Source organism: Vipera berus (assembly GCF_964194415.1).
Source record: "Vipera berus genome assembly, chromosome: Z".
Classification (NCBI taxonomy): Eukaryota; Metazoa; Chordata; class Lepidosauria; order Squamata; family Viperidae; genus Vipera; species Vipera berus.
In genome coordinates, this window is record NC_138205.1 from 120,179,962 (window position 1) to 120,383,783 (window position 203,822).

The 203,822-nt window shown below is 39.4% G+C and overlaps 1 protein-coding gene across 2 annotated transcripts; it reads left to right on the top strand.

The window, feature by feature from the left end:
- Window positions 1-82,412: 82,412 nt before the first annotated feature.
- LOC308677055 (disco-interacting protein 2 homolog C) lies at window positions 82,413-202,705 on the top strand. 2 transcript variants are annotated; one of them, XM_081343215.1, is made up of 37 exons: window positions 82,413-82,483; window positions 87,274-87,447; window positions 93,846-93,956; window positions 111,636-111,761; window positions 113,206-113,415; window positions 126,993-127,124; window positions 127,733-127,852; window positions 128,807-129,004; window positions 132,750-132,841; window positions 137,273-137,383; window positions 145,477-145,600; window positions 146,503-146,612; window positions 148,677-148,779; window positions 149,798-149,862; window positions 154,952-155,045; window positions 155,367-155,486; window positions 157,114-157,228; window positions 160,903-161,042; window positions 163,682-163,818; window positions 165,953-166,161; window positions 168,490-168,604; window positions 171,479-171,680; window positions 172,803-172,912; window positions 173,936-174,016; window positions 175,149-175,272; window positions 176,407-176,528; window positions 177,129-177,240; window positions 177,328-177,437; window positions 178,164-178,294; window positions 182,354-182,522; window positions 183,316-183,486; window positions 191,351-191,412; window positions 193,345-193,402; window positions 194,579-194,653; window positions 195,287-195,461; window positions 197,378-197,501; window positions 199,542-202,705. In XM_081343215.1, exons 2-37 carry the CDS (start codon window positions 87,336-87,338, stop codon window positions 199,792-199,794), a joined length of 4,623 nt encoding a protein of 1,540 aa, XP_081199341.1. In that variant the 5' UTR covers window positions 82,413-82,483; window positions 87,274-87,335; the 3' UTR covers window positions 199,795-202,705. The 2 variants fall into 2 exon arrangements, with proteins under 2 accessions (XP_081199341.1, XP_081199342.1); XM_081343216.1 differs by having other exon boundaries at window positions 82,417-82,483; window positions 87,277-87,447.
- Window positions 202,706-203,822: the final 1,117 nt, after the last annotated feature.

The window sequence follows — 203,822 nt, forward strand, 5'->3', positions numbered from 1 at the left end:
GCAGCTCTTGTTGTCTTGCAAAAGCAGATAAGAATTCTGCCTGTGAAATTGCTTCTCCATTGACGCATCAGTCAGTATAAATGTTAGCAAACCGGGGCAATTTTAAATGGTTGTTTGAGAGATCTGAATATCCATTTGCTTAAAAATAATGCTTTAATTTTTTAAAAACTGAAGCTATCATAGAGATCTTATTGTGGTGGTTGATCATAATTGTCTATGCATACATAGTTTTTATAGCTATTAGGATCTACAAAAGGAGAAAATAGTTTTGCCTGGCAAATACTGTGACTGAGCATAAGAGCTGGGAATATATTAATTAATTTACTATCCTTCAAATCTTGGTAATGTTTCTATCCCTCTAGCTCTACAGTAGTCCTCCACTTACCACCACAGCTGAGACCAGAACCTCTTTCAGTAAGTGATGCAATCATTAAGTGAGTTGACTGAATTTTACAAGCTTTTTTGCCATGATGGTGTAGCGAAATACATGATCATTAAGCAAATCAGGCTTCCCCATTGACTTTGCCTGTTGAAGTCTCAGTGAGAATGTTTTAAATGGCAATCATGTGATCCCACAGCACTGCAGTCACCATAAATACATTCCAATTGCCAAGTGCCTGAACTTTGATCATGTCACTATGTAGATGCTGTGCCAGTTGTAAGTCCACGGACTTACATCATCAAAACTTTATTTGGTCATAAGCGGTTTCATTTTTCTTACCTATAGACACAGCTTTTGCTAAACAAAAGCAGCAACTTGCATCATTAAATATATGTTCTGAGAATTGCAAGGGAGGAGCTGTCTTAAATCTCTTTCTCTCAACCAAACTATCTAAACTTCACTGCCTCTTGCCCTCTCAAATGCAGCCCTTCCCTCCTGGGAATCCAGACTACATTCCACCACGCTAGGCAAGGTGAGGGATGAGTGTTCCCAGTTTCTACATTACTACAGATGTGCCTCTTGAACATTCTTGGAACACTCAGCTTCACTCCTCACTTTATAATTTTTGTTTTTGTTTTTAAAGACGGGGGATGGATGTGACACAAAACAAAATACCAGCTTCAAACAATCATTTCTAAGAATATTTCTGAATCCCACATACTCTGGAGGCATCCCTAAAGTATAAAAATGGGTGATGATAACAACCTATAGGTTTGTCTCCACCTGCTCAGAAACAAGAAAAAGGAAGTCAGGAACTACTTTCCTAGTCTTCTGGTAATTTTTTTTTTATTTTAATTCCATTTATATCCCGCCCTTCTCCGAAGACTCAGGGCGGCTTACAAGCTTAGCAGTAGCCTTCATTCTATGTATATGCCTGCTTATTAGGGCTTTCACACACACCCCAAGCGGCATTATTACAAAGTCAGCTTAATTGCCCCCAACAATCTGGGTCCTCATTTTACCTACCTTGGAAGGATGGAAGGCTGAGTCAACCTTGAGCCTGGTGGGATGCGAACCTGCACTAATTGCAGGCAGCTGGTGTTACTTAAGGAGGCATTAGCCCACTGCTCCACCAAGGTGTTGGGCCCAAGCCATCTCTTTGCATGTCTGCAAGGCTGAGTGCTTTTGCCTTGTTCAATATACCAAAGTTCAAATAGATTAGTGCACAATATAATGTGGGCTATTAAAGCAGAATCTCCAATTCTTTCAGATTGATATTACCTTCACTCACCTTTAATTGCTGATAAGAGATTGAGTATATATGCTCCCCTGTAAATTTTCTGTTTGATTGTCTGGCTCTGCTTTCAGGCAGCTATTTACTCATTTACAATCATTCATTTGATTTATGTAGCTTCCCATCTCACATATGTGATTCTGGGCAGCTTAAAATAAAAATAAATAAAATATATACTATATAATACAAAAAATAAGTCTTTAATACTTACACACCTTAAAAATCATTGTCTAGGATTTAGAAGGCTTGATATCAATAAATACATACATGGATCTTTTTTTTACAAATGCCAATTAATACAGTCATACCTCAGTACACGACTGCTTTAAAAATTTTCGAATTCATATTTGACACATTTTGAAGCGAAAATCTTGTCCCGGTACTCATCTTTCTCCCGATACTCGACATGCAAGGTAGAGTTTACTGGTGTCGGGTGCATCATGACTCACTACTCCTTCTGGACAAAATAAATGGTCACATGGTAAGTCATGTGATTTGTTCAGTACTCATCGTTTTTAGTACTCATTGCTTCTCCAGGAACGAATTACTGACTAATACCAAAGTACAACTGTATTTTTCCTTGGAAGAATGTTTACATTTGGGATGTGATTATTATTCTGTTGTTACTAATTGGTTGGTTTTACTATTAAAAATGTTTAAAAATAACCAAAGCAAAGATTATTTTATAAAAAGCACAATAATATAAGATAAATAAAATGAACTTGGACAATTTTCCAACTTAAAATACAGTTTTTGCCTATTACATGTGCATAATTCTTGTGGCTTAACTGTTCCAAAGCTCAACATGCTTTGTTGTTGTTTTTTTTACAAAGATTTAAAGATCAAGTTTATGAAGGTAATTTTATATACATGTGGTTTTGGCTCAGATTCAGTTACTGTTGCATCGGAATTTAGATTAAATATTCTTTGAAGTTCAGAGTGTGACTGATGCCGCTTTTATCTGTGGTATCATCACAAAGGAATACAAATAAATCTTGCTCACCTGGTCTTGTTGATTGCCAACTTTCTTCCATGTTAAAGTTGCTTGGAATTTGAACCTCTTCTCCTTTGAACCAGTGCCAAGAAGCAGGGCTATTGTTCAGTAGGAAATAGCAAAGCATTTGCCAAAAGGTCAGCTTGCAGATTTCAGCACCATTTGTATTCCATTCTTTAATTTCCTAAAGGAAGACACTCTTCGTAAAGATGACCCAGCACCGTATGACATTCCAATAACACCAACAATATCAAGACAAATAATTATGTTGCCTCTGATATAATAACAATGCAAGAAATTATGACTGGAATTTAAATAAGAATATTTGGGATTAGCTAAAGGTAGAATTGTTGTGTTGTAACAAGCCAGGAGACAAAATCCTTCTAAATAGCAGAGTGCAGCCTTTAATGTGCAAAATTTATTTGTTGTACAGAATGTGTCTAAATGGCTTTCTCACTCTGTACCATGTAGAACAAAGCAGTCTTTAGAATGTGTTGTGCTATAAAATAAAATTCCCATTCAGTGTTCCCAAGACTTTCATCACACTTAGACAAGGAAAAGAAAAGTATTTTCTATTTTCTTACCTCTTGATCTAGAAGGGAGGACTTACTGTAGTTATATTGACCACCCAGAGGCACCAGATTCATCAGATATGAGTAGCCAAATGATATTATATTGCACTTATAGGCTTTCACAATTCAGGTGACTATCTGCAATGCATAGAAACTTAGGTGATCTTACAACAAAAGTTGCTCAGACCCGGTACCTACTCTGAAGCTCATGGGTGAAGTCTTAATATCTCAAGTATTTGAATAGGATTATTTAAATTGATCACGCTAACCATATGTGCCTGAAAAATATACATCTGCCTTTCAGTCACTATTGACAACACAAGATACTCATCTTGCACATTTAAATTCTCTAATTTAGAGTCACATTCATTGTTTGTGCTGGAGATATTAAAAACCTCTCCCAGTCATCAACTGCTTCTCTTGAACTACATGATTTTGATGTTTTCATCCAGGGAATTCCCTCACACTCCAGGAATAAATGTTAATTTTTTTAACCCAACCCAGTATAATTAATTGCTTCTCTAATGTAGAGACGAAAGTTGCATCGTCTTCTGCCTTAATTATCCAGAAGAAAAAGAAGTAAGCAAACTGTAGCAACCCAAGTATTAGACATTCTGGTTGAAATTATTGCTGAGAGGAATTATATTGTTCCTAATATTTGGAGTTAACACTCATTCTTTAATTTCCTAAAGGAAGACACTCTTTGTAAAGATGACCCAGCACCGTATGACATTCCAATAACACCAACAATATCAAGACAAATAATTATGTTGCCTCTAGCAGCCTTGAACCATCTAGGATACCTATTATACCACATGTTCAGAAAAGCCCATGCCTTTCAGTTATAGTATAAATAAATCCATGTTAGAAGCTGACTTTGTTCCTCTCATTTCATGAAAACAGGGAGCCTATTTAATTCTGGCACAGAATCAAACATTCCCATGATTTTCAGATATTTCTCTGGGAGTTCATAGATCTTTTCTCTTTGAATAGTGCCCCACCATATGAAAGCAATAGACCACATAAAGGAAGTCAACCTGTAATTTACTAACTAGCCTATATGAGCTCAGTCCAGCAATGCATCATTTCTGTTTATTAATTGATACAAGACTCTTTAATAGACCTGTTTGCTGTGCAAAAGAAATCTGTTCTTTTTGGAAGCAGCCTAAATAACCCTAACTCATAACCTAACAATGGCTTTGGAGTTGTTCTAATGGAAATTCCCTTTGTAATATTTTTCAAGCAATTTCAGGTAACCTCTATGACTGTTCACATCCTTGTGGTTTTATTGACAATACCAGAGTGGCTTCATGTTGCTTTCTTCTTTCTTCTCTCCCCCCACCCCCCCAGCCTTTGGGTTTCCTGTGGTCTCTTGTGAGGAATGAAACTGGTGGGATTGGAACAAATTGTTCCCAGGCTCAAGAGAACCATTATGAAAATACCACCCACCTTGTTGGAAAATGGCAAAATGTCCATTCTTTCAAAAAGAAGGGAGGAAGAAGGTTAGGATTCAAACATGGGTGTAGGGGAGCTATACTTGTTGTGAACTGCAGTGAACATTTTTTTTTGGTATGGTTATTCTGATTAGCAACTAAGGATTTAATCAACTTGAGTTTTTCTCAGCCCTTCAGTCATGAAAGCCAGGTGCTGGAGAAAGGACCAAATCTGAAATGGTGAAATGTTGTATTGTACTGGGCATGGCAGATTGATTAATTGAGAGGAAACTTTAAGCTGGCTAAACACCTGGGTGGGCTTAGATAACTTCCAATTTTATAGTCTGCCTTTTCAAAATTTCCCCCAATTTCCTTTTCATATATTTTCAAATAATCCAATCGAAAATATTTTTATACCTAGTGTTTGCCTAAAGTAGCATAGAGAGCAACTGCATTAAAAGAAACATGCTTGCCGTATGTGTAATGCTTAACACATATTATATATGAATACATCTGAGATGCTTGTCCAATTTGTTAAATCATTCATGTACTTTGGCATTTTTGAGGTAATTCATTTTACCAATAAAGGAGAATATTTGTAGGTCAGAGTTGAAAGGAGGGGTCCTTGGTGCTCTCTGAGCTGGGTTGTTTTCTTGCAGACATTACCCAAATGAGGTAACTCATTTTAAAATACCACTCTAAAAATAGCCAGGCTAGCAGCAGAAATGTAAAATTAACTGAGTCCTTCTGTATGGTTATATGTCTTTGATCATTGGCGATGCATTCATGGATTTTAAATTTTTCTGAGTCATATCTCTAAGGCTGCAGAACATACCCCCACACAGCCACTTCTGTCTAGCTTCTACAATAAGGCTGAATGCCACATACGCTATAGAACACCAGATGAGCTTGTGGTGAACGCCTTGACAGTATTTCTTATTTTTACCACTTTTTTTTAAAGGATCTATAAACAGGGTTTTCAATTAAAGGGCTTCTTTAAATCATTCATATGATGCACTTGAGAAAAAAATAGAGATAACTATAAATAATTGCACACAATGTGCTATAGAAAGCAGTTGAGAGTCAAATAAAAATGCTACCAAGCAAATTGTTCAGAATGCAGTGTAAACGTACGTGTGTCACCTCAGAACAAAAGCTGAATAAACAGTAAAACATAGCCCCCAAAATTCAAAAGAAAATATTTGGTAGCAGGAAACCTTTAAAAAGTAGAACAGGTAGTCCTCGACTTAAAACCATTCATTTAGTGAACGTTCAAAGTTATAACAGCACTAAAATGACTTATGACCAGTTTTTACACTTACAGCCGTTGCAGCATCCTCATGGTTACGTGATCAAAATGTGGACACTTGGCAACTGGCAGGATCATATTATCATCTTTTGTGACCTTGTGACAAGCAAGGTCACAAGCAATGGGGAAGCCAGATTTAGTTAACAACCATGTTGCTAACTTAACATCTATAGTGATATACTTAACAACTGTTGCAAGAAAATTTGTAAAATGGGGCAAAACTCACTTTTGCTTAGCATTGAAATTTTGGGACTCAGTTGTGGTCCTAAGCTGAGGACTACCTGTACAAGGCAAAAGCTAATATGGTAACTTGCAAAGCTTGTTTAAAAGCTGTCAATCAAGTATCTGATTAGATTGAGCCTATGTGCAATTAATTATAAATAGCTAATACAATAATTAATAATAATTAATTATACACAGCTAATTATTTAATAATTTCATAATTAAGTAAACATAGATAAATAGGATTGGAGGGAGCTATTTAATCACTTGAGCCCAGTCACCTGCTCCGTGCAAGAACTTTAACTTGGATACATACCTTAAGTCAAGATCTACATGTATGGATACATCCATGAAGTCATCGAGAATCAAGCTCTACTGGAACAATAATTAATCTATACCTTTTCAGGTAAAAAAGTCAAATTCAAAAGTTATTAGAGTCAGGAAGATCTAGTATTTCTTTTTAAAAGAAGCTATTGCTGAAGAGTTTTTTTAAAAAATCAGGATTTTAAAAGCCTATAGATTTTTCAGCTGATTTACTGTCAATTCTTTCCAAAGGAATGGTGGAGCCATTTTTGATAAAGGAAGTCTTGCGCAAAAATACAAATTAGTCTTGCATTTTCCTCTTGCCCTTCATCAGCTGTATGGCATTGAGAGGAACACATTTGTATGTAGCTCCTAATCAGAACTTGAAACTCCAAAAAAGTCAACTAATACCATGAAATTTAATTTATGGATAATTTTCCACACTTCTATTTGTGTGCAATTTATCCATTGCTCTGACCCTTATATCCTAGCTTCTGAAGGCTTAGTTGTCATCATCATCGTCATCAAAGCACATTGGACAGCAAGTGATTTCCAGGCATTTTGATCATTCATAGCATCTTCAATTTTACCCCAAGACACATTCATAAGCTTAACATCTTCCTTATGTGTTTGGCGCCATGTTAGTAAGCTTAGTATTAATAGTATTTAGCACGATATTTAGTTTTCAGGTGGGCATTTTCTCTTTCTTTCTTTCTTTCTTTCTTTCTTTCTTTCTTTCTTTCTTTCTTTCTTTCTTTCTTTCTTTCTTTCTTTCTTTCTTTCTTTCTTCCTTCCTTCCTTCCTTCCTTCCTTCCTTCCTTCCTTCCTTCCTTCCTTCCTTCCTTCTTTCTTTCTTTCTTTCTTTCTTTCTTTCTTTCTTTCTTTCTTTCTTTCTTTCTTTCTCTTTCTTTCTAAATCTTCCTTTCTGACAGCAATTTTTTACCTCTGCATTATGCTAACAGTATCCACGAGAGTTTGCCAAGTGTCATTATTTATAATGGTGCAGGGGAAAATGCAATAAAAGCAAACATGTCAATAAATGCATAAATGTGTCCTCAACCCTAGAGAGCAAAGATGCTGCATATAGAAAGTGATAACGGGAAAGCTCTTTGTTCAGTGAAGAAAATTGATATACATGCGGCTCTTTCAGCCTTCTCTTGCGGCTCCCAGTCATCCTCTGCCATTTGCAGAGACAGAGACAGAGAGAGGCACTTGCGCTTCCCTTCTCTCTCTCTCTCTCTCTCTCTCTCTCTCTCTCTCTCTCTCTCTCTCTCTCTCTCTCTCTCTCTCTGTGTGTGTGTGTGTGTGTGTGTGTATGTGTGTATGTGTGTATGTGTGTGAGTGAGAAAAAGAGGGTGTCCTCACGCTGTTCTCCGAGAAGCTGACAAGCTTATTGGGCGGGGCTCCTGCCTTTGTGGTGTCTCCACAGGAAGCAGCAGAAAGCAGGGCAGAAGAGCCAGCCCAATAAGAATGTGTGTCAGCTTGTCTGAGAACAGCGCGGAAGCCAGCTTGCCAGGTGAGCAGAAGTTCGGAGAGAGGGGAAGGGGGAGAGAGAGAGAGGGAGGGGGAGAGAAAACGCATGCACAGCAAGTTCTATTTCTTTTTAATTAAACTCTTCAATCAAGCTCCCCCCTTGCATGCGCACACAAGTTTTTTTCCTTTGGGAAATAGGTCCAAGTGGCTCTTTGAGTGTTTAAGGTTGCCGACCCCTGGTATAGGGTTTCCTGCCTGAGTAGGGGGTTGGACTAGATGACCTCAAATGTCCCTTCCAACATTATTATTATTGTTATTTATGTTCCTATATTTCAAGTTCATTTTAGGAAAATTTTTAAAACCTACATTGATACTCTAGAATAAATCTTAAAATACTTAGAAAGTATTCAAAGATTCATATTTATTTTTCAGTATTTGTTTATTATAATCTGCAGATATTGCTTTTTGCAATATCCAAAGGTGGCAAAGTAGAAGGTGGAAAATATGCCAGGCTTACAAATATGACCTATAACTCCATCCTAATTCATAGCCAGTAATTTACTTTTTAATCTAAAGCTACTAAATCTGAGATGCACAAATCTATATGACCAATGGATAGTAGCAAATGAATAATTTGCTATAGCATGTGAAAGAAAAAAGAGAGGGAGAGAAATGCTTCTGTCTTTTTTTTCCATTTCTAAAACTTCTCTGAGTAAATGAATTGTTATATATGTTTGTGACTTCCAGGGATATTTTAATTTATATGTCTTCATGCTAGTTTTGTCTAATACATTTTAAATTAATTAGGAAAATGTAACATGAGATGGAATACTGAAAATGACCATTGGACATTAGAACCATTTTGTTTTATAGATATGGACCTCCCTGCAGTGATCTGCCTGTGTAAGCCATTAGTAAATATAGTTCACTGGAATGCATGCAATGCGTTAATCTGCCTCTCTTTGGGATACAAGAACTTATCCCAGAGATGGCTCTTTTGTTAACTAATTCCTTCTGTCTAGGGCAGAGATGAGAAGGTTGCATTGGTCAACCCACCTGTGATTGTAAAGGGAATCTACCACCAATGTGGGATCTTCTAGTGACTAAGATCATTGAGCAATTTTATAGGACTGAAGCTAGGTGTAGTAGATTTGGGCTGCAATTTATGGATGGCTGCTAGATTGGTTCATTCATTATGGTATGCTATGATATATTAAATAAATGATAAAAGCTATAAATCATAGTTTACAAATTACGATGCCTGGGATCACACAACATGCTAAGCCAAACCACCTTGGATGTGGTCTTTTAGGTATAAAGGGCCACTCGAGGACAGTTTCTGCTTTCGCCTGTTCCACATTTTTAAGGCTCAGACTCGCATTGTTGTAACCTACCAGTTAGAAGAGTTCAGACAACATGTGTACTGAATGCAGATAAATGAGTTATATAACTGGGAATATGAATATAGGAATCTGTCTTCTGTTGAGTCACACAAGTGATGCATCCAGTCCAGGACCTACCAGGTTGACTGGCATTACTTGTCTGTAGAGATGTTGAGCAAAAAAGTTGATTTGTTCTTTCAACACTGTGTGGAGCAATCCTAAGCACGTTCTTCAGAAATAAGAAATAAGTGAGCTTACCAATTGAAGACAGACAGGTTTGAGTATCTATATTTTATTGGTTAAATAAATTATCCAAAGGGTAAAAAATTCCAGGGAGTCAGTAATGCAATTTTTCTTTGGATGACTAAAATTACAGTAGGACAGTTTCTCAATTAAGGAATTCTGGAAGTTGAAATCCATACATCATAAAGTTGCTGAGGATGAAAAACACTGCACTGGAGGACAAAACTTTGTAATACTTTCCTCAGTTACAAACACAAGCAAAACTCAAATGAAGCAAACAGGTATTCTTAGAGGGTCTCTTAGGGCTGAGGTCCCCAACCTTTTGGGCACCAGGGACCGGTTCCGGGGAGAGAGGTGTTTCCGCAGACCGGAGGGGGTGTGGTTTTGTGTGCTGCCTGCAGATGGGGCTTTGCTTGTTTGTGTGGACCGGTTACTGGCATGCCGCAGCCTGGTACTGGTCCACAGACTGGGGGTTGGGACCCCTGTCTTAGGGAGAAAAAGATTCAGAATAATCTTCAGAATTGTCAAAATTTATTATTATGACTCAGAATAAGAGAAAATCTATACATTCCAACAAGAATCTCTTGATGGTGTCTCTTTTCTCATTTCTTTTCTCAAATTACTATCTATAAGCACACATACTAACTGCATTTGCAGTGAACTAGAAACTAGCTAAGTTTATGTTAGAATAATGTGTCATGCAAATCCCCTTTTTGTTAGTTTATGGTTTAGTGGATTGTGCAGATCCTAAGAACAGGACTGAGTAAACTCTGGTTGTTAAGAACACCAGCTGCCTGCAATTAGTGCAGGTTCGCGTCCCACCAGGCTCAAGGTTGACTCAGCCTTCCATCCTTCCGAGGTAGGTAAAATGAGGACCCAGATTGTTGGGGGCAATTAAGCTGACTTTGTAATAATGCCACTTGGGGGTGGTGGTGAAAGCCCTAATAAGCAGGCATATACATAGAATGAAGGCTACTGCTAAGCTTGTAAGCCGCCCTGAGTCTTTGGAGAAGGGCGGGATATAAATGGAAATAAAATAAATAAATAAAATAAAATAAAAAATAAGAAGACGAAGTGTTTGTTGTAAGCACCACCACCACATTACTCATTGATCATGATTGTATTATTTATTTTATTTATTTATTTTAATTCCATTTATATCCCGCCCTTCTCCGAAGACTCAGGGTGGCTTACAATTTAAGCACAAACCAATGTGCTTAATGGGTAACTTGACTTATTTTGTGTGTGAGAGAAAGATTGTGATCTCACAATGTCTCATTGTTCCCAAGAGAGTTTTTTCTTTTTTTTTACTGTAATCCTTTTCTTATGATCCGCAATATGGCGGACGTGCGGGCGGCCGTGTGAGGTTGAGCTCTGCAGGTCCGAGAAGATAGGCGTCTTAGGAGCCCCTCAGGGCTTTTTCCTTTATGCCCTGGGTTGGGGGAAGGGTGGCAGCGATAAATTCTGCAATTGGTTAGGTTTTTACCAGCTTGACCGGCGTTTCGCTGGGCTGTCGGGTTGCTATCTGCTCAGCTGGTTGTCGGGAGTTTCCGGCTATGTCGGGCGGTCTTGGCTTCTTCGGCGGCTTCTTCGGCGGTGTTTGGAGTTCCCGGCGGCTGGCGGCGGCGGTGTTGCGGCGGCGGCGACGGAGCTGTTTGCGAGCTGCTTTGACCCGCCTTTTCTATCGCTTTCTTGCCTGCCTCTGCTTCTTGCCTGCTTTTTGCCTGCATCGATGATGCTTTTGGTTATTCTAATGGCGACGACGGCGGCGGCGTTGTTCCCGGGCCGTTTTCGGGCCACTTTACCATTGATTGTTGTGGTCTGGCCTGCTTCTACCGGACTGTTTGTCCCGCTGCCGCCTGGGCCTTTTTGGCCCGTTTTTCATCGGCGGTGGCGGTGGCTCTTCCCGGATTGTGTGCAGCTTTGGCGGCGTTCCGGCGGCTACGGTGATGGCGGCGGCGGTGTCCATAGCGGCCCAGCGGCAGCGGCTTCGATGACTCAGCGATGGCGTTATGGCCGGTTTGCCGGCCCCCCGGTTGGTTCTGCATATCCCAGATGGGTTGGCACCCCCATTGTTTTTGATGGCCCTGAAGGTTCCTGGGCTAGCCGGTGGATCCCGGTGGAGCCCAGTGGAGCCTTGTGGACTTGGGTCATTTCAAAGGACTCTGGAAGACCGGCGCCCCCCAATACACTTGCTGTGATCTGGCTGGTGTCTCGGGACTTTGAAGGGGCTCCGGGGAATTTAATGGATCTGGGGGAGCCAATCTTTGTTGACCACAGTCTGGAAGGCCCTAATAATTATGGAACTGAGGGCCTATGGACTGGTGGCCAGTTACAACCTCTGGGAATGACGGGACAACGGGGGACTTGGCCGTTATCAGAATTGACTATGATTGCTTGTTATTTCTGCTTTTACAATCGATTGCGTATTGCCCCTTATACCCCAAAGGATAGAGAACTCTGGGTATTAGCCATTGTGAGAGGATGGCCGAATCTACATCTGCTGCCCCTAGAGGTGAGAGCTCTATGGGGCATGCCATACCCAGTGCGGTTGCTCCAGACTTCCATCCCCCCCGAGAATTGGCTCTGTGGCCGTCGTGAGAGGACGGTGGTAGGCCTGCCCGGGGGGTTTATCCAGCTGAGTGGCAGCGGTTGGACGGAGGCCTGGGACTCCTTCTCTGAATAGATCCTCCTCATGGACTATTATCTATGGACTGCCTGCGATCCGGACTGCTATTTATTTATGCCTTCCTTTAAATATTCTTCCACGGACTTGTGCGCCCTCAGGGGTGCTCCCCCCTCCTGGGTGCGACCCGCCTTGCCAGCCGATTATAACCTCGAGGAAGGGCCCATTTATTGGGACCCTGAGAGTTGGCTGGGCACGGGTAGGGGCCTTCGACGTAGACCTAATAAGAGGCCCCTGATTATTTTTCTGTCTAAATTTTTTAGGGGGTTAGGGAGGCGGGAGGGTTCTTTTGGTTGTTTGGATAAGGGGGGCTATCCAACTACCGCTGTTCTGGCTAGGGCCGATGTAGATCGCAGAGGGGAGGAGCGGGGGTCGGTCACCTCCGGGGCTCCAGGGCTGGTCGTGGGGCTACCTATTCCCACGACATCAGGGAATGGCAGCAGATGTAGGAGCAGAGGGCCGTATCAATCTCAGGGAAGGCCTCTCCGCTGCTTACAAGCGGTGAGGCACTCCGACCCTCTGCCTCTACCCCAAGGTCCCGGGAGTGAGGGTGTGCAGCCCCCTGAGCTCCGGCTGGTGTACTTGAATGCCAGGTCTGTCTCTAATAAGGCTCCTCTCGTTCGTGACCTGGTCGAGGGTGAGCAGGCGGACCTGGCTTGCATCACGGAGACTTGGTTGGGCCCAGAGGGCGGGATTCCTCTGGTCGACCTTTGCCCACCAGGTTTCCGGGGGCTGCACCGGCCTCGGGCTCAGGGTAGGGGTGGGGGTGTGGCTGTTGTTATGAGGGAGACCTTGTGTCCGCGGGAGGCCACCGTTCCTCAGATAGTCGGGTGTGAGTCTCTCTTTTTGAGATGCGGCCCTGGTGCGCAGTTGGGCTTGCTGCTGGTGTACCTTTCGCCTAGTCACGCAGCAGCAGCCCTGCCTGAGCTGCTCGATGTCCTCTCTGGGCTGGTGGTTGAGTTCCCCAAACTTATAGTTTTGGGGGACTTCAATCTACCATCGCTGGGAGGATCATCTGAGTTGGCTCGGGAGTTCATGGCTTCCATGACGGCCATGGACCTGACGCAAGTAATTTCGGGACCGACTCATGAGGGAGGCCACACCCTTGACCTAGTTTTCTTATCTGGACGGTGGTTAGATGATCTTGGTGGGGGCTCTCCAATTATTATGCCCCTGTCATGGACCGATCATCATCTCCTGCGGCTGGTCTTCCGTTTTGCCACCCCCCGCCGTGGGTGTGTGGAACCAATTAAATGGTACCGCCCCAGACGCTTAATGGATCCCCAGAGGTTCCAGGCAGCGCTGGGGTCCCCACCTGCCTCCCTTGCTCACAGCTCGGCAGACGCCTTAGTGGAAGCCTGGGAAAGGACGGCCACTGAGGCTCTTGACCGAGTTGTACCCCTGCGGCCCCTGACCCGGTGCAGATCTCGTCGAGCTCCATGGTTCTCTGCGGAGCTCCGGGAGATGAAGCGTCGGAGACGGGGCCTAGAGAGCGGTTGGAGGTCCAGCCGATCCGAATCCGACCGATTGCGACTAAGAGCCCACATTAGGTCTTATCTCGCTGCGATAAGGGAGGCGAGGTCTAACCACTTCGCCACCCTTATCGCGTCCGCAGATAATCGCCCGGCCGCCCTGTTTAGGGTGACTCGCTCCCTCCTAAATCAGGAGGTGAGGGAGGATCCCTTGCAGGGTCGTGCCGAGGAGTTTAACCAACATCTGTCGGACAAAATCGCTCGGATTCGGACCGGTCTGGACTCTGACTGGGCAGAGTCTGACGATCAGGACACGGGCGGTCTTGTCGATATCACCTGGGAGGAGTTTGATTCTGTGACTCCGGAGGAAGTGGACAGGATCATGGGGAGGCTGAGCACCACCACATGTTTATTGGACCCGTGCCCTTCCTGGCTGGTCTATGCAGCCCGGGAGAGGACACGCAGCTGGTTCCAGGCAGTTATATCGGCTTCTCTGAGTGAGGGTAGCTTCCCCGCCGTCTTGAAAGAGGCGGTGGTGAGGCCTCTCCTCAAGAAGCCTGCCTTGGACCCAGCTGTATTAAACAACTTTCGTCCTGTCTCCAACCTTCGCTTTCTTGCGAAGGTTGTTGAGAGTGTGGTGGCGCATCAGCTCCCTCTGGTCCTGGATGAAGCGGATTATCTAGACCCATACCAATCGGGTTTCAGGCCCGGGCACAGCACGGAGACGGCATTGGTCGCGCTGGTGAATGATCTCTGGAGGGCTCGGGACAGGGGATATTCCTCTGTTCTAGTCCTATTAGACCTCTCGGCGGCTTTCGATACCATCGACCATGGTATCTTGCTGCGGCGTCTCAGGGGACTGGGAGTGGGAGGCACAGTTTTACAGTGGTTCTCCTCCTATCTCCAGGGACGTTCGCAGTCGGTGTTGGCAGGAGGGCAGAGGTCGACCGCGAGGTCTCTCATTTGTGGAGTTCCTCAGGGGTCGGTCCTCTCGCCTCTCCTGTTCAACATCTACATGAAGCCGCTGGGTGAGATCATTCGTGGCTTTGGAGTTGGGTATCATCAGTACGCTGATGATACCCAACTTTTCCTTTCGACCCCAAACCACCCCAGTGATGCCCTCAACGTGATGTCCCGGTGCCTGGAGGCGGTTCGGGTCTGGATGGGGAGGAACAGACTTCAACTCAACCCCGACAAGACTGAGTGGCTTTGCATACCTTCATCCCGGGTTTATTCGGATATTCCACCTCTGGCTATGGGGGGTGAACTATTACCCCCCGTAGATAGGGCTCGCAACTTGGGAGTCCTCCTAGATTCACGGCTCACCTTGGAAGACCATGTAGGAGCTGTGACTAGGGGGGCCTTCGCCCAGGTTCGCCTGGTGCGCCAGTTGCGGCCCTATCTTAGCCGGGATGATTTGTGCACGGTCACTCATGCGCTCGTGTCCTCTCGTCTGGACTACTGCAACGCTCTCTACATGGGGCTGCCCTTGAGGACCACCCGGAAGCTCCAACTGGTACAGAATGCAGCCGCGAGAGTTGTGTTGGGAGTCTCCCGATACTCCCACGTTACACCGCTGCTCCGTGAGCTGCATTGGTTGCCAGTTGTCTTCCGGGTGAGATTCAAGGTACTGGTAACGGTGTTCAAAGCACTCCATGGCATGGGACCGGAGTACCTTAGGGAACATCTGCTGCCGGCATCAAGCTCCCTGCGCCCTGTGCGTTCCCACAGAGAGGGCCTCCTCAGGGTGCCACCGATCAGAGAATGTCGATTGGTGGCCCCCAGGGGGAGATCCTTCTCTGTGGGCGCTCCGGAGCTGTGGAACCAGCTACCGGTAGAGCTCCGGATGGCGCCCGATCTTCGCTCCTTTCGTCGCGATCTCAAGACCTTTCTGTTTGTACAAGCCGGCCTAGCCTGATGGGGATTGGTGGGGTTTTTTATTTTGGTGGTTTAGTTTTTAACTTGGTGTTTTAGAATTCTATTTTAACTGTTTTAATATGGGCAACTATTTAATCTCTTTTTAACGTTTGTATTTAGTATTTTATTCTGCCCTGTGAACCGCCCTGAGTCCTCAGGGAGAAGGGCGGTATACAAATATTATTAAATTAAATTAAATTAAATTTTCGATTTTTCATTCTTTCTCTTTTTCTGCACTTTTATTTTTTAATTCTTTTTAGTTTGCGTTAGTTTGTATGTTTTTAAAGTAATGTTTAATTACATTATTATTATAAATTAAAGAATTATTGTAAAAAGCAACAACAATGTGATGTAGATTGGGCTGAAAGAGAGTAATTGGCCGAAAATCACCCAGCTGCTTTCATGATTTGGAGAGACCTAGAACTCACAGTCTCTTGGTTTCCATGCTGATGCTTGATTACTAAACTAGAGTGGCTATTTTACTGTGAAAGAATGGGTAGATGGCTAATTTTTTCTACCTCGCATATTCATGTGAAACTCAGAAACATTAAGCTCTGTTGGAGCTTAAATTTAGACATCACACTTAGCTGATATTTCATAGTTCATTTTACCTGCTTGCCTGAAGTAAGATAGAATTAGAGCAGAGTACTTGATGGGAATCTGTCTCTCAATCAAAAATACTGGCAGGCTGTCATATGTCAGTGATCTATTAGCAACCAGCAATGAAACATCTGGTGTCTGTCTTGATCTGTGATCCACTTAAAAAAAAAGAATGGATGCTATTCTTAAATGCAAAAAGGGCTGAAATTTCAATGAATCATGTACTCCCAAATATCTGTTTGTCCATCCCCTTCTCCAAATTGTTAAAAATTTGAGTTATTCACATATTCTTGGATATTTGGATATTCTTGATGCTATTCAGTGTACTTTGATGCAGAATGTAATTGAGTTTTAGCACCCAGCATACAAGCCTTGCAACAATATGATCCAAGGAACTTTTAAAATGGGTACCGTAATGCTATATTTTAAAATGCTTTGGTGCCTTAATGTGCTTACTGTTTGCTGTTAAAGAAAGCCCTACAGTATTATGAGGCTTTTGAAGTGTGCTGGTATCCATTAACAAGTCAGCATTTGCCAATCTAGGCTTCTAACGTATTATCAACCACAGTTATTTGATTTTGTTTTTTTCAGTCTGGAGTGAAGAAATGAGTTTAGTTTAGCATTTAGAACAGCTTGTTGCCAAGTGGAGGTTTCTAATTGTATATTTGAAGGAGAGATACTATCCATTTGGAGCAATTAAAGTGGCTTAGTGTTTATTTAGTTATTTCTGTAATTTGATATAACACCTAATGGAATCAAAATGTCTCAATTTTGATTATTAAAAATTGCTATAAAAAGGTAACCTGGCTATATTGAATAAAACATGTATTGTGTCTTCTTTTCATTTGAATATGAAACTTCTGTAACATACCATGCTGTTTGTAGGATTTAGAGGCATCTGTCAAAATTTAATGTAGAAATACCACCTCCCCCAATACCCTAATACTTAAATTAAAATACAGTAAATGCTAAAGTCTTCCTATATATAACTTAAAAGGCAAATAATCATATCTGAAATGGAACTTTGAAAGCTGTCAGCTTCAGGTCAAATTAGTTTTCTTTAAAACTAATAAAGTACAAATAAAGGAAAGAAGTAAAGGTGCAATATGTCATTTTAGCAGTCAACAGTTAAAATCTATATATAGTTATCTAATGCAATTTTAGGTACAAATATGTTTTTGGAGTCCTTGGTGCTCTTTGAGTTTGGTTATTTTCTTATAGACATTTCATTACCCAGCTAGGCAACATCATGATAATGTTACTTAGCTGCGTAATGAAATGTCTGCAAGAAAACAATCAGGGTCAAAGACGACTCCACAGTTCAATACTCAACTACAAATATGTTCTTTTGTTGGTCAGATAGGAGTCCCATATTTCATTTTATTTGTTCATACAAAGTCTATGTCTGTAGGCAATGTGCTCATAGGTGCCAAGTTCAACACTGCAAACATGCAACATTTTGTCAAATTATTGTGGGATATTTTTCCTGTGCAAATAAATGTCACAGTATTTATTTATTCTATCATTACCTGTGTTTTGCATAAACAAATGGAACAATGGGAATTCATCCTGCAAAGGTATTAGTGCCAGAACCCAGAATAGCATTTAAAAGCATTCACTTTTTCCAGTGTGTAGGTTAAAAGAGGCCACCACCACAACTGCTGAATCAATTTCCAGTAGAAAAATATAGCTGTTGCCAAGTGATAGCAAATGAATGTTCAGTGATTTAAAATATTTGAACTTTGTACGGTAGTTTTTCTGTGTGCTGTTTGCATTTTCTAATTTTTATGTGTGCTTCTTTTTCCTTTCCTTTCTTTTCTTCATCTATTTTAAATGGTTTCAAAAATTATTAACAAATATTCCCATGAAAATTATACAGAAGGATATTTGATTAATTGGGGGACCCCAGCATTTTTTGAATCCATGATGGCAGATAGTTTGAGAAACACTAGCTTGTTTTTATAACCATGATTAAAACATGACTTATCAAAAAGTTGGATTTGATTAATAGGTATGCTTAGCCAACAGGGTAATGAGTGTGTTTATCTATTCAGTCCTTACCAACTGGCTGGAATGGGTAGAGATGGGCAGTGGTAAACTAGAAGCCATTGTTGGTAAGAGTGGGTATTACAGGTCTGTTTCCTCATTTCCATAGTGTACAGAAGACCTGCAAGTAAAACTTCGTTTAGAGTGGCAATATGCTAAGATGAACAAATGTTCAGTGTCCTTGCAACTACTAAAAGCCATAGGAATCCTGTTAGAAGCAAAATCTGATAGCTTCAGAACAAATGCAAATCAATATTTCAACCAAATGCACTGTAAATTTCCTTCCATTGACCAAAGTGGTAAACCATTAATCTATACACTACTAAAACTCTTGTGTCTGTAATCTTTACCTGGATTAAACAGTGCATCATAGGACAAAGCTTTTTGGACCAAGGATGCCTCAAATAGGCTAATTTACAGAATGCACCCAAAATTTGGCATCCATGATTCCCATGGAACTGATATTTGGCAAATTTTATGATATAAAAATGATAGCATTTTATGGCATAGTACAAAGTATCATGAAACATTTCCTATGTCAACTGCTGAGGTTTGGCTGTGGTATACAATTCAACAAGATACATCTCTTGAATTTTTAATAATTTTCCCAATATGTTAGAAACTCTGTCATTATTGAAGGCATTGAGGAATCTGATAAAAAAAATTTCACCAAAACAACAATTCAGTGGGTCACAAGTTGTCTTGTACAGGATTTTTTTAAATTCCATTTATATCCCACCCTTCTCCGAAGACTCAGGACGGCTTACAAGCTTAGCAGTAGCCTTCATTCTATGTATATGCCTGCTTATTAGGGCTTTCGCACACACCCCAAGCGGCATTATTACAAAGTCAGCTTAATTGCCCCCAACAATCTGGGTCCTCATTTTACCTACCTCGGAAGGATGGAAGGCTGAGTCAACCTTGAGCCTGGTGGGACTCGAACCTGCACTAATTGCAGGCAGCTGGTGTTACTTAAGGAGGCATTAGCCCACTGCTCCACCAAGGCAGGTGGAATATAAATCTAGCTGGGTCAAATAACGATTTTCCTTTTCCCAGAGTGGAAAAGCAGTAGAAAGCCCACATGCGAAGTAACATAGTGTTAGGGAAAATCTATGCATCAACTTACAACCACAACTGAGCCAAAATTTTTGTTGCTAAATGAGACATTTGTTAAGTGAGTTTTGCTCCATTTTATAATCTTTCTTGCCAGTTGTTAAGTTAGTAACACAAGTGAATTTGGCTTCACCATTGACATTGCTTGTCAGAAGATTACAAAAGGTGATCACCTAACCGTCATAAATATGAGTCAGTTGCCAAGCATCTGAATTTTGATCACATGACCAAAGGGATGCTGTAATGGTCGTAAGTGTGAAAAATAGTTGTAAGTCATTCTTTTCAGTTCCTTTATAAATTTGAACAGTCACTAAATGAACTGCTGTAAGTTGAGGGCTACCTGCAGTTTATTATATTATAGTATAAGCAAGTTAGAGCAGAGGTTGACTTGCTCATATAAATTCAACTAAGTGTGGTTATACTTCAGAGTTTTTAATAATTTGATTTATATATAATATCACTCACTCTTCTCGTGAACTCAAAAATAATTCAGAGGAGGAGAAAAACTGAGTGCATGAAAAACAATGAGTAAGTTTAAAACATGCATTATTATAGTTTTTATATACAAGAAAGGCTGACACGACTGTTCCCTTGCCATGAGGATATGATAAGATGTAATGAGTTAAATTTGTAGTTGTGTATATTTCAGCTGGTGGTTAAGAGTAACTTCCCAACTGGAGATAAAAAGATGGGACAAAGTGTATACCACCAATCACAAAAAGCTATTTTTCCAAAAATGCTACTAAAGAATCTATACCTTTTATCTCCTCCATCCCAAAGACAGTGCTTAAATTAGTTATCCAAATTGGATTATTGTGATATACAATAATCTTTCTTAGTTCAAAAATTAGGTCTTCAGATAATTAGGCTCGCCATTAACTATGGCATAGCTAATGTATTTCTTATCTTCCAATGACTTAGGAGGATTATGGGTTTCTTGTGAAGCAAGCATATTGAATATCTAGGGCAGGGGTGTCAAACTGCCGGCCCGTGGGCCAGATGCGTCATCCAGAACCTGCAGCCACCCCACTGCCAGCAGTGGCAAAACTGTCCCGATACGTTGCACATCACGTGACGTTGCGAGTTTGACATGTTTGATTTAGGGCAAGCATTCTGCAAATGAAAAAAAAATAGTTTTTATTTTTATTTAATCATATTTACAGAACATCTTTGACTTACAGTATGACTATTTGTTTAATGACCATTCAGAATTACAGTAGTTCTGAAAAAAGTGACTTATGACCATCACAGTGTCCCTGTTGTTATGTGATCAGAATTCAAATGCTTGGCATTATGATTTTGTAAGTTATGATTCCAGTTATGTTAAGGACTGTCCATTTCACCGTCAAGTGACTCTAGCCACCATACAACTGGTTCATGCAATTTGTGGCTTAATTTTGCTTCCCAACCAGTGTCCTTCAAGATGGTTTGAATTACCATTCTCAGGAATATCCACTAGCATAGTACACAAATGTAATGGATGTTATAATCTGAAATTTTTGAATGGATGTTATAATCTGAAATTTTTGAAAAGAATCTAAGTTGGGGTAAATTTATACAGTGGCTTTCTTTCAATATGCTTCACAAATGCACACCTCTTTGTAGAAAGGAGACAGAATTTATGGAAGAAGCAAACAAATACCAGAATTTCTAACAAATATGGATAATGCAAGGTTGGTAAAGGTTGCTTGCAGGCATCATCAAGCAATAGCTTCACATTTTCAACTCGCTTTCTTTTTTTAATATTAGGAAACAAGGTTACTAAAACAAGGTTGATGCAGTCGTATTGATTTTCTGGCCTGGCTGTATTTCATGGATGCTTATTTGCAAGCTGGGGGTGCTTCTTAAGCCACAGTCGTCTTACCCAATCTAAAATTACTATCTCTGCTTCTATCCAACTATTGCCACATTGCTGCCTAAGGAGTTCACAAGACCTTTGAATAACTAAATTGAAAATTTTTCATTCTAAGTATTTTTAGAGCTGAATATAACAAATGCTGAGAAAAAGAACCATAATCTGTAAAACACAGAGATGTTGTATTAAAATGAATAATCAAATCATCTCTGTTGAAAGAATATGCCATACATTGACTGCTATCTTTTTGGGTGGGAATGGCTGTATTAAACTTATTGGTTGGTTTTTAGTGCCTCCCTCCTCCCAATTTAGCAGAGGCTCGTTATTGCAAATTGTGAGCAGTTGCTAATTATACCATTTATATTGTTTCATTGAGAGCATGTTTGGTGTAGTGTTGAAAGGTGCTGAGGAATTTATCAATTTTAATTCTGCCTTAGGCACAGAAGCCAGCCGGGGAATCTCTCAGCCCTAGGAAGAAAAACATTGCCAAGAAAACTGGGTGGTCTTACCCAGTTTTTGCCAGGAGTCAAAACTGTCTCAAAGATGCAGGAACTGAAGAATAATGAGGAGTATTTCAATAATTATTGCATTTAATTTCACTGTTAATGAATAGTATTTCCTAGCATGGAAATTCTGTCCAAATGTACTGGAATTACAACCCATAGAATTCTGTAATTTTATTTCCAGCATGTCTTGCCTCTTGAGATTATCAAATTGAGGCAGTGTTTCTCAACCTTAGAAGATGGGTGAATCCCCAGAATTCCCCAGCCAAATGTGTCCACGCATCTTAAAGTTACTGAGGCTGGGTTGAGGGAAAGTTTGCTCATGGTATTCATTTCTCCAATTTTACTCTAGGTCTTTATGATTGCAAACCTCCATGCAAAGAATGTACTTTTTTTTTTACTGCTGATCTTATCCAATCTTTTTGAAATGAATAGTTAGGTAAACACATATAATAAATACATATAATAAACACACATCCTCTTCACAACCTGTTTTCTTCGTTACTTTTGGGAGGAGGCTTCATGGTATTTATTTATTTATTTATTTATTTATTTGTTTGTTTGTTTGTTTGTTTGTTTGTTTGTTTGTTTGTTCTTATATACCGCCCTTCTCCCGAGGGACTCGGGGCGGTGTACAGAGTAAGGTAGGTATACAGATTGAACAATAGTGAAAAGCAATAGTAAAAACAACTGAGACCCCAAGAGCTATCAGGCCAGGCCGGACTGCTGGAACAGGTAAGTTTTTAAATTGCGCCGGAAGGTGCGGAGGTCGGGGGCCATCCGGATTTCGGTAGGCAAGCAGTTCCAGAGGGCTGGCGCACCCACTGAGAATGCCCTCCCCCTGGGGGCCACCAGCCGACATTCCTTGAGCGGTGGCACCCTGAGGAGGCCCTCTCTGTGGGAGCGCACAGGACGGAAGGGTGTTGACGTTGGCAGAAGGTGCTCCCGTAGGTAGTCCGGACCCATGCCATGTAGGGCTTTGTATGTCATTGTTAGCACCTTGAATTTCACTCGGAAGGCAACCGGAAGCCAGTGCAGCTCACGGAGGAGAGGTGTGATATGGGAGTATCGGGAGGCCCCCAAAAGTGTCCGTGCCGCTGCACTTTGCACCAGTTGAAGCTTCCGAGTGGCTCTCAAGGGCAGCCCCATGTAGAGAGCGTTACAGTAGTCTAGGCGAGAGGTCACAAGTGCATGGGTGACTGTACGTAAGGCATCCAGGTCCAGATAAGGTCGTAGTTGGCGCACTAGTCGAACCCGGGAGAAGGCCCCCTTGGTCACAGCTCCTATGTAATCTTCCAGGGATAGCTGCGAGTCTAGGAGGACACCCAGGTTGCGGGCCCTATCAACAGGGGGTAATAACTCATCCCCGATGTTAAGGGATGGAATGATCTGAGTATCCTGGCTTGCCGGTACGTACAGCCATTCAGTCTTGTCCGGGTTGAGTTGAAGCCTGTTCCTCCCCATCCATTCCCGGACCGCTTTCAGGCAGCGGGACATCACGTCGAGGGCATCACTGATGCTGTTTGGAGTTGAGAAGAAAAGCTGGGTGTCATCAGCATACTGATGGTACCCTACTCCAAAACCACGAATGATCTCACCCAGCGGTTTCATGTAGATGTTGAACAGGAGAGGCGAGAGGACCGACCCCTGAGGGACTCCGCAAACGAGAGGCCTCGGGGTCGACCTCTGTCCCCCTGCCAGCACCGACTGCGAGCGACCCTGGAGAAAGGAGGAGAACCACCGCAGAACCGTGCCTCCCACTCCCAGTCCCCTGAGGCGCCGCAGCAAGATACCATGGTCGATGGTATCGAAAGCCGCCGAAAGGTCTAATAAGACTAGGACAGAGGAATGGCCCCTGTCCCGGGCTCTCCAGAGATCATTCATCAGAGCGACTAATGCCGTCTCTGTGCTGTAGCCCGGCCTGAAGCCCGATTGGCACGGGTCTAGATAAACCGCTTCATCCAGGACCTCAGGAAGTTGATGCGCCACCACGCTCTCAACAACCTTCGCAAGGAAGCGAAGGTTGGAGACTGGACGAAAGTTATTCAATGAGGTTGGGTCCAAGGTGGGCTTCTTGAGGAGAGGTCTCACCACCGCCTCCTTCAAGACGGTGGGGAAGTGACCCTCACTCAGAGAAGCAGAGATGACCGCCAGAAACCAGCCTCGTGTCCCCTCTCGAGCTGCATAAGCCAGCCAGGAAGGGCACGGGTCCAGTAAGCATGTGGAGGAGCTCAACCTCCTCATAATCCTGTCCACTTCCTTCGGAGTCACAGGATCAAATTCCTCCCAGATGACGTCGACAAGACTGTCCATGTCCTGTTCCTCCAACTCTGCCCAGTTGGAGTCCAGGCCGGTTCGAATCCGAGCGATTTTATCCAACAGATATTGACCGAATTCCTCGGCTCGACCCTGTAAGGGTTCCTCCCTCACCTCTTGGTTCAGTAGGGAGCGAGTCACTCTGAACAAGGCAGCCGGGCGATTATCTGCGGACGCGATGAGGGTGGAAAAGTAGTTGGATTTCGCCACCCTTATCGCTGCGAGATAAGACCTGGTGAGGATTCTTAGTCGCAATCGGTCGGATTCGGATCGACTGGACCTCCAACGGCTCTCTAGGCCCCGTCTCCGACGCTTCATCTCCCGGAGCTCCGCGGTGAACCATGGGGCTCGCTGGGATCTGCGCCGGGTCAGGGGCCGCAGGGGTACAACTTGGTCCAGAGCCTCCGTGGCTGCCCTTTCCCAGGCTTCCACTAAGGCGTCCGCCGAGCTGTGAGCAGGGAGTGCATGTGGGTTCCCAAGCGCTGCCTGGAACCTATCAGGGTCCATTAGGCGCCTAGGGCGGTACCATCTGGTTGGCACCGTGCACCCACGGCGGGGGGTGGCAAAGGGGAAGTCTAGCCGTAGGAGGTGATGATCGGTCCATGACAGGGGCGTAACGGTCGTGGCGCCCCCACTGATATCATCACGCCACCATCCAGACAAGAACACCAAGTCGGGGGTGTGGCCTCCCTCATGAGTCGGTCCAGAAATTATTTGCGACAGGTCCATGGCCGCCATGGAAGCCATGAACTCCCGAGCTAGTTCGGACGATCCTCCCAGGGACGGTAGGTTAAAGTCGCCCAAGACCATGAGTTTTGGGAATTCAACCACCAACCCTGAGAGGACATCGAGTAGCTTGGGCAGGGCTGCCACTGCACGATTAGGTGGTAGGTACGCCAGCAGCAGGCCCAACTGTGCCCCTGGGCCGTATCTCAGAAGGAGAAACTCACACCCGGCTATCTGAGGGACGGTGGTCTCTCGCGGGCTAAGGGTCTCCCTGATGATTACTGCCACTCCTCCGCCCCTCCCATGGGCCCGAGGCTGGTGCAGCACCTGGAAACCTGGCGGGCAGAGGTCAACCAGAGGGACACCACCCTCTGGGCCCAGCCAGGTTTCCGTGATGCAAGCCAGGTCCGCGTGCTCACTCTCCACTAGGTCACGAACAAGGTGAGCCTTGTTAGCTATGGACCTGGCATTTAGGTAGACCAGCCTGAGCATAGGAGGCTGCACACCTTCGCTCCCGGGTCCTCGGGGGAAGTACAGAGGGTCGGAGCGTCTCACCGCTTGTACAGAGCGGAGATGACTCTCCCGGTGATGATACGGCCCTCTGCTTGTGCACCTTCTGCCGTTCCCCACCATCCTGGGAATTGGCTGTTCGTCAGCTCGCCACTGGGCTTTGTCGGCAACTGGTCCTCGTTCTTCACCTTCATGAACGGTTGTACGCCTGGCCTGCGCTATGGTAGTTGGAAGGCCCCCCTTCGCCGAACAACCATAGTCTTTTCCCGCCCCCCTCCCTAACCCGACAAAGAACTTAGCTAGGAACTTAACCAGGGGCCTCTTGTTGGACTTGTGCTGGAGGCCCCTGACCCTGCCTGGCCATCTCTCAGAGGCCCAATGGTTGGGCCCGTCATCGAGATTCGATGTATTGTAGGCGGGACGCACCCAGGAGAGGGGGGAACTCCTGAGGGCATGTAGGTCTGTGCTCGAATATTGGAGAAGCATAGAGTCACAGGTTTTTTTTGGGAAGGCGGTCCCCTGGGTGGAGAATTGGAAGGAGGGTCGAGTTGGGTAGGTGGGTATCTGGACCGTCACCCAGCCACTGCCACTTGGCTGGGTGAACCCCAGAAGCAGGCCACTCCCCATCCTCTCACGATGGGTTGTGACTCTGTTTCCGGGGGTGGTCCAGGACCCACTCTGGGTGAAGCATACCCCATAGAGCTCTCACCTCTATGGGGCTGCAGGTGTAAGGTCAAGCCACTCTGCCACCGTGGCTTGCACCCAGGCCCATCATGTCCTGTGGGGCGAGGGTGGGCAGGGGGGTTGAGAGTTGGTAGAGGCAAGATGATGATGGCCTCGGTGGTCCAGTCGCCGCTGTCTCCACTGATCAGCTGCATCGTGGCGTCTTTTGGTTGAAGATCGGCACGGAGACATCGTCGGCACCCAGGGTGCGGGCCGGAGACGCCACGCCGCGTCTAGTAGTGCTGCCGTCGAGGGTTCTTGGCAAAGGTGGTCGACCAGGGTCTGGAGAAGCTTTCGCTGATGACGCTTTCGCTGCTGCTCCGTTGCATAGCTGCTCCCCTGATCCGCTGGTCCGCGGCGTCTCCTTGGTGTAGATTGGAAGTGCCGCCGCCTAGGGCTAGGTCAAGGTGGTCGAGGAAGGACGAGGCGCTGGCCCTCACTCAAGACAGCTGCAGCGGTTCAGGGGGTGGGCCGGAGACGCCAGGCCGTTGCTGCTAGCGCCGCTGTCAAAGGCCCCTCGGAGGTGGTCGATCGGGCCCGCATAGCCAGTCTGCGGCGTCTCCTTGATCCCATGGAGACGCCGCCGCTATTTAGGAGCAGGCCAGGAGGCCGAGGCAGAGCAGCGACTCCGGTCCTGCTCAGGGTAGCTGCAACGGCTGCCACTTCCGCCGCCCAGCTGATCCAGCTGATCCGTGACGCCTTCGGTATCCGAAGCAGAACATCCAGATTCATCCATACAGTATGAACTTTAAAGCTTCCTCCCCCCGTTATGTATTCAAGATGGACAGTGATTAATATTTATATGTTACTTATATGTAAGAGTGTAGGTCTATACATATGTTGTATATAGTATGTTTAAATGTGTGTTATGCATGTGTACACTTGGAGAATAAGCAATTTAATGTGTGCCATTGTGCCCACAGTAAAAAATGACGATAAAGGCTATCTATCTATCTATCTATCTATCTATCTATCTATCTATCTATCTATCTATCTATCTATCTATCTATCTTATCTATCGTGACAGATTTTATTTTCCTGGGCTCCAAGATCACTGCAGACGGGGACTGTAGCCAAGAAATTAAAAGACGCTTGCTCCTGGGGAAGAAAGCAATGGCAAATCTAGACAGCACACTAAAAAGCAGAGACATCATCCTGCCAACAAAAGTGTGTATTGTCAAGGCTATGGTCTTCCCAGTTGCAATGTATGGCTGTGAAAGTTGGACCATAAGAAAGGCTGAGCGCCAAAGAATTGAGGCCTTTGAACTATGGTGCTGGAGAAGACTCCTGCAAGTCCCTTGGACTGCGAGGCGATCAAACCGGTCAGTCCTAGAGGAGATCAACCCTGACTGCTCTTTAGAAGGCCAGATCCTGAAGTTGAAACTCAAATACTTTGGCCACCTAATGAGAAGGAAGGACTCACTGGCCTAATGCTGGGAAAGGTTGAGGGCAAGAGAAGAAGGGGACGACAAAGAATAAGGTGCCTGGATGGAGTCACTGAAGCAGTAAGTGTGAGCTTAAATGGACTCCAGAAGATGGTAGAGGACAGGAAGGCCTGGAGGAACGTTGTCCATGGGGTCGTGATGGGTCAGATATGATTTTGCAGCTAACAACAACAATAATCTATCTATCTATCTATTGAACTATCTAGCATGAATATTATGTTTACTAAATATTGCTGCTGCATCTATTGTCTGATGTTACACCTATTATGTGTCATATCATCTTTATTAAAATTGCAATGCTTGTGAATTAAACAGCAATGTTTACCTTTGTGTTGGAGATAGCCTTTCAGATGTGAAATGTCACTAGGGGTCAAAAGCATGCTGGGACCCCTCATTGACCTGGCCCCCCACATATAATAATTTCAGTGGATTTTATAAAGATTTTCCTTCTCCTTCTGTTGAGATGAGCAAAATGCAGAAAGAATAGGAAAAAAAAATATTGTGCTTGAGGAAACATTTTTCTAAAATTTACAGCATGGAGACATTATCTATTAACAGTATGCTTCTTTTGTTTTTAAAATTTGAATCGTTGCCTCTTGAAATCTTTACACTGGATATAACATTTTATATAGTAGGCAACTGTTTTAACTGGAATAATGTTTCATTTGAATTGTAGGCCCCAGTTCTTTTTGTTTGATAATTCCTCTTTGTACACACAACTGTTAATGCATTTGCTGTGTTTAGAATGTGTTTTTCTGTAGGTTTATGTGTTTTGCTATTAATTTTTAATTTGTAGACTTGCCAGTGAAGCAATGATAAGTATTTAAGGAGCTATAAAAAGGGACAGATCCCTCTCTGGAAAATTCACAATTGAAAACAGATGCTCAAGTCCCCAAAGACCATTCAGTATGGTCATGGAAGGGTTAGAGGATACACCAGTGAGGAAGTGCTGCAAGAATGTAATTGTTTTTCCTAAAATAGAGCACATCAGCAGCAGAAAACCTGACCTCACCCAAATGTCACAAAGTTTAGGATTAGGTAGTGATGAAACTTTATAATCGTGTTCTCCACCCAAGCAGATGGCACAGTAAACACACATGGTTAACAATGTGGCCTCTACAATGATTAAGAAATGCATGTTAAAGAGTAAAAACTGATGGAGTTTGAGATTTTATATCTGGTTGATACTTGTGGTTCTCTGAATATTCTTATTTTCCTTTACTAATGATGGGGAAGAAGAATGGATGTTTGCATGAACCTTGCACTGTGGCTCAAAAATTTCATATTCCTGCATAAATGGGGGAGTTAATTGAATTATTGTCCATCATGAGAAGTATGTACAATAGGTAGCCATCAGAACAGATGGGTTCAGCAATCGGCAGAACATTAAGTGTCTTTTGGAAGGCAAGATGTGATTGCTGGTGCTGCCAGCGAGCTTGATCAGCCATCACCAAGGAATCACATTGAAAGCTGCCAACAAACCCAACAGGAAATGCTGAAGATTTAGATTCAAGCCCATTCGCAAAGCTAGAGAGAGGCAGTCATGATGAAGATGCCAGAAAAAGAATTATACTGCAATATCATCTTTTCCTTTTACAGCAGGTACAAGAAATATCAAATTTTATTTGAGGCTAGGCAAAGATTGAACTAAAAACAGAGATACTGCTTTATTGTATGGCCAAATCCAATAGTCTGGCTTCTTTGATTGAGCAAAACATAGGTGGAATGTCAGCTAGATGAAAACTATCCTGAATCTGAAGTTTAGGGCAGGTGTCACTTTTTAAAAAATGTTTGTTTTGAATGGGGTTTGTGTTTTTATTCTAGTCCAAGAGTAGTAGTGAGGGCACGTCTGTGATATCTGAGATATTCCCGTTTCATTCCAAAGCAATGTTTCCCAATCTGGGCAAGCTCCAATTTTGTTGGAGTCCAGCTCATAGAATTCTCATTAATGAATCCATGCCAGTTGGGGAATTCTTGGATTTGAAGTCCGCACACATCCCAAAATTGCTAAAGCTGGAGAGGAGTGGCTTTGAATAATAAAGAAGTTCTTAAAATGGCCTCTAACTACATTTTCCAATTTTTGTTGCATTGTTGCTGAATTTTGATAAGTTGAAGTACTCCTGGACAACTTTAAAGGACTTTGGGCCTGTAATCAAGTTTTGGGCCTTGAGTTTCTCACCTGTATGGCTGGACACAATGAGAATATGTGAGCATAAAAAGTACTTTCTGAAAGATGCTGTGTCTCCTTGTTTTTCAATCTTCCCCTTTTCTTGTCTCCTTGTAATTTACCAAAATTGATGGTCTTTGGCCTTTGATGCTGAGACCTGGAGGTGTGCTTTGGTGTTCAGTAGGGGTAAAAGCACTAGAGCAGAAATCAGGAGATCATGAGTGCTCCTCCTGCTTAAGGAACAAAGCTAGCTGGGTAACTTTTGGTCAGTTGTTCCTCTCAGCCTAGAAGACATGACAAATCACTTCTGAAAATATTGTTCCCTCCCTCAAAAATCATCAACCCTCTATGCCAGGGGTCTTCAAACTTGGCCCTTTTATGACTTGTGGACTTCAACTCCCAGAATTCCTCATCCAGGTACGTTGGCTGAGGAATTCTGGGAGTTGAAGTCCACAAGTCATAAAAGGGCCAAGTTTGAAGACCCCTGCTCTATGCACTTGGTTCTTCCGGTTGCCAGGAATCAAGAAAGACTTGAAAGCACACTCACAAAATACTCTAAAAGGCTTTCCCCTTAATTAGTATTTTAAGACACTCAAATTAAAAGTATAAAAGTCTGCTCCTAAATCATAAAACAAACCTTTTCAACAGTTTCTTTTTTAATCAACTCATGTAATTTAAAAAAAATTCCCATTTGTATATTTTACTATATTTCTATCTTGCCTTTCTCTCACCATGCAACGCAACAGCTTTTTCATTAATGTACTCCACAGAACTGTTTAGTTTCAGAGAGGTCATAGGCCTTCAAATTACATTCTGGGACCTAGATATGACCAGGAATATATGAATCTTTGAAATTCAAAGTTCATGGGTGTTTCCTTTGTTTTGAGTCCACTGTTGTGCTACGATGGAAGGCAATCTGGTTAGTAAAAATTCTCATGGGGACTCTTGTGTATTAATATAGATTTTTATTCTGGATAAAATGTTAGTGGTAATGTCTGACCAAGTGTCCCAATTGTAATTAAACAAACAAATTTGAAGGGTTTTCTAGTGTTTTTAAGGTATGTAATCTCTAGCCATTTGAAAGAAGCAAGCTATGAGTTTTTAGACAGAATTTTAAAATTAATTTGCTGGAAGCTAATAATGGGTTGTTAGTCTCTTTGGGACATTGAAGTAATGTAAAATTTCATCATTCATTATATCTGCTGAGAGAATCTTCACTTTTTACCCATGAAGGAGTTTCTTTTAAAAATATATGAGAAATGCTATGATTTTTTTTATAACTCTGATGTATCCCACAGAAAAGCTATAATAACTGCATAAGAGAGACAGTTTAATATATTCACCAGAGAGCCACCAGACTGAATAGTCCAATGATATATTTTTAAATATGTGGTAAAGGTAAAGGTTCCCCCGCACATGTGTGCTACTCAATTCCGACTCTAGGGGCTGGTGCTCATCTCCCTTTCAAAGCCGAACAGCCAGCGTTTGTCCGAGGACACCTCCGTGGTCATGTGGCCGGCATGACTAGACGCCAAAGGTGCACGGAACGCTGTTACCTTCCCACCGTAGTGGTCCTTATTTTTCTACTTGCATTTTTTACATGCTTTCAAACTGCTAGGTTGGCAGAAGCTGGGACAAGTAACAGGCACTCACTCTGTCACGCGGCACTCGGGATTCGACCCGCCAAACTGCCGACCATTTGATCGACAAGCTCAGCGTCCTAACCCACTGAGCCACCACGTCCCTATAAATATGTGTTAAAACCTCTTAAAAATAAAAATAAATATTGTTCTGCTTTAAAGTGGTTCCTTATTGGCAACTTATACAATTGCAAATGTACAGCATGGAATAATTAGCTCTGGGCGCATCTGATAATTTTTTCCCTGCACAATACACAGTATTACACAATATTATTCCAATTATCAGTAGTCTCACCACTGTGTGTTAGGTGAACTTTTCAGAAGAACAAAACTATGCAAAAGCTTAGTTTTTAAACCCGTTAATCTGTTGGACTCTGTTCTGTAAACAGTTTTCTTACACAGGCAGTTCCGGCAAACCATATTGTGTGTTAAATATACCTTGATAATGTTGTGGACCATAAGAAAGGCTGAGCGCCAAAGAATTGAAGCCTTTGAACTATGGTGCTGGAGAAGACTCCTGCGAGTCCCTTGGACTGCAAGGCGATCAAACCGGTCAGTCCTAGAGGAGATCAACCCTGACTGCTCTTTAGAAGGCCAGATCCTGAAGCTAAAACTCAAATACTTTGGCCACCTAATGAGAAGGAAGGACTCACTGGAGAAGAGCCTAATGCTGGGAAAGATTGAGGGCAATAGAAGAAGGGGACGACAGAGAATGAGGTGGCTGGATGGAGTCACTGAAGCAGTAGGCGTGAGCTTAAATGGACTCCAGAAGATGGTAGAGGACAGGAAGGGCTGGAGGAATGTTGTCCATGGGGTCGCGATGGGTCGGACATGACTTCACAACTAACAACAACAATGTTGTGGAATATGGTTGCATAAGGGAGAACCATCTGAAGGCTTTTATAAAATTGATAATTGTAATTTGCATTTATTCAGAATGGAGTGAAGCAAATGGGAGATTTAGATATAGTCCATGGAATTCTTGAACTTTTGCAACTGTCTAGTAAGTCTGGAGCATCAAACACATGTTGCTTCCTTTCGGGGGGGGGGAAGAGTGAATCATCCTCACTTTGATATTTTTAAATAAACAGCTGTTTACATTCTTGTTTCCTCTATCTACTAAAAATGATTTTCTAAGGACCCCCTAAGACCTCAATAGGAGAATAAATCCTTTCAGTTTTTCCTTTTCTTTTTTTAAGAATAGTGAAGCATCACAAGGCTAGATATAAACCTGTGAGACTCTGGAACTGTTGCCAGGGAGATTAGGCAAAGTGAAGGAGTTCACACATCACACAAAGCCATAATGTGGCTGGTTTGGTTTTGGTTAGAATTAGAATGTAGGAAGTCATGATCACACTACCCTTGACCAAAGGCCATTAAGCCTCTGTTTAACAACACCAAGCAAAGAAGAATCTATCATTGGCTGGAGAAACTTGATGCTTTTTTGAACAACTGTTATTGTTCTCTTGTACAAACAAAGCACTGAACATGTTCCAGTGCTTTATATCATTTCTCCTAAGTTTTTCCTTCCAGGTGCTTTATTAGCTGTTGTCCTCTGGACATCCTCCACCTTTTCAACATCTTATTTAAAATGTTGCAGAATGAGTATTTCAGGCTTATTTTGACCAATCCAAATTCAAGATCTTCATTTGATCTTAATAGAGTTGAAAGGGGTCTTGGAGGTCTTCTGGTCCAATCCCGTACACAACCAGGAGACTATACCATTTCAGACAAATGACTTTCCAGTCTCTTCTTAAAAAACTGCATCCTCTATGATCACCATTTATGACTTTGCAGGGGGCTTCCCTACAAAAGAGTCAATGAGGGAAGCCAGATTCACTTAATGACTGGAGCAAAAGGTCATAACAGTGGCTGTGACTCATTTAACTTCAGTTGTGGTCATATGTCAAGATTTCTCATACCTTAAGGTGCTTAGTTTTATTTTTTCCCCACAACAACAATCTCATGTGGTACGTTGGGCTAAGAGTGAGAGAGTTTGGCTATCAAACTCATTCACTGGGTCTCTGCAACGTGCTTTGCATAAGACCCAGATCTTTCTGTTTGTGTTCCAACGTCTTTACTATTCCCATCACTCATTCTGTTCTTCTATCCTTGTGCTTCCTACACATTTGATTATCTTGTTTTCTAACCCTTCATCCAAATCACTCATCATTCTGTTAAATGATCTGGGACCTAGTCTTTGATTTATGGCCACAATGAGCCCAAAATTTCCATCGTTCAAGATTGCAGTTGTTAAATGAGTTTGGCCCCATTTTATGACCTTTTTTTGCCATAGTTGTTAAATAAATCACTACAGTTGTTAAGCTAATCATGTGGTTCTTAAACAAATCTGGCTTCCTCCATTGACTTTGCTTGTCAGAAGCTCCCTAGGAGAATGGAGGCTGCAGCCATTGTAAATACGTGCCTGTGTTGCCAAGCACCGGAAGTGTGATAATGTGGCAATGCAGATGTTGCAATGGTCAAAAGTATGAAAAATGATCATGTCATTTAACTTTGAATGGTCACTAAATGAATGTTTGCAAGACTACAGATATGCACAGACTATGAAAACTATATGGATTTGTTATTATGTTTTCTATTTTTCTTTTATATCTTTAGGGATAATTCAGAATTTTAGGTACAATTGCTTTGGGCATAGAACTTTTTTAACTTCTAAACCTTTCTTTATTTCATCAAATAAAGCTTCCAGCATTCCTAACCAGAGACATATGATGCTTGTTTGTGGCAAAAAGCTAAAGCAGAAAATAAACTAACTGATTTAATCATAGTGTTATAGACATGCCAGAAACTTCTAGTGCTCCCTAAAATTACACCCATACTCTTGAAGTACATATAACAATATAAAACAATATTCAAATCACATTCATCTCATGCCAGTGCCTCTTTGTGTGTATCCAGTTTCCATTAACCTTGCCCACTTAGTATTTCTGATTTGGCCATCAATACTGAATTATTGTGTTCTGTGCTTGTTTAACCTATGAATGTTAGCTCTCCCTTTGGAATCATTCCTTGATATAAAAAGGGGAGTGTTAGCCATTCTCCCACACAACAAGGATGCTGTGAGGAAGATTGTTATTTTCAGTAGCTGGAAGGAACTGTATGTGTTTCTGGCAGCCCTTTAAGAATAGAAAAAAACTCAGGTGAAAGCAAAAAAAAGTGAAATGGATAGAAATAAGCAATTTATCCAAGAAGCAGTTATTGCCTGCCGGCAGCGGGGGTAGGTAGAGGGGGGGGGGCTTCCTATTCTTCCACAGATGGCAAACTTCCCCAGGCATGTATCAAAGTGATAATTGAAGCATAACAAAACAAACTTCTGAAAAAGAATCTCTGCATGAAAGAACTTGGGGGGGGGAAGATTCTAGAATGTCGGGGAGCGGATCCCACATCAAACATAATGTCTTTGCATTTTGTGGATGGAACAGCTATGGATATAATTCTCTCAAACCTTTTCTGCCCAAGGGTTAAAGCTGCAAAATCTGGGTACTGGGGTTGTTTTCCATGAAAAAAAAATCCCATATACCAGTCAGCTTGAGTTTGCAGACTGGAGAACTTAATTTTCTCATTGCTTCATATTTCATTTTAAAACATGATTTATTATTTGGTTTTTTTCCTTCCAGTAATTGTTTTATTTCCTTATAAACATCCAAACACTCCATTACAGATAGTTCTCAGTATCAATTTCTGTTTATAAGCAAGCAATTGTGAAGTGAGTTTTGCCCCATTTTACAGCCGTTCTTGCCACAGCTGCTAAGTGAATCATTACAGTAGTTAACTTAGTAACACAGTTGTAAAGTGAATCTGGATTTCCCATTGACTGTCTGTCAGAAGGGGATCACATGACCCCAGGAAACTCCAATTGTCATAAATATGAGCCAGTTACCTCAGCTGCCAATTTTGATCATGTGACCATGGGGGATGCTGAAATGGTTCTACATGTGAAAAATGATCGTAAGTCACTTCTCAAAGTGCCATTATAACTTTGAACTGTCACTGAATGATTGTAGGTTGAGAACTACCTATACAAAATAAAAATATTAGCTGGCTATTGTAATATAATCTAAACTAGAAATTGTTAACACTAAGGTAGGTTGAATCTTTAAAGATTAGAATATCAGTGTTGAATATAAATTCTATGCTGTTAATAAGGTTGCTTGAATTGTACAATTAAAGCTGAGTGTAGCATACGTAGATAATTGTCAAATGCACTGAATTATTTTGTAATATAAAAGAGGTTTCTATCTTGAGCTTAATAGTTAATATCTACACTGTATTATTGTTTGCAGATTGGAATAATTTCTTTAGTCTGCAAAAAATGCAGATTCAAATATAGCTCCACCAAACAAATTCACCAGGAATTTTGTCTGGAATGATTAGTTTGTTTGTCCCTCCAAATGAGGAACAATCACTGGTATATAAATTAACTCCTGCCCATATAAATTAAGGTTTTTTTTTAAGGGAAATACTCAGATTATTTGATATTATAATAAACTCAGTGTCTTATATTTATACAGGTAATCCTCTACTTAACAATAGTTCATTTAGTGAGTGTTGGAAGTAGCAATGGCAATTGGAAAAAGTGACTTGTGGCTATTTTTCACACTTATGACCTTTGGAGCATCCCCCAAGGTTACGTGATCAAAATTCTGGCACATGGCAACTGACTCATATTTATGACGGTTGCAGTGTCCCGGGGTCACATGATTACCTTTTGTGAACTTCTGATAAGCAAAGTCAATGGGGAGCCCCGTTCAATTTAACAACCATACTCACTGGTTTTAACAACTATAGTGATTCACATAACAACTATGGCAAGAAAGGTTGTAAAATGAGGCAAAATTCACTTAACAGCTGTCTCACCTAGCAACAGAAATTTTGGGCTCAATTGTGGTTGTAAGTTGAGGATTACCTGTACTTACTACTTTTAAACTGACATATTTATAGTCACTTGTTTTTTAGGATTCATATCACCATTTTCTGGCATTATGGTTGCAATATAGTTTCTCATGACTGGTTTTTCCTCTCTGAGCCCAAAGCATTATTTATTTATTCAATGTGTGTGCCACCCATCTAAGCCACTGTGTATTGAAATACAACCATTTAAAATACCATCATTATAATTATTTTTGCAGCCCATTGCCTAAGGTCATACATCCTAAAACCCAACACAGAGGTAAATGTAAGTGAAAGAATAAGCAACAGTTAGTAAAATCACCTCTACGTAACTTGTGATGGCTTACATAAACATATCTATGCAGTTTTCTTCTCATGATATGGAAGTTATTTATTCTGATATTCCACAAAACATCTGATTAACCTATTCTATAGACAGATCCACAAATGAACTGGAGTGATGATGTGACCTCTGAAAAATGAGAAATACTGTTATTTTATTTGAACTCATGCTGGGATCAGTGTAGAGTTGGCCTGTATTTTTGCCTTGTGTACAAGCCAGTGGAAGATGGACACTCTAAAATCTTTTCTGTTTCAATGGGACTTTTGACTATTTACATATCAAAAGTTATCAGGGAACTAACCAACATGTAAATACCAGACAATGTTGGCTGATATTTATGTGGCTAAGTAATCCTCCATACAAACATTTGCTTCCTAAGTCTATGGGTGCCATTCTCATATTCCATAGCCAAGGCAATCAGGATGCTGGAGGAAGAGGCCATTTGAGGGTTAGGTATTAATTTATAATGATAAAGAACAGATTTTGAGTGATGACATTTCATTATTGAGTAGCAATTAATTACTGTTTTTCACTTCTGGCACATAAAAAAAAAAAAACAACAGGATGAGCCAAAGTGTAATTTTTTTTGCAAAGTATAATTTTTGCCCAGTGCCATTTTCCAATATAGTTGGATGGACCTTCCCTTTTATGTTTGTAGCAATCTTTAGGATTGATCAAAAGAATAATATATAATTATTTTGTTCATTTTTAAAGAAATGGCTTACTTTCTAGTGACCATTTGTTTTATTATGTCATTAATATTTCTTAATTTAATGTTTTATATAAATAATAATAATAATAATAATAATAATAATAATAATGATAATAATAATAATAATAATAATAATAATAATAATAATAATAATAATAATAATAATTTAATTTTTATACCGCCCTTCTCCCAAAGGACTCAGGGCGGTGTACAGGGCAGTACAATAAAATACAATATATAAAAATTAAAAGAAATATTAAATACAGTAGCCCAATTAAATAGATTAATACAAAATGTTAAAATACCCCTAAACCCATCAGACCAGGCCGGCTTGTTCAAATAAATATGTTTTTAGGTCACGTCGGAAGGAGCGAAGGTCGGGAGCCGTCCGGAGCTCCACCGGTAAACGGTTCCAAAGGTCTGGCGCGTCCACAGAGAACACCCTCCCCCTGGGGGCCGCCAGTTGACACTCTTTGACCGACGGCACCCTAAGGAGGCCCTCTCTGTGGGAGCACACTGGACGAAGGGAAGTTGATGCCGGCAGCAGATGCTCCCGTAAGTAACCCGGACCCATGCCATTTAGGGCTTTATAGGTCGTAACCAGCACCTTGAATCTTACCTGACTGAAGTAACACACTTTCACAGTGCTCAACCTTTGTTGGACTAGATGTGAGCTCAGATTTTACAGAGGGATCAAAAACTTCCAATTTTATACATAGAATTGAGAACCCACCAGCCAAATACTGGGTCCTAAGGTTGTGTGGATCCTAAGCTTGTGTTGATATTCTATTTCACTTCCTCCACTGAAAATTATCTAATTGCATTTGGCCAAGCAGCAATGTAGAAAAAATAATACCAACTAAAATGTCACAGGATTGCTGTAAACATAAGTAAGATAATCCTCCTAAGAGTGGGGAAGTAGTAGCATTTGGCAAGTTGCTGAGTTAGCAAAGCCAGCTAGCATGGCCAGTAGTGAAAAAAACTGGTTGGGTGAAATGCATCAACATCACGAGGGTTTTCAGTGTTCCTAAAGTGCTTTGAATGCCCTCAAAGCATTCCCACAATAGTTACAATCATTTCTAGTGCAAAGACAGCAACGAACACATCAGAACCAAGTCTCTAATTAAAATTATGAAGATCAGTTGTCCTTTTGGATTGGTTTTGTAAATTATGGACCAAAAGTTTAAGTTTAGTCATTGCAGGAGCTAATGATTGGTAGAATATTTTAATAAGTACTGAAATGTAATACTGCACCTTTTTAATATGTAGTATGTAGTATAGCTTGTCGATCAGAAGGTCGGCAGTTTGGCGGGTCAAAACCCGAGTGCCGTGTAACATTAGTGAGCGCCTGTTACTCGTCCCAGCTTCTGCCAACCTAGCAGTTCGAAAGCACGTAAAAATGCAAGTAGAAAAATAGGGACCACTATGGTGGGAAGGTAACAGCATTCTGTGCGCCTTTGGCGACTAGTCATGCTGGCCACATGACCATGGAGACGTCCTCGGACAAATGCTGGCTCTTTGGCTTTGAAACGGAGATGAGCACCGGCCCCTAGAGTTGGAAACGACTAGCACGCATGTGCGGGGGAACCTTTACCTTTACTTTTTATGTCTCATAGAGTGCAGAGTGATACTAATTTTAAAGTGAGTTAATTTGGCATCATTAACATTTTTAAAATAGTAATATATGCTTAGAAATTTAAATGCCCAATTCAAGAGATTGTAGGCAGCCCGTGGTGATACTGCTTTTCAGTCATTGAATTCAGAGAATGTATTTCTGATAAATCCAGGTAAAGTTTCCTTAAAGTAGAGTAAATTTTGGCACCAATATGGATGTGTTTGCTTCTGTACAGCAGCAAGATAGAAGTTAATTTTTATGGATTCCCAGTTTTATTTGTTGAAGATGTGCATCCAAATACTAATTAGTAGACTCCCATCAAGTATTACCAGGTTGTTTAACTTCCCAAAGCATGTGGTAGGAAAGGAACTTAAATCTTTGGTTCTGCTTTCTTCAGAAGAGCAGTGATACCACTTTGATGCCTGCGGCCAGAACAGATATGAAAACAAAACAAGATAAGCAGAAAGTAAACTAAGAGAGTTTTAGACATAGAAAAGCAGCTAACTGGAGAATAATGGACAAGAATACCCATGAACAAAGAAGCGGTTCCTCTCTCTCTGACCTCATGGATGGCCACCAAGCATTTGGGAACAATCTCTGAAGGAAGAGTATTTGAGAGGCTGCCACAAAGAAGAGGGCATCAAACTATTCTCCAAAGCACCAGAGGCAGGACTAGAAACAATGGTTGGAAACTGACCAAAGAGAGAAGCAACCTGGAATTAAGGAGAAATTTTCTAACAGTGAGGTCAATTAACCAGTGGAACAACTTACCCTCAGAAATCGTGGGCGCTCCATCACTGGAGGTTTTAAGAAGAGAATAGACAGCCATTCATCTGAAATGATACAGGGTCCCCTGCTTGAACATGGTGTTGGACTAGATTCTAGAACAGGGGTGTCAAACTGCTGGCCCGCCCACCCCATTGCCGGCAATGGCAAAACTGTCCCGATACGTTGCACAATGTCACGTGACGTTGCGAGTTTGACATTTCTGTTCTAGAAGATCACCAAGGCCCATTCCAACTCTGTTATTCTGATCCCACCCCAATATTCTTTCTTTCCTTGGGGAAGAGACATAGGACTCTGGAAGGTTTCAACTGATTATTTGCAAAGAGTGTTTGACATTAGGCCTTACTTATGTTATGTTAATTAAAATTAGGTAAAGTGATTTTTTTCCTCCAATAATATTACAAACTTGCATTTTGTCTTCACCTTCAAGATTCTAAGCATCTCTTGTTAATTTGGTGGTGGAGGAGAATACCTGAATGTGCATAATCTTCAGTTAAGTAATTTGCTGCTACTGATTTAGGATGATTTTATTGTGTACATGAGTTACACAAATTTTATTGTGCATTATCTTAGGCAGTGTAATAGTTTTTCTTGTCTTCCAATTTATTTCATCTTCACACAGGAACATTTATCAACGAATGTCCATTCATTTTTGCTCTAAAATATATCATTTGGCTCTCGGGAAGAATCCTGGGGGGGAAATCTAACAAGACTATTACATTTTTCTGTCATGTCTTCGAATGAAAAGTGTACTGGAGTGTTACGACTGAAAACACAAGGAAGTAATAAACCTTCCAAAACCTCTCTGGCTTTGGCTATCTGGAGGACCTGAAAAATTACCTGGGAGATGCTTTCTGCGTCTTCTGCAATCAAGAGAGTGGGGCTAAAATGAAAGAGTGCTACTTATTCAGATGGTCTTAATTCCTGGTGGGAGGATAAATAGTGTAAAGTGCTTTTTGGCTGGCAGGGAAGCTCAGGCAAATAAAATACGTTCCATCTAATGCCCAATTTAAAAAATGACTGGAGACAGAGAAGCCATTTAGCTCTGATCTGTCACTTGAGTTCAGTTTGTGATAGGTTTGTGATAGGTTATACCTCTCCACAGAGGTATAAGGACTTTGCTGCAAAGGGGCAGGGATCTGTCTTGACCATTTGCTCGTTGATCTCTTCTGTATTAAGATTATTTTAGATCTAAAAAAAGATTGTACATAACCCAGTTGTTTTGAGCAAGTTGATTAACTGATTATATTTCTAGCGTAACTTTTCTCTCATTAACTCAAGAACATATATATGGGTTTCTCCATGATTTCCATCTAATAATATTGTGGGTTTGTCTGTGGAATATCCATTAACTGCTTCCTGAGGGTTTATGTTGCAACCTGTGGCTTTGCCATGCTTTTCCTATTATCCCACAGCCAGGAGGCAACTATGTCAATGTAACTCATATTATTCCCATAGCTTACTCTAGTCACTCATCCAGTACAGGCCATGTTATGTTATTGTGTATAGCAGAGGTCCCCAACCTTTTGGGCACCAGGGACCGGTTCTGTGGAGAGAGGTTGGAGGGTGCATGGTTTTGTGTGCTACTTCCATCTCTCAGATAGGGCTTTGCTTATTTGTGCGGACCGGTTACTGCCATGCCACGGCCCAGTACTAGTCCATGGACTGGGGGTTGGGGACCCCTGGTGTATAGCTCTTCCATGTGATGTGTAAGAATAGTGATTGATGGTTTTCTCTGGCACAGATTTATACATCAGCAACCATAGGAAAAGCCATCAGTAATCTCCACACAGATTGTATGATGGGATGTCTCTTACAAGATCTTTTTCTCTTTTTAGATATTTTTTATTCCTTTTATTATTTTTATAGAAATAACTCAAGATTTGAACATATCTAATACACATTGGAGTCTTGGAGTCCTAATGGGCAATCACTTAAACATGAGCCAGCAGTGTGCTGCAGCTGCCAAAAAGCCAACACAGTGCTGGGCTACATTAACAGAGGGATGGAATCAAGATCACGTGAAGCATTAATACCACTTAACAATGCCTTGGTAAGGCCGTACTTGGAAAACTGCATCCAGGTTTGGTCACCACGATGTAAAAAAACATGTTGAGACTAGAAAGACCAGAGAAGAGCAACAAAGATGATTGGGGGACTGGAGGCTAAAACATACAAGGTTGCTGGAATTGGGTATGTCTAGTTTAATGAAGAAAAGGATGAGGGGGAACATGATAGCAGTCTTCCAATATCTCAGGGGCTTCCACAAAGAAGAGGGAGTCAAGCTATTCTCCAAAGTGTCCAAAGGCAGGACAAGAAGCAACAGATGGAAACTAATCGAGGAGAGAAGCAACCTAGAACTAAGGAGAAACTTCCTGACAGTTAGAACAATTAACCAGTGGAACAACCTGCTTCAAGAAGCAGAGAATGCTCCAAAACTGGGAGTTTTTAAGAAGAGACTGGACAGCCATTTGTCTGAAATGGTATAGGGTTTCCTGCCTGAGCAGGGGGTTGGACTTACCACTACTACTACTACTATTATAAAACATCATCATCATCATCATCATCATCATCATCATCATCATCATCATCATCATTATTATTATTATTATTATTATTATTATTATTATTATTATTATTATTATTATTATTATTATCTATAACAGCAAACCTATGTAGTGAATTGGGCTGAGAGAAAGTGATTGGCCCAAAGTCTCCTAGCCAACTTTCATGTCCAAGGTGGAACTAGAATTCATAGTTGCCTAGTTTTTAGTCTGGTGCCTTAACCACTAGACCCAACTGGTTCCCAAAGATTTCTTGACTAATGATCTAACAAGCATTAGATGGGAGGAAAAAGTTGATCTTTCTTGACTGCAAAATAGAAGTCATCTTAATTTGTGCCAGCTTAATTACAGTGGCTGCATAAGCTTTCTTGAAGCAAACAAATCAAGAAAGTTATTTTGATATGTGTGAGAGATTTAGGATTTAGTGGGGTGATTGGGGTTGCATGCACATAATTTCTGAAAAATAATGGACCTACCAGTTTATTTATCTATCTATCTCTAGATGGCAGCAAAGGATTAGAATTTTTTGAATCTCTTGTCTGCCCTCTGGTGGTCATACAAATATGTGCAGCTGAGATGCAGCTGCTGAATAAATTTTGCTGCGACTTGTGTCAAGTAATAGCATATATACAGCTCTCATAATCCCATACCTATAGAGGTAGTCCTAGAGTTACAAATGTAATGTAGCCTGCCCATTCCACTCGTAAGTCGAAAACTTGTAGAATGAATCTCGTACTTCAAACAAGATCACTCCCTTGCTTGTTAAGACACACGTAGCTCGTTAAGCATTCATGAGGTATCTCAGGGTAGGGAAGGCCATGGGAGGGGGCCTAGTGATGGTATAGGCCCCCAAGGCCTCCCGGATCCACTAAGATACCTCATGTTTCTCCCTCCTTCCTCCTGCACCGGACTCACTTACCTTGAAATGATCTGCCTCCTTTCTGCCATGGTTTCTGCCTTTGAGGGAGAGGAGAGTCAATGGAAGCTCCTGGATGCCCGTAATATCTTGCGAGTTCAGGCACAGATCCTCTTTTGCAGAGAATGGGAACCTGAACTCTCACAGTGTTTGCTCCCGCCCCCAACTCCTTTCCACCACTGCTGGAACAGTTTGCACCAGGATGGAGACCTTGGGGAAAATGGAAGCTCCGTCTGCATGCAAATGCATGCTTAGAAACGGCGTGCCTCGCTTTGTGGCTCCATTTCGCCAGAAAAAGTCATTTCTCAAGCCACTTCCTGGTGAAAACTAGCCTCCGGAGGAATCACACTTGCTCTGGAGGCTTGTTTTTGCAGGATTGCTGTCAATAAGCTGCATTGGCTTCCAGTTGTCTTCTGGGTGAGATTCAAGGTGCTGGTGATGACCTATAAAGCCCTAAATGGCATGGGTCCGGGTTATTTACGGGAGCACCTTTTGCCGGCGTCAACTTCCCATCGCCCTGTGCGCTCCCACAGAGAGGGCCTCCTCAGGGTGCCGTCAGTCAGGAAATGTCGACTGGCGGTCCCCTGGGGGAGAGCATTCTCTGTGGGCGCGTCTGCCCTCTGGAATCAGCTTCCGGTTGAGCTCCGGATGGCTCCTGACCTTCGCTCGTTTCGCCGCAACCTGAAGACTTGGCTATTTGAACTTGCCGGCCTGGACTGAGGGACTGGGATTTTAGATTTTTAAATTTAAAAAAAAAATTAAATTTTAGAATGTGTTTATTGTTTAGGGCTATTTAATTTAATTCTATTTTAATTTTTGTATATTATGTGTTATTTATAGTGTTTTAATTGCCCTGTACACCGCCCCGAGTCCCTTCGGAGAGGGGCGGTATATAAATCCAAACAAACAAACAAACAAACAAACAAACAAACAAACAAACAAATGATAGATAGATAGATAGATAGATAGATAGATAGATAGATAGATAGATAGATAGATAGATAGATAGAGCGAGGCACATTCTGGCTCCAGAGGCTTGTTTTTGCAGGATTGCTCTCAATAAGGCCGGCTCACTCTGGAGGCTTGTTTTTGCAGGATTGCTCTCAATAAGAGCGAGTTGCGCTTTGGCTCTATTTTCAACAGAAAGGGGCTTGACAAATTGCTTTTTCCTGGTGAAAACAAGCCTCCAGAGCAAGTGTGCCTCACTCTGTGGCTCCGTTTTTGCTGGAAAAAGCCCCTTCCTAGCGAAAACAGAGCCAAAGAGCAAAGCGCTCCAGAGGCTTCAGGAAGGGGCTTGAGAAATGGCTTTTTCGGCTTCTGGTTTGCGATTGCAGCGCTGGTGGATGTGTAGGGCAATCGCTCTCTCCACTATCCGGTTTTCTCCCACCAGGGGACCCTGAAGAACTGAGAAACTCAAAGCTCTCTTGAAAGACAAAGGTGCCAGCCTAGAGCCACAAAACAAAACCCTGATTGCAGCTAAAGAACTATTAATTCAAAAAACAACAGGAGTGGAAAAAGTGAATACCAAGACAGAGGACTTTACAGATCAACAAGTACAGTTTACTGAAAATCCAGACAATGAAACAATTGGAAATGACTTTTCATACAAACCAGAAGAAATATGAGAAATCTGAGAAAGAAGAAGACCAAATCAAACTGAAGACAACTATACCAGAACAAATACAAGGATCTGGGTTACCAGGATGAAAACCTAATGATTATAAATGGGCCAGATCTTTCAGAAAATTAGATGGTCTCCGTCAATCCAAGTAACATATACAAGAATGAAGGGAGATCTATTTGATGAGTTAAAAGCATTGGTAGGGAAGCCTGGTTGACAAAAGAAGAAAGCTAGAATTAGGTTGAAAAACTAGGGCTTTTTGGTTTACTGTCAACTAGTGGGCTAAAGGGAGATTTTGAGACAAAGGGAAATTTGATTACTAGATTTAAAATAGTTGGAAAATAGTAAAAAATAAGGGATTAATCTGTCTAATACTGAGGATTTAGATTTACAAGGGAAATATAAACTAACTATTGGGAAATAGGTTTGAATTATTGACTAGCCCAGATAATATAGATGATGGATTTGAACTAATAAAGGATGCTCTATTAATTAAGGTGATGATGTATTAGGATGAGAAATAAAAAATATTTACGAAATAGGATAAGAATATATTTAAGTAACTAATATGTGTATTTTAGACATTATAATTTTTATGAAGTGAGATAAAGGAAATTTGGGTTACCTGAAAGTTAAATACTATGGATATCAAAGGTCAAATTAGAATACTGTAATTAAAAATTAGGTAAAACGTAATAACAGGATATGGATTGTTTATCAAGATTTATTAAGATATGTATAAGCAAAAAATAAATGTGATAATAAAGTTTTTACTGAGTTTGTTACAATTAGAAATTTATTACCTTAAATATGAAATATCAAATGTTGAGGGAAACAGAGAAATATTTGATGATGTAACCTGAGTTACCTACTAAAGCTTTTGTTATTGAACTATTGTTTAACCCAATCACCACATTGCTTTCCAAATACTCAAATGTAAAACTGGAAAACTAATAAAATATTTTTTTAAAAAAAGGAGAGAAATGCCTTTTTCCAGTGAAAACAAGCCTCTGAGCCCTGATGCTGGCGGAGTGAGGCAGTGGCAGCCAGAGTAGACCCTTCCCCATCTCCCTTTGCTTCCCCAAAGCCTCCCTTCACTAACCTCCCAGTTCTGTTCTCCGCCACCGCGTGCAGGGAAATGAAAGAAGCCTGTGGGACTACAGGTAAAAAAAAGTTCAACCAGACCTTCCAACTTTGCAAGATCTAGGTCAGATTAATCTTTTTTTTTTAGTCCCACAATTTTTTTTTGTCCTGCACACAGAGAATGGAGCTGGAAAGGAGGTTAGTGAAGGAATGTAGTTACCCAGGGGTGGGGATGATTTGGCATTGTGGATGCTCTGGGGGTGGGGTGGGGGTCAGGATTTGGCATTGTGGATGCTCATGGGTGGGGGTTAAAATTTGGCATTGTGGATGACCTGGGGTGTGGTGGGGGTTAGGATTTGGCATTGTGGATTGATGAGTATTTGTGCTCTGGTGGAGCTATTCAAAATGCAGGAATTCCCTGCATTTTGTAGCACCCTGTTGACTGCACGGAAAGGAGCGCTCTGTTTCTTAAGTGCCCCATTCCTGGCATACTTAGCTTGCAGTCTCTGCCATATCTCTGTTGGGATAAAAAGTCTTTCAGTGCCTATAGAGCGCTTCTAGTTGTGAGCGAGTAGTGCACCTGGGGAATGGACAGCATTGGTTCTTGCGCCTGGCTGACTCCGATTCCACACTTTGCCCCATAGGCATGCAAACGAAGGAGACACTTTCCCCCCCCCCCCGAGAATGAAAGCTTCTGGGGCCGTGATCTCTTTTGCAGAGAATTTGTGTTTGAACTCGCGTGATATTATGGCACCCAGGAGCTTCCATTGTCGGTGCAAAAAGCATTTCCAAGCTGACTCTCCTTTCCTTCAAAGAGAAAGAAACCGAGGCAAAAAGGAGACAGATTTTACAAGGTAAATGAGTCCAGCACAGCAGGAAGGGAGGGGGAAGCAGCTGTGGGGAACGGGGAGAGGAATAGGGTGAATATTGGAGAGCCTCTGTGGTCAGTCGCTTGTAAAGGCGAACAACTGCTGTGGTGCTGCAATAGTTGTAATTTTGTAATTTGCTTGTAAACACTAGGGGGCGCTGATCACATAACTTCAAACGAACGTTAGGTGAACACTCGTAACTCAGGGATTACCTGTATCTATAGAAAAGAAGGAGTCAGAATTCTCTGAGAGCATTAGGGAGAGGATTCCCAACGAGCAAAGGTCTTTCAGTTAAATCAGACATGGGCTATACATTTCAGGTCATATTCTTCAGGTCAACCAATCAACCTTCAGCTAACCTGTTGAGAAGAGAAGAGAAAAGCAAGACCCCAGTTTCCTGATAGTACTACAAGCAGACACCAAACCACAGACCAGTCAAAAGAAGATGGTCCCACAGCAGATCTGTCAGACCAAATATAGTCAAGGAAATTACTGCCCTTGTTTGTGTCACCTCAAGCCTCCTTTATGCCTCATGGATTTGCCATGGGGGAAGGCTTCCATTTTCTCATGAATGGCACTGTTTTCATGCTGGAACATCATGAACCAGCTTCATCCCACCTTGAGGGGGTCATGCTAGAGATGGAGGCTTGGTTGTGAGAACATATCCTGAGCAAATGATAGTGGACACCTTTATGATGCAGAAATTATGCTTTGTTCCATGTGCTTAATTTTCAGATTGATTGTATCTACTAGTACTAATTTCTTTATACAGTTTAAACCACTCTATGCAAACTTTTATTCTTTCTCTTCCCCACCTAGTTAAAACTAGTTTGATTTATTTAAAGTATATTTAATTTTCTTATATTTATATTCTGCCTTTTCATTGAAAGTTCAAGACAATATATGTGTGAATCTTTTCTTCTATCTGAACAATAATAAGTGTATGAGATAAACTAGAGTGAGAAAAAGAAGATGGCCAAAAGTCAACCTGAAAGTTGTATGCGTAGGTGTATTTTCAAATGCCTCTATTACCATTTTACTCTTCCTAATTGTAAATGAAAATAAGAGATGACACAAGTTGGATTCCTGCAGGTATAAAATTGTGGCAGAAGTGGCTACTAGTCGTGGTGGCTAATATTTCTTCCAGTATCAATCATAGTTAAGCGGTTCTCACATCTTGCTATTTGAATAGGGTTAACAATCTTACCAGATTAAAGCAACAATCTGCATAACTATGGATACTCTATGAATAGCTAGGGAGGGATTATCTTTGCCCTCTTTTTGCCTACCTTTCCAAGGTCCACAGTCTCTACCCCTCTTCCCAGAAAGAGTCCCTCCCTCCTGCAACTCCAAGCTATATTCCATCAGAGTTTGGTTTGATTTTGTATGTTGTGTGAATCCAGCCTTTATGGCTTATTATAAAAATGATAGGAAACAAACCATGAGAGTTATGTAAGAATCTAGATGTAATATGCTCCTCAGTACCATTTGTTATGAAAATTAAACAAGAAGGTAATGTTTTGTTTCTTCCTGCTTCTCAAATATTTTGTTCAGTGGGAAAGATCTATGGAAGGGGTGTCAAACTGCCGGCCCACGGGCTGGTTGCATCATACGGAGGCCACACCCACCCCAACTCCGACAATGCAAAAAAAATGTCGTGATACATCGCGACACCTCACATGACATGGCGAGCTTGACACCCGTGATTTATGAGAATGAATTGTTGGCATAGATGAGCAGTTCCATTAGAGCGTTCTTATGATATGTGGATTCCAAGGAGACAAACTCATGTAAAGTAAGTTGCATAAAATACTCTTTGATATTTTACATAAATACTAGCTGAAGACTCCCTAGAGTAAGCATGAAGCCTCTGCAGTGAATAAAATCAGATATAGTTGTGATTGTGTATATAGTATGTGTTTATAAAAAACTGGGTCAGTACATTAACAAAATGTGGAAAGACTGGCACCAGTGGAATATTGATCCAGATGGTGCTAAGTAGAAAATGTGGTCACAGCGCATTAGTTTTTGTCTCCATGGTAATGCTAGTTTGACAAGTTTAGATATTTAGATCTGCAGTGCAGTGCTCACCACAATGTAATATTAAATAAACCCTTTATGCAGTCTATTGGTGAAAAGTACATCATCAACATTTGCCCAAGGAAGTGGAAACTATGCAAGCAATATTTCTGCAATGTATATATATATTCCAGCAAAATGAACCAGATGTATGTACTCTGGTACATATTTTGGTCACACACAAATATGTAGCCTTTCCTCAATAAATCAGTGAATAAATATGTTTTCACACATTTATTTATTTGAGTCGTATTTGTCTACTTTTAAGACTTGAGATCAGATGGCATAGTAAGTCATATTTGTTAAATATAAAACTGATCAGTATTTTATTTATTTGAAAAATAATTTGTGTGAAAAATCCTGATCTAGCACACAAAATAGTCACTAGAATTCTAGTTTCTGACCACCATCTTTAATTTAAAAATGATTGATACTGATGTTGAGCTTGATACCCATTTTTCTAAGAGATTATTAAAGGTCATGGGAAGTACAGATAATCTTAAACTTACCATCAGTTATCTAATGATTGTTTGAAGTTACAGAAGACACTCCCAAAACTACTTATCACTCGGTTCTGAAGTTATGGATGCTTACGACCAACTGCAGAGGTGCTGTAGCAGTCTCCTGCCCCAATCTCCCACACTGGATCCCCACAAAGCCTGCTCTCCTCTCCACCCCACTGGGCCCCACATCCTCATTTACCTTTTGTAGATCTCCAAAGCCCATGAGATTATAGGAGAGAAGGAGAACAGAATATTCAGTTGCTGGGGTCACAGGGCGCAATCCCAGAAGTGGCCACTATTTTTCAAGTGAGCACATTGAATTGTGGCCACTAGGGCAGGGGTAGGCAACCTTGGTTCTTTTATGACTCGTGGACTTCAACTCCCAGAATTCCTGAGCTAGCTATGCTGAAGTTGAAGTCCACGAGTCATAAAAGAGCCAAGGTTGCCTACCCCTGCACTGAGGAAATGGTAGCTGCTTCCAGGCATGTGCCATGTGTGGAGGACCTTGCTTCGCTTCACTTTCTTAACGCATGCTTTGCAGCATTCTGAAGCATTCTGGCAGGCTCCATTACAATCGTAAGTCTACAACTGTGCAGAATAGGTAAGTGTTTGTCTCTATACATGCCAGTGGTCCACAGATTTGTTTGCTGGTTCATTATATCCTACTTCCAGCCTGGAAAGTGAATGGGTTGAAATCCATGATGGATATGATTTGCAGGTATATGGATGCAAAATTTGTAAGGATCAGCCTTGAATTTTATAGGTGTGCCATATGGTTTTATGCATACTTATTTCTATAAGCAAGGCTGTTTTTTTTCAGTGCAACTTCCTCTTAAATAAGGCTGATAAGAATGGTAACTTTCACTTAACCTTGGTTGGTTGGTTTAAATATTGTGAAGCAACAGAAGATTGACATAATTCAGCCTAGGAATTTTAAGCAGTTATTCTAAATGCTTAAACAGCCTTATTCAAATATTGCTTAGTACTAACAGAAAATATAATATTGAAATAGCAATTTAAAAAACTTAGCTGACCTGATCCTGAGGATTTTAATATCCGGTTTTCCACTGAATATTTGCAGGATATTTAATCCTTTGTAGCTGAATTATTTTTTAAAATTTTTATGATGTGGAAGATCTCTGTGAAGTATGTGCTTCAGCTGTGAAGTTGACTAGACTTGGGTGCTGATCAAGGGACTGAAAACCACTCCTTGGCCTATTTCTAAGTGAACAGTATTCAGTCTAAATAATAGGATGACATGGACAGTTAATAACCTAGGACTAGAAAGAGACTCTTGAAACATTTGATATATTGTGCAAAGCCCCTGCAAAATTAGTTGTATCATAATGTTAAAAGGGAAATCTTTTTAAATATCAGAGAAATCATTGTGTTAAGATGGTATTCTATTTTGTAAATTGAATTCAACTACATTTAGTTTTTCTATCTTAGTTCTGGGCCTAGCCCTTTTTAGGAGAGCATCCTTGGCATGCCACATCAGACCATGTGTGATCTTTGGCTTGAAATAGATTGTGTACCTTTGCAATGGTACCATCTGTGTGCTAATAATGTCTGATATTGTCATCACACAGAGGACATAGAGGAAAGTCAGTTCATGAAGTTGCAAAGCAAGGCTTAACTGAGATTAATAAATTGCAGAAAAAGAAGAGGGATTTGAGGATGGATTTTTAAACAGCTGTACATCAAAAGAATGCAAGCCTAAAGATAGTGGATGAAAAGAGATGTACCTTCTATCTAAACTCTCTTAGAAATAATTTAAGGTTGCAGTTGTTGTGTTAGGGTTTTGTTTGCCAGGCAATAAATGTAGCTTTAAGCTGCATTCATGGCATGTAGGATATTTTCCTCCTTCCCATCCTGGATGAAAACTTAAAAAAAAATGTGATGCAAGACACAATCTGTGGTTGTGGACAAGTGTATTATTATTACAGCTAGTCTTCAACCATTGACTGTAATGGAGCCTGCCCATTATAGTCAAAAGAGATGATGGTTGTTAAATGAGGCAACCTCATGATTGTGTAGCTTACTGATCCCCATCCCTACTCTCCCTGTGGTTGTTAAGTGGAGCACAGGGTACCTCGGGTGGGGGCAGTCCTGGGAGGCCTTCCTAATATGATGGAAGCAGAGCAGGCTGCTCTGTCCCTCAGCCATGTGGGTCTGTCCCAGAAGCAGGCGCCATTTTTGGAGCGGCCACAATGAATTGCCCCCGTTCTGAAAATGGCACCTGTTTCTGGGATGGAGCCACACAGCCAAGAATATCAAGGGCTATCACAGCCTACCTCTTTGCGTCACATGAGCTCTGGAGGTCCGGAGATCTTCCAAAGGTAAGTACATAATTAGTGACAGCATGTAGGGAAGAGGGTGTAGGACCCAGTGAGGTGGGAAGCCAAACGAAGGCAATTTTAGTTGTAAGAACAAAACAGATGCTACAGTGGCTGTAACCTCAAAATCAGTTCATAAATACCATTATTTTGGGGAAGGGGGCTGTCATAACTTCAATGGTAGCTAAGTGACTGGTCATAAGTCAAGGACTACCAATATCTACAACAGTCCCACTGAAAATCATTGAAATAGCTGGTTGATTTTTTGTCCAAAATATCTTGTATCATATTCATGTTATTTATGTTTCTTATGTATCTTATTTGATACATTATGTATCAAACTATGTATCTTATTTGATGCATTAATTACAGCCTCAATTTAGCACCTGGAAGATGTGAGAACCTATATTTCACTATTATGTTTCAAAACATTGTCTTGAGATTTCTGTGAACCAGGTTTTGTATAGCTAAGCTGGGAATTTGGAGATAACTGTGAATTAGTAATATAGATGTTATTTGCTTGTTAGACATGAGATGCTCATTATTCTTCTGAGTACTTTGTTCTCTCCTTTCCAGTATGGAAACTTTTCAGCCTACCTTCCTCCAATCATTTGGCTTTCAGATGTGAGGGACTACATTGCTTCCCAACATTGTTACCCATCCATGATTGACCCAAATGAGTCTTCCCCACAAAGGTGTCCTCCAATGTTTCCTCCCAGAATTCCTAGTGGGAATAGCCACTGCTGAGAATTACATCTGGAAACATGCCTGGTTGGGAAAAATAAATTCAGTAGAACAGCAGGATCTTGAAATTATCTGTCTAAGGATACCAGACTGATGAAATAAAAGCAAGATGGTTGAAATGTTGCTAGTTTTCTGTTATGTGTTTCAGAAACTTTGCTCTGTTCTTCTTCTTATCTATTGTTTCCAAATCTGTGTTCTTTCTCAGTCCTTCTAGTTTTATTCCATCTGTCTGGGATCATCTGTCTCTTGAATCCTGATGGAAGATCTTACTACAAGCTAGTAAGTTTGTTTTGTAGTAAGTTCATGCTGGAGTTCATTCTTTGCAAGTTAACGTTTCCATATTCGATCCCTAGTATTTCCTCTTACAAGGAACAGTAGGAGCAAATCATAAGACGTTATGAGAATGCTGAGCTATTGCCAACCAGAATAATTAGTCTTGACTGGAGGGACAAAATAGTTTGACTTGGTGCAATAAAGTGCCTTTGTAACTATGTCATGCAGAACCCGCTGCTTTGAATAATAAAAATAGAATATACCATATTCATATTTAATATGCTTGGGACAAAGTAACAAAGCAGAATGATCACGGAAGACAATATAATTATAATAGCTGATGATTCAAAACCATGATCATATTTCATGCATTTGCAGGAAGAAACAATTCTGCCTTTTATGTCGGCAATTCATTGCAACTTAAGTATCTTAGAGAAGGCCATAGATGCTTTTCCTGAATGGCTGGGGATTATGGGAATTCAAGTCAAGACACTTGGAAAATAATCAGGATGGAGAAGGCTGGAAAGTTTATCTTTCATGTCCTCAATGCTAAAGTTTTTTTCTTTATAACTAAGTTTTACCATGTGACAAGGTTGCACGAGCTCCCATTTTTATACAAGATAAAACAAGACTGGACTGCTGTTTACTATCTGAATACCTGCTAACACCCTTATTCCTGCTGACACATCTAATCAGACAAGGTGACAAAATGCAATGCATTAGCATGTGATTCTCCACAGCAAACTCCTACAGCATTTACTATAGTCCCCTCACATACACAAACACACGCATTGTGGTTAGTCTCAGTTGATGGCATTTATGCTGGCAAGGATACTGGATGTTTTGAAACATTCTTGGCTTTTCAGAAATGTAACTGTTAATCACTAAACTTGATGAAAAGTATGGAGGTCATGAGAACACCGAATGTTGACATGTCATCCAAGAGTGACAGTTCTTCTGCAATATTAACACGAAATTTATTTTGTGTAACTTTCATTCTGAAGAAAGATAAATGAGAAGCAAACTCTTTGGATCAAGATTTAAAGGAAAACTCCATAAATCATGTGTGATAGTTGAACAAATGGTCATATTATTTTCTATACATCTCATAAAATACCTATGGGTGCCATTTGCAAATGCTTACATGCTGGTGATATGCTATTTTATTACAAAGAATTCTTAATGTATGGGGGAAGCCATTTCATACAGTGGTATTATTAATTGGTTCCGTGAGGCACAATGAGTACCAAAAATGATGAGTACTAAATATTTTTTTTTCATAAGGAATAATGTAGTGAGTCACAAGGGAGCCAAGACCAACAAGTTCTAGCTTGTTCTAACAAATGATGAATGCTGTGACAAAATTTTCGCATCACAATGTGTTGAGAACCAAATTCAAAGAATTTTAAAGTAGTTAGGTACCAAGATACCACTGTATTTTAAGGTCCCGTTCATCAGCTATTTTTTCCACTATTTTCTTTCTAAATATCATGGGCTTCCAAATATGACTTAATTTATGTAGATCTGTTAGTCTTCAAAATGTCACAGAACTTTTATTGCAGAGTATTCCTATTATTATTATTTTATATGTCAGAGAAACCTATGCAGATGAATTGTCTGGAAGTTGAATCATGGCAACTGAACTTCTGTATATTCATTATCAGTTCTATGTTGTTGTTTTTTCCGTAATAGAACTGAAGGTGATGTGTGTGATTTTCCTGGCAGACTCTCATCATCCCCTGATATAACGCAGTCCCATTCAAATTCAATAAGGTTACTGCAGTGTATGTCTGACTAAAGTAGGCATTGCTAGCTAGAACCAGTGAATAATTATTATGCTATCAAGTCAGTGTCAGCTCCTAGTGAAAACATATGTAGATCTTCTCCATCTTGTCCACAATTGACTCTTCAGATTTCCAGGAACTAATTCATTACTGATGTAATCAAATTGACCCACGCTTCTGGTGATTCCCTTCTCTCTTTCTTTTCCACCATGGCCAGTATTATGGACACCCTCAAGAAAACTAAGTCTTTGCTTAATGTGTTCAAAATACAATAATTTGAACCAGATCATTTGTGCCTTGAGTGAGAACTGATTCATTCTGTGATCAATTTGTTTTCTTGACAATCCATGATATTTTCAGGAGTCTTCTCCAACACCAAAGTTCAAATGCATAAATACTCTTCTTCAAAGTCCAACTTTCATTTCCATAAAGTATCACAGGGAATAAGGCAGCCTTATATAGACTGCGTAACAGTAGTCCAGTCAGGAGATGACCAGGGCATGAGTTCCTAAGAGTAGAACTTCTTGATCAAAGAAAGGTACAATTGGCATACAACATGAAGTATAGCTAAGGTCCTCCTAGCCACAACTGCCACTTGCTTTTTCAACAGGAATCATGAGTCCAGAGCTTTCTCCAGATTGCACACAGGGTCTGTTTGGGGCAGTGCAACCCTATTTAGCACCAAAGTTTGTAAATTCCCAAGTCCCAAAGCCACTCAATCTTATCAGGATTCAGCTGAAATCTGTTGATAGTCAATCTTAAAGGGCAGAAACTATCAAACACTTCAATACAGGTAGCCCTGGTCTTACAACCATTTGTTTAGTGACTGTTCAAAATTACATCAGCACTGAAAAAGTGACTTATTACTGTTTTTCAAACTTACAACTGTTGATCATAGATGCTTGATTAAAATTGGACACCTGGCAACTAGCTCATATTCATGATAGTTGTAGTGTCCCAGGATCATGTGATAAACTTTTGCAATCTTCTGACAAGCAAAATCAATTGGGAAGCCAGATTCACTTCACAACCATATTACTAACTTAACCCCTGCAGGAAGTGATGTAACAGATCTGGCAAGAAAGGTCATAAAATGGGGAAAACTCAGTTAAGAACTATCTTGCGTAGCAATAGAAATTTTGGGCTCATTTGTGGTCATATATCAAGAACTACCTCTATTCTCAACCCTGTGGTAAGATTTTTCCATATCTCTACCATTAGAAATGAACTGAAATGCCGGTCATTACAAACTTTTAAAAAGTGCACCAGCTATTTTCCCCCATTATTTTCTTTCTAAAGATTATGGGCTTCCAAATATGACTTAATTTATGTAGATTTGTTAGCCTTCAAAATGTCAGAGAACATTTAGTGCAAAGAACTTATTTAGAAATTATTATTATTTTATATGTCAAAAGAACTTGAGTCATGGCAACTGGACTTCTGTATATTCATTATCAGTTTTAAGGTTGGCTGCTGGACCTGTTATTGATTTGGTCTTATGTTTAATTTTAGTCCCTTTTTCTTCACTGTGGTCTTTGCCTTCATTGTTAGTGCTTTCAGTCAAAGGCCTTTATAATCGTTAAAGCACATATTGATTTATTTTTGACATTCCTTGGTTTTGTCAATTGCTGCATACAAGATGCATCATTACTAACCTCTTTTGTTCTTTGATATTTTCTAAAGTCAGCTTGAACATCTGGCGTTTTCCATTCCATGCAGGGCTCTAAAATGAGTTGGAGGATTCAAAGCATTGTTTTGCTGGCATGTGAAATTAAGGATATTGTGTAGTAGCCACATTTTACTAAGTCTATGGTTTTCCTCCTTATTCTTTTCAACTTTGGCATCTCCGTCCCCAGCCGCAAGCAGCACTTCTTGGTTATACGTTCTGTCTATTTCAGATTTAACATTTCCATAAAACCTGCCAGTCTTCTCTTATTCTATACCAGGGAATAGAGCAAAAAGCACAGACATATTAAGGATTAATAATTAATTAATAATTAATATTATTCAGTTATTGACTGTATTTTATCCAAGTGTTTTATATATTCTTACTGACTTTGTAAGTAGAGATACTCTTCGACTTATGACCACAATTGAGCCCAGAATTTGTTGTTAAATTTTGTTAAATGAGTTTTGCCCTATTTTACGACTTTTCTTGCCACATTTGTTGAGTGAATCCCTGCAGTTGTTAAGTGAATCTGGCTTCCCCATTGATTTTGCTGGTCAGAAGGTCGTAAAAGGTGATCACATGACCGCCAGGACACTGCAACCGTCATAAATATGAGCTGGTTGTCAAGTATATGAATATAAACCGCATGACCCTGGGAATGCTGCAGAGGTCATAAGCGTGAAAAATGGTAATAAGTCACTTTATTCAGTGCAGTTGTAACTTGGAATGGTCACTAAATGAACTGTTGTAAGTTGAAGACTACCTGTAAAGCTGTTCTTGTTTGTTTTATGGAAGCAGTGCTATATCTTGTGTAGTAAACAATGAGAATTTCTAACTCTGCAATCCAGTCCATTTTAATTCACTGATGCCCTAAAAAAAATCAACTGTAGTCAATTTGTTTCATCCTTCACTGTGTTTGAGGTTTCCCATATCCATGTTTATTCTGTTCCAAATTCCCACTATAATTCTGTCTTTGCAGCTCTAGATTTTCTTTTCCTGAATAGCAATATAAACAACTATAGCCCTTAAAGGAGTTATTAATCTAACCACTTCATAAAGACCATTAATATTCCACAAGATTCTCAGAAGTATGAGGAATGCTATATGACCTCAGGGGCTTTTATCCATGTCATCAATCACTTTATTTTGCCATTTCATGTGATTTCTTTCTTTCTTTTTCTTTTTTTTGTAATATACAAGAGTGGTTTATTATTGCCTTCTCCCAACCCATATGAAATGATGTTTTTGGTATTGTCATTAAGCTGATTATCTGTCCACAGCATATTTCCATATTCCAATGGGTAGGGTAGGGTAGAGTAGAATAGGAATAGGAATAGGAATAGGAATAGGAATAGGAATAGGAATAGAATAGAATAACAACATTGGAAGGGACCTTGGAGGTCTTCTAGTCCAACCCCCTGCTCAGGCAGGAAACCCTGTACCATTTCAGTCTCTTCTTAAAAACCTCCAGTGATGAAGCGCCCACAACTTCTGAAGGCAAGCTGTTCCACTGGTTAATTATTCTCACTATTGGGAAGTTTCTCCTTAATTCCAGGTTGCTTATTGTTTATTGTATAGAGGTATTGCTCCCCCGGTTTTATGTACCAGGCTGCTCCCCGGCCTTGACCGCCGTGAGAGGGCGGGATTCGATCTGCTCTGGGGTTTCCCAGCTCTAGTGGCAGTGGAGCTGGGCTGGCTCTCTGGTCATTTGCCTCCGACTTATTTATTTTGAGATCCTCCCGTATCGATCTGGTCTGCCTTGCTGTCTTTTTTGTCGGACTTGTTTAATGATCATGCGTCTGACTTATTCTAGCACGGTCTTACACGCCCTCAGGGGGGCCCCCCCATCCTGGGAGCGACCCGCCTTACTCTTTACACCTCCTCTTGATGAAGGGCCCGATTGTTGGGACCCTGAGAGATGGTTGGGCACGGGTAGGAGCCTCCGATATAAGCCAAATAAGAGGCCCCTGGTTAGTTTTTTGGTTAAATTTTTTAGGAGGTTAGGGAGGGGGGTGGGAACTTCTTTTGGTTGTTCGGATATGGGGGGCAGTCCAGCAACCGTTGTTCAGGCCAGGGCCGGGATTGATCGCGGAGGGGAGGAGCGGGGGTCGGTTGACCCCGGGGCTCCAGGGCAAGTCGTGGGATTGCCCATTCCCACGACGTTAGGGAATGGCAGCAGGTGTAGGAACAGAGGGCCGTATCGATCTCAGGGAAGGCCTCTCCGCTACTTGCAAGCGGTGAGGCGTTCCGACCCTCTTGTTCTGCCCCGAGGTCCCGGGAGTGAGGATGTGCAGCCTCCTGAGCTCCGGCTGGTGTACTTGAATGCCAGGTCTGTCGTCAATAAAGCTCCTCTCGTCCGTGACTTGGTCGAGTGTGAGAAGGCGGACCTGGCTTGCATCACGGAGACTTGGTTGGGCCCAGAGGGCGGTATTCCTCTGGCTGATCTTTGCCCACCAGGTTTCCGGGTGCTACACCAGCCTCGGGCTCAGGGTAGGGGTGGGCGAGTGGCCGTTGTTATGAGGGAGACCTTAGGTCCGCGGGAGGCCACCGTTCCGCAGATAGTCGGGTGTGAGTCTCTCTTTTTGAGATGCGGCCCTGGTGCGCAGTTGGGCTTGCTGCTGGTGTACCTTTCACCTAGTCACGCAGCAGCAGCCCTGCCTGAGCTTCTCGATGTCCTCTCTGGGTTGGTGGTTGAGTTCCCGAAACTTATAGTTTTGGGGGACTTCAATCTACCATCTCTGGGAGGATCATCTGAGTTGGCTCGGGAGTTCATGGCTTCCATGACGGCCATGGACCTGACGCAAGTAATTTCAGGACCGACTCATGAGGGAGGCCACACCCTTGACCTAGTTTTTCTATCTGGTCGGTGGTTAGATGATCTTGGTGGGGGCTCCCCAATTATTATGCCCCTGTCATGGACCGATCATCATCTCCTGCGGCTGGTCTTCCGTTTTGCTACCCCCCGCCGTGGGTGTGTGGAACCAGTTAGATGGTACCGCCCCAGACGCTTAATGGATCCCGAGAGGTTCCAGGCAGCGCTGGGGTCCCCACCTGCCTCCCCCACTCACAGCTCGGCAGATGCCTTAGTGGAAGCCTGGGAAAGGGCAGCCACTGAGGCTCTTGACCGAGTTGTACCCTTGCGGCCCCTGACCCGATGCAGATCCCGTCGAGCTCCATGGTTCTCCGCGGAGCTCCGGGAGATGAAGCGTCGGAGACGGGGCCTAGAGAGCGGTTGGAGGTCCAGCCGATCCGAATCCGACCGATTGCGACTAAGAACCTATATTAGGTCTTATCTCGCTGCGATAAGGGTGGCGAGGTCTAATCACTTCGCTACCCTTATCGCGTCCGCAGATAATCGCCCGGCCGCCCTGTTTAGGGTGACTCGCTCCCTCCTTAATCAAGTGGTGAGGGAGGAACCCTTGCAGGGTCGTGCCGAGGAGTTTAACCATTATCTGTCGGACAAAATCGCTCGGATTCGGACCGGTCTGGACTCTGACTGGGCAGAGTCTGACGATCAGGACACGGGTGGTCTTGTCGATATCACCTGGGAGGAGTTTGATTCTGTGACTCCGGAGGAAGTGGACAGGATTATGGGGAGGCTGAGCTCCACCACATGTTTATTGGACCCGTGCCCTTCCTGGCTGGTTTATGCAGCCCGGGAGAGGACACGCAGCTGGTTCCAAGCAGTTATATCAGCTTCTTTGAGTGAGGGTAGCTTCCCTGCCGTCTTGAAAGAGGCAGTGGTGAGGCCTCTCCTCAAGAAGCCTGCCTTGGACCCAGCTGTATTGAACAACTTTCGTCCGGTCTCCAACCTTCGCTTTCTTGCGAAGGTTGTTGAGAGTGTGGTGGCGCATCAGCTCCCTTTGGTCCTGGATGAAGCGGATTATCTAGACCCGTACCAATCGGGTTTCAGGCCCGGGCACAGCACGGAGACGGCATTGGTCGCACTGGTGAATGATCTCTGGAGGGCTCGGGACAGGGTTCATTCCTCTGTTCTAGTCCTATTAGACCTCTCAGCGGCTTTCGATACCATCGACCATGGTATCCCGCTGCGGCGTCTCAGGGGATTGGGAGTGGGAGGCACGGTCTTACAGTGGTTCTCCTCCTATCTCCAGGGACGCTCGCAGTCGGTGTTGACAGGAGGGCAGAGGTCGACCGCGAGGTCTCTCGTTTGTGGAGTTCCTCAGGGGTCGGTCCTCTCACCTCTCCTGTTCAACATCTACATGAAACCGCTGGGTGAGATCATTCGTGGTTTTGGAGTTGGGTATCATCAGTATGCTGATGATACCCAGCTTTTCCTTTCGACCCCAAACCACCCCAGTGATGCCCTCAACGTGATGTCCCGTTGCCTGGAGGCGGTTCGGGTCTGGATGGGGAGGAACAGACTTCAACTCAACCCCGACAAGACCGAGTGGCTTTGCATACCTTCATCCCGGGTCTATTTGGATATTCCATCTCTCTCTATGGGGGGTGAATTATTACCCCCCGTAGATAGGGCTCGCAACTTGGGAGTCCTCCTAGATTCACGGCTCACCTTGGAAGATCACATGGTGGCTGTGACTAGGGGGGCTTTCGCCCAGGTTCGCCTGGTGCGTCAGTTGCGGCCCTATCTAAGCCGGGATGATTTATGCACGGTCACTCACGCGCTCGTGACCTCTCGTCTAGACTACTGCAACGCTCTCTACATGGGGCTTCCCTTGAGGACTACCCGGAGGCTCCAACTGGTACAGAATGCAGCCGCAAGAGTTGTGTTGGGAGTCTCCCGATACTCCCATGTCACACCTCTGCTCCGTGAGCTGCATTGGTTACCAGTTGTCTTCCGGGTGAGATTCAAGGTGCTAGTAATGGTGTTTAAAGCCCTACATGGCAGGGGTCCGGAGTACCTTAGGGAACACCTGCTGCCGGCGTCTACTTCCCTCCGCCCTGTGCGTTCCCACAGAGAGGGCCTCCTCAGGGTGCCACCGGTCAGAGAATGTCGACTGGTGGCCCCCAGGGGGAGATCCTTCTCTGTGGGCGCCCCGGAGCTATGGAACCAGTTACCGGTTGAGCTCCGGACGGCGCCCGATCTTCGCTCCTTTCGCTGCGATCTGAAAACATACTTGTTCGAGCAAGCTGGCTTGGCCTGAGGGGGGATTGGTGGGGTTTTTACTATTTTTATTGGGGTTTTTAGTATGTATTAACTGTATTTTTTAATTGGGCATGTATTTAATTACCTTTTATCTTTTGTAAATTTCTGTGTTTTATTCTTGCCCTGTACACCGCCCTGAGTCCTTCGGGAGAAGGGCGGTATAGAAATATTAATAAAATTAAAATTAAATTAAAATTATATATAGGTAGTCCACAATTTGCAAATGTTCATTAAATTACTGTTGAATGGCATTGAAAAAAGTGACTTTTGACTTGTTCTCATTCTTATAACCATTGCAGCATCCCCACAGTCATGTGATCAAATTTTGGGTGCTTGGCAACTAGCATGTGTTTACTATGGTTGCAGCACCCCAGGGTCCTGGGATTGTCATTTGCAACTATCCTAGGGAGCTTCTGAACTCAAAGTCAATGGGGGAAGCCAGATTTGCTTAACAACTATATGATTCACTTTACAGCTGTGATTCGCTTAACAATTATGTCAAAAAAGATTGTAAAATGGGGCATGACATGCCTTAACAACTGCCTTGTTTAGTAACAGAAGCTTTGGGCTCAATTGTGGTTGTAAGTTGAGGACACCTGTATACTTAACCTAAAGTAAATTATATTTAATTTAGCTGGACAGTGTGGTAAATGTCATGATTTGGATGACTCTACAGGGCATATATATTCTTGGTGTACACTCCCTCCATGAGCTTTGCCTATTCCTCCAAGGAACACGCTCACAACCACAGTGAGGCAGCATAGCTTCACTTGAGAGGTGTCAGAATTTGTACAAATATGAAAAGTATGGTATTTATCTTTGAAGATAGACACATTTCCAAAGCAAACATTGGGCTATATTGCTGTTATTTTCTGTGGGTGGCTGTGGGAAAATATGAGCAAGTAATGTTTTCTCTGAATACTTTTAATTCTAAGCTAAAGAAGGAAGGGATAATGTCAAGTCCAGCAAATAATCTGAAAATAGTGAAGGAAGTGTCAACAAGTCCTTTCATGGTTGACACCACAGTCATGACCAGATAAAAAACGATAACCTTTAGTTGTTATTTTAGTGTATTATTCTTCCTACTCTCTTTGCAAATATCCATAATTTTCTGTCTTCCACATCAAATTAGTAAGATTTTACTACTGAGCATCTATATTAAGTAAAGACATTGGCTTCCCCTTTCTCCATTTTTACAGTTTCATTGTATAAAAGTATTTTAAAACAACCTGTTGGTTTATGTCAAATGCTCCCCAGTGCTAGACATTTTATTTGTGTCTTTTCAAAATAGCCAGTAATAATTTATGGCTTCTGTTGCTAATTCTGATAAAGTTTGCCAATCAAAATTAACTTTTACCTTTCCCAAGGGGAAAGAGGAAAATAAACTATTTGTCCAAATCTTCTGTAAATCCTTGAAATTTTGCTCATGCATCTAAACGTTGGGCTAAAACTAGCTGTCTACACATTCTTTTTAACCTATCTTATGTTTCTCAGATCATTTGAATGAATTTATATGTTGCTTTACCCATGAGAAGAGATTTCAACAATGCCAAGTTAAGTGTAATCAGTCTTTAACAGTAAATCAATGTATGAAGTAAATGTACAACTTAAAAAAAATATAACTTCTGATTGGAGATCCATACATGTTGCAGTTTCCAAAGATATATTTAAAATTTGGTTGTAAATTCTGTAGTTGGCTATAAATCCAAAAGGTGACACATTAATTTTTGCTATATGATATTTGCTATTCTAGATTCTGGATTTATGAAGGTGTGCTAATACCGAAACTATCCTTAGTTTCAGTGAGGTCTCAAAATTGCTTTCTTTTTTTCAGATTTAATTTATTCTATAATTTCTTAAGCAACCTTGAGATTGTTTTTATTGACCTCTTATTTTGAATCAAGCCATACAAGTAGGCGGTAAACCTTCCAGCTGGCCTTACACCAAAATTCTTGTCACATATTCTTTCATCTTAGATTGATCAGATCATTGTCTTGAGCTTTTCAGCTAAAAGGCCTATACTCAGCCCATTAGCTTCCTATCAGTGGAGGGTAGTAAGATCCCAGGAGTATAATATATTGATGCTCATCATTTTTCTGTTCTTTGCATAGCATGAAATATTACTTTACTTCATTGTATTCTTGGTGGATGATTTCCAATAGGATACACATTCCTTTTAAAAGAACTTGCAATGTTATTTATAACTTCAGCTTTTAGCTTGTTTAGTTCATAGAAGACCTTCTTATACAACTATTTGCACGTAAAATATTTATGGTGAAAAATAATGACCCACTCTTGATTTATAACAATTATGAGAAGTGCTAAAATGAAGAAAACAAACAAATCCAGTGCTGATGTATTAAATTTATTTCATAGAGATGCTATAGCAGATAACCAGGCTGAGCTTGAGGGAGGGGTCAAATGTGTCATAAGTCATGAATCCCTTTGCACCCATAGGAGATCTAAGTCCAGCCCATCTTGAATGCCTTTCTATTCTTAACTCCCACTAATTTTCCTTTACTGAGCCCAAAATTTCAGTTGCTAAGCAGGACAGTTTTGCCCCATTTCACCACCTTTCTTGCCACAGTTGTAAAGTGAACCACTACAGTTAAGTTAGTAACATGGTTGTTAAGTGAATCCCCATTGACTGCTTGTCAGAAGGTTGCAAAAACTACCACATGGCTCCAGATCACTGCAACCATCATAAATATGAATCACCAGACTGAAGATGACGAGTGGGACCTTGTCAAAACGTTGCCAAGACACCCTCAATCCTACACGGGAAAAGACCCGAATATGCCAAGACCTACTACATACCTATACCCGTGAAAATCTACAAAAACAAATTATATACACACATACACACACACACACACACACACACACACACACACACACACATATATATATATATATATATATATATATATATATATATATATATACACATATATATACACACACACACACACACATATATATATATACACACACACATTATATATATATATATATATATATATATATATATATATATATATATATATATATATATGTGTGTGTGTGTGTGTGTGTGTGTGTGTGTGTGTGTGTGTGTGTGTCAAATGTTAACTATTTAGATTACCTTGCTAGGCCCCAAACATGGGGCAAATCTTTATTTCCTGTTTTCAGCCTATCTTGAAGGCCATCGAACAGGCTGTAGTCACACCGGACAGTTCATATATTTGTGTAAATTACTAACAAAGAATTAAGGGAGACTGAGATGCATTTCTGACTCTTTTCATCAGTCAGCCATACCCTTCTGAGATTCGAACCTGGGCTGATTGCATATTAGGCAGTATATTTACCTCTTGGCAGTATTTAAAACATATTCATTCTGGGGAAATCAGAATGATAAACAAGCTCTACATAAATCAGGTAATTAGTTAAAACTAAAAAATGATGAGAACTTTTCTTGTAGTACTAAATTTTATATATATATAATATTTTTATATAATATAATATAATATATATAAAATTTAGTACTACAAGAAAAGTTCTCATCATTTTTTAGTTTTAACTAATTACCTGATTTATGTAGAGCTTGTTTATCATTCTGATTTCCCCAGAATGAATATGCTTTAAAGAGATGCCACATTAATTCTAAAAGATTTTTATAACTACTAGTTAGATGGATACTTCTGTTCTCAACTGTGTTTCCTAAGGCTTTTTTTAAACATAACTAATAATCATGTGGATTAAATTTAGTTAATGAAGTGATACAGACACGTGATTTCAAACAGGAAGTTTAGTTGCAGAGATGACCAGTTATATACGAGTCTGTGGCAAACATTAAAACAAAATGGATTTTTTTTATTACATTTATATCCCGCCCTTCTCCGAAGACTCAGGGTGGCTTACAAGCTTAGCAGTAGCCTTCATTCTATGTATATGCCTGCTAGTTAGGGCTTTCACACACACCCCAAGCGGCATTATTACAAAGTCAGCTTATTGCCCCCAACAATCTGGGTCCTCATTTTACCTACCTCGGAAGGATGGAAGGCTGAGTCAACCTTGAGCCTGGTGGGATGCGAACCTGCACTAATTGCAGGCAGCTGGTGTTACTTAAGGAGGCATTAGCCCACTGCTCCACCAAGGCTCTTAAGGTTTTATCATTGATAGTATATCAAACCTTTTATTGTAATAGTTTGAATTTGTGTGATTGCTGAGAACATTCAGTTGAATAGAGAACAAAATGATTTGTTGGCAGCTTCTGTAAGACAAGGGAAAATTGTTTGTTTCATATTAAAGCCATACCATAGATTGAAGACAATGCACCATGTGTTAACTGCAAAAACTGGAAAGAAAGATGTGAATAATTAAAGATTGGAGAACTGGGAAATCAAAATGTGTGGAGAACTGAAATTGCAGCAAATGTTTACTGGTCTGTTGTAGATATTTCCACACAATGCTTGCAATTTGTGAAAGGGAAGGCACAGTGGATTATTTTTTACTTTGACAAAAATAGTAGTGTATTCCAGAATAGAGCAAGTCACAATGTTGCAATTGGAATATGGGATTTTCAGTAAAATGGAATTAAAAACAATACTTTTATTTCTTACTTCAATCAGGGTTGCACAGTAGTGTCAGGGGTTTCCCGATTATTTTAAAATATTATATATATGTTATACAGTATTTACAAAAGGAGCTTTTAAAAATATGCTAAAAAGGGGGGAAATAAAACATTTTACATATAAACGTATTGACCTAGTGACAATTAACAGTAAGAAAAAGGTCAGTTAAGCATGCAAACAATATCTATGCACTATAAATTTTTAAATGGACCTGTTTTGAAAACTTTCCAACAAAAACTCGATAATTTATCAATACTAGTGTCATTCCTGATTTTATGTTATTTAACTTTCTTATAATCACATTGCATGAATTGACAACTTTCATTTATTAATTTATTATGTGACATGCTTTTTAATAAGAATGCAAAAAAAGCCAACACAGTGTTAGGCTGCATTAACAGAGGGATAGAATCAAGATCAAGTGAAGTACTAATACCACTTTACAATGGTTTGGTAAGGCCACACCTGGAATACTGCATCCAGTTTTGGTCACCACGATGTAAAAAAGATGTTGAGACTCTAGAAGGTACAGAGAAGAGCAACAAAGATGATTGGGGGACTGGAGGCTAAAACATACAAGGAACGGTTGCTGGAATTGGGTATGTCTAGTTTATCGAAGAGAAGGGTGAGGGGTGACATGATAGCAGTGTTTCAATATCTCAGGGGCTGCCACAAAGAAGAGGGAGTCAAGCTGGTCTCCAAAGCACCTGAAAGCAGGACAAGAAGCAACAGATGGAAACTAATCAAGGAGAGAAGCAACCTAGAACTAAGGAGAAACTTCCTGATAGTTAGAACAATTAACCAGTGGAACAACCTGCCTCCAGAAGTGTTGAATGCTCCAACACTGGAAGTTTTCAAGAAGAGACTGGACAGCCATTTGCCTGAAATGGTATAGGGTTTCCTGCCTGAGCAGGGGGTTGGACTAGATGACCTCCAAAGTCCCTTCCATTATTATTATTATTATTATTATTATTATTATTATTATTATTATTATTATTATTATTATTATTATTTATCATTATATTATTAATTATTATTATTATTAATTATTATTATTATTATTATTATTATTATTATTATTATTATTATTATTATTATTATTATTATTATATGGGGCAAAACTCATTATTGGCTAATATGAAATTGTGCACAGCAGGTAAATAGTGATAAAAATTCTGGCAGTTGGCAGGTGGGAGAATTAGCAGCAATATTGCATTATAACCACTTCACATGAAGTTTTTGTCATGGTTCCGATAGATAAAACCAACTAAAAGAACTTCAAGGCAAGGATTTCTTCCTTAAAGAACACTTTATTTTGGAAACAAGATATCGGCACATACAAAGGTGAACCCAAGATTAAATTCCTCTTTCCTAGGTTACAAAATTGCAAGTTACATTTCCCACCCCCAAAATTGCTGTCATAAATCACATTCACCAATTGTTAGAAAACACAGTCACTCCTCCCAGCTGCTTCAGCCCGCCAAAATGTTATCAGCTATGACCTTGGTTCCCATACATGTGAATTGTTTTGGCTAGCTGAGAAATTCTCCCCCCCTCCTCCTAACTAAAAATGTGGCAACGGAGAGAAAATGAAAATGGCTTCAATTCGGTTTGTCACAACGTTGACAGTTTTATTCCATACTGATGTCTCTCCAGATTCAGGCAAGGACAGTCTTTCCAGACTCTATTGTGTAGCGGCATATGACCAGAAATTATGATACTTTAACTGCTTTAGTGGGAGCCGAAGTTGGTCTTCATTTGGAAATCTGAGCGATTGAAAACAAAGCTTGCAGGCATTTCAAGGGTCTCAGATAGAGCTATATGGGATACAAATAACTAGAATGAGCAAAACAATACTGAATTGTCATTCATTGCTTTGATTGTTTCCCACTTCCTGTGGGAGGGATTGGGAGATACATTGTTCTTCAGAACAATGAGAAACACTCTGTGTGGGCCAGGATACCTTAGAATGGGAGGGAATGTAATAATGCTGTGGTTTCACTAATAATGCACTTGAGGAAGAATGCTAGTTGAACAGATCTTCAGATCTAAAGGCACCTAGATTGGAGAAAGCCGACCTACACCATGAGTTTCTGATAATTTTGGTTTAAGCTCCTTTGTCTTTAAATTCTAGACTGTAATCCCAGATTAGACTTCTACAATTCCTTGCTGATGATATTCTTTAAAAGATGGCTAGAACGCCAATGGCGAAGGGTAGATCTGATTAAAAGATTAAAATCCATGTTAACATTTCCTCAGCTGCCACAATAGAAGCTAAGAAATTCTGCTGGAAGCAGAAAGCAAATGATTACAGGTAATCCTCAATTTACAAGCATTCATCTAAGCAACTATTCATAATGGTACTGAAATAAGTGACTTAGAGTGGTCTTCTTCCTTATGACCGTCATAGTACCCCCACAGTGACATGAAATCATTCAGAGACAGCTCTCAAAGGTTTGCTCCCCCTGCTTTATGGCTAACAAATCGACATACAGGTAGTCCTTGACTTAGAATGAACAGCATTGAAAAAAGTTTCTTATGACAGGTCCTCACACTTAACAATCATCAAAGCATCGTCACACTCACATGTTTAAAAATTCAAGCGCTTGGCAACCAGCATTTATTTACAGTGGTTGCTTTCCACCCAATTCCTGATTATGTATTCGCCATTTGCAACCTTCCCAGCCAGTTTCCAACAAGCAAAGTCAATGGGGGAGAAGCCAGATTTGCTTAATGACCATGTGATTTGCTTAACCACTATGGCAAAAAAGTACTAAAATCAGACACAACTCACTTGACAGCCACCTTACTCAGCAATGGAAATTGTGGTTCCAATTGTGGTCATAAGTCAAGGAGTCTCTGTAGTTACATTCTAGACTAGGGGTCCCAACCAGTCTGCGCAAACAAGTGAAGCCCCATCTGTGGGATGCAGGCAGCACACGAAACCACGTCCCCTCCGATAAGTGGGAAAACCTCTCTCCACGGAACCGGTCCCTGGTGCCCAAAAGATTGAGGAACCCTGTTCTAGACACACACCCCACCCCAGAGAGGAGGGAGAATGCTTAGGTTATGAACCTTTGATGCAGAGCCATGGGAAGAAGGAAGAATTTGATCTTCAGAAGGAACAGGAAAGGAAATGGAGAAGGTCGTCTGCCTTGTGCATTGAGCAGCACAAGCTGGCAAGACTGACTGTACTGCGTGAAAATGTGTTTTAGGAAAGTGGGATGTCTAATTCTTCACCCTTTTCCAAAACTGTGAATTGGTGGAAACAGGGAGGTGGAAACAGAGACACAGAAAATTGGAAAATGCCGAGCAGGTGTTAGGTTGCTTTGGTCCTTGTTGTGACTGCTTTTGTCTTCTAAAAATGTCAATTTCATGTCACCTTTGTTGGTCCATGAACATTCATGATTAAAAACTTTTCATGGCTGGAGGAGCAAATTAAAAAAAAAATCAATGGAAAATCAATGAGAGAATAGGGAGCTAAGACAGAAAAGCTAGTTTTCAGAGAAAAACTCTCAAAGAGAGACATTATGTTTTATAACTCTAGAGCAGGGGTGTCAAACTGCCAGCCCCGCGGGCCAGATGCGTCACGTGAAAGCCGCGCCCACCTCATTGCCAGCAATGGAGAAAAAGCTCCGATACGTCACGCGACATCACGTGACGTCACAAGTTTGACATGGCTGCTCTAGAGCAAATGATTTTTGGTTTGGCAGAAAACAGTATTCCATATCTGCCATATCACTGACTATGTGTTTGGGCCTTTGCGTTGTTCTCCAGAAGCTTAAAATATTTACGTACAAATCAGTAGCCTAAATGAAAACCTATTATCAAGTCTTCCTTTTTTTCAAATGGAGGTATTACGAGCTGCAGTGCAGTTCAGATTATTTCAGTTCTCTGGACTCACATCTTGTAAATATCCTCTTAGATGACTGTGTTTGCTACAGTTAGCACCATTTAATATGTAGGATCTTGCTGTATCTCTTGACAAAAGCTGACAATGTCTTGTACCATGTAATTGCCTATTATTACAAGCAAAGTGACTTATGCTCTAGCTTCCTAGTGAAATATACTAAGCTTCTTTCTTGGGGTTTGGGGACAAAAAAAGAAAAAAAAAAGAAAAAAAATTTCTCATAGCAGTAGCACTTATACTTATATACCGCTTCACAGTCCTTTACAGCTCTAAGCAATTTACAGAGTCAGCATATTGCCCCAAATTGCCCCTCATTTTACCGACTTCAGAAAGATTGAAGGCTGAGACAACCTCGAGCCGGTGAGAGTTGAACTGCCAAACTGCTGACAGTTGGCAGTCAGCAGAGTTAGCAATGCTGCATTCTAATCACCGTACCATATGTCTACTTGGTTTCTATCTGGAAACCACCTCTAGACTTTGCGCTCAAAACAGGGGGGGAAAATGAAATCCTGAGTTTGAGATTTGCTGATCAGATTGGTTATTATAGAAATGTCTGGGATTTACTAGGTATGTATGGAAAAGTAAAAAGTTGAGGTTGTAATTTTAGTATGTATTTTACTGTGCTGAAAAAGGTTAGAAGTCAATGTTTTCCCCCCTTTCCCCTTTATCCTGCATTCTTTCTTCCCCTTTCCCTTTCCCATTTCCCTATCTATTTTATATTACGGTTTTAATGAATATAAATGTATTGTTTATGTTGTGAATATGCAGGGAAGTTCTACTACCAGTTTGACTTGAAAGCATCAAGTCGGGTTTATGCATTGGTATCATGGAGAAGAGCTATACTTGAGCAGGTATCTTGGAGTCTGATGGATATTTGACCTAAGTGGCAGTCAAGCATGCTAAACCACAGATGTGAGCGCATAAATAGGTGCCAAGGTCCCTATTCCAGTATGAGGATCCGTAATAAAAATGAGAGCATTGGAATTAAAATACACGACACTGACAAATTGCCTTACACATGTTCTCTTTATGTAATTTTATTGCAAGATAATTTGTTTTCCTTTCTGTTGGATTGCTTCATGGGTGAGAAATGTTGGTGATGTGAACTTTCAGCCTTGTAGTGAGCCATGAATATCTACTCTGAATACAGACCTATGTGGTTTGGGTAGCAGATTTGCTGAAGCATTGCAGAAGCATTTCTTTTAGAAAGGTTAAAAAATAATGGAACAGCAGCCTTCAAAATAGTTGCTAATTAAGCAGTAGGTTGCAACCTACCAGCATTTTTTAAATCCAAGTTATATATGACTTAAAAATATGTTAGGAAATATTTTATTATCCATTTTTTATTGGAGGGGAAGAAAAAAAAGTTGAAATCCCATTTTCTCTAACCTAGTGTTTCTCCAGCTTTAACAAACTTCACATCTCTAGGTTTCAGTTTTTTTATGAAGAGGCATCTCAACATATGTCTCAACATATCTTAAGATTGATTGATTTTATGTCATCAAGTCAGTGCTGACTCTTAGCAACCACCTGGATAGATTTCTTTTTTCATGACAAAGTAGAATAATTTGAAGCTGGCCATTTGTGCCTCAAGTGAGATCTCGGGTTGATTTGTTAGTGATTTATTTGTTCATTTTCCTGGTTGCCCATGGTATTCTCAGGGGCCTTTCCAATAGCAAAGTTAAAAAGAGTCAATATTCTTCCTATCTTGCTTTTTTTGAAATCCAACTTTTGGTATTATAAAGTGTCGCAGGTAAACAATTGCCTGCACTATTCTGATATTTGTAAACACATCTTGGTATCTGAATATCTTTTCCAAGGCCTTCAGGTCTACTTTACAAAGTCCGAGAATAGATTGTGGTATATTTCTTGACTGCTTCTTCCTTTAGTGTTGATCACTAGTAGTAAACTCTACTTCAAACTGACCTCAACATCTGGACCTCATAGATTCTTCCAAAATTTTCTTCTTAACTACGGATAGTCCTCAACTTACAAACATTTGTTTACTGACCATTTGAAGTTACAACAGCACTGAAAAAAGTGACTTATGCCTGTTTTTCACAGTTAAAAACCGTTGCAGCATCCCCATGGTCACATGATTAGAATTTGGACACTTGGCAACTGGCTCATATTTATGACGGTTGCAGTATCCCGGGGTCGTGTGATCACCTTTTGCAACCTTTTGACAAGTAGAGTCAATGGGGAAGCCTGATTCACTTACTAATTTGACAGCTGCAGTGATTCACTTAACAGCTGTGGCAAGAAAGGTCATGAAATGGACCAAGACTCACTTAATAGCTGCCTTGCTTAGCACAGAAATTTTGGACTCAATCGTGGTCGTAAGTCAAGGACTATCTGTAGACGGATTAGCTCGCCATTGTCACCTCATAAATTGTTTGTTGACTCTGGTAGTCTTACTTAGGTAGTCTTCCTTCCTTATTTTGCTTAGTGTCTGAGCCAGACAAGATCAGTTTGGCGTTGGTTAAAATTGTGTTAACTTTCCCATGGAAGAACAACAGTAGCACTATAGTTGAGCAATCATATTAATCACTGCTCCAAGAGAGTAGGGAGGGCTTGAGAGGTTGAGAAAAAAAAATACTTAGCTATTGTGATGTGATGCTTAAGTAAAGGTGATAGAGGGAGAATAGCTTTCAGCACAATGCTGATCAAATTGGCAGCCTGTATTTGGGTTCTTTAATTAGTTACCAGGGAATAAAGTGTTGAAATGCCATTTTACAGCATAACACTTCAGTTATTCTAATTTCATACATTAAAATAGTCTACATAAGCAGTCTTGATGCCATTTTTCCGGAGGGCTAGTAAATTAATAGTAAATCTTGTAACTCTTCCTGTTATTGTCTGAATAGCATTTTGAAAAAATTGCCTTCACAATAAGAACAGTAACATAATTGAAGTTAAGGAACAAAATAAAATTAAATAGTTATACCAGAAAGCACAATTTTGTAGTAATGTAGCATGTCTCTGACTGCATATTGAGAAGAGAGAGGGGGGGAGAGGGAGGGACTTGTCCAGACATTGCCAGGAGTCAACAACAACTCAATGATATGAAAATATGTGCAGACATGGATATATCTGCATGCATATATGGAAACATGCCTATGTATGGAAACACAGACCTGGGAAAGCTTAAGGGGAAAGCTAGTTTTTAGAGCATGGTTGAGCCAGCAAATAATTATAAAGTTTAATTTTTATTTCCATTCTTTTGAGGTAACTTTCTCTGTATATGTGGGATATTATTACATAGACATAATATACTTTGATTTAAGTAAAGTGCTTGACAGGGTATTATTTGACATTTTGATTATCAGAATAGAGAAATGGGAGATGGATAACATGACAATTATGTGGCTGAATAGATGTATATATTTTCAAAGAGTTCTGGTAATGGTTATCTTAGTAGATTCTTAATAACTCCAATTATCAAATGGAATGCCATAAGGTTCAGTCCTGAGTCCTGTCCTGTCCTTATTTTTATTAATCACCTGAATTAGAATTTAGAAGTAGAGGGAAACTTTGCCATCTGCACAAAACAGAGAGGGATAGCTAATACCCTGGAAAAAAAGATACCAAATTTAAACCAATCATAACTAAGTTAGGAAACTAGATTGAAAATAAGAGAGCAAAATAGGGACAAATGCAAACTTCTTTATTTAGAAAAGGAACTATATAGGGAAGAATCTATCCTGGTAATAAGCTTTTGGGGTCCAGCTGAAAATGTGGTTTTATTTATGAGTCATTCCCACTTACAGTGCCTGTTATATCTGGGGCCAACTTCTATTGGTAGAATTTGCTCTCTTAGCACAATCTATCCAGGAAAAGATGCAATGGGTCACCAACCCATACGGAATATGAAAGGTGGGAATCCAGAAACCAGCTTTTTCAGTGGCATCAGTGGAACTGCTGATCCCATGGTCCCTAGGAAGCATTCGAAAGTCTTCCCCTTCTTCAGAGCTTTTGGCAAATGAGATTGGAAGACAGATTTAAGATGCTAGATATTTGAATTTTGTTGATAATTTTGATATACTCTTGAAAGATACCCGAGGTAAAGTGGCACACAAATACAGTAATTGTGAATAAAGAAATACATCTAATAGTACTTGTGGAAAAAAATAGCTTAGTTGATTCCAAACTGAGTAAGAGTTACACATGGAGGTTTAGACTGCATCACATTTCCATATCAAGAAAAATAAAAATCCCACTGGGTTATGCCTCATTTAGATCCATCTTATTCATTTTGTCCAGTTCCGTGGACAAAAAGCACCATGCTTTAAGGAGGATTAGACAAACTGTGAGAAAGAGGAAGAGCATGGACTGGAGTCCTGAAGAAAGTCTCAGAAGAGAGCTTGTAGGAGTTTGGTATGTTTAATCGAAAGAAAGAAAGAAAATAAACAAGCAAGCAAGAAGGAGAGAGAGAGAGAAGAGGAAGGAAGGAAAAAGAAAGAAAGAAAGAAAGAAAGAGAAAGAAAGAAAGAAAGAAAAAGAAAAAAATGGAAGAAATTGATTAGCACTTTTCAAAAACTGTTATTTATTTATTAAGATTATAACATAATTATAACATTTCTATGGCCACCGAACTCACTCATGGTGATTCCAAGCAGCTACAAAAATAAAGCCCTAATACAAAACCCAATAAACCCCTACTCTCTGATGACAACAACCAATACCAATCTGGGATCCCCAGGCCCACTGACAAACCTTTTTGAAAAGGGTACGTTTGAAAGAGTGTCAAGATGTGGATTAATCTTAGTTCCACAGGGAGGGAGCCACCACGGAGAAAATCCTGCTTCTTGGTCCTACTAGATGGACTTCCTTAGGAGAGGTCCAGACCTGTAACATGCCCTGCTCTGGTGGGATCAGGTAACTGTGAAAGACAGTCCTTCAAATAACCTGGCTCTAATACTGGAAAGAATGTCAGACAGAAGAAGGCCAGAATTCTGTTTTCTGTTACTTCAGAGAGAAGAATAATAAATAATGGGTTTAAGTTGCAGAAAAGTAGTTTCTGGTTCGAATATTAGAAAAACTTCCTAATGGTAGGTGAATGTTGACAGTGTAGCGTGTCATGTAAGAAAGAGGCTCTCATTTGATGTCTGTGTTTAAACTGAGGCTGGGAAGCCAGCACTTTCATCTTTATATGTACCAAGTAGGGAATTGAATTAGTACCTAAACACACACCCCCTTCCAACTATCTATCTGTGACTTTACAGTACCTCCTTAATTCTCAGTTCTATCCAGAATTGTCAAAAACATCTCAAGGATATCAATACATATTGATTACTATTCAAATTGCTTATAATCCCATCTGAACACCTCTGAACCTACAATATATGCATGTTATGTTTTGAATATTCTTTCTCCTCCTTTTTTCCTTCTTCCTCCTTCTTCCTTCATCTTCTTCATTATTATTATTATTATTATTATTATTATTATTATTATTATTATTATTATTATTACTATTATTATTACTATCATCAACATCATCACAATTATTTCCAGTTTTTGTTACTGATATAGCTGGGCAGATCTGATTTGAACTGAGTAAATATACAGTGAAGAGATGAAAGAAATTTTTTCCTGCAGCTGGGAAAAAATACTTTAAAAAAATCAAAAAATCCCTACATTTCAAAAATAACCCATCAGCCGTATAAATAAATGAAAGAGGATGACAATAGGAGTGATCCTAATGGGTGTAAAATTCCAAAAATGGAAGTGATTTGCTTTCATTACATAAAGTGTCTGTTTAAGCTTCAAATAAATGAAATAAACATTGAGAATGGAAAGCTTCCCTGTTAAGCTAAGTTGTGTTTATATATCACAGTAATGAGAGCCACAAAAGCCATGTGGTACAAATGCTTCTTTATTAAGGAAATTGGACCACACAGTGGTCATGGCAGAGAATATTTACATTTGATGAAATACATTTGCCATTGTGGCTTTTAGCCAAGATCATGGCAGTTTAGTCTGTCATCTGGTTGTCCAAATATTAGAATCTTTCATCAGATGGCCTAGATAAAATGAATGGATGGATAATCCTCAGTGAAGCTGAACTGGACTGGTGGCAGTAGGATTCATCAGTTAGATGTCCTGAACTAATAGAGGATTTAAGACAAGGAGAAAAACTAGAAAACTGGCGAAGCTGAGGCTGAGATATAAGAAGCCCTTCTCTTATCTTTCAGTTAGATATATAACATTCTAAATTCCTAACCAAGCAAATATATGACTAAAACAGTGTTTTCCAACCCTGGTATAACTAACTATACGATGGTATAACTAACTATACGATGTGTGAACTACAATTCCCAGAATGGTGAATTCCCTATGTGGGAGTTGAAGTCCACACATCATAAAGTTGCCGATGTAAGAAATACTGCAGTAAAATTCTGTTTAGTGTTGTCTTTTAATATAAATAATAAAACCAGTTGGCCGAAAATTAGATGTTCATTATTAGATATTTATTGCTAAAGATACAAGAATCGTGTATGTGTGTGTGTGTGTGTGTGTGTGTGTGTACGCGTGCACGCGTATGTGTGCATAGTTTGGAATAGTTTTAAATAGGATCAGTGAATAGTGCTGATTAAAACTGCTGGCCTTTTTGAGAATTTTGAAATGAATTGTATATTCTAAATTTCAGAATCTTTCATTCATCTATTAGAAAGGGGGAAAGGGAGAGAAAAAGGCTATTGCTAAGCACATTGATTTGTGCTTTAGATTGTAAGCCGCTCTGAGTCTTCGGAGAAGGGCGGGATATAAATGGGATTTTTTTAAAAAAAGAACATTAAAAAAAAAGAAAAGAAACAGCCTCTAGGTAAATAGTAGAAAAATGTAAGGAGTTTTGAACTATGGTAAATTCTTTTGCCTGCTCTTTACAAGGCCAGATCCTGAAGTTGAAACTCAAATACTTTGGCCACCTAATGAGAAGGATGGACTCACTGGAGAAGAGCCTAATGCTGGGAAAGATTGAGGGCAATAGAAGAAGGGGACAACAGAGAATGAGGTGTCACTGAAGCAGTAGGCATGAGCTTAAATGGACTCCAGAAGATGGTAGAGGACAGGAAGGCCTGGAGGAACATTGTCCATGGGGTCGCGATGGGTCGGACACGACTTCGCAGCTAAGAACAACAAATTCTTTTGCAAAGGTGACAGCCAGTTTGGTCTAGTGCTGAAGGCACCATGCTAGAAGCCAAGAGACTGTGAGTTCTATTCCTGCCTTAATTGGCTGGTGGATTTTGGGCCAATCACCTGGAGATTGCAAATTCTAGTCCCGCCATTGGCATGTCCTGAGTTATTTATAAAAATAATAAAGCTGGGGTATAAATGAATAAATATAAAATGTGATCTCAGTTATATCTTTTACTATCCAAAGTGATATTATTCTATTATTCTGATTTTTTTCATTTATTTGCCCAAATTGGGTGATATTCAGATTACACTGGTGGGGATGAGATAGCATACAGGGCGGAGGTACAAAAACTATCCATATGGTGTTGTAATAACAACTTGCACCTGAACATCGGCAAGACGAAAGAGATGGTGCTAGACTTCCAGAGGAAAAAGGAGGAACCTGCCCCACTTTACATCAGGGAGGACTGTGTGGAGAGAGTTTCCTCCTTTAAATTTCTGGGAGTCTGCCTCTGCGAAGATCTGACCTGGAAAGTTAATACAACCCAGGTGGCCAGAAAGGCCCAACAGAGACTTCACTTTCTCAGGGTCTTGCGGAAGAACAGGGTAGAACATTGGCTTATGACCCTCTTTTACTGGTCTACTATAGAGAGCGTCCTCTCGTATGGTATTGTGGTTTGGTATGCTGGTCTGACAGCCGCAGATAGGAAAGTATTACAGAGGGTGTTGAGCACAGCACAAGACATTGTGGGCTGTCCCCTGACACCACTGGATGACATTGCCAGGGCTCGCTCCCTTGGAAGAGTGAGGAAAATTCTCAGGGACAACTCACACCCTGGACGGTATTTCTTTACTCTCCTACCATCGGGTAGGAGATATAGGAGCATAGCCAGCTACACCAACAGGCTGAAAAACAGCTTTTATCCATGGGCTGTTAGGCTTTTGAACGGGAAATAATTTTTATAAATTTTATGCATAATTGACTTGCAAGGCTGGTGTGTTGTGCAATTAGTTCACATGGTGTAATAAGATGGAGGTTTTGTGTCATTGTAAGTTGGGGGCACAAAGGGAGGCTCAGCCCATCTCAATGTATACATGGTTGTACTTTGACAGTAAAGGTTCATTCATTCAACTGATCCTGAATTATTTCCCAGGCTGAAAGATGGAATCCAAATAACCAGTTCATCCATACTGCTAGTTTTATATATGTTTTGAATATTGGTGTAACAATAGTAACTATTAGAAGTGAATATTTGTAGCTCAGGGTTGAACTATGCTGGAGTCCTTGGTGCTCTCTGAGCTTGATTGTTTTCTTGCAGACATTACATTACCCTAGTTGGATTCCACAATAATAACCATCTAACCATTGCTCTTGAAACCCTCCTGATGCCAAGAGTTGCTTACTGAATAGCTTTCAGATGGTGGTTTTAGTAGTCCAAAAGCCTCTTAAATCCATACAATCAGTCTAGTTGTTGACCTGAATATTGGCAAGGCTGCAAAATGCATCTCTCTTGGTTTGGGTGTGTTTTTTTCCCTCCCCATGCATTTTCGCGGATTGCTTCCTTCAAGCTGTAATTCCTTGTCTCCTTGTGTATTTTTGGAAGGGCAGACGGAGAGACTCTGCATCATCAGTGGGAGAAATCAGTGAGTCACGGCACTCATTTATGAGGAACGTTGTTTCATTCGAATCTCTCTTGTCAAGACGCTGACAGTAAATTTGAGTCATTGGCAGCAAACAAGCTGCACAGCAACTTGAATATTTGGAGGATAAAAATAGATTGGGAGGATGGAAGCTGACTTTTCGTCTGAAATCCTCAGACTTTGGGATATAGGATTTCTCCCACCCCCCAATCCGTATTTTGCTCTCATGATCTGCATATGCTTGAATCTTGATTAAAACCAGTTTTTGTTTTCCATCTGAAGATGTTTGTCTTTAGTTAAATCCTTATGTGGAGCTATTCAACAATTTCAGGGCAGTTCCAGGGTGGTGTCTCCCAGATTTCTTACTGTTGACGACATTTTTATTTTTGAATTATTACTGGAGAGTTTTGCTTTCACTCTGCCAAAATAAATGTGTTTGGGGAAATACGAGTTAGAATGATGTAAAGGGAGACCATACATTCTACAAAGTCAGATTATTTTGTCCACTTAGCTGAAAGATTTTTTTTCTTCAAATGGTGCCAGCCCCAGAAAAAATCTGGTAGAGAGCCTTCATACTATCTGCTGCAACTTTACAGTAGACTTCCCAACCAGCATTCTCCAGACCAGAGGTCCCCAGCGTTTTGGGCACCAGGGACCAGTTATGTGGAGAGAGTTTTTCAGCATACCGGAGAGGGTGTGTTTTTGTGTTCTGCCTGCATCCCATGGATGGGGCTTTGCTTGTTTGTGTGGACCAGTTGCTGGCCTGCTGCAGCCCAGTACCGGTCCACGGACCAGGGGTTGGGAACCCCTGCTCTAGACAGAGATAATTTCATAATTACCCAACCAACTTAATAGGAATTATGGGAGCTTGAGGTTTACCTCCATATGAAAGTGGATATGATCTGTGGTGTTCCAAAAATACCAAAGCAGGTCCTCTACTATTCATCTTCCCTATTTCAACCTGTTAAATATGTTATTACTAGTATGAAATTCCATAAATGGTTTGCTATGCATATTTTGCAGACAGCATTTGGCAACAAGCCAGCAGCCCCCAGTTATCTTTGAGAACACAATATGCTGCTTACGTGTAAGTTTTCTTTGAAATATGGTTGCCAAGAAATTGATAATACTGATAGCCTCAACTGACAACCATTTGTCTAGTGATATTCAAAGTTACAACATCATTGAAAAAAGTGACTTGTGACCGCTTTTCACATTTAGGACCGTTGCAGGATCCTTGTGGTCACATGATCCAAATTCACATTCTTGACTACTGGCATGTATGTGTGAGGATTGCAATATTCAGGGTCATATAATGACCTTTTGTGAGCTTCTGACAAGCAAAGTCAATGAGGAAGACAAATGCACTTAACAACCATTTTACTAACTTTAACTTTAACATTTAACAACTATGACAAGAAAGATCATAAAATGGGACAAAACTCACTTAACAACTGTCTTGCTTAGCAATAGAAATTTTGGGCTCAATTGTGGTTTTAAGTTGAGACTGCTGTATTCTCAACTCTGGGATAAGATTCTTCCACAAGTCCACATCTCTACCATTAGAGATGAACTGAAATGCCTGCCTTACAAACTTTTAAAAAGTCCATCAGCTATTTTCTCCCACTATTTTCTTTCTAAACAGCTTGAACTTCCAAATATGACTTAATTTATGTAGATTTGTTTGTCTTCAAAATGTCACAGGACTTTTAGTGCAGAGTACTTATTTAGAAATTATTATTATTTTATATGTCAGAGGAACCTATGCAGATAAATTGATTGGAAGTTGAGTCATGGCAGCTGAACTTTTTTTGTTGATTCAAAAAGTTTCGCTGTTTTATCTAAGTAACTTCTTCAGTCTTCTATGCAGATGCGTTGAGGCTTTTCAAGTAGATGTGCAAAGGATGGTATAACTTGCTGAGTCTAGAAAGAAGATCCACAGAGTATGGATTTAAAAAAATCAAAATGGTGGTCATAGATGAAGGTCAATGGAGATTCTCAGTCATCCAGGTCATGGTTGTCCCAAAGGTGCTTTTTCAAGAGGCAACTGGACTTTCCTGTTATTTTTTAAAAGACGTTTCACTTCTTATCCAAGAAGCTTCTTCAGCTTTAACTGGATGGCAGGGAATGGAAGGATTTATATTCCTTGCAGACAGCTGGTCATTTGCATTCTTTTTGAAGTTCACTTTCATCTAAATTTACTAACTACTAACAATTTGCAAATGGCTATAGCTACTTGCAACCCTATTTTTTCACGTTCATACCCATATAGCTATAGCCATTTGCAAATTGAAAAACTTGCAAATGCCATAATGGTGGTTCTTCTCTGTGCCATCCCATGTCTACATAACAGTATCCCAAATTCTTCTTTCCCCTTGGAATTAGAAAAGCTCCAAGGGTTTTAGGGAGATCAAGTTTTTTTTTTCCTAAGAAGCTTTTAGGGACTGATGTAAATGTTCTCCCTGTCTTTTCTGATTGTTTATGCCTAGAGTTTTCTTGATACACTTGGATTAATGGTTATTAACTCCTGAATTAAGATACAGGTAGTCCTCGGCCTACAAATGTAATTCTGGGCCAAATTGTTGTTGCAGTCGTTAAGCAGATGCAATAGGACCAGAACCAATTTTATGACATTTTATGTGCTGGCCATTAAGTGAATGCAGTGGTCATTAAGAGGCTGCATTTTACTCACTGGTTGTTTTTGCTGGAAACCAGAAGTAAACACCAGAAATTAGCATTGAAAATCATAGTCACATAAATAGCTTTTGGGAAATCTGTCATAACTTCAAACAGTCACTAAGGGATCAGTCATAAACCAAGGATTAACTGTATGGACTGTATTCACTCTTGTTATGGATATGCTGAATACTCTGCTTAGAGCAGTTGAAGCAACTGATAAATCCAAATAATCAAGAAAAGAAAGTAATAAAATAGTGTTTTAAAGTTTTGAAGTAGTTTGCCACTAAATGAAAATTACAGGAAGACACAGTTGAGGAAAGAAAGCCACTTGTATTTATTCAGAATGAATGACCTATCCTATTGCCCCACCATTTTATGAATAAATTTGTTGTCCTCTTGAGGCTTTGGCACTGGAGCTTCCCAAATTTTCAGACAACTCAAGATAGGCATTTGGAGAATAGAAGAAAACCATGTCAAGCTTTGCAATTCACTAGCAAAACCAGTCAATTAATGGCCCTGTCTTCATTTTTGCTTTTGGCGCATCTCAGGACATAGTATTTGGTCTGTCAAAAAAAAAATCTTCCCAACTGTATGGCTGAAGGGATAGAAATAGTATCTTTTTATAGCCTGGACTTGAGAAGTTTGATGCAACTGATGCTTTTCATTTTTTACTTCAAGTAGCTCTTCAAAGCTTAGCCAAATGTTTATACAATACTATTATTTCAATGGTGTACCAACAGTTCCAAATCTTTTGTGCATCCTTCATGCTTGATTAAAGAATCCCATTAATAGGGGTGGAAAATGCTAATTGGCAATGTCCTTTGCCAGCTATTACCGGCTCAAATATCCTATATAATCCACTGTTGATTATCATAATGAAAGCTGCTGTATTTTTATAAGACAGAATATCGCAATGACAATACAGCCCTCTGAATCTTGGACTTCCTCGATCAGCAGAAAACTACACTGTGAGTTTAGTTGCCAAAAATGGTTCTAGCATAAATTATCTTTTCGAGGCAGAATGTAAATAATATATTTTCAACCATTTATTCATTATGATCATCAAAACAAACAATGGCGCAGTGGGAAAGCAGTTACTACCTTGACTTGAGTGGATGAGTTCTTTCTTCATTAAAGCTGGTCTTGATTTTCTTTGCTTTCTTTGGCAGGTGACATCACACAGAAGGGCTATGAAAAGAAGAGATCAAAATTAATTGGGGCCTACTTGCCACAACCTCAAGGTATGTAGAAATTTAGAAGTAGTGCATGGAATTGTCATGTGTATTAATCATTACAACAATCTGTTAATGTGCATTGTAAAGAGTTTATTATCTGGAGGCACAAAAGAATTGTCAGTATTGTGTAATGTGTGTCAGTTCCTCCGACTAGCTAGTTCTTGTGACAAATGTTCGTCTCCTTGTTTAAATATATGGCACAGGTATGCAGCTCTTCTCATTCCCATCCCAGATTCATAGCACTAGCACTAGCACTTAGGCTTATATACTGCTCCCAATAATCTGGGTCCTCATTTTACTAGTCTCAGAAGGATGGAAGACTGAGTCAACCGTGAGCCGGTCAGGATCGAACTCCTGGCAGTGGGCAGAGTTAGCTTGCTATACTGCATTCTAACCACTGTGCCATCACATAGCAATAGGAATCACATGATAAATGGAGCGAGATGAAATTGTCGAAAAGTATAACTATTTTCAACTAAAATTATGGAAGTAAATAATATCTGACCATATTTTAATTATTTCAAATTTAAAATCAACGATTTTATTTATTTATATTTCATATTTCTAAACTGCCCATCTTCCTCAAAGATACTTTCCTAAAGAAATGGATATTTCCAGAAGTAGACATGGTGAGCAGACTATGTTTATAGAATGTGTCCAAAATGTAAAATTTGGAACTGAGGAACTAGAAGGAATGCTGCCTCATTCATGACAAGCAACATTCAGAATTACTGGCCTGAAAAACATCTGTCCACATTATCTCTGTCTTAAGTGGACCCTACTCCAGTTAATTGACCCCACTTAATCCAGCATTACCTACTAAGGAATATCTGCAGATTTTGGAGAGAATTAGAAAGGAGAGAAAGATTGACAAATCTATTCGGTGGATACTGCAGTCCAAATATTGAACATAAGAGAAAGCCTGGAACCCCTCAGTAGATGACATTTAAGCATCCTGGAGCCAAAGAGAAATTTCCCATTGCCTTTCTCTGGTGGTGGTCTTACAGATCGGAATGAAACTTCTGAAACTCATGTCCTTCCAGTTTTAGAGACAATAAATCTCAGACCAACTGTGCTCTAATTATTCCTCCCTAATCTGTTGGATCTGCTTCTTCCAAAACTGCCCAGCTGCTTAGCATGGCTGAGGAATCTTGGAAGATGTATTTAAAATTCAACTGGAAGGTGTCCAATTGGACAAGGCTATCTCAGATATCAGTATTTGGGACAACTGACAGCATTCACCTTGGCCCACTTCCTTGTGGTCCACATAATAGTATCAGAAATTAAATGGTGAGAAATAGGTGATTATTTCATTCATAATGCAGTGAAATTTCTTTGTTTGGATCTACAGTATGATACGGAAACAACTAGACAACTCTCAAAAATAAAATGTTGTATTTTTTAAAAAATAAATAGCCCAAGGTATTAGAAGGGACTTACATCTTTGTTGCCTGCTGGCCAGTTTCTTTCTGTGCTTGCAATTGTAGGCTGTTTAGAGTAGAACAGGTATATTCAAGTCCAACTCCCTTGGGCAGGAATTTGGACTAGAAGACCTCCAAGGTCCCTTCTAGCCCTATGATTTTATGATTCTATGAGTGTCTTCCCCTTCCCTCTATGATTCCTGAGTCTAGTAGCTCCCCCCCCCTCTCTCTCTCTCACACACACACACACACACACACAACCAGTTCAGAATACTATTAGTTGATCAGTGATGTCTGATTAGGTTTGGTTTCAGTCCTTTCTTTCTCCCTTAATAAGAGAAAGAAAAAAACCCAGTAATGGAGCAAAATACTTTATATAAGCCAGTTACAATAATATAAATAAATCTCTATATGTCTTATTATAGAAGAGGAGCAAGGCACAGCTACACATAGCTTATTTTCGTATGCGTAGAAGCCGAGGCTAACAGGCCTATTTCTTCCTGCTTTATCCTCTTATTTTTTCCACCCATGCCAGCAGGTGAATGAGTCAGACTAGCTCAATACTGCATGACATCTGAATCCAGGATGAGGTTTTATTGCATCCAGACAAGCAGGATTATTAGCTGGTTTTAAAGGAGTTTTGCCGTTTACTTATAAATCCTGTCTTGCTTGGGCATAATATAATCTGGAATTTGAATCAACAAGTACCAGTAGCTCTGTAGGGATGAGGGGAGCAAAATGTCAGTCTGAAAAGGTTGCATGGACTCACATTGTGCACTTAATTGCTGTAGGAAGTCTGCCATTAGTCTCCAAAGGTTTCACTAGGTTTTCCCAAACAAGGCAGTATCAGGATTTGATTCCAGGCCTTCTCCAGAAATTTAAGAAGGCTTTTGAAGTGTACGCATTCCCCAGAACCTGTGACACCATAGCATCTAAATCAAGGGTTAGAAAAGGAGGGTCTGGAATCAAAACTCTTCTTCTGAGGGATGCTGTATCCCTTTTCTCTCAGATGACTAAGGCATTTTGTGGGACTTGGCCAATAGTTTTAAGTAGATGATGCTCATCTAGTTCTCAGAATTTCCTGTCTGGCAAAACTAGTTTTGGATTTAAAATTTTAGATTTACATTGATATTTCCAGTCCTCAAGGCCAATTAACTTTTAGATTATGACTCCCTAAAAAGAATATATGTATGTATGTGTATGTATATAAGCATGTACGTGTGTACGTGTGTGTGTGTGTGTGTGTGTGTGTGTGTGTGTATAAACTAGACAGCAGCAGATTGGGAAGGCTGCACTAGGGTAACTTTAAAATATACACATAGATTAGAAAAAAATAGAACTATGCATGTTTGCTGTATAAGCATACACAATGCAAACACACATATTATCTACACATACATAAATATAATAATATGAATTGTCTATTGAATTATCCATCCATTTTTTGGCCTCAGTGCATGTTATAGATAGCCCTGTCTTAAGAACCACAAGTGGGACTGTAAACTCCATTGCTAAGCAAAACATTGCAAGATTTCATTAGACTTACGATGTCATTTCTGTTATGGTCCTTAAGCAAATGATCAAGTGATCTCCACTTGCAATTTTACTGCCAGGATCTTCCCCACTGTAACTCCTCATATACAAGTAGTCCTCACTTAATTGACCTATCAAGCAGCTGTTCAAAGTTATGACTGCAATGAAAAGCTAACTTTATGACAAGCCCTTGCATTTATGACTGTGGCTGCGTCCCCACAGTTATGAGATCAAAATTTGGGCATTTTACAACTACTGGGCATTTATGATTGTCCCAGAATCTCATGGTTGCATTATTGCACTTGCTGAATTCCATCCAGTAGAATTGATGGAGAAGCTTCATGAAGCATTTACAGTCTGATCTCCATATCATGTAGCAACAAATAATAAGCTCTAAAACAACTTTCACTTACATTTACATAGTCTCCAGGCTACAATCTGGAAGATCACAAATGGGATTTCATAAATTTAGTATTCTTCCAAACCAAGTATAAAGAATATGACATTTTTAACCATTATTCACACAGAAAATTAACTTAGAAAGGCCACTCCATATACAAAACCATTTAATTATTTGAGCCCTACTTTTCTCATTTTAGAATTTAAGCCATGAACAGAATATACAAAGGTCAAAATCTATCCTTCAGAGGAGTCCAACAATCTATTGGCAACTAATTTTTTAGCTAAAACAGTCCAAATTTTTGTTACATTATTTTAAGAAAAATAATTTTGTTTGCCAAGAAATTCAAAATCCTATTCTAAGAATGAATATACCATATAATTTACCTGTTCCATTATGCAAATAGAGCAAGTATTTTTGCATAATTTGTTTTGCTTTTCTTGAGAGGCAGTTCACACAAACACTTTTTTCCAATCTGAAGTAGAAGGATAAAAAATCTTGACTATAGTTTTTTCTCAGACATCAGAAATCCAGCAGATAAACTCTTCCAACATCTTTGCATTTGTAGTCTTCTAGCATTCTTACTCTTTAAAAAAAATGTGATTGCTAGAATACTAAGTTCAGTCTCTGCTAACACATTCTGCAGATCCCCTGCCAGATTTATGGAATTTGTCCTGCATTAGCTATTTCTCCTAAAACAAAGTTGGTTGGGAAAAATATTTTAGGAGATGCCCCTGTGTGGTTCTCTCATTCTGTTATGCCAACAGAATGAGCAGCTGCTTAGTTGCACACTACTGCTTCCCAGAGCCAGGAGATTATGTATTTGTCATAGTTTTTGTTCCTATATTTCTGTCTCCAGACAAAATTGGTGTTTTCTTCTGATGAAACTTGCTTGCTTCTAGATTCTTCCAAAGGGAGTTGCTCTGCCCATTTTGGGGAAGATGTTGTTTTAAAGTGCCATTAGTTGCACTTCAATCACTATTTGCTATGATCTATTGGAAAATGCAGTGTCAATTGTTGGGAAAGTTTGGTGTTTTACATCTTTAAACCAAAACAATTTAATTCTGCATGTAATACTTTGGATAAGGTGCCTTTACGCTTTGAGTAAACATACCCAAAATACTGGGTAATACTGGCCGTAAACGAAAAGGCAACTCTTGACTATTTCAACATCCAGTCTTCTGGCTGCTGCTTTGTTGACATTACAAACACCAATGTTGGCTTAGTGGGAAATTGATTATGTGGCTCTGTTTTACAATGTTTGTATATGTGTTTGTATGTTTGGGGGTGGGGGTGGATGTATGTATATGTGCAGGTACACCTGCTTTGGGACTTGTGTGTGTACATACTTCAACTGCATGGGGGCTGAAACTCCATTCGTGGCTGTAACAAATGTAAAAAAACTAAACATGATTTAATTAGTTTTTTTCAAATTGTTACAGCAGCGAATGGAGCTGCCGCGGTACGGTGTAGACTGCAGCACAGTGAAGGGCCAGCAAGAAGGATGCACCGCACTAGCAACATTGGGGTCTGTGACATCCGGGAAGCAGCAGCTAGAGAGCGCACAGCACCGCACAGCACAGCAGCAAACCGTCCCCTCTTTTACTTTCGTTTTGGTGAGCACAACAACTGTACTTATGTTTATATACCTCTATATGTTTGACAAGCATTTTGACAGAAAGTTGGATTTCATGGACATGGTGTGTGAGGAAGTTATAGCACAGAAAAGTGACATTTGCAATCCCAGAATTGCACACCATTTGTGTATTGTTTCACGATGTGCATTTAATACCGAAATATGTTCTCCAGGTACATTTTTGGGACTGCTAAATATTCCTGGTCAAAGTTAAAAGCATTTGAGAATTGGATTTTGTTTGACATTCCAAAGCCATCTCTGAAAGACAAGTGTTGACTTAGTCAAGGTTATTACTGCCAACTCATTTACTACTTTGGGAAAAGAGGCTTGAAAAATGTGTAACATAAATTATTGATCCACACATTGTGTTTTAGAGTATTGTGTGAAGCAAAAAATAGCAGTTTACTATAAAACTATGTTTAGGAAATTAGTGATATCTATGAAGGTCATTATTGCTTCTCTGCTCAGCCTTCTGAAAACAAGGACCATATTCCAATATAGATCTCTGCTCTTTTCCACAATGCGCTATCTGAAGGACAATTCTTTGTGGTCTTGCTTGGTAGCTCTATGACCTCTAATGAAGCATTCTTCTATTACATAGGCCTTTCTCTGGTTATATTTGAGATGGCATTAAAACATCTACAGTATTTGAAGGTGTCCTTTCCATGGATTTGATGCTGATCAATGATGGAGACATAAACGAATTCATTCTTACCCTGTCTTGTTCCAGCATCATGAAAAATTTGGATGCTGTGGCAGATGTAGCCACAGAAAGATGATTTTCTGAGCCATGTTCCCATGTGGGGGGAGCCTCTAAGTATGTTTACAGCCTAAATTATAATTGGTGATAGGGCTAATTCAGAATCTGTGTGTAGATGTCTTGAGTGATGAGGGTTTCATTAACAGGGCTAGTTCAGAAACCAACCCACAAGCTCGGAGAACGAAGCTTCACCGTCATCTTACACCCAAGTTACAGATATTCATCACTATTGCATCTCTGAGTGAATTGCAGATTTTTAAAATCTCTAGCTGTCCAATAAAAGCAATAACTATTAGGTTTAGCCCAAGAGCGAATAGTACAATCCAGCCAGAGTTCAGTTCTTTATTTGCCTACACACAGTAGACAGAATCTTGCCAGATTAAACTCTTATTAATCTCACCCTAATGGATATACCCTAGGGCCTAGGCGATTCTAAGGAGCAGCTATCCTAACTCTGTTCCTCTATCTCCTGCCCATCTGTTGGCTCTGCTGTCTCTTGTTTCCTCTCACTCCTTCTTCACTGTATTTCATCACACTAGGTCCCCTCCGTAGGCACTATCTCTTACAGTAACTGAAATCCCCCCCTAAATTAGCGAAGTATATGCATGAATTTGGAAGGAAAATGGGAATCAATCTATATGTGAAAGGACGTACATGATTGCTGCAGATACGGAGCACACAATTCTATCTTGTTCCTTAATTTTTAGAATATTGACACCTGCCCTATTTTCATCTGACTATAGTTGTTGGACCTGATCCATCAAACAATTAAGAGCAAACAACAAAACAAAAACACCCTAAAACCAGAATACATTTTGTTAAAATGAGGCTGTCATATGCAAAATCAGATTATTTCATACTACTTGCTACTATTTCATGGAAATGCTTCTGGAAGATAGAATTCTAATGTCAGATTTGGGAAAGATAGTTTAGAAATTTTGTCTGGGATCTTCTGTATTCAAACTTATTTTATTAATTGACAATCTTCCCATTTAAAGGCAGAAACAACTTTCAATTCCATTCTCATCCACCACAATGAGTTCGTTGGGATGGAAGTATGAATGATTTATAGTAAAAAAAAATAGTATGTTAGTTATATCTGAATACTACATGCAGAACATGCACACCCATATATTTAAAATGAACTTAACTAGGAAAAGAACATTATTGTTCCATGTTGCAGAGTTAAGTAAAACATTCTAACAGGAAACCGTTAATAGAAAAAGGAGAGGTAAAGGACATCAACAATCTGGAATAAGCTCAGAGAGTGGCTATCAAGAGGAGGGCAGGATCTGGAAACCACCATTTAAAAGACCTGGGATGTTTGAGCTGTAAAGAACTGAGGGAGGACATGATAGCAGGCAGTTTTTAGATACTTATGGATTATTAAATGGATAAGGTGGTAAACTTACTCTCTGTTGTTCAGAGAGCAGAACAAAAACTAGTGGTTTGAAAATACAGGGAACTAGATTTATGTTAGGTGTTAGAAGGAATAAACAGAACCTTAAAAACATGTTAGAGTTTCTCCAACTCTCGTAGAGCAGAGTATTAGAGCAACAATATTTTCTTCCTCACTCCCTCCTGCCTTTGTGGGCTAAGCTGATGTTTTTATAATAGCTGTTGCATAACTTCTTCAAGGCTATCTCCATTCTCTTCTACAATAATATATTCTCCGTCTCTATAGGACTTTGGTCAGAGGCTGGAAATGTTCAAGAGATGTTGCATTGAATAAAGCACTGAGTAGGTGGCTGGAGTAGAGAGTGGATGACCTCTGATGTCTCTTCCAATTGATTGTATAAGAATTAAGATGCTGGGAGAGATGGGTGTAAATATATATTATGTAAATATATATTATGTAGCTACCATTTTCCATTCTTGAATCTAAGCAGATTGGTTCCAAATTCCATAAGAATCAAAATGATGTATCTTTCCTCAAACTAAAGCACTCTTACTCCATTAAGGGAGGGGCAGTATTAAAATACTGAAATAAATAAAGATTGTTGTCTGACTTTTGAGTTTTTAAGTCTTGATTCCTTTTTTTCTGGATTTGGTCCCAGGTAACAGTTGTAGTTGCTGATTGTTCATTTCCTTCCTCTCAAAAGCACAGATAGTAGCAAGAGAACAAATCTTCCTCAGGATTCATTGAGGAGGAAACGTTGGTTGCTTATTGATTATGTCTTACTTATATGTAAGAGCTCAAAACTAGAGGCTAAGGCATAGCAATTTAGATTAGGAGATTCTTGGTTCAGTCTGCCTTGACTGCCATTAAGTCAGCTTCCTCATGTGAAGCTTTTCAGATACCGTATATTGATATCCCAGAAATCAGTTGACTCCAAATTATCAGATTGCATTAGGAGGTCTAAAGAAATTGTAAGGATATAAGTTGTCCTGGAATTGTTAGGCTCCCTCTAAAGGATTCAGCAATAAATTACAGATATTCTCATTGTAGATGGCTCTTAAGTATGGATAAGGCTCACAGACACAGATCAATTAGAAAAGAATCTTTATTGCAAGCAAGAATGAACCCAGCTGAATCAGTTGGTTGCTTATTCCCAGTGACAGTCTTCTTATACCCACTGTCATTTAAACTTCCATTTTCTTCTGGCCTTTCTCACAAATCAACAAGTTTCTCCTGACAGTGATGGCTTTTTAGTCAAGTAGTTCTTAAATATTTCCATAGTCCCAACTTTGGCTTTAGATATTCTGGTCCTCACATTAACTATCAGTATTCTGTGTCATTTAATAGCCAACCAAATGCATCTATGAAGCCAACTTATATGGACAGACAGGCAAAATCTTTTGACTGTCATTTTTAGTAGCAGTCAAAGATTTAAAAAATAACCTTCAGTTATCAAGATTTAGAGCCAATGATTTCCCAATTTCATTGAATCTATCAAATCCAAGTTAGTGGTCATTACCATGTATGATGGAAGTTTTTCTCTTTTTTTAGTTCACTTTCATCTTCTTTGTAGATTAAAACAAGGCTTCAGAAGAGAATTCTTTTCAAGTAATTGAACGTTGGATGCATTACACTACCAATTAATTTATTGATTTTATATATTTATTTTCATCATGCATTTTCCAAACAAAGGACAAGTTAATTCTGCTTCCAATCACATTTCATTGAGAAATGTGATAATTAACATTTTTCTAGATGGGGTATGCATCGTGGAGTTATTCCTAGAAAACATATCAAAAGAGATTTCAAGGGATATCAGTACACAGTTTTACTAGATTTAATCCTCCATGCAAGGCAATAGCAATGAATCTATAACATCTACAGATTGCCTTGTGCATTATTTATTTGCACAAATTTTATTCTGGAAAAAGCAATTCCATCTGACTACGTTCCAACATTATATGTGCCAGACAGGTGGATGATGTTTCTATGAAGGCTACCTTCCTCTTGATAACAACAGTTTAATTTTTGAGAATTTTGTGTCTTATCTGGATACCAAAGGCTTAATATTTTGTGTTCTATATTTACCCTGCAAGAAAAAAAGTAGGCTGTTTTTAAAAATTGCAACTGACTAGTCTTGCTGAATACCTAATAAAAGCTTGTGCTGGGCTTCTATTGTTTGAAGAAAATTTGGGAACCAGCCATAAAATCATATTTATATCCCTCGTACATGGGAGAGAGGGGGAGAAGGTCCTATTTTGACCTTTAATGGAGGCAGAAAATGGAATTAGACATTTTCTATTTAAGGCTTCTTACCAGAGAAATATGCTCATGTCATTGGAAAAAATGAATGAACCAGCAATTGACCACTGCATGGACAGGAGACAAGAAGAAGACCCAGTTCCAAGGAGAATAAAAATTGAGACTCACCAATTATTTAGATAATCTCTATAGCTGCAGATTTATAATATTCTAAGAATATCATAACATATAAAAAAGCTGACTAACAATTCTTTTTGGTCGTACTGACACCAGACGCCAAGATTTCACAGTTGGAAATAGAAAATGAAATTGTACAAAGAGAAGAAACACGGTGGATAGGATGCAAAAAGCTTCCCCAGCTCAAGGATTATCAGCCCACTTCAATTGATACTTTGCCATCTTTGCCTTATCTGAAAATTATAGTGTTCTAGTATTATGCAACATACTCTCTCATTGGCTTGTAAAACTGGATAAGGTATTGCAAGATAAATAAAAATATTGTGCTTAAGTCTTGCAATATACAATAGGTAAGAAAGGGAATTCTAATGATCATCTTTAATTTTTCATTGGTGTCAAGTTGGAGGGTAGATAAACTAACTTTCAAATAAGCAGAATTGCCTTTTTTGTCCCCTGTGGTTCTTATCACCATAGTATCTAATTTGTGGACCTAAAATAGAGCTGTCGCCTGCTCCAAGCACAACCACATGATGCTCTTTGGAAAGAGCTGCCGAACTGATTATTTCAATTAACTCATGTTTATTTTTAACCATTTGCCAGGACAGTACAGAGCACATAATCCATCACGGAGTTATTTCTTGTTCCAACTCCTAACGTGCTTGGTTTTTTTTGTGTGTGTGTAACATGCTGTAGAGCCTAAATGCTCTTTGTTTGGAGATCGTACCAAATGGGATATTAAAAACTCTACCTCAGTATTCTTTCTCCTTCAGTCGAACAGACTTGGATCCATCTTCAAAAGATAGTAACATCTGGAGATAGCAGCTGGGGTTCACTGAGCTCAAGTGCTGGGAAAACCTTGTTTTGGAAAGGCTCAGTGGGTATATTTTGATTTGATGCATAAAATCAACAGAAGTGCCTGGTGACTCTCTAGAGCTGCAGAGCAGATGTAGTTCACAAGAACTCTGCACCTGGGCTCATCCTCACTTCGTTCCTTTTCTGTGACAGAAGTGGGAGAGCAGATCGTTTATTTCTCATTGTGACAGACAGAAAGCTTCTCCACTACTTCAATGGAGAAAGAATTGCTTTTGTCTGCTTAGGTGGAGCATAGGAGAAATTGTCCTCATCTTTCTGTTTCAAGAAAGAATTCCTTCCATTTATTCTGAAGAGCAAGATTTCATGAGGAGAGTCCTTTTCTATCTAGAGCTCAACCTTAACCCAGGAAAGGCACAATTCAAACTTGGGTTGATGTTTCACTTCTGGAAGCATCTGAATTGGTTTGCTTTTTCTTGTACTATGGTTATTTATATAAAACTGTTAGTGCACTTTCACTTTACAATATTAAAAATGATTAGCAAACATTGGTTGACTTGGCTCATAAAATATTTAATTATATACCAATGGAAGGTGGGCAGGATTACTACAATTGATGCTGCTGTTTTATCATTCTGACTCTGCCAGACATTATCCATTTCTGATTTGTACAGTCCTAACATGACAATATCCACAAAAGTGCATATCCCAGAGTTGTTATTCTGTAGCATTTTGCACATTTGTGCTGCATTTAATGATAGTAATGTACATCTTTTGTTCACACTTTTGATTTTGAACAATGTCATAAAATCCTATGTTATAATAATTTCTTTGCTTTGTATTAACTCTAGCATAGAGTTCTTGAGCAGGTCAAAGTTTTATTTGCATCCACTGTGCCACGGTTACCATAATTTTAAAAAAATAATGCAACAGAATCTGATATTTTTTCCTCTTTTTTCCACAAACACAGGAGTGGATCAAGCACTGCCACAAGAACGCAGAACACCCGTAACTCCATCCTCTTCCTCTCGATACCATCGCCGCAGATCCTCAGGGTCACGAGATGAGCGCTATCGGTCAGGTGTGTACAACAACAATAACAGTGTGTGTGTGTGTGTGTGTATTAGAAGGGAACATTCAGGAAAGTAAGGCAGCTTTCAGACTATTCTCCTTTCCCTCCTCCCCTCCCCTCCCCTCCCCTCTAGTTATTTCTTGATGGGAAGGTTACAATGAAAGAGAATGGCTGCCCCAATATCACCCACTGAGTGTTGGGCCAAGAATAGGGTTGGTCCTGTGTCTCCCCAGTCATAACGCAACCACTTGACCACTATATGATTCATTCAAATCTCCCTCTGAGATATCAGATCTATCTTGGACAGATTCATCTTATCAAATGTATTTTGTGATATGACTCTTAATCAAGTTTCCTGAATAAGATATCTACTTTACACAATGGCAAGGGAATATGATCAAGATTGTATAAATAAAACTTCCACACTGAAAATACGAACGTCTCTTAAAAGTCCATAAAATGGGATAATAATTAAGATCACACTGGAATTCTTTATAATAAATAAACATTGGAATATCAAAATATAATATTTTGTTGGATCAGTGGTATCTGTACAGATTGGTTTTGGCAAAAAAGAAAAAAGAAAATTGAAAAACTTATGAAAGACAAATTCAATTCAATTACATTATATGTTAGCAGGATTAATAATGTTTTTCGTTATTGTCTGTATGGGACAGGATAGAAACGTTTCAAATATTTGTATCTTCAAGTTAGATTATATACAGACGTGTGCGTATATGTTTCTAGTTTCATACCCAGTTAGTATTACCTTCACGTTTGAATTATTATTCATAAATTTATTTTATAAAAACAAAGGAAGCTAAATTATAAAGAAACCTATCTTGAGAGTTCATAAAAATGATTCTCTATAGGCAGCTCAAATCATGCTCTTCATGCTGGAGAGGAGAAAATTACCTTCTGGCTCAAGAAAATGTCAGTAGCTGCTAAAATACTAACATGAGCTTTTGAACAGCAATACTTCAACACTGCTGCACTATATTCAAGTTCTACTTGTTTGTTCTGAATGTTTTTTCTGTTGGAGCGGGGGAAAAGCAATCACCTTAAAAAAACCCTAATATTTGAATGTCACAGAAGCAGAAAAATAAGAGCATTAATTTTTTAATTCAACTCTTACAATCTCAAAGCCAAATGAGAACCTGTTAACTTGTTTTGTAAAGCACCAAGATAACATCACCTGATTCACACATCACCAGCTAATATGGTTTGTCTGAGCTTAGTCATTGTACCTAGTAAATTATAACTTATGTTTTAGGGTTATGTGAACCTGGATTATCTCCTTCCTTCCTTCCTTCCTTCCTTCCTTCCTTCCTTCCTTCCTTCCTTCCTTCCTTCCTTCCTTCCTTCCTTCCTTCCTTCCCTCCCTCCCTCCCTCCCTCCCTCCCTCCCTCCCTCCCTCCCTCCCTCGAAATGGATGGGATGGAGATGAGATTTTCCTTCCCCACAAGCCACAAACCATCCTCAGAGCCCCAGGCCATCCAGTAAAATCAGATTTTGATACCGTTCTGGAAGGCCAAAATGGAGAGGGCAGGCCTCACCTCCAATGGAAGAATGTTGCACAGGGTTGGGCCACAGCAAAAAAAAACCCTCTTAATAATAATAATAAATTTGGAAGGGACCTTGGAGGTCATCTAGTCCAACCCCCTGCTCAGGCAGGAAACCTTATACCATTTCTTCTCCTTGATACTCTCTGCTTCAATTCCTTAGCATGTGGGATGTGTAGCAGGCCTCTTCCCCTGGCATGGACCAAATTCCTCTGCAAGGCCCTTTAAATGATAGCAACATTTTGCAGCTCTTATGGCCACAAGATAGTCTTTAATTGTGGCTCTAACCCATATCCGGTAAGCTTCATTCTTAGTTTTCCTCCAGTAGTACTCTACTTGCCTTTTGGTCCTATTCAGAACTCACAGCTTCTGCATAAACCAAGAGGAGTTTGGGTGCTGATTGGCCATGTGAGGACACATGAACACAATCCTGTCCGGGACCTTGGCCACTTTTTGATTCCAAATGGTGGCCAAGACCTCCACAGAAATGTGCAGTAGAGTCCTCCAGGACCAGCTGGGGGATACCAGCTTCTTCTGAATTAATTGTCAAGAGCACATAATTCAAATAAGGCCTGTCTCTCGCTGTCTATTAATAATGCTTGGGACCGGCCTTGGAGAAGCAAGTTGAGCCAGCACAACACTGTGCTGCCCAGCCCCATCCTCCGCAGCTATTGAGAGGTCAAGGAGAAGAAGGATGGTTGCACTACCCATCCCATTCTCATCATCTGGAAAATCTTATAGCCACCAGGGCGTAGTCTAATCATGGCAGGGGAAATAACCATATCATGTCTAATGATGACAGATTCCCCTCCATATCATGTTGCCAGTGCTCTGACAAGAAAATCATATCCGCGGTGTGGCCACTATCTCAAGTGGGTCTTAGATGATCTGGGATAGATTGATGGCCATGAAGTCCTGGGCTGCTTCTGAGGCCAAGTCAGGGATAGGATGGAAGTCCCCTAGGACCATAAACCTGGGGACCTCCACCAGCAGACCCGAGATGGCCTCCAGCAGTGTAACAGGTAGGCTAGTACAACAGCAACACTCCCAGTTGGTTTATGTTTTCCACCACATTCCCAAAATGGTGGGTAGACACTGGACAAACTACATCCCTAGGATATTCCCCAGCTCCTTCTGAAACCCATGAGTGTCTGTTGGTCACCAAGGGTGGACCATTCAAATAGAGCCTTGCTCCCTATTAAAACCAATTAGGACCAGCCTAATTAGGAGAATAGCTGAACCAGTGCAACACTGTGCCACCTAGTCCCATCCCTGGTAGCCACTGAGATATCAAGAAGGATGGTTGCACTACCCTATCCCACTCTTTCCAGAGGTCATCCACAAGGGTGAACAATGCTATCTCTCTCCTATAACCTGCCCTCAAACCTACAGAAGGGTTCAGATCATTCATTTCAACCAGGACCCTCCAGAATCCTAGTTTCCTTTTTTCCATCACATTCCCAAGATAGTGAGGAGGGACAACCAGGAGGGACAGGGATCTAAAAAGCAGATAGTTGCCTTAATAGCCCCTATGGATCCTGTCTACTTTCTCAGATATAACAGAGTTAAACTGCTCCCAGATAATCTGCCAAATCCATTCCCCGGGTCTCTCCAATGGACCTGATGTATGTGTGGACTCAAACTGAGAATGGATCCAAGCAATTATATCCATCACGTGTTTAACAAATTCCTCTGCATAGCCTTTAAATGCTTACCCCAGCCCTCTTTTTCAAAGAGGAATTGGTGACCATGAACAGGCACATCAGACAACATTGGAGATGCAGTTTGACTGGAGAAATACTGACTTTTGCCACTCGTACCAGCATAAGGCAGGTCTAACACATGTCCGGTCAGCTTCATTCTTAGTTTTCTTCTAGCACCATTTTAGTTGCCTTTTGGTCCTTTTTGAGAACCCTCACCTCCTCCATGAACCATGGGGAGTTTTGGGACTGATAGAGCACATAAGCATGATCCTATCCAAGGCCTCACCTACGTTCTGATTCCAAGTTGCGGCCATGACCTCCACAAGTCTGTGCAGCAGAATCCGTAGGATATCCCCCCAACTCTTTCTGAAACCCGAGCAGGTCCATTAATCGCCAAGGATGAACTATTCAAATGGGGCCTGCCACTTGCCAGAGAACAACCACAAGTGCAAACAATGAGGTTTCTCTTCCATAACCACTTTTTCCACCATCTTTCTTAGAAAGGTGAAGGGGACACCAGACAAACCAAACCTCCAGCTCTTTTTGAAACCCAAATGGGTCCATTGGTTGCTGAAGGCGAACCATTCAAATAGGGCCTGCTTCTTGATCCCGTCTAATACTCCTTGGGACCCAGCCTTGGAGAAGGGACTTGAACCAGCGCAACACTGTGCTGCCCAGCCCAATCCTCCGCAGCCATTGAGAGGTCAAGGAGAAAAATTATGGATGCATTACCCCCTCCCACCCTCACCAGAGATCATCCACAAGTGTGAACAATGCCGTTTTTCTCCCATAACCTGCCCTGAAACTTTGCAGAGAGGGTCCATATCATTCATTTCAACCAGGACCCTGCAGAGTTCTGGTTTCCTTTTTCAATCACATTCCCAAAATAGTGAGGTAGACACTGGACAAACCAAATCCCCAGGGTATCCTCACTGCTGCTTCTGAAAGCCAAGTGGGTCCCTTAATTGCCATTCAAATGGGGCCTGCCACTTTTGCTCCCTATTAATACTGCTTGGGACCAGCCTTGTAGAAGGAACTTGAACCAGCAAAGCACTGTTCTGTTCAGCCCATCCTCCATAAAACTTGAGACCCAGCCTTGGAGAAGGGACTTGAACCAGTGCAATACTGGTTCAAATGGAGCCTACCACTCATTCCCTATTAAAATTGCTTGGGACCAGCCTTGAAGAAGGGACCTGAACCAGCACAACACTGTGCTGCCCAGCCCCATCCTCTTCAGCCATTGAGAGGTCAAAGAGAAGAAGGATGGTTGCACTACTCATGCCATTCTCATCAGAGATCATCTGGAAAATATTATAGCCACCAGGGCGTAGTCTAATCATGGCAGGGGAAATAACCATATCATGTCTAATGATGACAGATTCCCCTCCATATCATGTTGCCAGTGCTCTGACAAGAAAATCTTATCCGCGATGTGGCCACTATCTCGAGTGGGTCTTAGATGATCTGGGATAGATTGATGGCTGTGAAGTCCTGGGCAGCTTCTGAGGCCAAGTCAGGGATAGGATGGAAGTCACCTAGGACCATAAACCTGGGGACCTTCACCAGCAGACCCGTGATGGCCTCCAGCACAGGTAGGCTAGTACAACAGCAACACTCCCAATTGGTTTACGTTTTGCACCACATTTCCAAAATGGTGGCTAGACACTGGACAAACTACATCCCTAGGATATTCCCCAGCTCCTTCTGAAACCCATGTGAGTCTGTTGGTCACCAAGGGTGAACCATTCAAATGTGGCCTGCCACTCACTCCCTATTAAAACTGCTTGGGACCGGCCTTGAAGGAGGGACTTGAACCAGCACATTACTGGTTCAAGTGGGACCTACCACTCACTCCCTATTAAAACTGCTTGGGACCGGCTTTGGAGAAGTGCCTTGAAATAGCGTAACACTGTGCTGCCCAGCCCCATCCTCCACAGCCATTGAGAGGTCAAGGAGAAGAAGGATGGTTGCACCCACAAGCACAAACAATGCAGTTTCTCTTCTATTATCCCTTTTTCCACCATTTTCCTTAGAAAGGTGGGGGGGACACTAGACAAACCAAACCTCTAGCTCTTTTTGAAACCCAAATGGGTCCATTGGTTGCTCAGGGTGAACCATTCAAATAGGGCCTGCTTCTTGATCCCTACTAATACTGCTTGGGACCCAGTCTTGGAGAAGGGACTTGAACCAGTGCAATACTGTGCTGCCCAGTCCCATCCCCCGAAGCCATTGAGAGGTCAAGGAGAAAAAGGATGATTACGTTAACCCATGCCACCCTTGCCAGCAGACATCCACAAACACAAACAATACCGTTTGTCTCCCATAATCTCTCCTGAAACCCTACAGAAAGGGGTCCAGATCATTTGTTTCAACCATGACCCTACAGAGTCCTGATTTCCTTTTTCCATCACATTCCCAAAATGGTGGATAGATACTGAACAAACCAAATCCCCAGGATATTCCCTCAGCTCCTTCTGAAACCCAAGTGAGTCTCTCAGTTGCCAAGGGTGAACTATTCAGTTGGGGCCTGCCACTAGTTCCCTATTAAAACTGCTTGAGACCGGCTTGGAGAAGGGACTTGAACCAGTGCACTACTGGTTCAAATGGGGCCTGCCATTTGTTCCTTACTAAAAATGCTTGGGACCGGCCTTGAAGAAGGAACTTGAACCAGCACAATACTGTGCTGCCCAGCCCCATCCTCTGCAGCCATTGAGAGGTCAAGGAGAAGAAGGATGGTTGCACTACCCATCCCATTCTTATCAGAGATCATCTGGAAAATCTTATAGCCACCAGGGCATATACTAATCATGGCAGGGGAAATACCATATCATGTCTAATCATGACAGATTCCCCTCCATATCATGTGGCCACCGCAACAGGTAGGCTGGTACAACCAGCAACACTCCCAATTGATCATTCATCTTATTCATTAAAGCTTGCCTTAAAATAGTGCATAAGCCAGATCTGTGCTTGCCAAGGATAAAATTCTCAAAATCTGTGCATACTGAAAATAAATCAAGAGTTTTAGTAAAAAAGAAAAAAAGCTTACTGTTCTGCCTTTGCATGCTTGTGTAGTTTTTCCCCCATAGAACTTGTAACTGTACTCAGCAGAAAGACTTGTGCTCTGGGTGAGAGACTATTTCACAGGGGCTGATTGTTAATGACATCCGCATATCCATTTTCATGTTATGATCGTCCACTATGCTCCATGATAACAGCAGGCTAATGACAAGGAAGATACAAGAGACTACACAATACTGTAATTCAGCCACTTTGATCATAGCACATTAACTGCTTTATCACCTGTCACTTCCAATTAGCACATACCCTTATCCCATTGCTAATAGACACTTGGCAGCAAAATTAATTATATAGTCATAATTCCTAAAATTTGAGCTTTCAAACAGTTTTTGCTAAGCACATTCATGATTTCTGTAGCAGCAATGGCTGTAGACTGAGTAAGATTAACGTAAGTTTGCTGATGGGGAATATTCTTCGTTTGATGGAGGGAGAATACAGTGCTTAAACTAATTTATGATTAATAAAAATCAGCATTACTATCATGCAAATGTATTGGTACAGTCTCTTACAAGGAAGCAAATTATATCTAAATCTGCTCCATTTGAGGGGATTAACAAAGAATTCAAAAGCTGGTTGCAAATGATTGAAGACGTTCTTTGTGGAGATGGGATGTGCATCTGTGCGTGTGTGTGCATGTGCACAGATAAGCACACAAGCCAGTCAAATGTTCAATAAAACATTGCCATGCAACATGTTTCAGTTCAGGTCTTGAGCAAGCAATCAATATCTAATATCAAAATAATTTGTTATCTTCTCTTCCTTTCTGTGAGGAACCACGTTAAATTTCAATGGCCGATAAATGTACTCAGTCAGTGGGCTGATTTAAGGATACCATCCCTTTCTTTACCCCCAGGTTTTTGCTTATGTTTCTGAAGCCCATGAGATAAGGGATGTGTTCCTCTAAGTTTTTCCCTTTCCTCCATTCACCCAACTTATTATTTAAAACAATGTGACAAATAATATGATGGTAGCGTTATGACAGTGCTAAGCTTTACTGCTCTACCCCAAAGCAAGCAACAGAAGCACTATAAGTTGGCAGGGAAGCCTCTTTTCCAGTAGGATGAGGCAAGCCATTTTCAGCTAATTTTCAAGGGAAGAAAAGGGGTGTACTATAAATTGTAATTTTCATGCAAGTTTCAGAAGACAACTTGATCTGAAGGCATTAAATAATTGTCACAAGTACATTGTGCTTCATTAATAAAGTAAATAAAATTTTGATATTAATTACCTCACTCCTATCAGTTTTTAATTCTATTAAATTCTTGCTCCCCTTAATAATAAATATATGCCAGACACTTTACAACAATAGTCGCTGGCTTCAGAAGGTGGATATAACTGGGCAGTCATAGCACCAGTACTTTTAATCATACACATTGACACATTGCCCTGATTTATAAGCCAATGAGGTAGTATGTTTTATATTAGTATGTTAAAAAGGGGTGGGGCTACGTACTCCTGATCACACCCGCCATTTTGTAACCATTGTTACTGTAGACACCTTTGTCTCTGTCCTCAAACTTGCAAATACTTTTTCTTTTGCATAAAGATAATAACAATGGCTCTGCTTTCATTGGGATTCCAAGAATTAGTTTACTTTTATACTGTTAGGCCATAGCATAGGCCATATGTGGTTTTCTTCACTTCCCACTGATTTATCCCAAAGCTCCAAATTTGTGGAAATATCTTGAGAAGACAAGATGGAGACTAAGAAACTGATTGGAGTTGGGGAGGAGATGCCAGTTTGAATGTACTTCCTTTTGTTCTGTTGTCTCACCTGCTATTAAAGTATTGCTTGGTATTTGGTCCTTGCTACCAGTTGGGAAAGAAAGGAGATACAGAATGAAGGCCCATCAACAGATTCTTGCCCGACTCTTTGTTCACCTGTATTCTCTGGGTGCAGTAAGGGAGTCACATTGTACACTAGCATTGTTAAATAACCAAGGACTGTGAGACAAAAGACATTGTGATTTTTTTCTTTCCAGACCACTTTGATTTTGCACATTGCAGATTGGATTGCAGAATAAAATTATAATAAGTATCGGTAGTACCTTTGAAATATAAAGGTATACTTCCTCAGTATTTCAGCTCTGGTCTTTAGATTGAGATCATCATAATATGCAAATTGGCCTATCTTTAATTGGTTAAAAGAGAGACAGCTAATTAGCCAAAATGTATTTGGTGGTTTGACAAGTGATGATGAACAGCATCAATACCAATCATAGACAATTTAGCAAATCCATATAAGATGCAGAGTTGAACGATGACTTTAAATAGCCTATGAAGCCCTGGTACATTTCTTTGAAAATGTAAAATAAAAATAAGGCACAACATTGCCCAGATTTCAAAAAGCTTTAAAAGCAGGCTGAAAAATGGTTAGGCTCCCCCATTCTGAGGCCACAAAAGAACACTGGACTTTAATATACTTTAATATTCTTACGCATGGTCAAGGCTCAGCTCTACTCATTGTTTGATAAGAATTCCTATCTAGTTAAATTCCAACGTTATTTCCATTATCCAACATGTAGTTTTCATAGTCAATAAGATTAACTAGTATTAAGGTGCACTTTCAGTTAAAATTGTGAATGAATAACAAGATTGAAGCCTGGCCCACATGAGTGAGATTACTTGAGATTCTATAGGAAAGATGAAAAAAGTCTTGGCTTACTAACATGGAAACTTAAAATATTTACTAGGTGACACTTGATTGCATTGTCCTAAGAATGGAGTGTGGTGCTCTAAGCCAAAATGTAATAAATGTAATAAATCACCTTTTGGCCACAGTATGTTAGCCCTCTTCTGGGTCTTAGGAACTATGGAAGTCAGTATGATTGCCCTTCCTACGAGAGGAAAATCTTAATGTGCTTTGTGTATACCAGCAAAAGAACATAAGGAAGATTCATTCCATTAACTTTCATCTAGGAAAGTGCAGTTTTATAAGGGATCACCTAAATCAGGAGAGAACAACCTGTAAATATCAGAGGGCCAAACCTGATTTCTACGAGAACCATCTCTGACCATAATTACCTACAGCCTTCTCCTATCTTTTGATATGAGAATTAGATTTTGGAAATGATCTTAACTGAATCTAGTTTTGTTTTCCTTTTTCCTTTTTGGCCTGCTTTTACATACTTTAAATGTAGGTGGTTCTTCATATACTTTGAAAGAGAATTCAGTTCACATCAGTTGTTACTTCTGTTGCAAATATCACTAAGTAACTGAACCAGAAGCTATCTCTAATTAAAATATAGACTTGACTATTGAATAGTTTCAAATATGAACAGGAAGTAGATATTTGTTTAGGGTACAGAATAATTTGATTTCTATGCCGTTGAGTCCACAATTTCTCTGTGGAAATTGAGTGACGGACTCATAGGAATGAAAGGAACCTTGTAATTCATCTAGTCAACCCTCTGCCCAAGGCAGGAGCTCATATGATAACCATTATTTTCATTTATGGGATGCACAGACTGAGCAGTCATTTTTCCCATGTAACTACTGACATAGCTAATAACAATTGTGAATATTTGGTTAGAAAAACAGCTGGGGAAATTAATTCTATAAGTTGGAGAAACTGTTTATAAATTGCATAGTTGTATAGTTTAGAAATATAAATAATTGCTTGAAGTAACTGTTACGGTACAATTGTATTCTAATAGAAGTGAATATATGTAACTCACAGTCAAAGTGTGGAGTTCTTGATGCTCCCTGAGTTTGCTTCTTTGCTTGCAAATGTTTCATTACCCAGTTAGGTAACATCATCAGTGTGAGTCATGTTGTTGTTCACCAAAACCTCCATAGTTATTGTACTTTAAATTGATGTAAACATCATAGCTTGCTTTCTGAATATATAATAAGAACAATGTCTAACCCATCATCAAGTTATAAGATCAGCTCTGGCGAGACACATAATTAAATATCATTTTTTTGTTACTTATGGTGGTGTTTGAAAACTTATGTTGAAGTGTGTGAGTAAATGATTGTATTGATTGTTGGGGATAGGACACCCATGCCTCTTCATTAGCTTCTACCTTACATTGTAAAATAAATTCTAAAATTATATGTTGATACTCCAGTTCATACAAAATACTAAGCCATAATTAACTTATTTAGATTATGACTTAGCATGTTGTACAAATCCAACCACTGTGGTTTTTATAAACCATAGATGATGAGCTAAACATGTTATGGGAAAGCAGCCAATTATGTTTATTTGATAAAGAATGGTTAAGTAAACCAGTGCTTTGTACAGCAAATGGCCTCATTTGATATTGTTTCTAAACCTCAAGGTTTACACAAGTTAATCCAAAACTAGCCAAACCACATGCTTGATATCTGAGCTGAGCCACAGCTTATGGACTTTGACCGTGAGAAGATCTCACTCAGCTTTCTATTGAACTATGAGTTACTATCAACATGACTACTGTATGTACTGATAAAATGAGCACAACTGAAATTGTAATAATTTACCACATATTGTCTCATCTGATTTGGTCCCACGTTTTACTGTGTATTGTTTGGCTATTTAGAGAGACTAGCAGTTTGAATAATAAATCTTGCACAGATGGCTAGAGCACAAGCAAGCAAATAATCCTTCTAGTCATGTCATCACTTCATTCTGAAGAGCCGATATTGATCATCTAAGAATAATGAAAAACATGAGTTGAATCTAGTGTACGGGCCAGCTAATCTGGAAAGGAAGAAGAGGAGGCGGAAGGTTAATGTGCAAAGTTGTTTATTCAATGCTTCACATTTTTGATAATTTGGAATGAAACAGAACAACCTTTTCCCAAATCTGTTTTAAAATGTAATAATCCCATTAAAAATATCACAGTGCTTAAGACAAATAATAGCCTCATCCGCACTGGTAGAGGAGGCATGCTGCCAACCTTGTCAGTCAAGGAATTCTGGCAGGCAGAGTTCAGGAGAAAGATTATCTACTGTGGCTTCTGCCCTGTGGAACATCTTATTCCCTAAGGGGAATTGGCTGCTACCTTTTGCTGCTTCCTCAGGAGCCTGAAGTCTGCCAGATATCCTGGGGCCCTAACGGGAGAATCACATTGGAGGTGATTGTTGAATTAAAAGGCAATCCCATCTCCACCCCACCCCTTGTTCCCCCTTTCCCATCTTTTAACTATATCTTGATTAGGATTTCTAGTTTTATTCCTTTAAAGATATTTGTTAGGTTTTTAATGTTCTAATATTGAAGCTGCCCAGAGTCATTTGCAATGAGATGGGGAGGGGACAAATTAAATTCAACAAACAAACACATAAAATAGCATGTTTAGTCTGAGGAAGGCTTAAAGCTGGGGTCTTCAAACTCTGCCCTTTTATGACTCATGGACTTCAATTCCCAAAATTCCTCAGTCACAAAAAATTAGTAAGGAGCTGTGTTAAAATAATAGCTGTAGTTTTTTTATTAATAAGTAAAATTCAGTTTTAGTTAAAAGGCAACAAATCATGTCACTTCTTTAATAAAAATAGTGCACAAAAACATTTGCACAGTACAATTGTTAGGAACTGCTGATATCTGACTAGTGGCATAAATACAGAAGAGGCAAGATAGTAGCCACAATAAGGCTGCAGAGGCAGGGATATTAGGTGGGCTTTCACTCCTTAGAAAAGCTAAACCACATTATGGGCCCCTCTAAGGATGGCTCATCCTTACAGAAAAGCTGGGCATTTACTTAAGATAGCATGATGAGTGGAAACAAAGGGAGCTTTTGGTTAAGTGTAGCAACCAGCTATGTGCATGCCATCTTGACAACTACTAGATGGCAACAAAGAGATACACACCTAAGTTCCTGGAATTTTCTAGCATTTTTGGAATGGCTTGGTCTAGAATGCTCAGTTTCCCTTAACTATGGTTAAGTTTTGAAATTCAGGAGCTTTCGTGTCTTTTGACTGCTAGTTGGTGATATTGGGGGTTGGGATATTGTTTACTTATTGATTGCACATGTGCAGATGAAACTTTGTTCGCTCACCGCTTCCTAACAGGCCACGGACCAGTATTGTCCTCAGGCAAGAGGTTGTGGACCCATGGAATAGATGATCTGTTTACTTTTCATGATGGTCAGGGTTACTGCAGTGTGTGTTTGTGCATGTTCTTACACAGGTTCTGTTGTGGGAAATTGGGTCGTTACTTTGGTGGTAGAGCACGTGGTTAGTGTGGGTCGTTCTACTACAATGCTCTACTTTCTTGTATTATTCAGGTAGGGGAAACTGCTTTGGATGCCACCTCTTTCCTTTATTAAGATTGTTTTAATTAAAAAATTAAATAAGAAACTGTCATCCTGCAAAGCAAAGAACTGGATTTCAGCCACCACTTTTACCAAAGAAGTGTCTTGTTACTGTGGCAGCCATTTTGTGAATATGCCCTCCATAGAACTGCCAAAGGGATCGCAGCCTAAAAGAGTGGCTAAGGATAGAATTTATTTAAGATAGAAAACAATCTTTAAGCAAAAGAATATGAATCCATGATAGTAGTTTCCATCTTATGGTTTAGAGAGATCGCCAAAAGGACTATGAGTTTTGTTATTTAATTCTTGAAGGATGATAGCTAAGGCCAAGAAAAACATCTTAGATTTATTTTGTGGTTAAGCAGCATAGTTTTTAGTTTTGGCTTTAAAATTGGATTAATTTGCTTAGCTTCAAAAACATTCTTTTGAATGGATTCAGTTGGTCTCCATTCATTTCTTTGTTTTATTGGTGAATAATGAGCTCAAGGTCTTGGCTTGCAAGCCTATCTAGCTTTCTTTAGAACTAGATATAAAAATAAAAATAAAAAAGAAACTTATTCAGAATTATGCGTTGCTGATTTCACTAGAGCTTGTTTCTAGTAAATATCTTTATTTATGGTAGGCAGTTGTTCCTTTATTATCAGTGATAAAGATGAAGAAACTACAGTTAAAAAAACCCAAACCTTTTTATTTTATTTTATTTTTTATTTATTTGCCCAAAACTAAACTATGCATCTGCATTAACATTAACTCTCAAATGTAATTTCCCTATATTCTCTTCACTTGCCTGCCTGTTCTAATGAAAAAAACAAGTTTTCAAAAAAGAGGTTTCAGAATAGTCAGTAGGTGAAAAGACTACTCATGCATTCATTTTGTTTGCTCTATTCTAATTCTGAGTCATAGTTTTGTTATTTAAATTATGTATAAATTTTACATAGATGCTAAATAAATGTAGGCACCCCACACTAAAATTACATTGGCTTAACTTTTGCCTAGTAACACCAATTGGAACTATCCAATGCTACCAATTCTCAACACTCACAGGAGGCTCTAAAGGATAAGATAGCTGATGATATTTAATGATGCTGAAAGATGTAGCTTCATAAGGAAGGGTGCACAGTTCCCTCCAAAACAATTGCAGGTCATACATAAAAGTGGCCAGTTTAGATTCCATCCAATACTCACACATGAAACCCTGTGTAAAACACAACTGAAAAAAATCCAGAATGACCTCTTTAATCCAGACCTCACTTGGCCAATATTGTTGGTTGCAAATAAAGAATGAATTTGACTGAACACGAGTTAGAGCTGCTATTAAGGTTTACCTCATAGCAGTAAGAGTGGTGAGGCATCAATACTTCACTGCTCTTATTGCACCCACAGAATACCAGTCAGCAATCCTGTTTAGGGTCACCCGGACTCCTTAGAAAAGGTGACCCAGAAATCCACCCCACAGGGCTGTTCAGATAAATTTTCCAGGAGGATAAAATCTTTGGATGCGATATGTGGTGCAAGTCCTGTGAAGATGCTCAGGGAGCAGATTTACCCAGTTATCTGGAAACAGTTTGTTTCTGTTGAGCCTGAGGAAGTGGACAGGCTCTGTGGAATGCAAATGCCAACACCTAGGCCTCTCCTGGCTGGTTACAGACTCTCAGAAGGTAATGGTAAATTCAGCACTGTTCACTGCCTTTTTAAAGAGGAACTGGTGTGTCCCCTACTCAAGAAACCATTGCTGGACCCTCCTGTTCCTATTTTATCCAGGCTGCCCTTGAAAAGTATGCCCAAAGAAAAGAGGTGCTCCATGAACTGCTTCTGGGTCTATTCAAGGTGTTGGTTATGACCTATAAAGCCCTGCATGGTATAGGGCCAGGCTATCTATGAAACTAGCTTCATCCCATCACATTGGCCCATCCCACCAGGTGAGGCAAGGAAGATGTGTTGTGGACCCTGTCAGTTAAAGAACTTTGACTGGCAGGGTCTAGGAGGAGAGCCTTCTCTGCCATTGCCCCCACCCAATGGAATATTCTTCCTCTGGAAGCAAGGCAGGGCCCCCACTCTTTTGGCCTTCAAAACATGGCTCTGCCACGTTATGTGAGGATGCCAAAAAAAACAAACACTCAGTCACAGGGTTGGTTCATGCCGTGAGAGTTCTCCCTTTATATTTTTTTACATCTCAAAAACCTGGTAATTTAATAGGGCTATGTAGACCTTTTACATCCACTTGTCGCATCTCTAACCCTCCAAATCTACTTTTAATAGAGTAGCTTCTAGAAGAAGGAACATGCTTCTAGCTTTTACTCCCTTCTCCAAGTGTCCCATTCCTAGATTTATTCTCTTTTTGGCTCCTAGAGCTCCTGTTCCTATGTTCTTCCACCCCAAGAGAACAGCATCTCTTCTCTCTTTTTGCCTCATGCACAAAAGGAGATGTTTATCCAGCCAACCTTCCTTCCCACTCTTCAGTTTTGGCACTTTGATCCCTTCCCCTTGGCTAACCTGGGTTCTTCCTTCCTTTCAGTCCCTATCCTGTTCTCTCTCTTAACTGGTAACAATCATGGTTCAACTACTATAATGACTCTACTATAAATAATTCATGTCCTTCTCATAATTCCTCTATTATTCTTTTTTCCCTTCAGTATTCAATTTAATCTAGTGCTTCTTTGCAATCCAGCTTGTTTCACCTCAGTTGTGTCCTTCACTACTATTCCATATCAGTTATTCCTCTTTCTTCCCACATTAGATAAAGCTCAAGGCATTGGGGAGGTGGTCAGACCTTGTCCTCTTGCATACGTAAGACTGCTTGAGCCCTCCCTCTCCCTTTCCTCCCCACTGGGAAGGTTGCTGCCCAATAATTATCCATCCACTCCTTCAAATGCTCTTCTCCTTGGACTGTTCTCAAGCTTGCTGTGCAAGACTCTTACTCCTCTACTTCTTAAAGCAAACTACAGCTAGAGTCTGAGTCCATTGCCATCCAGACACAGACAGCCCTACAGGGTTCTCCAAGCAGAGTCCAAATTCATTCTCCACACTCATAAGGCTCTCAAGGAGGCTGATGGAAGCATCTATTAGGTCAGGTAAATATTTATGCTTCTAAAATATAGAATAATTTTGTGTGTGCAGTATAAAATCAACAAAAAGGTTATAAAATTATATTGCCTTCCCCCTTCCTTCCTTCCTTCCTTCCTTCCTTCCTTCCTTCCTTCCTTCCTTCCTTCCTCCCTCCCTCCCTCCCTTCCTTCCTTTGCACACAAACACATATCTTTCTCAGAATATCCATTAATTTCACACATGAATACATTTCATGCAAAATTCTATAGCACAGGTGGGATTTTTCTGATATCCTTCTACTGTTTGTCTTGGTGCTTTTGCCAAAAAACCATGGAACACCATGCTTTATATACTTAGTCTTTTCAATTTGTATTGAGTGGGAAGCAAAGATATATAATACAAACTAGCATGATAGTGCTGGCAAACTTCATGCCTTCAATACATAAGACATTCAGTTTGGGAAAAAACCTCATTTTTAATTTCAATTTAATAATGGAAGAAAAGAATTATGAATAAAGAAGAGCAAATCAACCTAATGCAGGCAGTTTACAATTTCTGCTTTGGTCAAAAATTAAGTCTAAACGTAAGAAATTTAATCTAAACTTATGTAGAAAAAAGTTTTGTTTTATGAGGGCAAGGTGGAGGAGTTTGACATATGTAATTGAACGATCCAATGCATTGTTTTATAAAGTGGGTTTGAAAATGGGATGAATAGGTTATAGTTTAAAGCTTGTAGAAATATTTTGAAATTAAATTTGGAAAGTATTTATATTAAGAGGAAAAAAGGGAAAGATAAGTTTTTGACCTTCCATTTTTCTTTATTTTTTATTTAAGTGTATGTATGTGAAAAGTTAAAAAAGATGCATTAATCGATGTTAATTATAAAGATGAGATTTCTTAAGAAATGTTTAGAATCTTAAAATGAATATAAAAGAGTTTTCTCTTTAAGGTAAAAGTATTTGAAAGCATATGATTTTTATATGATATTAATATCCATATTAATAAGTGTAAATATTATCATTTCCCACAACAGGGAGAAAATGGATTTAGTTTAGTTGCAATGTAAACTGTTTTTAAACAAAAGACATTTTATTTGGTCTAGCATCTATTGGGATATTCTGTTTTTTTAAGCTTGAAATAGGAAAGTAAAATTAGAATTAGGTTTGAAACTTTGATGATTGTATAGTACCTTGTGTTGCTTGTAATAATTATAGACAATGCAAAAAGCTGAAGTTGTAAATGTATTAGTATTTTACTGTTTTGGAAAGAATCAAGAGGCAACACCTTCCCTCCCCCCCTCTTTTTTAAATCCTGCCCTCCCCCCTTTTTAATCTTCATTGTATTTTATGCTATAATAAATCTTGATAGAACTTTCATTTTAAAAAGAATTAAGTCTAAACTATATACCGTCTCAAAGTTTTTGAAAACAATAATCTTGTTTAAACAATGCTGCATAGTCAGGTGGGGATCCACAGGAGTTGTTTTATAACCCATCTGAACTATACATCTGGAAAAGAAGAAGCTACATAATAATGTTCTTCAGACGAACCTACAATATTGAAATTATTTCTGTGTTCTGCCATGTTCTGTTCACTTTTCCCATCATTTGTTTAGACAGTCTATATTAGTATATGACTAAAGTATTAAGAATTAAAAGCAACCTAGAGAAAATCCCAAACAGCAAATTGTGTTTAGAATGAACCTCCAAAGAAACATAAAGAAAAAGGTTTTAATTAGCTGGAATGATCCAAATGCAGATCCTGCAGAAATGGTTGCCCTAAAAATAACTATTTTTGCTTATTGTTACTAATAGAATGTATTTTCAAGGCATTGTATTTTGGGCTTCAGCTTGTGTTCTTCTAGAATAATGTAAAGTTTTAATGTAGAGTTGTGTTTGGCTTGACTGGGATATATAGCTTGCTGCTTTTTCACTAGGAAAACTTCTGCAGAATTGACTCCAGGTCTCTAAGGAATTTACAAGATTAATTGTCTTCTAGAAACTATCTGTGTTTATTAACTTTTGTTGGGGTTCCAAACTGATACGTAGGTTTTTGATTCTAGATGTCCACACAGAAGCAGTCCAGGCAGCTCTTGCAAAACATAAAGAACGGAAGATGGCAGTACCTATGCCATCCAAGAGACGTTCGCTGGTGGTGCAAACATCAATGGATGCCTACACCCCTCCAGGTAAGGACATATATACGTACTAAAGGTATTACGTACTTGGATTTCAGAAGCTGTTTTGAGCACTTGTAACAGTAAATAGGTGTAGATGAATATGCAAGGTAAGAACCCCGCCATGTGTTGGTTACAACAACCTGTCTGATCCATCTCTTTTCTCACATTTGATGCATCTAATTTTATGTTATTTATTAAAGCCTTTTCTTGAGCAGCAAGCCTCAACTGACAGTGGTACATAGGAATATTAGAAAAGAAAGAGCATTCTGGCTTCCTGCATAGGTTAGACATGGACCTCTCTTCTTACCAGAACATTGATTTTTCTCTAACTTTCCAAGGAAAAAAATCAAATAAGAGTTTAAAAAAAGAAAGAAAAAGACTACTGGGGTTACAATGCAGTAGCTTGGGAGTATCTTGTATTGTACTTCATAATTTGGGACCAGATTTCTTGATAGGTAGATATAGCTGCATAGAGAATGCTAATGTGGCATTTTAAAGTCATTTTAGTGTGGCCTTTTAAAGTACACAGACCTTGTTTGCCGATAGCATTGTGGCAGGATAGATTTGATTTGCACACTTCACCTGACCAGAGCCAGGAAATCATTTTGCATCAGGGAGTCTGTGTGCTTTTAGCCACTTTCCAAGGTACTTACAGGATTCCAAGGCTAGAATCCTGTAAAAAGTGAAATAGCTTTACAAGTTATTGGAAGTTTATTGTGTTTTTCATTTCATGAACAAAAGCACATTAAACAAAAACTGAAATCATATCTCATTGTTGCATGGTGATCTGGTAACTTCTGAGGACTACAAAAAAGAGGCCAGAGATATGGATTGCTTCCATTCCTTTACCAAAGTTGACACATATTGTCTCTATTCTAGGCCCTAATTCCTCTCACTGCAAATATTTTGAGATGTCCTGTGAAATAATCATAAGGGATATGAAGAAATTTGTAGAGTGCCGTTTCTGTTGCTGTGTGTTATTCACTTAATTCTGCCATATTAAAGTTCTTAGTTGAAGATTTTGAGTTCCCGCTGTGGCCAAACCAGATATTCTTCTGCTATAGCTTTATAGCATCTGGTGTTTATTGCACACTGTTACTAATGTTAGAGAATTGCTACTTTGGGAATGGAAATGCTTTTAGAATAAAGCAATGATTCTGACTAAATTGTGAATAATACAACAACATTTCCTGTTTTGATATAAGTTCTAAATCAAGATATCTAGTTGTTTGGAGAAAATTATTGTAATGGCTCAATTTTGTTGCCTGGATACACCAGTATATTCAAAGTTATGCCAACTACTTAAACCCATAGCTCAACAGAAAATGGTTCCTGAATTGTTTTGCAAAATTCTTGGACCACCACTGCAATTTGAACTGACCTTTTTCGCTTTGGGTCAGTGCCTGAATACTGCAACATAAAATCTTAGCCCTTGCTTTGTCTGCCGTGCTAGATACTTCCTCTGGTTCAGAAGATGAAGGTTCTGTGCAGGGCGATTCACAGGGAACACCGACCTCAAGCCAAGGGAGTATAAATATGGAGCACTGGATCAGCCAAGCCATTCATGGCTCAACCACATCTACCACTTCTTCATCCTCAACACAAAGTGGTGGCAGTGGGGCTGCGCATAGGCTAGCTGATGTTATGTCTCAAACGCATATAGGTATGTATGGACTGCTTTTTTTACATATATTTGTTATCTGTTAATTAGTTGTATTTATAGGTATTATTTCACAAATATTTCAAAACACAATGTAACTTTGAAGGAAAAACATTTCACTGTTTTGGAGAAATATTCAAAAATGCCTTTTCAAGGACACTCAGCAGATATCAGTGCCAGATGTGTTAAAATATTTTTTTAAAGCTTCTCTCTATTTCCTTTAACTTTGAACCATCATTCAGACTAGAAGTTCTTTATCTCCTCTCCTAGGTTTTTTTTTGAAAACAATAGTTCTCTTATACTATTAATTGAAGGTCATATGTTCTTTCAACAACAACAAAAAACCAGCAATGGGTGGAAGAATTCCTTTCTTAAGACGAAATTTTATCATGGAATATTAAATATTTTTAATAATACAAAACTGGATAAATCAAATATTTAATGGCATATGTTAGTTGGGGGAGGGAACAAGTTCTATCAAAGGCCTGAAATTATTAAATGTTCTAACCAAGACAGTTTTTTGAGTTAAACACCATAACAAGCTGCAACTCTAATTTACAAACCATATATTCCTACAGTTTGAAAATTTGCAACTAAAGAGAATTATGGGTTAGTGTGACAGATAAAACTAGTTTTTACATTTCTTAGTTAGATAATAACTAGATATTTAGAGATCACCTTCTCAATCTGATGGCGTGAGGAGAAGATAGCTTTTAATGAAAGGCTTATGAGTAAATCAGTTTATGCTGGAAGAGAACACAATTGCAGGAATTGAAATAAGAACCCTTCAAATAGAAAAAAACTCTAGTTCTCAAAGTATGGATTGCTAATAATATTAAAGGAGTGTAACTCAGGTTGACCATATTACTGTTTGCAAAATAGGAGTTTGAGGAAAACTAACCAGTCAGTAATGCATGGATAAGGTAGAACACTTCATTCATGCTTTAAAGTAAAATAAGACATCAATGTGTTGTCTCCACAATATCAATCAGGAATAACAATGTAGTATTAATGACAAAAATGTGTAAATGTTCATGTTTCCATTAAGGAAATACATTTTATAGGTTACTCTGCCAGTGGGAAGTGCCTCATTATAACAAGCCATTGCATTTTGAAAGTACTAATTGTGATCAATATGAATGTTGAAAAGAAAGCACTCACCACCTCTTACTGCAAAGAGGATATTTCCAATCTGAACACAAGGGGAAACTAACCTTCTAAGCCACATGTGAAATATCATTAACTTCTTCAGGTAATATATCATCCCCAACAGGAAGTCTTGGGAGGTTGAATGGAGATCATAATGTGAAATATGAACAGGGCCTGGAGTGCCAATAATTTTTTTGCAAGGATATTGAGACCTTTTTAATGTCATGTTTCTTTTTTGCATTGTGGTACACCCATCCTAAGAGATGTTCAAACTCTGAGCAGAAATAGCTTGTCTTTTTGCTGCTACTGATGATAACTTTAAAATTGAAGGACAAGCACTTATAAAAGATTACTTGTTACCTGCCCATCCCTTATTGGTAAATTAGAACTTAAGATGGAAGTCAGTGGCTTGCTAAAGGAAGGAAGCACTCACACTAAACAACTACGTGCAAGCTCATTGAAGATAGAAGTGAAAAGACAAATATTACTAGATTCTGTTTGATAATAGACATTGGTTTTATTTGACTTAGTCAAGAAATTGTGAACTACCGTTCTCTGGGATTTTCCCCTTAGTTAAGCTATTATGTCTTCCATAAATACCATTTAAATTCAACACATTTATTCAAGGAAATTCTAAATTGCAATTATAGTATGTGCTTAATCCCTGCTTAATCCCTGCACCTTCATTAAATTAAGGAAGCCCCTTCCATCATCTTTCTTTTGGTCACTCTTAAATTCTTCATGAATTACGGAGAGAACTATTCAGTAACTATTCAGTATTTGTTCAGAAACAAACATTCACATCAACTTGAGTGCATAATTTATCTGAAATAAAACATTGCTGTGATCCTATAGGTTTTTATTTTTGTAAAACTAAAGCAGGCGGCACAATGGCCCAGTGGTTAAGACACTTGAGCTTGTCGGTTGGAAAGCCAACAGACCATGTTTGAGACCCAAGCACCATGCCATGGGGTGAGATTCTGTTTCTTGCACCAGCTCCTGCCAACCAAGCAATTTGAAAGCATGCAAATACAAGTTGATAAATATGTACTGCTTTGGATGGAAAAATTACTATGTTCCACATTTTTATGCTGGCCGCATGATGATGGAAACATCTCAAACAACATAGGCTCCCTTGACTGAGAATCTGAGATGAGCACCACCCCCTTTAGTTGGTCATAATTGGATAGGGGAAGACTTTAAACTTTAAAACAAAGGCATTGCTAAAAGATTTTTGTTAAGATTTATAACATTAAGTTTAGTGATAAATTATAAGAATACAGAAATTCTAATGACTTTATGGCTTGGTTTTCACATTACTCTTAAGTTACGGTGTAACTTGATTTTTGCTTAATGTGGAGTATGAACCCATTCATTGTGATAAATAAACCACAGTTTGTGCATATGTGTGAATCTGCCCAATTACACTGCTTTATTAAGCAGACTATTGCTTAGATAAACCCATTCTTTAGAAATTCATGCAAAGGCAAGCAAATGAACCCAGAAATATCCTTTTAATTTTGGTTTTCTATTTTCTACAGTTCACAAAACTTCAGAATACAGTATTGCAGCTTTCTTAAACATAGTATTTTAACATATTACTCTATTTTTACTTTGCAATTTGCCTTCCACTAGCATAATTAATTCTGAGTGACCCAATTTACAGATATTGATCTAGACGTTAGAAATCATGATGGTATTGGTATACAGTATATTGCCTGATAGCTCAGAGGAAAATGTGATTTAATTACGAAAATGGACATCAATTAATGATCATTATTTTAATGAAGATGATGATTCTTTGGTAATTGATAGACATTGGAAGTAAAATACAGAAAATGGCAATGTTTACAGAAGAAAGTACTTAGTCTTCAAAGCTAATGTTTGTATTCCTGAGCTGATAAATTTGGATTAAGAAACATTCTTCATTTAGCAGTTAGAATCAAAAAGAGGAAATTACAATCCATTGCAGTGCTTATTTTTGATAAGGAAAAGGTAATTACATTCTGTCCAGAATTTCAAAGTATAATCAGAAATGGCAAGATACAGCATGTAATTTCATTGACTCAGAAAAGTTGTCCTTTTCAAAATGGCAAAATGCATAACAACCATTATTGAAATTCAAACTTTTTGTCGTATGAGTTTAAGTCTTTTTATTTAACACTAATAAAATTGCTCTTTTATTATTTGGGCTTCTAAAATAAATTGTAGAATGTGTGCATCTTTTGGACACAGGTTATCCATGTGTTATTCATTTATTAGATTACCTTTATCCAACATTTCTTTCAGAAATGATGAAATAATGCACATATTTCTCATATGCACAAAACTTCTGCCACAGGGAAACACACAGCCAAAGGTTGCTTTGTGAATGATTTCAAAATGATTTCATTCTGGATTTAATTCCTTAACAAGGTGCCTTCCAGATGTCCTGATTTTCAGTATTCATATCTGAACAGTTCTGGAATTAAGAAAATTGTATTATTTTGAGATTCAGCATGCCTGAGTGACTGAAGACTGTCTGCTTTCCATACCCAAACTGATCCCAAATTTATAGAACCAGCCATTTCTTGGAATAAAGAGCTGAAGTCCACATGTCTAAAAGAGACCTACTCTCCAAGTAATCTTCTAGAGAGAATTGAGCTTTTCTGAATTTTTTCATCGGAACTAAGAAAATGGAAGACTATTCACAATTTCATGTATAGTTTGCTTTTCATGTAACTCAACTGTTTTTTTCTGTTAGTTTTTATTTTAAAACCAAAATTTCCAACTGCCACTGCAGTTAGGATCTTTTTGTATTAACTGTTATGTATCCTGGTGCAGGCATCTGCATAGCAACAGCCACCAGGGGGAGTGGCCTGGACGGTTTTGGCGGAAAACCTAGTTTCAGCGGGAAACCTAGGGCCAACCCCATTGGCTGGCCACCTGCCTGGCTAGGTATATAAGGAGGCCAGGTAGCCCTTGTTCTCCAGTACACCCCCCCCTCACAATAAAGAGCTGAACACGTACTCCGGCTGGCGTCTCTTCCTTGCGTCGGACCCACTACATAACAGTGCCGACGAAGTTGGGATTCTGCCGACAGAAGAGCTGAAGTCACTAGGGGAACGCACTGCGTGCTGAAGGGAAAGAGGAACCTTTCCTTCTTCCCCAACGCGACCGCCAGCCACTGCGAGGGACCCGAGACCGGCTCTGGCCGCCGCAACAAGCAACTGAACCGCACGCCGCAGAACCAACGGAAGGGTGATGGCACGAACAGGGCAACCCCGCGAGTTTGACACCCGCCACCCAGAGAAGTGGGCCCGATACCTGTCGCACGCTGAGCTGTATATGAGGTTCAACCAAATCTCGGAGGATGGCTCAAAGGCGGCAGCCCTGCTCTGCATAGGTGGACCCGCACTCCTCGAGGTCGCTGCAAACCTGTTTGCCCCGGAGGCCATCGAAACCGTCTCTTACTAGGACCTTGTCGCCAAGCTCAATGCAAACGTCCAACCCCGTTTGTCCAAACTAGCTTCGAGGTTGCAGTTTGAGAAGAGGGACCAGCGTCCCGACGAGTCCGGGGCCGACTACATCGCCGCCCTGTGAGAAGCTGCCGTCGCCTGCAAGTTTTCAAACTTGGAGGAGCAGCTACACGACAGGTCCTGATCGCAGGAGCATCAGCAGAAGAGCTGCCAGGTAGGCTGAGGGAGGTACTATCCAGGCTGTGCACTGCTGCCCTCAAACTGAAGAGGGAAAAGTGCAGCATTGGTGTTCCTTCCACTGAGTTTCTGGGATTCAGGGTAGATGCCAAGGGGATCCACCCCACAGAGTCCAAGGTAAGGGCAATGAAACTGGCACCCACACCCAAGAACAAGGCAGAGCTACAGGCATTCCTGGGCCTGCTCAACTTCTATCACACCTTCCTGCCCCACAAGGCAGCCATTGCAGAACCACTTCACAGGTTATTGGACAAGAAGGCAGCATGGGTCTGGACTTCCATCTACGATCAAAGTTTCAGAGCTTTAAAAGCACTACTGTCTGACAAGTCCACAGTAACACACTTCATCGAAACAAAGCCCATATGCATCGCGTGCGATGCATCCCCTTATGGCGTGGGCGCAGTACTAAGTCACCTCGAGCCTAATGGAGCTCAAGTTCCAATAGCCTACTATTCCAGGACGCTGTCTGGAGCAGAGAGGAACTACGCCCAAATAGATAGGGAAGCCCTGGCAATCGTGGCAGGGATTAAGAAGTTCCACGAATATCTGTACGACAGGGAGTTCACCGTCTACACAGACCACAAACCACTGCTAGGCCTGTTCACAACAGACAAGCAGACCCCCCCCCCCAAATACTATCTCCCAGAATGCTACGGTGGTCCATTTTCCTTGCAGCTTACAATTGCAAGCTGGTGCACAAGCCAGGGAAGGAGATGGGCCATGAAGGGTGGGATATAAATGGAATTAAAATAAAATAAAAATAAGTAGGCTACCCATAGACACCACTGAACCAGACCCGGCACCAGCAACACAGATCCTAGCTCTGCAGGAACTACCAGAATGCCCAGTACATGCAAAGGACATTGCAACCAGCACAGCCTCTGACAACATCATGAGCAGGGTACACTCATGGGTTTGCACTGGGTGGCAGGACAAGTCCCTGGGGCCCGAATTCCAGGCCTACTTCGCCAGGCGACACGAGCGACACAACCAAGGACACACTCCGGCGCATCATCAGTGGGGACTGGCATCACAGACTGGCGAAATTTCTGCTTGCCCAACACACCACACCATGCGTTGCCACCGGGAAGAGCCCAGCAGAACTACGATGGGGATGGCCCCTCCTTACCAAGCTTGACAGTTTGCACCCAGACCGAGTGGCAGCGGAGACGGACAGGCCCGCATCACACAGGGTACTCAACGTGGGGGACCTGGTTTGGGCAAGGAACTACGGGGCAGGACATCCATGGATTCCGGGGATCATGGTTGAAAAAACTGGGCCTCTCTCTTACATTGTGGGGGTGGAGGGGGATCGCCACATAAGGCGACATATCGACCAGCTCAGAGGAAGGGTCCCTGAGTGCACCACCCACGACCAACAGGATAGCCACACCCCAAGGGAGGCTAGACCATCTGGAAACGACTCAGAACCGGAACTAGAGGAGGACGGCCTCCTGCAACAGACTATGCAGCAGCAGCAGGGCACCATAGGAGGCGGGAATCCGACGGCCGGACTCAACCCTGCACAGGGGCATCACGAGCCAGATGTTCCAGTTCAGGGTTAAGCCACACCCAGACGGTCCACCAGGCCCCACAGGACACCAGCATACTTAGCGGACTATGTTTGCAAGTGACCACCAACTTGCTGCATATGTATTGGCACACATTGTATATAGTTATGCATGTACATAGTTGTAGGATGGTTTTTCTCTAAGGGGGGAGGGGTGTTATGTATCCTGGTGCAGGCATCTGCATAGCAACAACCACCAGGGGGAGTGGCCTGGACGGTTTTGGCGGGAAACTTAGTTTCGGCGGGAAACCTAGGGCCAACCCCATTGGCTAGCCGCCTGCCTGGCTAGGTATATAAGGAGGCCAGGTAGCCCTTGTTCTCCAGTACGCACCCCCCTCACAATAAAGAGCTGAACACGTACTCCGGCTGGCGTCTCTTCCTTGCGTCGGACCCACTACATAACATTAACAAAACTAGAAGTTGAAATAATTTGACCCATGAATACACACAATATAGTAAGCCGTACTGGGAGACTTAATAAAGAACTCCTGGATTGTAGTTTCTGTGCAGCATGGATCTTAGCCACTTTTTGCAGTTGCTGGCCAGACAATGCTTCCTGCTTTGTTTATTATATTAAAGGAAGAGACAGTTGCCAGCTAGTCCTAGGAAGACTGCAGGCACTCTGTAGAGACAACAGAGCAAACCCTTCTGAAAGGTTGTTATTTTGAACCCATTCCTCTTTCCCTGGAGCCCTTATGGCTGCTTCACGAAAAACCTTGCCCTTCTCCCAAGCCCAGAGGACATGGCAGGACAGTGGTTCAGAATAAGCTCCTCAGAACCAAGCTTTGGATACAAATTATGGTTAAGGCGTCTGACTGTAGCCTGGATTTAGACACTAGGCTAAGTTAAATTGTATTGTTTAAACTATTATATATCCATGAATCATTTTAGTAAGAATATATTCAAATTAAAATGTTTTTAAAATGTAGCCTAAAGTACAACATATTAATTGCCATTAGGGAACTGTACTTGGCTGACGCTTTATTTTGAATTTATATTAGAATGTCTCTGAAAGTGCCCCAAAATTTTACAAACCCACCACAGGCAGAGAAGACAAAATTCATGTTTACAGGTCCCAGGCTTGAAATTATATTATGGGCGTAGGTTTAGTTAAAAATCTTTCATTGCATGAACACACACACACACACATATGTATGTATGTATTCATATGTACATACATATATGGATATGCATGTGTATATGTATATATATGTCAAATGTTGGCATATATATATATATATATATATATATATATATATATATATATATATATATATATATATATATATATATATATATACCAACCATCATTTGGCATAATTACTGCCCTTGTAATATGCATCAATCAATCTGGATAGCATTCGTTTTTCCATGCATGTGGTTATTTAACATTATCATTTGACTAGTGCCATTGATTAGAGTCTAGATGAGAGGACAGACTACTGTGTAGCCAAAGAGTATCAAAATTGTAATTCTAGTATGTGATTTAAAGTTGTATTATTTGACAACAGTGCCCAGTTTTGATCCTGTGGCAGATCCATGGTTGACTTTTTGTTGGAGAACAGCTGTTGAACTTGGAGGCTCATAGTGTGAATTTACTAAAAGGGACAGGACAATGGGGCAATACAAATTAATAATCTTCTGAAGGATCAGGCATTTTGAAGTTCTGCAGCTGTCACTATTCCTATATTTATTTCCAACATATGTTGACCAGAGTCATTTTTCTTCTGAAACAACTTAATTTTCCTTAATGGAATTGCTGAGCTTTTCTCAGCATGGTTTGGGGCTACTGTTCAATAATTTTTTTAAAAAAAATGTAGTTGTATGTGGTTATACCTTCTTAAAGCATACCCAGAATCTATAGTTTTAGTCTATCCATACATCTATAGATTTAGGTTCTCCATTTTCCATAGCATATAGCATTTTAATAACAGCAGCAGTGTGCAAATTAAATTCATCCTCAGGCACATTCTTGTGTTGCCCCAAAGCTAAAATGAACAAATATCAATGAGGAACTTTCACTTTAGAATATTCTTCCTGTTGTGTTATCACTGTGATAATAACTAAGTTTTTTAAAAAGTAGTAGATGCTATGCTCAAAGCTATTTCATACCTACTGGTGAAAATTAGTCATAGATTGGTTTATTCCATCATTTTCTATCAGAGGCAAATGGTAGTTCTAGTGAAACATGAGTCTAGAATTGGACACCTCCCTTATTTTTTTTCTCCCCCTCTCTTCCAAGCAAGAGCTGCAGGAAAGGAACAGATCCCTCTCAAGTCAACCTAAATAATTTTTTAAAGAAGGCTTAAGAATTAGGGCCTCGACATCCCTGAGAGCTTACTCTTAGGAGGAGAACCTAGAGTGGATGTCTGTAGCCCCCCCCCTTAAGAGTTTGTTCTGCACCTGGTGGGCAAGTGAGAAGGACCAGTCCAAGACAGATGACAATGTGGGTGTTGGTGGATAATAGGAGGAGTGGAACCTTGGTGCTGAGAGCTTGAGCTATAGCACCGTGGGGGCTTCTTCCCTCACCTGTCTCCCCAGGATGCCTGGGAGAATAAGAATGGCTGGAGGCTCTATGAGGAGACACCAGGGCAGAGGGGAACAATCATCTTGAGGAACATGGGGCAGGACAACACAGGAATGATGGTCATGGGATGCTATGGGAGCCAGAGAGCAGGCCCTTACAGGGGAAGGCATCCCAATGGCCTTCGAAGACCTTGCTCCCCAAGTCTCTGATTGTGAGACCTTGTTTCTGAATCTGGGCTCACAGGATCACTTGAGATTGTTACCAGTGTACAGCCTCCTTGCTGCATGGTGATTTCCCTTCCTGGTTTGCTGGAGACTGTCTTGGAGCTGGCAGAGGAGTTCCCTAGACTTATGGTTCTGGAAGACTTCAATCTGCCATCCCTGGGTTCAATCTCAGAAGCAGCACACAAGTTCAAGACATTGACCCAACTCAGTCACACACCAGACATAATTTATTGTCAGAGCAATGGCAATGTGAGCTGGTGGGGAAATTTAACATTATCCTCCCTGCCATGGTCAGATCCTGCCTTGATATCCTTGAGACTCTCCTATGTCACCCCTGTCCACAGGGAGACTGGACCCATTTGTGTTCCACCGCTTGGAAACTATGGGACCCAAATGGATTCTAGAGGGATGTGGGGGATATCTCAAGGATTTTGCTGCATGGCCCTGCTGAAGCCGTGGTAACCACCTGGAATCAAAGAGTGGCCAAGGCTTTGGACAGAATCACACATGTGCAGCCTCTCTTGAGCCATCATTCCTGATGCTTCCTGTCATTCATAGAGGAGTTATGGGTTCTAAAAAGTGTTAATAAATGCCTAGAGCACTGCTGGAGGAAAACAATAAATGACTGACTGGACAAAGAGTGCTATTAAGGCCTATCTCAGGGCGGCAAGAGTGGCAAAACAGCATTGTATCTCTGCCCTTATTGTGTCTGCAGTGTCACCCAGTGGCCCTGTTCTGGATCACTTGGTCCCTTCTGCGACAGGAGGGCTTGGATGATCATCTTCAGGGCTGTGCAGAGGAATTTGCTCAATACCTAATGGACAATATCACTCAGATTCATTCCAGTTGGAACCCATGCCTGACACAGGTCCATTCAAGATGCCTGGGAAAGGACTTGCTTAGTCATCTGGGAACAGTTCGTCCTGTTAGATCTGAGGAACTGGACAGGGTCCTCAGTGCTGTCAGTGCAATCATCTAACAATTAGATCCTTGTCCCTCCTGGTTGGTGAAAGTTTCCAGGACAGTCACTAGAAGTTGGGTCCAGGCAAGAATGAGACCCACTTCTCACTGCAGGAGGGCACATTCCCAGCCCCTTTTAAAGGGAATTTGGTTTGCTCCCTCCTTAAATAAACATCACTGGATCCCACCTGTATGGACAATTTCTCTCCAATCTATATACAAAATGAAATTTTTGCAATTTTGGAAGATCCTGGATGAAACAGATTCCTTCCAGTCAGTTTTCAGGCACAATTATGGAATAGAAGCAGCACTGGTTGCACTTGTGGATGATCTATGGCAAGGGAAAGATGACCATGTGCATCTATCCTTGCTCTCTTTGACTTCTCAGCAGCCTTCAATACCATCAACCATCAACCTTTGGGTCAGCTGTGGGATCTGTGGCTGACTGGCAGTTTTATGCTGATTTGGTCCCTTTACCCAAGGCCATTGCCAATCGTTGTTGATGGGGAATGAGATCTAGTCCACAGCCACTCTTCTGCAGTGGACCAGAGGGCTTGGCTCTCTCCACTCCTTTAACATCTACTTGAAGCTGCTGGGTAAGATCGTTCATCATACAGCAAACAGCATTCATCATCATTCATATGGTGATGATACTCAACTTTGTATCTCTAGTGATTCTGCTGCTATCATTTCATGGTGCTTGGACGCTTAAATGAGCAACAATAGTCTTTGGCTGAACCCTTGCAAGACTTAATGACTCTGAGTGCAATCATGGAGCCAACTGAAAACTTTGGGGTTCTTTTGGACTCCTGCCCAAAGGAACAGATGGCAGTTGCAGCTAGGAGCTGTGCACCAATTGCAGGCTTTCCTGGATCAGGAGTGCCCTTCGCATTCAGGTTGCAACAGGAACAGCAGTTTCAGAAGCAAGGTCTCACTACCGGAAACTTGGTGGCATGGCCTCTGAAGGCCAAAAGAGACTTTTGAAGATAATTGCCAACAATCCTCCCCTCCCCTATAGCCTTGGTTGTGCCAAAACCTAAACCCACCCAGACTCATTTCCCTCTCTGGGGTAAGCCACGTCTCAGTATTGGTTGCTGTTCTCTAAAAAGATTGCAAGTAAGAAGGCCATGCGACCAATCTTAAACAGCAATGGCTGCTTAAGCAACATGCCCTTTGGCTCCCATTATATCCCATTTATACTACAAATAGTATTTAAAATGAAGTAAATGCTTTATTTTGGGTGTGTCCTCAAACTAAATACAGCTTTTTGTAAAGCAAAGCATAACTGCTGATGATTGGTACTACTTTTTGAATTTCGCAGTTTGAATTTCAAATAGGTTTCCTGACCTCTCTAAAGTTTTTTAGCATGACGTAAATTACTTCTTAAACTGGATTGAGAGGAATCTAGTTCCAGGAAATCAGTATTAAAAAGATAAATTGCTAAAGCAAGACCTTTCCTGGAAGTGTTGGATGCCATATGGAAATGGGAAGGTTATATCTGATTGTAGCAATGGTGCTAATGTTGCATCACAACATTGCATTTACTTTAGTGCCTTTTTAAGATATCTTATCCCTTTATGTGCAATTTCTGCCTGGGAATTGATAAGGGTTAGCACTAAATACAACAGCCTTAAAAATATTATCTTTCTTGGTGGACACTGAGCTTGGTGTCAATCAAGTTAAATAGAAAGAGGTGTTAACTAAAAAGTGATTCTCCCACAAACTCGGAGGCTTTTTCCTAACAGATCCTCTTGTAGTCCACCTACAGCTTTGCCAAGTTACAATCCCATTTCCTTCTGCCATATTCTCTGTTTATGTAGATGAACCAGAAAGAATTGCAAAGAGTAGGTGGATATTGCTTAACCCTGTTATATCTATCAAATGTCCTTTGGAATTTATTCCCCTTAAGGTGGCTTAGAAGAAAAATCAATTGCAGAAATGATTAACCACTTTTGAAGGCGAAGGCTTTCTCCTTTCCCATTTGGCTTCTCTCCCGTGTTTTTCTGTGCCATCAGCAGTGCTGGTAAATGGAGAACTTGCTGTGATTAGGTTACCCCAGAGATGGTTTCTATGTAACGATTTTACTACTTTGAGTGCTGTCATCTTAAAGCTTCAGATGACAAAATAGATATTCCATTTACAAAAGCTGCTCCTTGATTAAACTCAATAACAATTATTCCTAATGGTTTCAGCTTGGCATAGCTCTTCTTTAGGGATGATGCTTTTGATCGCTGAGGCTTTCTTAAAGAAAACTTGTGAAGGCCTAAGATGGGTTACTCTCCTGCACAATAATCTCCCCTCCCTCAAAAATGTGTGATTTTACAAGGAGTGTGTAAAATTGGTGTAACAGTACAAATTGAAGAGAGACAGAGAACAAAAATAAATGTCGGAAACATGTTAAGCTACAGTACAGAGTTGTGAAAGGAAAGATTAACCTGAGGATTGTCTGCTGATGTCAGAATGCTGGCAATTGATTCAGAGTTGCCTCTGCAAATGCAAGATGTATAGTGGAGCAGAAATGATGTAGGAACTATCTCTGGAAATGGGGACATAGCAAATTGCTATGTTTCTAATCAGTTTACTAATCAGGCCACTCACCTTTTGGATAATTTTAACAAGATTTTTGTATCGACCCAGTGCTTAATGCTATTTTAAAAACCACAAACTCTAAAAATGGCTGTAGAATACAGTATGGAGCTTAGTTCTTTCCATATCTATGTGGAAAGTATCTCCAGTGATTTATATTTGTTCCCACATGTGTGTACTTGGGCAAAACAGCAGTTAAGACACTAGTCTTGTCTGCTAGAAAAAGACAAATGCAATAGAGACTCAAGGGCCATGCGATTGGATGAAGTCCCATTACTCGCCCCAGCTATTGCCCATCTAGCAGTTAGAAAGCATGCAAATGCGAGTAGTTAAATAGGTACCACTTCAGTGAGAAAGTTTGCTGTGTTCCTTATTTTCATAGTGGCTACATGATAATGGAAACGTCTCTCAGACAATGTAGGCAAAGAATCAGAGATGAGTACCAGCCCTTGAGTTGGTCATGACTGGACATGGAAAACCCTTAAACCTTTTTAACTATGTGTACTTAAGCATGCAACATGTAGTTAATGTAAAGTGCTAGTTTGCACAATAGGAAAATAAGAATTCTAAGTGTTCCATGTGCCTTGGTTTATAGTTGTGTCAGCCACTTCACCACAGAAGGGTCTTCGGACAATGCTGGCGTCCTCGGCTAGAAAACAGAGATGAACACTGCCTCCTAGAACACACTTGGACAGGGGAAACCTTTTATTTTTTTCAAAATAATTTTTTGTGGGTTAAATTAAAACTCCTCAATTCTAAAATTGAATGAAAGACTATTTTTAAAGTGGGGGCTTTCATGGAAGAAAGTGTACAGTCCAAAAATATTATTCAAAAAATCCTGAATAAATTGGACTTTTTTTCCTTTTCAGAAAATCATTCTGCCCCTCCAGATGTTACAACATACACCTCCGAACACTCAATACAAGTAGAAAGACCACAAGGTTCAACATCAAGAGCGGCTCCAAAATATGGAAATGCTGAACTTATGGAAACTGGTGATGGTATGTCTAGTAAAAGGGAAGAAGGTAGGCATAGACTCCAGAAAGGAAAGTTTGGCCAGGTAGACAGTGTAGCAGAGGTATTCTTGTTCATTAATATGTACGGGGAAAAAGGCATTGATTAATTAATTGAAGTTGATGATGACTAGGAAAGTCAAGAAAAAATAAGATTCAGGTGTTTTGTATCCATGTAGGTTCAAGTAGGATAACCGGTAGCTCCAGAAGTATCCAGAAGAATGAGCCATGGAAGTAAAGTATTAGAATTTTACATAACAGGTCTTGCTTGTTCTAAGCCTATTTGAAGTGATGTTTTTTCTTAAAAAGTTGGGACTTCTCCTAGCTATTCTGCTTGAGAAGGGCATTCATTCATCTGTTTAATCACAGTGAAGTTTAACTGGAGGGTTCTTACCAACTTTTGATGGTTATTTGCCATATTGGACAGAGATTTTTCAAAGTGTCTCTGTGGGAGTATCAAGCTGCTTCCAGTATGCCATTATTTAATCTGATTCTTAAAGCCTGAATTCAGTCAGATTGGTATGATTTTGTTCTCTACCTAGAATTGGTAGACATAATCAGTCCTTCAATGCTTTCAATGATTTATTTTCCTGCAGGAGTTCCAGTAAGCAGCAGAGTATCCGCAAAAATTCAGCAACTGGTCAATACTCTAAAACGACCCAAGCGTCCACCACTACGAGAGTTCTTTGTGGATGATTTTGAAGAACTATTAGAAGGTAACACAGTTTGACTTCCTTGCATGCATTTTGGGTGGGCCTGATAAAATTATTCATTTCTTGTGCCAGAAGAAAAAATCCCCAGTAAAATTTACTCGGATTCTGTATTTAGTTCTGGCGCCCTGGTAATGCTGTGGTTAAAATGGAGTAATGCAGGCAATCTCTGCCCACAGTCTGGAATTCAATCCTGACAGTGCTCAAGTTAATTCATCTTTCCATTTTTCCTTTAAAATGAGGCTCCAAGTTGTTGGGGGCAATATGCAAATTATTCCTTTACATTGTAAACCCCCCAGAGAATGCTGTAGAGTGCTATGGGGCAGAATGGAAGCCTAAATGCTATTGCTGTTGTATTTGATGATATAGTTACAAAGAGCTTCATTGTCCTATGAAATGGTGCATATAATTAATAACTGCTACTCACTTCCTTTGTTTAGATTAGTTGGGAAAGAGCATGATTCACTATTATTTTTGTAAACTACATTCTTTAACCATATTACATGGCTACCAGCTTGAACATCTGGATATCTATGAAGGATCTTGAGGGACAAATTGACTTCCAAATTGAGAAAGTCATGATTATTGTAAATATTAAAATGGAAGAAGAAACATGATTGAGAAAGGGCTTTCCAACAGTATGTCCCCTAAAATCCAATCATTATTTATTCCAACATCTCAAATAGGCCAGATAGACCAGTAGGATTATAAGCTTTCTTCAACATGGGTATCTCCAGATTTATGGATTTCAACACCCAATATTCTTGGTGAATTCTGGGAGTTGATGTCCACACATGTGAACACTGCACCAATTGGAGAAGATTACTATGCAGAACGTTCTGAAATCAAATTCAACATTTCTCTTCTTTTCAGGTGATCTTTCAAAAGTAAATGTTTAGTTCTCTTTCTCTTTAGTTTAGTGCAGAATTAAATGAAGTAACACCCTCTCACATTTGTAAGTTCAACAACCAGATCCAAACCAACCAAAGCCAGAAGGAGCTCAGATGTTGGCGATGCGTGGGGAACAGCTGGGCGTGGTTACGAATTGGCCTCCTTCACTTGAAGCAGCACTGCAACGATGGGGAACAATTTCTCCCAAAGCTCCTTGTTTAACCACTATGGATACCAATGGAAAACCACTATATATTCTCACTTACGGTCAGCAGTCTTTTTTTTCCCCTTTTTGAGAAAAGTAATACAATAGAATTCTGAAAATCATCTCGTGTTTTTAATTGTTAAATATTAATAGTTTGAAAGCATGCAAATGCGAGTAAATAGGTACCACGTCAGCATGAAGGTAATGGTGTTGTGTGCATCTTGGTGTTTAATCATGCTGGCCATGTCTTTGGAAACCACAGCCTTCCTCAACTAAGAAATGGACAGGAGCTCTGCCCCTTAGAATTGGACACAACTGAACAGGAAAAATCTTTATTTTTACCTTTAGATATGATTATTTCTTAAAGGGTCCCTTCTCCCAGGATAAATTATTAGCATTCAGCTTGACTGAAATGGAGCCAACTTGAAGAGTATATTTAATAGAGAAGGTTATAATTAAATGGAAAAGTTCATGTTTGAAATAAATAGTGGTAGCTCAGTACTCATCATTAATTGGTTCTGGTAGATGCAATGAGTAAATAATGAGTATCAAACAGATTTTTCCCATTAGGAATAATGTAGTGAATCACAAGGCAGCCAACACCAACAAATTTTAATTTGTGCATTGAGTACCAAACAAATGAATACTGAGACATGAGTATTTTCATGTCAAAATGTGTTGAGTACCAAATTCGATGAGTTTCAGTTGAATACCAAAGTAGTTAAACATGAAAATTCATACAGTGCTGAGTGATCTTCATTTGTAGCAAAAACAGGAATAAAAGTCATGAGAGCCACGTAGAGTTGATAGCATTCAGCAGAAATAATAGTTTGGATCAATATTGGCAATTCCTTACATCTTGAAGATGCTTTTTTTCTCGTATTAATTTTTCTTTCAAGTACAAAAATACTCTGAATATTTTTCATTCCTGAAGTTACAGAAACATCTTATGCATGTAGCATTAATAGCATTCCCCCCCACCCCTGGAAAAATAGTCAGTTTCACATCACAGCTGTCCTTGCATTCTTGAAGAAGAGAGTTTGTATGTGGATATTCATCAGATAATGTTTTCTGTTTATATATTTCAATTCAGAATTTAAGGGGACCATTTTGCACCAGTCCTAAAATAATTTCTCTCTACATAGTGTATGTTCCATCATTCTCAGTCTGAGATGCACACCTACACATTCTGGTTGTGCAGCAGCCCATGAATTCAGGGGCCTCCATGCTGTCAAGTGGGAGTGGTGCAGAGTGATTCAGATTAAAACAACCCACCCACCTTTCAGTGCTGTTTGATATCAGTGGGATATACTTGCATACAATGCTGTCTTATAATATCTATTTCTGTACATTGTTAAGCATATGAAAAGCACTCAATTATTGCAGTGTATAAGCTGTGTGAAGTATATTGTGATGCTGAAAAAATGTACAATTATTTGCAGCTGGTTTTTGTCAAATTCTGAACTGATAAGCATAAATTTGGTAAGACTATTCTGGTTTGCTGTGGCTAAGTTGGTGGTGTGTGGTGCTAAAAATCCTAATGTTCATGATATAATCCTGATTTTGTGGTTTTCTTTGCTGTTGGCATACTTCTCTGCCACAAGTTGACAGCTTTTACACCTAATGTATTCATGACTAATGGAGCAAAAACCTGGAAAGAAAATTGCCAAGTTTTATAGAAGTATCTATACCCATGCTATCGAATGTCCCCTTTCCCTGCTCATAGTTATTAATTAAACACATTTATCCAGGGATGTATGTAATGGATTTTAAATTAATGTTTCTAATGGAATCTTCTGCATATGGTAGTAAAACTATATCCATTTCAGAAATGATTTGGAAGAAATGCTTTGGACCTCACATCAAAACATGGAAAAAGTCAGGTTTATTTCTGGAAACAAAAACATAGTAAATCGTGGTCACGTGATAGACAAATGCTGCAACCAGTCATTTTTGAAGTGCCTAAATGTGCTGTTGTGACTGTTGGGGAGGTGCCACTATTGAAACTCTAGAACTGGGTAATAAGTGTCTTTTCAGTGTTCATTCTAACTGAATGAACACTGAGTAACCAATAATTAAGCAAAGACTACCTCTAATCTATATTTTGAATTTGCACATTGAATTTAAAATATTATTTGCCAAAAACAAAAACTAAGGTCAAAATTAACTACATGCAGCAACTTGTACAACTGCAGCCATCAACTACCAGCATCCATGGAAGATCAAAAAGGGCAAGATAACAGATGGAGCATTACATGCAATTTTTAAAAACTGTGCAAAATCACCAGAAATCTTACACAATTGCTGAAATCTCCTGAAATTTAACGTGTCTGCCCTGTGGACTCTTTCCTGAAGTTTTATGAAAATTCAGGCACTTTTTAAAAAATGTTTTAAATGTTTAATTCTGCTAATTGATTGACCATCTTTTGGGATCACAGATAAAGCCATTGCTCCCCTTATGTTGAGCCATCGTATTGCCATGAAATATGTTTTGTGTAAAGCTGATTGTTTGTCTTTTGATATACTTTCCTTGAATGTATTTCTGTCTACGCTTACATCACTATCTATATTTTAATTGAATCAGTGGGATTCAAAATGAATTGCTCTCTCATTTGTTTCCAGATTCCTTGCTTGCAAGCACTTGATTTTCATTTTATATTGTTTGTCATATGCTCTGCCATTAATTACTGCAAATAAAAGGTTTCATTTAGATTGCAATTACGGAGAAATACAATAGGTTTTTTTTCATTTGCTGATCTGAACTTTCATAATTGGCTTAAAGTCGCTACAGGTGACTAATGGCTTGGTTATAGCCTTCTTCGAATTTGGGCCAAACATTACCAGCACTCAAAATGGTCTGGACACAACTGATCAAAAACATTTTCCTCTGTGTTAAGCCACACTTATATGCAACTTGTAGTATAGTTTGTTCAGAAAAAGTCAACATTGATTGTGCCCTGTTTAAGTAGCCATGGAACTGTCAGGATAAACATTTCAAAGAACAAAAATCAACTTTCCTAGGCATCTTGAAACAGATCTGACTTGTATGTTCTGACAAGACAGCAGCTACTAGTTGAATACTGTAATTCCAAGGGAAACCACTTCTGAACTCTTGTTAAAAGATAGAAGTATGGTCATAATATGGTTCATCAATTTTTACTGTTTGAGTGGAGAATTGTTCTTTGCTTAGAGTTTTATTTAACAAGGTAGACTTGTGCAAGTTTGGGGAAGGATTTGGACAAGATCCAACAAGGCAGATTACCTTTTGGATCTGTTTCTAATGTTCCTTTGAACTTCCAATATATTGCATAGAACTCTATATAGCCAGTGATGCATTTTCTTAATTTGGAGGATCTCTCTGCTATCATTCTGCATTATGTAAATGTGAGCTTCCAAATATAGAATCATAAAATTCTATAAACGTAATGTAAGTAAATCTGGTTTTCAAATTTGAATATCCAGTCAGTTACTTGTACTGTGAAATTAAAATTAGAATAAAGGAAGAAATATTTGATGGTTCTGAGTTAGGGCAGTCAGAGCCAACTTTGATTTTAAAAAATAAGACCTAGCTGCTGATAAATTAAAGTTGTTCTTAAAGTACAAACTTTTAAAGGATGCCTGTTTAAAATATGAAGCTTAGCACAGTCAGATATTGTATCATGAAGATGCCCTCTATAATATGTTTTTTATACAGTTATGGATTCCTACTTTTTTGGGGGGGACAAATCTTATCTGAATTGCATTTTGAACCATTTTAAACCTTAAATATTCCATGCCATATTTATACTGTTTTTTCTTTTTGATTAGGTAAACTTTGGACTCGTAGTATGAAAGTTGCTTATAACATACTGCATAAATTGGGCACAAAGCAGGAACCGATGGTGCGGCCAGGAGACAGGGTAAGTAACTGCTATCACTGTGTGGCTTTGTACTTTCTTACATAGATTCTTAAAATCCCCAAAGGTGAGATGTTTTATTGTTTCATTCATCATGGTTTATATTTTTGTGTTTTGCCTTCTATAAATAAGGGTGCACAACAACTGTTCAAGTGTCACACTAGATCTTTTGATTGATGGTTGCATTCTCCAAAAAGGGGAGGAAAGGCAACACTAAGTTTTCCTTAATGTATTAAAATTAAATGAATTAAATACCGTGAATATGATTCTTCCCCATGTGTTCAATAATTTTTCATTTCTCACATTCAGTATTACAAATTCATAACTATCTTCAAAGGGACTATAGGAACTTTCAAGGATCAGATGGAGACCTGAGACAACAATGTGTACACCTGACTTTCAAACAATTTCACCTTAATATTTATATCAGATTTTTAAAAAATAGTTAATGGTCTGAAAATAGTTTATTTATAATAGCCTATTTATGGTTAAAATTGTATGTATCTCTTTCATAACGGAGGCTGTACATGTTACAATGGCCCCCTTATACAAAGAGCATTAAAACATGCTTGTCATAGAGATGAAATCAGTTTTGGAAATGAGACTGTGTACGCCTGTATATTCTGGGAAATTCTAGAAACAAAAGAGTTTCTGTGAAAAGGTCAGACTTGAACAAGGAATGTTGCTAGCTAATTAATAAGATGTTCAGTGCAATCAGTTAAAAATATTCCTATTTAAAGCAGTAACTGTTGGCATTAGAATGTAATAGCTTAAAGAAGGGTTGACTTCCATGAACTGGTGTTGAAATCAGTATGAGTGTGGGGCAATTTTCTTGTGTGATTTCTGTTTCATCCCAAGGAGAGGGACACATCTTTATCTCTAGGATAAAAGAATTTTGAACAATTGTATATCCAGTGAAATATGTTGTTGTTCATCACATCTAAATGTTTGTAAAGACCAACTCCATCTACGTGCTTTCCTCAAAAGATATGCCTCATTTGCGTATTTCCCTCGAGATATATCTCCATCTAAGTACTTCCCTCAAGAGATATGCCTCCATCCACGTCCTCTTTCAAGATAGGCCACCATGTTGTATTGTAGAAACTCTGTTCCTTAAGCACTTTAACTGTCTCTCTGGAAACATTGGGTTGAAGAAGAATTTTCATTGCCAAACATATCTTTGTCCTTTCACCAGTCCCTTTTCTCTCTGTTTTGTGGTTTTCTTTTTGGCACTTCATTTCTGGTATTTTGTTTGGGTTTGTTCGGATCCCTTTCTTGTTCATCCAAATCACTGTGATGGCAATACTTCATGAATTCCTTTCTACTTTTTATTTACATACCTAGTTTCCCCCCCCCCAAGAAGCTGCTACTTCCTCTCATCAGTATTAAAGTTGAATCAAAAGTCAGAAAGTCAAAGCTGCTATTTACCGGGGGGGGGGGAGCCCTACATCTAGCAAGAAATACAGAACAGAAATAATGCTTCTCCATTCTGACAGTCACACACTGTTTTTGTGCTACTGGGAATTGTGGGTTTTTTCCTCTCAGTGTTCTAGGGAGTTGCCCTGTTCACATTGTGTGCAATTTTATTTTATTTTTATTTATTTTAATTCCATTTATATCCCGCCCTTCTCCGAAGACTCAGGGCGGCTGTCCTCCTGGAATGTGTCAAGTCTTGTGCTTAGTTTTCAAGTAGTCTCAGCCTCTCTCTATGGCTCCTTCTTCAGATGAATTTGCTTAAGAATACTCATTATTACTTGTCATTGAAAAATTCTACTATTAAAATGATAGCTTCTGTTCCAGAAGATGCTTCATTTTTACAGCGTCTCTTCTGAAAATTGGAAAGGAGCTACAATCTGAACAAAGTGAGAAGGAATAAAGCATAAAATTGAAGAGGTTTAAAAAAAACAAAACAAAATAACCTATGTTTCCACTTGTTTAACTGAAGCTGGGTCTGTCGTTAATACCGGAGAATGTTAATGAAACTCCACAGAAACAAATTTAAATTTTTAAACTATACTTCGGGGAGCACTTCCCTAAATGGTGGCATGTGAATCGCCCAAATGAATGAAAAGAAATAGCTTACATTAAATGTGCTCTTGTATATATTCGCTGGTTTAACCTCTAATTGCCTTTTGTTACTTGATCTTCTCTGCCTTCACTAATAAGATATCCCCCATCCCCTTTCTTGTCTTAAGCTGTTCAACTTCAGAGCACTTATGTCAGTTCAGGCCCTCAGAAATGCTTTATTTCTTTTCATAAGTGATGGTGAAAAATTAAACTTAAAAGACTGTGGGCAGATGTTGAATTTAAATCATTGTCTGTTTTGGCACTTGGCCAAAACGTGTCTACAGAATCTTTTTTCTTGATTTATGATAGTGCTTAAGACTCTATATCATATCCATAGTAGGCAGCATACCGAACAAATAAGTCAAGGAAAGTTATAAAATCGACATTACAGCTAGACCTTTTCTTTCTTTGCACCTTGTGTGCTCTAGATTGTGGTGTGTATTGGTGAATCTCTTACTTAAAACTTGGAACACTTAAAATTAGAATAGTTAGTTCAGCCTCCAGTGTATTAGGAAATTATACCATGTATCTTACCAAGGCACACAGAGAGATTTAAATGTAAATTCTTCTATTTACATGAATCCTAGTATAGTATTTTGGTCCTTTTTTGACTATGTACAAAATTGCTTCAACAACTTTTCCATTTATGGGCAAGAATATTACACTAATCTGACCAGTGTACACATCTTTTCATATTCTAAAGTCTCCCCAAAAGCTGACATAGTAGTGCAATAAATGTAACAGATGAAGATCCATGCTTTGTATAAACCTTCACATGGTAAGGAGTAGCAAGGAGGCAGTAGATGACACCAACCTCAGAATTAGAATGACAATTTAATGAGTAGCATTTAGCCATGACCTCAAAAGAAAGCTCTTGCAGCTGAGTTCTCCAGAAAATTGATTGCGGAAAATAGTGCTATCTGGTTCATCATTATTTGAGACTGATTATTTTAAAGAAGGCAATCTCTCTCTTGAAGGAGCATGTGGCGTGACTGCAAGATTTTAGCCTCTTTCATTTTTAAGCTTTTTTATTGTCATGTGAAATGAAATCGAATGTCAAAAGAAGAGGAATATGTAGAAAAGCAGTTTGAAAATGATCAACAGGAACCAGAAAAATAAGATGCGATATTTCTTTCTTGCCTTTTAATGGTGAAACAAGAATAAAACAGATTTACAACCAGGAAAACAGCCTTTCAGTATGTTGTTCTTTTATGAGCCTGACTAAAAGCATGATTTTTAGCAAATATCAAAAACTAACAAAAAAACTTAAGAGCTTCATCTAATGATTGTAGTTTTCCATTAAACATGTGGCGTTTGAAAAGTGATCAAAATGAAAGATGCGTATAAGGTAAAACTGAAATAGGTTATACTTAGTTAAAGGTAAAGGTTCCCCCGCACATGCGTGCTAGTCATTTCCAACTCTAGGGGCTGGTGCGTCTTTCAGTTTCTCAGTAGAAATAGGCTTGAAATAAAATTAATTGGAACTTAAAATGAAATTAAGTAGGACCATCTAGAAACTGATCAGTAAGAGCAGGTAGCACCAAAAAACCATTAAAAGTTCTTTAAAGGATCATTCCTGCTAGAAGCAATTTGGCTTAATAAGATCCCATTCCTTGGGTTACCACTATTTTTCTCTTTAGAGTCATTTACTCTGTAAAGGGATAGACAAATCCTAATACTAATGTTGTTGAACTACAGTTCACTGATTTATTTATCACATTGGTATATCATATATTATCAAAAAGCCAACCTGCATCAATAAACAAGTATCCAATCAATAGCAAGGAGTTAATAATAAGTATAAAGACGAAAGTAGCAAGTAACTTCAATATCAAAACACTAAATACTGGATAAGTCCAATCCAAAAAAATTCCATGGTGCCACTATGAAAATTCATGGGAAAGAATGAAATATAATCATGCTATTTTAGAAGAGACCAAAATGTAAAAATATGGGTTTTCCGTTTTGATTTTTAAACAGTTTGCTGGGGGAGCCCAACAAAGGAAGGAATTCCATAGCATTGGGGCCATCACTCAGAATGCCCTGCTGCTAGTGACTACCAGGCAGAGTCCCTTCCAGGATGAACATGTAGAAAGTCTTTAGTCAAAGATCATAGCTTCTGGAGCACATATGATAGAAGCCATAACTATTCTTTAGTACCGAGTGATACCAGTTGCTTGATATTAGGTCCCAAGAACCAGGAAAGACAAATGAGTGCTTCTGTGCATATTCCTGTATTGCTCCTCACACTTTTTACTTCAGTTGGTAAGATTTTATTTGCAGTACTATAGATATATATTCCAAAAAGGTATTTACATTTACAGATTTTATTAATTTTTTATTTTTCTCCTCCCAATTTTTTTATAGGTAGCACTAGTTTTCCCCAACAATGATCCTGCAGCTTTTATGGTAGCATTTTATGGCTGCCTTCTTGCAGAAGTTGTTCCTGTTCCTATTGAAGTGCCACTTACCAGAAAGGTAAGAGAAAGAAGTTTTTAGTTGTCTTAGCAGGAATTAAGGTCAGATCTCAGGACATAATCTTTGAGCATTTTACATGGAAATAAAAAATGACAATATGCATTGTTGCTTTAACACATCTATGAAAACACAACGTATTTAATACATGTCATCAGAATATGTTTACCATCTGTGTATACATATTCTGATGACTTTGCCTTAACTTGATTGGGAAGCTCACATGGACTTAACTTTTTAAATATTATTTTAGGACAGGTTTAAACTGTAGGTATAGCTGAATGCTAAATAGGATTTGACCAACATTGAAAAGAACCAGTTTTTTTAGGGTTGCCTTCTATCCCCCTGGTCTCTAAGGGATTAATTTTGCATTCAAAAATAAAAGGGTTGATTGCATGTAGAACCATGAAAGCTGTGAGAAAGCTTTGAGCTATATTTTCAATGAGTTGAAGCCTAATATTAAACAAAACTTGAGATCAGCCACATTTGAAGGGCAGGAAAGAAGGTAGAAGCAGCCTTAGGAAGATGCTGAAGGCAATAGTGCAGAGAAGGTGATGAAGCCCATCACCAATTATACCATTATTTGTGATGAACAGAATTGTCTTAAGGTCCCTTGTTGCACAAGGTTTCTCTTTTCCTACTGTGGCATGGCCCTGGGAGGACACCACGAATAATAACTGCTTGGAATACTTAGAAAAATAGCTTCAACAGGATTATCTAGAAAGGTCAAGATTTATTTGGATTTAAGTGAAAAAAAATTCAAGCAGTGCTGATACTACAAAAACTAGGCTTCCTGAACTTTGCAAGAATTATCTTTTTCTTATATCTCTGGGCTATTCCCCATATAGGCAATTTATTCTTTAAAAAAAATAGAGCTGATTGGGAACATGAGCAATGAGTAATCATTGCAACTTCGCTATTTCTTAAGTGGTACTTCATATGACTAGGATCTTTACAGAGCTGGTCCAGTGGTATTAAGAGTGGCGTCAAGTCTATTTCCTCAAATTGTAGCTGATGGATGTTCTTCTCAGAGCAGATTTTGAACCAGCTGCATAATTAATACATTTTTGGATGATAAGATGTTCAGTATGAATTTGAGATGGTCCAAAAGACAAACATGGCTTTAGAGATTATCAGCATTGTTTTGGTTCAGTTAAAAAAAGAATGCTTTTTGTGTGGTTTTCAAAGAATTCCAGGCAGCTCAATGATCAAAATAACAATAAACACATTTTTGAAAACAGAAAATATTGAAATAAGTAAATGATTAAAAACTGTTGGCAGTTGTATTGCTAATAATAGTTTCTGACCATGACTTGGCTGCATATTAAGTTGACAATGGAATGTCATATATTGATTTGGAAATTTTATAATCAAACAAGAAGTCCCTTATTTCTCTTTTTAGGAAGTTCAAGTTTTCTGTGCATTGGCATGTTGGCTAGGAATAATCTGCTTATATCTAGCCCTCTAGGAGATTTACCATGGAGTAAAATGCAAAGGCTGAAGACAGGATCAGTGACCTATGCTTTTAGCAGATAATTTAATTTATTGGGGGAGACAGCCTCTCATGAAGGCTTAAATAAATGTTTCTAGATGCAGGTATCAATTATATAGCCCCCTCCAAAAAAGCTAGATATAACCAGGGTTGTGGACCATGAGCCATATACAACAAAGTCACACCCTCTTGTTACTTTGATTAGTAATCTTCTGGCATTTGGGGCCGTGTGCATGTCACAAACATACAGAAAAGTGGTTGGATTTCCATTCCAGTTCTGGAAATCTGCTTATGTCTCTCTGACCAATCTTGCCTGCCTTTGCAGACCCATCACTGGCTATATGTGGTTCACACCACTCTCTTTGCATTCCCTAATCTGTCTGAGATTGAAGCATTTCAATTCACCAAACGTTAACAGTGCAGTTTGCAGAAGTGGGAATAGTTTTCCAGGTGTGAATAGAAGCGAGTTCCCTGTGAGAAGCCTCACATTTCCAATCCCAACTTTAAAGTCCCTTCCTTCCTTTAAAAATATAGTATGTCCCTCCTGTGAGCTCACAACAGAATATCAGGTGCCTTACAGTCTTTCAAATATTGCTCACCTCTGCTTTATACATAAAGAGGCATGATGTCTCAGCTGTTAAAAACTCTGAGCTTGTCAGCTGAAAGCTGACAGCCTGGATTCAAGACCCAAGCATCATGCAACAGGGTAAGCTCCCATTCCTTGCCCCAGTTCCTGCCCACCTAGCAGTTTGAAAACATGCAAATGAAAATAGATTAACAGGAACACTTCGTTGAGATGATCCCTTGTGAAGAATACAGTGTTCCATGTATCTTTGGCGTATAGCTATGCTGGCCCCATGGCCAAGGAAAAACTGGGTAGGATAACCTTACATTTACCCTTGCTTTTATACATAGCAGTTTAGTAAGGATCATTCTCTAACACAGTGCTTGCCAAAGATGGGTAAATCACCCAAAATTGGGTAAAATTAGCTTTTCTTTGGGTAATGGGTACACATTAGGTACATTTAAATAAGGATTTTTGATAAGCAGTTTTGGATAATGAAGGAAAACATTTGGGAAGCACTGCTATAACAGCTTCAGAGAAATGATATCTATTAAATTTTCCTTATCCCTTCCCTTCTCCTTGCATAAAACTTTTGTAAAGCACAAGTGCCTTTTCGCATTTGACAACTAGCTGCTAAATTTTTCATCACACTTTTATTTTGCATATAGTTGAAAAGATACCACAATAAACTAGTGTCCCCTCATAAGTATGCTAAAAGCATTTTATAGCTTGTCCTACCTGTTGAAATTCTTGCCAAGATTAGTTTTGTAAAAAAAATAAATTTGTAAACAAGCATCATGTTTTCACAGAAATTACTGAAAAGGCAATTGCATGTTTTGAAAAAGAAATGGCAGCAAGGGCCTAAGTCTCTGGTTAATTAAAACATTTGTAACAGGGTTTTATATATAGCAGGTGCTGGAGGACAACCAATGAGCTGAACATGTTGGTTCATCCTCACCTCTGCTGCTCTAATTTTACCAGACTGCCTGAAGGTTTTGGCATTTAATTTTTCACACTTGAGCCCTTAATTCTTCTCTTCCTCAGTTATTCAATCTCCCCATGATCATCTTGCATGCCTCAAAATGGCATAGTGTATGAGAAAAAGAATCATTCATTAAACTATACATATGTACAAACTATATAGTGGGAAAGAGTTGGATGAATGATGTGGAATATCATTCCTGTGGTTTTGACTAATGTGATTCCTAATATAAGGATGAAGAACCCAACACCACTTGCCTGGCGAAATTCTCAAAATTTTTCCCATCTGCAGAGAACTTCAGCACTGCGTACAGATTTTATGTGAGACTTCAGCCTTTTCTAACTCACTGGTTATTCTGCCCACAAGATTTCCAATACATAGTGGTTTTCTTATATCAGATACTGGGAAAGCAGACAATGCTCAGTATGCTAGTTTAAAAACTCTCGTTCTGTATTGCTGTGTATCATGACTGAAATAAGTGATACCCAAAGTTTTTAGAGCAGGCATGTTAAAGGAATTCAAGAATTATCTTCCTGTAACGACATGGTGGCTTAGTGGCTTAAAAGACACCGGAGAAGGTCTGTGCTCCGGTGATTCGATCCTACCACAGCATGATGGAGTGAGCATCCATCACTTGCCTCATTTCCTGCCAACTAACAGTTCAAAAGCATGTAAACGGAAGCCTATAAAACAGGTATCATTTCAGTGAGAAGGTAACAGTTTCCCATGCTTTGCACTGCAGCATGATGTCATGCTGGCCACTTGACTTGAAAACATCTTTGCACAGCACTGGCTCAATGGCCTAAAGAAACATGGATGTTTCTTTAGTTGACTACACCTAGTGGAGTAAAACCCACAGGAACTTCTTTACATTTACCTTACCATCTTGTATTAAGGAGCTTCTACAACACCTTATTGCACCTTACACCTTTATTCCCGCTCATAAAAATGTGGCCAGATGAGAGTGGTGGGTTATATTAAACTTATTGATTTGGGAATAGCATGCTTTAGAGAAGTATAGAATTTTCCACTTTGAGCCTTCTCTAGTGAACAATAACTTAGATGCTTGGCAAACTCTTATTCTAATTTCTAGTCTTCCTTCCAAGCACTCTTTCTCAGCTCAAGGAAAGCAGCCCTTCAGACTTTTTTGACTTTACTTCCCATCTGTTTCAGTCAACATGACTAGTGATATAGAATCACTACTTTCTTGGAGATTATCCTGTGGTTTACCTTAGCCTGCCCCGAGACTCTTTTAAAACACCGTTTCCCACCTTGCACATCTGTGAATATCAGTCCTAAGAATTCCTCAGGCAGCATGACAGTTGAGAACTTAGGGAACTGATGTCCATGTATTTTTAAGGCATCCAAATTGGGCAACTATGTTTACTGCATCTGCCTGTCTCTTCTTCCCAGCTACTGAAGTACCTTTACGACTCTTACTATCCTATGTCTGCTATTTTCTCTTAACTTCCTTCCTTCTTCTACCATTGGTCTACTTCACTACTATTTTGTAGTGTTTTGTATGTATAAATCTCCCCCTAGTGCTAATATTTTGGAGTGATTGATTTTCTCAGGATTATAACCTATCCTTAGATTCCATTAGGCCTGTATGAGTTAATCTGAGGACACAAATAGTCTTTAGAAGCTCTTCTTTCACCTTGAAATGAAGGTGAAAGATGGTCATAAAGTTCTTTAAGCTTGAGAGCATAGATTTTTATCCTACGATTTTCCCCACTCTGTTCCCTGTCTTCGAATGGGTCATTTCCTAGGTGATGATGGAATTGAAGTTCCTGAAAATTCATCTCTCCGATACAAGAGCAGAAGCTTCACAAGACAAGAGCCCCTTACATATGTATGATATATAAGCAGCTGAAAAACTTGAGATGTTGTGGTATATAATCAATGTCCTCCGTTCGTAAAGACAAATCTCATTTAGTTTTTTTTCAAGCTAAGTAAAGCCGTGCACAATAATACGTTTTAAAACGGACTCTGTCAATGCTTATATGTGCTGCCTTTTTGTTTTAGAGAAAGTTCAATAATCTTTTGGATAACATAGCATTCCGAAAGAAACACACCACTACATTTTAGAGAAACCATTCATATCATTTTCCCCCCCAAGGACATTCTTTTATGTTTTATCTCTTCTCCCCTCTTCCTATCTCTTCTTTCAAAATGAGATAGTCACAACAAAATCCATTGCATCTGTTGGTTTTCATGGACATTCTCTTATAATTGCTCAGATGTTGCAGAAGCTCTGTATGGCAGAGAAACTATTGACAAAGGAGTGGAGGGGTTGACTTTCCTTCTTTTTAATTAAAACCTGGCCAATAGCTGAGTAACAAGAAGAATACTGGCAAGGAAAGGCAAGCCCCCCTCCTTTAATTTCTTAGCTTGCCATGATTTCCAAAATATTTTCTATACCATCCATTGGCAGCCCATTCATGCATTTTTGCTAGACTACTTTTTTGAGAAATATATAGAAAACAGAAGCCGGGAAAGAACATCTGTAGATGTGCAAATTATTATTTATTAAGCATGCATGCATATTTGCATTACACTATTAGACTCCAGATGTCAGGACAGAGTATAAATTGGATCCAGAGAAGACTGTTGAGAGTATATATTGGCCTAAGAAATATTATTTTGTGTACATGGACATTTCTTTGTCTTATTTCTGTGTTTCCTGTTTCACATCAAGCTACACAAAGAAGCATATACACATGTTGCTTGAAGTAAGCTCTCTCAGTGTAGTGTTCTCTGGTTAGCCACACCTTTCTATACCCTTTGTAGCCGTGTTAGTCCTGTTGATTACTTCTTGGTTTAAAGACAGATGAAGTCCTATTTGTCATTGTCTTGGGGGAATAGATGTACTTTAATTTTCTTTGGGGTGTTAGAAAAATCTTGATGGGGAAGCTGCAGATGGTAGAGACTGAAAACCCAGGAATGTTTGTTTTCAGGATCAGAGTGAATAATCTAGGTCTAAGTAACCACTGGCATGATTTGAAAATAATGAGATCTGTCAGGTAGATTTATTCACAATAAAGAAAGTAACAACCCACAACCTTCCCTCCAAGAGACACCCTAAATTTTCGGTATTCCAGCAAGGGATAAAAGCAGTAGACAATTGTTGTCAGTCCTAAGCTAATGTAGGATGTGTTTTAATATTTATGCCAACTTTGATTAATGCCTTTTAAACTTTGTAAATTTTTTTAGGGCCTGGCTAAATCATGAATCTCCTTGGGCTACTAATAGCACAGCATGCACAGAATTTTTCCCCAACTGGCATGATTTCATCCTCTTTGTCTCTTTCTATTTATCTTAAAAAGGGTACTCCTCCTTCTGTCTGGATTTTCATAGAAGCCAAACCAAATGAGAGCTCATTTCTGAAGACTTTTCTTGCAAAAGTATGTCTTTAACTTTGACAAGCTGGAAATACATAATTACTTTAATCATAAGAAAATGCAAATATAATTGAGAATTTGTTGGGTGCCTGAACTTTGAAGTAATTATACAAATCTGTCATAAACCAGTTTCTCATCCCAATATATACTTTAAAAATCAGCATATACAAACCCAACTGTGTAATTAAATACTATTTTTTTAAAATCTGACTATAGAGAGGTTGATGCTAGGCTCTGAATGTGGGGGACAGTATAATGCATGTCTTTCCCCTAGAACCGATAGCTTTTTTACAACTTTTAACTGTACATTAAAAAAAGCAAACTTACGTTGTTGAGCTATTGGACAAAATAGATCTGTGTCTCAAGACCTTTCTTTTACTATCTCGATAGTCACAAAACCTCCATTTCTGCTTTTTGTTTGCTTCAGATTTCCAGTGCCTAATGTCTTTGTAATGCAATGAAAGTCTTGCTGTAAACTTATCTATTCTGTTTTGAAAACTGTGGTGTCTGGCTATTGTCTGGTGCATCTTGAACAGATACTGGGGTATAGTGATGGACTTTATCTGTATATTTTATGCTGTTGTATCTTGTTGAGTACTTGCGACTTGGCCAAATTGAAACAGAGAAACTGAATAATGTTGATGTAGAGTCATTGCTTTTTCTAACTAGAGTTTTCCAAGGTATAAATTTTGTGTTAACCTCAGTGAGTGAGAACAGGAAATATTACAAAGAAATAGCTTTCTAAAAATGCTGTAGTTGCTGTAATGTTGATTTTTGCTTGGGGTTTCACAGAATTCAAGTGCCCCTAGTTCTGTTGGGATAATCCAAATTCAGAAGGCCTTTGTAAGTGAAAATGGTGAGGCAAGGCAATATATGGATGTTAAATATTGAGCATTTTGTGGCTTAATGTATGGTATATCCGGCCAATACAATAGTTTATGATTCAATAGGATGCAAACATTGTCACAGAATCAAACTATTTTTAAAAATTGGTGTCCAATAATGGTCAGCCCAAGATATCTGGAAGGCAATTAAAATAACAGGTGTTGCATGTCCCTCCTTTTGCTTTTAGACATAATTTGCTGAACCATTATGGCTATTAGATCTCTTTCCCATAAACTTATTTTTCCTTTTTCTTTGGATTATCTAACTCAGAAGTCACCACCACATCCTATAGCAATAGATTCCCTGATCAGTTAATGTAGTCTAATGCTTTTCCTGGTTTGGAATCTATACTTGCCTTTTATAGATAAAGAAAAAAAATCTGCCTATCTAGTTTGTGGATTTCTTTGTGCCCATATTTGTTTCCGGTTTTTATTCTGCTTTTCTTCTCTCTGTTATAAATTGCCCACAAAACATCAGGTTGTAATTTCAAAGATTGGAAAGGGTGGGATCTTCCTGATCTGATTTTTCACTTTTTAAAGAAAAATACAATTCTCTGTATTAAATATTTTATCAAAAAATGTTCTTACAAAAGCACTGAAGCTTTGAAAGCCAACGACCTGGATCAAAACATAATAGATGTCTTTAAAAAAATTAGTTGACTAAGTAAAGCAAATGTTAATAGCTCGGACATATTTTAAAGGAAAGCTTTCATTACTGCTTTTGCATTGATTCACTTAGAATCTTTTTCCCCCTTGCTTTTTCTTCAATTAGGATGCAGGTAGCCAACAGATCGGCTTCTTGCTTGGAAGCTGTGGTGTTACTGTAGCCTTGACTAGTGATGCATGCCATAAAGGGCTACCTAAAAGCCCTACAGGGGAGATACCACAATTTAAAGGTAAGTTTGTGCAGGGTTAATTCAGTACCATATGCCATGTGATTTCATGTCCATTACCCAGTGATGAGCAAAAGTAGAGAATTGTACTAATTAAAAGATGCAAAAGATGTCTGGTTTTCTGTCTTCCAAAGCTGTGTAATTATCAGATCAGTTCTGTCTATCTTGCCTGTTCTAACCCAGTATAATTGGGTATAATTGTCATTTCAGTACTGTTGAGAAATGCCCCACTGACCCTTATTGTCTCCTGGCAGGATGAGGTTAAATAGAACAGTTCACTGAAGCCAACCCACAATCATCCTGTCTTCTGTAGACCTTGAAACACAAAGCTTTTCTTCCAACTGATCAGTAGAACAATGTTATTCTATCCCTGCCTCGTCTTCTGAACTACCATGGGTCCTGGAGTAACAAAAATTCACTCATTCTCAGCTTTGCAAAACAAAATTTGGTAGCAATTATTCCCTTTTATATTTTGTTCTGGGCATGCCACAGGAGGATGTGTGTAAAATAAAAAATGAAAAAAGAAGTATTCATATTACTTTTCACTCTATCATCTTGATACTTTTCAGAGCTTCTGAAAAGGAGATGGTGGCATGCCAGCTGCTTGGCAACAGGCGTGGGGAGAGAAAGAGATGGAGAGGCTCCAGGAACAGGAAGTTGATCTCTATGGACAGTATAGTCAAACATTTCCAGTGCCTATTTAAAACTGGGGCTAAACTCATGCTGAGAGTGCGCAGCAAGAATTTGATTTTATATATAATGGTTCCAGCATCTACTGATCTTTAACAACTCAGAGATAGCACAGGAGAAGACTTTCTATTGGTCATTTTTATTAAAGAAATGTGGACCACAGGATTGCACAATGGCTTGTTATTTTTTTAAAAATTGCTCTGTTTGTTTCTAAGGCTGGCCAAAACTGCTGTGGTTTGTGACAGAATCGAAACACCTTTCGAAACCTCCTCGAGATTGGTTCCCCCACATCAAAGATGCAAACAATGACACAGCTTACATTGAGGTGAGTGCAGTATGCATAATATATTTGTTCAATCATATTCACATGTGCATCATTTCCATCTATTACTCTGAGTCCAGATTAATAGCGGATTAAATGTTTTAAGTAAATATATTGCAATGTACTTATTAAATAGTAAAGCATATATGAAACATCTCCATTCCTATGCAACTATAGCAAATTGCGCTTGTATAACATTGTTGGGGAAATTTAAAAAATCTTGATATCTCAATTCAGCTAAATTTGTATAGGGTCCCCCCCAAAAAAATCTTCGAACGGCTACATGGATAACCATTTTAGTGGCTGCATATTTGAACTTATGTTTATAGATACAATCAATGTTTGCTTTAAGAATTAATGAGAAGGGAAGACTGGCTTGTAGACACCAATGGAATTTTACACTACTATCTGTGTAAAATCGCAAATAGAATTAAACATGCCTAGAGGCTTAAAATTTAGTCAGATTTTGTCTGCTATGTCTGAAGTCCACTGAATCAAAGTCTATTGAATCAGAAGTTTTCTAAAAAAAAACCAGCAGTGGAAACTTCCCAATAAAAGCTAATTTGAAAAGTTCCAGAGTGCAATGCCATGTGCAAAACTCTGTAAAAGATAGATGCAATAGAAGTGCTTTAAATAAACAAGGAAGGAAACTGAATACTTCATAATATTTTTCATGAATTAAATATCAGGACAATGGATGCAGAGGCTGAAATAGTAGCACTCAGCAGCCTTTTACAGTGAAGGGATGGGTACTGATGTGTATAGAAACATGGGAGCTATGTTTTATCATTAGACAGTTTGACAACTTCTGACATGTTCTTTTTAGAAGCTAGTGGGACTATATTATTCAACTTTACTTTTAGCACATATTGCTGGTTTACAATTCCACAGAAACGAAAGAAAGACATTTCCTTCCAAAATATGCTTGTTAGCTTACATGGACTTCTAGTTCACCTCTATTTGAAAGGTTTAAGCAGAGGAACATAAAAATAAGTGCTTAATATCAAATCCTATATTAAGCAGGCAAAAGCTTACGTGGCTTCTTTTAGAGGTTGGCTACAGGAGCTACATGAAGGGCCCCATGTGCTTCCAAGCCTCCTTTTGAATCTGAAAACCTTCATCGCTATAGGTACATATGTTTAATTGTGATGTTACAACAAAAAAGGCAATTGCAATTTTAGATTGCATTCACTGAAGTCATTTGCAGTCATGAGAGGCCATAATTCAGGTTCAGTTTCTGTGCTGGTCAGACTCCATTTCAAGGGTGATATCCAAGTTGAAAAAATCAAAATAAGGTTAAAATATAGGTAGCAAAGAAGATTTCATTTGAGAGATAGAGGCTGCAGGAGGAAAGGATTTTTGAAATATTTAAAGGGTGTCACATAAAAGTAAGCTGCAAATTATTCACTGTTGGCCATAATGCAGAATCTGGAACTGGTTAGGAAAAGCTTATTAATGGTAATAAGCTTTGATAATGAAACTATTTCCTAGGGAAGAAATAGGCTGCCTTTTCAAGCAAAAACTAGGCAGCTTTCTAAATGGAGATACTTTAATTCGGATTTCTGTAGTGATCAGGGGGCATCAATAGGATTGTTCAACCATTAAGGCAAACTAAGTATTGATATGAGAATTGAGTCCTTTCCCCCCCCCTAACCGCTTAGACTGGATCTTTAGAGAGCTAGAGGATAAGGATATATAGATAATTAGCAGGATGATATGAATGGAGAGAAACAGAGAACTGGCTGTGTAACTATCGGAGCTTGGTTATTGAATAAAAAACCAACTTTGGTTGATGACCTAGTACTGAATGGAAGACATCAGTAAACTTACTGAGATACCCAGTAAGAGATTTTTTTATGGTGCATAATTTACAACCATAGCAGGTTATGACCATCATAAGTAAGAGCAGACTCCCTTATGGTCATAATTCAAGGACTATTTGTATTTGAGGTTTGAGGATTCAGCGGGACACCTTTCAATAGACAGTTTAATAAACTGAAGGAGACAGAGACCTAACAACAGTTTTGTTATTCCCCGACACTGATGAACAAAATTTTGTTACTACAGTACAAAACATGTAAGGATGGAAGTGTTCTTGGTGTGACAGTGACAAGGATTGCATTACTGACCCATTGTCAAGCGCTCACCCAGGCATGTGGATACACAGAAGGTATTTCAACACTTTTTAAAAAATGACTAAACTAGCTTCAGAAAATGATTTAGCGTGATAAGATTTTACTGGGTTTTGTTTTAAATAATTGGATGAAGACAATTATTCAATAGCCAGGAGCTAAGCTATCTCTCCCAAAAATTGGAAAGCAACACAACTTATTTCTTAGCCAAACTGATTTTTGAATCTTCCCAGAACTGTAGAGTCTTTGGACAAAACTGTATTTGCCCTGGGTTTTTTGTTTTGTGTGTTGTTTTTTGCAATATTTAGAGCATTCTGTTTGTTGTGAGAACAACAAAGAGATATTGTAGTGCAAGGTCTAAAATAGTTTAAAACTCTACCTCATACCCCAAAAGAAAATCCATTCTTCTCATCAACCCAGAAAAATGGAACAGAAAATCCTGGTTCTTTTTATGATAGTTTGCCCCTTTTTGTGCAATTACTAAGCTCACTTCAAGCTAGATATGCCTGAAATGCTGCAAAACACAAACAGGATTAATAAAAACAAGAGCTGGGTTCAAATATTCAATCGAGATCAGGACCTCCAAAAGTTTACACGATAGAAATCAGTGAGATGCATTTTTTCTAAACTTCATTTTATCTTCCAAGATGAACAACTACTTCAAGTTGTAATTTTCATCTCTAATTAATATGAACATCTCAAGCTTCTGAGATCTGTATTACCTACACATTTTGAAGAATTCTCTATAGGTGGAACAGTCATTAATTTTGGAAATTATGAATTTCCTGCTCTTATTTTCAACATTTTCCATCTATTTTCAGAAGAATACGTCACTGTGACATATTATGCAAATGACAATGAAGGAAAGAGAAATGAAGGAACAGATAGGTCAAAAGCTATGAGTCAGAATTGATTTACTTCAAATTGTTCTCCGATTATTATTTTTTATTTTTTTAAAAGAATCACCTACATTGTAAGATGGAGTTTTTGTTTGGCTGTACCTGGCATCCAGGAACTAACGTGGGTGTTTTTTTGTTGTTTTTTTTGGTCTTGCAGCTGAAACAATTGTGAATGTCCTAGATTTCAAGAAAGATGTGGGTTTATGGCATGGCATCCTTACAGTAAGTGTACTTTATTTTAAATAATTGCTTTAAAATGGGATGTTATAGTTTACATTTCCATCAGAAATGCAAGTTGGCATCTTCTCAAGATGCACATCTTTTCCAATACTGAAGAGTGATAGTTTGAAGCTTAGTAGATAGAACTGAATTTTGCAGATATTCATATCTGATTTTAGAAGCCACTATTCTCCCATAATAAATATCTCAGAAAGCTGATAAGCAGTTTACCTCTGCAACTGTAGACATCCAGTCTATGAATGTCAATGTCTTATGGAGGAGCTTTTGACCCTAAAACAAGAACAGCCTCTGTCTACTAATTATTGGAATTGGCCCAGCCCATCTGCTAGTCTGGAGAATGCTGCTGCCTTTAGGATCCCCACAATTTCACTTGTCAACTTTAGTCCTATCTAACTTAAGTAAGTTCAAGGCTAGGTTCACACATCACACTAAATTATAATGTACTTATCTGGAATTTGACTGATGGTCGCTCTAGCTAATTCGACATTCTGACTACCGGTAATTAAAACAAGCCACGTCTTAGATGTGTGAACTCATTTAAAAAGGGACATTATTGGCTCAAAAAAATACCTGAAGCTGTGACACATATCACCATCAAACTTCAATAATATTATTTTTCATCTAGTGCTCAGGTTAAAAAGCAAAACTGGACAATTCTGTTCAACCCTCCATCGTTCATAACTTCCTCTGTATGGGTCCCCTCCTTAAAAAAATCTCTCAGTCCCACTTGTCTGGACAGCATCTGTCAAATCTCCCATCTTTCCTTTTTAGAGACTATGCTATAGAAGGTGGAATATTTGGAAACTTTAGAGGATTCTGGATGAAACAGGTTCCTTTCAGTCAGGTTTCAGCTCCAGTTACGGAATAGAAAAAGCATTGCTCGCACTTGTGGATGATCTGTGGTAAGGGCAGGATGGGGATAATTCATCCATCCTTGCTTTCCTTCTCAGTGGCTTTTGATACCATTGACCATTGACCATGGTATCTTTTGAGTTGGCTGCAGAATTTGGGGCTGGGCAGTGTCGCCAGGGCCAGTCCTAATCAGTGTTAATAGGGAGTGAGAGATTTAGTCCATAGACTCTCAGGACACTCTCCCATTTTTTCTGAACATCTACATGAAGTTACCAGTTGCCACCACCATGGAATGAGGTACAATCAGTATGCCTGTAGTCAGCTTTACGTCAACACGTCTGGTGATCCAAGTGATATAGCTGGCTTCTTAGAGTGCCTGGAGGTTATAGGGGTCTTGATGGGGCACGAACTTCAGCTGAACCATGGTAAAACCAAGTGGCTTTGGTTAAAGTCCAGCTCCAGGACTTTAACATCTTTAATTCTGGATGGGGTTGGACTAACCCCAGACACACTGGTGCTCAATCTGTGGTTTCTCCTGGATTTGTAACTACTCAATCTCACTCTCCCATCTTCCCTTTTTAGGGTCAATGGTATAGAAGATGGAATGTTTGGGAACCTTAGAGGAATCTAGATGAAATGGATTCCTTCTGGTTAGGTTTCAGGCCCAATTATGGGACAGAAATAGCATTGGTTGCACTTGGGATTATGGCAAGTGCAGGATGATGGTATGCATCCATCCTTGTTCTCCTTGACTTCTCAGCGGCTTTCAATACCATTAACCAGGGTATCCTTTTGGATTGGCTGTGGTATTTGGGACTGGGAAGCACAGAATTGTGCTGGTTTTGATTCCTTTCTCCAAGGCCAGTGATAAATTCCTCTCTGCAGGAGGAAGCATTTCCAGGATGTTTTAAGGAAGCCTTGGTTTGCTGCCCCTTAAAAAATCTATTTGAATCCCATTCCCTCCCATCTTCCCTTTTTAGGGAAACTGGTGTAGAAAATGGAATGTTTGGGAACTTTAGAGGATTCTGGATGAAACGGATTCTTTCCAGTCAGGTTTCAGCTCTAGTTATGGGACTGAAAAAGCATTGGTTGTACTTGTGGATGATCTATGGCAAAGGCAGGATGATGGTGTGCATCCATCCTTGTTCTCCTTGACTTCTCAGTGGCTTTCGATACCATCAACCATGGTATCCTTTTGGGCTACCTGTTGAATTTGGGGTGGGCGGCAGTCTTGCACAGGTTCAACTCTTTTCTCCAAGGCTAGTCCCAATAAGTGTTAATAGGGAATGAGAGGTTCAGTCCACAGCTGTTGCTTTGTGGCATGCCAAAGTTCTCAGGATTCTCCACTCCACTCCACTCCTAAAATCTACATCAGTATGCTGACAATCAGCTTTACATCAACACTCTTGATGATCAAAGTGATACTGCTGGCCTCTCAGTGTCTGGAGGTTGTTGGGGTCTGGATAGGGGACAACATACTTCAGCTGAACCCTGGTAAAACCAAGTCATTTTGGGTGCATGGAGCTTCCAGCTCCAGGACTTTAACATCTTTAGTTCCACATGGGGTTGCACTACCTCACACCAACTTGGTGCACAATCTGTTTTTTGTCCTGCTTGCTGAGCAGGTGCAGCCATGGCCAAAAGAACTTTTTCACAACTTCATGTTGTGTGGCAGTTTTGCCCTTTCCTGGATGGGAGTCTCTGCGCCCAATCACTCAAACCTTAGTCAGCTAACGCTTGGACTACTTCAGTGTGCTCTACATGGGGCTATCCTCAAAGGATATCTGGAAGCCTCAGCTGGTGAAGAATTCAGGTGTGTGGGCACTTCTTGGGATCCATTGGATGTCTCATATAATATCACTGTCCTGCAAACTGCATTGGCTACCAGTTTTCCTGTGGAGTCCAATTCAAGTGCCAACTTGGCACTTCGAAAGCATATAAATGAGTGTAACTAGGTGCCACTTTGGTGGAAGGTAACAGCACTCTGTGTTTCTTCTGGGTCAGATTCAAGGTGTGGTTATCATCCTTGAAGACCTTCATGGTATGGTCCAGGCTATCTGAGAAACCTGTTCACCCCTCGATGGGATTAGTCCACTATACCTGTGCCAGAAGAAATGTTCAGTACAGCGTTCTTAAGACAACATCTGTGACCAGCCAGGAGTTGCTGCCACATAGAGGAAAAATGCTTGATAACAATATTCAAAATAGCCCAAGTCTCGAGATTATCCAAGTCATCATGGGAAACAATAATTCGTACCCCTTCCAAATATAGAATTGGATGTGATATAAGAATTCCTTATTTTATAACATGTTTTCATCTGGTCACAGTTTGCTTGCATAAAATTTGATATTTCAGGATGTCTCCCAGATATTATTTTGAGCTAGGCTAGTTCCTGTGAGATTTATGACATTTATGCATTTATAAAAATATGTAGTGCAGATTCCTTATATGAAAATTAAATATTTCTTATATTGAAATGAATTAGTTCCCTGTTCCTCCTGATTGTTGAAAGCCTCCAGGATGGTGACAGCCCCATGGATTCAGAAATGACAAATTCCTCCCTACAAAAGGGGTCCTTTCTGGGATCTTTTAAGGAGGCCTAGGTTCCCCCCTTCCATTTAAAAAAAAAATCTCCATCCCAGCTGTCTGGACAGCTTCTATCCAGTTTCTCATATTCCCCTTTTTAGGGAAGCTGGTATAGAAGTTGGAATGTTTGGGAACTTTAGAGGATTCTGGATGAAACAGATTCCTTCCAGTCAGATTTCAGGCCCATTTATGGGACAGAAACAGCATTGCTTGCACTTGTGGATGATCTGTGGCGGGCCGGATGCATCACGTCCAAACCACGCCCATCCCATTGCCGGCAATCAGAAAAAAGTCGCGATAAGTCATGACACGTCACATGACATCACAAGTTTGACACCTGTGATCTATGGTAAGGGCAGGATGGGGATAGTTCATCCATTGTTGGTCTCCTTGACTTCTCAGTGGCTTTTGATACTATCAGCGAAGATATCTTTTTGGGCCATTTGTTGAATTTGGGCTGGGTGGCATGGCCTTGCACGGGTTCAACTCCTTTCTCCAAGGCCAATCCTAATGAGTGTTAATAGGGAATGTGCCTGGAGGTTGTGGGGGCAAAAAACTTCAGCTGAACCCTGGCAAAACCAATACCTAGTACACAATATCAGTGAAAGGAACAGCACTCTGTTTCTTCTGGGTCAGATTCAAGATGTGGTTATTCACCCTTGAAGACCTTCACGGTATACTCCAGGCTATCTGAGAAACTGGCTCATCTTGATGGGATTAGCCCACCATACCTGTGCCAGAAAAATGGTTCACTACAGCATTCTTAAGACTACATCTTGAACAGCCAGGAGTTGTCGCCACATGGAGAAAATATACTTGATAAGAATAGCACCACAAGTCTCATGATTGTCCAAGTCAACCTGGAAAACAATAATTGGTGCTTCTTCCAAATATAGAATTGGATATGACATAAGAATTCCTTATTTTCTAACAAGTTCTCATCTGGTCGCGGTTTGCTTGCTTAAAATTTGTGGAACTTGGGGCTGGGCGTCAGCAAATCTCATGCAGGTTTAACTCCTTTCTCCAAGGCCAGTCCTAATCAGTGCTAATAGGGAATGAGAGGTTTGTGGTGTGCCACAGGACTCAGCATTTTCCTCCACTCTTTTTTGACATCCACATGAAGCTCCTGGGTGAGATCATTCGCCACAACTATGGCAGGTGCTTCCATCAGTATGCTGATAATAGTCAGCTCTACATCAAACACTCCTGGAGATCCAAGTGATATTGTTGCCCTTTCATAGTGCCTGGAAACTGTCTGCAAATTGCAATGACTCCCTGTTTGCATCTGTGGTCTAATTCAAGGTGATAACTGGCATTATCACCTTTAAAGCCCTTCATGGTATGGGGCCAAGCTGTCTGAGAAATTGGCTTACCCTGATGGGATTAGCCAGTGCTACCTGGGCCAGAAGAGGAGCCACGCGATAGCCGCCTTCAGCCAAGGAATTTCCGTCAGTGGGATCCAGAAGAGCCTTTTCTGCTACCATCTTGCCCCTGAAGTTAGATCTGCTCCTCCCGCTTTTTAGCCTTCCAAAAGACCTTGAAGACATGGCTGTACCAACTAGCCAGGAGCCCCAACTGATAATTGTTTCCTCACTGATGCTGATACCTCTTATTTCCTTGCTTTAATTTCAGAGTGTTATGAACATGATGCATGTGATAAGCATCCCATATTCTTTAATGAAAGTGAACCCACTTTCATGGATACAGAAGGTGTGCCAGTACAAAGGTAAGGGTGATGGCTACATCAGTCTACTTTGAGGGAGCAGGAGGTAGGCTTTATTATATTAAACTGGCAAAATAGAAGTCGTTCCTCCTGCTCCTTTTTCACACCCAATCTGTGAAAGATTGGCTTGTAATAGTGTAAGGACCGAAACTCAAAATTGAAGTCCAGTTTGTCTGCCAGTTGGTCATACTTTATATATTTTGAGACATTTAGTACAGTAGTAGAATTATATCTTAAATATCTTTCTGATTGTTTTTTGCATAGTTTAGTGGAATTACGTCTTAATTCATTTCTCATTCTTTCTCTTTCCTTTACATCTCTCAGCAAAAGTAGCTTGTGTAAAATCCAGAGACATGCACTGGGCATTAGTAGCACACAGAGATCAACGTGATATCAACCTCTCTTCACTTAGAATGTTGATAGTAGCTGATGGCGCTAATCCATGTAAGTCCTAAATATAGAACAGAATACAATCCAAATGGCTTTGCTATTGGACATTCTACATCAACGTCAATGAAGCCACTAAACAAGGATGTATGTCTGTAATCTTAATGTATCAGTTCCTAAAATATCTTGTCCATTCTTTTCTTTTAAATGGGAGTATAAAAATATGTTTTCTATTCCAGAGTCCACCAAAAATTATATTTCAAAGTCCATTTCAAAGTTTCATTTTTTTAGTAATATCCTAAAGCAATTCCAATATTTCACAGTACTATAAACTAAAGTATCCTAGTTCTATATAATTTGGCAAGCTGTTATGTAAAACTTGAGTCAGATTTCTCCTTGAAAATAGAAAAGACTTGAGGTTTTCTCATGAAATCAGTTAAAATTAGGCATTGATGGAGTGGTGTTCTTTCCTTGGTCAAGTACGGGCATACAAAACACAAACTATATTTGTTGGTTCTTCTATCAATTGTGAAGAATGCATGTCCAACGTAGCAATCCGTTTCTCTTCCTGAGTTGTTTTTTGTATTTTGATCATGTATTTTTACAAATTTAAGTAACCCAAACAGACTCAAGAGAGCTCGTTTAAATATTAAAATAACTTTTTACAGTAGATTGAAATCATGATCCTAAAGCAAATTAGAAAATTAAGTTGAAATTGATTAAATCTCCAGTGGTCTCTGAAAAAATTTTTTTTACTTGGTGCCAAAAAGTAATAAAGAAACAAGGGAGATAGTTCAAAACATCTTAGTTTCAACGCTAAGAAGACCTTTTTCCTGCTGCTCTTAGAATTTTCAACAGAAAATTCTGGGCAGATCCTCTACTGATAATTGATAATGTTGATGACTTCATATAAAAAATTGTGGGTTTTAGGGATTTATCTATGGCTGCAAAACTTAAAGTCAGTATATTGTACAGGAAAGATATGGTAACCAGGATTTCAAAAGTTTTTGAAAGTAGTTGCACATCATATGTATATTTTGTACTGTGACATGTTTGACCTTACAAAATGATACAAAATAAAAATTGAAATACAAAATAAAAATTGAAATTAACCAGGATTTCAAAAGTTTTTGAAAGTAGTTGCACATCATATGTATATTTTGTACTGTGACATGTTTGACCTTACAAAATGATACAAAATAAAAATTGAAATTGAATTATTAGAAGCAGACGGGATACCAATACTTTTTTTTGAAGCCATTCTTGAAGCTCTGTATGAAATGGAATATCCTGCAATAGAAATGTAATTTCCAGAGTAATATTTGCTTCTGCATGTAGTTTCATTCCATTGTATAAAGAACTTGATTATACATTAGACACTCAGTTAACCATAAGAACTATTATAGTTGCATTTGGGGGCAGAAGTATGCTCAGTTCGTTTCAATCTTCTCTTCTGGACAAAAAAGGTTTAAATGAGAGTTGGTATATTAGAGACTCTCTTTAGGCACAGCTATATATTTCAACCCACAGGTCAATTATTTACAATCACTCAGTGAATTTATTGGTTGGTTGGCATCTAGATTTCTATTTTGGAAACCTCCCATTTAGAATTTGTTTTGTTGTGAGGAACTATTGATTATTGTACATAGAATGATATTATTGTTTGTGTACTTTTTAACTCTAGGGTCTATTTCTTCATGCGATGCATTTCTTAATGTATTCCAAAGTAAAGGCTTAAGACAAGAAGTCATCTGTCCTTGTGCTAGTTCACCAGAGGCTCTCACAGTGGCTATTAGAAGGTATTGTAGAGTCAAATATAAATGTGAAATCCTGAAGGCAACAAACAATCTCGGAATAACTATAGGAGGAGGAAGGATTATTATGTATGTTTAATAGATTGGTCATTAATCTTGAGATCAGAAACTTTGCATTGTCCCTGCATTTTCTTTTACAAATAACCCCCCCACACACTCTTTATTTGTAATCCTATTCGTCAGTGGAAACATTTGTTCAGACTATTGTAACTTTGAATGGCCCTAGAACTAATGGTCATTAAGCAGGATTGCCTGTAAAGTGAAAGATTTCACATATCTGTTGTTTGGGGATTCAAGGACTTTTGGAGCATTTGTGTACTTTATATGGCAGATAGGCATTTTACACCTGCATAAAACATTTTTCTAGACACTGGACTTTGTCAACCGAGAGGTTGGCAGTTTGAGACCCAAGTACCACCATATAAGGTGAGCTCTCTTTCTTGCTCCAGATCTTACAACATGATTGTTCGAGAACGTGAAAGCTGAAAGATAATAGCACTTGGAAAGATAATAGCATTCTACGCACCTCGGCATAGTCTCATGTCAGCCACATGACCACAGAAGAGTCTTTGGCTGTCTCAGCTAGGAAAGAGATGACCACCACCCTCTAGAGTCAGACACAACTGGACAGGGAAAACTTTTTAAGTCTTGTTATACGTGATTTTGTTATCTGTGTTTGGAATGAAATCCTCGCAAAAAAAGTTGACCAACTGTGTTTAGATTATTGTGTCAATTTTCTGTATGCCGGCTATAACATTTAAAGTGTTCCATTTTAAAAGTGTTGAAATCATTATTTCAAGATTGTATCAGTGTAATATCCTTGGATTTGTTTGAAAAGATCATGGACAGATTTTTGTTGCACTTAATGGTATCCAGCCCTTAAGATAATTGAGACCATTCTCCCAATTTTTGGCTCTTTAATTGTAATTAAGTTTTCAATAATAATATTAATAAATAGCAATGGAAAAATACCTACAAGTCTCATATATAAAAGCTACCTGAAAAGGCATAAAGTTATGCTATAGTGATATTCCCTTTGTCAAAAGACATAGTCAAAAGAATAGAACAGTGTGATTTAGTGCCAAAACTGCAACCTTGGGAAACAAATTCAGACATTTGTCCGTTGTATGAATGTAGGCAAGTTGAACTATCTCTAAGTTTAACTACCTCATAAAGGTGTTGTAAGCAAAAACAGATAAAAAATGCAAGCCCTTGGAGAAAGAACAGATAACATTCAAGATTACATTCTCCATTTCTAGATTATTTGCTGTTGATACATGTCATTCAATTCAAGGTAACTTCAGTATGCAATGACCAACTACTAAGGATGTGATATGAAACCTTTTCCAGATGTTGTACTAATTACTGTAATAAAGATAACTGCTTAAATTGAAGTCCTTGGTCAGAACTTTTCTCCCTGACTGAAATTGAACTTGAAGATGTTTGTAGGCCATAGCCCACTGAATTATGAATCTAGACTCTTTTTATATTTGTTTTAAACTTTCAGTTAGTTAACTATCCAATAATATTCTGCTTGTCTTTTTGAAGTATTTAAGGAACTATATTAAATGGCAATCCAGAGCAGAGTTTCTCAACTTGAATAAGTGTGGGCTTCAACCTCCAGAATTCCACAACCAGTTTGAGAAACACTGTTCTTAGACTTTTCCATCATTCAGTATATTTTTATAGCAATACCTTTGGCAACTCCTACAGAAAATATATTACTGTAATGAGTCCAACATCTGTATCCCATGGGGAAGCTAAACATAAATTTACTTCCTTTGATAAGGTTACATTTATGCCTAGTACATTGCTTATATTACTGTTAGGCATAGAGGTTACTGGAGTACAGTAAATCTCTTCCATCCCTAACATGGTGGGATGTTCTCATTCCACGATCATCTTACAAGCAGCAAAATACCTGTGGAGGGTTAAAGGTTGATCAATACTGTGATGAATAATAGGAATGCCATTAATCATTGTCACCCAGTTACCTGCCTCTCATTTGTTACTCCCTAATGTACATTCAATTCAATCCATAGCTAGCATATCTGATCCTTTTACTGGGATCATATTGGAGGAACAGTGAAAGGCTTTTTAGAACCTTTTAATCAAAATTTATGGAGCCTATCATTCTCTAATTAATTTTTTCAGTTTATCAAGTTTTTCAAGTATCACTGCGAACCACTGTTGTAATTTAAGATTAACCATACAGCCAAATTTTCTTATGACAACTTTCCAAAGACATACTAACATCAGTGTTTCTGTGGAGGAATCATTATATAAAACCCAAAATTTCTTTTCTTTGTGTTTTTGAACTTGAGTTTTACACAAGTAAATAGAAGAAATCATTTCAGGACTGGGCTGTGATCGGAAATGAGTGATTCAAAGAACAGATTAAAACCCTGGCTCAAAGCCTGTTTGCACAGCCAACATCTCCTTCAAAAGCCAGCAATATAGGATTTAAGTGGTATGTTAAGGGTAATACAACAATAGTGAACAAGAGCATATTTAATACTTAACTAAACAATGTCTATTCCCTACAATATTCTCTTATTCAACTTTTAATTAGGAGCACTTCTCAAATTCTAATCTAATAGCAACTTTGGAGGCCTCTATCAAGGCTTTTCAAAAGGGGATTGTATGTATCTAAGCACCCACTTTTATTGTTCAACTTCTTACTACCTTATACCTGCTAGCTTTTTTTCAAATAAAGGTAAAGGTAAAGGTTCCCCCGCACATGTGTGCTAGTCGTTTCCGACTCTAGGGGCTGGTGCTCATCTCTGTTTCAAAGCCGAAGAGCCAGCATTTGTCTGAGGATGTCTCCGTGGTCATATGGCCGGCATGACTAGACACCAAAGGCACACGGAACACTGTTACCTTCCCACCATAGTGGTCCCTATTTTTCTACTTTTTTACGTGCTTTCGAACTGCTAGGTTGGCAGAAGTTGGGACGAATAACAGGCGCTCACTGTTTCACGGCACTCAGGATTCGACCCGCCAAATTGCCGACCTTCTGATCGACAAGCTCAGCGTCCTAACCCACTGAGCCACCGCGTCCCTTTTTTTTCCAAATAGAGTGCATCAATATGTAAAATCTAAAGCTGGATTGCATATGCCTAGCTTCTCTCCAGCTTATGGGTCATGGTAGGACATGACAAAAATGCATTACAAAATATTTGAGAAGGGCTATTTCTGTGTAGAGGCATCAGACACATCAGCTTTATTACTTAAGCAATTTATATGGCCCATACCAAAAATAACTTTGGACAGTATATAGAGGTTAATAACAAGTCAACAACCACCATGATGCCTGAAGCCACAAATGCAACTCATAAAAACAAAATTAATCAACCATCAGAACTCACAGAGGTCAAGGGCATGGGGGAATGCCAAATCTTACAACAAAAGGCTCACAGTATTGGGGCTATCTGAATGTGGGACATGTGCTATACAAAAGGCACAATTCTGGGATCCAACAAAATGTTATTTAATGGAAGGGAGCCAGACATGCCCTTCCTGTAAGATGTGATGAAGTGAACGAAGACAATGATTTCTATAGAAGCCATTCAAGCTTGACATTATTCTCAAGCACAATATATGTGAAATGAGAGTTGCTTCCTATTCTGGTATCACTGACATTTTCTATACATTTCCAGGCCAACAGATGACAGCAACCAGCCACCTGGAAGGGGAGTATTATCCATGCACGGGCTTACTTACGGAGTAATCAGAGTGGATTCTGAAGAAAAACTTTCTGTTCTGACAGTGCAAGATGTTGGTTTGGTGATGCCTGGAGGTAAAGCTTCTGTAGCTTACTCAGAAAAATGTATAATATCTGCATTGTTTTTCTCTTAATGCATGCTGGATGGGGGAATTCCGAAAGTTAAAATCCAAACATCTTAAATTTGCCAAGGTTGCACTGCCTTAAAGATAGTTAGTTGTATTCGTAGAGGCATTATTTCCTCAAAGCTAGCATTCATTTTTCAATACATTTCACGGTTTAGCTTATCCCACCCTTGTCAATTAAAATTACTCTTCCTCCATTAAAGATGTACATAAATGTAATTGCCTCCTAGGTGCATTTTAAAGCTTTACCCTAGGTATGATTTTTTCTTTGCAGCAAATAACTATCATAAATCACATATAGATTCATTACATAATTTTGTAGGATTGAGATTCTATGCCTCATTCCCATTGGAAAAAAGCCAGTTACAAAAGCATTCTGTTCTGTTTCCCTTCCAGCTCTGTCATGTTGGCGGCTTTCCCATGTCTAAACTTGTGTTGTTTGGGGTTAACTGTAGTTAGCAATCCATCAGGAGTCATATATGGTCACTTTCTTTTTTTATGCCCAAGATTGGAAAGAGAAGTATTACAAGGTATATTTAACAGGGTGGAAGAATAACCAGGAGTTTGGAATTAAGGGTGATTCTGTAAGATTTCTTTCTTGATTATGCCATCTCTTCTTAAGAAAGGTTAAAGAATGTGTTTATTCTTCCCCAGAATTACTTATTCTTACAGGTTTAGCTGTCAGACATGAACTGCATTCATCATTTTATTTAATTCCTTAATATTAATTTTCCTGGGGGAATTAACTTTTTTATCTTCTGTATCTTCTCTGCAACGTATTTCTGCAACATCTCTGGCGGGATGGAGGTAATGCACCAATCCTGGTTCTTCTTGACCTCTCAGTGGCATTAATACCATCAATCATGGTATCCTTCTGGGTCCGCTTCAGGAACTGGGGGTGGGCAGCACTGTATTATGCTGGTTCTCCTCCTTACTCCAAGGCCAGTTCCAGCCAATCTCGAGAGAGAGATCTAACTCATGACCCATATTATGTGGAGTGCCCTCAAGGCTCTGTTTTTTCTCTCTCTCCCTCTCTCTCTCTCTCTCTCCCTTTTAACATTTACATGAGGCTACTAGGTGAGGTGGTCCATTGAGTTTGGGGTGATATATAAAGTCATCTGCTTACTGATGATTCTCTATCCCAGATCTCTTCAGGGTGCCATGGATGTCCTAACTCAGTATCTGAGGGCTGTTGGGGACTGGATGGGGAGAAACGGTCTCTGACTCAATCCTAGCAAGACAGAGTGGCTGTGAAGAACCCTGAAGACAAGGTTCTTCCATCTCTGGTTCTGAATGCCTTTGCAAGACTCTGTGCACAGTCTGGGGGTCTTCCTGGACTTTCAGTTCCTGCTTAAAGAGCTGGTGGCAGCCGTGGCACACCTCCGGGTGATCTTCCAGTTGCACCCCTACCTGGACTAGGAGGCCCTGGTCACAGTAATTCATGCCCTTGTAATCTCCAGGTTAAACTGCTATAATATGCTGCCTTGTAGACTATTAGGAAATTTCAGTCTGTAGTAGAATGCAGTAGCATAGATAGTAAATGGTGCCAGATATAATGGCACACATAACCCCACTCCTGCTTGAGCTGCACTGGTTATCCATGTTTCCAGGGGCAATTCAAGGTACTATAAAGCCCAACATGGCTTTTTAAAAGAGATTCTATCCATCCAGCTGTTTCAAATAGAATGGGTATGATGCAGTTTCCATCAAAGAATGTCAGCTGGTAGGGACCAGAAGAAAAGCTTTTTCTGCAGCTACTCCTGTTGTATGAAACATCCTCCCTTTGGAGATTAGAATGGCCCAACCTTGTTAGCCTTTCATAAGACCCTAAAAACCTGGCTATGTTCCTGAGCCTAAAGTGCTGAATATGCCAAGGACCCCATTTCCTGGCTGTATTACTAACGAGCTAAGTACCTTGCTCCTATATATATTTAATTTGGATGTTTTTAATAGGGCGGAGTGACCTAGCAATTAAGATGCTGGGCTTGTCAGACTCAAGTACCACGTGATGGGGTGAGCTCCCATTCTTGCCCCAGTTCCTGCCAACCCAGCAGTTTCGAAGTATGCGAAGTCAAGTCAACAAATAGGAGAACAGAGGCAGCAGCTGAGAAACTGGGAGAAGTGAAGTGTTTCCTTTTCCTTCCCTCAGACTGGCCTGAGGGAAAAGTTTTCCAAGCATTTCCCACAGAGAGAGAGAAAAAAGGTTTAAGGAAAAAAAGGGGGAGGGGGATCAAGAAGCCCATTTTTTATGAAATAAAAGTTTTCCTCCCAGTCACTGAAGAGATAAAAATACCCAATCAATTATCCAGGTTTCTAGTGCTTTGTGCCTATGAATCTAGATCATTTGAATGATTGATGGTTTAAAAACAAAACAACCCACAAGACACTGTTAAATCAACATACGCTGTCATATATTGAATTCAGCATTGTTAGATTTATCCTGCCTTTCTTTTGGCAGTCAAGGCAGCATACAACACCTACTGCTTGACCCCTCCTATTTTGTCCACAATAACAACCCTTTGAATTGGTCGCATTGTCTATGTCTATTATGCAACAATAGGAAAAATGCTATTCTTTTTTCCCCAATAGCCATAATGTGTGCCGTAAAACCAGATGGAGTTCCTCAACTCTGCCGAACAGATGAAGTTGGTGAACTCTGTGTATGTGCTATTGCAACAGGTACATCTTACTATGGACTCTCTGGAATGACCAAAAATACATTTGAGGTAAGCTGGAGGTGGACATAAATGTTAACTTCATTAAAAAAAGACTTTTGGATTCACATTCATAGCAACGATCGATTGGTGAAGGTGCATTTCTATTAAGTTGGATCCAGTCATTCCCAATCTAGACTTCTGCTCTAGAATTCCTCCGTTACTTGGTATGTGGGGGTTGGCATTCTGCAGCTCTAGAAGGCTCTAGAATACAATAGGAGAATTCTCTTTGATTCTGACCGGTAGAAGATTTCCAGTTGAAGGTTTCCTCAAAATAATGTTTTACTTACTTGTGTAAATTGTATTTGTATATTCACCCATATATTATAATGGTGATGACCTATAAAGCCCTAAATGGTGAGGGCCCGGGATATTTGAGGGAACACCTGCTGCCAGCATCAAGTTCCCTTCGTCCAGTGCGCTCCCACAGGGAGGGTCTCCTCAGGGTGCCGCCGGTTAAAGATTGCCGGCGGGTAACACCCAGGGGTAGGGCCTTCTCAGTGGGTGCGCCTGCCCTGTAAACCAGCTGCCTGCGGAGCTTAGGACTGCCCCCACCCTCCGTTCTTTCTGCCGGGACCTGAAGACCTGGCTCTTTGAGCTCTCTGTATTGACTGTTTTTTAAATGCCCTGTAAACCGCCCTGAGTCCTTCGGGAAAGGGCGGTATATAAATCTAAATAAAATAAATAAAATGAAATAAATAAATGAAATTGAAAAAAGAGTAGGAAGCAAAGGAAATTATAAACCAACTTTGCATGTATGAATTCAAATTATACAATGCACACACAGCAAATAGATTTGAGTCAGGGTCTATATTTTCTTAGCCCCTTTCCAAATTCTTGCATTCTACACTTTTCCATTGCTTCTAAAAAATTTATTGAACATTTTCATTTTGGCTGTTGCTGTCTCTACTCATATTTTATCCCCCCTTTCTGGATTAGGCATGGCAGTACCACTCAAAATATCAGGCTGAAATTTGGGATTTCACGCAAATGTTATTTTGTACCAATAAAAACTGATAGAAGCACAGCACTGCAGTATTTAAATTATATAATTTTAGGGACATAGTAGTGCATGGCTGGGTTTTCAAATCTCATTGAGCATTTTTATGGTTTGATTATGCTTTAGTGTGTGGTATAAACCCATGCATTGTTATTTATAAATTGTTGTCCAGGACATATTGTGTTATGTCATACCTATTATGTTATGCTCAGTTTGGAAGATCATATAGGAGCCGTGGCCAGGGGGGCTTTTGCCCAGGTTCTCCTGGTGCGCCAGTTGCGGCCCTATCTGGACCGAGATGCCCTACGCACAGTCACTCATGCGCTCGTGACCTCCCGGATAGACTACTGCAATGCTCTCTACATGGGGCTGCCCTTGAGGACCACACGGAGGCTTCAGCTGGTGCAGAATGCAGCCGTGCGAGTTGTGATGGGAGTCTCCCGATACTCCCGTGTAACACCTCTTCTCCGCGAGCTGCATTGGCTTCCGGTTGCCCTCCGTGTGAGATTCAAGGTGCTGGTGATGACCCATAAAGCCCTAAATGGCATGGGTCCGGATTATCTCAGGGAGCACCTGCTGCCAGCATCAACTTCCCATCGTCCTGTGTGCTCCCACAGGGAGGGCCTCCTCATGGTCCCGCCGGTCAGGGAATGCCGGCGGGTGATCCCCAGGGGGAGGGCTTTCTCTGTGGGCACCCTTGCCCTATGGAATCAATTGCCGGTGGAACTCCGGATCACCCCCGACCTTCGTTCGTTTCGCTGGGACCTAAAAACCTGGCTTTTTGAGTTAGCTGGCCTGGACTGAGGGGTTTTAAGGTTTTTAAATTCTAATTTTAAATTTGGGGGCTATTGATTTAATTTTATTTTAATTTTTATATTGTATTGTTTTAATTTTGCCCTGTAAACCGCCCTGAGTCCTTCGGAAAAAGGGCGGTATATAAATTGAAATAAATGAAATAAATGTCAACACATGCTGAAGCAACCCTTTGCTTAGTGCAATACAATGGGTGTACAAAAATAGCACTAGTGCTCCCACAGCGAAATAGAAGAGGCTTATGTTTCATGTGTAGTAATTTTACTATCTGTTTCTAGAAGGATCTAAATCAGCTGAACCTTCCCACCCTCGCTTCTCCTATCTTTCTCATAGGTGTTCCCTATGACTACTTCAGGTGCCCCCATAAGCGAATATCCTTTTATAAGAACTGGACTTCTTGGGTTTATTGGCCCTGGAGGACTTGTTTTTGTGGTTGGTAAAATGGATGGTCTGATGGTCGTCAGCGGGAGGAGACACAATGCAGATGACATTGTAGCTACTGCATTGGCAGTGGAACCCATGAAGTTTGTCTACAGGGGAAGGTAGGCTTTCTACTTCTTCCCATCAGGATTCTTTTGTTTTAAGCAGGATATTGAAAGAATGCTTCCCCTTGCTCAGAGAAACCTTAGATAAGGTGAGAGCCTTCCCAGTAGGTTAGCCAGCATGCATTAATTTGTACTAAAAGGCCTTTATTTAATGTCATGTTCAGGGGGAAAAAATATATCCAAGGTAGAGTAAGCCATTGTACTGATTTTTAAGTTTGTTATTTATCATAGCGAAAATAAATTGTATGCATTTCAGATTTTTTGAAATATGTTTTTCATGGGTTCTTTAAAGGAGCACAGCGGCTTACATGGTTAGGATGGAGGTTAGCAAGCCAGTGATTGCAGGGTGAGCTCCTTTCCTTCGCTCCAGCCAGGAACATGAAAGGAGCCCCCAACTGGGTGTCACCTGGTCAACAGTAGTGTCACCAGCTACTCACTTGAACCCAGAAGCAATGGGTTCTTTAAAGTGTAATAGGTTAAAGTGGCAGGCCAACAGCAACACAGCTGATTGCCTTTTTGCAAAAGATCCCTTTTCTTCTTTATCTCTCGTCTTTCCTTTGAATTGTAAGTGAATTTCCCACTTGGGAGCATCTATCCCAAGTGGTTTCTCCTCTGGCTTTGGTCAGCCTTTCATAAAGGAGCCGTGATGATACAGTGGTTAGTGGTGTCTAATAAATCTGGATGGCAGTTCTATCACCCCCCTAAAGCTCTTCTTTTCTTGCCTTTCTTTCACTCTTTTCCCATTCTTTCCTTCCTGGTTTCTTCCAAAACCGTTCCTCCTTTAATTAAAGCCTTTCCTCTTGCTGTTGCTTTAACATCTCTGATATTAGCTCAAGTAGACCTGTTTCTGGCTGGTCTGCTTTTTGTTTTAATTTTCACTGACCTCTCTACCAAAGTAGTAATCTCTTGTAAAGGGGTATCTTTCCCTTTTCCATGTTTGTTTCTTGTAGGCACTTGTAAGAAGTCTGATTTCTGCAGGCAGAAGCTGTTTAACTCCTGCGGCATCTGAGCTCTGACATAGCCCAACTTCTCCCCTTTTGCAACTCCCTTTCAAGTCAAAGCTTGTTTTCTTTCCATAAAATGTTTAATGAACTCCTGAAGTTGAAGCTTCCTCCACTTGTATGGTTTTCCCCTTATTGAATACCCCACCTTTGCCACCACTTTGTCATGAATTATAGCCAGAGGGCTCCAAAATACAGAAGGGTTAACACAATAACATAAGTCTCTAGGTAATACACACATAGGCATTCACTGCCCACCACTTCTCACATTCTTCCCCACTGCTATTACATTTTGTATTACTTGCCTTCAACTATTACTTGTAAGTTCTACTACTGGAAAATGTTATCTCTTTCTAGCTTCTTTAGGCTACTTCAGGCTGCGTTACTTCCCCCCCCCCCCCATGAAATTCCATCCACCTCTCCCACAGGCAAACAACAATAAAACCAGCTCTCTCTCAGCACAGCTTTTATACCCAGTGCCGCAGTGCTGGCTGGGAGAAGGCTTAAAGGGGCAGGATAACAGCACACAGGTGTGGGCCATTTGCTAGGCAGCCTGTCCTCTCACAATATGGCACCCTAGCAGTAAGTTACAGTTAATGCCTAAGGCCCATAAGATGGGCGCATTATTTTTGTGACTGTTGCCTTCAGCAGCTATTATTGCATTTTCTGCTTATTGTTTGTATTTTTAACATTGTTTGCTTCCCAGTGTGGCTAAAGTTGCAGCATGGACAGCCATATAAGTTGTCTAAAATAACATTCAGGGCTGCTTAAAGACAATGTAAATGAAACAACCCATTGTAAACTATTTAGAGGGGGAAAAAACAGATGAAAATCAATTGGAAATAGAACAAATATAAACATCTGGGAAAGAGACTTTAATCTGTCATCAAAATGGATATCCGGCAAACCTCTTTAGGAAACTCTTAGCAGGAATGCTACAAATGGAAACAACTTCGCATATTTCCATTTCTCTAAATAAAAACATGGGGCAGGAATGACTTTGTTATGCTTGTTTTCTTTGCCTCTGTTAGTAAATGTTCTGAACATACATAAAGTAAAGTATTGTTTGCAATGATGGTGCATTACTCTATGGAGAGCCAACATGAGCTTGCTTTTATAATAGCTGTTCTAGTTAAGCGCTCTATTTTAAACTTCTGTAGGTGTTCAGTGCAGATGTCTTCTAGAGAAAATAAAGAACTTGGGCTCTAATCGTCTCTGTTGCATAACTAATGAGAACTGAGTCATACAAAATCATGAAAAGGGAGTTGCTCTGCTCTTAGTCTTTTTATCCAATTACAAATGTCTTGGTTTGCACATCCCACAGGATAGCAGTGTTTTCAGTGAGTGTCCTTCATGACGAACGAATAGTAATTGTGGCTGAGCAGAGGCCGGATTCTACAGAAGAAGACAGCTTTCAGTGGATGAGCAGAGTCCTGCAGGTACAGTTGCTAAACCTATAATCAACAGGATCAAATGGAAAGACACGATGTGCCAAGGTAGCTTCCTGTTACATAAAAACATAAGCATTCATTGCATTTCCCAACAGAAGCAAAACATATCTAGGTGAAAGAGGAATTCATATTCCTGTGCAGATGATCTTGGTTAATCTCTTCTGGAATCTTTCTTCTAATTTTGAATTAAACTATGAAAATCCACTTTTTCCCCCTTTCCTATGCTTGCTTAACAGATGATTGCTGTGTCTTTGATAACAGCTATAGCAATGTTGGTATACAAACCCTATTAAGAAGAACAGTGGGGAAAACAGATTTTATAATAAAGGGAAGGAACTATATAACAGACAACTCATCCCCAAGTTCTTACTTATTGGCTGTTTATTGATTCTGTAATGCCATTGCCTTATGAGTATTCCATTCTTCCCAGTCTGCAGCTTTATAGTTAGTGTGTTGGGCTCTCTTGAGCTCTGCTTGTGATTGAAAGGATGATATCCATTTATGAAGAAGAGGTTGCTGGATGTTCATTGTTCTGCAGAACAAAGGCAAGACATCTATAGTTGTACATGAGCTTCCATTGTCCATAATTTATCTCTTCCTCTTTGGAGGAATATTTTCTTTTACATTCATTTAAATGCCAGAGGAAACACAAGGAACAAAAAAAATTAGAGCATTCAAGCAAGGTCTTATAAATACAGTACAGTGGAACAACTCAGCACTCCAAATTCCTTTGTAGATTGCACTGTCTGCGAAGGTATCAGTGTGAGGATCTTGCAAGTTAACATCAGCAGGAGAAACCTAAAGATGGGGAAACCAGGAAAGAATGAGGCAGTTTACAATATTTTGGCTACATGCTACATTGGCATGTAATAATAATACAGGATTCTACCAAGGCTGCTCAAAGAAGGATGCAAATAGGGATGTAAAAGATTTAACCATGTTCTGAAAGGCAGTTCAAGCAAGAACATCAGGAGAGGAGAAAAGACAAATTTTGTTAAGCAGGAAAGAAATGAGAACAATTCCCTTTCCCTGGCACAGCAGTTAAAGATAATGAGCTTGTCAGCTGGAAAAAAATGACAGGCTTGGTTTGAGACCCGAGTATTGCCTGATGGGATGAGCTCCCATTACTTGCTCCACCTCCTGCCAACATAGCAGTTTGAAGGTATGCAAATGCAAATAGATTAATAGGTACCACTTTGGTGGGAAAGTAATAGTGTTCTGTGCGTCTTTGGTATATAGCTATGTTGGCCACATGTCTACTGGCTCATTCACCTAGGAAATGGAGATGAGGATTACCCCCTAGAGTCATACATGAGTGGACAGGGAAAACCTTTGCCTTTACCTTACCTTTTATAATATTTATTTTTGTTCATAAACCCCAGTCCCTTTCATCCCCATTAGCAATTTGAGTAGATGGGACTAGGGGAATACAGTTCAGCATTTTGCGTTCCCTTCTTAATGGCCCTCAAGGGTTAGAACCTGATGCCCTTCATCAGCTTTGGGGTGAAGTGCCTGACTTTTTCACTGTCCAGTTTATATTTCTTTAAATAACTGTTAGTGTGAAGCAATCTCTGGCCCCTCCTCTTGTTCTGGCAATGTTTTAGAGAGGGGAAAAAGAATCTCTGTTTTCTCTCAATGGTCGTGTTTTCTCAGTTGTGCTGTGTTGAGAGAAACCTGGTGGGTGAAGCCAAAGCATAAAGAACCACAGTGGATAACAGCCTCCATTCTTTCCTTCCTCCATTATTTCTTCTTGCTGGTCCAGCAAGAGAGGAGAGAGAGGAGAAATGAACAGCTTTTGGTAGTGATACAAAAACTAGCCTTTTATACAGAGAATTTTTCATTGTGAAAAGCCTTGTGAAGGCTGCAAATTGTCCACTCCTGTTTTATGTAGCCTATTTTTCTAGGGTACCAGTGAGGACCAATATTTTTGAGACCTCTGATTGATAATAATCTTAACCAGGATACAGTTTCACCAGTGTGAATTTAGCATATATTAAAATCAAATAGGTCTGGGTAAGAAAGGAACATAATGTTGTTCTTTCTTTTGCTTCCTTAGACACCCAAAATAAGATTTATGAACAATTTCTAATGCTTTCTTCTTTTGAATCCTTATAGTCATAGATAAAATTAGTCTTGATTTGTAATGTACAGCAAATCTACATAGCAAACAAGGAAAATATGGGGTTTTAAATTTGTATCCTGTCTATCATTTTACAAAACTCAAAGCAGCAAACATATCCAACACACCTTCCTTCTTCTATTTTCTCCACAACAACAACCCTGTGAGGTGGGTTGGGCTGAGAGAGAATGATTGGCCCAAAGTCATCCAGCCATCTTTCATGACTAAGGTGGGAGTTGAATTCATGATGTCTTGCTTTCTAGCCTGGTGTCCTAACTGCTAAGGCAAACTGGCTCTTGTCTGGTTTTTAGTTTTAATGCATTTTCTTTTTGTGAAAACAAACCTAAGTCGGTCAAGAATTATATAACTTCTTGATGATTTAAAGTCACTTTTACTGATTTAACTTTCTATTTCTACCTTTACATTTCAATTAGGTGATATTATAGTTCACATACTATACTTAACTACAACTTAGCCTTCTAACTTGTAGAAACATTGGGCATGTGAACACAGCCTGGGGGATTAGTTTTTCTGTTGTGTGAAGTTGAAGCAATCACAAATTATGGCTAAGTAAATTGTAGATACATAATTGTGCAAACATAGCCCATATCTAGTAGGGAGTTCAAGATTCTTTTCTGTAGCTTTAGGGCTCATCAGATATCTGCATGCTTGTGAGCAGACCAATTCAATCCTTTTCTCACCCTTATAGTAATTTCCTTCTTTTTATATATATATATTTCTAGGCTATAGACAGTATTCATCAAGTAGGAGTTTACTGCCTAGCCTTGGTACCAGCAAACACACTCCCAAAGACTCCTCTGGGTGGAATCCACTTATCAGAAACAAAACAGCTCTTCCTTGAAGGAGCATTGCATCCCTGTAATGTACTGATGTGTCCACACACCTGTGTAACAAACCTGCCTAAACCAAGACAGAAACAACCAGGTAAGTCTAATGTTTGCGTCTTGGGTTGAAATACCCTGATAAGTCACTTGATAGTGAGACGTCCCATATATAAATTTCATAAAAATAAGAGTAGCTAGTTTTTCTCCTAATTCAAGACCGGTTTGATTGGATGTTCTGTGTCTTGGTTAGTTTTTGACTCAGTGATTGGAATGTATTTGTGTTATTCATTTAATTATATACCATCCTTCTGTTTGAGAAGGACCCTCAGGCAGCTTACAACAAATAGATAGAAATTAAAACAGAATCAAATAATTTTACCAAGAAATGTATGGCAAAAGTAAGACATTCTTAAAGGCAGGGCATTATTGCAATCTGAAAAACCAGGATTCTCTAGTTTGGGTGTGATGCAGAAGGAAGCCCAGAGTACGGAAAACTTCAGAAGAGCCTCTCCTGCAGATTTTAAAATCCACACAGATTGGTAAATAGAGAAGCAATTCCTCAGATAGTAAGACCTAAACTGTAATAACATCAGTATTCTAAATTGTACCTGAAAAACAACTAGAGATCTTTCAGTATGGTTCCTATAAGTTGCACCACTGTCATAGACAAGATTATGTGCTCTATTACAAAGAAAAATACTCTTAGCAATTCTGACTGTTGGTCCTTTCCTATGAATCTGCTATAGTTTGTTTGTTTGTTTTTTTGAGTTGCAAAACAGCTTAGGATGGGGATGAGAATTCTTTTGACACAGTTCTACTGAGGAAATCTGCAAAAGCCTATTTTATTGGTTATCTCAAATTGTCTGGGTTCAGCTAATCTCCCTTACTCCTCAAATGTAGATGAGATTACCAAATGTAATCTGGTACACACATCCCTGTAATGTACTGTCTCATTTCCTCTCGTGAGTTTTTTTTTAAAAAAAAGCAGTTTTAGGAAATCAGAGCTTCAAGATCTGAGCTGCAGGAATTTGACAGCAAAAGCAATCCAGTAATTTCATTTTGCTGGGAGCAGCTCCTATTACTTGCAGCCAAAATGGCAGGTATAGCATTAGGATTTCGTTTGAGATAGTTTCACTCTAGATGAGGAAGCACAGTAATATGAATTTTGCACTGGAAAGGAAGTTCTTAATTCTTCTTTCACCATCTTCCTGATGTACTGTAGAAATTGGTCCTGCCTCTGTGATGGTGGGGAATCTGGTCTCTGGAAAAAGGATTGCACAGGCAAGCGGCAGAGATTTGGGACAAATAGAAGATAATGATCAAGCTAGAAAGGTAAAGCCCTAAACCTTCCATAGGTATAGTGGATAACAAGCAGAGAAGAGCATACTTACCTCAATTTTCCTTCCATTCAGTACTGAGAATATGAGAGTATTCAGACCAAACATTTATATCAAGGGATGTATTTTCTATTGCTAATATATAACATCAAAACCATATATAACCTATGTCAAATCACAGTTACAGATCTGATGCAAATATGCTATTTTTGTCTTATATAATTCTGGATGAATATGTATACATGTTTCTACTTAGTACACATTATGTATAGTTGTCTTTTAAAACTGACAGTTATAAATATTTAATAGAAAATGGATATTAGGGGTGCAATGGCTCAGTGGTTTAAAGATGCTGAGTTTGTCAGCTGGAAAGCTAACTGCCCAGATTCGAGACCCAAAAACCATGCAACAGGGGGAACTCTTGTTACTTGCCCCAGCTCCTGCAAACCTAGCAGTTCGAAAGCATGTAGATATCAGTAGATTAATAGGTACCAGTTTGGTGGGAAGGTAATAGTCTTCCATGCTCCTCAGTATATATTCATGCTGGCCACATGACCCTGGAAATGTCTTCGGACAACACTGGCTCCCTTGGCTAAGAAATGGAGATGAGCACATGACTAGAGTCGGACATGACTGGATAAGGGAAACCTTTATCTTTACCTTTAAATGGATGTTGTTCCTGATCACATCAGTGCATACATACAGTTCTACTAAGTGGCTGTTAATTTCAGTCTTGTTTAGAAGAAGAATGAATTAATTGAATTCTGTGTTGATTAATTGAAAAAAAGTTCAGTTTATTGTATGTTACTGATTTTTAATTTGTATTTTCAGATTTTTACTCTCAACATCCTTAAATTTCTTTTCTTCATAGTAATAAGATCTATGAATCTGTCAAACTGGTAGGAGTTTGCAGTTCAGAGAAGAGAAAGTTTTTTCTAGACCTAAAAGATGTTTAAAGAAGCAATTGTGTTTCTTACTTTTCTCCTTTTCTTAATGCATATCTTGTTTCCCCCACCAGTTCTTATTCCTCTCAGAAGTCTTACAGTGGAGGGCACAGACAACTCCTGACCATGTACTTTATACACTACTAAACTGTAGGGTAAGGATATCTTTTGGCTTTGTTTCTTATTTGTAAATTTATAAAACACCCAGAGCCACTGGGAATTGGGCAGCATGCAGATTAAATAATCATAAATCAACTTGCAACTCAGAACTATTAAATATAAAACCTAACTTTGAAATAAAAAAGTAATATCCTACAATGAACCAATCCTTTCAGAGAACCATAAAGACCTGGTTGTTCTCCTAGGTTTTCGGATAGGTACAAGCCCTGGTGGTGCTGTGGTTAGAATGCAGTATTGCAGCTGACTCTGCCCACAGCCTGGAGTTCGATCCTGGAGGGCTCAAGGTTGACTCAGCCTTCCATCCTTCCGAGGTTGGTAAAATGAGGACCCAGAGTGTTGGGGGCTATAAGCAAAACAGTGTAACCGCTCAGAGAGTGCTATAAAACACTATTGCTATAGGGTTGCTGGAATGTCCCACAAACTACTAGATGTTATAGGATGCTTTAGTTATTGCTGGATTTGCCATTTTGTTCTGTTCTGGTTTTTGTGCCATGCCTGTTTTTATTATGTTGTTTTTATTGTACTTTGGGTCCCATGAACTGCCTAGAATTGCTCTGGAGTAGGTGGCATCAAATTGAATTAAACTAACAAATAATAGTCTAGAATATGAACTTGTAGAAACCGTATCCATAAATGGTATAGCTTGGGAGGCAATCTGATACAATTTCTCTCTATGACATCGATAATTTCTTACTTTTGAAAAATATCAAGCTGTTCGGGTTTTGTTAAGGCTTGCTTCAAACCACTTCACCATTTGAAAACAGTGATTACTAATAGCTAACACTCAGCTCCTGACATTATATCCTTTCTAAATTTCATTTTGAGTTACTTTGAAATAATTCTTGAGCAGTGACAATAATCTAAAAAAATCATAGTTCATTTTGTAGTTAATCAGGGGAAATGCTTTTAAGTCTGCCTTTTAACTGGCCTAATCAAGATATAGATTTTGCTTTCTTTGTTTTTTTTCCAGCTTAAAATGAAATGAATGTGTGGCATTTCTATCACTAATTTGGTTCAGAGGTTAAGGTCAATAACTCGGTTAGTGAATAAAAAGCTTCATATTTAAATTTTTCTTCTCTGTCTCTACATTTCTTTTTCTTAATGAAGGGGACAATAGCAAACTCTCTCACCTGTGTCCAGCTACATAAACGAGCTGAAAAGATAGCAGTAATGTTGATGGAAAGGGGTCATTTGCAAGATGGTGATCATGTTGCTTTAGTCTACCCACCAGGTAAATCGTGCAAGCATACTTTAGTTGCAATACTTGTATATACATTGCTTTTATTGTTTTATCTACCTATAAAATACAAAGAGAAATAGAAATGGGAAATTAGGAGAAGGAGAAAAAAGGGGGAAAGAAAATATAAGATACAAGGGAAAAAAGAAAAAGCATTGATTTCTGACTTCCAACTTCTGACTTTAGTTGCAATTCTCAAACAATGTTGTTCTATATATAAAATCTGTGACTGATGCATAGATAATGTTGGTTGGTTGGTTGTAAGACTACAAATATTTTTGCTTCAAGTGAACATCTTACTGGTTGCTATATACAGTGAATTTGTAGGATTATTCTCCAGAATTTCTTTCATCACTGTTTTTTTTCAGTGTATGGGCTGTTAGACCAGTACTTCTTATAGCTTTCAATGGAATTTGGGGGTATCTAACATGATTATTTCCTCTTGTCCTTATTGGTTTTAACCAAAAGTGTTTCAGTGTGCATCTAGAGCAGTATTTCTCAACCTTGGCAACTTAGCGCACATGGACTTTAATTCTCAGAATTCTCCATTCTGAGCAATGCTTCCCCCATGCTGGCTGGGAAATTTTGGGATTTGAAGTCCATGCATCTTTGCCAAAGTTGAGAAACATTGGCCTAGAACCTCAGCGTTGAATATGTAGTTGCTAAATACTCCAACTTCTAGAATAGAATTGCTACGGAACAATGATGAAAGAATCCCTTTATCTAATAAGCGTGAGTAAAATAGAATTTCATGTACAGGTTTATTCAGTGAGTAAGCTGGAGAAGCAAATTCTACCTCCACCAGCTAAATAAAATTCACAATTTTATGAGAAATCTGTTCAACAGAAGTAAACTGTACATGTCTTTCTCTTTCTCTTTCCCTCTCCCTTTAACAACACAATCTTATGCATGTTTGTTCAAATGTCAGCCTCAGTGCCTTTGGTGATCCTTACTCCTAGATAAAATGGGTATAAGACTGAAGCTCCATTTCAATGTAGGATTTCTAGTGGTTATATTCCCAACACATCTGAACAACAGTAGTTTTAGGGAAGGTGAATTTTTTTTAGAAATCACTCTCATTTTGCTTTCTTTCACACTAATAATCATACCTGTTTTTGTCCCCTCCAGGCATAGATCTGATTGCTGCATTTTACGGATGTTTATATGCTGGCTGTGTGCCAATAACAGTTCGGCCTCCCCATCCACAAAACATTGCAACAACCTTACCCACGGTGAAGATGATTGTGGAGGTCAGTGGGCCATTAGTAATAATTAACTTAGAACGTGCATAGATTGCCTTTTTCAGCCTGGAGTTGCATTTTTAGCCTCCAGAGGCCACAAGAAATAGATGTGGTGCAAGATGAAACAAGTGTTGCGAATTAAAACTTTTGAGCCCAGAGAGGAATTGTTTTAAGGGTTGGGGGATATATTTGTTATATCTACAATCATCATGGGTTTTTTGGCAGGGGCAGGAGGAACCTGTATTGTCCTAACTTGAAAACATTTGGAGTAGTGAGATGTTTTTTTTAAACTGAAGATATACTTTATAAAAATGAAATATATTGTCTTTTAATGTGAAGCAAACAGCCAGTGGGATATAGTGGTTGAAGCATCTGAGTAGAAACTGGGAAACGGTGAGTTCTAGTCCCGCCTTAAACACAAAGCCAGCTGCAGGATTTTGATCCAGCCACAGCCATAGGAAGGAGGCAATGGCAAATCACTTCTAAAAACTTTGCCAAGATAACTGCAAGAACCTGTCTAGACAGTCTCCAAAATTGGGATACGATTGAACAAACAAAACTTGTAGAGATTTAAATCTCTTCTTTCTCTTTCTTTTCTGAAATTCCCAGGTGAGTCGCTCTGCTTGTTTAATGACAACACAATTAATATGTAAATTATTACGGTCTCGAGAAGCGGCAGCAGCAGTCGATGTCAGAACATGGCCACCTATATTAGACACAGGTATGTTGTTTATTCCTCTTTGTTCTGTTGTGAACTTTTGCATCTTTCACAGTATCTCAAGAATCATGACTCTCTTTTTCTTCATAGATGATTTGCCAAAGAAACGGCCTCCTCAGATCTTCAAACCTTCTAATCCTGACATGCTAGCTTATCTCGATTTCAGTGTATCTACAACTGGGATGTTAGCAGGGGTGAAGGTAAGAACTGCTCACAGTGGATAAGTTGACTAGATCACGTCCAAGGTCCCTTCCAACTTTATTATTATTATTAAGTCAGGATCTACATATGAATAAGACACGTGTGGAGGAAGAACAAGAAAAAATATTGCTCATTTTTACTTAACTGCTGCTTCCATAATTTATTATTTTATTTTTAAGAGGGTGGGGAAGAACTTGGTCCATTTTTCTGTAATTTGCACAGGAGGTTCAGTACCTACTTTTGTGACACTAGGATAAAGCCAAGACAGCAAGAGTTTTGAGTTTTTTCACATGGTAAAACATGCTTTAAATGACACTAGTGGGAGAGTTTTACATTTTGTCTGTCAAGCATTTGGTCTTTTACTGACCCATGTCTGCCATCTGTAGTACTTTCTATTTTTTCCCAACTCTTCAGGGTTCCACATAATTTCCAGCAGTTCTGGATCATAACCTAGAAATCAAAACCACAATGAGTCACTCTCTGTTTGTTTCTCGTTTGCCACGTGGGCTGATTGTTCTTCTTTGAAAACATATTAATTTTAATAGTGTAGAAAAGATTCAGTGAGGGTTTATTTCTAGGAGATGGAAATGAGGGTATGGAGAGAAGAGATGGGAGATGATTATTTTTATTCTGTTACTAACTTAAGATCTGGCAATGCTTCAGAAGCAACCCTACAGAATGGCATAGTTCATCATTTTGATCACTGCCCTCTTTTCTTTTTCCAGATGTCTCATGCAGCCACTAGTGCCTTTTGTCGTTCTATTAAGCTGCAGTGTGAACTCTATCCTTCTAGAGAAGTTGCAATTTGTTTGGATCCCTACTGTGGATTGGGGTTTGTCCTTTGGTGCCTCTGTAGGTAGGTTTTCCTGATGGGAACTGTCAAGTATCTTTTTTGAAGTGGCAGGATATTACTGCTGGTCTCTGTCTGTATGTGTATGGAGGGCAGGGATCAAATGTATCATATCCCAAGAAAATGATCAATTGATATATCAAAGCAAAGAGAGTGGATTAAGGTTGCTAGATTTAAATTTGAAGACCAACCTATCAGTTCTAAAGGCAAAAGATGGAGTCACAGTGTCTTACTATAGTTGAACAAATGGGCATTTGAGCTAGTTATAAAAAAATACTACTGTATGGAACAATCCTCTTCAGAGTTTAAGACAGCCATTCATTTTTTTCATACTATTCCATGTTGCCACTAACTCCCACTGGAGTGCTTTTAAGGGAATATCACATCCATACTTTTTTTTTAGCACAGTTCTTGACATTTCTCCAAACTGGCTAATCTCTCTCTGTGGAAAATGCTACTTTGGCTACAGAGACATTACATGAGTGTGGCATATACCAAATTGGCAAATAAAACGTGTAATTCGTTGTTAGCAAAAGGATATAAAGAGGGGGAGGCTAATAAGGTAATCATGTCAACTGAGAGGAAAGAAAACCAGGACCTTAAACCCATTTTCTCTTAGTGTGCAGGATTTAAGTTCAGCTCCCCCACCCTGCTTTCCTAAATATTTTAAGCAATTTGAAGCTTAACACAAAATGTCCTTTTTGCTTCCTGCCAAATTTGTTTATAGGTATTGTTCCAAAAGTGTTTCCTGAAAAAGAGTTCAAATGCCATTTCTGTTAAGATGCTAAAAATCTTATTTCAAAAACTACATTTCCAACTTTTAAAATATAGAAGTAGGGATATGCAAACCATGTCTGTCTCTTAAAGGCACTTTGTACAGATAGTCCTTGATTTACAACCATTTGCTTAGTGATCATTCAAAGTTACGACGACACTGAAAAAATGACTTATGACCATTTTTCACCCTTACAATCATTGTAACATTCCCATGGTCATCTGATCAAAATTTGGATGCTTGGCAACTGGTTCATATTTACGACAGTTTCCTGTGCCCAGGGTGCTTATCTTTTGCATCTTTATGGTAAGCAAAGTCAATGGGGAAGTCAGATTCAGTTTACAACCAGGTTACTAACTTATAGGGACCGCTATGGTGGTAAGGTAACAGCGTTCCGTGCGCCTTTGGTGTCTAGTCATGCCGGCCACATGACCATGGAGACGTCCTTGGACAAGCGCTGGCTCTTCGGCTTTGAAACGGAGATGAGCACTGGCCCCTAGAGTCGGAAACGACTAGCACGCATGTGCGGGGGAACCTTTACCTTTACCTTTACCTTTACTAACTTAACAACTGCAATAATTCACTTAACAATTGTAGCAAGAAAGGTCATAAAACAGGGCAAAATTCACTTAACAAATGTCTCGCTAGGCAACATAAATTTGGGGCTTATTGTGGTCATAAGTTGAGGACAACCTGTATCTTAGCATACATTTTAGAACTGAATCCTCAGTTTTGTTGCATAGACATTAGAACAAATATAAAGTTGATACAGTCCAATTTCAAGCATTACAGCTCTTTTAAACTTCTGATAAACCTCTTGATCATGTAAACACCCTTGAAATAAAATTTAAATTGTGTTTTTAAAAAGGGGTACCAGATTGGGGCAACATTGTTTTTATTCCAGTTTGGTATCATTGTCATTAATCACTACTCCAGGAGTGTAAAAAGGGATTGAACCCTAGATACCCAGGGTTTGCAATCTGAGCACAAGCAGCCAAATATATATATAATATAATAATAAAATAAAACCATCTGTTTATCCCTGTTATAGATGCTATGAAGTTGTGCTGGCCTGCTCCATTGTGATGTCCCAGAATGCAACATTCTGAGACTTCCAAACTGCTAAGGAAAACCCCTTGGAGCATGGAAGCCAGCCCATTGGTAAGTCATGGCTGTATTGCATGGTTTTGCAAAGTTTTGTTTTTGTTTTTATTTTATGTCCCGAAGGGTATAAAATAATAATGAAAAGAAACCTTGCAAAGCAGAGCAATAGACCTCTATCAAAAATTCTCCAGATTCCTATCAATTGGCCACCCACTCCAGCAGGATTTCCTGGAGATCTTTGTCAAAGATTGATGCATTCTGGGCAGAACAACAAGTGTCAGGCCAACGTGAGTTCATGGACATCAGCCTTTCTAAATCTTTTAGCTGTTTGTGCCAAATGCTTAGTGCTGGGCTTCATTGGGTTGTCATTTTATTTCCCCTGCCATGTTTTTGGGTTTGGGAAGATTGTTTTTTAGCATTTCTAAATAGGTTTATTCTAGCAGCTATTCAGTTTGGTATTGATTCTAAAGTCTGGAACACCTAACATCTTTTTTTTTAATTTGTCCAAGTTTTCTTTCTATTATGTGGAGCCTGAGCTATTATAACTTCCTGAAATCTACGTTTATGTGTGTATTTATGATCTGCCTGGATAGTCTTTAAACTAAAAAAAATTAATTTTCTTCTGGATAAATAATTTTCCAAAACTAACTACAGGCATAAAAGGGTTGAAAACCTTTTCATGCAGAAGATCTAGGGTCTCGGACAAACATTTTTACTTTGATCTGGGAAGAATTTCTAAAATGATGCTTCTGCTCAGTATTGAAAATACCGAATCTGTGGGCTTCCCTGCCGAGTACTATACCTAAGTTCTACCTGAACTTTTTCTTAATAAACCAGATTCATTTAGATCAAGTTATACATAAACTTGCCTTGACAGAAAATTAGTTCATACCTCGTACTGAATCTAGCATTGTTCAATTTTGTTTAGGTGGAATGTGTGAATCCAGCCATTGTTGCATGTGCAACAAACAGTGTTTAAGGTAGCTTACCCCTAGTCAGACTAGTTTCAATCATATATGCAAAATGATTATTATAGCATTCATGTTTAAATTCTACTGAAAGCATGAGTTTGTAACATGAGATGATTTGAAAGATGGATTTCTATTTTTTAAACACTGCATTTCTGCAAATATCACCACAAGGAAAGATGTAGAACAAATTAAAAAATAGTAATTCATGGAAACAAAATAATAAAGTAATAAAACAAGATCAGAAATTCCCTCTAAAGTGGTATGTTTCAAACAGGATCTAGGTAGTTTGTTTGTTGGGGTATGCCTTTAATTGAATTTCTACAACGACCAAGATAGTCTTTCAGTGGCTTAAAAGGTTTCTTTGCATCCTGTATAAAGAGGATATATGGAAATATCCCATCTAGATGGCAGCATTATCTTATTAGACCTTGAAAAGCCAACCAGAATCAGATGCAATTAATAATTAAATTACAAACTATCTAGAAATTACAGAATTGCATATGATGACTTTCCAGAAAAAGGAAGTGACAAGAGATATCCAAGCCATTTTTCAGCAATCAAATATGGGATTGCAAAGGACTTTCCTTACCATCCTTAGCATCCCTGTTAATCTGTTAATCATTTCACAAGGTGAGCAATCTGGTCAGTTGAACCACTTGCTCAGTCAATCCATGTTTTCTTCCAAATTCCAGAAGCACAGAGAAGAAGAATCTTGTAACTTGCTAAAGACTATTTCCTCAAGGGAGTATTCTTGACAGCAGTAGTAATTCATCACAGAGAACTTGCCATCTTCATGCTACTATTGAAAAACTAACTAGCATAAGCAAAATAAAGTTCGGACTTCAGGGTCTCTCTTCACATAAACTGATTTAAAGCTAGCTCATTTTATTTGACTTTTTCCTCTGGAATATATATTTGTTGCTGCTGTTTTGATTTCTAAGATTTATGAGCTACGGGGAAACTGTAGCCCTCTGGTAGTTGCTGCACCTCTTTGGTACTCAATATCCCTGACCATTGGCTATTCTTGATGGAGCAATTGGAATCCAGTTGAGCAACATCTGGAGGGCTTCAGATTGTCTATCTCTGAGCTAAAAGCTCTCAAGGAGAACTGTCTCCTTCCAGAATTTTGAAAAATAATTTTCTTTTCAATTTGGCATCTTCTGGTCTCAAGACAGATTTCTCGTCATGGGATTAACCAATCTTGTATCTTTACAGCGTTTATTCAGGACACCAGTCTATTTTAATTCCTCCCTCAGAATTGGAAACTACACCTGCTCTATGGCTTCTGGCTGTGAGCCAGTACAAAGTAAGAGATACCTTTTGTTCCTACTCAGTTATGGAGCTTTGCACCAAGGGCCTTGGTTCACAAACAGAATCTTTGAAGGTGAGGAATCCTAGTTCCTTTTCTTTTTCCCTATAGCCGATGTTGCCTGGGCTTCTTCTCCCCATTTGATATCTTTGTTTATATTGTTGATAAACAATTGTCTTTATGAATCAAGGACAATCCCTTCAGCTGGGCAAGTAGAATTCTACTTTCCACTTTGTGTGAATTTAGTCAAAGTTAAATCATAGCTTAGTAAGTGAGCACACACACTTTCAGTTTTCCACTGGACTCTTCTTAAGATTTTGTTGCATATGAGAAGGTTTTTAAGCCAATCTGTGCCTTTCCTCCCATTTTTCTAGCAAATGGGATTCAAAATGGCTAACGTTGCATTATAATTATAGCCCCATCCTGTATCCATTCAAAACAGGCTCACAGTTTAAGAATTTAATTTGTGTGGCTTGTAGAAACTGAAAATAATAAACACTCTCTACTATCCCTAATGCAGAATTATAGGTAGCTGAAACCTTAACAACTTTTAAGATACATGGAATGGAACTCCCAGAATCCCTAGCAGCATGCTCTATGATGTCTCAGTTTCAATACATGGAATTCTGCAGCCAGGGGAATTCTGGGAGTTGAAGTCTACCTACCTTAAAAGTGCCAAGGTTGAGAAACTTGAGTTCACATTGGCAAAAACACCTATGATGTTTGTTATGATGATATTCCCACTTATTCCAAAATACATTTTTTTTTGTAACCCAAAGTTCATTTCTGCTTCTGATGTTTTTGCTATATCATCTGCTAAATATCAACACTACTCTTGGGATGACCTGAGTTTGTGCCTTGTTTCCAGGCAAGAGGGCTGGACCTGTCAAGGGTGCGGACATGTGTGGTTGTGGCAGAAGAACGGCCCCGAATAGCTCTGACACAATCTTTTTCAAAGCTTTTTAAAGATCTGGGCCTCCATCCCAGGGCTGTCAGCACATCCTTTGGCTGCAGAGTTAACTTGGCAATATGTTTGCAGGTAAGGCTCTCTCTCTCTCTCTCTCTCTCTCTCTCTCTCTCTCTCTCTCTCTCTCTCTCTCTCTCTCTCTCTCTCTCTCTCTCTCTCTCTCTCTCTCTCTCTCTCTCTCTCTCTCTCTCTCTCTCTCTCTCTCTCTCTCTCTCTCTCTCTCTCTCTCTCTCTCCCCCCCCCCTCTCTCTCTCTCTCTCTCTCCTGTTGGCAAAAATTGTAAAAACAGTCCTTTCTTAAGGGAAAGCAACCAGGTTTCATTTAAGATGGTTAGTTACTTTCTTAATTGTTGCAAGTATAAATAGACGTTCCTTTTTCATTCTGCAAGCATACACCTTTTCTAGTTTTGTTAATTAGTTTTTCCCATAATTCTTTTTATGTTACATTTATAACATTTATTCTGCCCTTAGTGTGAAAGCAACACAGTAAATACCTGTATGAAAGTTCCTTAATTTGTAAGTTGTAAAACTCAACCCAAATCTTTATGCTCAGTATATCAAAATCTTTTTCCCCCTTGCGAGTAGAGTAAGGACTTGAATATTTTTAGTGCTTTAAAACCACTGTAGTGTTACTCATTTATTGTGGCTAGTGTTAGAAATGGATTAAATGTCAATATCTATTTGTCCCAAACTGATATCTGCCTGTCTGTCCCAGAGTTCCTAGCCATTATGGTCTTTGAAGTCCAATCCTACTGGAGGTTTATATTGTTCTAGAGAAAACAATAACAGAATTTAGTAAGAATATTAGCATTAATATCATAAGTCCTTGCCTTATAACCGCAACTGGGATCTTGGTCATTAAGCAATGTGGTGTCACATGACTGCTTCACTAAGTGGAGAGAGTCCCTGGTAGGAGTTGAGGATGTCTCAGTGGTACTCCTCTTTGAGGAGTATTGATCATGGCCTACTCAACAGGTAATGAACATTGGTGATGAACAATGTCTTAGATTACACTGATTGTTCCAGACTGATATGTATTCCAAATGCATACATTAGCCATTCTACCTTCAGAAGCTTCTAAAGTATGCTTACTCTGAAAGATTTCATTAGTTCCATGTGGAACTAATGTTTGAAGTAGTTGGAATAATTGAGGAGATTTTTCCAATTTTGTTTTATTTCAAATTTCAGGAAAGTAAGCCTCCAGAAGTTGCTTTGAGCCCAGCTTTAAAAACAGACAAATGTACACATTTCCTAAATAAATTTGTTTACATCAGCTGCTCACAATTAGATTACTGTCTTATATGCAGAATTTAAGGGACGCGGTGGCTCAGTGGGTTAGGACGCTGAGCTTGTCGATCGGAAGGTCGGCAGTTTGGCGGGTTGAATCCCGAGTGCCGCGTAGCAGAGTGAGCGCCTGTTACTCGTCCCAGCTTCTGCCCACCTAGCAGTTCGAAAGCATGTAAAAATGCAAGTAGAAAAATAGGGACCACTACGGTGGGAAGGTAACAGCGTTCCGTGCGCCTTTGGCGTCTAGTCATGCCGGCCACATGACCACGGATATGTCCTCGGACAAGCGCTGGCTCTTCGGCTATGAAACGGAGATGAGCACCGGCCCCTAGAGTCGGAAACGACTAGCACACATGTGCGGGGGAACCTTTACCTTTACCTTTACCTATGCAGAATTTAATGGCTATGCATGCAAAGTTTTCCTGCCTACCAATCACTTTCAATTTTGATTTTAAAAACATTAAATCCTTGCATATATTTACTGACTTGGATTCAAATGAAGTAAAATAAACTTATTTCTCATTGAAATCAATGAATTCAGTAAGATTGATTTGCCTTATTAGTTTCAGTAGAATCAAAATACAGCTGATTATTCGGATCCAATCCATCACATTTCAGTCCTCAGTAAAATATATAATCTAAGAAAAGTTTTGATGATATACAATGTGGTGTGTATTTGTACAGGGTGTGCCTTTCACAAAAGTCTGTAGATTCTTGCCTGCTAAAAACTTCATTTTAAACTTGCTTCATTGCCAACTTGATATTTATTTTAATAGTTCAGATAGAATTTACTTGTGATCGAGAAGCATTAAATAATTTATCCATGCAAAATTCTGAGGATGTTGCTATTTGTAGACATGCTTTGCTTTGGTACTCGAAGGTTCTGGGATTTGTAACTCAGCTTATGTGAAGAACACTTGACTTCTGTTGACTTAAATTCTAGAACAACAGACAACTTGATGTCTTCTACGTGCATCTTTTCCACAAGGATCAGATCTTAAGTCTTAGAAGTTTATTTCCTGATCTTAATAGCTCCTACTAGATCAGCTATATCTTTCCTGCATTCTACTGTGTTTCATGATACTTAGATCCAGGAACTTCCTGCAAAAAGATCTTTGTTGGATGCAAAACTTTGCCTAGTGGGAGTTCATGTATTTTCCTTCTTTGACAATTACAGTTGCAAGAAAAAGTATGTGAACCCTTTGGGATTACGTGGAGTTTTGCATGAATTGGCCATAAAATGCGCTCTAAACGTCATGTAAGTCACAACAATAGAAAAACACAGTCTGCTTAAAATAATACTACACAAACATTAGCTGTTGTCATGTTTTAATTGAACATAAGATGGAAACATTCACAGTGCAGGGTGGAAAAAGTATGTGAACCCCTAGCCTAATGACTTCTCCAAGAGCTAATTGGAGCCAGGAGTGAGCCAACCTTGACTCCAATCAGTGTGATGATATTGGATGTGTTGCTGACAGCTGTCCTGCCCTTTATAAACACACCCCTGTTTTGGGTTTACTGGTCTCAAGAAGCACTGTCTGATGTGAACCATGCCTCGCAGAAAAGAGCTCTCAGAAGACCTACGATCAAGAATTGTTGACTTGCGTGAAGCTGGAAAGGGTTACAAAAGTATCTCCAAAAGCCTTGATGTTCATGTGTCCACGGTAAGACAGACTGTCTACAAATGGAGAAAGTTTAGCACTGTTGCTACTCTCCCTAGGCGTGGTCGTCCTGTAAAAATGACTGCAAGAGCACAGCGCATAATGCTTAATGAGGTAAAGAAGAATCCTAGAGTGTCAGCTAAAGACCTACAGAAATCTCTGGCACATGCTAACATTTTTGTTGACACATCTACAATAAGGAAAACAAACAAGAATGGAGTACATGGGAGGACACCACGGAGGAAGCCATTGCTGTCCAAAAAAAATATTGCAGCACGTTTGAAGTTTGCAAAAGAGCACCTGGATGTTCCACAGCACTACTGGCAAAATATACTGTGGACAGATGAAACCAAAATTGAGTTGTTTGGGAAAAACACACAACACTATGTGTGGAGAAAAAAAGGCACAGCACACCAACATCAAAACCTCATCCCCACTGTAAAACATGGCGGAGGGAGCATCATGGTTTGGGGCTGCTTTGCTGCCTCAGGGCCTGGACGGATTGTTGTCATTGATGGGAAAATGAATTCCAGAGTTTATCAGGACATTTTGCAGGAAAACGTACGACCATCTGTCCGCCAACTGAAGCTCCGCAGAGGATGGGTGATGCAACAGGACAATGACCCAAAGCATACAAGTAATTCAACAAAACAATGGCTTCAACAGAACAGAATACGCCTTCTGGAGTGGCCCAGTCAGAGTCCTGACCTCAACCCGATTGAAATGCTGTGGCATGACCTTAAGAGAGCGATTCACACCGGACATCCCAAGAATATTGCTACACTGAAACAGTTTTGTGAAGAGGAGTGGTCCAAAATTACTCCAGATCGTTGTGCAGGTCTGATCTGCAACTACAGGAAATGTTTGGTTGAGGTTATTGCTGCCAAAGGAGGGTCAACCAGTTATTAAGTCCAAAGGTTCACATACTTTTTCCACCCTGCACTGTGAATGTTTCCATCTTATGTTCAATTAAAACATGACAACCGCTAATGTTTGTGTAGTATTATTTTAAGCAGACTGTGTTTTTCTATTGTTGTGACTTACATGACGTTTAGAGCGCATTTTATGGCCAATTCATGCAAAACTCCACGTAATCCCAAAGGGTTCACATACTTTTTCTTGCAACTGTATTCAATCATATCTATAGATAGCCGTCCACTTACGACCTCAGTTGAGCCCAAAACCTTTGTTGCTAAGTGAGACATTTGTTGTTTTGCCCCTTTTTACAACCTTCCTTGCCCCTGTTGTTAAGTGAATCATCATAGTTGTTAAGTTAGTAACATGATTGTTAAGTGAATCTGGCTTCCCCTTGACTTTACTTGTCAAAAGGTCAGAAAAGGTGATCACATGACCCTGAGACACTGTATTTGTCATAAATTTGACTCTGAATTTTGATCACATGACCCTGGGGATGCTGCAACAGCCATGTGAAAAATTGTCCTAAAGTCACTTTTCTCAGTGCATCTGTAACTCCGAATGGCGACTAAATTGTTGTAAGGCTCTCTGTATATAGTCCATTCTTGAATAAACATTGTAGACTTGTGCTGTACATATATTGATTTGGATATCATAACTGCAACAGGCAAAAAGGGAAAATTTATTGTGGAGAGATGATCTTGTCAGGTTCTGTTGTCCCCCAAAAGTCCAAAATAAGAGAACGTTTAAAAGTGGCTCAGGTAGATGCCTCCCTAATTTGCTGACATATGAGGGGAAAAAGGAGGGTATACAGCACAGTCAGGTTTGCAGGATTCTGTTACAATAGTCAGTCTCAATAAAAGTAGTCTCAGACTCCGTATGGGGCTGATTTCATGCTCTAGTACTCTACAGTGAAGCAGAGGATATGGGTGTACCATTTTTGTTCTTGGGAAGCAACATTTATAACTAAAATTTCTTAGCAGATTTACACTTCAGTTCATGGAAATAGAGAACTTCCTGGCTCAGTTTCATTCATAGAGGCAAACTTGTGGGTGATGGAAGGCAGGTGGTCATGATAGAATTATCCATTGAAAAGTAAGAGCTGAACATTCCTCTCAAGATGGATGACTTGTTCCTTCCTGTAGACACAGATGTGCTTTTCAGGCTTAACAAAGGAGTGTTCCATTTCATTTTAATCTTTTGAAAAAGGTATGGCAATTATCAAAATGTGAAGGTATAGTATGGCACGCTTCACCTGAAAAGTAGAGTTTCACACTGTCCTCAAACAATGGTATCTATAATGTCGGTTAAATTGCTGAACACTTGTTTGTTAAACATTGGAAAGTCTATATACTTCTGCCTCCCCTGTTTGCTCTGTTAAAGTAACACGTCCATCTTATTTATCCATGTGTTTATTTTCATTTCTAGACCTTTAAATAATAAAATGTATAGTTTATAAAATCCTTATATTGGACATGGTTTTTTCTTTTTATTTTATTCCACTCTGTGCATGATTCTATTTATTTTCCTCTCAACTTCCATTTCTTTTTCAATTATTGTCTTCATTATTATTTTTTGCCCATTTGTTACTGTCTCTCCTTCTCCCCATCTCCCCCTATTCCTTCTCTGTAGCCACACAGGCTGGGGAAACTGGGCGAGCAGGTAGGGAATTTACCTGTTCCCTAAAATATCCACCTAGCAATGGACAGACTAGATAGAATCAGCTGAGACCTTTTGAGTGGGGATGTACACATGATTTGCGTGATTCAATGCAATAGCCAGAATTGGCCAGGAAATGTCAAGGGAAGAAAATTTTGTGTAAAGAAATGAAATAATTAGTAGGTGTTATCCAGATATAGTCTTCATCCAAAGTTAACCAACACTTTGTAACATGCTTGGAAATGTGTTCTAAAAAACAACATCCAGGTGTGACCTTCAATGTACAAATGGTCACAACTGAATTTTATAAACTGCTTCTGATCAATCATGAAAACAGTTCCTAATGTAATACAGGTAGTCCTCAACTTACAACAGTTCATTTAGTGACTGTTCAAAGTTACAACAGCACTGAAATATGTGATTTATGACCATGTTTCATAGTTATGATCTTTGCAGCATCGCCATGATCATATCATCAAAATTCAGATGCTTGGCAACTGGTTCGTATCTATGACTATTGTTGTGTCCTGGGGTCATGTGGTCGCCTTTTGAAACCTTTTGACAAACGAAGTCAATGGGGAAGTCAGATTCACTTAACAACCAGGTTACTAATTTGTCAACTGCAGTGATTCACTTAACAACTGTGGCAAGAATGGTCATAAAATGGGGCAAAACTCACTTAACAAACATCTAACTTAACAACAGAAATTTTGGGCTTGATTGTGGTCGTAAGTCGAGGACTGTCTTTTTATAGAGTGATTTTCTCCTACTCTTCCTCTTTTTCGGTTATGGCGATGGGCTTCTCCGCTCTCAGCACTAGTCTGTTATGCTGCTGGTACTGCTGAATATATTAGTACATTGAGAGCTATGCTAAAGCCCCTATATGCCAACACCACAATACGAGGTGTTGACATCATGCCAAGTTGCCTAGTAATTTGCTCCTGTAATTTTCTCTTGCCCTCCTGGTGATGGGATGCCGGTCAACGTTTAGTACATTTAGTACATTCTTTTAGATGCTTCTGCTTTCCTTAGCATAGAACCTGGTTTTTTTAAGGAGTGCCAAGAAATAAATTGCCCCCCCCCCAAAAAAAACAGCCTGAAAACTTGAAAGAGTCCAGTGTCCAAGTCCAGGGTCCATCCTTTTTCAACATTGTGCTGGCTTGCTTCATTTTTGTAGATGTCCCGATAGTTTTCCATTTCTTTATTGTCCAACTTTCCTTCAAAAGCTCAAGGCAGTATATATATATAAAACACCTTCTCCAATTTTTCCCCACGATAGCAATTTAGCTGAGAAAGAGTGACTGAGCAGCAGTTATTCTGTGAGCATCTGTGGCTGAGAGCAAACCTGAAGCTGGAATACCAAACTAGTTCTCATTAAACATGTGCTAGCATAATCGCTGTCTCTTCTTTAGGCATATCCAGATTTAAGAGTTTCTGTCAACAGAATGTATACTGTAAAATGAACCAATAAGAACATGCCTTCCTTTGAATGCACATTTTTAGTACGTTGCACAGGACAGGTTGGCCACTTTAAGTCTTAAAGCATCTCCAAACACATGAAGTGGCTTTGCAGTGTCAGTTGCAATATAACCTGAAAGTGATTAGAAAGCAATGTGGTTTAATGCATCTAGTTTCTAATCCAAATAATCTGACCTGGGTTATATTGCATAGTACTTAGCTCAAATCCCCATGCCTTATTTTTTCTTTCAATTGCATTGAGGTGCAAGTCTCTCTTGGGCTACTTCACATGATATACTAAGCCAGTTTGTTCATTGAACACTCAGTGTAAATTCAGCCTGTGTAATTTGTAAACCATGTTTTTGTCCTGGGTGATCCCACTCAACAAACCATGGTTCGTTATAGTGTGTGAACCCAGTCTTAGCATAGAAAGAACATAAGCACAAGTTCATAGAAATAATTGCTGTATTGTGGGTGACATGGCCATGAACAAATTAGTGTGCTGCTTTTTAAAATATAATGTTTTAAAGTAACAGAATAACTGTGCTTCCTCAAGTTCTATATGTTAATATCAAATGTGTTGCTTTAAAACATTTTCAACTTTATGGAGCCTTTGCATATGTGTCTCAGGAAACTTAATTACGTGCTTGGACTTTTATGGGCTGTGTTGTCTTCAGCCAATTCTGTTTCTTTAGAATTTCCTAACTTGGACACCCTTCATTATTTTTCCATTGAGACTCAATTTCAGGAAGGTGAGAAACTAGAAATTATGTTTACAATGAAGGAAGAGATGATTAGATCTCCACATACATACAGATACAAAGCATACATAATGTGGTCTTTGTTTTTTTTACCATGCAATATAAAGGATTTGCTGTCTTAAAACTGTAGCAATAATTAAAATGTAGGGACAACCTATTACTTCAGAAGCTAAATGAAATGTTTCTTTTACAGGGAACATCTGGGCCAGACCCAACCACTGTGTATGTTGACATGAGGGCTCTCAGACATGACAGGTGTGATTTTTTACTTTAATGTTGCGAAATTCATACTAGAAATTTAGGAACATCACCATGTGTGATTCACATAAGTATAAAAGGCATATATTTTAAAAATATAGCAAGAGAAAGGAATGCAGTTATTTGAAAGAACTGGATTTTCAGATGGCATTTTTACATCATTAAATTAAAAGCACATTGGTTCATCATAGTCCTTTTGCATAATTCAAAACTAACTGTCTGTATTTGGTGTGGGGGAGAGTATCACTCTGGGGGGGTTAGTAGACTGAGAGAAGACCCCCCCCTACTCCCCCTGTGGTATTCCTGCTATTTTCTCTCCCCCTTTTAATCTTTTAATGATATATTTTTTAGTATAACTTATTATTGTTGTCACTGTTTTATCTTTCTAATTTTTTTTGGTTTTCATGTTTGTAAGCACTCAGAGTTGCCTCCGGCCAAAATGGGCAGCACAGAAATCCAATAAATAAATACATATTCCTGCCTTCTTTCTTCCTATATCTATCAGCATCCCATAGCATGGCCAATGCCCCCTACAGCTGCTTCTTGGCCTGTTTTATAAACCTGGCAGATGCAAATTCTACTGTAGGAATGACATTTGAAGGAACAGGTGCAGTAAAGGCTGTTGAAATTTTAGCCTTCGTTTTCATGTGCACCTCTGGCCAATATATGGTGATGTAAGAGGAGAGATTTGGAACTTGGATGAATAAACCTTTTGTGGATGAATATTCTTTTTAAAAACTAAAATGCAGTCTTCCATGTGATTATGTTTGTCTGTAGGACCCAAATAGGAGTTGTTTGAGAGACTTTATTAAAAGGACAAAACAACTTTTGATGGTCTCTTGCTTTTCTGTACAGAACTAATTGGAGGGTTTAGCTATTTGCTCGGTGCTCATTGGAAAATTAGTACTGGATTGAAGCCAAGCGGATACGATTCAGAGAAAGGCTTAGAATAGGGATTCAAAGGAGCTTCAGAATACAGAATAAAAATGGCTATTCCTGATGCTACCTGTGTACTCATTTATTCCAAAAAGCACTCCCCCCCCTTTTGAATCCAAAGCACTACACAACCTTTCTATATTTGTTGTTTTTTATATTTATATACAAATTTATATTTGTATATTTTTTATTGTTATCAAAGATGCTGGGTCGTTCCTCTTAGCCTCTGTTCTGCAAATCTCTCAGGCCAGTGTGAGCACTGAATTCAATCCTAGTTGAAACACAAACTCAGGGACATGATTGAAAGGCTCTATCTCTTCGGTCTAGTTGCTGTTTGCAATCTCCCAGATACAATCTTTTTTTTAACTTTGTAGGGGATATGCTATATAAATAATTATTTAATAAATAGTTATTAAAACCAGTCTATCATTTTTCAAAGCAATAGCGGGGATGACAAAGAGAAGTCAATGTTCAGATTGACCTGTTTGACAAATTGCTGTTTTGAAGGAGTATATAAATATAAATTACTCTTTTTATTCCTCTTTTTCTGGCTCTGATGTACGAAAGCTGCATATTCTACAAGGTCAGGAAGCAATTTCACGTAGATTAATAGTCTATCCTGGAAAAAGAATTGAGCATCTCTAGATGCAGCTGAGGTACAGTGAAAAAAAATCAGCAGCAACAACTGTCCTTTTGTCAAATGTTCTGCTTTCTTAGGTCTATCCTTCCTTGACCTGCACTATCTTCTCCCTGCAAAGTCTTAACTATATAAGTTGATTTCAGCTTTTTCAGTTGACTTCTGCAACTGAATTCCGATAATTAGGCAGAGCCAGGAAAGAGCAGGAGAAAAGGGCAAGGCTGAAAATGTATCTCAGTTAAGTTAAATGTATTAAGCAAGTTTTAATGTAATGGCTGAAATACAGATACTTGAATGATGTAACTCTGTATGTACATCTGGTGCTGCAGTTATCTATATATATTTTTTATTTTCAGAGTGCGTTTAGTAGAAAGAGGATCTCCCCATAGTTTGCCTCTCATGGAATCAGGAAAGGTAAAAGTATAAAAATTCTTAACCATCTGAATAGAGTGATTAAAGAATTATTTTAATGCATGCAGATATATGATTATTTGCAGAGTCATGCGCATTATTAAGTTGTGAAATGAGTGAATTCGTTATGGTTTCTTGATATTAAAGATCAATATTTCCCATCATTTGATGGTATCTCAAGCATGCCTTTGGTCTTCTCAGGGTTAAATCTAAACCACCTGGACTTCCTCAAGTTGGGAAAAATTATTTATATCAAAGCTTTTCATCCATTTGTATCAATATTATTTATATCACTTGTAGACAAACTGGTCTGAAGGACAGATGAAACTTTGGAGTTTTAATGTATGCTGTTTTTATTTCTCTATTATCCCACAAAGAAAGAGGTGCCCATTTTTCTCAACTCTCCATGGTAGAAAAGTTGAATGAAACTGTGTGAATGAGATAAAATGTATGAATGAGAGGAAGGAAACTTTGCAACGGGGAAAATATGAATGAGAGGATGTAAGGGGAAATGTGTGAAAAGAGGTCAATAGATGGCTGTAGAAGAAAGAAAGATGCTATGTAGCTTCTACCTTCCTAAGACAATAGATACATTGCAATGCATGTGTGTGTGAGAGAAAGAGAGGGAGAGGGAGAGGGAAAGAGAGAGAGAGAAGATATGTGGAAAGCAAAATGATTGGATGATTAAGGAATGAACAGAAAATTTGGGATTTGGAGCCAATCTCCATGATTCTCCTCACCACCACCCACATTTTGGAAAGAATGTGCATCTGAGCTCCATAAGACTTCACTCTGGTCTATGCTAATTGGTAATAATTCCAGAGGGAACTCATTTTAAGAAATTGCATCTGGATTCTTATATATGCAGAATATGTGCTTACCATATGCTTTCCAGATCATTAGCACTGCTGGTGGCCATCATTTTGGACACAAGTGAAAAAACACCAAGACTGATGACTCATCCTCCTTAGGGAAGAACTAATTCACAATAATGAATTTACAAAGCTGAGTATGGTGTCACTTTCCTTGGAGAAGTTGCACCCACCTCTTTCCTTTTGGGAAGCCTGCCGTGTTTCTTAAAGACTTCAGAAATGAGGCAGGAAAGTTTAGTTTTTGCATGAAACAATATAGACACAACCTGGCTCTTGACCAAATATGATTCATTTTGTCTTTCAATAGATCCTCCCAGGAGTTCGTATCATTATTGCTAATCCAGAAACAAAGGGCCCCCTTGGCGACTCTCATCTTGGAGAAGTAAGTCACACACCTGTACCAAGGTCAAAGCTGAATGAGAGGAGTTGATTACAAGTCAACTCCTTTTTCTCATAGCATTATTTGGGCAGTGTGTGGCAAACAGGCTGGTCTAGCAGGTGATGTATCGCACAGTTTAATGAATGTGTGTGGAATTAATGGTAGACAAGTTACTATCTGCTTTGCATTGTCATATTTAAGAGTCGTTAACTTTTCTAAGACTTCCTTCTCCTTCTTTCTTTCTGACTATATTTAATCAGATGCTACTCCAGTAAAATACCTTTTGTACATGCAGCACATAATTGCCGATGAATGCATGATTTTTGACAGTACTCACCCACTGCAAAGGATGTTTGTTGGCTGTTTTTACTGCTGCTTTTTTAAAAAGTTCTGCCTGAAATCTTGTGACATGTTGAGGGGAATACCACATTTTACAAGATGTGGTAATCTTGAGAAACCATAATCATTGGGGTCCACATTAAAGGCTACCAGTGATACTCAAACCTTAATTTATTGGAAAGTAAATTGATGTTCCTTTTAGCGAAGGCCTCTTATGAAAAGACCAAAGGTTTAGAACTTTTTGAAGCAAATGAAGCTTTCTTTCCAATTAAAACATATTTCTCCCACTTCATGTAGATATGGGTTCACAGTGCTCACAATGCCAGTGGATATTTTACAATCTATGGCGATGAATCCCTACAATCAGATCATTTTAACTCAAGACTGAGTTTTGGAGACACACAAACTATCTGGGCACGAACTGGCTACCTGGGATTCTTGAGGAGAACAGAACTTACAGATGCAAATGGGGGTGAGTTCTTTGGTTAATTTTTGAAAGTTTTTGTTGTTTTGTTTTGTTTTCCTTTTTATACATAATATTTGAGTGTTGCTTAAAATTAGTAAAATATCTAAACTAGGGGAGGTGTTTTCTCCTTTTAGGGTTAAAAAAAGATTGAATTTATATAGGGGATTCTCTTAATATGAACTAGGATGAAGATTAATGAGTCAATAGAGGTATATATCACTCTCCACAGTAATGAGAAGCAGAGAAGATCAAACTGATTTTTTTATCGAAAGTTGGTGCCTTTTTCTTTTCTGTTCCTTTTCCCTCCCCCTTTTTCTAGTCTTCTATTACTCTTTTAATTTTTCTTTGTACTTTATATTTTGACAAACTAATAAAATTATTATCAAAAAAAGTTTTGAAAATAATGTACCCAGCACAGCTTTGGGAGAGTGGTTCATAGTTGCAGTACATTATGCAATATTTTCTCAGCAGTTCTGTTGTTTATGTCAGTTTATGACTGTAGAAAGGATGAGAAGAATTATATGCTTTGGCTAGAAGAAGTTACCTTACAGCGGGCATGAACCCACTTTTGCATCCCTAGCATCCCCTCTGGTATGCAGAGATGTATTATCCAAGAGAAATATTTTGCATGCTTCCCCAACAAAACCAGAATTGCTCCCAAAATTCTAATTTTCAATATGAGAATAAGAATAAAAATAAGAATATATTTATTAATCAAGTAATCTTGGAGAGTAATAATATTTATACTCAATTTTCATTAAGTGTAAAAGTAAAGCAAATTGACTCTAGTTGGTTTCCTGGCCACATTTATGTTGATCCAGAGTTCAAGTCCCCAGTCTGGGCCTCAGAAACCAAGATGTAGTGTAAAGGCTAAAACAGGCACAACAGTTAGTCCCTCTCCTTCCAAAACAGAAAAATAGAATTTGGTTCATCCAAATTTGTGACATAGTTCCATCCACATTCCATTTCCACTATAAAACCTGGAGAAAGAGACTCCAGAAGCAATTCTAAACTATCATCACCCTAAAAGGAAATTAAGTGTGGGCAAAAGGTTGCCTACATTTATGCAGTCATGTCTTGAGCAAAATCAGTCTTCAAAGTTTTATTATCTGTAATTAGTTCTTATTGTATTTTATTTTTAATGGTCCTGCTTAAACCTACTTAGGGTGGCTCAATGGTTAAGATGCTGGGCTTGTCAGCGACAGCCTGGGTTTGAGACCAGAGTATTGCCTGACAGGATGAGCACCTGTCTTTGCCTAGTTCCAGCTCACCTAGCAGTTTGAAAACATGCAAATGCAAGGAGATAAATGGGTACCACCATGCTGGGAAGGTAACAGTGCTCCGTGACATCATGCTGGCCACATGACCCACAGAAATGTCTTTGGACAGCACTGGCTCAATGGCCTTGAAATGGGAGATAAGCACCACCCCATTTGGTCAGTAAAATCTGCAAGGACACCTTTCCTTTACTTCCTGCTCCAACCTTAACTAACTTTATATGACATTATTATAAATTATTTTATTTTTTAACTGTTCTATGGTCCATAATGAGCTGCTTTAAGAAAAAATGTCAAGGAGAAGTAGGGGAGGAAATAAATACAAATCTATTTTAACTGCTGCTTTTGTATTAATCAGGTGCCTTTTATTTTTTTAAAAAATGTCTGTATTTCACCTTTATTATTATATATAATCTTGAAATCATGTATAAGAAATTGAAACAGAAACCAGCCTCTCCCACTCATAATACAAAGGCATTGTCCAGAGAGATTGAGACTACAGTTCCCAGAATTCCAAGCCATGTTGGGAAAAGCTTTTCCTAAAAAAAACCAACTGTAAATTCAGTGTTAGATAATTCTTTTATCACTGATGTGGTTTTGCGTAATGAACTATTTTTCTTTTTCTTTTTCCTCTTGTGGTATCAGAACGACACGATGCACTTTACGTAGTAGGTGCGTTAGATGAAGCCATGGAATTGCGAGGAATGCGGTACCATCCCATAGATATAGAGACATCAGTAATTAGAGCACACAAAAGCATTACGGAATGGTAGGTACTGGGTACAGGTTTCGCTGTGTGAATGCATGCATTTGTTTGAACAGTGCCACCATCTCTCTTTGGACCGGGTACAGATTTATTTGGATCAGGTTTATTTGCACCAATATACAGTTGGTATGGGATGGGGGAGTACAGCTCCCTCTCACCGTGCAATTACCTATCTGGTTCTAGAGTGTCAAGCATTGGAACAAGATCCTAAAAGAGGATTCCTGATCACAAGAACTCCATAAGTGCAGTTCTCCCCTTTTTAATAACTGTATCTAGCTGCAAAGGCTGTTGCTTAGAATTTTGCAGCTCAGATATTGAAACTTTCCTTTTTTGGAGACATCTGCAGGATTGAGGGGTTTTGTCACTTTAAGAGAAAATCCAGAGGCGGCATGGGGACTCGGAGGTTAAGACAATGGGCTTGTTGTTTGGAAAGCCGGCAGCCCAAGTTCAACCCTAGCTCCACGTGATGGGATGAGCTCCCATTCTTGTCCCAACTCCTACCAATTTAGCAACTCAAAAGCATGCAAATGCAAGTAGATAAATAGGTATCACTTGGTGGCAAGGGAACAGTGCTCTGTGACGTCATGCTGGCCACATTAATGCGGAAATCTCTTTGGATAGTACTGACTCAGTGGCCCTCAAAACAAAGATGAGCACCATCCCATATAATCATCAATGACTATCGGAGTAAAATCTGGAGGACTCCTTTACTTTTAGGACAAAAGTTAATTTACACAAATATATCTCTATAATCATTATCACTAGCTCAGCTAAAAAAAACTAATCAGGCACTAGGAATTAACAGGTGCATTGGATATAACAGGCATTCATTCATTCATTCATTCTTCATATTTCCTAACCTCCCACCTCCCTCCCACTAACAAGAGAAGTGAAATTGTTAAGCGCAGGAATCTTAAAAGACTATCCGCAAAAGAATGAGGTGCTGAGACCTCAGGGTTTTTCAATAGCTATGGCCATGGTAAAATAACCACAGTTCTTTGACCCCTTTGTTTAATCCAGTTTTCCTCAACTGAAGCAATATGTGAATTTTCAGTTCCTAGAATTCCCCAGCCAGCATACTGTCTAGAGGATTCTGGGAGTTGACGTACACACACTTTAAATTGCTCAGGTTGAGAAACACTGATCTAATTCAAAGATCCAACATATGCCCATGTTACACCCTGTTTCATTAGCTACCTTGGCTTTCAGTAGGTGCAATTAGAGCTGCTGTTTATTGTTTGCAAAGCACTAAACACCTGAATTTTCCCTCAAGACATTGAGCCAGCATAGACAAAGCTTTCTTCAGCATAATACATGTTTAGGTTTTTTTTGCTTGGCATTCTTATTTTATGTTAGCTGCCCAAAGTCACATTTGTAGGTTGGGCAGCCATGTTATTCATTGAATGAATGAAATGAATGAAATAGGTGTCTTATTCAGTGATGAATATACCAAAGAGTCATTTGGGTTATTCAGAAGACTAGAAAATGCCCACAGGATTGGTGATTTAAACAACTCATCAAAGTTTCAGGAACCAGGAATATATTTATTTTTCATTTGCATTTAAGACTTGCATATTTTCCCCAAAGAGGCAGTTAGGGACAATTCCATTAAAGAAAATAGCCACCATGAGCTCTGCATTACAGAATAAACAAATTAGTTTACATTTTAGCATGAACTGATGAATTCAATGCCTATGTTGCTTTTTTTTGTTTTTCTTTATTAGTGAAAGATGGAAAACAGTTTATCAAACCAAATAAGTTAATAGAATCACAAATATAAACACTGTCTACGACATTAATTTTTTTAAAGGGCAAGCAATAGTTAAATATATATGTATGTTGCCCAGAAATGGGTGACATTGAACAGCTCCAGGAAATTTAACCAAACTGATTGAAAGTCCTCTTCTCTGCCTCTCTATAAAAACAGGTCCATTTCAAAGTTGATGTAGACATTATCCTTCCAAAGTAGTGCAGTAATTATGTTGGCTCTCCTCTTTCCCGTGCATGGAGTGTATTGATATAATTTTCCTCATCACCTTCCAGCGCGGTGTTTACCTGGACAAATTTGTTGGTCGTTGTCGTTGAACTGGATGGATCAGAGCAAGAAGCCTTAGACCTGGTTCCCTTGGTCACCAACGTGGTCCTGGAGGAACACTATCTGATTGTTGGGGTTGTGGTGGTGGTGGACGTTGGAGTCATCCCTATCAACTCCCGTGGAGAGAAGCAGCGAATGCACCTACGAGATGGATTTTTGGCAGACCAGTTAGATCCGATCTATGTGGCCTATAATATGTAATCTTATATCTTTAAGGTTTCCCATGGACTGGACTCTAATGTATAAAACACTTTTTTATGTACACTAAACAATGTACAAGTAACGGTCTTCAGAACGGAACTATTTCTCTTAGATTTATTGAAGCACCCATTATTGGCAGGACATAAAAAATGTGAAATGTGTTTCTTTTACCACTACATTTTAGCACAGAAGGACTTTGGGGTACTGCCTTCGGTTTGTTGGAAAGCCCATTACTAGACTTTTTAAAATAAGATTATTTTTTGCTTATTGGGACGAATACTGCTTTCTAAGTAATAGGCTTTGTATCTTACGTTAAACTGAACTAGCTTTTTTTTTAAATCTTCCCCCACCTAGCCATTCACCCACACACGGATATTTTTGAACAGCTCATGATATGATTGAATTGTTTTGGTTTGCTTCTTTTTTAAAATGTCTGTATAAAAACAAACTTTTCTCACTATGGATCCATTACTAATTTTAAGCCATTTTCTATTCCATCCACCTAGGAAGCTACATTGAGGTACGAGAAAAATACTCAGAACAGCACCTTCTCAAATTAGAGTTTTTAACAGCTTTCTCTCCTGGAAATGCTGAAGTTCAGAGGTAAAAAGAGCCTTTGATTATTAGTGTTAGAATGAACAGATCTTTATAAATAAGGTGTATTTCGGCAATGAACTTGCAAATATCTTTGTACTAAACTAAAAAGATAAAATAAGTTAACTACTTCTGTAATTATGTACAAAACCTTTAATTTATTTTGATCTCTTTAGAAGTATAAAAGAGAAACATTCAAGAATATTAAACTCTTGCAATGTTTGCTAATATAAAAACAAAAGGTTGTATTATCTTGAGTGGATAGTATCACATCAAAAATATATATATATGAAATATAAATTCACTAATGACAAAAAAAAGAGTTTAAAGTTTTAAAAGGATGCAGTACTCATCACTTGCATGGTGTCTCTTTTCCCACTGTAGATAATGAACATTATTCGCAAACGTTTAGGGGGAAAAAGCAGTTCTAGATTGCTCAGTATCCCCACCTAAAAGAATCTTCCATAGGACCAGCAGATACAAATTTGCTGCTGCTTGCAAGGCAGTGAGTTGATTCTAAGGTCACAATCTTGTTGTCTTGCTCATACCGAGGGCAGGAGGGGAAGCAGTCCCTTTAGGATCCTGGGGTGAGTGTCCCCCATCTGCCCAATTCTCCCAGCTGGCTGTTCCCCCAAACTTGCTTTAGCTGCCCACAAGGGCCCTGCTTTCTCCTCCATCATCCTTTTCCTCCGATGGTGCCGCAGTCCTCAAGAGGGATGCCTGAATTGCAAGGGCCCTGAAGTCTTGGCAGTTCTGTCGGGTAAGAGCCAAGGAGACAGGCTGACCCTGGCAGGACTAAACTAAACCCAGGACAGAGCCTGCTTATTATGACTTCCCAGAGCAGATTGACTTGTGGCCAAAGACCTGAACAGTGTACTGCAAAGAATACTTTTCTTTACCTTCAAGGTGACCATAAATGTTGGCATGTATGTTCATACACTTCTTAGATGTTAGAAAAGGCAGGTCTGAAATATAGCACTGTTTTCCTTAGCTGCATAATATTGTTGCACACTAATTGCCATCTTTTCCTTTTCAAGTTCATTTTTTGTTTTTGTTAATACTTTTTAATGATTTATTTTCTTGTGGTAAAGACAATTTTTGTTAGCTTTTTGATGGTTATTTTGCATAAGGCTTTTTGTAAAGAAACAAAGGGTCTCTCTGCTGTCTGGTTTAATTTGGGCAAGGAGAGAGCGCTGACCCATCTATTTAACACTTTGTAGAAAGTTGTTGCTTTGAAAAAGTATCTTATTTGTTATTGGACAATAACCAGAAACCCTCTCTAAATGATTTGGCCTAGCTCAGTGCATCCACTAACGTTTGTCACACTGAGGGACTGAAATTCAAAGGTTGTGATGAAATCCTTCCATCTGCCAATAGAGCAAGGAGCGAAGGGAACAAAATCAAATATACACCCCTGTCTTTCCCTCATCCCTTCCCTCTTGCTCTGATTTTTGCCATTTTTAAATCTCTTCAGGTAAATCTACCGCTTCTTCTGTTTCTGGTTTTCCTCCTTGTCGTCTTTGCTGATTTCATTTTCCTTTAGTAATCCCCAGGTCAACCAATGTTTGATGAGAAGATGAAGATTAACCAGGAGCAAGAGCACCTTCTTTTAATATATATTTTTTTTTACAGGTTCGGAATAATTGCTTAACATCCATTGAAATTTGCATGCATAAGAAAGTTGTAGAATAAGCATCACGGGATCTTTATATCGCCTATAGAATGGAGTTATTTTGATCCACCTTTGCAGGTTTCATTTGGTTCCAGTCAATCCTGGGTTTTTTTTTCTTTAATAGATGGGAGTACTTAAAGATAAGGAATGGTTTGTAGCCTGCGTGTACAATACAGAGCATCTCATGACTGCAACCTCTTTTTTTTGCATTTTAAGTTTCAGATGAATTTTTTTTCCAGATTTTCTTTGCACCTGTGAATATTTCTCATGTTCCAAAGACCACTGGATAGGGAAGAGTTCTGCCACATTGTTCTGTGTGGGGCCATCAAAAATACAATCTGTTTGTAGAATGTCAAGTTGCTACAAAGTTCTCACGACTTGATCATGAGCCTAATTGCCGTGTAAGAACTAAAGTGACATCGCTGCTACTGCTGACACAAATCCAGCTGTCGCTTTGCGACGGCCTCTCTTTAACCTTCACTAAGACAACTTTGCATTCCTGGGGAAGTGTGAAGGACTGCAATGCAGTCGTACAGCACCCTTAATCATTGATCGCTTCAGCAACCTGCTGTTCGTTTCAACTCTTAAAAATTAGGACAGTAAATGTAAACTGAATATCCTAGTTTTGTCATGCAAGTGAAGAGGGGGGAAAAAACACATGTAACCATCAGATTCAGCAATAAGGAAAGATTGCTCTGTATTAGAAATTGTACTGTAGATAAACCATTCATGAGAATGTATAAACTGTTTGTCTTGTGACCTTGTGCTTTTGAAGTCAGACAAAATCATGTAATCAACCTGATGCACACCTGAAAAGAAAGAGAAAAAAACAACCCCGAACAAAGAAATGAAGGAGGAGGGTTCACAGTGAACATTGAAACACAAAACTAAGCAACAGGAGCAGATTCTTCATGGTGCTCGTTTATTATATATATTTAATCCTGCTTGACACTTTACCCAAGGGGAGATTGTCCCTTTTATCAGTTGAATGTTAGCAGCGTTATTTCATAGAGTGTGGTGACTGGTTAGAGACATCCATGTAACTCAGCCAATCACAGTTCCAAAAAAAAATTTTTATGTGCAAACAGCAACCTTCTTGTATGTTAAAACACCAGTACGCTTTGTACATCTGTGATAACGCCTGTTTTATATTCAAATGAACGAATAAAAGCTTTTATTTTTGTTGCTCTGAAAAGAATTGGGGTTTTTTTTTTCTTTGCTTAACTACCAAAATGGTTCTTTGGGGATTTTAAAAGAATTTCAAGAGCGCTCTCTCCACATACATTTTTCTGTTGTTTTGTAAAGTGTAACTTTTAGTTAACTTAGTCATTTCAATGTGATAAATATACCCCAAAAGCAAATATCCAATTTATGGGTAACAAATAAAGGCTGGAGTGATGCCCTATATTTTAATTGTGCATTTAAGATAGATTCATGACCCAAACAGATTATTTTATGATTACATGGATTACATTTATCTATATCATCTATAGATAGATGATAGATATAGATAAATGGTAGATAGATGATAGCTAAATGATAAGATAGATAGATGATAGATAGATAGATAGATAGATAGATAGATAGATAGATAGATAGATGATAGACGATAGACAGACAGACAGATACATAGATATAAATAGATAATGGATTAAAATGCATTAATGCTAAGACTGTAACCAACAGAATACCCGCTTTAGTGCTTTCTCTGGCTGAATGCCATTTTTGGACTGGTTTTCTACAAAGGTACTCCAAAAGCTAA

What these genes read in the sequence shown, in the direction of transcription:
- LOC308677055 (XM_081343215.1), top strand. Translation starts at nt 87,336, where the DNA reads ATGCACCGCACTAGCAACATTGGGGTCTGTGACATCCGGGAAGCAGCA. An exon ending in AGGGCTCTCAGACATGACAG is followed by an intron (nt 191,413 to 193,344) that starts GTGTGATTTTTT and finishes TTTTATTTTCAG; the next exon opens with AGTGCGTTTAGTAGAAAGAG. An exon ending in GCGACTCTCATCTTGGAGAA is followed by an intron (nt 194,654 to 195,286) that starts GTAAGTCACACA and finishes CACTTCATGTAG; the next exon opens with ATATGGGTTCACAGTGCTCA.